The 288,358-nt window shown below is 45.8% G+C and overlaps 3 protein-coding genes across 4 annotated transcripts; 2 read left to right on the top strand and 1 right to left on the bottom strand.

Annotated features, from left to right (window-relative positions):
- Nucleotides 1-23,179: 23,179 nt before the first annotated feature.
- Nucleotides 23,180-120,562, bottom strand: ENTHD1 (ENTH domain containing 1). Its single transcript, XM_046010825.1, has 6 exons — nt 120,214-120,562; nt 101,917-102,159; nt 84,046-84,164; nt 70,171-70,294; nt 34,098-34,493; nt 23,180-23,781 (listed from the first exon to the last, which is right to left on the bottom strand). The coding sequence occupies exons 1-6, from the start codon at nt 120,560-120,562 to the stop codon at nt 23,180-23,182; spliced, it is 1,833 nt and encodes a 610-aa protein (XP_045866781.1).
- Nucleotides 120,563-131,341: 10,779 nt separating this feature from the next.
- On the top strand, nt 131,342-195,224 carry GRAP2 (GRB2 related adaptor protein 2). 2 transcript variants are annotated; one of them, XM_046014029.1, is made up of 8 exons: nt 131,342-131,559; nt 174,349-174,440; nt 181,218-181,309; nt 184,126-184,245; nt 187,772-187,940; nt 190,021-190,209; nt 191,447-191,569; nt 192,186-195,224. In XM_046014029.1, exons 2-8 carry the CDS (start codon nt 174,363-174,365, stop codon nt 192,363-192,365), a joined length of 951 nt encoding a protein of 316 aa, XP_045869985.1. In that variant the 5' UTR covers nt 131,342-131,559; nt 174,349-174,362; the 3' UTR covers nt 192,366-195,224. The 2 variants fall into 2 exon arrangements, with proteins under 2 accessions (XP_045869985.1, XP_045869986.1); XM_046014030.1 differs by lacking the exon at nt 131,342-131,559 and adding an exon at nt 155,080-155,294.
- Nucleotides 195,225-212,306: 17,082 nt separating this feature from the next.
- Nucleotides 212,307-247,848, top strand: FAM83F (family with sequence similarity 83 member F). Its single transcript, XM_046013565.1, is given in 6 exon segments — nt 212,307-212,613; nt 212,615-212,866; nt 235,072-235,239; nt 235,760-235,881; nt 237,761-238,455; nt 245,259-247,848. Coding segments are annotated over 6 exon segments (1,545 nt in total). The 5' UTR covers nt 212,307-212,367; the 3' UTR covers nt 245,321-247,848.
- The last annotated feature ends 40,510 nt before the right edge of the window (nt 247,849-288,358 follow it).

The raw sequence follows: 288,358 nt of genomic DNA, 5'->3' as shown, positions 1-288,358 counted from the left end.
TCCTGACCACGCATGTGGGCTGGGAGGTGGTGGCTTTGCAGAAAAGATTTGCTGTTTCCTCTAAATGTGTCTTTGCTGCGCAGAAGCAAGGGGCTTTATGAACTTGACTGCTAGGTGCCCTTGAGAAAGCAGGGGTCCAAAGGAAGCAAGGGAGGGGCCTGGGGGGAAAGGCCTGGGGGTTCTCTTTGGGAAACTCTTACCTCCACCCCACCTTGGGCCATGGGCTGGCCATTTGCCTACGTGTCCAGCAGACACAATTGCAGGGGTGGGCTTGGGAAGTGCACCCCTGAGCGGGACGTTTGCTGTGGAATGGGGTCAGAGCGTGAGCTGGCAGGACCAGGTTTATTTAGAAGAATCTGGTGAATTCATGATTTTTAATAAAGATAACTGCAAAGCAGGATAAACACGAGTACTTTCCGATCTTCAGGGTTTCAGCGAGTTACCGGTGCAAACACGCGGGACCATCCCTCCCTCACGCCCCGCCCCTCGCCACCCCTACAGCCTGGGGACGCTTGGGCACAGTTAAACAGGAAAGGTGTAGCGCTTATTTGTTTTTGCTGCGTGGACTTTGTTGGACTGACCACATTCAACTAATATTTCTTAAGTATCTACTGCGTTTTCATACATCTTAAAACTCTGCCTTTCATACACATGGCTTCTTGTAACCCGAAGAGGAAGCTTATGAGGTCATTATTCCCATGTTACAGGTTCCTCCCAGGGCTTGACCACTTTCTCTTGGTGAGTCCCAGGAGCTGAGCCAGACGTCACCGCCGCCTGGGGGGGGGGGTCCTGTGGTTGGGGTCCTGCCACACCAGCCTCTCTATGCTCCCTTGTTCTCCCCAAGCACCCAGAGCCCATCTAGACCTCCACTGCACACACCCGGCCACCCACCCCAGAGCATCCAGCTCTGGGATGGAAGAAAAACACTCAGATCCTGAGCCTGGGACTTCCTAAAGAGGTGAACCCCCCAGCCTCAGTTTCCTCATCTATCAAACATGGGTAAGAAGAGCCAATCGCTGGGTGACATCCCGGCCTTACAGCGCCTGGCAGCCTGGAAGCGATCAGTGAACATGGAGCCTTTGTCATTTTTATGACCGATGTGTGCAGAGCAGGGCAAGCCGCGGGCCAAGGCTCCCAGAGGCAGGCAGAACGATGTGACAGTGGCCCCCAGCCTGGTTTCTGGTAGAGACATGACCTTCTCCAGCTCCCTAGCCCCGGGCCACCACCCAGTCCTCCCCCCCTTGTCCTCCCTCATCCACTCAGTCTGTCTGCCTCCATCCCAGGACCCCAGGATCATGACCTGAGCTGAAGACAGACGCTTCACCAACTAAGCCACCCAGGCGCCCCACAGTCTACACTTGAGCCTTGACAGGGTAGAGGGTGAGAAGACCATTATCTCCTCTAAAGGAGCTGGAAGAACTGGAAATTCACTTCTCCTGCTTCGCTTGCAGCCGGGGTGCAGAGCATACTTGGACTTGGGGCCCCTGCTCCTCTCTCTCTGCTATGAGTCGTCTCTGCGGCAGAAAGTGGCTATGGTGGGACCGCAGGGACTCGGGATCCCTGAGTGCAAGCTCTGTGTTGGACCAGCCCAAGGGCACGGTGTGGGGCAGAGTGGGTATTGCTTCTGGAAGCGCCGGCCCTCCGAACCGGGCCCTTTCAACACGACTGTTCTGGCTTACTGACGCAGAGGCAGCCTCTGTGCTTATGGCTAAGAGCCCCTGTTGGCCCTGGCTCCGTCTATGCCCCGTCCCTACCTATCTTTGTCCCAACCCGGCAGGGATCCTGGCACCCCTCAGTCCTTGACAAATGCGTGGGCTCGCTTGCTTGGTTGGTTGGTTTTTAATAGACATTTATTGGGCACCTTCCAAGGACCACGGAGCCTGTCGGCACACAGGGTCCCGTTTGTCCCTCGCATTTTCATAGCGCAGCCGATTAGCCCTGCGAAGCCTTCCCCCTGCATCCTGTGCGCACATGTGGTTGTTGCCCCTGCGTTGATGGTGACATGCTGATGAGCTCTGTGCAGGGAAGTCATCCATCTTGCGTAAAGGGAAGGGAGAGCCCATGTTCCCAGGACGGAGATGGGGTCTCTAAGGGCAAATGATCTAGAGCAGTGGATAACCTCAGAAAACCGGAACTCCGTAGGCGGACTTTCTCGAGTCTGTGCTTTTAGGAAAGTGTGAGCTCCTGGGAGGTGGGCTAAAGGCACAGGGAGCTACGAAGGTGGAAAGAACTTCCTAGCACACACACACGCACACACACGTGCGCAATCTTTACCTTCTAATTGAAGCAAGTAATATACACAGTAAGGGGTGTGAAGTGCAAAGTGTACACGTCTGAGACACGCAGCTTGATGTGTGGGTACGTACGTGCACACCCATGTAACCACCACCTACGTTAACACATGGAACAGCTCCCCCAAGGGCTGCCCATGCTCTTCCCGGCCAATCCCAGCCACCACTGCCAAGGGCACTGCCTTCTGACCTCTAGTTTGCCCGTTCTTGAACTTCCTGTAAATGGAGTCATCCGGGGTAGTCTTTGTCTGACTTCTTTCACTCTCTCGAACGTCTGTGAGACTTAGCCATGATGCCGTGTGCCATCTGCTGCTTCTTCCAACTCCGAGGTGTATTTGGTGGTCCGGATAGAGCACGGTTTCCCCTTTCTCCTGTCAGTGGACGTTGGCCCCTTTCTACTCTTTGTCCATTACGGACATGGCTGCTATGGTAGGTATATGGACACTTTCCTTGTGGGTATATATCCGGGCGATGGGTCACGGGGTCTCAGGGGAGGCATGGGACAGTACCCTGTGACGTGCTGGTAAATGTTCAGCCACCAGCTCTTGGGGGAGGAGAAAAAAATCGCAATTTGTAGTGCTGGGCAGCTTCCATGGTGCAAATAACTTCATGGCTGATTTTTAGCTGCCACATGAAGTCGTTACACCCAGAACTGGAAAGAGGTGCAGGCCACCAGATTTGGGGATCCATACAAATTGGCTCACGAATGCCACTGAGCCTCTTTTCCTTAGGGACTCGGTCAGATAGAACAGGGTCTCTGACCCAGAGATGAGTCTGCACGGCATAACCTGGTCCACGCCAGGCATGTCACAGGTGATACTTTCATTACTTTCCAGTTTTCACACCTGCCCAGGCTTTGGGCAAAAGGGCAAGTGTCTGCCTCTCCCTGGAGCATTAAGGGGGCAGGCACAGAGGTCGGAGTGCTTCTGGCGGTAGGATCAGGCAACCAAGCATCCCCGAGGTGAAACGTGATAAAACGTTGCCCCTTTGCCCCGGAAGGGTCCCTTTGATGCCAACCTTGGAAGACCTAGGTCTTATCGTTATGAACAAAAATGGCAAATTCCTTATAAAAACTGAGGCTCCGAGGGCTTAAGGAGGACAAGACGGAGGCCAAGTTAAATGCCGCCTCTAACGCTTGGTGCTTGGGAAGACAATACCTAACGTCAGAGGAAGGAGTCTCGCATGATGACATTTCAGGCTCCCCAGAATGGCTCCACACCCCTCAAATGACACCCCGGAGCCCTCCTGCAAGGCTGGGCCCGGCCGGCCACGACTTTCTGTTTCATTCGAAAGCCTCCTGATTCCCCCGCTGTGCAGTCCCGGCTGGTGTTTTACGGACCATAAAAAGGCAGCCCTCAGTCAGCTGGTGTGCGCCGAGCCTTTGCAGCCCCGGCACGCCAGGGCTGTTCACAAACATGCTGCCCCAAGGGCCTGAAGCTGCCTCCGAGACACATCTTTGCCCCAGAAGCACTCGGTGACAATCTTCCATCTCCTCACCCGCCCTCTCCGCCTCGGTGGGGGTGGGGGCGGGGGTGGGACTTGATTGAGTGTACCCAAGCCTTTGTGCCTTTGCAGTCGCTGTCCCTAAAGTCACCTCCTTCTCCACTCCCCTGTGGCTGCCCAGCAGGTGCCCACACGCCCCTTGACTCCCGCTCGTTCCAGACCCGTCCTGGCTCCCCAGTGCCTGCAAGAGGGAGTCCAAACTTCTGTGTCTGTTGCCTTAAAGGGTCTTGCAGATGGTGCATGTGTCTGCTTTCCAGAACATCTCCTGTCACTCACCAGCTGGTCCCCTCCTGCAGACGCTCTCTGCATCGATGCGCCCCCAGTGCCCTCTGTCCTGGGCTGGCCCGTCTCACCTGGTGGAGCCCAGCCTGGAGGACCAGTCTCGGCTCAAACAACGGCTCTGCTGTGACGTCTTCTGGGACTTGCGCATCATCTCCCTGTCCCTGGCAGGTTAGCCCAACCCCCTCCCCCCCAGCATGGCTGCTGATAGGAAGGAACTGGCTTTAGGCTATGCTTCAAGGTCACCTTCTTGTGAACGTGAGGGTGTAGCCTTGAGCCTGGCACTTTTCAGAAGCACTCAGGAAACATCCCTGGTGTATTTCAACTCAGTGAAGACATAGCACTGTGCTGGGGATGACCACAAGTCCGTTCCTGCCTGAACGTAGCCAGGGGAGAGCTCGGGCTGGGACGCCATTCAGCTTCTTGTTCCCAAGGAGGGGTCACCAGATTCACCCGTGGAGGCAGCCGTAAGGAGATTGGTCACAGTTTCCAGCCGCACTTGACCCCCACGCCAAAGTGGGACTTCTAGAATGGTCTCATTTTCCTTCCCCTGTCCCACCTCATCCAGCTGGAAGGCAGGGAGGCCGAGTGTTGAGGCAGGAAAATGGGAATGTCACGGCCATACTCATCCGTGTGGTTTCCTGCTTGTGTGGCTGCCTTTAAGATGGGGCAGACTGTCTCCTCTGGTGGGGACACTGGATAGAAAGGCCCCAGCCGAGGTGCCGGGCCAACAGAGGCTGCTGTCACTTTGCTGGCTCTCTCTGCTCCGGGTCTGCTTCTGATGCGGCTTTGGCATCGTTAAGAAGTTTCCTTTCCTCCCGTTTCCCTCCCGGTTGTTCTGATCTCCTAGAAAAAGGCCAGAAGGAGTCAGATTTGGTGGTTCACAGTGGGGAGACTATGACTGGGGTGGAGTTTTTTTTCCCCCCCTTCTTCTGTCTCAAAGTGGGTTTTCCGGGAAAGAGACGGAGTCACACCCTGACCTGGTCTGCACCGCGTACAGGCCGCGTACAGGCAGGGAATGAAATAAAAGGGGACATGGACATCAGCCTGAACAGAAGAGTAACTAGTCCTGCCTTCAGCACTGGGGACCAGGGTGTCACTGGGTGGGGGTAGGAGGAGCCCTCAAGCCTTGCTCCTCCACCTGGGAGTGTGGCCCAGGGCAGGCCCACGGGCCACACGGGGTGTTTATGCTCATGTCCGAATGTTGGAAGGTCCGATGAAATAACGTGTAGAAAAAACACTTTCTAAACTGAAAAACAGTGCATAACTACTAGACATCGAGGGTCTTCTGCTGTATAAAAATGAGTAAAATGGCTATCTTTTTAGCATATTATTAGCACATGATTATCTTATCAGCATAACATTAGCACAGTATTCAGCCTTAAAAAGAAGGAAACTCTGACATGAGCTACAACATGGATGAAACTTGAGGACATGATGCTGAGTGAAATAAGCATCAGAAAAACACAAAGATGCATGGTCTCACTTACAGGATGGCCCTGGGCTGATCATCACAGAAAGAATGGTGGTTGCCAGCGGCTGGGGGAGGGGGCGGGGAGTTCTTGTTTACTGAACCCCGACTTTCAATTTGGGAAGATGGAAATGCTCTGTAGGCGGCCGGTGGCCACACCACAATACTGAGACGGGGAAACGGAGGGGACCCCAGGAAACACTGCGTTTTTTGCTGCCTCTTCTTGCTGGGACCCACACCCCCGTCGCACACACGCCTGACAGAACAGATCGTGTATGTCCTCCTGGCCAAGGTCAAAAATTTAATGATTTCCTTGAAGTCTTCCAGCACAGTATACAACATCCAAGCAATGACCAGGCGGGGTCGGCATGGGCGTTTCAGAAGATCACCTACTCACCAAGACCCCTGGCTCCAGGCGTAAGTGACTAATGGGGGACAGAACCTAACATGCGGCTTTGTTCCTGGAAGCCTGAGAAGACAGGCCACTGAACCACCATACCCAGTACAAACCCCAGGCCCTACGCAGAGACGAGACTCACTCTCCTTTCCTTTCTGAGGATCCCAGACCCTCTGTGTCTGCTCACTCTCTGTCTTCAGTAAGCTCTGCTCTCGTTTTCTCTCGGTGCCCACTGAATTTCCATCCTGTGTGAAGCAAAGACTCTCTTGGCTGGTCCTGGGGGAGCCCCTCTTGTTCCTCGGACCCTGCCAGTCTGCCTCAATGTGAATATACTCAATGCCACTGAATCATTCACTTTAAAATGGCTAAAATGGTCAATTTGATGTTATGTATATTTCATCACAATAAAAAAGAAAGTGTGACAGCTACTTTGGGAGTAAAAAAGGAAGGGACAGAAACATACACTTTATTTCCAGGAGGAAAAAAAAAAGGGTGCGTGTGTCTGTGGGTTTCTTTTAAACAGAGGACAAGTAAAATCAAGGGAAACGAGAAAACTTTAAAAGGAACGTTGCCAGCTTACGAGATTGTGGTTTTTATAGCCTCTGGGGCAGTGTCCTTCAGGTTGGAGAAAAGTTGATATTGCTTGTAACATTTTTAAAGGTCAAAACCAAGCGGAACGTCAGCCCACTGCCTAAATGCATGATAATAGGAAATTTAAAAATTAATTACAGGGTCTCTCCCGCTGACACCTGGCGCTGGCTCAGTCGGTGCGGAGCCGAGAGGGGCCACTCCGAGGTGCCTCGCGCCCGGGAAGCCTTTCACTGTCTGCCCAGCTCTGCTTCGTGACATTGTCCCCGGACAACAATACGTTTTGAAATGAAAAATGTTCTAATTGGACACAAAGGAGACACCTTCCAGATTCTGAGGCCAGACGGGGATAAAAACTTTACTTAGCTGAGGGCAGAAGGCAGAGCAATTCAGGGAGGGCGTCTGGGGAACTCTGAATCATCTTCCAACTTCCCCGAGCTCCCGGGGCATTTCTGAATCACAGTGTTGGGGAAGCAGGTAGCGCGCAGGGCTGGGGAAAGCGCACCGTGGGACACCGAGGATAGCCACGTGCCTTCCAAGGTCACCAACTTAAATTCTCCCTGTGGGCTGTGGGTTACCATGTTTGTTTTCCGGACAAGCAGCACCATGCTTAGAGGGGCTCACAGGACCTGCCCAAGGTCATCAGCAATAACCAACAAGGCCTGATGGCAAGGGGCAGGAAGATCTAGGTTTCACTTGGGAGGGCCTTGGGTAGGTGCGTGTCTTCGTTCGCTCTTTCTGAAAATGGGGGTAATTTCTTTTTTTTTTATAAAAGATTTTATTTATTTATTTGACAGAGCGAGATCACAAATAGACAGAGAGGCAGGCAGAGAGAGAGAGAAGGAAGCAGGCTCCCGCTGAGCAAAGAGCCCGACGTGGGACTCGATCTCAGGACCCTGAGATCATGACCTGAGCCGAAGGCAGTGGCTCAACCCACTGAGCCACCCAGGCGCCCAATGGGGGTAATTTCTATCTCAGTCGGTTCCACAGGGCTCTGTCGCAGGGACATCATCAGTGCATGCCAGCCAACACCCGCCCATGTTCCACGCATCTTGCTGGCCAGCCCGACACTCTGCTCGGCATCTCCTTCCTCTGCAACCCGGGGCCAGTCCGTGGCAGGGAACATGGGACTCGTAACAGACAGGCTTCAGCCATGTTTTAAGTGACTTGCCCACACCCCATCTCTGGGGATAGGGGATAGGAAAAGCAGTTTTGCCTCCTGCTGGGGAGGTGGGGGACTAGACACACTTGCTTACCATGCTTACCACAACCTTGCTTCATGAGGTTGTTGTTGGGATGGAGAGAGGGAATCGGATATGATGCACTTTGAAAAATGTCAAGTTCTCTACAGATGTAAATTGCACACATCAAACACAAACGTAAATGACAAATGTATGGTTATGGTTGTTGTTAGCGATCTTAAAATCCTTCCGGTCTCTCACACCATCCAAGAATCAGTCTTGACCGCCAGCCGCAAGTCGTGGGGGCTGTTCTCCCCCATCAGGATCGGAAGCGCTGAGCAGCCCCGGGGGGCTGGGACCAGGCTCACTGCATTTGGCTTCTGCTGTGCTGACTGTCATTAGGTTTTTTCCTTCCTCTGCTGAAGTTTCTATCATTATCCAATCCCACAGCCACAGAAGCATCAGAATTTTAATAGACTTGGGCCCCAGAGCCTGAGAGCTAAACGTTTCTGATGCACAGCTCAGACGAAAGTGCTGGGTCTGTGCACGGTGACACCGCTCCACGGGGCCTCGGGGACCCACCAGGTGATGGCGAAGTTTCTGGGAAAGCGCCCGGTGGTGGGACGCCCCTTTAATTGGCTCTGGTTTTCTGTCCCTGTCCCTGTCCCAAAGCTATGCCGTAGGCTGGATACCAGAGCTTCAGAAAAAAAACCATCAAGAAAGACTTTGACCACCTCTAACAGGTTCCAAATGTCCGCCTGAGAGGTTTGCATTTGCAATTATGGTGATTCTCTCCCTCCACACGATCCCCTTTCTGTGCAGATCTTTCTCTATCTTTCCAGCTGACGTCTTCTTATCGTTCTCATTGCTCCCCACAAGGTTCTTTGTCTCTGCACCCCCGCTCTGAAAGGCTGTGTAGTAAACAGCAGTTGGAAACCGGCTAACTTGGCTTCTGGCCCACCCACGTGTACTGCCTGCCTCGGACTCTTACTGCCCTGCTTTCTGCCTTTGGGCCGTACCTTACCTCTCTGAGTCTGATTTCCTCACCACCGCAGGGGGAAAACAACCCTCAGCTCACGGAGCTTCGTGTGACTGCGAGGAGCCTCAGTCTTTCGGTCCTCCCTCTCCCTCCCCCTCTGTCCTGGCAGCTCCCGCCAAAACCGGCTCTGCTCAGCCCAGTGCTGGGAGGGCGCCACTCCCCAGAGTCTCCCTCTTCAGTGTCCTCCAGCAGTGACTTTCTCCATCCAGCCCAAGAGTGGGGAAGAAGGAATGTGCTAGAACCTGGGGTTGGAGCATGGAGAGTCAGTGGGGGTGGGGCGTTGCTGGGACTTCAGCAGAGGACAGGCGCAGGAACAGTACCTGCAGGACGAGGGAGAGAGGAGGAAGGGAGATCCGGAGGGTCTAGCTCGGGATCCACGCCGCATCGGCTTTGAGGATACAAAGGGAAAGGAGAATTCTTTTTATCACTTTGGCTCTTTGGATTGGGCTTCTTGCCTGTGACTCTATTCAGAAGCCTGACGGTGGCCCACAAATGGTTCTCCAGTGGGTGTTTAGTCCACTGTGTGCAGCCCTGTCCCTGACACGGGGTCCTCCGTGGGCCCTGCCTGTGGGGACAGAGGGCGCTCTCCCCAGGTCCCTCTCTGCTGGATTCTCGGTCACTCTTACGGCTTGAACACAGCGCCATGTGGCCATTGCTCAGAAGCGTCGTGGGTTTACCTGCTCATCTTCACTCCAGACTTCTGCCTCCTGGGCCCGACCCCCTCCCAGCTTTCTCTGAATCATCGGAAAATCTGGACTTGGGGTGCAGACCTCCTCTCCCCCATCTCCCCCAGCCTGTTCCCAATACCCCCATGTCTGGAGACCTTGGGCAAGACAGGCCATGCTCCATCTCTACCCTGTTCCCCACCCGGGACCCCCAGTACGGCCTCCCTGAGACTCAGGTCTTGGCTTGTAGCAGGGGCCGCCCCAGGTGTCCTTGGTGGCACTGAGTGCTGTTGCTCTCCAGTGGCCAGGCAGTTTCGGCCCCCACCCCACCCTGATCTTAAACACTAGGATCTTACAGATTACCGGGAAGAAAGGTGCTCAAGCCGCGAGAGGCGCCAGGACCCTGAGGAAACCTCTGAGTCTTGTCTCCTACTGCAGCTCATCCTGAAGCCCAAGTTCACCGTGTTACTTACATGACTCTCTTCCTCTCTTCTGCAAGCAGGTGTGGGTGAAAGACGCTTGTGGCATTAGATGTGCGTGTACTATGTGACCCCACTGTCTGTGGGCAGGGAGATCCAGGTCCTCAAAGTGAAGGTCACCCTGGAACCCAGGCCAAGGTCAGTGGCTGCTGTGGTTTGGAGGCTGAGCTGACAGCAATCCGTGTACAGCGGGTGGGATTAGCTTTAACCTGTCCCAGGCTGTGATTTGAGGAGAGCTTATTTACAAGAATGAAGTACGTCTCTAGGTCGTCAGAAAACAGCCGCCATGACATGTAATAAATCAGCAGTGATTTTGGAAATGGTAACACGTCTCGGAGGGATACTGCACTGTGAGATGTTTCTAGGGGCCAATGAGGAATCAAGAAGGAGAATCAGAAAGAAGGAATGGGCAGAGCTTCAGCAGCCCCTTCAGGCGAAGGGGAGCTTTCTCTCCAGAGTGGCTGTTGTCCTAGCCTAATGACTACTCTTTCTTTCTTGAGGTTTCCTGACCCCTCCTATGCCCCAGGCACTGGGCTAGGTTCTGGAACCCCTGCCTCTTCTCCAGCCTCCTTCCGTGCAGGTGCACACTGTGTTCAGGAGACCCTAGCCCAACGGGCCTTCCTGTTCCTTAAGCAGTCCAACTCATCCGTGCCTCAGGACCCTTGTACATGCTGTCCTCTTTCTGTCCAGGATGCTGATTCCTCTCATCTTTTCACCACTGGCTCCTTATCATATAGATTCCGGCCAAGTTACTTTTCTCTTGGTGGATCTCACTCACTCTGTACCCTCTTCTTATTTATTCTGCTTTATTTTCTTTACAGCTCCTGACCACTCTCTGAAATTTTTATTTAGTTGTCTATTGTCTGTGCCTCATGAACTGGAACGCAAGATCTGTGAGAACAGGGGTTTTCCTTGTCTTGTTCTCCACTAGATCCTAAAAGCTATCCTAGAATAATGGCTCCTGGATCACAGTAGGGGATCAGTAAGTACTCATGGGTGAATCAAGGGCCACCAGTTATCTTTTGAGCACCTGGTCTACACCAGGCGCAGGGTGAGGCACTGCAGAACTGTGAGGAAATTGACAGTTTACTGTGTTGGATTTCATTCCATCTTTTCAAGTGCCCCATTAAGAGGGAACTGATAGGGACGCCTGGGTGGCTCAGTTGGTTAAGCGGCTGCCTTCGGCTCAGGTCATGATCCCAGCATCGTGGGATCGAGTCCCGCATCGGGCTCCTTGCTTGGCAGGGAGCCTGCTTCTCCCTCTGCCTCTGCCTGCCACTCTTGTCTGCCTGTGCTCACTCTCTCTCTCTCTCTCTCTCTCTCTCTCTCTCTGACAAATAAATAAATAAAATCTTAAAAAAAAAAAAAAAAGAGGGAACTGATAGCATTTCCATATTGTAAACCAGAGAATGAAGTCCGTACAGGTAGCCAGCCCCGCCGTAGTCGATGATATCATTGCTGCCAACTATTTGCTGCCTTAACGTGAAAGAGTTCCTACTTCCCTGCCCCAGTCCCAGCAGACTTGGCCAGGTGGCTTCCATGAGAAGGAACGCTCGCCAGAAGTTTCAAAAGTCATCATGTTTCTACCATTGTTCTTTCCGCCTGCCATGAGAGCCTGCCTTGCTCCTTCAGCCTGGATCTCAGAAAGGGGATGGCTTGAATCAGCCTCAGCCGACTGGCAGCTGCTGTCTAACCCGAGTGAGAAATAACCTGGGAACTGGGGTTGTGTTACCACCGCGGAACTTCGTGAGCGCTGGTCGATATGCTGGCTGTGAAGGTTGAGAAGGGAAAGTTTTCTGGGGCCGGGCACATCTCTGGTTAGCTAGAGAGGGTCTAAAGACGAGATGGGAGGAGTTTGTAAGACCAAGATGCTGGTGTCCTGCTTTCCTGTGCCCACCGCAAAAGCAGGCATGTGGGAAAGTCACTTCATCTCGCCAAGCCTCGATTTCCCTGCCTGTAAGACAGAGGATAAGGGGACCATGGGGATTATTTTAAGGCTCAAATGAGCTAACGTGGGAGACTGCCCAGCCCTCCCTAGAGGTCTGTTGGCTGAGTGAACAGACGTACAAATGAATAAATAAATACTTGCAGTCTGGTGGCCAGGAATGATCTGGCTTATAAAGCCGTCTCCTTTGATTTGGGTTATTACAAAGCCGTCTTCTCAGGGTTGAGCACCTCTGTGAATGCTGGTAAAGGGAGCAATTCTGAACCTGTGAGATCGAGGCGGCGGCGACCCCGGCAAGGAGCAGTCCTCCCAGGAGTGTCATTCTGCAGCAGGCTCCGGCCTCTCCCACCCAAGGCAGGGGTGCAGGAGCGGGCGGCAGCCAGAGCCCCCGAAAAGAGACAGGCAGGCTCCAGAGCCCCTACTCTCCTCTGAATGCTGCTCCTCAGGGTGCAGGCTCCCAGGAACAGGGCAATTGATTTCTGTATGGCAGACACAAAGGCCCACGCGACATGGGAGCTGGAGAGATGCTGCGACAGTCCATCAATGCCGGGCATGGTGTTCGACCTGCATCCTTTTCAAAGAAGACAGCCCACCAGTCAGCTTGGTGCCCCTTGGTGAATTCTGAAAATCCAGACACTGAGAAATACTTCTTGTCAATTAATTGAACCACAGATTCAGCTCAGGGAGCACATATTTGCTGCCACACTGCCTGTATAACAGGACTCTGTGAGATCCAGGGAAAGGTGGAGATGGGCTGATATTTACTAAGCATCTACTATGCGCAAGGATCTTGTAGATGTGTTTCCACTCACAGTAACTGAGCGAGGTGGGAGCTATCATGACACAGGGAAGCAACAGAGGCTTGGGAGTCTGAGTAGCAGGCCTAGGGCTGCAAAGCCCAGAAGGGGCAGAGCTGGGAGTCAGGTCAGCATGGTCTGACGCCGGGAGCTGCATTTCCTACACTCCTGCTCCCTACCACCCTGCACGGCCGCCCAGTGGTTAAACGGTCCTACAAGGGGGCTGGCTGCATGTTTTGCTGTGTCATTGTCCTGGGACGGGACAGGATTGAGCCAGGCGGGTGCCTGGGGAAAGGGCTGCTTTTATTGAGATGTTTGTTCACAGCTGGGGAGATGAGAAGTCGAATATAGAAGTAGAAGTTGAATAGGCTGAATTATATTCCCTAAAAATATATGTTGGGAATCTTCGCTCCAAGGAACACCCAGTGGGACTTTATTTGGAAATAGGGTCTCTGAAGGGATAAGCATATGAAAATGAGGTCATTATACTGGACCCTAACCCAATAGGACACGTGTCCTTGTACAAAGGGGACATTTGGACGAAGACATATAAGAGGGGAATCACGTGAAGAGACACGGGGGCGGTGGAGGGGGAGGACTGGAGGGAGGCTCCAGGCTAAGGAATGGCAAGGACTGCCGGGACCACTAGAAGCTGGGAGAGAGGCCTGGAAGGAACAGCCTCAGAAGGGACCAGCCCTGCTGACACCCTGAGCTCAGACTTCTGGCTTCTGGAACGGTGAGAGGATGCATTTCTGCTATTTTAAGCCACCAAGTTCATGGTACTTTGTTCTGGCGGCCCTAGGACACTAATACAGGGACCCAGGGGAGGGTTCAGCTTCCCCTATCTTGTTGGAGCAGTCCGCTAAGACAGGCCACTAACTCAGCAAAACCAAAGCGCTGCCGTTTGAACACCTTGACCTTCGTCATCGGGCTTTGGGGACAACCAGTGACACTGCAATTCCCCCCGGAATTCACCCCCACCCTGAGGGAGCTGTGCTGCCCGGGGGGTGGACAGGCTACCTGTAGGGACAGAAGAGAGAAACCACAGAAAGGCGCATGCTCACTCCTAACCCTAGTCCTGTTCCCCGGATTATTATTAAAATCTCAAAATTAGGAATTTAAATTAATGAATCAATTGCTTACTAACATTCAAGCATCCCCATTTACTAAAGTTTTCCACATGGTGAAGGCGATGGGCTGAGCGGCTGGTGGATCCCACTTATGTTCTAATGCCGGACGGTAGAGGAGGACCGGCGTGGATCTCATGTCAGTCAATGAACTTCACCCTTCTCACGACTGTCATTTAGGTGTCTAGACACAACCCCCCCCCCTTCAGCTCATCTCAGAAATGTGAGGTGTTCTGGTCTCTATGCACTATTGTTTCCAACAACTTTGGCTTTTGGGGGGAAGAAGTGGAGATTAATGAGTCACATGAAAACACCAGTTTCCATATATTAGAGACAGTGAAATACATTAATGGCTTAAATGAAGCTAATCTATAAGATTAAGAACATAGAAGACAATTTCAAGGGCAGAGGCTCCAGACTGAGTTTCTGGCTGCTGATTAGAATCCTGAACCTTCCCTGTGTTTTAGGAAAGAGGCCGAAGGGCGTTAGCTGGTGGGAGAGGATGCGTCTGGCGTCAGAAACCTGGGGGAGGTGTCCCAGCCCAGTGGCTCAGCGCTGTGTGACCTTGACCGCTGACTCAGCCTCTCTGAGGCCCCCATTTCTCCTCTGCCTCGCTCTCTGAAGCGCCGTGAACAGAGACGCGTTCAAGGGCTCGCCAACTGGGAAGGGCTCCACAAATGATAGGAAACACAAGGCCAAGGGGATCTGAACAGACTGAGCCGTGGAAACCCTCTGAGGTAACCGGGAAGCACAGCTTCCTACAAGCCTTTAAAGGAGACACCTTACAGGCCCTCAGGATGAGCTCGCCAGGCAACCCCTGCCCACTAAGCTGCCTGCCGTTACTGTCCCCGGTGGGGCCCGTGCTGGTTTGGGCCGTTCACGCGGCCGTCCCCTTCACCAGAGTGGGGACAACTGAGAGGCCACGTGGGCAGGGCCGCGCTCAGCACCGATTCTCGGCAGACGCATAAGCAGGTGTGGATTCGGACGGCTGTGCCCAGGACAGCAGCCACCTCCAGCCCCGTCCTGTCCCCCTGCCAGCTCCTGTTTCTGGGTGGGCGCGCACATGGGGCTTGATGGGGGCAGGCGAGGCTCGTGCATCTTCTGCGAGGGCCCCTTGCCACCTGAATGTAGGACGTTTGGGTTTCAGGCTTCCTGACTTCCTCCCCTCTTCCAGAGCCACGGCCTCTGTCACGGCCGCCAGGACAGGATGGGACAATGTGCCGGCTGGTTCCCACCTGCAGCCCCGCAGGCTCCCCCGAGAGGGGCAGCCCGGCCTCCCTGCCTTCCTTGCAGACCTCCCCCTCTTCCTCCTGCCTCAGCTTCTCTGTTCAGTCCCATACCCCCCCCCCCCCCCGCCCCCTGTCGCCAAGAGCTCTCAAACTGCCCCCCGGTCGCTGTTGATGGTGGGCCTGTCACAGACTCGCCCTTTTGCCCTCAGGACAGGGACAGACTGGGAAAAGAAGTCACTGGGCTCGCGGGGTCTCCGGGTCAGGTGCCCCTTTGCTAGTTCCCTTAATCTCTGGAGTTTGTGCTTTTCAAGCTGCGTGTTCGTCTCACATTTGGCTTAATCTAGCGTGTTACTGTTCCTAGTTCCATCCTTTCTGTGTTTGTTGTTGTTGGTGGTGGTTTTTGGAGAAATGGGGGTGGTGGGCATGGGTGGAACAGGATCCATTGAGGGTTAATTAAAACGAGCTCCACTTGGGGGGTGGTGGCTGCTGTCTGCGACCCTTACCTAGGATGTGGAAGCAAAGCAAATATCCCATCTTTAGCGCCAGGCATAATGAGACTAATTGCTAAGTTACATGACTAAGAGCCCCCGGCATTTTTTTTTCAAAGAAGTATGAACATATTACGGTTATATGTAACCAAACTCAAAACAGACTTTTTCCTTCAGTCTGTTGCTGTTTCTGGGTCGCTCTGCGTGGCTTTCAGGTGCACATTGCGCGGTCCGGAGGCAGGGATCCGCGGTAGTGAGCGGAAGTTCACAGCTGCTAGGGAAACAGCCTCTACTGAAACCGGCGTTGTGTGGCTCCATGACATTTCCCAGCTTTAATCAAGTCAGAAAAAGAGAAATCGGGACAGTCTTTTCACCTCCAAACCGGCTCTTGACATGTTCTAGCTCTGCCCCAGCCTCCAAGGGCCGGCTGGGGAGTGTGGGTCCCAGGGGGCCGGGGGCGGGGGGCGGGGGTTGACCAGCTGCAGAGCGGGATGTGAACAGGGAGGGCCAGTGTGGAAGGCAGGGCCTCCCGCTGCCCCCAAAGCTGGGGACACACAGGCTGGACCTGCCATCTTCCCACTTTCCCATCCTAGTCAGTGGTGACACTGCCCAGCTGGCCATCCTCACCTTGGGTTGGGGGGTTGTGCCGCCACATGGTGACACACACAGACGTGACAGTAAGACAGCCCAGGGCTCAAGGTGTGGCTGGGACCCTTGCTCTTTCCTGGGCAAGTTCCTTACTGTGACCCTGGGCAAGCTCCTTCGCTCTTCTTAGCCTTTGTTTTCTTACATGCATCGTGACAATACTCGACCCTTCCTGGTAGGGTTTTTGGGAGAATTAAAACTGCTGAGACCATTGTTAGCACTCAATAAATGCCAACGATTATTAGTGTTATTAAATTACTATTAATAATAAAAACAAACTGAGGTGCCTGGATGGCTCAATGCGTTAAGCCTCTGCCTTCGGCTCAGGTCATGATCTCAGGGTCCTGGGATCGAGCCCCGCATCAGGCTCTCTGCTTGGCGGGGAGCCTGCTTCCCCCACCCACCCCGCCTGCCAACTTGTGATCTCTGTCAAAAAAAAAAAGATCCTTTAAAAAAAAAAAATAAAAACATTCTAGAATTCCGGAGCTCATCCTTGATGCATTGCTCTCTCATGCCCTCTTTTTAATTACTCAGCAAGTCCTAGAAGGTCTACTTTCTGGATTTTGCTCCTGGTGTTCTGTAAGAATGTTGCAGGACACAGTATAAGGGACAAGTTTTCAACTGCGGCGCAAAGGAACACACAGACCACGGTATTTTATAACGGAGTTTCACTGTTTGAATGGCTGCGAACGCCTGAAGCCATAATTCTGCAATAATTACCATATCTTTGAGAACTTTCTGCACCATCAGTGAGAAAACAGAATTTGAAATTACCAAACAAAATCATCTTGAAAAACCGAGTTTCTTCTGAGCCAATTTACTCTTTTCTAAGCCTGCCTGCTGATAAGAGGAGGCACATATATTGGGGCATAACAATAATATGCTTGGCCTCCTCAAATTACTTGTTCTGCAAGAAAGAAAAATCTCTCAATTCCACATATCTAAATCCTTTTATCACATCTCAGAATCCATTCTATTAAAAATGCAGTGAGACCTAGAAAAATAGTCGCCCGTAGACAAGCACGTCACTGACTCACGAGGCTGCGCTCAGGACTCACCTTCTCTTCAGAAGGAAGGCACACAAAGACGACGTTCCTCACACAGCCAGAGCAAACACTGTCACAACCACCCCATTTGTAGGGAAGATGAGTCACCAAGGTCTCCAAAACAAAACAAAACCAAAAAACCAAAAAAACCCTAAAACCAAAAAAACCCCTATAAAGTCTGTTTTTTATCAGTCTGTGAATGGATTTTGGTAACCCCCAAATTTCTAGGATGCTTCACTTCCAATATGATCCATTTCCTTTTCATCTAGTCCCTTTCTGTTACTCAGTTAATATTACGTAATTCTTCGTAACCATCACGGTGTCTCTGTGTGAAGGGACACCAAGGTGCTCAAATCTCTGACCCACCAGCTCTGTCTGATCTTCAGGCTCACCTAGCTCCCTCCTGCTCCCAGCTTTTGGACGTGCTGTTCTCTCTGCCTAGAAAATTCTCTCTCTACCCTCTCTTTTCTTGACGAACTCCTGCTTATCCTTCAGGATTTGCTTTGGACTTCATTTTCTCCAGGAAGCATTCCCTGACCCTCCCCTAAATCAGAGCTGGCTGTCCCTCTTTACCCGGCCTTCCCACACTATTCCCTGCTTCCTAAGCTCATAGCATTTACGTATCACACTCTGCCCATGAAATGGCAGCTCTGAAGACGGGACTGCCCCCATCTTGTTCACCATTGTGTCCCCAATGTCTAGTAAATTGCCTACTCATAATGAGTGCTTCATAAATCTAAAGGACGAACACATCAGTAACTTGACAATAGGTAAACTGTAAGATATTTTCATAACTGCCTTATAATAAGACCCTCAAGTTTCAAATAATAAAATACTTAATAGCATTTAATGACGTATTTTTAATCTGAGATAATTACAAAGTCAATCAGAATATACCCGTTCTTAATTTAAGCTGAGTTTGTTCTATTCACTTAATGGAGTTGGCTAAATAGAAACTCAAATAAGTGCTTGTTAATTATACTAATTAAAAAATGGTTGAATTAAAATATAGGAGCTACGTAAAACCTCGTTAAAATCTGAAGTTACTGTGGGCATGTAAGGTGCTTCTCAAAGGGATAGCTTTTGTTGCCTTAAGTTATTTGTGCGGTTTCTCTGAGTGAATTTCAAGATATCTGATGCAACACCTTTTGGTAATGGGGGGAGGGGAGGGGGGTGCTGTATCTCTGGAGCTTTGTTTCTTCTCAACTCTTAGCAGCGTACAACTAAGAAATTTTACAGCCGGTGAAAGGAGCTACTGTATCCTGCTATCCCTTAAGAATCCATTTCTAGGTCTCCCAGATGTATGAAGAAAGCCAACAGAAGATGTCTTAAGATTCCATCGTTATTTTATGCTCTATGTTATTTCATAAAAAAGTTGACTTGCCCCACATGTTATTAGTGTCATCTACTTCAATAATCCTAGAATTAGTATTTCAGCTCAAGTGACTTCCTTAGAAAAGCTTTCCCTGAACCCCTCACCAGGTCAAATCCTAGGAAAGGAAAAAAAATTTCCTTTCCCAGAACCATCAGCTTTTACAGTTAAAAACAAATCAAAACAAAACAATTTGATTAACCTATCAAATTTCCCCAGAACTCTAGAACTCAGTTCTCTGTGAGGGCAGGAATATCTGGTTTTGCTTACCACTGAATCCCCAGGGCCCAGAACAGAGTCTTGTGTGAAATAGGTACTCAAAACAAAACAAAACAAACAAAAAGGACAAAAAACAAAAACAAACAAACCCAGAGACCTGATAAGTAAATGATCACAACTGCCACTTTACCCTAAGGGCATAAGTTGATTCCAACTTTCCTTTTGGTGGTGATAGGAACAGAAATCACCTCACACAGGTGGGAAGTTTAACAAGACATGCTCCTTACGACAAAGTGGAACCCAACGGCTATGCAATGAAAGTGAATTAGAAATGAACCGTCCTTTATAAGAGGAGTTTAAGTCTGGGATTTACCTGGGTATTCTAGAAAACTTCAAGCTATGACCTTCATTTACCTAACCAGTATGGTGGTGCAATAGCACCAGGCACTTGGCAGAAGCAAAGACAAATTCTTGTATTAATCACACAAATGAATTTTCAAATGTCATAACCAGCACATAGCCAAAGATAATCGAGCACACAAGGAAATAAACATCATGAGCACAAATCAGCAAGGTAATAATAGATATCAGAAACAGAAACATAAAAACTTTAGATGTTAGAATTATTACAGTACAAATGATGAGAAGTTAAGAAATATACTTCTATACTTCTTCATGATAGGAATTAGAATATTTTTTGAGCCAAAGGACCATGAAAATATTACATACCAATACCTGTGGTAAAATGGTGAAAGCTACTTCAGAAAATAGCTTGGCAGCTCCTCAAGAAGTTAAACGTAAGAGTTACCATATGACCCAGAAATTCTACTCCTAGATACATACCCAAGAGAGTGGAAAACATATGTTCACACAAATATTCATAGCAACATTATTCATAGTACCCAGAAGTGCAAATAATCCAAATGTCTCTCTACTGATGAATAGATAAATAAAATGTGGTATATCTATACAATGCAATATTATTCAGACCTAAAAGGGAAGGAAGAACTCGTACATGTTACAACATGATTGAACCCCCCAAAATTATGCTAAGTGAAAGAAACCAGGCACAAAAAGCCACATCTGGTTCCATTAATATGAAATACCCAGAATAGACAAATGCACAGAAAGAGAAAGTAGATTTTGAGGTTGCCAGGGGCTTGAAGGAGGGGGAAAAGGGGGAGTGGCTGCTAATGAGTACGGGATATTTTTTTGTGGTGATGAAACTATTCTAGAATTAGATAGTAGTGATGGTCATGCAACTCTGTGAATATACTAAAACCACTCAATTATATGCCTTAAAAGGGTAAATTTTATGGTGTGTGAATTATATCTCAATTTTTTATTTTTGTGGGTTACAGTAAAGGGAAATTTATAGCCTTAAATGCATATATTCTCAGTGGTTTGCTGGTAAGAATACTCTCTAGTTTGGGGCACCTGAGTGGCTCAGCGGGTTAAGCCTCTGCCTTCAGCTCAGGTCATGATCTCAGGGTCCTGGGATCGAGCCCCACATCGGGCTCTTTGCTCGGCGGGGAGCCTGCTTCCCCCCCACCCTGCCTGCCTCTCTGCCTGCTTGTGATCTATCAAATAAATAAATAAAATCTTAAAAAAAAAGAATACTCTCTAGTTTACTTATTATTTTTGCTAGTAAGAATTGTACACTAGTTTGCTTAATATTCTTACTAGTAAAGTTATGCTTAAAAATACCTGCAAGAAACATGGACCTATGAAGAGTTTTTTAAAAGAATCTTTTAAAAAATGTTGAAAGAACCAAGTAGAATTCTAGAAATGAAAAGAAGAATAACTGAATTAAAAACTTAATGGGAAGATTTAGCAAAGATTAGATACAGGTGAAGAGAGAACTGATTAACTGGAAGATAGGCTGGAGAATAATCACCCTGATTCATGTAGTAAGTTGTATAGTATTCTGTGGTGCAGTGTCAGGATATCTGTATCTTCCCTTCACATGGTTTAGCAACACATGTGTGTGTCTATTTACCTGTCTACATAATAAAGACAGAAACATGTTTAGTAAGAGAGGGAGATAAAGCAAACATGGTGACATGTTAACTATTAGTGAATCTTGATGGATATTTAGATTTCTCTCAACTGTTATGTCCCAAAATTTAAAGAACGGCAAAAAGGTAGCATTTATAATAGCACAAAAATATCAGGCATGAAAGGATTAAGTCTTTTAAAAAAAAATAGAAGCCCTCTGTGCGGGAGATTATGAGTTTACTGAAGAACACTAACAGAAGACATAAATGAACATAGAGATATACCATGCCCATGGATTGAAAGGCTAGACATAAAATTTGTAAGAGAAGACCCACAGAAACATACAGATATACCATGCTCCTAGATTAGAAGATTAAATTTGTAAAAAAAATTCCCTCAGTCAAAGAGCAAATTTAATGTAACTCTGATCATAATCAAATAGGGCTTTGAATCACTGTATTGTATACCTGAAACTGATATTACACTGAATGTTAAGTAAGTGGAATTTAAATAAAAACTTAAAAAAAATCTAATAGAATTTGGAAAGAACTTGGAAAGGGGCTTCTGAAATGCATATGGAAGAGGAAAGGGTCAAGAAGAGAAAACACCCTGGGCTTCTAAACATTACACACGGCTGCTTTGTTCAGAGATAGCTCTTTCTCAGCCTCATTCATAGATTGCTCAACTTCTTGATCTTCTTGTTACAATGCCCCAGGGCTCAGGCCTTCAAATTCTCTCCACTATCATACTCACTCCTTTGGCAATTTTATCCAGTCTCTTAGATTGAAATAACCACTCATTATTAACCCTTGTCTCCATTCCAGTCTAGGTCTCTCTCTCAGACTCAACTCTTACATCCAATTGTTTACTTGCTATCTCCACTTGGGTTATGCAATCTGAGATTTAACCTATCTAAAACCCGAATGCCTCAACATTTACCTTATCTGCAACCTTCCTCATTCCAGCTGATGGCAAATTCAATCCAATATTATAATATCCAATGGATGCTCAATCCAATACCGTGGGTTTGGCTGTCACTCTTCTCTCTCATATATTTTATCCAACCAATCAGCAAATCTCTAAATGAATCACTTCTCACGTACCTTCACTATGCCTACCCTGGTTTGATCCACCATCAGCTCTTATCTGGACAATTGCGATGGCCTTCTGATTGGCTTACCTGCCTCACCCTGTGGCCTCCATCTCTCCCCCAAAGCCAACACGATCATTTAGAGCCCTAAGATCGTTTTTCACCCAAAAATCTTGTCACAGTTTTATTTCATAAAGCTCAAAGTCTCTAACAATGGTCTTCTAGAACCTCTATCATCTGGCACTACTTCTTGCCCTTTCCTCCATGACCTCAAATCTCCTACTGTTCTTTTCTGTCCTCACTTTACACCAGCCACAGTGACTTTCTTGCCCCTCCGCAAATACGCCAAACCTCCTCCCACATCACAGTCTTCCCACTAACAGTTCCACTGGCAGTTCCCTCTACTTCTTAACCCAGTTTGCACGGGGAAAATCAGTTTTGGCTTGGGAATGCACCCAGCATTAGGATATTTTTGAATGTCCCATATTTCTTCAAAATAATCAGGAATTATTTTAGCTTTTAGTTGGTAATTGTCGAAACTGAGTGATGGGTACACGGAGCCCTTGCACTGTCCTTTCAAATTAATACAAAACAGGAATAAAAACATCTCTGGTGATTCTAGTTTGCAGCAGGGTTGAGAAGCGCTGGTCTGTGACCCCCACACTAGATCATTTCCCCATGAATATAAAAATTGAGACATTTCTATTTGAAAGGCAGTCAAATTAAAAAGATATGTTAGATGAAAAATATTAAATTTATTTTCCAAATACAAGAACAAAGTATGCATTTGAATTCACTTTGCAATATACATTAACATAAAAACTCCTGGTCAGTGTCTTATTTGTCTCAACTTACCCCCCAACCAACAGTGGCAGCCACAAGAAGGGAGAGAGATCACTGGCCCTTGGTTTGGGGAACCTGAAACTTGGCACGAGACCATAGGAAACATCTACCCAGGCTGTGAGGGCTTCTGACTGCCTGCTTATCCCAATGCTCTAGAATAGCCATCTGCAGTTTGTCTTCCCACAACCTCGACTAATGTTTAACATATTTTGAGGTAAAGTCCAAAGCATGAAAGGGTGAAATTCTCTTCAGCTTCAAAGGAACATTAGTTCGTATCTAAATCTGATATTACCAAAGGTGATACCTTTTCTCTTTAAAAAATAAACCGAATGAGTTTATTGGTTTGAAAGAGATTGGTTAATAAGCCTGACAAGGAAAAATCAAACTGCCACCTTATTTCTGCCATAGTAATGAGAATCTATAGGAGGCCAACCTAGTCTTTGGGAAGTGGAACCACGAGTTCTACCAAAAATGGCTACGAAGCTTATTAGAGGTGATCTGACGTCCCCTCAGAAGACTGGGCAAGCTGTGAGGATTTGCTTAGCTGTGGACTATTCCCACTCATGCTCACCAGATGGCTACTGATTACACGAAGCTCCCGTACCACCATGTGCAGGTCTTCGTGTAGTTTGACTACGGCATTTTTCACCTCCCCAAGGAGAGCTTTAATGGAATCGTTTCCCTCAGGCTCTTTCGGCAGGCCTTCAGTTGTCTGAAAACTCGGACAGGACATAGAAGTAAAGTGATCTACATTTGCAGGGGGAAACCCTGCCCAATTATTGCCGGAAGCAGGACTTGTCTGCTTCCTGGCAGACTCAGAGTTATCTGGAAGAGGTTCCAGTAGATTGAGGTTGTCATTTTCCTCTTCATCAGAAGATACTAGGCCCCTAGGAGCTAAGGGGTGATGAGCCCTGCCTCTCTTATCTTTATCCTTAAAGGAGGCAGAAGACTGCTGATGGGACAGAGTCCAGAAGGAAGGTCCAGCCAAAATCGGGTGTAAGAGATGAACAGACTTTTCTGGAGAGGCTGAATCAGGAGGTGACAGAGATAACGTGGAAAAGGAGGATGTTCCTTCAGAGGTGGTTGAAACTGAAAGGTATAAATGGGAGAGAAAGATTATGCAATGTACAAACGAGAGTAATAAAATAATTTTACAATGTAAAATCCTATGGGCAAGGTCTCAACAGACACTACTTAAAATGGTATATGTTAAATATTCATAATAAGCCGGAATAAACCCAAAGCAGGAAGTGGAGAAAATCCAAAGATGTATCCTATACCACTACCGCCATGGAAATGAAGCTAACAAAGTATCAATATTCGCCTTGACTCTGAACTGTGCTGGACATATTTTTACACTACACTTACCAGAAAGCAGAAAAGTAAAGTATTACACCCTATTCTACTGACTGGTGGCATTTTAAATTGGCATTTAAAGTAGACAGTGTGAGAAAGCTGTAACTTAGATTCCTTCTTCTTTTTTTTTTTTCTACAGAGAATATTATGGCAAAATGAACAACCAACTACAAGAACCCGAAAGCTATGAAACAAATTTCTTTCTCTAACTGCTCAAACACAGTTGAGATTAAACTCCAAACAACCTGAGAAGTGAAACATTTGAGTCCATGTATATAATTTTTTTCACCAAAAAACAGTAAGTAAAATAAAAGGCATTCTAAACCTGTTTTCCACAAAATTAAACATTTGATGCCATTTTAACTCCATTTCAGGCCAAATCATACTCTCTTTTGTACTCATTCTACGTTGTTATTTCCCAACCTGTGTTCTGAGGAACACTGTGTTCCTTAAGATGTAAAAAGATGTTTGGTGACCACAGGATTGTAAAGTCAGATTAGACTGGCAATTGTACACTGGGCCTCTCTGTAGGAGTCCAATAATGAACATTAGCACATTGGAAGTTCTGAGAAATCTACAATAATTTATTCAAGGGCTTTCCAGACTTTCTTTGACACAGAACTGTTTCCTGTCTTGGAATAGTTATTTACACTCATGTGTGTATTAGGTGGTACGAGTTCCAAAGCTCGTATGAATCCAGTTCGAAATCCAGTTCCAACGTCATTACAGCTAACTAGACTTGTCACTTTAATAATAATAATAATCAAAAGCTGAAGTCATAGAACAGGGAAATTAACACCGACCCCTTAACACACATGACTGACATGTTATTTTATTTGCTTTACATTTGCATGTCCCTTTAAACCAAATTGAATCTCCTGTTTAAAAAAAAAAAAAACCACCATGACTGGGGCAGGCGGCTTCTATTTTCTGCTTCAAAGCTCTCTGAGGCCCATCTCCAGCTTTTAGGAAAAATTCCAATCACAAGACATTTTGGGGGTGAAATAAGTATTCTCAGCCGATGCAGCAGCAGGGCACGAAAAGGAAAACAGGAACTTCATCGGCACATGGTCGGGCAAGAGGAGCGCACGGAAGAATCTAGGTCAGCCTCATCCTGACGTCTGTCATCGGGCTGAAGAGACGGCATGATGGTGATGGGCATGCTAACGATGGGCGCCTCGACGCATTTGAGTCACACCGCCACTCCGAGTGTGCTCTGTTTGGGTGACAGCTATCCCCTGACATGTCCCTGCCCCATCCTCCGGGGTTGGTTTCCATATCCCATGTCTCTTTCTTTCCTGGTGTACCCTCATTTGGGAGTAGCCCATTCTCCGGCAGTTCACTGAGAAAGGATAACACAGGTGTGGTAGTCATATGGGGTGACACGATGACAATAACCTGGTTCACTTCCACCGGCTTTCGCTGGACGCTGGCGGTTCTCTGAGCGCCCCCGAACACGCGGCAGCAGCACTCGGGAATTCATCAGAAATGAGGTTCTTGGGCCCAAGCCCCCTAAAGGAAATCAGAAACTAGGGTCGTGCCCAGGAACCCGAGCTCCAACCGGCCTCTGGCTGTTTCTGATGCCTGCAGAAGTCTGAGAATCCCGGCTTTCTCCTCTCTGTCCACCTCTCTTTCCCGTTGGAGCTGCAACTGCGCCTAACCGACTTATCATTGTTTACAGTTTCGTAGCTTCGATTCACAGGCTTTTGCCCATAAAAAGCCACTTTATCTCTAATTGCCGCACACCAATTTGCTTTTGTTTCCAAACACACCACAGCTGTAGCAGACACGTGAAGCTCTCTTCAGGGCGCCTCCTGCCCATCGCGTTATCCTGCTCGGGCTCCCGCTCACTGCAGAAGGCTATGTGACTCTCCTGTTGACATTCGTCCTGCCCATACAGTGCAGCCACCAGAGCTGCAATGCAACAGAGACGCGGCGAGAAAGGGCTGCCATTTAAAAATCTCCCTGTGTGATAGGTGCACGCCAATTAATGTCGCACTTGCTTAAAGACAGCACCGATAAATGATTCCAACTGCGGATGCGTTAGCTTTAACTTTTTATACTCACGGAAAACATCAGACCCGTTGATGATTACATTGTAACTTTAAATTTCAAGAGCATTTAGAAGAACTGCATTGCAAAAATATAATGACAAATGCGTTTCTAGAAACATTTCTAAACTCTCTCCAGCTGTAGTCGTAAATGTAAATTTTTCTGTTAGCGGCAGGCCCTCGGTCAACTAAGCACTTCCAACTACTCACTCTAGAACAGAGGAAATTTTTATTTTTGTCCAGTTCCTCCCTCTCAGGTTTCCTGACATATAATGACTGTCAAGTTAACTGTGCACATGAAATAAGACATACTGGTTTTGCTCGGTGATGTAAAAAGTCGCATTTTACATAAGTGTCCACAGCAAAATTATTCGTAATAGCCAAAAAGTGGAAACAACTCAAATATCCATTAACTGATGAATGGGTAAATAAAACGTGTTTATCTCTGCTGCAGGATATCACTCAGCCACAAGAAAGGGGGAAGTACTGATTTATGTGACAACATGAACTTGGAAAACACGGTGCGAAGGGAAAGAATCCAGACACAAAAGACACATATTGTACGATTCCATACCATGACAGGTCCCGAGTAGGCAAATAGAGAAAACAGATCACTGGTTCCGGGGGAGCGCTAGGGGGAGGGAGGAATGGGGAGTGACAGTTAATGGATGCAGGACTTCTTTGGGCTGATGAAAATGTTCCGGAATTAGTGGTGATGATTGCACATTTCTGGTGATATACTAAAACCTACTAAATTGTACCCTTTAATAGAGCACATTTTCTGGTCCATGAATTAGAGCTCAGTTTTTAAAAAACATAATATTCGAAAATTTACTTTAATGTCATTATTAAAAAGAAGCTATATGAAAGAAACAGATTTAGGAATAACATAAAATTCGAGAGAAATGCTAATGACTTCGTCCCTAATCACTAATACTAAATTGTTATTGGGACGATTGGCTTATTGGATTAATGATGACTTCTCTTACTTACCTGTGAACTGTAAACTTGGTTTGTTGAATTTAAAACACCAAATCCGCGTGTCTTTTTGTCTACAAGAAGGCAGGCGGGAGCTGTGTGGCTGGAGGAGCTGCTGGGGCCAAGTCTGGGGGCAGCGCCGCAGATGCCGCCCTGACTTCCCTGCCCGGTACGATCAGACTCGCTTCTACCCTTCACTCTGCACGCTGCTTCTGAACCAGCCTGACTGGGAGCTCAGGGTCAGCTGAGCAAGTCTGCAGAGCAGTTTTCTACCATTTTCCCCATTTCTTTTTGGAGAATGTTCATTATTTTAGCTCTAAAGTCTTCCATAGGCTAAAGGGCGAGTGCATGTGCGTGTGTGTGTGATGTGTGGTTTCTTTCTTTAGCAAAGATGGACTGACAAACAGCTCTACCAAACAACCACTACTGACATCCAGGGTACAAAAATGAAATCAATGAGATAGAAACAAAGGCTGGAGCCAGGGAGAATGCTCACCACTATGTCAGCACGAGAACGTATAGATTTTTTTTCCTCCCCCCAAATTAGAAAGTCAAGTCCAGCGCAGCCTAACACGCTTCCCGGAACCGTGGCTCGTGAATATAATGATCTGACTTCCACGCGCCTACTAGCTCCCCTTTTCCTTCCAGGGTGCGGGGACAAATGATCTAATGACCTAAAGGAGTAGTTGGACCTACAGATAAATAACTTAAAATTTAAACAGAGGAGGAGAAGGGATGGATTGTTCTAGGAACAGAGTTATTTAGCATCTAAAGGTCAAGGACGTTGCCGCAGCAAATCATTCGGTGAAAGTATCAGAATGAAAATATTAACGTGTATTGGGCGGCTGCCTTGGACAGTCCCCCAATGGCTGAAATCCGCTACACTGTGAGTGTGGAAATGTTTTAAAATGTACCCAGCTCATTATCTCCAAAGAGTTTATACCTGGATAAACTCCAGGCCTGGACCCTTCATATACACAAATACTTCTTAGAACAGTAAAAATAGAAAAAACAGAAAATAGACACTGTCTTTTCTAGCCTCGGTCACCCTGCATCCACAGACATAGCCATCAATCCTACCTCATCATTTCCTGAATTCCTCAACCACGAGTAGCTTCCAGCCATTTCTCTTGAGCGCTCTCTGGAACAGGTCATCACTCAGAACTGCCCTACTCTGAAATCTGGCTTTCCAAGAGGACATTTTCTTGATTACTTCCAGCCCTCTCCTTCCTTTTAATGTATCTACACTTTGGCCTCATTGAGCCAGAAGATCCAAGGATCCTTGTACTTTCTCTCACTCCATCAATGCCCGCCTGACCATCCTTCCTTGTCTAGTCCAGAGTCCCATTATCCATCATGGGAACCACTTTCTTATTCCACTTCCCCCATTACCCCCACTACGTTTTTCTGCTTTATCTGCTGCTAATTCCTAATCTAGGAGTCAGCAGACCTTTCCTGTAAAGGACCAGATGGTAAATATTTTGGGCTTTATGAGACCTACAGCCTCTACTCCAACGAGTCAGCTCTGTTGTTGTAGCACAAAAGCAAACAGAGATTACATGTAAACCAATTACTGTGGTTGTTCCAATAAAACCTCACTTACAAAAACAAGGAGGGGCCTCATTTGGCCCCAAAGCTATGGTTTGCAAGCTCCTGTCCTAATTCTATTTCAATTCAAATATCTACCTTTTTAAATTCCTACCCCCAGGCTGCTCAGCACTGTTGGAGAAAAGGATCCGGCAAATTAGGATGCCTACAAATAACCTGGATCAGGGTCTTACTGGCTCCTTCTTGCATTCTCTGGAGTGACTATTCTAAATCTTACCAGTCCTTTTACCGCAGTTCTATGACTCCAGATCCCTTGGTCTGGGCAGGTGACATCAGACAGTAAGATAGGAAGGCCATGACACGTATGTGTGGGGCAAAAAGCTCCACACATCTCAATTATTAAAAACCACAAAACCCTTCCCTCACATCTGATACATCCCTTCCCCTCCTTCTGTATAAGCCCTCAGGATGAGGTGAGCACGTTCTATTCTGGGTTCTAGCCCGCCTGCTTGCCCCCGGCCATATCCCATCTCAGGCTGGTGCCCCCCCCCCCTTCTCTCCTGTCTCCCACTCGGTGGTTTCCTTCCCAGCGACAGCCCCTGCAACAGCCCCTGCGGGGCTTCCCTGTCCCAGTTTCGCCCCCTCCATGACAACCCTCCACATTCCCCAACACTAGTTTTTCTCAAACTCATATGAAAAGCCACTCACCAGGCTTAACAACCTTTAAGTGACTTGCATTCTCTTCAAAATAAAGTCCAAGCTCCTTAACCTGGCCCACACAGCTCCTCTGTCCTGGCATGCTTCTCCGGTGTTTGATTCCGTTATTTCTTCATGCACGCTTTCCATTCCTGTCTTACTAGGCTGCTTTTAATGCACTGATTAAATGTAGGGCACCTATTACTTACCTATTACCTATTACTTACACGACACCGTGTTTGGTGCTGGGGATATAAGAGTAAACAGGCAGACAGGGTCCCTTCCCCCAGGAAGGGATACTCCACTTGGAGGGGGTGGGGGAGACAACAAACAACTCAATACATACATAATACTATACTATAATTATGTATGTATATAATTATGTATGTATGTATTGAATTAGAATATAATGAATTCGAATGAGCACACGTGCTAGGAGGATAATTGCAGGTAGTAAGACAACATATAGTGGGAGGGGATTTGAAGTAATCGAGGGGGTCAGGACATCATGTAGAAGTGCTCTTTGAGCGGACCCCTGAAGGGTGAGCAGGAGCGAACTGGGGAAGGGGTGAATCAGAAGTGTTCTGGTCTGAGGAACAACAGTACAAAGGTGGCCAAGCAATTTGGTTTACTTGGCAAGCAGAACACCAGGCTGCTGGGAGAGGCAGAAGCTAGACCGCACAGAGTGTGGAAGGCTATTCGATCTCTAAGAACACGGGGAGAAGTCTGGGGTTCCAGTGGGGAGTAGAAGTCCTCATGTTGTCTGGCTGCTCCACGGAGAATGACTCGGAGCTCCCTAAAATCTCTTTGGTCAATCACAATGTTACTCCTCGGCCTGGAATGCTCTTTCTGGAAGCATCAGAGTTTCCTCACTCCCAGGAATAAGCAAGTATCTCCTGGGGACTTTTGGGAGGGTTAGGAGGGGGCTGAGGGCCTCGAGCTTGAAAAGTGGAACTAAAAAGACAGACGCTGGAGTAACAGCAAACTCTTCTCTGGCATTCGCCTGGTACCAGATCCTACTCAGATCCATTTCGTTTTTGTGAACTCGTAGAAGCCCACAGCAGCTGTGTGTGGCCACGCCAGCCTGTCCCCTCTCTGTAGATGAAGACACCGACGCAGGCAGGTCACATGAGCAGCGGCTGGGCTGATACTGTGAGCCCCGGCAATGGGACTCCAGGGCCCGAGCTGCTAACAGCTCCCCGATCCAACCGCTCTCTGCACCGTGTCGGAACATATTCTCCGTTCACCATTTTAAAACCCAAAATACAGTATGAAATTTTTGCCTTAAACGGTCCTATGCATTTTAAAAATTAGAATAAAATTAAAGTTTATATTTACCCACATATTTATCATTTCCACCGCTCATTCTCCCCCCCAACCAAACACAATGGGGTCTTCTCCTTGTATAGTTAAACAGTCAGTCAAGGATCCAGGCAGAGTTTACAGACAGAATGTGGGGTGGGGTTCACCCCTTCCAAGTTTCCCTCCCTGTTGGGATTTCCTGCAGAACTGCCCAGCTCCCCTGCCAGCACTGAGGTTCTCTTTTAATACTTCGTAGGACTGAAGTGTGCCCTCAGGGTCTTAATGTCGGCTAGTGTATGTTTCAGCTCTGGAACTTGCATATCATTCTTTCCTTACAGATGTTAGTATTCTGATGAAATCCCCCATCTTTCCCTCTGTGCTCTTGGTCGTATTCACCCCAGTTATCCTAAAGTACCTGTCTTACAATGTCAGTACTAGCTTATCTGTGGGTCTGTTTCTGCTGTCTGTTTTTCTCCTGGATTCTGAGTGCCAAAAGTCTTGTGCGAAAAATGACAGGAGCTCTTAAGAAAGGATTTCGCTGTCATCTAGAAGACAGATGGGATACAAAGGAATGACTTTGCTCCAGCTGGAGCTGGGTTTCAGCATTTGTGAGGGCTGGTCTTGTTCTGGTTTGCGCTTCCCCCCTGGATGGTAGTTTTGGTGCTCATGGGGGAGCCTGTCGGAGGCCCAGGCTGAGAGCATGGAGTCCTCACCGGAGCTGCTATGACATGGCCGATCCTACGCTCCAGCCCCTGTCTCCTAGCCCCAGGAGATGGCCAGAATCTCTGCTTAGTGTGTTGGGCCCTAGAAGCTGCTTCCCGTTTAGTCTCCTGGCACCACATCCAGAACGTGTGCAGCTTTAGCAGGAGGCAGACGTTTCTCGGTAGGAAGTTACGCAAAGCCTTTTGGGCTTTCTCCTCTGTGACTTCCTCTCCTCTGGAATAGTGACCCCTGGAGTCCCTGCTACCGGGGAGGCCCTGAACTCCAAGCCTATCTCCCAAGATCAGTGAGACCGTGGAGAGTCCAGGCCTCTGACCTTTCCCTCAGTTTCTATTATCCTACTCTGCGAACAGGAAAATGATCCACAGTGGGAAAACTGAGGTGAATGTGGGACCAACAAAAAGTAAACTAGTTTCCTACTTCATTCACACCACTCCTGACGCCAAATGTGTGAGTTTTACACACAAGGATTTCTCTCATTCTCTGTATGCGACAGAGACATGTATAGGACACCTGGGTGTCCTACGATTTCACTGCACTCTGACACTACCCAGAGTTAGTGCAGACCCCAGAGATTAAGGGCTCAATCTCAAGACTCAAGTCTCAAGACTGCCCTGTACTTTAGATGCCAATCAAAAGTCCACGCCTCCCATCTTTCTGACCTGCCGTCTGTAAGTTGGGGGATGCCATGATCCCCTCCTTGGGTCTGATAATTCACTACAATGGCTCGTGGAACTTAGGAAAGTGCTTTACTTACTATTAGTGGTTTATTATAAAGAATACAACTCAGAACAGCCCATGGGAAGGATGAGCAGGGCAAGGTATGGGGAAGGGGCCCAGAGCTTCCACGCCTTCTCTGGGTACACCACCCTCCCAGAAACTTCCTGTGTTCGCCAACCAGGAAGCTGTCTAAACCCCACAGTCCGAGGCTTTTTATGGAGGTTCCATTACAGAGACATGATCGATCAAATCATTGGCCATGGGTGAATAACAAAACATCCCTAGAGGTCAAGGGGTGGGGAGGAAAGTTCCGAACCTCTCACCACCTAACTGGTTACCCTGGCAACCAGCACCCAACCTCCAAGTGTCACCTCAGCATGAACTCAGAAAGGGAAGAAAGAGGCTTACTACGAATAACAAAAATATAATTCTTCTCGCCCCTATCACTCAGGAAATTCCGAGGGTTTTTGGAGCTCTGTGCCAGGAGTCAGGGATGAAGACCAATACACATTACTCATTATATCACAACATCACAGTCCTTTTCCGGGGGGTCCTAACCCATTCTGTGTTTTCTACCTTGGTTGTTACAGGGTTTCAGACCAGCTTTTAGTTTTCCAGCTTTAACCAGCATTGTCTGTGGGAGCGTTAGAACAATACTGTGTACTTGATTAAGAAGTAAGTCTTCCTTGCTAACTGGCTTTAGAGGAACTCTCAGCTAATTTTCATAACTAAGTGTACTTGGTACACAGGCAGCAGCCAAAAACTATCTTCAATGATCTTGTGGGGGGTATTTGTGGAAGAGATGAAGTCAAAGTAACAACTTCCCAGTGGACAGCCACGCACCAAAACCATCACAGTCACTGTGACCAGTATGGCGTGGTTTCCACATTGGCAGCCTCTGTAAAATGGTTAATTTGGTGACAAAACTAGGAATCAGGTCATTTTTAGGCTACTTGGTCCCCCAATTCTGGGAAGGACGGCAAGGAGAATCTGCTGTCATTCACTGACTTACTAACACTGAGGTAAATTTCTTTAGCCTCAATGTATTGGCTCCCATTGTTTGTACATTTATGGCATTTTTGACCTCAGTTTGAGGCAGCTTAGAATATTTATATTAAAAACTTAATATTTATATGAGTTAGTCAGCATTATTCTACATAAGAACCAATAAAACGACTTAGTCTCTGCAAAATGCGCAAGCAAACAAATTATTCTTTTAGTAATTGACTTGAAGGAAACAAGCAGAATTGTACAAGGTAGGATTGGTAACTGACAGCCACCAACCTGGATTCCCAACCGGCTCTATCCTTTACCATCCAGGCTCAAGAATATTGCAACCCTTTGAATGTTTGATAGGACAGAAACGGGAAGAGATTCTCCACCACTGTTTTGCAATCAGTACAGCCCTTGAAAAAAAAGGCCACACACGCACACACACACACACGTGTGTATACACAGCAATAGACATAATAACTAATTCTTTTTTATACAGTCTCTCTCTTTTTTTTTTTTTTAAAGATTTTATCCATTTACTTGACAGACAGAGATCACAAGTAGGCAGAGAGGCAGGCAGAGAGAGAGAGGGAAGCAGGCTCCCTGCTGAGCAGAGAGCCTGATGCGGGGCTCGATCCCAGGACCCTGAGATCATGACCTGAGCCGAAGGCAGAGGCTTTAACCCACTGAGCCACCCAGGCGCCCCTTTATATAGTCTCTTAATAAGTAACCTAAATGCCTAACAGGAAGCTATTATTTAATGCTAGTTCTTTCTAATTTGTTCGGCGTTAGAATCGCTGAACTTGTACTTCAACCAAGCACTTGGAGTCCCGAGTGATGATTTGCCTCTCAGGTCTTTAATAAAAGGGGTGTTTTCCCAACGAAGAAGTCCCTCACTCTGGCGCGTTCATTTTAATACCACTGGATAGAGAGAACCAAAACCAGGGGCAGAAAGCACAGAGAAGTAACAGACGAATGTTTCAAAAGAAGGATGTGTGTGTGTGTGTGTGTGTGTGTGTGTGTGTGTGTGTGTAGACTCACCCCATGTGGTCACAGACTTGAGGTTTTCCTCGTGCAATTGAATAACGCTGGATTGGGTTGGCTTCTGAAAGTCCTTACCGCTTGGAATCTCCTTCACTGGGTTGAATGTTTTAAATGAGGGAGACACGTAAAGTGTCTCTACAGAGGCCTGGTTGTAGAAAGCCGACTCTGACTTTGACATCCTTAAATTAGGGCTGCTAAACTCCTCTTTATCCGGTGACTGAAATGATGGCAGAGTTGTCAACGTTTCAAAACTTTTTGCAACTGACTTCTTTTCTAGAGGCATTTGCGAAGGGTGTTCGGTTACAGTGTTTGTAATGGTACCGTCTGATTTCTTGTCCGAACTCACATTCGTCTGCCCAGATGGGCTCTTTGCTGAGGGAGCAGGCACAGCATCTGTAAAATAACAAGTAAAAACCAGGGTCAAAAAATACAGTGGAAAATATTCTATTCCAAGTCCATTGCAATTTTACTTTTTTATTTTTAAAATTTTGATTTTTTCGAAGTAAACTACACCACACGTGGGGCTCAAGCTCATGATCCTGGCTCAGGCTCCACTGACTGAGCCCGCCAGATGCTCCCAAATCCGTTGCAATTTTAATAAATCAGATTTTTTAATGCCATAACAGGATTCTCTATTTAGTTGTTTCTACTTCTTACTATGTTTCTCTTCTGCCTATGGAAAGTATACCCTGGCGATTACTGATGTCTTAGTCATTTGGTGGCCGTTTCTCTCTCTCTCCTCACTGAAGCACAAGACAAGGAAAGCTTCAAATAACTTGTCTTTAAATATTTCTCTCTTCACCCACTTATCTGTCTCTGAAACCACTATATTTTTAGTACCTTCAAACATTCGTCTTTTACAAGATAAACTAGAGAAAATATGCCACATCATACTGGTCTATCCCTATAGAACCTCCAGCTACCAAAAAAAAGAGTCTTTTCCCCTGTAACAACAAAAAAAAATGTCTTCTTGGGGCGCCTGGGTGGCTCAGTCTGTTAAGCGTTTGACTTCGGCTCAGGTCATGATCCCAGAGTCCTGGGATCCAGCTCTGGTCCCCAGTGGGGACTCTCCCTCTCCCTCTGCCTCCTGCTCCCCCTGCTTGTTCTCTTTCTCTCACTGTCAAATAAATAAATAAAATCTTAAAAAAAAAATTCTTCTTATCCCAGTGTCTATGCAGAGCCCATGAAAGAAAACTCAACTTCAGGTAGCAGCCTAATTTTAATAAACCCTTTGTCTACGCGGGAGAGCAATCTTTCAGAGCTGCTGTGATGATTACCAAAATGTAAGTTCCATTAGGTCAGAATCTTTGTCCATTTCATTCATTCCTATCACCACAGTGTACCTAGACTATAACAAAGGACCTGGAATGTAACGGAGAAGTAATATCTGTTATAAATAGAAGGAATTGAAAGGAGCAGATATTTAAGGTGGGTCTGATACAGAAAGATCTACTGAATCTATAAATTATGAGCCTGGTCCAAATTTCTAGATGCCAATTGCTGTCAACACTCAGGGCTTTGCTCTCCAGGGCTTTGCTCTCCAGATGTCTTACCTGAGGCTGGATATGGAAGGAAAGAGAATTATTTTAAGACATAGAGTTGATGAAATGAGAGGCATAACGAGATGAGAGTGGGCAAAAGGAAGATGAAATCATTTGAAGCTCCCAGAAGAGAAGAGGGTACAGGAACTGTGTAACCCACTGTCAATGGCGGACACCATAACGTCCCTCACAACACACGTTTATCTGCTGTCACCATCATGGTCAGGCTCTGAGTTTTTAAAGAAAAACAAATTTCCTTTCGCTCTAAAAACCTTCCTTCCCCTCTTCATCCACTGTCGGAGGTCAGCCTGGGCAAAAGGGCTGCTGGGATGCCCCAGAATGGACCTCACCGCCTCTGTCAGGAATTCTGTTTTTTCCAACCCTCTCAGCTGCAAGCTTTCTCATCTTTTTAGACTCAACTCAAGTTTCATGTTCTCCTGCCCTAATCCTTTCCTTTTCTTCCCTTGCCCTATCCTGTTCTTGTCTTTCTTAACCACGCCCTGTTTGGAGCCCTGTGTATCATCAATACGTTTCATCTCGTCTCTCCCCGGTCTGGCCCCCACCCGAGAACAGAGACCTGAAGAGACATTAGTAGGAGTCCTGTTTGTGCTCCTTAAAAGCACAGCCCCTGGGACGTGTTCAGTGAATGCCTGTTGAGGAAAAGAACAAATCAAAGCACAAGGATAAAGAAAAAAAATCATCTTCCTTTTGCCCACTCTCACCTCATAAGGGTGGGTCATGATCTCAGAGTCCTGGGATCCAGCCCCACGTCATCAGGCGCTCCCTCTGCCCCGTTCTCCTGCTTGTTCTCTCCCTCTCTCTCTTTCTCTCAAATAAATAAAATTTAAAAATCTTTAAAAAAATATTAATATAAGGGTGCCTGGGTGGCTCAGTGGGTTAAGCCTCTGCCTTCGGCTCGGGTCATGAACTCAGGGTCCTGGGATTGAGCCTCGCATCGGGCTCTCTGCTCAGCAGGGAGCCTACTTCCCCCTCTCTCTCCGCCTGCCTCTCTGACTACTTGTGATCTCTCTCTGTCAAATAAATAAATAAAATAAAATCTTTTAAAAAAATACTAATATATTCCTGGGAAAGCTAGATTTATGGTATTCCCAAGTACATGTGTACATCACCGTATTTCCATAAAAGCATCCCTTAAAAGTAAATTACAGTCAAAGATTTCTCCATTGATTTCCATTTTACATTTGAGAAAAACGGGGGAAAGCATTTTCTATTGTAACAGAATCATCTTAAAATTTAACAGTATGTAAAGTAATTCAGAATGACAATGACTTTCTGATGGAAATATTCATAATAACACTCAATCTAAATCTCAAAACTAGGATGTATAAACTCATCTATATAGCCACCATTTTACTTTATAATTATTTTTTTAAGTAGTCTCTATAACCAGGGTGGGGCTCCAACTCACGACCCTGAGTTCAAGAGTCGCATGCTCTATCCACTGAGCCAACTAGGTGCCCCTGGCCATCATGTTAATGTTTAGTACAGAAACTTAAAATTACAAAAGAAAGAGTTATCTTAAAATTCAGTGAGGCAAGGCACCTGGGTAGGTTAAGCGCCCAACTCTTGAGTTTGGCTCAGGTCATGATCTCAGGGTTGTGAGGTCTAGTCCTGCATCAGGTTAGGTGTAGAGTCTACTTGGGATTCTCTCCCTCCGTCTGACCCCCAGCGCCTGCCCCAGCTACTCATGCTTGGTTCTCTCTCTCTGTCTCTCTCAAAAAAAAAAAAAAGAAAAAAATTCAATGAGACAAACCAGACTGAAGTCTATCCACCCCTTTTCCCAATTGTCCAAGAGGAAAAGAACATAGTCTTCTGATTGCTTAGACTTTGTTTGCTTGTTTTAAAGATTTTATTTATTTATTTATTTGTCAGAGAGGGAGAGCACAAGCAGGGAGAGTAGCAGGCAGAGGGAGAAGCAGGCTCCCTGCTGAGCAAGAAGCCTAATGTGGGACTCGATCCTGAGACTCTGGGATCATGACCTGAACCGAAGGCAGATGCTTAACCATCTGGGCCACCCAGGTTTCCCTAGACTTTGCTTTTTAAACTGGCAATCTTCTTTTTTTTTTTTTTTTCAAGGTTTTATTTATTTGAGACAGAGAGAAAAAAACAAGCTGGGGGGAGGGGCAGAGGCAGAGGGAGAAGCAGACTCCTTGATGAGCACGGAACCTGATGTGGGGCTTGATCCCAAGACTCTGGGATCACGGCCTGAGCTGAAGGCAGATGCTGCACCGACTAAGCCACCCAGGTGCCCTTAAACTGTAATCTTTTTAATGAACAAAACACTACGATCTAAAAGAAGAAAGCATGACAACTATTCAAAAATAATGACTTTAAATGCAGAGTGGATGACAGAGGAAAATGTTTACTTAACCAGAAGGCAGAAGAGGTCTAACAGTCTAGAGAGAAAGCTGCACGGGGTCTCTGCCGCCTCCTTGCTCCACCCCTTTGGGGTGACAAGCGCAGCCAATCCTCCGCATCCCGCCACTGCTTTAGTTATAGTTAATATTCACAAATCCTTCAAAAACTCCCTCTTGTTTCAGTGACAAAGTCTAAACTCCTTGGGTTTTGGAGGCCTTCCATTGCTGCTTCTTTGTTTTGTTTTTCCTTTCCTTTTCTCTTCGGAAAGGAAAGGAAAGTCACTCCAGAAAACTGACTACCTGCTGAGGCGGACACGGAGTGAAGAGAGTCTGCCCCACCTGCACGGGCTCTACACGGTCTGGAGGATTAGGTGTGGGCGTCCGCCACACCACAGGGTTCGGCGAGCTGCTAAATGCCAAGTGGAAGGTGGCAGGCTTGTATCTTGCAAATGCTCTTCTGGCCAATCCTTCCAGTTTCTGGGGACCATGGCCCTGACTAACAGCTTCATTCTTCATCAACGGACCCACTGAAAACCCTCCAACTTGATTTCCGTTTATATACATATTACCTAGAAATCTCTGCTGCCTTCCAACGAATAATCTTTTATTGTTTCCTTTTTTAAATTGAGCTATGGTTGACATATAACTGCGTTAGTCTCAAGCGCACCACAGTGATGTGACGCGTGTGTGCACCACACTAAGTCTCCTTAACACCCACGACAGTTCTATAGCTTTTTCTGGTGATGAATACTTTTAAGACTCTCTTAGCAACTTTCACTATACAACACAGCACTGTTAACCTCAGTCACAATGCTGTATATTACATCCCCACGACTTATTTTATGAATGGAAGTTTGTACCTTTTGATCATCTTCAGCCATTTCTTCTTTTCCCATTATTGTTATTCTATTGCTTGTTTTCTATCACTGCTCAACAGGAAACTAGCCTCCGGTCAGGTGCTCTCTTCCTCACTCACGTATCCCACGTTCATTCAGGTCCCTTTGGCTTCATTCTCCATGGCTCTTCATCTTAACTACCATCGCTTTCTCACCCTGCAAGCCACCATGGAATGCTCTCCCCCTTCCTTTATCTATTTTTAACCCTACTAACTTCTCATCTCAACTACTTCCCATCTCAACTACTTCTGGAAACCATTTCCAGTCACGTCTACCAAATTCTTCCCTTCTGTGCATAGTAAATATTAGTTTCTGTAAATTCTTTTTTTTATAAATTCATTTTTTTCCACTAATTATATGCTCTATAGAGCCTATAGAGTTCTGTTCGCTTTGAACTATATTAGACTCTGGAGCCATACCTAAGTGCAAGTCATAGTTTCTATTGTCATTGAATGTAAGATCAAGTGTGGATTTTATATAGGTAGATAGGTAAAATATATATACATTCTTGCATATAAATACATATATACACACAAAAGTATATGTATGACAGGGGCGCCTGGGTGGTTCAGTGGGTTAAGCCTCTGCCTTCGGCTCAGGTCATGATCTTAGGGTCCTGGGATTGAGCCCCACATCGGGCTCCCTGCACAGTGGGGAGTCTGTTTCCCCTCTCTCTCTCTGCCTGCCTTTCTGCCTACTTGTGATCTCTCTCTCTGCCAAATAAGTAAATAAATCTTTAAAAAAAAGTATATGTATAACAAACAATAGAAATAACTAATAATACAAGTTACCAGTTCAATTTCATAATGTCTGAGAGACTGTAGTTTCTCAGTAAGTGAGTAAACATAAAAGAATATGTTTGTATAATACGTAAATTGAACATGTTTCAGATTGGGTTTCCCCAGAAGCAGTCTTTGAGAAACAGACTTGGACCCAGGTAGCTGATCTGGGTAGTGATCCCAAGAGCACGCATCAAGGAGTGGGAAAGGTCAAACAAAATAGGGATAAAGTCAACAGAGTGTATTAATGGCCAGGTGACCATTGTGGGCAAAAGAGGTTTGATCCTGCTGCAAAGCTGTCCTTTCAGGAATGGGAAGGAGTCTCTCGCCTTCACTGGTTGAGTGTTGCCCTCATGAATAATAAATCGGTGGCCCTTCCAGGCTGTCCTGTGCTTATGCTGAACAAGTCTCTGGGCTCTAGAGGAAACTCTGGTTGAGAACTTGGGAAACATAGGCACTCTTGGGGCATATGGGAACCGGTCACCGGGACTTCAGTAGTCCTCAGAGGCAGGCCCAAAGAATATGGGGTGGGGCATTCAGAGCACTACTACAAGATATATTCATTTATTAACTTTCCTTCCCCAAAACCCACCGAAATGACAGAAGTGGAACAAAGAGGTATAAACCGAAAAGGGCAAATAGAACAGGAGAGAAGAGAGGACGAGAGAAGATGGGAGATGTCAACAAATTGTTAGAAAAGGGACAGTTGCTGGAGTAAGGAACCAAACTCCCAGACACTGTAGAGGGGAAGGCAATGTGAAAAAAAAATCAATTCCTACCACCGAACTCCAGAAAGTTTCAGGAAGAGGAGGGTGAGCACTTGGTGCCTCATTATTTGGGGGAGAGGATCTCTTCATTTGGACAAACAGTGAGAGATGTTTTTGTTGTCTGGATGTTCCAATATACATAGAAGAATGTGGATGGATGCTGAGTAGCCAGTGGTTAGGCTGGGCCAGTTATAAAGCTACTGTCTCCTAGCTTTGTGACAGGGGACAGGACACCACAGACCACATCTCTGCTTTGCTGCCCCATTTTGTAGCACAATTCTTCCTAAACCTGTCTGTTCTTACCATGCTTAATTTCTTTCAGTTCTTCAAATTTATCATGTTTCCTCTTCCTACCAAGCTTTCACCCAAGCTTTTTTTGTGCCTGAAATGCTCTTCCCCTTCTTTAAATCTGATTTCCAATTCCAAGGTGATGTCCATTAGGTAGACATACATTTACATATCTCTCTGTTTTTGTTTATGCTGCTCCCTTAGCCTAGAATATCCTTTATCCTTACCCTTCTCCTCTAGCAAAAATTGTTTCATTTGTCTAAACTCAATGGAAATACTCCCTCTTTTGTGAAGCCTTTATCCTCCAAGCTAAAACAAATCCCTCTTTTCTTTGTTTTTGCATAATACAATGTAGATATTCATATTTTTCATTTATTTCATTATTTCAAATATTAGTCTCTCATCGGACAGCTATTTATTAAGTACAAGGATGTGACCGGCACTGTCCTAAGCTCTGTAGTAGCAGTAAACAAATTTGTTGCTTATGATTCATGATCATTTCTTGTTTACAGATAGTCACCTCCGGTATACTGCAAACTCCTTCAGGGCACACGTCTTCTCCAACTTGCTCAACCCGTAAGGTACTAGCAGAGTACGGCGACCGTCACTTGATAAATGCCAGTTCAACGATCCATTATATGGATGGTCTAGTCATTAAAATAAACTCAACTGTTGAGAAATAAGTCCTGGGGACATCCTAATTCAGCCCCTTTGTGATACACATGAGAACCCGAGACTTCCGGGATCAGGAAGGGTAGAGCCTCCGATTCCTGAATTCTATATCAATGCTCTTTTTACTAGGGGCAAAGAAGAAGAAATAAAACGTGTGGTAGAATCCGCTGTACCGAGTACTTCTTCACTGACAATTCTTCTAATGGTCCCTAGCAGGGAAGTGACTGTTTACCCCGGGGGGTCACTCCTTTTGTCCCTGGTGCCACTTTTAGAGATGCAGGGCCATGTGGAGGAGGACTGAGTTAAGTACACAATTGGCCCAGGTATCTTTGCCTATTTGCCTCCTCCCAGGAAGGGCTGTGGGGTAGATGTTTTCTTGGACCCATATAAAGAATGCGCAACATTTGTGGAAAATTTTCTAAAGCCCATAGGAACTCCTGGAGATTTTCTGGAGAACAGCAATAAATATTATTTCTATATGGTTGAACGCAAAACACATAAATGTATAGTCTGTAAACACTAAAGCAATTGTTTCATGAGGGCTTCCCAACTTTCTCTGGGAGAGAATTTCTCTGCATTCCACTAAAACCAGAGAGGACTACAGAGTGAATTAATTTGGTTGGCTTGCTTTATCTGGTTTCTCATTTTCTTTCAATTTAAACCTGAATGTCAAAGAGCTTTGTTCTCAAGTATCTATCCGGCAGACTCCTGGTTGAGAAGCTCAGTATTAAATTATGAGACTGTACCCAGTATTCTTTATTGTACAATGCTTTACACCTGCCAATATCCTTGATTAATGCAAAACAGGGCCCTGAAACATCAGTCATTGTAAAGCTGGTTTGATTACTCTTGATAGTTATCTTTAGGAAGAAGCTTATTCCCTGTATAAGACATCAGGCTGCAAATTTAAATACAGACTATCACTAAAATGCCTGAAGTAGGAGGTTAAAAAAAAAAAACCCACAACCTCCCCCCCCCAAAACCCAACAACACCTCTCCATGCTTTAAGCCGAAGGACAAAAGAGAAGAGCTATGCCGTTGAGGGTACTGAAAATGTTTTTGCTCGTTTGGAGATGATGATGAAATCATTTTTGAAAGGGAACATCCGATTTAATTCCGAGTTAAGAGACTTTGCCTACAGATAGGAACATTCTATACTGGTAACTCTCTTTCATTTTTCAGTAATTCCACTGCCTGATTTCAGGTACTATAATCATCGTATATTATTTTATATTCCATTATATTGTGAATCTAATAATGGGTGTTAATTCCAGCAGAGCTATTGCTGTGATCAATTCTCCTGTTGGTCTGATACATTGGATCCAATTACAGCTACAAAGCAGAGAGCTGGCAAGCCTGACAAAAGATGGATGCCAAAATATGTCTTTCTGTAGTTTAAAAATGTGTAACCAAAGGAGCTTCTACTTTTGCAGTTATGTTAATCAAAGGAAATAGGATCTGATGATAAGAAGTCCATTTTGCCAAGATGCCACAGTTATAAATTATTAATATAGAGGGCTGATTTGAATTACTCATTAATATATTGGTTTAACGTAGATAGACAAACCACTAATTTAAAATGGATGCTGGACGTGAAACTTGAGTAACGTGTTTGACATGACAATGACAATCTTAATATATCTTTCTTACAGGATATGCATGAAACCCCAAATCATCATATTAAGTTAGATCTCCCTCTGATCTGTGTTAAATGTGTGTATGTGTGCATAGTTGTAGGTTTTTGAAAATTTCATTTTATCATATATCATCACATTTAACAGCAGAATATACTGAAACCAAGTTTAAAAAAATATTTTGGAAAATGTGGCTATGAAATATAGCAAGTATACTTACTACTTCAATATAAATTTAAGATAATGGCTTAACTTCTCATAAGAAAATAGAGATATGGGCACATTTAAAGGTGCTTTAAAAACCTCTTCAAGTAGAACAGCTGAAGACTTTTGGGCCATGAAAATGGATCATAGAGAATGGACTGTAAAATGGGTACCAGGTGCTCATTTTTAAATTTTATATCATAGTTATGGTTTCACCACAATAAAAATCACAATTTCCCTTAATAGATCAACATTATAAAAACTGAAGCTGAACACGTCTTTGGGAAGCTAGTGATCGTTACCTAGCGCCATGTTTCCTGTTGCTTGGGATAGGGTTGAGATGGAAACTGATCTCTGGCATGGAAGGGTCTGCTGCTTTACAGAGCACATGGCAGGCTGGAGGAGATGAGTGGGTGCCTGAAAGCACAAGTGTCTGTGACCATCAGACCAAACCTTAACATGCCAATAAAACCCTACAGGGCACCCTTGGAGAATACAGAATTAAGATAAATTGATCAGAGGTTCAATTCTGACAAGAATTAAATATGGGAAATGCTTGAAGTGGTACCTGGCACACAGTAAATGTGACAGCATCCCAGGTACTGTTATATGGCGCGGTCCGAAGAAGGGGGTAGAACTCTTGAGGAGTTCCCGTCACGTGCGGACCTGACTGGAAGCAGATGGGCATCAGCGCGCACCCGGTACTCTCCCCTCCCCCGGGAAATTCCTGTGTATGTCGACCGCAAACATGATGGGTCTCCTTTGTGCCCGCTGTTCCTAGTAGGTGGTATTTGAGACCACGAGAACTGATGTTCTACGGAGAGATGATGAAGAGACGAAGACTTATCATTCTCGGTATTTTCCTCATTTGAAGTACAGACCGGTAACTGACCTTGACTTCAATAGGGTGGAAAGTCATGTCAAAGTCTGCAACACTGCAATGAACCTGAGAATATCGTTTAAACCGTGAATTCAGATGAATTGTTATTTCTCACGAAGTAGAAATTCTCTATTTACCGCGATAAGCCAAGAAAAGAACTTCCCCTACGACAACTTATGTCGTGTAATGTATGTCCCTTTGGAAAATACCTTCCTGATTCCCTAAGAGGACACATACCATTTCTCTTTCTCAGGCAGAGTCGGTGTACGGTCCTTGTTCTTAAAGCTCTTTGCTTATATTTTTATAATATGACTTACAGCACTATACTGTAATTTGCCTATTAATGTTTCATTTGCTCTTTTTATTCCAGCGCCTCCCACATATTTTCATTCGTTCATTTATGTAACAAATGTATTGAGGACGGACTCTGTACTATGCAATGTGCCTACAAGTACAAAAGCCACCAGAATTACACCGGCAAAGTCTCCCGACATGGTAATTCATTTCAATTACAAAACGCAGAGGCTAAAATAACCATTGATATACTTAATAAGCTTAAAAAGATGCAAGCTTGAAAATATGACTGAGGAATAAGAAAGAGATTATAAAAACAAAACCAAGTAGAAAATCCAAGTAGAACTTCTAAAAATGAAAAATAAATAACTGAAATTAAAAAAAAATAATTGCTGACTTCAACAGCAGATTAACTCCAGTTGAAAAGAAGACAGAACTGAAGATAGGTACAAAGAAATATTTAAAAATACAGCACAGAGATCAAAGCGAAAGAAAATCTGGGAGTGAGTTGAGGCAATAGAGCGGATGGAGTGTTTTCACACTAACGTCATGCCCATCTAAGTGCAACCTTCCAGTGACCCACCCCAACTCACATCAGGTGTTCGGAATCACTAGAAGGAGCCCCCGTACCCCTGGTGCTATCCCATCCCTAGGCTTTTGTGCTGGCTGCTCTCCCTCCCTGGCCTGCTTTTAGTTCTCTTTCCTTCCCTCATCTGGAGGTTGTCTTTGACCTACTTAGGAGACAAAGCTCCTTCCTCGGAGCTCAGCTCTATTCAGTGTCAGAGCAGAGGAAGGGAGTAAGAGACAAGTGTCTATCTCCTTTTCGTCTGGCCACTACTATAGTCACCTATCTCCTGGTTGCGGCTACTGCTTTGGCTAGTATGGCCATCCACAGCCTTTCTACAGCAGGCACCCAAATGCTGGCTCTCTGTGGAGTGAATGTGAAAGTTCTCCAGTGCACCCTAAGGAGCCCCCTAACCACACCGTTCCCTAATGTGGGGGATCCAGGTCTGGATCAACCACCTCCCCACTGCATGCTCCCACAGTGACTTTTAGTGTTAACATCTAGCACCTTGGGCCTGGCACGCTTCTGACTCCCCTCTTCTTCTCCCCTGCCAGTGTTAGGAGTTAGCTGGACAGTTAGGTAGTCAGAGCCAGCGTCCCCAACAAGAACAGATGGAGTTGGGACAGCCAAGATCAAACAGCACTGACATCCTCCTGTTCTGCAGCTGAGACAGGACCCGCACTAACATTCTACTTGCAGGCTTTGCAGAAGTGACTTCTGTAAATCATCCTAAAATGAAACAATTAACCACAAAGCACTTGTCAATATCATGGGCAAGGGGCAGTTAAGACATAAACCCCCAGATATCAGCCCCAAAAGACCATCCGTGTGTAGACATTATCCTAATAGGTAGACAGATACGTGACCAGAGCCCTGAATGGCACGACTCAGCACAGCCTGATTACTTAAAATAGCTCCACAAAAGAGCTCTTTTATTTAAAAAAACCCCTAAACTTAGAAACTCTGAGGGCAACCCTCTAGGGACCCCATCCCTCTCCAGGAGCTTGTTTTATTTTATTTTATTTATTTATAATTTTATTTATTTATTTGAGAGAGGAGAGAGAAAGAGAGCCCAAAGTGGGGGGAAGAGCAGAGGGAGAGGGAGAAGCAGACTCCCCGCTGAGCACAGAGCCTGATGTGGGGCTCGATCCCAGGACCCTGAGATCATGACCTGAACTGAAGGCAGAGGCTTAACTGCCTGAGCCACCCAGGCGCCCCGCACCCAAGCGCTTTATACATTTGCTCTGTAAACTTTGTTTGCATTGCCGCCCACCACTCTTCATCTGGGCTACCTCTCCATTCTTCAAAGCAGCATGACCAAGAACCTCGGGCACTAAGGGAACAAAACATCTTATAACACCAGGTGACTGACTGCTCCTGGGGGAAAACTCTCAACTCCAAGTTCATGGTCTCCAACCCCATGGGTCCTCGGGACTGTCCATGAACTCTTTTGCTTGTCCTCTGCTCTCCCGTTTCTCTCAAAGACAATTCCAAACCTTCACTGCTCTCCTCGAGCACCCTTGCCAACCAGACATTTTCTCTCTCGTTTTGGGAGATGATCTTCCCTATTCCTCAAGAAAAGAGAGGCTTTTTTTTTTTTTTTTAAAGATTTTATTTATTTATTTGACAGAGAGAGATCACAAGGAGGCAGAGAGGCAGGCAGAGAGAGAATGAGAGGGAAGCAGGCTCCTCGTGGAGCAGAGAGCCCGATGCGGGACTCGATCCCAGGACCCTGAGATCATGACCTGAGCCGAAGGCAGCGGCTTAAACCACTGAGCCACCCAGGCGCCTGCTTTTTAAAGGATTTGTTTCAGCTTCTCATCCTCCTGCCAGCCAACTGAACTACTGTCTACGACCACTCCTCCCTCCCTTCCCCTTCAGTCTTGAGGGTCAGAAACACTTCCTATGACTGTTCAGGCATGCCCTGTCATCTGTATCACTGAAACGCCACCCAAGTTGCCTCCTCTCCTAATCTTCAACTCCTTTTTTGTTGTTGTTGTTGTTGGCTTTCTCCTCTCAGCTCGCAGACGTGCCTGGTCTCTTTTATTTTAAATACTTCTCTGGGCCTCTCTGTCTCCTGCTCCACTCATCCAAACATACTGAAAACCAGTATTTCCCACCAATGAACTTATTTCCCTCTTTTCTGTTTGCCTCCTCAGAACACCACAATCCGGCTTCCATTCCTACTCGTCGACTGAAGCTGTCCTCTCTGAGGACCACTGACCTTTTCACTGCTAATTCCAATGAACATTTTTCAGTCTTCGGTCACAGGATGACTCTGGGTCATTTCAGCTGGATTAGTCCCTCCCCTCTCTGTGCCCTTCATTTCCTACACTCTCTCATTCAGAAGATTTTTATCAGTCAGTGTGGCACACACCATCCTTGGAACTAAAAATACAACCTTGAACAAAATCACAGTTTCTGTCCTGGAGGGCAGTGACGACATGCATTACAGGGGCAGAAAGTTGTTAACAACCAAAGACCCATGTGCCGTACGCCGGACGGTGATGAGTTCTGGGGAGGACGATGAAGTGGTGGAGGGCGTGGGGAGGGTCAGGGGACGAGCAGGCCAGCGGGGGGGGGGTGGGGGTGGGGTGGGGTGGAAAGTCTCCCTGGGAAGGTGGTGCTTAGCAGAAAGCTGAAGCTGCTGGGCAAGAAAGGCATGTGGAATAGAGGAGGGCGGCGTCCCAGTCGGAGGCAAGGGTCACCACACGTCCCAGAGGCTGGAGGGCACCTGGCCGTCGCTGGGACAGCCCAGGGTCCAAGAGATCGCGGCAGAACGAGCAGGGAGGAGAAGGGACAGGAGGGGAAGTCAGAAAGGAAGCTGGGAGCTAGATCAGAGCTGCTCTTGTGTGAGATGACAAGTCCCTGGAGGGTTTTTAAGCAAAGGAATGATATGACTTCTTTTTAATAAAATCACTTTGGCTTTTAAGTGAAGAAAGGCCAATGGGGAATCTGGGGAGAGGAGAGGTCCTGAGCAAGGAGACCATTGCAGGCCCCGTGTGAGCGATAACTGTAAACAGGACCAGGACCAACGGGGAAGGTGACCAGTTTCTCGATATTCCAGAAGCGGAGCTGCTGTAAGAGCAGGCCGAGGGCGACTCCAAGGTTTGCAGGGATGAGCTTCTCTATCCCACTGCCTGCTCGTGACACTGTCCTCAGAGACCTCCGGCCTCTTGCAGCTGGGCTCTTGCTGCTCTCCTGGCAGTCCTCCTGGACAAGACCCGAGATGACCACCGTGGCTTTCTTCCCGTCTGGCCCACATCAGTGCGGCACTCACTCTGATCAACCGTGGGGCCCAGGCCAGGCCCTAGTGGCCTCACCTCCAAAGCTACAGGTCAGCTTGTTTCTCACCCAGACCAGAGTCAGATCCTGACTACGATCTCAGGCATGAGTCAGGCGCTGGTTCTCCAATTCCAGAAAGCCTCTCTCACTGGGGCCGGGTGTGAGCGGCAGTGTCCCCGCTCCCCCAAAGGGGTCCGGTTACCTGCTCAAAGCCTGGCAACAGTCCTCCTCCCCAGAACTCTCCTTCCCAGATTCTCTCTGTCCCACCACACTGTCCCCTTAAAATCTTCCAAACTCTCTCTTGCTATGTGTGTGTGCGCGTGTGTACATGTGTGTACATGTGCGTGTGTGGTGACGGTGGGGCGCAAGAGTTACAGAGCAGGTTTTCATCCATTTTAAAAAAAATCTCCACACAGGGACTGGATATCATCTGGTATCTATTTTATTATTAACACCTAAAGCAAAAGAGAGTCAGAAAGGGTCCCATTGAACATTCTAATTCACATACGTAGCCTGGCAGAGTCTAAAGTTAATATAGTAACCTCACTCCTGAGTTTTTATTTGGAGACTTTGGAACCTGTAGCTCTAATTTACCCTCCCTCAGTTGTACACTATTGTTACCTAGCATTTTTGTTCTTTTTCTAACATCACAAATTAGATATTACAATTAATTTTAAAAGGCTAATTTGTTTAGATTTGACATACATATTTACCAAGTTCTCTTGCGGGGGAGGGGTCGAGGAAGAGGTAAAGGGAGAATCCCAAGCAGATTCCATGCCCAGTGCTGAGCCTGATGCAGGGCTTGGTCTCATAACCTGGAGATCATGACGTGAGCCAAAATCAAGAGTTGGATGCTCAACTGGTCAAGCCACCCAGGTACTCCTACCAATTTCTTTGTTCACTATTCCTTCTCAGTCTTCAGACCTTCCTCCTGGAATTTTTCCTTCTTCCTGAAATAAATGTTTACAAGTTCCTTTACTGGGACTCCGTGGTGATAAAACTCACTTCTTATTTGAAACATCTTTTCTTGGAAAATCTCTTCATTTCACTCTTGTTCTTTAATGACTAATCCAGAATCTAGGTGGGTTGACAGATATTTTTCCCTGAGAAGGCAGACAATATTCCGTGTCTTCTTGGTTTCTTGTTGAGAAGTCTGTTCTTTCATTCTTTCATGGATAATCTGTCTTTCTCTCTACCTCTGCTGTTGTAGACGTTCATTTTGACATGTGAGTCTGCAAATTTTTGTAGTTGTTTATCCTATATACATATATGGTGCTCCCTGCTCTCTTTTGCTTAGAATGCAAGCCTTTCATCGGTTCTGGAAAAATGATCTTCTATTAGCTCATCAAATATTGCCTCAATTGGCCATACTAAACTTCATTTATCATTTGTGTCTCAGTTTTTAAAAAATATTTTCTACCTTCTCGGCCTCTTTGTTGCATTCTGGAGAATTTCTCTGGATACACATTCCAATTCACCAATTCTCACTTCGGTCTTATCACATCCAGTGTTGAATCCATCCATATCCACTTCCAAACAGTTTCATTTTCCTTTCTGAAGGATTTATTTGGTTATTTTCCAAATTTGTCTAGTCATCTGTCCCTCACTGATTCCAGCCTTTTCTTTTTCTTTAAATATCTCCAGCCAGCTGATATTGTGTGGCTAATAGTTCACACCTGAAATCCTCGGAGGCTAAATTCTGCTGTGTGCGTTCTTGTAGACTCAGGCATGGAGGCTTATCCCTTGTGTTTCTGGCAAACACAGACTGTGAGATCATGTTTGTTTTGAGGTTAATCTGTAAGAATCCTGGGTCTCAGTGGGGCCCCCAGAAAGGCTCTGTATTTTTGTCAGGAGCTGGGACTGCACACTGGAAGCCAGGGCAACCCCCTTTGAGTGCCCCACTGAGGGCCAAGTCCGAGGCTCCACTTCCTCCCTCCTGCCAGTTCAGGGGTGCTGATGTCAGCATTCGCCTTCAGGGAAACCTGTCATTACAGTCCTTCACGCTCACAGCTCCCTGCTCCAAAGAGGTTCCAGGTCTCAGGTTTACATAGCATGGATTTTGTTCTGTTTTGCCCTTAGAGATTTCCTTTGGTTCCCCAAATCCCAACAATGTATCAAAAGGTATCTTTTATCCAGAATCTAGGTTGTTGGGGTTTTTTTTTACCCGTAGCGGGAAGCTCTTCAGAGCCTCTAGTCCACCACACTACTGAAAATGTAAGAAGTCCGGAGTACAGTTTTCATCTGTAGATAATGAAAAACCATTAGAGGCTGTTTTGAAGATTTGTGTGTTAGATCTCTGTGGAGATTATGCGACTGATAGGAGTGAGGTTCCGGCGCAAAGATCACTGACAAAGGTATCCTAATAGAGCAGGCGACAGATGACAAGCGCCCCCAAAGTAGGGCCAGAGATGACAGTTAAGATATGATTGCCATAGAACTGTCACAATTTAGGGACTGAATATTTCTGAATAATTAAGCTTTTCCGAAGTTGTAGGTAGTAAAGGACTGGTAACTATCATTAGCGAAGCATGAAGTACTCCTTTCTGAGTTTCTCTTTTCTAAATTAAATGAGTCAAATACCTTCCAGGAAGCAAGACGTCCTTTTAATCTATATTATTGCAAAGTCTTTGACCTTGGCATGAGCCACACAAAGCTATCAAGATTTGTAACAGCGACAGCCCTTTGCTTATCTTGCGGCAAGGCCATACTGCGTGCTGATCCCGAGTATAAAAGAAACACCTGCTACCAAACTCTGAGGCACTTCCGAATACCTCTGTAGGGCATTAGTGCTGCCATTTCTCTCCGTCTCTCTCTCACACACGCACACACGTGTGCGCACACACATGCTACAACATCTTTCAAAAGGGAAAAAGGACACTTGTAGGAGTCTAATCAACCCAGGAGAAAGTAGGTCATTCATCGTCTACCTCACCCAGTCCTCCGAAGCATACGAAGCCCTAGGAAGAGGAAAAATCAAGTACCATTATTTGCATTTTGTGCAAATGGCTAACTTCGGGGAAGGGGAAGCTGTGGTTTGAACATGCTGGGCGTGCTGGACTGAAATCAATAACAAGGGCACAGAGATGAACCGCTAGACCATACAATTCTGCCCTCAGAATTGTATTAAGGGACTGGGCATGTCTGGTGATGACCTATATTTGAGGTTTGTGGTGCCTTTTTTTTTTTTTTATAGTAACGGAACGCTCAGATCTCTGAAATGCAGAGCACACATATAATCAGCATCCCGAAAGCAGAGTTAAGATTTTTTTTAAAATGAGGTGTCTCAAGAAAAGAGGGACTGATTCGAGAAGTAGGAAAAACAGTCATCTAAGTCCCAATTTGGTTACGTTAGTGGACTGATATTCAGCATTTCCAGAACACAGCAATTGATCTGGATGTCTCACAGGAACCTCAAATGTAACATCCAAAATACGGCCTTTAACATATCCCCCAAACAGTCGTCTCCCCACCATCTTCCCCTTCTTGGTAACACCATCACACGCTGCTTCCCAAAGGCAGAATGCTAGGGCTCATCCTCGTTCCCACCCGGTCCTCATTCCAACCACCAGTCACCGGGAGTCCTGAAGGCTGAACTCCAAAACGAATCTCTGATCTGTACATCTTTTGCCATCGTCCTGCCTCCGCCCTCAGTCACGGTCACTCGGACAGTTTACCTACATTTTTCATTCATCTTTCTGCTTCTGACTCCCCCCCATAATGCGTTCTCTCCCAGTTTGTATTTAAGTGAATACAGGTCAGATGGCAGCATTCGTGTGCTTCAGACGCTCCTCCCTCCCCGTGCTCAGATTTCAGTCGGAAACCCCTCCCTCTGACTGCCCGTCCTGCGTGACATTGCTCCGTCTACTGTTCGCTGATCTCCGCTCATACCACTGTCCCTTGATTCACTAGCAATTCTAGGAGCAAGCTAACCTCTTCTTCCGGCCCCTGGGCCTTTGAACTTGCTGTTCCCTCTGCTTAGAGTGCTCCTTCCAGGCCTCTTCATCCTTATCTCACAGCACACCATGTCTGTGTGGGGGCCTTCTATTACTGCCCTAGCTAAAGCTGACATGCGTCCATCCCAGTGCATTTCCTTAATAGCACGGGTTACAGCCTGTACTATTTTTTTGTTTATTACTGGTTACCTTCACCAGAACAGAAGTTCCTTGAGGTAGATAGGGCCTGCCCTGCTCACGGCTCTACCTCCATGCCTACCACCAGTGCCTGACACAGGATAGAAACTTGAGAAGTACCTGTTGAATTAAAACCAAATTTCTCAATCTTCCCTTCTAGAATTTTATTCCTGTTTATCAACCAATACCGAATTGTTGATAGCTATTTCAGTTTATTCTATAAAAAGCCGGGCAATCTCCGGTTTTGGCTCAAATTTGAAGAGCTGGTTTCCTAACTCGGGGTCTAGGGAAAACCTAGCATTACAATCAGTAAGAATTACAGCAACCCTCCTTATTAGAATTAAGATGAACAAATCTTGTGGCTTTGTTGAATAGAATTCAGTTTCAACAAAGACTCGACAATACTGAGCATTCCTTCTAGATCTCATTCCGTCTTTACCCAGACAACCTCCCCACAAGCTTCCACTCTTCTCCCTTCAATATCTGACCAATTTCTGACTCATCCAGTATTCAATTCAGTAAAGACGAACGGAGAACCCAGTCTGTGCCAGGCACCATGCTAGGACCTGCAGCCTAGAAGTTGAAGGTAGAAGGATGATGGTGAAGTACCAACAGGCAGAGTCTCTCCACAGCCCTCCCCCCAAGCTGAATCCCCAAGGCCCTTCCCCAAGCACAGTCACCTAAATAAAAGCTCCTGCTGCCCGAGAAGAACCGCCTTGATGGGTCAGAGTTGAAGACTTCGATTCAAAACAAAAGCCAGATTGACTTGTCACAGAGGGAGTTTGGGGAGAATATTGGTTCAGCCTGACTCTCCCTGCCCTACCCCTCTAAGTATCCGCCTCAGACTTGAGATCCCCTGAGGGAGGAGACAAACAGAAGAAGCAAGAGTTAGATACTGGCAAGGAGGTCTTGTGCCCTGAGTCTGCCCAGAGCCCAGTCGTGGGAGCTGGGGAGACCAGGGAGAGGCCAGCCATCCCTCTACCCACCAAGTATTTCTTGAGCACTTATTGCTGGCTAGCCACACTTCTAGGCCCTGTGCGCTCAGCAGGGAAGAGAACAGGAAAAATGTCTTCCCTCATGCTGCTGTCATTCCGAGGGTGAAGAGGATTTCTGCTTGTTCCCCAGGGGGAGCTTGGAAAAGCGAGTGACGTTTAGAATTCCCCCACCTGTCTTTACCTCATGCCAGAGGCCCAGGATGGCGGCAGCTGGACAGTAATGCGGGTAGGCGGGTCTGGGAACAGGGCATCTGGGGCGGTCATTCAGGGGCCCCTACCACGTGCGAGAGGTGTGGGAGAGCACCCAGGGGTGCCTGAAGGCTGCAGCATCAGCTGAGAGAGAGAGTGGCAGAAGGGAGAGGCCTTCGCCAGTGGGACAGAGAGGATGCCGCAGACACAGCCTCATACCTTCTGCCCGCACAGTGCTATTAAGATACCAGTGGACTCCGGCGGAAAGAGATGTAGACGATTAGAAAACCGTGGGCTGTTTCCTCTCAGCAGAAGAGAGTTTTAAGAGATGCCCATCCCCAAAGTCCTGATGCTAAAGCTGGTCTCTGAAACTTGAATGCCACCCTCGAGAGGAGGGAGAAAAGGAAATCCTGAATTGACTGAGTTTAAACCAGAAATGACTGAGGAAACAAAACAAGCTTTTATTTTCGGTCATCAGGAAATTGAAGATTATCTAGAATTGTAAAAAAAAATATAGCTACCTCTTTTGGCACGCTGGGGGGGGGGGGTCATAGCTTGAAAATATCATGCCGATGACTCAGGGATGAACAAGACCCACCTCCGCCTTTGAGGGGGGCTCCTCCATCTCTCCGAAATCCCTTGGTCTTGCCTCCCCACAAAGAGCTGCTCAGCTCTCTCTCTGCCCTCCAGACTTTCCTCTCTCTGCAACCCACTACCTTGAGTAGCAGCATCCAGAAACCGAGGAGAAAGCCCCCGTGCTGTCTCTGGGCTCTTGCCACATCAGAGACAGATCCTGCTTTCAGACCAGACTTGAGGTGACCTGAAAGGAAAAGCTAAATAAATAAAAGCCGGGCCGACACCAGTGCTCCTGTATGTCCCCTCTTTATATCCTGGAACACGATGTCACATTTTATGCGTTTTGAGCACTTCCTCCTTTTAAACAGACTCTCCCTTGGCTAAGGTAACAATCAAGGGTCAGCCAGGGATGAGGAAAATCCTACATCATCTCAAAAGCTGGCTCTGCCGGTAGTGAACCTCATCGCTGAGCTTGGGAGTGTACCCGCGCGCTGCTCATGCGGCTCTACAGAACGATGCTAACTCTTCTCTGGAGACACAATTTAAAGCATTTGCCAAAAATACAGAAAGAACACTGCGAGGATGACTGTCTTCCATTTAGGGGTACTTCGAAGGACACTTACTTAGTGGCTATTTAGTGGATACTTACTATGTGCTAAACACTGGCTTAGAGGAAGAGAATAAAATGAACAAGACACAGGCCTCTCAAAAAGAAATCATAGTCAAGGCAATGGAACAGAACAGAGCGCCCAGAAATAAACCCGCTCCTATAATGGTCAACGAATTTACTACAAAGCAACCAAGTAAGAGACAGTCTCTTCAGTAAATGGTGGTGGGAAGACAGGACAGCCACACTCAAAAGAATGGAGCTGGACCACCACCTTCCACCGTACACACAAATCAACTCAAAATGCCTCAAAGATTTCGGGGAAGACCTCAAGCCATGACACCCCTAAAGGAAACACAGGCGGCAAGCTCTGTGACATCAGTCTTGGTGAGAACTTTTTTTTTTTAAATTTTATTTATTTATTTGACAGACAGAGATCACAAGGAGGCAGAGAGGCAGGCAGAGAGAGAGAGAGGAGGAAGCAGGCTGTCCGCAGAGCAGAGAGCCCAATGCGGGACTCAATCCCAGGACCCTGGGATCATGACCTGAGCTGAAAGCAGAGGCTTTAACCCACTGAGCCACCCAGGCGCCCCTTGGTGAGAACTTTTTTAACTGGACACTAAAAGCAAAGACAACAAAAGCAAAAGACAGGAAATAACAAGCGCTGGTGGAGATGTGGAGAAAAAGGGATCTCGTGCACTGTGGGTGGGAACGCAAGTTGGTGATCGCACTGTGGAAAACAGTGCAGAGGTTTCTCAAAAAATGAAAAACACAAATACTGTATGATCCAGCAATTCCACGTCTAGGTATTTAACTGAAGAAAATGAAAAACACTAACTTCGAAAAGATATCTGCTCCTCTGTGTTCACTGCGGCATTATTTACAATAGCTTAGATATGGAGACAATGTCATCTAAATGTCCGTTGATGGATGAATGGATATAGAAAACAGGACACACACACACACACACACACACACAGGATTATTTAGCCATAAGAAGGAAGGAAATCTACCCATTGCAACATGGATGGAACTTGAGTACATTACACTAAGTGAAATAAGTCAGACAATGAAAGACAAATTCCGTGTGATCTCGCTGATGTGTAGAATCTTTTGTTTGTAGGATCTTGTTTGTAGAAAAACAAAACAAAGCCAACCAACCAACCAAACACAACAAGCTCATGGGTATAGAGAACACGCTGACAGCTGCCAGAGGGGGCAGGGGATGGGCAAGATGGATGAAGGGGGTTAAAAAGTACAAACCCTCAGCTATAAAATAGGTCAGTCAAGGAGACCTAATGTATGGCATGGGGGCTCTTAGTTAATACCACTGTATTGTATATTTGAAAGTTGCTAAACAGTAAATCTTGAGGATCATCGCGGTATTCTCTGCCTAAGAAAAAAACTGTGATGTTGTACTGGTGATGGATGTTAACTAGACTTACGGCGGTGATCGTTTCGCAATATACACAAATACTGAATCATTAGGCTATACACCTGAAACTAACATAATGTTCTACGTCAGTTATATCTAAATTAAAAAATCATGGTCTAGTTGGTTTGACAGCAGGGAGGAATAACAAGCAATTACGAGAGAGAATCGATGCTGGATCTGGAGCACGCAGAGGGCCGTGAGAGCCCAGAAGATGAGCAGTAACCCTGCCTTCGGTGTGTCAGGAAAGGCTTCCAGGGAGAAACAGCATCTTAGCTGAATCTTAAGGATTCATAAAATGAATTCACATGCAAGGGGCGGGGCTTCCCAGCCGAGGAAGGGGCGCGTGCAAAGCACTGGAGACAACATGGCATTTAAGGCAAGTACTTCAGCAACCATAGCTGGACCATCACATGCGACAGGGGACGAGGGTGGTGACAGGTACAGCTGGAGAGAAAACCAGGAGCTTATCTGCTGTGTTAAGGTGCTAAGACTTCATCCTAGGGGAGCTTCTCACAGTTGTGACCTGATTAGAGTTGCATTTTAGAAATGTCTGAAGTCTCTAATTCTGTTTTGACCCAAATTGCTCTTTCTAACTTGCCTCCTCCGGTCCTTTCTTTCCACCACCTGCACAGCCACCTTCTTGAAGCAAGGTTATATCACGTCCTTGCTTAGAACACTTCGGAGGCTCCCCACTGTTTTTCAGACACAACTGACCCCCCTCAACATCGTTCATCAGGAGACGGGTTACACACGCCGGTCTTAGTCTGTCAGGGCTGTGATAACAAAATATCACAGACTGGGCAGCTTATAAATAACAGAAATTTATTTCTCACAGTTCTGGAGGTTGAAGTCCAAGATCATGGTGCCAGCACAGTCAGGGTCTGGCGAAGGCTGCCAACCTCTCACTGTGTGCTGACAGTGTGGAAGGGGCTAGGCAGCTTGATGGGGTCTCATAAATCACTAATTCCATTCATGAGGGCTCCTCCTCCCAAAGGCCCCACGTTCAAACACCATCACCCCGGGCATGAAGTTTTCAGGATATGAATTTGGGGAGGGGGGCACAAACACCCAGACCACAGCAATGTCCCTTTGCCTAGGGACTCGACGTTACATCTGTGATTCTGGCATGATTATTCATTGTGCTGCCCTTCACATCAAAAGTGTCCTGGTCTCAGGGCTCCTGAGTGGCTCAGTCGGTTAAGTGTCTGCCTTCTGCTCGGGTCACTTTCTCCAGAAAGCCTCTCCTAACACCTGAATCAGGGACAGGTGCCCTCCCGGGTGCTTCCCTGTCCTCTCCCTACTCTTACACTTACCTCACTTGTCCGATTAGACTTGTTCCCCGGGCTGGGGGCTACCGAAAGGCAGGGATCTTGTATATCACTGAGTATCAAGGAGTTAGCACCACGGCTGGCACGTAGTAGGTATTTGGGATATTTTTATAGCACAAATAATTTACTCATTTTTGGAAAAACATACACAGTCATTTGTTTCATTCATATAAATCCGCTTGGGACTTAAGATGTCTGAGAGGTCAGTCATTTTGATGAAGAACCTATCACCTTACTTTAGATTGTCTGGTTCTCCTAATTTGGACTGTTGGTGGGGTTATGTGACATTTTTATAATACACAGACTCATTAGTAAGGGAGAAAAGGATTTAGGCCAGGTGGTTTCTTGACCTAAAGTTCACAAAGAATTCAAAAGTCAGTATCTCTTACTATTTCTTTTAGTCATCATAATGATGAACAAATTTGGCCAGTGTGTGACAGACAAAAGGTGGCATCTTTAAATGTAGTTATATCCTGCCAGCCTTTTAATTAATTAATTGACCTCTACTGCAAAGGATTGTGATTTTCCTCTATTCACTCCTTTCAGTGGAAGCCTTTAATCGTTTCATTTATGTCTATTTTTCATGTGTGAATTAGGTTTTCCTATGTTTTTGAGGTTAAAAAGGAGGGAACAATTAAGTTAAAAAAGATTTTAATTGGTTTTCTTAATACCAACCATATAATACACAGTTCCTATGTTGATAACCTCTCAAATTTCTGTAGTCAGTTCTGTAATTCAAAGCGTGCTTTGTAATGCTCTGATGATTGATATAAAGACTCTTGCGGAGAAATGTGAAAGCATACAGCAACTGCCCTCAGAATGGAAGACACCGGTACAATGCCCCCGGTTCATGAGCAACATACAAATACAGTACGCAACTGCTTGAAAAGCAGAGTATATACCTAGAAGCAGCAAAGAGCAGAGCCCAGCGTCAATGCTCTGCTAATGGCGGAATCTCCACGACACCCATGGGTGGGCTGGGGAATTCCAGCATCAGACTAGTCTCTTACTAAATCAAATAGGTGCGTGCTTCAGATGCTGATTAGTGCTACTGAGAAGACAGTGGGGACAAGGCATGGGGAGTGCCAGTGGTGGTGGTGGTGTGTCAATTTCTAGTAAAATGTTCAGGAAAGTCTCCCAAGACCCTAACATTTCAGCAGGACTGGAAAAAAAAGAGAGGGAAGAGAGAGAGAGGGTGCCAGAGAGCGAGAGAGCATCCTGTATGGGACTCAGGAATGGCCTTCAGAACAACAGGTACGTCTCTGGCACCCTGGAAAGGAAACCTCAAGCTTCCACACGATGGGACTACTGGGCGGGATCTAGTACGTACAACGTGCTCAGCCACCTTCTAACTGTCCTGGAGGACACCTGCTTCCCCAGGGCATGCGGAATGCACTCTGCGAGGGCACCAGCGTTCCCCACGAGCTTCTGTAGGCTGGAGATGACCCCAGGGATGATGCAGAGGTAACAAGACCCGGGGACAAGGAAGTATGTGGATGGACCTGTTGGGATGTATATGTGAGGATATTCAGGGCCCGCAGAAATGCCTGCCATGGGACATTCCCTGTGGAAGAGGCCCTCAAAAAGTAGGTGGGCAAGACACTCTGTTTACTGGCCGCCAATTGTCCTCTTTTCCTGGTCACTCCTGTGGCTGTCCAATAGGCTTTGACCATGTGGCGGGGATGGAGGCTAGGCAGGGCTCCCTGACATGAACTCCTCCCGGCCAGGATGACCTGGCCACCCAACTGCAGAATGCCTAAGCTGTCGAGAGTAGAGGTTACAGCTACATCCCTACCCTGGCACCACTTTCCAGGGAAAACAGCCAGTGACCCGGTGTCAGCTTGGTTATACTGGACCTCTCCACTATAAAGAGAGCAGTGCTTTGCCCTCATGGGGTGCACATATTCTGGGTGCAGACTTGCCTACCCTGCCTGCAGCCCTTCAGGGGGCAGTGTGAGTGAACTTACAGAAGCCCTTAGCTACTTCGGCATCATCACAAACAATCCTACACAAACTGAAGTATTCAAACAAGAGCAAATGGTTCTAACTCTTTTTATGAGTCTAGCGAAATCTCAATATCGAAATGCGATAGAGTATTAGAAAAGATAATCCCAGTTAATTTCACTCCTAGATGTAGAAGCAGAACCCCTGAACAAAACGCCAGCAAATCAAAGTCAGCAACAAGTCCATAAGAAAATAGAGCATGGCCACACTGAGTGTATCCAAGGAAGTCAAGGTGGTTTTAATATTTGGAAGTCAACTACTTCTCAAATTAATAGCTCAAGGGAGAAAAACCTACAAGCATTAATACAGATGCTAAGAATGGAGAAAATTCAACATATACTCATGAGAAAAGCATTAATGAATTAGGAACGGAGATCTGCAAAATACATACAGCAAACCCGTCTTTTTTTTTTTTTCTAAAAGATTTTTATTTATTTGACAGAGAGAGATCGTAAGTAGGCAGAGAGGCAGACACAGAGAGAGGGGTAAACAGGCTCCCTGCTAAGTAGAGAGCCCGATGTGGGGCTCGATCCCAGGCCCCTGAGATCACGACCTGAGCAGAAGGCAGAGGCTTAACCCACTGAGCCACCCAGGCACCCCCAGCAAACCCATCCTAATGGCATAATGTTGAAAGAATTCTCTTAAGATACAGACCAAGTAGAAGAAGCCCACGATCACACTTTCATTCAACATCGAGTGGTTCTACTTAGCATGGGGAGGTAAGAAAACAATACGAAGGATACAGTTTATAAACAAAGAAACAATTTTGCCATCAATCACAGATGATATAACTTTCAACATTAAACACCCAGAAGAATCTACAGATAAATTAGGAAAATTGGTGAGAGTTAATTAAGCAAGGTCACTGCCTACAAAATCAATATACAAAAATTAATTACACTTCTTTTCACCATCAACAATTGGAAAATGCAATTTATAAAATACCATTTAGGGTAGCAACAAAAATATATAAACATCTAGGACTTAATCTAGGACATGGGAGACCTGTGTGCAAGAAAACTGTAAAACGTATTAAAGAAGACTTAAATGAATAGAATGATGTGGTGTTGTAAATCAATAAAAACTGATTTAAAGATCTGAGACGGTAGGGGACAAGTCCCTCTGCACCTGGGACACTCCAGCCGGCTGTTACCACTTTTCTTGCCTAGCAAAGCACCAGCCAAGGAGCAAGCCTAGACCGGTTGAAACTAGTCCAAGACAAGATGGTCACCAAATTGGACTTTTCATGGACTTTCTCCCTCATTATAATGCTAAAAATCACGCCCAGAGACGGAGACTTAACATGAAAATGAAACATGCAATGTATGGAGAAGCTTGTTCTGCCAGCCCTGCCTACGTGCCCAGTTTCGCGTACTGTCCCATCCCTACAGAACTAGATGTCACTCCTCGTGTGGCTTAGGTCCTTTAAAACTGTCGCTGGCTAGGGGCGCCTGGGTGGCTCAGTGGGTTAGGCCTGTGCCTTCTGGCTCAGGTCATTGTCTCAGGGTCCTGGGATCGAGCCCTGCATCAGGCTCCCTGCTGAGCAGAGAGCCTGCTTCCCCCTGTCTCTCTGCCTACTTGTGATCTCCCTCTCTCTGTCAAATGAGTAAAATCTTTAAAAAAATTTTTTTGTTAAAAACTGTCGCTGGCTAGTGTTCAGGTCTGGCTCTTTTGTCACGGCTGTGTTTCCCTTCAGCTGCAGCTGTTGCCCCCATTAAGCCTTGCCAGTGCCTTTAAATCTGTGGTTCAGCCTCGTTTCTACTGTTGCTGGGTCCCAGGACACAGTCTGGTAAAGACTGGCAGTGTCAATCAAAACTAATAGGTCTTTTTCCCCCCCCAAAGAACTTGACAAGCTTTTATGTGGGAAAGCAAAAGACCAAAAAGATACAAAAACACTCCCGATGAGGGAAAAGTCATCAAGAATTATTGCAAAGGTAGGGTAATTAAAACTATCTGTTGGTGCAGGGATAGTCACATAAATTCCGGAGCAGAACAGAGTCCAGAAACAAATCCATACATATGGGTAAACTTGCTTTAGGATATAAATAGCATCGCAGCTTTTCAAACTTTCATTGGAGAAAAAGCAGACTTTTCAATTAATGATGCCAGGACAGCTGGTTATCCATTTAGAAGTAAAACCAGACTCCTGCTTCAGCCACTCATAAAAACCAGTTCTAAAGGCATTAAAATTGTAATTGTGGAGAGCAAAACCAGGAAAATTTTAGCCTCGATAGAAATGGCCTATGTGGTCTTGAGACAAGAAAGAATTTAAGTAACAAGATACAAAAAGTACAATTCATAAAGAATAAAATTCTACCTCATTAAAATTGAGAATTTCTGTTACACAAAAGACTCCCTGCAAAGTGAAAAGACAAGTCACAGACTGGAAAAACTTTACAAAATGAAATGTTCAGCTTCCAGAATAGATAACAGAATTCCTAACAAATCAACTAAGAGAAGGACAAACAACCAAACAGCAAAATGGCCAAAAGACATGAACAGACATTTCACAGATGAGGAAACATGAATGAACTACCCACATATGAAAATACACTGCATTTCATTATTTGAAAGAACTTTTAGAACAAATACTATACGAATTCTCACTCAATAGATTGGCAATTTTCCTTTTTCCAAAGATGACAATACGAAGGCTGGGTGAGGATGTGGGACAACTAGAACTCTGGAGAAAACTGGGCATTATCTAGTTAATTTGAAGATATGTACACTGAACCATCAGCAATTTCACTTCCAAATCTATGCCCCAGAGCAACTCGTGTTCGTGAGAGGCAGGAGGTGTATGTAAGTGTGTTCACAATGCAAAAAACTTTGCCATGGTGCTGATGATAGTGGAAAGAACACGCGCACTCAGACACACGTATACAGTAACCACCGCACAGCATTTGTGGAAACAATCGACAACCACGTACACGCACAGATGAATCTCAAGAACGTGTTACTGAGTGATAAAAGAAGTCACCAGAAATAAATTCAAAATGACCCCATGTAGGGGCACCTGGGTGGCTCAGTGGGTTAAGCCGCTGCCTTCGGCTCAGGTCATGATCTCAGGGTCCTGGGATCAAGTCCCACATCAGGCTCTCTGCTCAGCGGGGAGCCTGCTTCCCTCTCTCTCTCTCTCTCTCTGCCTGCCTCTCTGCTACTTGTGATCTCTCTCTGTCAAATAAACAAATAAAATCTTAAAAAAAAAATGACCCCATGTAGGTAAAGTTGAAAACCCTGTAAAACCAAGTAACATATTGTTTAGAGAATAAAAGTAAGTAGTAAAACTATGAAGAAAGCAAAGAACGATGAGCACAAAATTCGAGAGTGGCCACTCAGCCAGTTAAAAAAAGGGATGGGGTCAGTGGAGCCATGACGGGGGGTCAGTGAGGGCGCAAAGACTCCCCCACGCTGCAGGTACATGGGAACAGCAGACTGCTGAGTGCCCGAGGATGGAGAAGGCGCGAGAGGAGAGGATGTTGTACAGAATGACTTTATGCCTTTATTTTTGCCATGGGCTGAAGTTGCCAAAATCTAACACGTAAAGCAGAACCATTTGATGACAAGACAAGTTGTAAACTGGACAGAATTTATCAACAGAAATTCAGAATAATGTATTGTAGAATCTGCATCAGGGGCGCCTGGGTGGCTCAGTTCTTAAGCGTCTGCCTTCTGCTGGGGTCATGATCCCAGATTCCTGGGATCAAGCCCCACATCGGGCTCCCTGCTTGGCAGGAAGCCTGCTTCTCACTCTCCCACCCCCCTGCTTGTGTTCCCTCTCTCACTGTGTCTTTCACTGCCAAATAAATAAATAACATCTTAAAAAAAAAGAATCTGCATCAAATTGTAAAAATTAAATAATAATATAAATAATAACGACGAAATAAATAAAAAGCCTACTTTATTTAAGAGGGGACAAAGATGTCATTTCATCATTATAATAGTAAAAATATGGAAATAACTAAGTTACCATTAATACAATACTGGTTAAGTAAAATAGAATACATCCATACTATGGCATATTATTACAGTAGTTACAAAAATTTAAACAGACCAGGAATGGAAAAATGGATCAAGAGAACAGAAAAGAGTTGTTAAACAGATACTATTTAGTACAGGTTAAAGAGTCATTTTAAAACAGTAGAGAAAAATGAACTAGTCAATAAATGTTCTTGAGACAACTGGTGGCCCATCATATCTAGAACCAATAACAAATACTTTAAATCCAGATGGATTAAAACACTAAAACAAAATTTAGAAATTGGTGAATATGTACTATGAATTTGATATAAGGGAAACCTTCATTAAAACACCCGAAGGGGGCACCTGGGTGGCTCAGTGGGTTAAAGCCTCTGCTTTCTGCTCAGGTCATGATCCCAGCGTCCTGGGATCAAGCCCTGCATCAGGCTCTCTGCTCAGTGGGGAGCCTGCTTTCCCCCCTCTCTCTCTGTCTCCCTGCCTACTTGTGATCTCTGTCTGTCAAATAAATAAATAAAATATTAAAAAAAATAAAACACACAAAGGGGGACGCCTGGGTGGCTCAGTTGGTTAAGCCACTGCCTTTGGCTCAGGTCATGATCCCAGGGTCCTGGGATCAAGTCCTGTATCTGGCTCCTTGCTTGGCAAGAGGCCTGCTTCTCTCTCCGCTTCTGCCTGCCACTCTGCCAGTTTGTGCATGCTCTCACGCTCTCTCTCTGACAAACAAATAAATAAAATCTTTAAAAAAATAAAAAACAATAAAACACACAAAGGGCATCAAGGTAGCCCAGTTGGTTGGGCATCCAACTTTTGATTTTGGCTTGGATCATGATCTCAGGGTCCTGGGATTGAGCCCGGAGTTGGGCTCCCCACTCAGCCGAGTGTCTGTTTGAGCAGTCTCTCCCTCTGCCCCCCTGCCCTGCCACTCGCACGCACGTGCACGTGCTCTCTCTATAAAACAAAACAAAACAAAACACACACACACACACACACACAAATATAGTATTCGTCTTTCTCTACTTATTTCACTTAGCATTACACCCTCTAGGGTATAATTTGTTGTTGTTACAAATGGCAAGATCTCTTTTTCATGACTTTATATGTGTATATCTATGTGTGTATATATACACACACACACATAAACACGCATGCACACACACACGATGGAATATGTATGTCCATATATGCAATGGAATATTATTCACATGTATATAAATATATATACACACACACATCACATCTTCTTTATCCATCCATTTAGTGACAGACCCTTGGGTTGTTCAGTATCTTGAACACTGTAAATAATACTGCAGTAAACATAGGGGTGCTAGTGTCTTTTTGAATTACTGTTTTTATTCTCTTTGGGTAAATACCAGTAGTGGGATTACTGGATCATATGGTATTTCTATTTGTAATTTTTTGAGGAACCTCCATGCTGTTTTCCAGTGGCTGCACCAATTTACATTCTCACGAACAGTGCACACAGATTCCTTTTTCTCCACATCCTTGCCAACACTTGTTATTTCTTGTCCTTTTTATTCTAGCCAATCTGACAGGTGTGAAGTGGTATCTCGTTGTGATTTCCATTTGCATTTCTCTGATGGTTACTGATATTGAGCATCTTTTCATGTGTCTGTTGGCCATCTGTTTGTCTTCTTTGGAAAGTTAGACCAAAAAAAAAAAGACAAATACCATATGATTTAACTCATATGTGGAATCTAAGAAATGAAACAAAGGAACAAACAAAGAAACAGAGACAAACAAACAATAAAACAGACTCTTAAATACAGAGAACAAACTGGTGGCTTCCAAAGGGGAGGAGGGGAGGGGAATGGAATAGATAAAGGGAATTAAGAGGTACAAACCTCTAGTTATAAAGTAAGTAAGTCACAGAGATGAAAAGTACAGCACAGGAAATATAGTCAATACGACTGTAATAATGTTGTCCGGTGACAGATGGTGACTACACGTATCGTGGTGAGCACTACTGGGGAGTGTACTGAATTGCTGGATCATTATGTTGCACACCTGAAACTTATGTAACAGTGTATGTTAATTATACTTCAATATAAAATAAATTTACCAAAATATAAAAAACAAAAGCTCTGGAAGGAAATAATAATACACATGACTACATAAAACAAAACTTCTACAGAAACAAGACAACGAAAATCTTCTTTAAAGAAATCTGAAAAACAGTCCCTAGCCTAGAAGATGGTATTTGCAACATAAGTCACGGAAAGGGTTAGTAAGTGGAAATTAGTACTGGAGAACCCTCACTAAAACGGAGTCTGGAGGTCTCCTAGGGGAGATCTCACACCCCCACCATCTGGTCAGTTGCAGGGGCAGCAGGAAGAGTCGGAGTTGACCTTGCACGTGCACATCACTCTACCATTTAGGTGGAGGAAGAGTCGATTTCCTCACCCCCTCCCCTCCAGCAACAGCTCAGTCACTGAGAAGCCCCTACACTGGGAACTCTCAGTTTACCCCAGTGGATGTTAGCTTTTAACAGCCTTCCCAGCTACCCATTTTCTCCTTAAGAAAGCGTACCTCGCCCTTGCTCCTTGGATTTGCCTATGTTTGGCTACCACTTGTTTATCCTGGATTGCAATTCTTTTATTCCCAAATAACCCCATCTTTTGCCCGTAAAATAACTGGCAGTTTTTATTCTTAAGGTTAACAACATACATAAAAACGTTACAAAGTCATTTAATTTAAATAAACACAAGACACAAGCCAAAAGAAAAACAGATTAAGGATAAAAGCAGGCAATGCACAGGCGAGGAAATACATGGAGATATGCAAATTATACCTACACGCAATGCAACCTTTTCCAAGCGATAAAAATGTAAGACTTGAAAAATATCAAATGCCAGTGAGGGTGTGAGTGAATAAGTACTCTTATAAACTGCAAGCCAGGGTAAATTGGTACTGATATGGTGAGGGGCTATTTGGCGGTATTCACTAAAGTGAAAATTGTAGTTATGACCCAAGGATTCCATTTCTAGGAATCCTCCCTAAAAAACCCCCACGTGTGTGCACAGAGCTATTCACTGAAGCATCACTTGTAATAGTGAAAAATATAAAACGCCAACTGTCTATTAGCAGGGAAAGAAACTATAATATCCAGGCAATGTAGGAGTTAAAAAATATATATAGGTAAATCTCTAGATACCGACATACACTGAAGGATTGCCAAGTGATATTGCTTTAAAAAGTTCCAGAAAAATACAGAAAATTATTTTTATATATAAAGTCAGTTCTCCATACTTTCAAAGGTACAGGTATGTATATAAATGCACAGAAAAAGACCTGAAGAGTAACCAACAAATTGATAATAACAGTTAACTCTGGGGAGGGAACTGTGTTGGGGTAAGGGACAGTCAAGGAGGATTTTTGACTCTATATTGTTTGAATTTCAAAAAATAAGAGTATATTCCCTTATTACTTATCTAATTAAAAACAGATAAAACTTATAAAATGATGCACAACTATAAATTCATATCTAATGTTATAGGCAAAGTCTCACTGGAACACAGTGAAAGGAAAAACTGGTTATGTAGAAAAGATTTTACAGCAATAGTGATGTTTGAGCTGGGCTTTGCTGTTTAAAGAGAATTTTGTCAAGCATCCATAACTTTGTGGAGGACTGTGGCAGACTGTATTTTCCAAAGATGACTGCACTAACACACACATCAATCTGTATGCTTCTCTTTCAATATGACATTGACACTTGTCCATAGAGGGGTGGGGGGTCTACATTCCCTCCCCTTGAACTTGGGCAAGACTTTACGATTGCTTTATGAACTGAATGGGAAGGAAGTATCACAGCATGATTTTTGAGATTATTCAGCTTCTGCCCGGTCCTTTCTTTTACCGGATGCTCACCCTTGGAACCCAGCCACCATGCTGTGACAAAGCCCAAACTAGCCTCTGTGCAGAGACCACATGAAGTGGCTCATGTGGAGAGAAACTGAGGCCCCCAGCCGATAGTGGGCACCAACTACGAGACACATGAGTGAATGCGCCTTCAGAGGATTCCCGTCCCCAGGCTTTGTGTTCTCGGGCTGAGGCCCAAACATACGTCATGGGGCAGAGAAAAGTCATCCCCACTGTGCCCTGTCCTAATTCCTGACCCAGAGAATCCATGAGCAGAATAAACGGTTATTTTATGCCACAAAGTTTGAGAGCAATGTGTTACACAGCTGAAGGAACTGGAACAAAGACTTTCTAAGGAGAAGAAACTACACAAGTAACAGAATGTCGCAGAGCAACGTGAATGTTGGCAGTACTGGGTGATGAGGTCACAAATGTTGGCGGGGATCAGGCCATGAAAAGTCTCCTATGACAGTGTGAAAAAACTAGACATCCTATTGGCGTGGAAAACTCTGGAAAGTTTTTAAGCTGGGAAGTGAAATGCTTAGACCTGCACTTTAGCAAGATTCCTCTGAGACTGGTGTGAAGGAACAGCGGGAGAAAAGGAAGGCTCAAAAGTAGGAAAACTCCTCCAATCCAGATGAGTTCCAACCAAGGAACATGGTGGAATCATCCTTCGCTCAATATGTTTTGTGACGTTTTTCCTCTTAAGGGCTGCCTCTTAGGCTCATTTACATTCCATTTCACTTGTATTATTACAATGTTGGCAGGGGAAACTTATTTCCACACGAAAATGTGCCCATGGATATTCACAGCAGCTTCGTTTAAACGTGCCCAAACTTAGACAGAGCCCAGATGTTCTTCTGCAGGTGAATGGGTAAATACCCTGGTATATCCCATTCGGCACTAAAAAGGAAGGGGCTATCAAGCCATGAAAGACATGGTGGAGCCTTCAATGTGCGCTGCTGGATAAAAGAAGTCAGTCTGAAAAGGCCACATCCTGTGTGAGCTCAGCTATGGGACTTCCTGGAAAAGGCAAAACTATGGAGACAGATAAAATATCAGCGACGGCCAGGGGTTAGGAGGAAGGGAGGAATGGCAGGCAGAGGACAGGAGTCTGGCAGGGCCGTGAACTAGTCTGTATGATACTATAGTGGTGGATACATGTCTTCAGACACTCATCCAAACCCACAGAACACACAACACGAAGAATGATCCCTAATGGAAACCATGGTCTTTGGGCGATGAAAGCGTTAACGTAGGTTCACTGACTGCAACAGATGTAAGGTTGTTCTTGTCTGGAGGCAGGAGTATGCGGGGAAATTCCTGTACCTTCCACTCAATTTTACTGTGAACCTAAAACTGCTTTAAAAACATGAAGCCTAGGGGCACCTGGGTGGCTCAGTGGGTTAGAGCCACTGCCTTCGGCTCCGGTCATGATCCCAGGGTCCTGGGATCGAGCCCCGTGTCGGGCTCTCTGCTCGGCGGGGAGCCTGCTTCCTCCTCTCTCTCTGCCTGCCTCTCTGCCTACTTGTGATCTCTTTCTCTGTCAAATAAATAAAATCTTTAAAAAAATAAAAAATAAATAAAAAAATGAAGCCTATTTTTAAAATGTTGGGGGTGGGGGACTACGAGGGGACATTAGATCACTAAAAAACATTTTCCTTACCATTCTTCTTTCAAGCTTCTGGATCTGGATCAGTTGACATAAAGCGTATTCTAAGAATACGGAGCAAGCTGTCTTGAAAATGGTAAGCACTTATAACGAATTATCCATGTGAGTAATAATACCATCCTTGTCCTACAAATATCACCATAACCCACAACTCCGTGTTCCGTGTTTATTGAAATATCCTCATCATTCTCATGACGAGTTTTATAAGAAAATTATATAAACGTGAGCCTGTAAAAGAAATCTATTCTAATCGACTACGGTTTTTATTTTTTTGGATATTGGGGATCTATAGGAGGAGGAAATCACAGCACGTAGCCTAAAGATGAGGGAGCAGATGAAACTCGGAACATAAGGAGCCACCTCTGCAGTGAGGGAAAGGATGCCTGGCTGAATAGAAAAGCATAGATAAATGAAGGGCTGAAAGATACTAATGAGAACGTTTCATTCTCATCTTGGCAGAGGGTCCTGAGTCCTATTTTTTGAGAAAAGCAAGAGGAAGGATGTATTAAAAATTGAGTTTCTGAAGAACAGGGACAGTATGGAGTGGCTCCAGTGTGAATCAGAGCCCGAGTAGCAGCCAAGCCCAGGTGGAAATGGAAATGTCATTTACTGGAGGGCAGTTTGTATCATTTTATACAATACTTTCTCTAATTCAAGAGGTGATTAGCCAATTTGTGGGATGCCGTACATCTTGCTTTTCACATTTTGGTCCAATGCTTGCTTATGAAAAATGTCACAATTTAAACTCTTTATCAAAGAGAAGTTAACACAAATGAAAAAAGGAACTCTAATTTTTCTGCATTTAAAACCATTCATAAGAGATTTGAGGTTTGCAGTTAATAATTTTTGACACAATGAAAAAGGAAAAAAGCAAAATAGAGGGACTAAAACCCCACTGAAACAAGTGTTAATTAAGATTACAGGATCATGTGTGGGTTGAATTCATCCATGCTAGTCTCATCCCTCATTATCGAAGTTAAATTAAAGCCATTGCTGTTGTATTTCACAAAATAAAATCTGATGAAAAGCAATTCCTGTCCAATGCTTCTTATTCATGTTTCTGAGTCACCGTTCTAATCTTTTAACCAATTTACCTGCATCCCAGAGGTTACAAACGTCTGCTGGCCCTTCCGATAGCCATTTAGTTGACGAGATAATGGAAGGAGGAATTGTCGGCAAAAGTGGCTTTGGATCATCCTCATAAAATAACATCAGGTCCTTAAGAGAAAACAGGAGAGCACATGAAGGTTGAAAAAAGTAATTGATCCCAGTGCTTCAATTTGTTAAAGTAGATGGAAAATTTATGGAGCTACAGTGTGTCTATATGTGCTAACATAAACATATTTTAATTGAAAGAACTCAAATATAAGTTAGCTATACACTCGGTGTCCGCTGGGTACAGGGTGGTTTTCTACCCTTGGAGATCCTCACTCCTTGATGAAGACAGCTGGTGCAGGCAAGCCATGATTCTCTTTGAGGCATTAACTGTCCCTATCAGCCCTTGAGCTATCTTGGAAGATGATTTTTCTGTTCTACTGGCAATAATAAAGCTACCCGTGTGTATCTTTATTCATATTTTAAAAGTTTACCTTTTTATCATGGAGTAAAAAAATAGATAATCCAGCCATGCAGGTTAAACAAATCAATGCACGGCCAGTCTTGTTTTATCTATATCCTCCCACTCCTCATCTGTTTTATTGTGAAGCAAATCCTAGATATATCACTTATTTCAGTATATCTCTCGAAATGACAAAAACTCTTTAACAGTGATTATTATTTTATACCTAGAAACTTCACAACTCCGTAATGTCATCAATTAGAAACTCATCTTTTCAATTTCTCCTAAGTGCCGTTAGGCAGGTTTTTCTATAGCTTGTCTAAGAGAGGATTCAAATGAAGTACAGTGTGGGATCAGTTGACATGTATTCTGCCCTCCATGAACAGAGATTTGTTCCACAGTACTTTATTTAAGGTATAATTAACATAGAATGCATAAACCTTAAGTGTGGAGCTCAGTGAGTTTTAGCATTTTGTGTATACCTGTGGAGCCACACATTTCTGTCATTCCAGAAAGTTCCTCCAGCTCGTTTCCAGCTGACACCATTTCCCTGCTAACAGTACACAGTATTCTACTTTCTACCATAATCAAGGAATTTGCCTGTTCTTGAGCTTCCTGTGAATGTAATCATATAGTATATACTCTTTTGTATCTGATTCCCATGGCTTAACATGTTTGTGAGATTTATCCGTATTTTGTGTGTATCGGTTCCTTTTTTTTTTTTTTTTTATAAGAAGTACTCCATTGTATGAATATACCACAATTTGTTTATCCATTCTCCTCCATATGGGCATTTGGACTGTTTCCAAATTTCAGCTGTTATGAATAAAGCTACTATGAACATTCTTATTCAAATCTTTTTATGGACAAATGTACTCATTATTCCTGGATATTTACACAGAACTAGAATGGCTAGGTCATAAGATAGCTTAGCTTTTAACTTCATTGAAACTGCCAAACCATTTTCCAAATGATTTGCCACTTCTTATATTTTCAATTTTCATCTTAAAATCATTGTTGATACATATTCAGTTGTAAGAAATAGTACAGAGTCATCCTGTGTATCCTTTACCCAGTTTTCCCTAAAGGTAACATCTTAAAAACTGTAGTACAATATTATCCAGGATATTGACATTGATACAGTCAAAATAGAGGACATTCTCTTCACCATAAAGATTCTTCCTGATACTTTTTTATTACCATAGCCTGCCCCCCCACAACTACTAATCTATTCTCCATTTCTGTAATTCTGGCATTTGAAGAATGTTATATAAAAGGAATCCTACAGGATATAACCTTTTGGAATTGGCTTTTTTCACCTGGCATAATTCCCAGAAATTCATCCAAGTTGTTTCATTTATTAATAACTTGTTCCTTTTTATTGCTCTGTAGTATCCATGGTATAGATGTATCACAGTTTGTTTAACCTGTCAAAGGAAATCTGGATTGTTTCCAGATTTTGGTTACTATAAATAAAGTTGCTGTTAACACTATGTACAGGTTTTTGTATGAAAATAAATTTTCGTATCTCTGGGAGGTATGCCTAAGAATGCAATTGCTAGGTTGTATGGTAGTTGCATGTTTAGTTTTTAAGACACTGCCAAACCGTTTTCCAAAATAGTTACACAATTTTACATTTCCACTGGTAATATTTGAGTGATCTAATTTCTCCACATGTCTGCCAAAACTTGGTGTTGTCATTATTTTTTATTTTAGCCACTTTGATATTTCATCATTTATTTTTTTTTAAGATTTTATTTATTTATTTATTGGACAGAGAGAGATCACAAGTAGGCAGAGAGGCAGGCAGAGAGAGAGGGAGAAGCAGGCTTCCCGCTGAGCAGAGAGCCTGATGTGGGGCTTGATCGCAGGACCCTGAGATCATGACCTGAGCCAAAGGCAGAGGCTTAACCCACTGAGCCACCCAGGCGCCCCTGTATTTCATTATGTGTTTAAAATTACATATTCCTGGGACGCCTGGGTGGCTCAGTTGGTTAAGCGGCTGCCTTTGGCTCAGGTCATGATCCCAGCGTCCTGGGATCGAGTCCCGCATCGGGCTCTGTGCTCGGTGGGGAGCCTGCTTCTCTCTGTCTCTGCCTGCCACTCTGTCTGCCTGTGCTCGCTCTCAGTCTCTCTCTCTGACAAATAAATAAATAAAAATCTTTAAAAAAAAAAAGAATGTTTAAAATTACACATTCCTAACAGGTGATATTGAACATCTTTTCATGTGCTTATCTGCCATCTTTATTTGCTGAAGTGACAGTTTTTGTCATTTGCCCATTTTCTAGTTGGATTGTTTGGTTTTTAACTGTTGGGATTTTGAGGTTTTTTTAATTTTTAAAAAAAGTAGGCTCCCTGCCCAACATGGGGCCTAAACTCATGACCCTGGGATTAAGAGTCACATGTTCTACCAACTGAGCCAGGCAGGACCCCGAGAAGTTTTTTTTTGTTTTGTTTTGTTTTTATGCTCCAGATATTAGTCCTTTGCTGGATATGTGGGTTGCAAATATTTTCTCTCAGGCTGTAACATGTGTTTATACCCCTGTGTGATAAAGTCTAACTTTTTTTCTTTTAGGGATCATGTTTTTGGCCAGCCTTAGATCCCAAAGATTTTTCTCCAGTATTTTTAAAAAGTTTGATAGTTTTACATTTTACATTTAAGTCCATGATCCACTTGGACTGAATTTCTATGAGGTTTACATTGAGGTTCATGGTTTTGCCTATGAATGTCCAATTGTTCCAACATCATTTGTTGAAAAGGTTATCTTTCCTCCATTGAATTCCTTTGGTTCCTCTATTAAAAATCCATTGGCTATATTGGTGTGGGTCTTTCTTGGTTTCCTATCCTATCTTGGTTTCTTGGTTTCTTGGTATCGATCTCTCCACCCATACCACACTCTCTTGATTATGGTAGCTATAAAATAGGTTTTAATATCAGGCAGCGTGATTAGTTCCACTTTATTCTTCTTTTTCAGATGGTTTTAGCTATTCTAGGGCCTATGCCTTCCCATATGAATTTTATAATAACTTTGTTATCTCTGTATAAAAAAAAAACTGCTGGAATTTTGACAGGAATTCCATTAAACTTATAGAGTAATTAGGGACATCTTTATTATGACAAGTCTTTCAATCCATGAACATGGTATGTTTGACTAGTCTTTAAGTTCCTTCATCAGTAATTTATAATTATGTACTTTATAATTCTCAGCATACTGATTCTACACACGTTTTGTTACAATTATACCTAAGGATTTCATTTTGGAGCATTAACTGCAAATTGGATGTGTCTTAATTTCAGTTTCAACATGTTCACTCTTAGTACATAAAAATGTTAACTTATTTATGTATGTTGATCTTATACCCTATGACCCTACTGAATTCACTTGCTGGTTCTATGAGGGTTTTTTGTTGTCATTGTTGTTGTTGTTTAAGATTTATTTATTTATTTTAGAGAGAGCACATGCATGTGGGAAGTGGGGCAGAGGGAGAAGGAGAGAGAATCTGAGGCAGACTCTGCGCTGAGTGTAGAGCCCTACACAAGGCTTGATCCCATGACCACAAGATCATGACCTGAGCCAAAACCAAGAATCAGATGCTCAACCAACTCAGCCACCCAGGCACTTGAAGTTTGTTTCTGTCATCTCTGAGATTTTCTATGCAGACTATCTGAAAATAAGGACAATTTCATTTTTTCCTCTCTACTTTCCATACCTTTTTTTATTGCAGTGCCTGGAACTTCCAGTGTTATGTTGAATAAGTCCTGGCCTTGCTCCTGATCTTGAAAGTAAAGCATTCACTGTTAAGAATGATGCTACTGTAGGTTTTGTGTAGATTACCTTGATCAAACTAAGGAAATTCCTTATTTATAGTTGCTGAGTTTTTATCATAAATGGGCGTTGAATTTTGTTAACAAATGCTCTTCTGCATCAATTGACAAAATCCTATGATTTTTCTTCTTTAATTTGTTGATATGATGAATTGCATTGACTGGCTTTCAAATTTGAACCACACCTGGATTAAATACCACTTAGACCTGTGTGTAATTTTTTTTTTAAAGATTTTATTTATTTATTTGACAGAGAGAGATCACAAGTAGATAGAGAGGCAGGCAGAGAGAGAGAGAGGGAAGCAGGCTCCCTGCTGAGCAGAGAGTCTGATGCGGGACTCGATCCCAGGACCCTGAGATCATGACCTGAGCCGAAGGCAGCGGCTTAACCCACTGAGCCACCCAGGCGCCCCAGTGTGTAATTTTTTTTAAATACATGGCTGGATTCGATGGGTAAAATTTTTTGAGGATTTTTGCATCTAATTTCATGAGAGATAATAGTCTATATTATTTTATATATATATATATATATATTTTTTTTTTTTTGTAGTGTCTTTTTCTGGGTTTAGTAGCAGAATAATACTTGCCTCATAAAATGAACTGGGAAGCATTCCCTCCTGTTTTCTGAAAGACATCTATGTGAAAATAGTGTCAATTCTTATTTAAATGTTTGATAGAATTCTCCAGTAAAACCATCTGGGCCGGGAGATTTCTTTTTCAGGAGACTGATACTACAAATTCACTTTAAAAAATGGTTATAGAACTATTCAGGTTCTTTTTCATCTTCTTTGAATTTTGGTAGTTTGTGCTTTCTGAGAAATTGTTCTAGTTCTTCTAAATTGTCAAATTTATGAGCATAGAGTTGCTGGCAGTAATTCTTTATTATCTTTTTATAGCTACAGGAACTGCAGGAATATCCCATTTCATCCTGATACTGGTAACCTGGGTCTTCTCTCCTCATCAGTCTTGCTAGAGGTTTATCAGTTTTATAATTTTCAAACAACTAGATTTTATTATGTCATTCACTTTCTGTTAACAGTTCTCCTGCTTTCAATTTCACTAATTTCTGTTTTATTTTCTTTCTTCTGCTTCATGTAGTTTTATTTTGCTTTTCTTAGTTTTTTCAAAGAAACTTAAATTATTGATCTTATACCTTTTCTCTTTTCTAATACAAGCATTTAGTGCCATAAATTTCCTCCTCACCACTATCTTACCTGTGTCTCATATATTTTGATACGTTGTGCTGTCTTCTCATTCAGTTCTATGCATTTTAACACTTTCTGGGAGACTTCCCCTTGACGATGAAAAATTTAGAAGTTTATTTATTTCAGGTAAGATCCTCGTGAGTTTATATTGATATACCTTCAATCCAATTCAGGTCTGTGAGGTCATGACAGTCTCTTCTATCTTAAATTCATATCTCCTTTCCCTCATGCCAAGAATCCCAGTTCTCAAGAGCACCAAAGATGATACATTATACTCACAATAATCTTGGGTCAAAAATACCACCGTCTTAGAATAAAAACACCAACTGAATGCAATGAACATTTGTTTAATTTTATTTTACATTTTAAAGGATTACTTTCTTTAGTGTAATCTTGTTTTATAATTATGCAAATATATTTCCAGGATTTCAATGACAAATCTAAAACCATTGTATAATCAAAGGAACCTAGCTTCTATTTATCCTCTCCACCTTATTCCCCTTTCCCTTTATGAGTAACCTCCTCTTCTTTATTTTTAATGTTATAGCTTATCTTTAAAATGGTACATATTTAATATAAAGAAATGGAAAAATCCAAGAATGGACCTAAACACAAATGGGAATTTATTATGTAATAGAAACCACAATTCAAGTCAATGGGGAAAACATGGATTGTTCAATAAATGACATTGAGACAACTGATTATCATTTGTAAAGATACAGTTTAAAAGGTGAATCTTTACCTCTCCCCATTCATCAAATAAAATTTTGATGGATAACATTTAAATAGATTTTTAAAATTAAAGCATAAAAGAAGTAGGACAGTTTTTTACAAAACTAAACATACGCTTATCACACAACCTAGCAATTGCACCCCTTGGTATTTACACAGAGGAGTTAAAAACTTACGCAAAGCCTACACACAATTGTTCACAGTAGCTTTATTCATAATTGCCAAAAGTTGTAAGCAATCAAGATGTCTTTCAAGAGGTGAATGGGTTAATAATCTTTATATCCAGACCATGGCATATTATTCAGTTTTAAAAAGAAATGAGCAGTCAAGCCATGAAGAGACATAGAGGAATCTTAAGTGTACATTACTAAATGAAAGTAGTAGTTTGAAAAGGCTACATACTGTATGATTCCAACCATATGACTTTGGAAAAGGCGAAACTAAGGAGATAGTAAAAGGAGCAATGGTTGCCAGGGGTTAGCAGGCAGAGAAATGAACAGATGGAGTGCAGAGGATTTTTAGTACAATGAAACTATTCTCTGTGATACTATAATGGTAGATATAGGACACTACACATTTGTCAAAAGCCAGAGAATATACAACACCAGGAGTGAACCCTAGTGTGAACTATGGTCTTTGGATGGTAAAGAGCATTGATTTACGTTCACTGATGATAACAAATGACTACTCTGGTGTGGTTGTTAATAGTGGGGGAGGTCATATGGGGCAGAGGCAGGTGGGGGTACACATGGGGTATATGGGACAGCTTCTTGCTTTCCATTTACTTCTGCTGTGAGTCTAAAATTGACCTAAAAAATAGCTTTTTAGGTAAAAAACCAGGATGGGGTGGGTGCCTGGGTGGCACAGTTGGTTAAGCGTCTGACTCTTGGTGTTAAGTACCCGACTCTTGGTTTGGGCTCAGGTTCTGACCTTGGGGTCATGAGATTGAGCCGAGCATGAGCCTGCTTGAATCTCTCTCACTCTCTCTCTGTGCCTCTTTCCCGACTCTCTCTAAAATAAATAAATAAATCTTTTTAAAAAAATAAGTAAAAGCCAGGGTGATATTTAATAAAATCTTAGACTACAGAAGGTCTTTCTAAGAATGACTTAAAATCTAGAAGCCATAATGGAAAGGAAAATTTGATTACCTTTTAACAAAAATTGAAGACTTATTTAAGGCTGTGATAGTGTGATTTATAATAAATATATATTTAGGTTTTGTTTACAGTTCCTGGCACAGAGGCTCCTAAAATCTTGTAATTTCCTAAGTAATAAGAGCACTAGGAGTATCTTTTGTTTTAATATTTGGTCTTTGATCCCTTTTCTTGACACAGAGCTCCTAAATCCACTGGAATTTTCAGGGCAATCAGAGCGTCTTTTGTTCTACGAAGTGACTCTTTTTTTTTTTTTTAAGATTTTATTTATTTATTTGACAGACAGAGATCACAAGTAGGCAAGGAGGCAGGCAGAGAGAGAGGAGGAAGCAGGCTCTCCGCGGAGCAGACAGCCTGATGCGGGGCTCGATCCCAGGACCCTGGGATCATGACCCGAGCCGAAGGCAGAGGCTTTAACCCACTGAGCCACCCAGGCCCCCCTATGAAGTGACTCTTGATGGGCTCCTAGACAGCTTCAGGATGGGGACCGGTCATCGGAAAGACCAAGCCAAGATTAGAAGCCAGGAACTTTCAGTCCCACACCCCATCCTCCTGGAAGGGGAGAGATACTGGAGATGGAGTAAAGGATCTATCATGCCCATGTAATGAAGCCACCGTGAAAATTCCAAGTATTTGGGGTTCAATGTGCTTTTGGCTTGGTGAATATATGTACATGCCAGGAGGGTGACATAGACCAATTCCATGGGGACAGCAACTCTTGCACTTGGGAAACTTCTGGGCCTTACCCTATGCATTTCTTCATCTGACAATTCGTCTGCATCCTTTCTCATATCCTTTATTATATAATAAACCAGCAACGGTAAGTAAAAATTTTTATGAGTTCTGTGAGCTGTTTTAGCAAGTGATCAAACCCAAGGAAGGGGTGATGGGAATCCCAGTTTCTACTGGTGGGTCTGAAGTATGGGAGGCAACTCTGGGGTTGCATAGGCATCTGAAATGGGAGGTGGGGGAGAGGGAGCTTGGGGGACTGTGCAAGCAGCCTGTGAAATCTGATGCTATCTTCAGGTAGACAGTGTCAGAAATGAGTTAAATGGCAGGACACCCAGCTGGTGTAGCAGAGAATAGCTTGGTGTGTGGAAAGCCCACATCTCTGCTGTCAGAAGTGAAGTGTGACCACAGTGTGAGAGGAAAAAAGAAACAAAGGAGGAGCAGTGTGCTTTCATTTCACAAAGGCCAAAAAAAAAAAAAAACAACAAAAAAAAACATGAAGCAAAAAATCAAATGAAAAACTGAAAATGAATAGACAAAGAAGCAGACAATGGGCTAATCACTTAACAGCCAAATAGCTCTTAGAAACTGGTAAGAAAGGGGCGCCTGGGTGACTCAGTCAGTAAGCCTCTGCCTTCAGCTCAGGTCCTGGGGTTCTGGGTCCTTAGACTGAGCCCCATATCAGGCTCCCTGCTTAGTGGGAAGCCCGCTTCTCCCTCTCCCACTCTCCCTGCTTGTGTTCCCTCTCTTGCTGTGTCTCTCTGTCAAATAAATAAATAAAATCTTTAAAAAAGAGAAAAAGAAACTGGTAAGAAAAAGAGAAACCAGAAAAAATGAGCAAAGGATATGAACAGAGTTAATAATAAAAAAAGAAACACAAATTCCCAATAAACACATGAAAAGTTGTTCTAATCTTACCCGCAATTATCACAGAACAAAGTAAAACAAACTTTTCCCACCTCTCAGACTGACAAAATGTACAAGATGATAATACTCAGTATTTGCGAAGATGAGGGGATATGTTTTTGGTGGATGTAAATTGGTGCAACTCTGGGGAGGGCAGTTTAGGAGGACTTTTCAAAATGAAAAATAAATATAACCTTTCGATAACTCCACTTTTAGGACAACATCATAAACAATGTATATAACAGCCATGATTACAACATTGCTTTTAATAGACAAAAACATAAAAATATCCAGGGGGTGGTGAAATAAATGAAGATTCATTTATGCATCAAGAACACAGCAGTTATACAGACTGATAGAGAAAGGAATTCATAATCTACAGTTCGGCGAAAAGAGATTTGGGATGATATATGTTAAATGATTACACTGATGACTTAAAAAGATGCCCAAGATGTATCGCTGAGTTCACAGCACACTGCGGTGCAGTGCATACTGAATAGATCCCTTTAGGTTAAAGAAATGCATGGACACAGAAAATTTCCCTCCCAGTTCTCAAAGAACCTAGTTAGTAATGGATGCCTCTGAGGAAGGGAATAGAAGGTGTACGCGGAATTAAGAAGAAACTTTTACTCGTTACCATTTCATATCATTTGAACTTTCCCCCGTAATTATCTTCCAACTTAAAAAGAATAAAAATACAAACATGAAAATAAAAAAGGACTTTTAAGCATGAAGTAATGCCGCAGGAAAGAAGTAAGGGGATGATGGATTAGCATGATTAGAATGGGTATCATTTCCACTTCCCTAACAGCTATGATGAGTTCAAATTTTTGCAAACATAATAAATGGTATGCTAATAAACCCGAGAATAAAAACTGTTTACTCTTCATTTAGCAAAATAATAAACAGAGACAGTAGGAAATAAACATTTATCTTCCATCACTAGCAATTTAGCAACTCACAACTAGACTGAAGGCTTTGGTCAGCTTTAATTTTGTGTGAACCAATTCGTAACATCCCTATCTGTTGCTATAGAAACAACTGTGACCAAAAAAAAAAAAAAAAACAAAAACAAAAAAAACCACCAAACATAACCCTTATTATTGAATCTCCTCAAACAGGAAAAGAGGAAGGTCTTTTAAGTGGTGAAAAGCTACATATAACCTTATTAATTAGCAAATTTAATAATAAAAATTCTGGACAGTATGCAGAGAGAAAACATATCCTTGTCTAAGTGTCATACATTTGCAGGCTTTTCTTAGTTTTGAAAGTATCACAGGCGAGCACTGTTCTGCTTTTGAAAGCCCTATTCTGTTAAGAATTTTATTTACTGCTTTTAGATCATTCTTTCATTTGTAGAAAGAGAATAAAGAGGCTTCTATTTAAAGTTTTTAAAAGATATTTTTAAGCACCCTTCATCTGCCTAAGCCATCAACAGTATCATTTCTATTTCGTTCTTATTAAGAACATGAGAATTTTAATGCAGATGTAGTACATTTGGCAACAACAATTTGATTTTACTGTCCAGCCTGGTAGGGGTTGTCTTCTGCCACAAAAGGAGATTTCTGAAGAGGACATATTGGGTTGCATCAAATGTTCCTGACGGTAAGAAGAGGAGATGCTTGTCAACAGAATGATGGAATCATGTCACGATAGCGTACTAATGAATTGAAAAAGGAAAATCCAGCTTTAAACTTCTTTTGAGAGAAGGGCACCATTTTATGCTAACTGATGTAAGATGCTGAATGATGTAAATCAGTTATAGTGGTTCCTCTCAAATAAGAGAAAACAGTAATAATGAGAATTGGAAGACTGATACAAAAAAGCTAGGTGCTATTTTATGCTTTTGTTAGGGTCCAAAGCATATAAGATTATTCAAGTCTATTTTTTCTCCCTTAAAAGCCAGCAGCAGCAAATAAATCTGGTCTCAAATTTAAGAATCATTTTTACTTAATGTCAAATTTTTAAAAATAATCTGATATAGGAAAGACACTAGGGTTTGAAGCCAACAGCTAAGAAAGAAATCTTGAGACGTCTTTGGTGTAAAAAGGTGGTTTTATTAAAGCACAGGGACAGGACCCGTGGGCAGAAAGAGCTGCACTGGGGTCTTGAGGAGTGGCCGATTATATACTTTCAAGTTGGGAGGGGGTTAGGGATGGTGTAAGCCTCCCAGGTATTTAGGAAGCAAGGTTTCCAGGATCCTGAGGGGGTTAACTATTGTTGGGAAAAGTCATTTATTATTGTTTAGTAAACCCTCAGTCATGAAACCCTTCAGATGTATATCAGTGGGTCATATGCTCGGAAGATGATTGCCAACATGTATGGGGGGGGGGGGGCGGAGTGAAGGGTAGAGGTAAAGGAAGTTTCCAAAGGAATCTTTTTATGTTAAAGTAGACTTACAGGGTCCTGGAGGTTGGGCTAAGATTACCTTTTGCCCTTGGCAAAGTATTAACATTTAGGCAGCTGAGTCCCTAGAGGAATGTCACTCTGCCTGTTTCAAGGACTTGTCAATGGACTATAAGTAAGAAGGAAATTTAATGACTTTTCTTCTGCCTTTGTTTCCCACATCATAATCTATGGATTTTCAGTCTGTGGGCTACAATGCAATTAAGGAACAGTGGAATTTTAATTTTATGTACTTTTCTGAGCTGCCAGAAAGTCAGGTAAATCCAATACCTAACTGGGTTCGGGAAAGGGTTGGGAACAGATGGTCAATAAATAATTCCAGCCACTCTCATTGGAACAGTGGCGGGCCAAGCGGAAGACCAAATAATAAGCCTCTTTTACAAGAAAGGGAGAGAGGGAAGTTAATAGGGAGCATCTACTATTCAGTCATTTCTTCGTTAACAAATATTTGGCAAATGAAGATTCAGTAAGACTAAAATGGTTCCTACTCTCAAGGAGCTTGCCTTAGAAGGAGAAACACACATAAAACAGAAAAACAAATGAGCGAATGAGATAATTGCAAATAATCTTGAGTTGAACAGATTGCCAGTCAAGATGGTTCTGTAAGTTCACACTTTGGGGATACCAACCTTCCCCAAACACACAGCCACGGCAGAGAAAATATGAATGCTAAAATTAGAGACACAGGTCATGCTCAGAAACAAGATGGACGTCTTCATGGATAAGAGCACGAACAGAAACATGATGGTATTCAGAACATGCAAGGAACTCTCAAAACTCAATGGTGATAAACACACAGTTCAATTAGAAAATGGGCAAAAGATCTGAACATACATTTCACTAAGAGAACTTAAGATGGTACAAAGGAGCAATGAAAAAAATGCTCGACATCATTAGCTATTTGGGAAACACAAATTAAAACCGCAATGAGATATCATCACAGACCTATTCAAATATCTAAAATTAAAACGGTAATGGCAAAAGTTGGTGAGGACGCAGGGAAACCGGAGCTCTCATACACTGCTGGTGGGAATGTAAAATGTTAGAGCCGCTCTAGAAAACAGTTGGACAATTTTTTTTTTAACCAAATTTAGTATGCACTTACCGCACCCCTCAGCAATCACATCCTTAGACATTTATCCTAGAAATAGGAAAACGTCACAGCCTGAATGGATCTCAAGAGTATTACATTGAGTGGGGAAAAAAAACTATCTCAAAAGGTTGTGTATTGTCTGGGTCCATTTACATAACATTCTAGAAATAATAAAACTATAGAGATGGAGAAGAGATTAGGGCTATCAGGGGATGAGGTAGTTAAGGGGGGGGGACCAGACAGGGTGGGTAGCAGGACAGACTGCTTTTGTGTGGACATAACACTTCTGGGTCTTGATTTTGGTGCTGGTTACGTGAATCTCTACTTGCAATAAAAGTGCTTAGGAAACTGCCCCCTCTCCCCACCCAACACACATACATAAATACAGGTTAAAAAACTGAATACTGAATTGAAAATTTGGAAACTGAGTAAGGCCTGCAGTCAGTCAGCAGTAACACAGCGACGGCCATCTGTTTTGATACTGTGACTTGCACTACAGTCACAGACGATGCCAGGGGTGGGGGGCGATGCTGGGTGCTGGGTACTTGGGACTCTGTACCTATAGCTGCAGCTGCTTCCAAGTCTATAATTTTATTTCACAATAAAAAGTTTCTTTTAGATGAGGAGAGAAAGATGGACTGTTCAACAACCAAAATATTATTTATCTACGGGGGTGCAAAGACAATAAAACCCGTCTTGCGCTAAATAATAAAATTCTAGAGGGCACAAGGAGTCCATTTGGAAGAAAAAGTCAGAGATCTTTATTATATTGGCATAAAAAGAATTTCTTTTTTTTTTTTAAGATTTTATTTATTTATTTGACAGACAGAGATCACAAGTAGGCAGAGAGGCAGGCAGAGAGAGAGGAGGAAGCAGACTCCCCGCTGACCAGAGAGCCTGATGCGGGGCTCGATCCCAGGACCCTGGGATCATGACCTGAGCCGAAGGCAGAGGCTTTAACCCACTGAGCCACCCAGGCGCCCCTAAATAGAATTTCTTAAATAAGATGTTTTTAAAAGATCAGCTCTAAAGGGAAACTTCGATAATCTAAACTTACTCTTATTTAAAACCGTATATAGTCAAAAAAAAAAAAAAAGCCAACAAAAAAGAAGTTCAAAGACAAGCACCATTTCTCTGAGAACACATGAAGCTGCAGCTGGAAAGGACAGGGAGACAAATTCTCCCCTTGGGGCCTCCAGAGAGGAATGCAGCCTGCGGACGCCTTGATGTGGGCCCAGTGAGACCCATGTCAGACTTCTAACCTACAGAACTGTAAAATAACACATTTGTGCTGATTTAAGGCACTGGGTTGGCGGTAATTTGTTAGAGCAGCCACAGGAGACGGCTGCAAGTGACTTACCTCTGTGGATTTCCAAGCACTAGTCTTGACCGGTAGTGTTCCCTGGGACAATGCGGTTCCACTAGGCAACTGAGGGTCTTGGCACTGCTCTTGCTTCACTCCTGCCTTGGAAGTGTTTTCTGTCAACAACATAAAGCTAAGATTTCACTTTGGCAACAAACAGCACGGTTTTTACGTTAGCTCCCAATTTGTAAGCTAATTACTTCTGAAGATCCATTTTGTCTGCAGCAGATGCCTCATGGGCCGACGGTCATTTCAGTTTATCCCTTCATAATAATTGACAAATTCAGGCCGATTTAAAAATATAACTTTGATTCTAGCCTTTTTACCCATCAAACAGTTTTATTGTACGCTTTATTATTTGAAACATTTTTTTAAAATAAGGCACAGTACAGTGTAGAAAATTACAGTCTGAAAATTATCCTTAGCAAAAGCAGGAATGACAACTAGAATTATCCTAATTAATATTTAAAAGAACGTTATTATTGCAGTGTGAATTTCAAGTGTTCACATATATGAGGTGTAGGTTGCATGATGCAAAAGCACTTTTAAACAGAATTTAAAAAATTTTTAAACATGCTATGCCAGTGAAATAGGAGATTTCTGCTTGTATGTTTTTACTGAATTTAATGGTTTTGTAGTTGCCATTTTCCTTTCTACCTTTTCTTTTCCTGGGCGGGGAGGGGCAAAGGTGTAGGGAGAGAGAGAATCCCAAGCGGGCTCTGCACCCAACATGGAGCCTGTCATGGATTCTCAGGACCCTGAGATCATGACCTGAGCCAAGACCAAGTCAGATGCTTACCCGACTGAGCCACCCAGGCACCCCTCCTACCTTTCCTCCTTCCTTCCCTCCTTCCTTCCTTCCTTTCTTTCTCTTTCTTTTTATTTATTTGACAGAGACCACAAGTAGGCAGAGAGGCAGGCAGAGAGAGAGGAGGAAGCAGGTTCCCCGCAGAGCAGAGAGCCCAATGTGGGGCTCAATCCCAGTACCCTGGGATCATGACCCAAGCCGAAAGCAGAGGCTTAACGCACTGAGCCACCCAGGTGACCCTCCCTCCTTTCTTTCTATCTGAATTACTGCGTAATTAGCGCCAACTCTCTCTCAGCATGTTATTGGGTACAATAAGAAGTGTAAGGAAGGGATCTTCAAACCGGTATTTGCACACCACTGGGGTACTTAAAGACTTTCCAAAGGCCAGGTGGGCATAGATAGTTTTAAAGGACTCAATGTCCAGATCTACCACTTTTATATATAGTCTTTCCAAAAACTGATCTAAGAATGGGACTGCGTGGAAGCCTCAGGCCAGTTCTTCCCTCTCCCCCTTTCATAGTCAGTTTCCTTTCACTTTACAGACAGACCCAGCCTCTTCCCAGCTTATCACAATGCATCTTCCCGTATGCTGCCACCCTTAGAACCTCGAGATGCCAAACAACAGTAGAAAAGGCTGGTGTAGGGAAGCCTCCTTCAATCAAGGCAGGGAAAACCCGAAGTAAAGCTCCAACATTTGTCCTGTTTTACACATATTTCTCTTAATGGCAAAGCAGGACATAAATAGCACAGTATTTTGGTCCATACTGGGGTGTTTGGTATTCAGATCTACTACAGTATGGAAGAGCGGGACAGTTGACAAATTTCATTTTCTGTCCTGTGCTTTTCATCCCTCAGCTACTGTCCAAAAAATGCATCATTTCTGAGGAGGACAGAAGGAAAGCCCAAGCAAGGGAGACAGGGCACCTTCTTTCATCAACGCGACAGACTTACACCAAGGCTCCACGCCTTAGCCATCTCCCCTAGGAGAAGAATTTAAGAATGTGAGTGCAATCACAGTGATGTTTATTTGAATGAAGTAAGACGTTTTCTGAAAGAAAGTTGAAATCTGATCTGGCAGACCATTTTGACAGTAAGGGCTGGCTTTGCCAACTAGGTAAATATGGTCAGTATTTTCCAAAAGTGGAATGAACGAGATCTGTAGTTCTGAAGAACTGCTGAGACATATTTAAAGCATATGAAACAATAATTATCTCAAAAATTGTTATACTGACACGTGTTCCACAATGAATGTTTTTCTTTTTCACACTTTGTGAGTATATTGTGTTAAAGTGTAACGGGCAATAATCAATAATCTGGTAAATTTTAGTAAAGGTTTTTTTGATATTATTCCCAGAAACTGAGAAAGTCCATTTCTCCTAATGACTGTTCTAACAAATCTTTTTCTATGAGGGTTGTTTCCGTTTCTTTGCTTTCAACAACACTGAAGACAGACCTAATCAAGTCAACAGCTGACAAGAGAGGAAAACCATTTTTATAATAAATTACTATATAATTCTGGAATATTGCTTAAAAGGAATTCATCGAACTGACTGACGTTGCTATAATAAAACACCTTCTATGCCCACCTACAATTTTATGTGAAAAAATCTTCTTAGCATTTCCATCCATAAAAATGTAAAAGAGAAACAGAATTTATGCTGAATCCTGCTTAGTTCCAGCAATAAGAAATATTCATAGGTGGGTAAATAAGCAGTTCTATGTATCTCATAGAAACATGCATTTCCAATAAAATGGTATTCTTTTTGAGTATTTATAAAAATTATAATATACTTATGTGGTTTTGGTTTTGATCAATTGTGTGCTAGAAGTAATTGTAATGATAAATCAATCTAGAAAGAATATTTTACCACTTAAAAGCCTCTGGACCTAGAAAATGTAATTTCAATTTATATACATGTTTGATGTAAAGAAGACTTCCAGGCATCAAAATACTTTCTATTAGGATGAAATCCTGCGAGGGATGTGGAAGAGAAATATGAATTCAAGGAGAAAGGGAAATTATACGATATGAAGCTTCCAACATTAAAGACTGTGTTTTTTCAAATGAACGGCGGCAGGTAGCAGTTACACAGTGTTTAGGTTCCTTTAGAATACTATGCTTAAAAGTCCCGTAGAACCGTTTCATTTTGTTTTCTTTTGTCCTTAATGTCAATATTTTGAATTGTGTCCTTTGCGGTGACTTATGATACAATTTCACATGGCAACCTAAAAAAAAAAATGCAGCAGGAGGGATTTAATTTTTCAAAATCACTTTATGGGCTATGCAAGAAAAACAGCTTGAAAACCAACAGTCTAAGACATGGTGGTCCTCGCCTTCAGAAAGTTTATAGCCGGACTCGGGAGATAAGACTGACACACAAACTTAATGGGAAACAATTAGAGGAAAATAAGACCGGTGTGCCGAACTTTCTTAAATTAACTAACTTTGGGAATAAGCATTCTAAGGAGGAAAAGAAAAACCCGGTGTGCACTAATCAGAAAGTGCCTCATATAGGAAGCAGAATTTGAACAAGGCTTTGAAGGATGACTAGGATCCTGATCAGTGTAGAATGAGAAATTATCCCAAGTAGAAGGAGCTACGTGGGCAAAAGGAGTGTGATATATGCCAAAGACACTGAAGAAAGAATAAGAAATTTGCAATTATGGCTCTAACTTTTCATCTTCTCCTAATGTCACAGGAAAATGAATAATTAAAATGAGCTTATTTGGGGGCACTACTGGCAAACAGTAGTGGTTTGAGGCTTAGATCATCTCTGTACTTTCATGTGATTCATCAGGAACTACCTTTATGATCACTCTTTGAATATTCAGCAACAAAATCATCCTTCAAGTGATACGGACTTAGGTTTAGACATCACACAGGTAGATTAATAACAATTGCAGGAAGTTAACTTGAATTAAAGTGTGAAGAAAACTGAACTGTGACGGAAGGACAGCAAGAACTGTGAAAGAAAAAAATATCTTGAATATTTAGAGATACATTTTAGGCTAAACAGCTAAAATATTCTAAACTTATATAATCTTCTAGGGGCAAGAAAGAAGGCAGTTAGAACATAGTGAGTCTATGGAAATTCATTGAGACTTTTTTTTTAGTACCAGCACAGCACTGGGAGTGAGGTGTGCTTGGTTAAATTAGGTGATTACACAAGATTAATTTCTGGATTTTCCCAAGCAAGTGGAAGGCGAGAGCACAAGTTTAGTTTCTTAGTGGAAATGAAGGCCCTTTGGTATCATGAGCTATTTACCAGTTGAGACGGTGAAGTCACAAGCCAGGGGGACTCATGTGCAAATATGAAACCCCACGGGGAAAAGTGAAGGTGCTGAGGCAGTGATGCCATTGGGTCATTCGAAGATGAGAGGTTAGATACCAACGCTGGAGGTACCGGGAGGAAACCATTGAGAGAGCGCCTGTAGATTTCAGTGAGCCTGTGCAACTCAGATAATACCGCAGAACAGAACTAGCAGGCCCTGTGATATTTCTTAGATGAGATATCAAACTGACGTTCAAACCATCAGGCATTAACAAGGCAAGAGCACACTTTGGAACTGAAATGTGGCACAAAGTAAGTAAATTCCCAAATTCCTCCACTTATGATTTAATCTAATAAATAGCGTTGCTATGTATTGACAGCATCCTTTCAGGTGTAAGGTAAGTCATTTACTTAACAAAATCATCTTTAAAAAGAAAACGCATCTACCGAAGAAAATACTCTGTGGGCTGATGAACTGATAAGATGGGGAAGTCTCATAGTGATTATCTTTATATCTAACTTTTGCAGAATCATGAGTTTGGAACCTTAACAACTTCGCTGTCTTGGAGCACATAATTGCACTTAAGCATCTTCAAGTAATTGATATTTGTCCTAATTTTTTAAACTTCCACTTTTAATAATTTCAAACTTATGGAAATATTGCTGCGAGAAGACTACACAGAACTCCCAAATACTCATCTAGGTTTGCCAATTGTTAACATTTTGCTCCATTTGCTTTATAATTCTCTTTCCTCGTGGACACACACATATTAGGATACTCCCATGTTTTAAACCTCCAGGAAAAGCCCTTGTCATAGGTTGGGCTCCCCAGGAAGCAGATCCCAAGGCTCAAGTTTGTGTGAGGGAGATTCCCTAGGGAGTGAGCGCCTTCTGTATCAGGACCGGTGAGGAGCGTGGAAGGCAGGACTGGGCCAAGGGAGAAACTCATCTGTCACGTGGCTGCAGCCGAGGCGGTGACCTATCCGCCAGGAGCTGTGGAGCTGGGAAGGCTCTTCTTTGTGGTCCTGCCTTGAAGCAAGGGAGTAGCCCAGCCACAACCGTGCGCCGCTGGATGTCATTTCCCTCAGGAAGGGTCTGTGACCTTGAGCCAAGAGGTTCCCTTCAACTGTTAGGAATTCCTAGAGAAGGACTGAGCTGAGACCCCCCCTGAGCTGGCCACCCTCCCAGCAGTGGAGGGAATGAGTGCCTTGATCTGGGAGACAGGGTCTGGAGGGCACCACAAAGTCCACGGCAGACCCCACCTGCAGACCCTGAGAAATGCTGCAGAGGGATTGGAGGTAGAGTGTGAGTACTGTCAATCTTTTTTGAAAGGCGAATTTTGAGATTAGTGGAGAAAAGGCTTTTTTATCCCCCCCCCCAACGAAAACAGAAAGAATAAGAAAGCAGAGATGTTTAAGCAATTTTAAAAATCAAATTTTAAATTGGTAGATGAGAAAAGGTGAGAAAAGACAAACTTTTGTTGCAGGAGATCCTAAAAAGGGAGTTGAGGCAATTTTATTTCTGTGTTTGCTAACAATAGCATACGAAAGTTGAGAAACTGCCAGGAGTTCTTACTTAAGAATAACCGGGAACGGGAAAACGCCCAGACCGCGTTGAGAGCTCAGCCACAGAGACGAGGAGCACACAGTCACTACACAAGCAGGATTAAGTATTCGGGGCTGGCGCCTAGGTTAAGACAGCACACTGAAACTGCAACCCATCTTTACTGCTTTCGAAACACACATTTCCATCACCTAAAACTTAAGTTTTAGAAAAGTCCAAACTAATTTAAAAGAAATGTACAACAGCAATCTAACATGAAAACAGATACAACCAAAAAATTTTAAAAGGAAAATGACTGGTGGCCAAAGAAAGCATCCCCTGTCCCCCAAAAGTGAGAGCGATGAGTTGATCAGATTCTGAGATTTCTCAGGGATGCCCGGGGCAGGGGGCTCAGTCTGTTAAGCATCTGCCTTTGGCTTGGGTCATGATCTCAGGGTCCTTGGATAGAGTCCTGTTTTGGGGCCCTTGCTCAGCAGGGAGCCTGCATTTCCCTCTACCTGCCACTCGCTCTCCTTTCTCTCTCTCTGACAAATGAATAAATAAAATCCTTAAAAAAAAGATCGAGATTTCTTATCACTATCCACATGTCTAGAACAAGGGGAACTGAGTGGACAAAGCTTTTCTCACTCCTTGTGACTGAGAAGAGGTGGAAATTGGTAAAGGGGAAAAAAAGTGAGTAAATACAGATGTTGACACTTTCATGGAAGTGAAAGCTACAGTTTCACACTGAATTGCATGGATGATCTGAAGTTCAAGAGCATCTCCCCACCCCAGGGCAGCAGGACACATTTCCCAGCTAGACAGGATGAGCGGGATCCTGCACAAAATGTTCAGAGGACAGAGCAGAGCCCCGGTGTTCTAAACAAGATCATGTAAGGCCTCATGAAGGCTTCCCTTCCTCACTGCTGCAGAAAATGGATAAAATAAGAAACAGCACAAAAAAATGGATAAAATAAGAAACAGCACAAAACCCACAGCTCGGTGGAGAAAACAAACTGGTCTCAAACATGGTGGGAAGAGCGAAGAAATCGCTCAGTGGGTCTGAGCTTGTAACTGCTGAATGAGATGGTGCTGTCCCTGTGTCTCCTCTTTCACTTCAGACAATTCTGTGACGGAAACCATGTTATCCCCATTTTACATTGTGCTACAAAAGCTTGCATGTCCAAGGGCACATGGTCCACACAGACTGCATCAGGATTCAAGTCCGGTCAGTAAAGGGCCAGGACCCAAGTGCTTAACTCTTAACTCCTCACTGCCTTCAAAACACACTGCCTAGCGAGAGCTGCTGGAGCATCAGCAAGATGGAAAGAGACCCGGCAACTCCATAAACACATTCCAGGGGGAAAAGAGGAAAAGAGGAGGAGGAAGGGAGGGAGAAGCAAGAGAGGGAGAGAGAGGGGGAGGAAGATGGCATGCAAAAAATAGACTCCAAATGTACAAGAGAATGTACTTCAAGGAACAGAAGGACATTCCTCACAATATGGCATTAGATGGTTTGGGGAAGTTATTGTAAATTGTGTATTTTCATAGATTTCCTTTTAGAATTGTTGCTACTGTATGACAATACAAGGTTGAGCTTTTTTTTTCCCCCCAATGTTTCTTGGCCTTACATGTTTCCTCCTCTTTTTTTAGGAAATGCTTTCCATAGCTCCTTCCTATTTTTTCCGTTGGGCTGTCCTTTTCTCACCGATGTGCAGAAATTCTTTATATATTCTGGATAATCCTTTGTCACTTACATATGTTAGAAATTTTTCTCCTAGTTTGGGACTGAGGGTGTTTTTTGATGAAGAGAATTTAATATAGTTTTAGAAGTTTTCTATTGCTGCCAAAAATTACAACAAACTTAGTGGCTTAAAACAACGCCCATTTATTATGCCGCTGTTCTGTAGCTCAGCTGTCCGGCAGGCTTTACAAGGTGCTCTGCTGTGGGTTTCACAAGGCCAAAATCAAGGTGTCAGCTAAGCTGGACTCTTCTCTGAAGACTCTGAGGAATAGTCCACTCCCAAGATCATTCAGGGTGTTGGCAGAATTTGGTTTCCTTGTGGTTGTAGGACTGAGGTCCCCATTTCCTTGTGGGCTGGCAACCAGGGATCACTCTCAGCTTCTAGAAGCCACTTGTGTTCCTTATCACTCCAGTGATACCAGTCCACGTCCTTTTCAACCCAGTAAAGGTGCATCCAATCCTTGGCACACTTGGAATCTGTGACTTCCTCTTCTGCCACCTGGGAAAACTCTGCTTTTTTTAAATGCTGTATGATTGGATTAAGCCCATCTGGACATTCCCTCCCCTTTTTTTTGAATGTTAAGTGGCCTTATTAGAAAATTTGTTTAATGACTACAAAATTTGTTAAATGACTACAAAATGGTAAGCATTTTACACCAGTAAACAAAGGATAACCATTATTTAAGTCTATTATTTACTTAAAATAAATTAACATATAGTGTATTATTAGCTTCAGGGGTAGAATTTAGTAATTCATCAATTGCATAAAACAGCCAGTGGTCATTCCATCACGTGCCCTCCTTAATGCCCATCCATTACTCCATTCCCCCTTACCTCCCCCTCAGCAACCCTCAGTTTCTCATAGGTAAGAGTCTCCTACAGTTTGTCTTCCTCTCTGGTTTTATCTTATTTTTCCTTTCCTTCCCCATGTTCATCTGTTTTGTTTCTTAAATCCCATATATGAGTGAAATCATGATATTTGTCTTTCTCTGACTGACATTTTGTTTAGCAAAATACTCTCTAATTCCATCCACGTCATTGCAAATGGCAAGATTTCATTCTTTTTGATGGCTGTTTTGACATATAATGTAACATAATCATGGGAGCTAATCATCCACAGGTAATGCCCACCTCTCAAAGGGGTGGGGATTACATAAAGTCGAGGGTCATTGGGGCTTATTCTCTGAATTTTCCCTACCACAAGAGTAAAACTTACAAATGCTTTTTTAATAGTTGGCACTTTTCCAGTTATGTTTAAGAAATCCTTCCCTGTCCCAATGTAGAAAAGATATTCCCCTTTATTTTCTTCTAAACACTTCGACATCTTTTTTTTTCTCCTTTAAGTCTTTAATTCCTCTAGAATTTGTTTTTGTGCACTTCATTTTGTGAATATGAATTTTACTTTTTTCAATATGAATAACTGCCCCAGCATTGTTTATGAAGCAGTCCATCCTCTCCCCACCAGTGTGGAACACTGCTTCTGTCATATACTGAGACAACCGAGTTGCACAGTCTGCTTGCTGGGCTTTACAGGTTTGTTCCACTGACCCACGTGCCTATCCCTCCATCCATACCACACTGTCACGATGACGCTTGCTCTAGTCATGTCACCCAGAAAGGCAAGCCCTCCAACTTATCTTCCTTCAGGAATGTTTTGGATATTCTTGACATTTTGATACTTCCAGATAAATTTGGGAATCAGTCCAAATTAAGATCCTTTTTGGATTTTGATTATAATTGCACTGAATCAGTGGCTTTCAAACTGGGGGCAGTTGTGGCCCTCAGGAAACATCTGACAATGTCTGCAGACAGTTTGGTTCTTACAACAGGAAGGGAGCTGTACTAATAGCATCTGTGGGTAGAGGTCAGGGATAATGTTAAGTATCCTCCACTGTACAAGACAGCGGCCACAACAAAGAATTGTCTGACTTAAAATACCAATAGTACCAAGCTTGAGGAAAACCTCCACTAAATTTGTGTAATTTGGAAAGAACTGGCATTTACATCTTTGTGTATTTCGATAAACAAGCACGAATATTATTCTATTTATGTAGGTCATCTTTAATAATATTTCAGTTAAGTATTATAGTTTTCAGTGTATAGGTCCTGTACAGTTTTTTAAAGATTTATCCCGAAGCAGATAATGATTTTATTATTATAAATGGTATTTTAAAAAATGTTTACCATTTTGTGCTGATACATAAAAATATAACTTTATTTACACATTTTGATCTTATAGCCAGCTATATATTGCTAAAACTCTATTTCTAATATGTCTGTAGATCCTTTCAAGTTTTCTATATGAAGATCCTGTTATCTGCAAATACATTTTGCCTCCATTTCTATACTTTTACTTTTAATTTCTCTTACTTATTTTTATTGTGATGGCTAGGGATAGTACAAAGCTGAAGCAAGGAGAATGGGAGCATTTTTTCCCACCTGATTCTGAAAGAAATACTTCCACATTTAAGTGTCTGAAAAATTTTAATTTACATTTTTAAAATTCAAACTTAATTGCATTTTTTCTAGAAAAAGTGATCTGTGTAACATAGATTCTTTGAAATGTTAAGACTTTCTTTATAATACAATCAATTATAAAATCCATATTTTAAAAAGATGTTTTATTCACTTGATTTATCAGAGAGAGACTTTAAAGTCATTACTATAATGGGATATGTTTCAATCTCTTCCTGTAGTTCTACCATTTTTTTGCTCTATATACTTTGAAGTTACTTTATTCAGTATACTCACATTTAGAAGTGTTATATCTTCCTGGGGATTTAAGCCTGTTATCGTTGTCCTTAATAATGCTTTTGGCTTTAAATTCTACCTTATCAGATATAATATAGTTATACCAGTTTTCTTTAGTATATGTCTGGTTTATCTTTTTCTACCCATTTGCTTTTAACCTTTATGTGGACTTATGTGCACAGCATATATCTGGATTTCTTTTTCCCCAATTTGATAATCTCTGCCTTAAGATGAGTTTAATCCACTGACATTTATCATGATTATTAATATACTTGGACTTATTTCTACCATTTTACCTTTTTTATTTCATCTATCCCACTTTATCTATGCTTCTTGCTCTTTTTTTTTTAAGCTTTTATTTATTTATTTGACTGAGAGAGCGTGCACACATACAAGCAGGGAGAGTGGCAGAGGGAAAGGGAGAAGCAACCTCCCTGCAGAGCAGGGAGCCCGATGCAGGGCTCGATCCCAGGACCCTGAGATCATGACCTGAGTGGAAGGCAGATGCTTAACTGACTGAGTCACCCAGTTGCCCCTATGCTTCTTCCTCTTTATAAACTTTTATTTTCTCATTCTATTTTTTCACTACTTTGGAATTTATGCACTGTATTTCTCTTCTTTGGGTGTTGACCCTTTCAAGTTTATCATGCACATTAACTTTTAAAAGTTGAGGGTTGGGATGCCTGGATGGCTCAGTTGGTTAAGCATCTGGCCTTCGGCTCAGGTCACGATCCCAGGGTCCTAGGATCAACTCCTGCATGTGGCTCCTTGCTCAGGGGTAAGCCTGCTTCTCCCTCTGCCTGCCATTGCTCCTGCTTATGCTCTCTGTCTCTGACAAAGAAATACAATCTTAAAAAAAAAAAGCTGAAGGTCAAACAATATCCTTACCCCTCTCTCAAAAAATATAAGGATCTTAGAACACTGAATTCTGTAGACTCATTTCCAACCTACAGACCATGGCTACCCACTATTTTTGTCTGTTTTTCAAACCCAAAAGTTAGACATTACTACTTTACACAGAAAGTGTTCATTTTACATACGAGTTCATTACTTGTTAGTCACTCCCTCTTGCATTTCCAACCATTCTTCTGGAATAATTTTCCTTCTTTTTCAAGTATATCCTTTAGTGAAGGTCTCCTAGTGGTAAGCTCTTGGGTTTTTTTAATTTGTCTGTAAGTGACTATTTCACCCTTATCGCTGAATGACAGTTTTGCTGGGTACATAATCATAGGCTGTTATTTTCTCCGAGCACTTTGACAACGCCGTAACATTGTCATCTGGCCTCCACGGTAGCTGAAGAGGAGAGGTCACTGGCGGGGTAACAGCTATTCCCCTGCACATGTGTCCTCTATGTCTTCACACTGCTTTTCTGTTTTCCTCTTCCTTTGGACAGATCTTCTGGTTCACTAAATTAAGTTTTTTTTATTTCAATGGTGTTTCTCATTTCTGTGTCTATTTTTCAAATTAACATATGCATGCCTAGTAATCTTTTTCCCGAAGATTTTATTTATTTATTTGCAAGAGAGGGAGAAGCTGAGCAGGGAGTCCAATGTAGGGCTTGATCCCGGGACCCTGGGATCATGACCTGAGTAAAAGGCAGCCGCTTAACCAACAGCCACCCAGGCTCCCCGTGATTTTTTTTGTTTCTTTTTAGGTAAAATAGTTTTAATTTTTAGAGTTTGGTTTGGCCCAAGGAGCCAGGCAATGACAGAGATAACTGACATTTGAATAACTGGATTAATTTAGAGAAGGATCAATCCAGTTTGACACTTTTGCTTGTATGTATGTCTTTTTTTTAATTAATTAATTAATTTATTTATTTGACAGAGTGAGAGATCACAAGTAGACAGAGAGGCAGGCAGAGAGAGAGAGAGGGAAGCAGGCTCCCTGCTGAGCAGAGAGCCCGATGCGGGACTCGATCCCAAGACCCTGAGATCATGACCTGAGCCGAAGGCAGCGGCTTAACCCACTGAGCCACCCAGGCGCCCTGTATGTATGTCTTTTTAAGATTTTATTTTTCAGAGCAATTTTAGGTTTACAACAAAATTGAGAAGGAAGTAGAGATTTTCCATATACCTCTCTCTGACACATGCATCACCTATCAACACTGTGATTAATCCTTCGTTTATTTAGATATTTAAATGCGTAGCTATTCTATATCATGTATCTGACCTTTCTACTATCTTTGGGGGGCTACTCATTTTTTCCTGGGTGGGTGATATAGATTATGAGCCTGATTTTAATTGGAGGGAATCCTATGGACCTAACTTTGAACTGGTCTTTATTCTTGCAGAGAAAACTGCCTTGAATCACTCAGTCCCACCTGGAGTGTCTGGTTCAGCACAGCAAACCCAGGCTTTCCTTCTCAATGCTCAAGTCAGGCCCCAAACCATTTTCTTAACTACTGACAAGTACCCTTAAACAACTCAAGCCCGAAAGATACCTGCAGGGCCCTCAGGTACCAGCTCCAAGTCACTCTGACTCTAGCTCACCTGTCCTGTTCTTACTTTGTTAATTAATTAATTAATTGAAATTTTTGGAAGGCAAGATCTTTGGAGATTTCCCATACCCCTAGCGAGGCCAGAAATGTCGCAATGGTTCATCATTTACAGTCTTTGGTTACTATGCAATAAATGAGTTTCTTGGAACCCCTCGTAAGTCTCATCACTAGAAGTAGACCTAAAATACCTTTTAGTTTAAAAAAAAAATGCATCTAGTACAATGCCATTTTTATAAAAGTAAGTTCTCTCCAGTTATCCATTTTCTGTATGTATATATGCACAGAAAGAAGCCTAGAATTTATGCTCATCTGATATGAGTTATGGCTATTTCTGAGTGAAGAGAATGAAAAATACTGATTCATTAGTGTTTTTGAGCCTGTATTGTTTTTACAAGAATAGAGTGATTTTTTTCTGAAACAAAAATAAAAGAAAGAAAATAAGGGCACTTGGCTGGCTCAGTTGATAAAGCATGTGACTCTTGATCTCTGGATCTTGGGGTTGTGCGTCTGGGCCCCCCATTTGGTGTAGAGAGAACTTAAAAATAAAATTAAATAAAAAGAAGGAGGAGGAAAAGAACCAGACTGGAAGTGAGTATTCTAAGATGTTAATGGCAGTTGGGTTAGCGTGACAGCGATGGAAGCTACTGTTGTTCTGTTGTTTTCTTTATTGTACACTTGTTTAAGTTGAAAAAGTCACTGCTTGACATTCATCGGTGCAGCTGTTTTAGTAGGAACTGCCATTTCTACCATAAGCCCTGCCATCTAGACTGTGTGTGATATGGCCACCAAGTATGACTCCACATCAACTCTGTTCGTACAAGGTTCACCGCAGGAAGTGACATTAACACTGGAGTTTGTGCTTATAAAATCGTAACAACTACTTTGAAGTTTGACTTTTGGTCCAACAGGAAATATACATGATTTTTAGGGAAACATTCCCATGATACAGAGTGCTACTACATTTAACATAGACCAAAGTAATCCTTCTCTAATACAAGTAAAGTTCCATTGCGAAGAGTAACACCGCTGTGGCAATGGAAGCTTTTTACGGAAGATCAGATGACCAACAGAGGTAATTAACGCTTTGCTGGTCTGGTTGTAAGCAGTGTGTCTGGTGATAGCTTTTTATAGTTATCACCTCTAAGGTAAGGGCGTGATGCTAATGCTTACAGCTCAGAGAAGCAAGAGTTGTAACGTTGCACATAGGGTTTTTGTGTATTTCTATTCTCTTGGAGGTTATGTCCAGGGATAGCTTTCAGTCTATTTTTTACAAAAGATGTTCAAAGGGAGTTTTGGTGAATGATGGCATCATGGAGATGAACTCGTAGTAAGAGTACATGCACATCAAACAATAATTATCATTCAGTCCATCTCTTCCTTCAAGCAATAAAATTACCTAAACAAAAACTTTCCAAGCCACCTACCACAATTAAAACTTGGAGAAAACATGTGGGAATAGGGAAAAGGGGGATAGAGGTAGTAATGTGTGCATAACACCTTCTCCAAAGTACCTATTTCCCCTTGCTCATTCACCACAAAGAAGCTAGGCACAGCTGTTTCAGCTCTAGATCCTAAAGCCTGGGAATCAGATTTCTAGCAAGGATTCAACCTTACATTTCAATATAACTAAATAATTTAGAGATGTCTTTAAATACCTCCTGATGGAAATGCACCTGCGCAATACCATCACTTGCCTCTCTAACTGAAATGTTAGTCGCTTTCAATTTCTCTTTCTTCTCCAATACATCATCTGCTTACCCCATTTCCTCTCTATATTCTATCTTTACACATTACCTTTCCCTCATTTCAATAACCCTAGAGCAGGATGCTGGATTGAAAACAACTGTCTCTTACAGAGCCTCTCTCCAATTCGTATGGCCTTCGTTTCTACACAAAGCAGTAAGAATTATCTTCCACCAACAGCTGTTTTCAGTAATAAGAAAGCAAAGTTCTGTGACTAAGCTAAACACCCCTTCTGTTCTCCAGGGCCTACGGTGGTTCCTAGGTGCCAGTGGTATCAAAGTGAAATCTCCAAATACTTCTTCGTTATGTCCTTTATGAACTCTCAATGACCTGTCCACATTTTCAACATCTTCAAATTTATGTTTTCTATTCCATTTAGTCTGACAACCATGCATTAACATGATTAATTAGTTTCTTCTTTTCTTTACCACTACAGTAGGGACTATTGAATTTCCCATATATTTATTCTCTCCTTCCTTCATGATAGATCCTCTAACTTTAATTGGGGCACATGGCTGTCCAGGATAAAAACTGCATTTTTCAGCCTCTCTGGAGTGACAAGACAGAAAGACCCCTGGGTCCCTGACATCACGAAGAGCCATATCGGTCCTAGAATATCTAGTTCTGAATTATTTTTAGGAGAGAGAAAAAAAATCCCATTTTGTGTAAGTCCTTAACATTTTTGGTGGCCTCTTCTACTATCACTTCTGAGGACACTGAATTCTAACTGATTCACCTATCTCTGAGTTTTCATCTGCTACTTCTGGTCCCACTATGAATGCTCCCCAATTCATTTTCTTATCTCCCTCAACACCCCCAAAACACATATACACCAAACTGTCAGTTTCCTTTCTTCTTTTAAAATACAGCTTCTGGGGCGCCTGGGTGGCTGAGTCAGCTAAACACTTAACTCTTGGTTGCAGCTCAGGTCATGATCTCGTGCGTTATGAGATCAGCGGGGAGTCTGCTTGAAGACTCCTTCTGGCCCTCCCCCTGTGTTCATACTCACACTCTCTCTAAAATAAATAAATAAATAAATCTTTTAAAAAAATACAGCTTCATATTCAAATTCCCACGTGGAAACAGTTAGTTTACTAAGCTTAATACAATTACTCTTTTTTGAACACAAACACACACATCTATGTATCTAGTATGTTTATGTGTATCTATATGTAGTGGTGGATAAATGAAGTTTTTAAATAATTTAACGGATTTTTAAGACACTAAGTTTTTACATCTAAACATTTACTATTCACTTTTAAATAGTACTCTTAAACTACAAACTCATTTTGGTGACGCCATCATTCACCAAAACTCCTTTTGAACATCTTTTTTTTTTTTTTTAAACAGGCTGAAAGCCATCACTAGATATAACTTCTTTGCTTTTTTTAAATTTTTTTTTTTTTTTGACAGAGATCACAAGTAGGCAGAGAGGCAGGCAGAGAGAGAGAGGAGGAAGCAGCCTCCCTGCCGAGCAGAAAGCCCGATGCGGGGCTCGATCCCAAGACCCTAAGATCATGACCCGAGCCAAAGGCAGAGACTTAACCCACTGAGCCACCCAGGCGTCCCAATAACTTCTAAGAGAGCAGAACTACATCCAATTTGGTTACCAGTCCTGGAACAGTGTCTGGCATATAATAAGTATTCAATACATGTTCATAATATGAAAAAAAAATTAACTGTAGCAAAACTTCATTTGAAGGTAGACTGACTTTTTAAAGTAGTCAAAAGTCATTCCAAGCTCAGTTTAGTGAATGTGTCATAAAGCTAGAGAATATCATTTGGGGTTAAAAAAAAAAAAAAGCAGTGACTATAAAGCAATAAACTCAATTTCCTCATATGAATCATAAAAATGGCTCAGAGCTAAGCTACTTCTTTGGCAATTTAAAGATTTATTTCCTAAGTTTACAGTAAGTTCACCAAGCTCGCCCCAGATGACACCTGGAGTTTCCTTTGCCTGGAACACGCCAGATACACACGGATTTTCCCCTCATTTCATTTGGGTCTCCTCCTCCAAAAGGCCTTTCCCTCACTCCTGACCTAAACGAAAGCCATCCCTGTCACTTTCTGTCCCCTAACACTGCTTTCCTTTTCTTTATAAGACTTGTCCCTAGCATAATATTTTATACTGATTTTGTTTTTGTATGGTTAGTATATGTCTCTGTCCCTAGAATATTTGCTCCATGATGAAAGGGACTATGGTCTACTCACTGCTATAGCTCCAAATTTCTGTTCAATATTCAAACTTCAAATAAATTCCATAAATACAAGTTTATAATGAAAGAGAAAGGAAGAGAGAAAAGCAATGGAGGGAGAATAAGAAAGGCAATAGAGCAGTTGCAAAAGGAGTGAAGAAACTCTGGGCCAGTCAAGAGTTGGTGATTTCACCCTGTAACCCTTTTCTGTAGTTGTTTGAACTGAAGGCTTCCATGAGAAAATTTCAGAGTGGGTCTCTTATCATTCCTGGAGATTTATTTCAAAATAAAATGGCCGCCCTCAAGAAAGTGGTTCCACTACATTTAGAAGCATGTAGATGCCATTTACTGTCTTTCTGTCTCCGCAGTCCACACAAGCACAAAGTGAGAGAACATTTGAGAAGCCCTGACTGAGTCAGAAAAGTACTTTAGTGATTTTCAGCAGGATTGTTCCACGTTGGTATTACTATGAACATTCTTAATTTCCAGATTTAACTGACATTTGGAACATCTGTTTGAACTGAACACCTGTAGCTCTTTCAGGATCTTCCTTAATAGCATTGCAGGATAAAGCTAGCAGGCCAGCCTCTGAAAATGCTTTTAACTCTATGTTACTCCTGCTGCATCCCTCACTTACAGCATGAGGTTTAGTTTCTTTCAAGGCACAAGGATCCAAGTCACATTTCTTTAATGATTTTTGCTTCCACAAACTGTCCACTCCTTATACAAAACTTCACAACAGGATTTGTACCGGAGAAGACAGAGCCCGTTGACATTCCTTTACTTTTTAGCAAATTTAATAGAAAAGATAATTGTGTCTCCCTACTGGTTTCTGTAATGCTACAAAGAAATCCCTTTTTTAAAAAGTTCAGTTCATATTTAAAATGTATGTACTATGAGGCACTGTCATCCTGTAGGAGTTTTAGAGACTTTCAGAATTCTGAGGCACCTTTAAGCAAATGTAGGATCAAACAGCACAAAATGCACAGATACCCAGACCCCGAGTCTCATACTCTAGTTATGATGAAAATCTTAAAATGAATCATGATACCAAGTAAGCGTCAGTACTTTAATACCATTTAAGCTCAAAAATCCCACTTTTTTGGAAACCCAGATAACCTGCATTCCAAACATAATCACAAAATTTTCTACTATTACTCTTTATCTCTGTTTTGTACAGTACAATGCCTAACATAGTAATAAGAGTACTAATATAGCATTAATATTTCAGCACGAAAACCTAATGTTTTATATGTTTTAATTGTTCTTAAATGATACCTACTACATTGTAGGTCTGTGTTCAGTATACGTACTTTTATTACGTAGCCTTGCAACCTTAAGAAGCTTACGTTTCTTCTCTGAGGCAGGAGTTTCTGGTGTGTGGGCGGAAGCACATGCTGTTGGTGAGTTAGCTGTACCAGGTAATCTTTTAGGAAATGTCATAGAGTAGGAGGTACGCCGTCTTGTCCGACATGCTACTTCCCTCTCTCTGTGCAGCAACTGTTCATCCATCAGCAATGTTATGACTTGCTTAGACTTCTCCCGGATATAATAACCTGAAAAATACATTGAATTGGTGTGGGTAAGAAAATATTCACTGAAGTTACAAGTAATTTCTATTCTAAAGAAAATTAGGGAAAAATGGAAACAGTGTAGCAAAGCGGAAAAATTCTGTAACAAGTCAAAGGGAAACCCAAGTTTCATTGGAATTGTCAATAAGTACTCCTTTTCTTATACTTTAAGAAGTAACTAAATGTGTGATGAAATCGTATCACATATTGACATGACATTTTTCACTTTAAATATGATATTTCCTTTTAAAAACAATACGTTCGGGGCGCCTGGGTGGCTCAGTGGGTTGAGACCTCTGCCTTCGGCTCAGGTCATGATCCTAGGGTCCTGGGATCGAGCCCCGCATCAGGCTCTCTGCTCTGCGGGGAGCCTGCTTCCTCCTCTCTCTCTCTCTGCCTACTTGTGACATCTGTCTGTCAAATAAATAAATAAAATATTTAAAAACAATACATTCTCTGCAATAAATCAAACAATATTGGCATAAAAGAAGAGGAATGAATTAGATCTAGATATAGGACAATGACACTGGCTAAAGATATAAAGTAATACGCGTGGTTATGAGTCAAATCAGTAAAGCACACAGGAAAATCAATCATTATATATGTGAACAGGAGAGAGAAGTAGATAGAGAAATACATGGGTGGATGGGTGGATGGATGATGGACAGGCAGGCAGATGACCAGTGGTGTCCCTACGCATTGTTAATATCGGTTACCTTAGAGGAGGACATTAGGGTGGGACAAGAGTAGGGAGGACAATTAGATTTTCTTTGACATAACATCCTATTAAACCAACTTGATGCCATTAATAGAGTGCCCGAGCACAGTCTAAGACCAGAATCCTAATGACAAAGCTGTCCTTAACCATCTGTGTGACTCTGATATGTTAGGTGGTCTGTCTGGGCTTGAGTTTTCCATGTGAAAACCAGTAAAAGCACATCTGTTCAGTGTAATTCACAGATACAAAAGAATACTCATTCAAATATATAGTATTATTATTTCAATTATATTCAAAAGAATACTCATTCAAATATATAGTATTATATAATCTCAATCCCCTCCCATGAAAAATGATAAGGAAAACCACTTCCCTCTCGACATCTCGGGACCAACTCATATAACATCTCATGTTTTCCCAAGCCTTCCTCCAGGAGTAAAATGACAAGTCCTTAAAGACCCACTACTATGTTCATTTTGGGCTCTAAGCATGGTGAATTGAAAAGTTAATATATCCAACTATAACTTACTAGGAGGGGAAGTAATGAGAAATGGTCAAATGGAGGGTGCTTTTGACAAAAGAGGCCAACATGTTCTCTGCCGGTCATTTCATTAAGGACTGCTATGACAGTGTTAGAAACCTTTGCTCAAGTTGCCATCTTTCCCAAGATTATTTTATCTACTCTCAGTCTCATTTCTCAGTCACTTCTTCCTTCCAAACTTCCTTTATAACTGCTGTGAACAGTATCCTTCTTGACACCCTTAACTTCCTATGAGTAATCTGCAGTCCACAAACAAAAAGTCCTGCAGGGTTTTGGGTTACCACTCCTTGTTGCCTGATAGAAGCCTGCTGTGATTGTCAGCCTTTGGGGACAACGTGACAGACACCACTACTCCCTTGAAAACTGCCATAGCTTGGTTTGGGGGAAGGGGTGGAAAACTTGTTTTTCCATTTCTAACTTCATAAAAACTCATCTCCTTTTTGCTTCTTCTCTCTCCCTCCACCTTAACCGCCCAGACTGCCTTATTCTGCCGTCACACCAGGCTCTCTGTCTCCTTTAAGCTGTGTGTTAGCTGTTGCTTCGGCCAGGGACTCTGCATGGCTAGGTCCCTAATTCATTCCAGTCTCTACTCGAATGTCACCTCCCCAGAGAAGCCTTACTTCTGCTCACCCAATCCAAAATTGCTCCATTCCCATCACTCTCTATTCCCTTGCCAATTTTATCACTACCTGCTATTGTTTTGTGTGTGTGTGTGTATAAATATATATGTTTGTATATATACATAATAATTATATATATATATACACACACACATAATAATATATACACATTTATTTACTTGCTTACTGTTAGTTTCCTCGCCTACAATACAAGCTCCATGAGGGCAGAGAGCCTCATTCACCCAGTATCTCCAGTGTCTGGGAGAATGATGGGCACATAGGAGCTACTCAATAAATCTTTACTGAGTAAATGAATTGATAAAGGAACAAATTACCAAAAAGTCTCCATTTTCTCCTTGACATAGTGCAAATGGAACCAGATGGATGAAAGGTACGGAGTACCAATTTACAGTGTAGCTGCCTGAGAAAGTTGCCTGGCCTGAAAGAGTTTCTTGCAACACCCTTAATTACAAGAGGTCAGAACTAGAAATTATGGGACAGATGTGGATTATTCAGTCAGAGTCTGCATGAACTGGTAGGACTTGAAAGCAGCTACAAAAGTTCAAAGGTCCAAGCAGGTACATCAAGCAGAAAGCCAGCCACAATGACGAAGCACTTCTCCCTGAAACATGAGGGCTTCTCCCTGAGGGAGCCTGTGACAGCCTGGGGAAGGTCAAGCCACAGTGGTTTGCTTCCGGCTCTAGGCTGTGCACGGCCATGGCTGCTCCCCCACCACTGCTGAGATGCCGGACAGTAAAAACCCAGCTGTTCTAAAGCACGGAAGTTGAAAGTGAAAAAAATCCAAAACCCCAATAAATGTGCTTCAAAAGGATGAGTTAAAAAAAAATAACAATTAGTACCAAAAAGCTGGCATCTCCTCGCTGCTAAGCAGTATGTTTTTGAAAGGAAAGGAGGGACCTGGCACTAGAACGGAATTGTGGAATAGAACACATGTCGGAAGTCACGGCTTTGTGTCTGAAAGAGAGAAAGAGACAGAGGGGAAGAAGGTGGGAGGGAGAAGGAGAGACACGGAAAAAGAGAGGGAGACATGGAGTCTCTGAAATGAGAAATCGAACTATGAAACAGATCAATACCCAAAGATACACCAAGACGTAAAGCTTGTTATTGACGTGAAGGGTAAAGTAAAAATAAAGCTATATTCTATTTTAGTTAGGAAATCAGGGATCTTTGGGTTATGAGTGACAGACGCTCAAACTGAACAGGCCGTGGGAAAACCAGGGGCTGTGACTGGACTTCAAGTAAAGAGGCAGAGACTGGAATCCGCCCAGGACTGCTTTTCCCTCTCCATCTCTTCCTCCCTCTGCATAATGCTTTCCTCTTCTCCTCTTGCACACTGGCTTCCTCCATCTGAATGTGGACATGGTCACGGAGAGTTCCAGGTTCATGCCTCGCACTCCGTCACCTGAGAAGCCTCCTTCTTCCTTCACTCAAATTGGAAAAATCCTGGAGAATGACTCAGCTTGGCTCAGCTTGAAAGTCACATGCCTGTCCCCTCGGCCAGAGGGTGGGACGCTCCCACTGGCAACCTCCATCAGAAGGGCCCAGTGGACTGAGAGGAGAGTCAAGAGGACAGAAAAATGAACGAACAGAAAGCCAACCTGAGGAGGCTTCCCAAACTCACACAAGGACCGGGACATGCCAATCACTAGAGCAACTCTGTGCCAAACCAACAGCCAAGGAAATGCACTTATTCACCTAGGCAGTCATTTGATCATTTCTTCAACACTCAAGTTTCAAGAATTGTTCTAGAAACACCAGTGAGAGAAAAAAAGACACGATCCCCAAACAAGAAAATTTCAGACACAAATAAATGCTCTGAAGGAAATAAAGCACAGTAAGGAGCTAAACACCGAGCTGTGGTGCAGGGAAGGATATAGTCGGATCACAGGCGTCTTGAACAGCAAGAAAAGGCCAGGCCTGTAGCCCTTCAGGCAGAGGGAACAGCTCAGACTTCACCTCCTGCTGAGAGATGGAAAACCCCTCCCCACTCGCCCTGCACACTCTCCGGCCCCTGCCCTGCTCTTGCACAGCACTTCCACACGCTACAATTCTTGTTGATTTGATGAGTGTCTTTTTCCTCCATTACAGCGTAACTTCCAGGAAGGCCAGAATTATACCCGCTTGCTTAAGAGTTACTTCAGAATTGTCTATTAAATAAATGAAGGAACATGCTGAGAAAAAATGTCCCAAATGCAGGGGAGGAGCGTCTGTAAATGCACAAATGAGCAGCATGTAAAGGGATCTGGAAATACGGTAAATTCGGAGCTGTTGGGCAATGAGATGTGCCGGCAGCAAAGGCATGCAGCAGACTTCTAGAAAAACATGCACTAGGCCAAAAACTGTGGTCATAAAATATCTTAACACCCCTCCCTCCATACCTGACCCACTAACCAACCAAAATTTACTCTTCTTTTTTTATTATTATTTATTTTTTTATTTTTTAAATATTTTATTTATTTGGCACAGAGAGAGAGATCACAGGTAGGCAGGGAGGCAGGCAGAGAGAGGAGGAAGCAGGCTCTCCACAGAGCAGAGAGCCAGATGGGGGGCTCGATCCCAGGACCCTGGAATCATGACCTGAGCCGAAGGCAGAGCTTTAACCCACTGAGCCACCCAGGCGCCCCTCTTTTTTTTTTTTTTTAAGATTTTATTTATTTATTTGACAGGCAGAGGTCACAAGTAGGCAGAGAGGAAGGCAGATAGAGAGGGGGAAGCAGGCTTTCTGCTGAGCAGAGAGCGCGACGCGGGGCTCGATCCTAGGACCCTGAGATCATACCCTGAGCTGAAGGCAGAGGCTTTAACACACTGAGCCACCAGGCGCCCCTACTCTTCTTCTTAGGTTCCTTTCTCAATGAATTTTATATCCATTCTGAACCCAAAATATGAACGCTCACCTCCCACACCCGGGAACCCATGTCTACTGATGGGACCAACTAGCATCTTCTACATCCGTCCCCTCCGCTCCATCTCCCCTAGTTTAGTTCAGGCGCTGCTCCTGCTCATTTCTTGCCTGCGGTGTTCTGAATTATTGACTTATCTCTAGTCTCCTTTATTCTGCATCCTCCACAATGTCTCTGCAGGTGAGGGGGAAGGTGGGGTGGGGGAGGGGAGCAGTCTCCCCAACAGTGTCATTTTCAAGTTAAAAAAACCTTCAGTCAAGTTGGCACAGTCAGTTCATGCTTCAAAGTCCCCCTGTGCTCTGCTCCAAACACACAGCAGTAAGAGACATCGCCGGCCTCAAAAACAAGGTAAAAACCTCCACATGCCAGAAATGTACGAGAAATGAAAAGGCGATGAGCAGGGCTGAAGCCACAGGGCTGCCGGGTTCTTGACCCGGTTCTGCTCCTCAGGCGTCAGGGAACCAGAGCTGGTCTCACTGGGGAGCATCCATGTTTGTGAGAGAAGGCTGAGAAGAAAAGCAAAAAAAGGGGGAAAAACCCAGCTGCTAATTGCTTCCTGGGCTGTCAGGTATCTGCGGCTGTGATCTAGAAGCTAGAAGACATGTGAGCAGCCTAAGGCTGGGAACTACACCGAGCCACCCGCCGCCTCAGCGACCGCATCCAAGACACTCCGGTTCTGCACAGGGCACGAGCCCTGAGCTGCCTCTGTAAGGGCCGTCCTGGAGGCTCTAGGGACCTGGGGGGCAAGAACTGAAAACCAACACAAAGGGGCGAACAGAGATGGCCGAGGAAGAATGTCCCAGTCAAAAGAAGACAGAAAACTCAAATTCCAAAATAGTTTTTAAAAAACATCTAATGCTTAAGAATGATGGCTAATAAAAGCAGCTATCAAAACACAATTTTGCTCCAAATGAAATCAGCGCTTCATAGGATTCTATAAGCAATATTCTAGATTCGTTAGAAGACTTTAAAATCGTAAATGGAAATTTTTATTTTTATGTATTATTAATTTATTTAGGTATCTGAGAGAGAGAAAGAGAAAGAGCACGTATGTGTGAAGCGGGGCCGGGGTGAGGGGCAGAGGGAGGAGGGGGACAAACTCCCAAGCAGGTGCCACACCCAGCGCGAGCCCTATGTGGGGCTTGATCTCAGGACCCTGATATCCATGACCTGAGCTGAAATCAAGAGTCAGACACTTAACCACCTGAGCCACCCAGGTGCCCCCAAACAAAGATTTTTAAGTAAATGCGATTAAGAGAGATTAATACAGGAATCATATCCACAACCAGAAATATGAGATTATGAACCAAAACAAAAACAGGCAGAAGTGAAGTAAAAACAGATGGCTATGAAAAGAGCCAGTTAAAAATCCTAGAAATGAAAACTGTTGTCAGTGGGATTAAAAAGAAAAAAACCCTCAACATCTGAGATAAACTCCAGAATTTAACAGTTGAAGAGAAATTGAAGACGAGTTGGTAATTGAAGAACAGTATAAAGAAATTCTTCCAAAATACAATCCAGAGAGGCAATAAGATTAAAAAGATTAATTAAAAATCATAAAGGACAGATTGCAAGGCCCAGTATTCACTTAGAAGAAGTTTCAAAAGAAGAAAATTATGGTAATCATAAAAAGTCAATATTCAGAGCAAAGGGGGCTAGGAATTTTACAGAAAAGACATCAGTCCTCACATCAAAAATGATCTCGGGGGGGGGGGGGGGCGCCTGGATGGCTCAGTGGGTTAAAGCCTCTGCCTTTGGCTCAGGTCATGATCCCAAGGTCCTAGGATTGAGCCCCACATGGGGGTCTCTGCTCAGCAAGGAGCCTGCTTCCCTTCCTCTCTCTCTGCCTGCCTCTCGGCCTACTTGTGATCTCTGTCTGTCAAATAAATAAATAAAATCTTTTAAAAAAAAATGATCTCCAGGGGCACCTGGGTGGCTCAGTGGGTTAAGCCTCTGCCTTCCGCTCGGGTCATGGTCTCAGGGTCGTGGAATCGAGCCCCGCATCGGGCTCTCTGCTCAGCGGGGAGCCTGCTTCCTCCTCCCTCTCTGCCTGCCTCTCTGCCTACTTGTGATCTCACTCTCTGTCAAATAAACAAATAAAATTTTTAAAAAAATGATCTCCAAAGACCAAGCAGGGTAAATAAAAATAAACCTATATGTAGAAACACTGCTGAAAAACAGAACAACATTTAGGATAATGAGAAGCTCTTAAAAACTATCAATTCAAAAAGAAAAAAGAAGAAAAGCTACCAGTCCCTTCTTTGGACCACTAGACAGCTGTTCAGCCAGCAAACATTTATTTGGCATTTCCACCAAACTGGGTGAAGAAACAGGGATATCAATAAAGTTACCTCAACCCTCCAAACCCGGCAGCGCAGTGAAGGAGCCTGACAAGTAAGTACTTGGGTCAGACAGCCACGTGCTCCGACAGGTGTGTGGGCAAGGTACACTGGATGGGCAGGAACTGTGGAAACAGGGCAGTTGGCAAAGCCCTTCCTAGTGAATGGTTGCACCGAGCGTTATTTGGGCATGAACATACACTGCAGGAAATAAAAGTAATAAAAATAAAAATACACCAAGGACTAATAGTATTAGCCAATATTGACTGATGACTCACTAGGTTCCTGACTTTCAGACATCATCTCCAGTGCTCAAGAAGTCCATTTTACAGAGGAGAAAAGTAAGTTTAGGGGGACAAAATCTTTCCCAAAGTCATAAAGTCAATAATAAGCTAGAAGGTAGAGACCGGCTCTATAGAAAGACCACAATATAGACTTCATTTCTTTGACTGAATTTAGCATACAAATGTAAGCTTTTTTATTTGATGAGAACCTTGAGGAGAAAATGTGTTGGCACATCCCTGAAGTGCTGAACTGGTTATTCTCCTTGTTTGTTTACTGTCCTGTTGTCCACGTGTGCGTAACAACATTAAGTGGAACGTGGGAGGACTGGCTGGACTAGTGTATTTAAGTTTAAATAAATTTCCTGGTTTGTTCCTTGCTGTCGTGATGACCAATGACTATATTTGTTTAAAGGAGCAAAAGGTGATCCAAAATATTCAACCGTTTCAGGTATAAAGGTTTTGTTTGAACTCACAGTAATATGACTCTAAGTAACTTGTAATAATAACAGAACAGGCTTATGACGACCCAAAGCCTATATGTTTGCTTAAAGGAAATTCATCTGTTTATCAAAACTCTAAGAATGTTTGTTACAAGAGATCACGTTTGTTCAGCAGCCTTGTGATAATTAACCCACCTCTCCGAAAACGAGCACATCTACCTTGCAGTCATGAATCCTGCCTCACCCTCTACCCCCTGTTCTGTCCCTTCTGTAAAACAAGGAATATCCTCAGATTTCAGTTAGTCGGGTTTTAGTCTTTTTTTAAAAAATATTTTATTTATTTATATGACAGAGATCACAAGCAGGAAGAGAGGCAGGCAGAGAGAGAGGAGGAAGCAGGCTCCCTGCGGAGCAGAGAAGCCCATGTGGGGGGCCTTCACCCACTGAGCCACCCAGGCGCCCAGTTGGGTTTTAGTCTTAAAGCAGCCAACCAACATCTAAAGCAACTCTTTTACATTAAAAAAATTTTTTTTCTTGAACTCACTTTCCAGATATCTTGGCTCTTTTTAATTTAGTATAGTCACCTTGAAAGGGAAATTCCAATCATTCCTTTTTTCTCCTACTTGCCTGCATTCCCTCTTTCTCTAAACCCTTTCTCTAAACCTGGTGTCTTCTCCCCTTTTGTGAGAACCTGAACTCAAAAAACAACCTCCTCCTCCTCAAAATATATGTAAATACATAAATGTATATTATATTGTAAATGTAAAATATATAAATTTATAAATGAATCAGATCATCTAGAGTCTTTGCTGTTTACATTTTAGTTTGTATTTACTCTGGCTCACCAGGCTTACTTCCTACTCTAAGACATAATACCATGAGCAAATGGGTAGGTGATTGGTAAGGGCCAATCCTGGAGGCAGAGAGGCAGCCTGTACAAAACAAAATCAGCCACGGATATAAGTGTGAAGCATCTAATTCCTCAAATTAGATGACTGATAATGACAGGGGAAAAATAAAATGCCACTAATGTTACCAGTGTGCACACTGTTACTTCTAGTAAAACTGCTTAACATTACTTTTTTAAAATAGATTTTATGTATTTTATTTGAGAGAGAGCATGAGCAAGAGAGAGAGAAAGAGCAGTCAGGGGAGAGGGAGAAGCTGACTCCCCACTGAACAGTGAGACTGATGTGGGGCTCGATCCCAGGACCCTGAGATCATGACCTGAGCCGAAGGCAGAGGCTTTTAACCCACTGAGCCACCCAGGCACCCCTAAAATGTACCTTTTAAAAGAAATCTACTTTTAATTTAAATATGAGTGTGCATACATATAAAATGGCCCATTTAAACAAAATTAACTGCAATCTCATGACTTACCTAATTGAGAATAAATAAGTACATAAATCTATAATGCACACATTTCTGAGAACCTGAATTGGTTTTATAAAAAGAATGCCATAATTTGTATAAATAAATAATTTGATGGTATGAAACATTCAATTGGGTATTTTTCAGACAATTTTAATTAAGTTCACTCTAGTAGTTTAGTGAAACTGTTTGGATATTTTTAAAAACTCAATTAGAAGAAGCTGTGTAGCGTAATAATAGAATAGGACTGAACAATATTAGGATATATGCGCTTTAATCATGTTCAGTTATCAATTAGCTATGCAATCTTTCCTAAATAATTTAATCTGTCTGAGTGTGAGCTCCTCATCTCTGTAAGAGCGATAACACATAACTCTCATTCCTCTAAGATGCTGAAAGGCTCGAATGATACACCATACATGAAAATGCTCTGTTATTAAAGTCTAATAACTCAAACAACTAGATACCTCATGGAAAAGAGTGAACTTTACTTCTCTCACACAATACACACAAAAGTTAATTCTAGATCAATCATAGACCAAGCTAAAACTGTAAGATGTCTGGAAGAAAACAAGAGAATTCCTTCATGGCCTCGGGGTAGGCAAGTTTCTCGGACAAAACACAAAAGGCATCAGCCATAAAAGGAAAAAAACACACTGCACTTCACCAAAAGACATTTAGAAAGTGAAAGTGAAAAGACAAGCCACAAACTTGGAGAAAATACTTGAAATCCATATATCGGACAAAGGACTCATATCCAAAATGTATGAAGAAACCCTACAAATTGAATAAAAAATAAGCAAAAAATAAAAATTGAAAATAGGCAAAACACTTGAATAGGCAAAAGACATTCATATGTCCATGAATTATACAAAAAGGTGCTCAACAACTCTTCAGGGAAATGGAAATTGAAACAACCTTATATACCCATCAGATTGTTAAATTAAAAAAAAAAAAGAGTAACAGTATTTAACTACTGACAAGGATGTGGAGCAACAAACTCTCAAACACTGCTGGTGGGGGTGTGAAATGGTAAAAACCACTTTAGAAGACTTTAGTTGAATATACACCTGCACTTTGACCCAGAAATACTACTTCTAAGCATATGCCCAACAGAACTGAATACATATGGCAACAAAAAGACTTATATAAGAATGCTCATAATAGCTTTATTTATAATAGCCAAGAACTATACACACACCAAATGCCCATCAACAGAAGATGGGCAAACAGACGTCATATAATGGAACAGGACTCACCAAGAAACAGGAACAATACTGCTGATAGATGCAACAACATGCCTGAGTCTCAAAATCATTAGTGGAGGTAAAGGAGCCAGAGGCAAAGAACACATATGTTTCCATCTGTATGAATTTCAAGAACAAACACAACTAATTTATGCAGTAGAAGAAATTAGAATGGCAGTTGCCTCTGGGAAGGAGGGAGAATTGACTAGAAAGGGGGATAAAGGAACTTTCTGGAATGATAGAAATGTTCTTTATCTTGAACAATCTCGAAGTTGGTTATACTTACCAACATTCATCAAATTGTACACTTAAGATCCATGCACTGTTTCAGGTAAAGTACCTCTAAATTTAAAGCAATGTGTTCAACTGTCAGCCTAAAAAACCCTAAAACTATAATATCATACAGAGTGTCCCCAAGACCTGGAAACAGTGAAAATCATGTATTTATCAGAAATTTTTTTTGTTTGATATTTAGGCCGGTTGCTTTAAACTTACTTCATCTGAAAAACTATCTGGAGGTTGAAGAAAACCATACTGAAAACATTATTCAAAATGTTAACTAACAAACTATTTGAAAACAAGATTCCCCTCTTTCCCAAGTTTTCCAAACTGTTTTCTCAACTTTTCCCCCCGTAGGATGGTTGCCTCCCCTTAGCTATGGGAAATACTTTCCAAGACCTCTACTGGATGTCTGAAACTGTGGAGAGTATCAAACCCTATATGTGTTTTTTTTGTACACAAGCATACCTACGATGAAGTTTAATTTGTGAATTAAGCACAGTAACGGATTAACAACAATAATAAAATAGAACAATTATAACAATATACTATAATAAAAGTAAGTATATGAATGGGGTCTCTCTCTCAAAACATCTTGTTGTCGTCCACTCACCTTTCTGCATGTGGTCACGCAATGTCTACGTGATGAGATGAAATGAAAGGCGTAGGCAGTGTGATATAACACTAGGCTACTACCAACCTTCTGAACAATAGGTCAAAAGGTGTATCATCTGCTTCCGGACCATGGCTGACCACAGGTAACTAAACTGTGGAAACTGAAACCACCGATAAGGGGAGACTACTGTAATACTTCTATTAATTACTGGGCAGGTATGGTGTGATAGGCCCTGTTGTAATGTTGGGAGACAGAACACGGACAAAGCAGATGTAAAATAACCCTGCCCTCGTGAAACTTACACTCTGGTATGAAGAGACAGAAAACAAATAAATACTAAAATAAAATATGTCCAATGTCAGATAAGAAAAGCTACTAAGAAAAATAAAACAGGTGGCTAGGGTATATCAGTGTGAAGAGTGGGGTAGGGCTGATTTTTTCATAAAAAGGGTAGATATAAGGGGCCTCACTAATAAGATGACTTTCTCAGCAGAGATCTGAAGTGTGTGGGAAAACAGCGCAGGTATCTAGGGATGAGTACTCCAGGCAAAGGGTAAAAACCACCAAGGAAATAAACAAAAGGTCTTTTTTCTACAATTTGTTCTGCTTTTATCTTTTTTCTTTGCCTCTTCTTGATAACCTGTATCTCAGGTAGGATCCAGCTATAGACTACTTGGATCACTGCAATTTCTTTTTCATTAATTTCTCAGTATAAACTTCACTCTCTTTTTTTATTTTCTGATCCAACAAAATCATTCTTACTGAACAGTTTTTTAATGATCACATTTCTTACCTCAAATCTCCTGCTCTTTTTTGTGACTTCTGCTCAATAAAAATTTACTGATGTCTAGTATGTACCAAGGCCTTATTGTAAAAAGATGACTGTCATATGACATATACCCTCAGAATCTAATCAAGGATATATTTGTACATATAGATGTATATGTATACACACACAGGCATACACACACACATACACATATATATCAAATGGATATACTGTAAAAACACACACACTGATATTATTAACGAAGAACTGCAGCAATTAATTCTGCCCAGTGAGGAAAAGAAGAGATCATTGGAGATATAGAGGAAATGACCTCTGAGCTAGGATCTGATGACTAAGTAGGAACTCAACAAACATATAGCAAGAAACAACTCTTAAAAGGAAGAAGAAACATCTCAGCATCAGCGCAGAGACGTGGAAGCAAATAATCTACCAGTAATGCTAGATGCAACGTGTTAGGTTGAAGACTAAGGAAATAAGAGTAGAAAGGTCAGTTGGGAATGCTAAGGGGCCTGATTTTATCCTGAGAGCCTGTGGTTCCCAAATTATTTTGACTGCATACCCAACCAGTAATAAATTTTTGTGCATGCATCTACCCCCAAAATATATATACATTTTTAATGTATAAATTATACCAAGAGCTACTATTCTAATATGTTACACTCATTGGAAAACAGACACAAAAAGATAAAAGCGTTAAAGATAAAAATAAGTAATGTTATTCTTGTCCTCTTGGTGCTACCAAATCAACGGGAGTATTTACAAAGTCTAAGATAGTATACCTGTGCTTACTTCTTTGATGCTAAGCTCAACTGTTAGGAAAGATTTTGATGATAGTGAATTTAAACATATCTAAATATACCATACTTTGTACATAGAAAAGGTATAAATGCATAAATGTTTGTTTATAATTTCATGCTTATCTATTTTATCTCTCAAAATAACTCAAATTCTTTAGAGCAGGGGCTGATCCACTCTTTCCACTTAAAAAAATCATTAAAGTGCTTAGTATAGTGATAAAATACAGTGATAAAATACTCTGTAAAGTAAAAAAACACAAAACCAAAAAGATTATATCCCATTCACTATCACCCAAAAATTATGCCTTTTTTAAACCTAATTCTTGGGGATGCAAAATCTTAATTAGTATTTTATTTTAATTTTTAATAAGAAGTTTAATCCCCATGGAAGTTGATGCCTTTACAATTTCTAGATTAAGAAATACAGCATGATCAAAACCCAAGAAGATTTTCTCTAATTTCATCATTAAACCTCAAATCTGGGTGGCTCAGTTGGTTAAGCACCTGACTCTTGATTTCAGCTCAGGTCATGGTCTCAGGGTCATGAGATCGAGCCCTGCGTTGGCCTCCACACTCAATGTGGAGTCCACTTGAGATTCTCTGCCTCTCTGCCCCTCCCCCTGGTTGTGCTCTCTCTCCCGCATTCTCTCTCTCTCTAAAAAAATTAATAAAAATCTTTAAACCTCAAACCTGACCTTAAGTAAACAGTTCAAAAATAAAGAGGATGCACATCATAACCAAGTGGGATTTATGCTAGGGATGCAAGGCTGGTGCCTACATGGAAATCAATCAATGTAATACACCAGATTAATAGAGTAAAGGGAGAAAACACATAATCACCTCAACAGATGCCCAAAAAAGCACTGGATGAAAGTTAACAGCCTTTCCCCATAAAAACACTCAACAAACTAGGCATAGAACTCCTACAACCTTATGATAAAAAGCATCTGTGAAAACCTACACCCAACATCATACTTAATGGTAAAAGACTGAAAGCTTTCTTTAAGATCGGGAATAAGACAAGGATGTCTGCTCTCACCACTTCTATTCAATATTGTACAGGAGGTTTTAGCCAGGGAAATTAAGCAAAAAGAAAAGAAATAAAAGGCATCCAGATTGGAAAGGAAATGTAAAACTATCTCTATTTGCAGATGACATGATCTTGCATGTAGGAAATCCTAAGGAATCTTAAAAAAATAACTATTATAGCTAATAAACGAGTTCAGAAAGTAGCAGGACACAAGACCAATACACAAAAATAACTTGGTCAGTTGTATTTCTATACATTAGCAATGAATAATCTAAAAATGGAATTAAGAAAACACTTCCGGGGTGCCTGGGTGGCTCAGTGGGTTAAAGCCTCTGCCTTCAGCTCAGATCATGATCCCAGGGTCCTGGGATCGAGCCCCACATCGGGCTCTCTGCTCAATAGAGAGCCTGCTTCCTCCTCTCTCTCTCTGCCTGCCTCTCTGCCTACCTGTGATCTCTGTCAAATAAATAAATAAATAACAGAAAACAATTCGAGCGGTGCCTGGGTGGCTCAGTGGGTTAAAGCCTCTGCCTTTGGCTCAGGTCATGATCCCAGGGTCCAGGGATCGAGCCCCGCATTGGGCTCTCTGCTCAGCAGGGAGCCTGCTTCCCTTCCTCTCTCTCTGCCAGCTTCTCTGACTACCTGTGATCTCTGTCTGTCAAATAAATAAATAAAATCTTTTTTTTAAAAAAAAAGAGGAATAAGAAAACAATTCCATTTATAATACCATCAAAGAGAATTAAATACGGGGCACCTAGGTGGCTCAGTGGGTTAAAGCCTCTGCCTTCAGCTCAGGTCATGACCTCAGGGTCCTGGGATTGAGCTCCGCATCGGGCTGTCTGCTCAGCATCGAGCCTGCTTCCCCCCTCTCTCTCTCTGCCTACTTGTGAACTCTGTCAAGTAAATAAATAAAATCTTTTTTAAAAAAAATGAGAATGAAATGCTTGCAAATAAATTTACCAAAAGAAACATTAAGACTTATGTACTGAAAATTACAAAGCATGTATGAAAAAAAATGAAAGGAGGCCCTAAACAAAAAAAAAAAAAACATCTTGTGTTCTTGGATGGGAGGAACTGACGTTGTTAAGATGGCAATATTCTCAAAATTAATCTATAGATTCAATGCAATCTCAATCAAATTTCGAGTTGCCTTTTTTACAGAAATTGACAAGCTAATGCTAAACTTGAATTGGAAATGCATGGGACCCAGAAAGTCCACAACAATATTGAAAAAGAATAAAGCTGGAGGACTCAAGTTTATTTCAAAATTTACTACAAAGCTACAGTAATCAAAATTGTGTGGCATGGGGGCAACTGGGTGGCTCAGTGGGTTAAGCCTCTGCCTTCGGCTCAGGTCATGATCTCAGGGTCCTGGGATTAAGCCCTGCATTGGGCTGTCTGCTCAGCAGGGAGCCTGCTACCCACTCCCCTCTGCCTACTAGTGATCTCTCTCTGTCAAATAAATAAATAATCTTAAAAAAAAAAATGTGTAGCATGGCCTAAGGAAAGACACAGAGATCATAGCACAGAAATGAACCCTTACATCTATGGTCAGATGATTTTCATACGGCTGCCAATATAATTCAATGAGAAAAAAAATAGTCTTTTCAGAAAGTGGTAGTGGGACAACTGGATACCCACATAAGAATGAGGCTGGACCTTTACCTCACACTATACACGAAATTTAGCTCAAAATGGATCCAAGATGTAAATGGAAAAGCCAAAACTATAAAACTCTTAGAAAAAAAACCATAGGTATGAATTTTCATGACCATAGATTAGGCAATGATTTCTTACATATGACACTGAAAGCATAAGCACCAAGGGAAAAATTGATAAATTGAACTTCATCAAAATTTAATAAGAAAATAAAAAGACAACCTAAAGAATGGGAGAAGATATTTACAAATCACCATCTGGTAGGGGTCTTGTATCCAGAATATATAAAGAACTCTTTAAACTCAACAATTAAAAAAAAAAAAAGTTAAAAATGGACAAAGGATTCCTACAGACAGTTCTCCAATGAAGATCTATAAATGGCCAACAAGGGCATTTAAAGATGCTCAACATCATTAGTCTTTAGGGAAATGTGTATTGAAACCACAATGAGATACTACTTTTCACATTCAATAGAATGGCTATAATCAAAAAGATGGACAATAATAAGTGTTGACAAGGATGTGGAAAAACAGGAACCTTTTTATACCATTCGTAAGAATGAAAAATGGTCCAGCCTCTAAGGAAAACAGGTTACTGGTTCCTCAAAAAACTAAACATAGAACTGTCATTTGATCCAGCAATTCCACTCTTAAGTATACACCCAAGGGAGTTGAAAGCAGAGACTCAAACTGACACTTGGATGATTTCACTAACTGCAGCAATATTCATAATAGCGAAAAGGTGAAAACAACCCAAGAACCCACCAACTGATGAACAGATAAACAAAATGAGCTATGTTTATACAATGGAATGTTATGCAGCTATAAAAGGAATGACGTTTTGATACATCCCACAATACAGATGAACTGGAGGACATTATGGTGTGTGAAATAAGCCAGACAGAATAGGGCAAATACTGTATGATTCCACTTAGGTGAGTGTACCCAGAACAAGCAAATGTACAGAGAAAGAAAGATTAGAGGTTAGCAGGAGAGTCATTGCTTAATGGTTATGGAGTTTGCCTAGGGTGATGAGAAGTTTTAGAAGTAAATGGTGGTGATGGTTATGCAACATTGTGAATGGAATCAATGTCACTGAACTGCACACTTAAAATGAAAAATTTTGTTATTTACATCTTATTGCAATTTCTAAAAATTAATAATACACCTAAAGCCACGGGATCCTATACTTTAAATATGCAAACTGTATGGCATGTTGAATTGTATCACTATAAAGCTGATTTTTAAAACAGGAAGAAAAAAAAAGCAAATCTGGGGCTATAAAAAGGATATAGGAGAAACTTAAATGCATACTGTCAAAGAAAGAAACGAGTCAGAAAAAGCTACATATTGTATGATTCCAACTATACGATATTCTGGAAAAAGCAAAACGATAAGGACAATAAAAAGATGCATGGTTGCCAAGGGTTCCAGGCAGAGGAGAAAGAACCAAGAGGTGGAGCACAAGACATTCTCAGAGCAGCAACACCATTCTGTATGATACTGGAATGGTACATACATGACAAGCATTTTTCAAAACCCACAGAACTGGAAAACACAAAGGGTGAACCTTAAGGTAAACAGAGGACTTTAGTTAATGTATTAACCCTGATTTGTCAACTGTAACAAATGCACCGCACTATTGCAAGATGTTAATAGGAGAAACAATAGGGAAGGGATAAGAAAGGGTATGTGGGAACTCTGTTCTTTCCGTGTGATTTTTCTATAAACCCAAAACTGCTCTTCAAAAAGGCTATTCTAAAAATGTATACTTAACACAAAGACTACACTGAATTTTATCCTCTTCTCATGATTCCTAAGACGATTCACTTTAAGCACAAATTATAATTTTACATCAGACAAGGAGGAAGTGCTGATTCTTTCAGCATTGTAATCCCAGACGCTATCAAACCATCTCAGTTCAGTATTCCACAAGCCCTTCCCCTCGTTCACCCCCTCCCCCACCCCCGACAAAATTATGATCTAAATTTTTGAATTCATAGGAGTACTTTCATCTAGATCATCTTTGAAGATTCTGTAGTCTGGAAATGCTTCCTTACATTTATGACTGAATTCCAGTCTAATTATAATTATGAATTACAGTGACATTATTATACCAAGCTGCCATGCCTCCTGTTTTATTCACTTTGTTCATTTTCCATTAGGTATCATTTTATCAGGAATCTAGGTGTGTTAGTTTTACACATCTTTTGGGGGGAAAAATTGTTCTCCAAGACCCACCAGGGTCTACACAAAGCGAAGCTATAACTGTCCCAGAAGAAAGGTGGCTAAAAATCTTCAGAACAACTTTTCCCCAGTTTCCTGATTTAAAACGATCCCCTGCCAAACCTCTAATCTTTATTGGCACGCTGTATGCATTTCGTTTACCTTGGTCTTTTCCAGCTTCATCTATATGTTGAAAATCTTTTAGTGTCTGAAGGTTACAGAACCCCTCTCTGCAATGCTGAATAACTTTCTTTGATCCGTTCTTGATGAGATAATCCATCAGCGTAAGGGATTTATATACATGGCGCCAGTTCTTCCCGTGATCGTTGAGTCTCTGCCATAGCATATTCATAATCTCTGACAGAGAAATTGTGTTGAAAGTCAGGTCACTGATATCTAACATTAGAGAACTAGAAGGACCCCAAGGGTCATTAGAAGTTGCTTCTCTGACTTTTATTTCAGCATCTGAGTAATTTTTCACGAAGTTTTTCACTTGCCTCCTGAATGCCATAGGTAAGACAAGTTTGAAGGTGAGATGGGGATGAGAGCAATGGAATGGGAGTTATTATAATTGGTTTATAAAACTCTTGAGAGGTAATTGGTCCCCAGTTCTGCTGCTCCCAAATACAAATGATTAATCTCCATTTTGATGAGGCATCAGTTTCCTGCAAAGCAAAGCATAAAAAAAATAGGTAAGTTAAATGCTTTTTGAAAAGTCTATAAAAGACCAAGTCGGTCTGAAAAATCTAGGTTTACTTAGAAATCATCCCCTCTCTTACATTAGCCAGAATTGAGGCACCATCTAAATTCTCCTAGCATCAATATGGGAAAATCTCTCATAAGGGATTGGTTTATATTACTTAAAGAAATATACATGGTCCTTCTAGTCTTAAAAATTTCTGCAGAAGATAGCATTCGGTCTCTTTGGCCAGGAATAAGACAATTTTAAAACATTATAGGACAGTGGGCAAGCTAGGAAAAGAAAATGGGACTTGTACTCTGACATTTCCTGCTTAAGATTTGTTGTCATGTATAAAAATGGTATGTCTTGGGGTGCCTGGGTCACTCAGTGGGTTAAAGCCTCTGCCTTCGGCTCAGGTCATGGTCTCAGGGTCCTGGGATCGAGCCCCGCATCGGGCTCTCTGCTCGGCAGGGAGCCTGCTTCCTCCCTCTCTCTCTGCCTGCCTCTCTGCCTACTTGTGATCTCTGTTTGTCAAATAAATAAATAAAATCTTCCAAAAAAAATGGTATGTCCTGAAGGTAATTAGGATGCTAATAACTGAGTTGAGATCATCATGTGACTCTATGGTTGTTTTCTTCTTAGAACTACACATCGCTAGAATTGGATCTAAATATGTTCCGCTTTCTTGTTAACCTGAAAGCAGAGAGGGTTGTCAACTATTAACAAAAGTACTTGCACCACAGGGAACCCCACATCTAACTCATGGCACCCTCGACGAGTATTTTAGTACTGGTGAGGTTAGTAAGGTTCAAGGAAAAGGTTAAATTACTTTCTTTACTGGGCCTTAGTAAAGGAACTATGCGTTTAGGAGTAAAGGATGTCAGTAGTATGATTCAAATCGGGTGACAATTTCCCTAAAAACTGGAGTGATCAGCATGTATCTGTCCACATTCCAAAACAAGTACATGCAAAGAGAGGCCCATTTAGGTTGATACAAAATACATTAAAACCGAAAGGAGGTCTGCAGCCCCCAAACCTTAAATGAAGCTTATGAATGATCAATTCACAGTTCACATGAAACCATTCCCTACCTTCTTTTTCACTGTTTCGCATTAAGGTGGGTTAGTTAGTTTGCAATTTCCCTGGTGATTCACCCCGATGGTCACCAAGACAGTATACTAAATTGATTTCAAGCCCTGACAAGCATCCAGACCCAATGAAACCTTGATGATCTAAAATCAGATTTTACTAAAGAAACCGCATGCACAAAAAAGAAAGACATTAAAATCATAACAAATTTGTCTTGTTTTCAGTTTTGTTTCTCTGCCTTGACCTTCACAGCTCCTAGCTCAGGTCTGATTAATTTCTGTGTATGTATTTAAGAAGACATAAATTTTCAGAAGCAAACTAAATGAGCTATCCTTTCTTTTTCAAAAAATAAGAGAAAGGGTAATTAACCTTTTTTTTTTTTTTTGGTAAAAGTATAACACATCCTCAAATAAGTAAGATAGAAAATGTATCAGTTTAATTAACATTTCGCAGAAAGAGACTATCGTTAACCCTAGGAAGAAAAAGAGAAGTTGTGTGTTTTCACAATTTTGATTTTCTCTTTTGTTTGCACTTCAAACACAGGCATTTTTATCTGACTCATTCCTGCAGTGAAAACCAGACTTGTAATGTGTTTCAATAAGCCATTAAAATTTTCAGTCGTGAGTGTTTTCTTTTTCTACTGTACTTTTTTCCCTTCCAGCAAAGCTCACGCAATGCAGAGATGCACTGTGACATTGGCTAAGAGAAAAAATATTGATCTCTTTCCTCACAAGTCTATTAAAAAAAAACAACCTGTTAGAATCATTACCTCCTAGAATTGAACAACAGTCATTAAAACACTATTTTTTTTTCTTTTTTGGCGATACTATATTTTGGAGAGACAAAAATCCTAATTTTTAGGTTTTCCTATATTATCTATCGTACATTTTAAAAATGTTTTCTTAAATGAAACTTCTGCCGCAGGAAATTATCCAATAATAGGCTTCAATCCAATAGAGTAGTTTAAAATGGATGTGTGTAACATCATACTGAAATTAAATACCCAACCATTAAAAAAAAATGAAATTCCCAACCATTTAAAATTCCCATTTTAATTGAAATTCCCAACCATAAAAAAAAACAAAACCACAAAGCAAAAAGTCTGGCTGAGTGAATTAATACCATTTACTAATGCATAGTACATTGTGACATGACCATAGAATATGTAAGACACCATTCTACTATTGTTATCTTTTCAGATTAACAAGGAGTTCAGTTGGTGTTAGTGGTGAATTATACATTGATTGGTCTTCTGTGTTTTAGACACCTGACTACATGCAAATGTTCAGTTTACTCATACCACTAGAAACTTGAGATTGTCATTACAGTGGTGGGACATCGAAGACAAAAGCGGTGCCCAAGCGGGTAATTTTCACACCTGAATCTTGGTTGTCTGGCTACCCAAATCCCTAGAATACTTAGAAACGGAGGCAAGTTAAGGTATTCCATGTTGCCAATCTGGGTCACCGCCTCTGAGAGGCCTTCAGTTAGCCCACTAGCTACTCAGATGTTCCCAACGTTTTCTTTCTGCACCTGATTTATTTCCTTCATGGCACTTACCATGATCTGTACCTGTGTATTTGTTATTTGCTTTCTTCACCGCCAGACCAGAAACTCCATGACAGCAGGGACCATGACCATCTTATTTACAAAGCAGTATAATCCTATTGCTTAATAGGTACCTAGAACATGGTAGATACTGAAGAAACAGGTGCTGAGTGAATGCCCAAATGACTGACAGATTCTGTTTGGGATAAACTTGCATTGATTCAACAGCTTTGGATCAAAACCATGACATTTTAAAATTATATTCCAGCCTTATAGTTGTCAAGTAAAATTCTAAATATTTTCAGATCAATCAACAAATATTTCTTGAGTATCTACCATTTGTATGGCTTTATGTATGATATAAGCAATTTAAAACATGATTGCGACACTCAAAAACCAGTGTTTGATTAAGGAGCTTAAATAGTTCTCCATTAAATAATATAATTCTCCCTTAAATAATTCCAGAATAAACACAGGATGAGGTAGAAAAAGTCTCTTGGTTTCCTTTTCAGACTTATTTCCATGTTTTGGCAAAGACTGTTTCTTCCCCCCAGCTTTACCTTAATCGTGACAGGAAATCATTTAAGGAAATCACAAATGGCATTGTGGAATTCAAACTCAAGGTTGTTTTTTTTTTTTTTCAGACTTTTGAAGGGTCACACCGTGTCTGTACCATGTTACGTGATACCCACAGTAAGGTGTGGGGCCGCTCTGAACAAGCAAACACATTAACGTGACCACAACAAAAACTTGTAGATATCTGGAATAAATAAAGACAAACGCCTCATTTCAATTCAGGTCTTGCTGCCAAAGGAGTTGGGGGGAAACTGGTCTTCAAAATTCTTTGGATATCAGAATTGAAATGAGGAACTGAGGAGCTGAACTGACTTTACCTGAAGACCTAGGACAATAATAGCAGCATCTAAGAGGCTGAGTGTGAGAGGCATCTGGAAAGATGCATTTGGGGTAGAGAGCAGCTTTCCTCTTTGTACAGGTTCTGTCTGTAGACTTAGGTTTACTCAGGAGAAAATAAGCTCTGGCCAAGATTGTTGTGGGAGAATGATTGTAGAGAATACCATGGCATTAGGAGGTGTTACTGTTTGGATGGGAAGATTACTGCAAGAGGCAGAGAAATCAACTTTTTGGAGCCCTCCTGGGTGTTCATTAATTCATTCCACTATCAGTTCTCTAGAGTTCACCATGTGGCAGACTCCATTCTACAAAATGGAAAAACGGGTGCACAAGACACAGTCCCCATCCTCTGGAATAAAGGGTTACTCTCTTTCGAATGCTCATAATGTGCTCACTCCTAGGCATTCACCTACCTCATCTCATTACTTTAATTAGGATTCCAACGGCATGGACTTGAGGTCCTGCTCTGCCATTTCCTAATTAAGGCCCCACAACTTCGCTGAGCCTCCGCTCCCTCATCTGCAGCATAAAGAAAAATCACCCCATAGAAAGAACAGCTGAGAGGTAGAAATGAGATGCTTGAGAAAGAATTTTGAACATGAAGGGTTAAGGCTCAGAGAATCAACTTCCTGTAGACAGGGTCTTTCCTTGGCCTCCATTTCTTCAGAACGACCAACGTGTACAAGGCAGGCCCCATGCCAGGCCCAGAGCCACACAGAAGAGCCCGACTACGGACTCCCCTTGGAAAGCACAGAGTTTACTTGGAGGGGAAGCCTGGGCCACACAGAAGCTTCTAGAAGGAGGGAGTGTGACACGATGGCGTCACACAATGGGGACCTTCCCTCATGCAGGCTATGGTGACCTCGTTCCCCTCTCGCCGGCACGAAGTCAGCGACGGCACCGCCTGAGACAAGAGGCGGAGACCAGACCCTTCCACGCCCGTCTGAAGCCCCCAGACAGGAATCTACTACCTGAGGGCAAAGTCCTACCACAGCGTCGCGAACTTTTCCCGCTCAAATTCAAGCTCCTCGTTCCTAGGTTGATCGCCTCCTGCAGCCAGGCCCAAGCGCCCACGCCCTCCCCACTTCCGCTTCCTCACTTCCGGGCCCTCACTTCCGGCCTCTTTGGGGTCAGGGGTCCGCTGCTCGCAGGGCACCTAGCAAGGGGGACACGAGGAGTTAAAATGACCGAGGTTCTTTCGTGGGGAGGGGCGGATAGCAAGTGCAATGAAGGCACATGTCTTCGTTTAAAAATCACTAGGGCTGGGGTGCTGCCCTCAGGCTCCTTTCGAAGAAAGATTTTACAATTTGTGTTACTAATGTATTTTGACGAGACGGTGCCCGCCGCTGATCTCCACCTCAAACAACAGAGAAGGTAATGGTCGTTTGCTGGGGCCGAAAAGAGTAGTGTGTGTGTGATGGGCAGTGACGGAGTGTCTCCAGGGAGGGCCTCGGGTACCACTGATGGGTCGTCGTGGAAATATTTAACTGATCTTCAGTGAGCGCCCCCTCTGTGCCAGGCACCCCACCGAGCTCTAAGGACCCAGAGATAAAGCACGAGTTTACAGGCTAGTGGAGGTGACAGGCGCCGTCACGGAAGACTGTGACAAGATATGTATCTTGTAATAAGAGAGGAGAGAGCATCTAATTCTGCCAAGGAGTATTTAAGGGCAGGTTTCAGAGAAGACTTTACATCTCTATCTTAAAGGATGACAGGGAGTTCACTGGATAGACAAAGTGGAGGAGGCCATTAGAGGCAAAGGACACATCATGTGTAAAGGCTTGAAAGCTGAGAGAGCCTATTATCTTGGTAAAACTACAAGTACTGTAGTTACTATGGCTGTCTCAAAGGCTATTAGTGGAACAGCAGAGGGAGAGGAAGTGGCAGAGGAAATTCAGATCATGAAAGACCTTGTCCATGCTGCTAGGTGATTTTATCTGGTAGGCACTGAAAATATAATTAAATCCATGTTTTCAAAGCACATGGCTGGCTGTGTGGACTATGTCACTATTCCACCAGGGTGGAGGGAAAAGACTTAGACAATAGAAAAACTCTTCATAGATGAAAGTAACATTTGTTTTTAGCTCCTACGACTTCAATCATAATAATTATTATAACAGACATCATGATCGATACTGATGTGTAATTAGGTAATTATGATATAAAACAGTGGAAGATATGAAAGAAGTTGGTGTGTTTGAAATACTACTTAACTGGCTATCATATAGAGTAGTGGGCATAGTAGCCAGAGGGAAACTAAAAAGGGTGGCCTGGAAACAGACCGTTCAGGACCTTGAATGCCATGCTAAGGTGTTATTCTATAAAATAGCGGGGGACAAACAACAAGTAGTTTATTTATATAGTGCGTTATAGTTTATAAAGATTTTTTTGAGTCATAGCTTATGTAAATTTCAAAGGAACTCTGAAAAGTAGGTATAAATATTCCATTTTACAAATGAGGAAGCTGATTTGGGGGAACATGCATTCATTCTACATTATTGAGCACCTGCTAAGTGCCAGATACTATGCTGAGCTATGGGAATACAAAGAAGTAATAGTCTAATTAAAAAGACAAAAATAAATTAGCAATTATAATAATGCTTTGGGAGTAAAAAGAGGATTTGTCTAAATCTACATAATTAGCGAAGTCTTCCTGGAAGAGGTGAACTTGGGCTGAGTTTGAGGGAACAAATAGGTTAAATGAATTGCTCAGAAATACTCAACTAGCAAGCAATTTAGCTAGAACTTGACCCAAATTTACAGTGTCCAGTTCTGTGCCCTTTCCTCTACCCTAAGGACTAATTTTTGGTTCTTAAAGTTGAGCTCCACCGATGTTTTGTTTTGTTTTTTCTTTTTAGTATTTTATTTTTAAGTACTCTCTACGCCCAATGTGGGGCTCAAACTCACAACTCCAAGATCAAGAGCTGCACGTTCCACCAACTGAGTCATCCAGGCATCCTTCCCCTCCATTGACATTCTCAGTCACAAATCATAACCTGTTAAATTTTGAAAACATTGGAGGTCCATTTTTATCCTTTTTAAACCCATTCATTTCCTCCTTTTAGAATGAATCTTTGGGTGTATCTGAAAGGATGTTGATTAGGCTCAGCAAAACTGTAAAGTGTTACCTACCTAGTGGAATTAACTTCGTTAAAGTAACATGTGAAAGGTCCTTCTTCTCTGCTTTCTTCCATTTGGGGGCACCATAATTTAGTTGCACTCTCTAAATACAGGCATGGTTTTACAATAAAAACGTGGTATTGTTTTTTTTTTTTTCCCCCATGAACTCAGAGTTTGATAAAAGTGAACAGAGTTTTCTTCACTTGGTTTCTAGGAAACCATTGCTCCCTCTCATCTCCTTGGCTGGTTTCTTCCATTTCTCTGACCTCTCGACTTTGAAGGGGTCTGTTCCCTCTCAGTATTCATTCCCTGGGTGGTTTCATCCAGTTTCATTACTTTAAATAACCTTTTCTCTCTCAACAGCTCTCAAGTTTTTATCTCTAGCCCTAAACTCTCCTGACCTCCAGACTCATATCTATCTGGACATCCCCAGTGGTATGGCTCATAGAAATCTCAAACTTAATATGCCACAAACCAAACTTCTGATCTTTCAAGCTTGTTCCCCTGTATCAGTAAGGACACATCCTTGCTTCTGGTTTCTCAGGCCATGAGCTTTTTAGTCATTGTTGGTGCCACTCTTTGACTCTCAGACTTCACATCATATAATCAACTCACTTTTTTTTTTTAATTTTTTTTATTTATTTATTTGACAGAGAGAGAGATCACAAGTAGACAGAGAGGCAGGCAGAGAGAGAGAGAGGGAAGCAGGCTCCCCGCTGAGCAGAGAGCCCGATGCGGGACTCAATCCCAGGACCCTGAGATCATAACCTGAGCCGAAGGCAGCGGCTCAACCCACTGAGCCACCCAGGTGCCCCTAATCAACTCACTTTTAATGCAGGGCGGCCACCAATGCAGTTGGTAGGTGATCAACGGTTTATTGATCCCACATTCTAATTCATGAAAACATAATAATAGTTATGCTTCCAGACTCTCTGGTCACCCCATATATTCAGAATGTAGTCATTTCCCACCACCTCCACGTTCCACCACCTGTCCTAAGGTGTGCCTTTTCTTGCCAGGACTACTGCAGTAGCCTTCTAACTGCTCTCCCTGCTTCTACTCTTGCTCCCTTACAATTTATTTATTTAATTTTTTTTTAATATTTATTTATTTGACAGACAGAGATCACAAGTAGGCAGAGAGGCAGGCAGAGAGAGAGAGAGGAGGAAGCAGGCTCCCCGCTGAGCAGAGAGCCCACTGCGGGGCTTGATCCCAGGACCCTGAGATCATGACCCGAGCCGAAGGCAGAGGCTTAACCCACTGAGCCACCCAGGCACCCCGCTCCCTTACAATTTAATCTCAACACAGTAATGAGAGCTATTCTTCTAAAACCTAAACCCAAATTAGACCATGTTCAAAATCTTCCATCGGCTCCTGTCTTACTCAGAATGAAATCGAAGACCTTGCCACGGCCAACAAGGCCCTATGTGTTCCAGGCTCTGCTCCCTCTCTGACCTCCGACATGACTCCCCCCGCTCCTTACTCATTGCATCAAGCTTGCTCCCACCATAAGGCTTTGTACTTGCTAGTCCCTGTACCTGCCTACTATTTCCCCAGAGAGCCATCAAGCCGGCTGCCTCACTTTGTTCTAGACTTAGCTCAAATGTTCTTTGATCTCCCAATAAAATTGCCACCCTCCACCTGGGCTACACTTTCTCTAACCCTTTCCTCATTTTATGATTCTCTGTAGCAGCACAACTATCTGACATACGTAATTATTTCCCTCTCTGCCAGAAGATAAGATCCAGGAGGCCAAGGACTATATTTTGTTCACGGCTCTATTCCCAGCCCCTTAGGACAGGCCTAACAGACTAGGTATTCAAACATTATTTACTGAGTGAATGAAACAAGAATGTCTGAATCTGTACTATTGAATGAAAAGTACACATTTTACCATAAAGGTAAATTAAGCATAATTATGTACAAGGGGTTCTGATATTAGCAATGACCCCTCAAAAGGAATTGCTGAAAAATTGTAAATGAGTATGGCTTTAAAAGAAAATTCTAAAAATAAATAAAAAGAAAATCCTCTATTAAGTCCACATTTCACAGATTCTTGAATCCTCGCAACTTTGCTGATATTTTCTGAGTGTCCCATGACTGGGAGGACTGAACTAATGGCATTCTCACTTTGGAGTCTTTATTCTTGGGTTCTGCCTCTGCACTTGTTCAATGACAAAGCATCCGTGAAATAAGCCAGTAGAGTGGCCTCGCTGCCCTCTCCGTATGCTCTGTGAAGCGTCTGTAGATCGTTACTTTCTGCCGAAATAAATTCTCTTTGAGATTTTCTTGTACTGCATTCTGCCCCATACTTGAAAGGGGAGGGGTTCTATTCTGCTCCCCGAGGGGATAGTACCCGGTGGAAAAGTAGCTTCCTCATTAGACTGCAAGCTGAGAACTCCATGATTCTTCCTCTAGAACACTGTTTATCTTTCCTCCTTTCTTCACACTCTCCAGCTGTGGGCATTTAGGACCTCGCTGTTCAACCACATCAATACCTCTGACTTGGGATTTGCTCCGTGGCCAGAGGATTTCAGTGTCTGACAACTAGCTATGAAGCTGCTGGGTGTAATATTGGATCCAGGAATGCCCTTAGACCGTGAAGACTGGAGAACACTGAGGCCCACATGTTTATTGTTTTAAAGTCAGGGACATGCTGTTGCCTTTAAAATTCTATCTTTACAGCATGTGGAAATAGTGAGGACCCTGTTCAGACACAACTCAGGTTTAAGAAAATTGAACAAACTTGCATTAATAGAAAATCCTGTATTAAGGAGTTAAGAATAGCAAATCCCTTCCTTTAACTCATTCAATAAATATTGAGCACCTACCGTGACCAAGTACTCTGATGATTTCAAACCAGATTATTCTTTTCTATTTCAAAGAAAGTGTTGAGCAGTTATTACCAAGGAGAAATCCATCCCCCCCAAAAGGAAATTTTGAACAAGATTTAGGTATAAAAGGGGTGAAAAGATTTAAAAAAAAAAAGATATCATCTCACCATATAGAATAAGTTTAAATTTTAGAACTCCAAACTGAGTCTTCTATGATACCTTCCTTCTTAGCCTTCAAGGAATAAATGCTGGGAACATCTCGTGAGCCAGTATTTCCCTTTCTTTTGCGCTCAAATTCTGACTGGAGCCACTTAGCAGGTGGCAGTGTCTCTTATGTCGTGCAAAAGATGCATTGTTGGCAATCCATTTCTAGTAAGAGCAAAGAGAGGAAAAGGCCTTCGTAAGTTGCACTTGGCATGGGACCCTAAAGGGGAAGGAGGGCCCTCACAAATTTGAAGGTAAGAACTAAGGAGGTTGGCAAAGACAAAAATCTTAGGTCAGTGAAAAATCTTTAAATCCCAGAAATCCTTTAGCCCAACCAACTCGGAAGAAAGGAAAGTCCCCAAGATCTAAGGAACAAGTCCCTGCTCTTGCCTGACTGGCAAACCTGGGGTTAGAAGTCATCCTGGTTCAGAGATTTTCTTCTTTTGTTTTTTGTTAAGGGTCATGTTATGGACTAAGAGTAATATTATGGGCTGAGTGCACTAAGAAAGCATTTTCTCTGGGATTTTACCTCTGTGCGTGATCCCAGGGTGGTATTAAGGAAGTTCCCTGAAAAAGCCCTAAATTTTTCTCTGGAATCTTGGATGTATTGGGAGAAAATGAGAGTTTTCCTTCAGAGCAGCAGCAGCCTAATGATGAATCATCTCCAGGATTTGAAATTTTCTTATGTGAACAGAATTATTCGGAGGGAAATTGTTAAAATTGAAACCAAGCATATAGAAGCAAAAGTGTTTCAGAGAACCTCCTGCATTTTAGTTCTACTCTGGCAGCAAGAAAACAAAACCACATAATGTAAGGCTCACGCCCAACCCTCTGAAGCCCTGTTTCTGCTAGTTCCTGTGTGGTTTGCCTACAGACTGAGGGCTGGCTGGGGGCAGTTTGGAGGAGGGAGTAAGAAGTAAGGCAAGAGGAGGTACTGTTAATGGATCTGTGAACTTGTTCCCTGTTTTAGTGTGGTCCTTGGGAGGCAGCACAACGTGGGTCTGTACTCTGCAATGCAGTAATTTTGATGTTTGACTTTGTCTTCCTTCTTGGAAGAGAAGATACTCTCAACTCAGTGTCAAAGCCAAGATACAGACTCGACCTCTTCTCTTCAAAAAGGTATGCCATTAGACAACATCGGGCCACATCCTCTACAGAGATCTTGAGCTGTTTTATAATTTGCAGAATGTTCTCTATGAGTCAAATCTAATTAAAATGAATCCCGTGGGTTCTTGAAATATTGCTACTCATGTTGGTCCATCCGCAAGGGTCTGTAAATCTTTTGCTGTAACAATGTTTGTGGGGATGGGATTCGACTTCCGGCAAAAGAACTTGTTCCTTACCCAGCCCAGCACAAAAAATTCTCCACTAATTGGCTTCTGAGCCATCCCAGAGAGAGACTTTAGACCCGTTACAAAGGTAAAATCCCACCTCTCTCCAGTCAGCCTTGAAACCCAGTTGAGGATGGGGATGAAGGTCTGGGCAACAATGAATGAATATTGGCACTGGGGGGCCAGGATTGTTCTCTTACATCTCTACTTCTCTTAGGATTCATGGTACCTTTACAAAGAACACCACTTTGAATTTCTTTACAAAAAGGTTTTGAGAGAGTATTGTTTGTCTCTTTATTAATAATTAGCGCCATATCCCTAAGATGGTGTCCAGTTCAGGTGTTGGGTCTGAAGACAGCTCCTCCTTTGTGCTCTTTGCCCCAAACACTCTTGAATATGAGGGTTGAGGATACCCACCAAGGACTCCACTAACTTAAATATACTGTGTTTATACAACTGGAATGAGGCCTTGTTAATAAGGTATACGTAACTTAACCTGTGCATTACTGAAAATACTCATCCCCAGATAAATTAAGCGGGAAATGTTTAGGATCTAAAAATCTGATGAAAAAGATTACATGTGCTCATGTTATATCATCTGAGTGTAGGAAATCTCAGGCTGAAGTATCTTTTGTTCTATACAGCCGCGTTTATCATAGATTGGTAAGTTCCTTAGTGGGGTCCCCCTTTTTTCTTTCTTATTTTTGGTTTCAGAAAGAACATTTAGTATAAGTAGACACTGCTTGAACAACCCAGTATTATTTATAAAACTTCATGTTTGTAATATAATTTTAAGGCAGACCTCTTTACAAAAGGATCCACTATTAAATAAAGAGCACTATGTAAATACAGAACCATCAAAGGGCATTTAAATTTCAAGTTTTAAAAATCGTGATTTGTACTTCTTTTGATTTGTTTTTCTGTAAAGAGAGAAGGCCTGTATCATTGAATAAAACTATCTTTTTAGACTGGACTTGGAGTGTCTTCCATAGAGGAAACTGTAAGCTTGTTTCCCTTAAATTGTAATAGGTTTTATTTTTTTTTAAATGACTTTACTGAAGCAGAGGGGAGGGATGCTATTGATTTGCTCAGTATCGATCTGAGTAATATCCCTATTGCTAACATGATATTCTTTTGAGTATCTTCCGCATCTTATGCCCTAATGAAAATCTCTTTTATTCTTTTATTTCAGTTGTTCTTTTTCAATTTCACAGGGATACTATGAGAATAAATGAGCTCACATAGATATGAAGTGCTTTAGGAAAAAGGCACTATGAAAATGTAAAATTGTATAATTATTAAATATTTCTTTGAATCTTGGTCATTTTCTTTCACTTTTATTCAAAATATATCTCACTTACTACCTGAAACCATCTCTTTTTTTTAGAACCATTGAATTCTGGAAGAGTGAAAATTATCCCCTATTCCCATAAGTTTATTGGTTCTCAGAGAATAATGCCCGCTGGTGTTGGTGCCTTGTGGCACTCACACCTTAACTTAAGCGGAACTTGCCTCTTTTCCTGAACCAAAAAAGTCCACAATTGTTCAAAAATGTGTCATTGTGATTCCATCAGGAAATCTTAAGTAAGTAACAGTCACTGCTGGATTAGTCCTAGGGCCAGATTCTTTATTTTCATGCTCTCCTAAAACAAATTCAAAATGTGGCAAGAATCTTTGTGATCTGTTATTTGAATCAAAAGATAAAGTTGATTGGTCCTCATTTTGTCCATCTCAAGATTTGCTAAAGCATATATTGATCTGGAAAGAACACAGCCTCATGTGTTCATTCGTTCTTTCTTCCTTTCTGTCTTTCTTTCCCGAGACATTAAAATTCTTAGGAACAAAATAAATTTAACAAATAAACATTTATTGAGATTTTATTATGTACCAGGCCCTGTATTAGGCACTAAGTGCTCTTCAGCATTGCTATTAGGTTTCAGTAAGGTTGGGCCAGTAAAAATTCAGTAAGTGATTTTTAGAAATTTCTTTTTAAATATGTATTCACAGACAATCATTATAGAGAACTAAAAGAAACTATTACTAAAGACATGAAGATAAAAATCTTATATGCTCTCCAAAGAAAATGTAAGACACTCCTGAAGAAAGTGAAGAAAATGTCCAAACAAAAAAAAATATTAGTACAATGAATACCTCTATACTCACCTGCTAGGCTCACGAATCGTTATCCTTCTGTCATATTTGTTCCATCTTTGTGTATTTCTTTCTGAACTACTTGTAAGTTACAGGCAAAGTGACACTTTGTTCCTAAATAATTGGGTACACATCTAAGAATGGGGGCATTTTCCTACAGAACCGTAACACCGTCATTATACCTAAGAGGACAGACAGTAATTCTTCAGTATGATCTAATATTTAGACCATATCTAAATTTCACCACCTGACCTCCAAAGTTGTCTATACCTTTAAAGAAAAAAAGTAGGGTCTAATTTTTATAAAGAAAAGCACATTTTTACATTTGGGCTTTATGTCTTTTTATTGTTATTGGATTTTTTTTTAAGATTTTGTTTATTTATTTGACAGAGAGAGATCACAAGTAGGCAGAGAGGCAGGCAGAGAGAGAGAGGGAAGCAGGCTCCCCGCGGAGCAGAGAGCCCGATGTGGGGCTCGATCCCAGGACCCTGAGATCATGACCTGAGCTGAAGGCAGAGGTTTAACCCACTGAGCCACCCAGGCACCCGTCATTGGATTTTTTAAAGGGTTAGGCCAGTTATCTTGAAGGATGTCCCACGTTCTGGATTTGTTGTTGTCTCATGGTGTCATTTAATTTGCTCCTCTACCCCCTGTATTTCCTGTAAATGCCCATGTCTGGCCTACGCATTGATTAGATTTCGATTGAATGTCTTTTATAAGGTGCTCCATATCGCATCTCATCAGGAAGCACAAAATGCCAAGTTGTCCCTCTATTTGTGACTCTCAGTTTGATCATGGCTCAAGGTAGTGCTCTCACTCCAGGGAGCTCTCATTGTAAAGGTACTTTTCCCGCTTTTGCAGTTAACAAGTTCTCCAAGGAGGTGACGCTTCGACACTGTGGTAGTATCTTATTTCCCAACAAATGTCACCTAATGGCTTTAGGTGACAATCCTTGCCAAAATCGACTGCTCCACTGGGGATCATATACATTTTTAATGCACTTTGAAGAAGGATTAGACATACAAATTCATCATTTTTAGCAGCAATAGCAGATATTATTGAGTGTATAAATTCAGGCAATAATTCTAACAACAATAATAAGTAACATTTATTGAGTGCTTGCTATGGGTTTGAGGCCAATCTTCCAACTACTAACTGGGCCAGATGGGACAAGTTAGTCTTTCCGTGCCTTAGTTTCTTAAGCTACAAAAACGAGGGTAATAATGGTACCTATCTTACCGTATTGTTTTAGAGACTCAATAGAGTTGACCCTTGAACCACATGGGTTTGTTTGTGCAAATCCTTGTACACTCGGATCGTTTCCCTATAATCACAGTGCAGTACTGTAAGTATATCTTCCTTATGATTTTCTCTTTTTTTAAATATTTATTTATTTGAGAGAAAGAATGCCAGCGAGCATGAAAGGGGGAAGGTCAGAGGGAGAAGTAGGCTCTCTCCTGAGCAGGGAGCCCACTGTGAGTCTTGATCCCAGGACCCTGGGATCATGACCTGAGCTGAAGGCAGACATTTAACCAACTAAGCCACCCAGACGTCCCTTTCCTTATGATTTTCTTAATAATATTTTCTTCATGGGGCACCTGGGTGGCTCAGTGGGTTGAAGCCTCTGCCTTCGGCTCAGATCATGATCTCAGGATCCTGGAATCAAGCCCCGCATCGGGGTCTCTGTTCAGCAGGGATCCTGCTTCCCTCTCTCTCTCTGCCTGCCTCTCTGCCTACTTGTGATCTCTGTCTGTCAAATAAGTAAATAAAATCAAAATAATAATAGTATTTTCTTCACTCTAGCTTATTTCATTATAAGAAGACAGTGTATAATACATAGAACATGCAAAATTGGTGTTAATCGAGTGTTCATGTTATTGGTAAGGCTTCTGGTCGACAGTTGTCTACTGGTAGTTAAGTTTCGGGACAGTCAAAAGTCACACACAGATTTTCGACTGAACAGGAGGTGGGGGTGGAGGGCAGTGCCCCAACCCGCACCTTATTCAAGGTGCAGCTGTAATTTATACGTGTAAAGTCCCTAAAATGGTGTCTGTTAGTGTTGTTTGCCCAGCACGTGTCTATTCCTTTATAGGTATGAACTCACTTGATTTCATAAAGACCCAAAGAAGTAAGTAAGGGCTATGTTATCCTTCTTTGGCAAGTGAGGAACCACAGGTGCAGAGAGGTTAAGAAACTGACACAAGGTCACTTAATTAGTATGTGGTAGAGTCCGGATTCGAACCCGGGCAGTCTGACGGCAGAGTGTTCTCTCCGAAGACCGGAACCTGTAATGAGAGACGACACAAATGGAACTGAATGGGAAGCCATAACAGGGCCTCACGCCACCACCACCCAGGTTTTAAGTTACTCTAAGTTATTGAAAGTCTGGGACGGTTGCAACCAAAGCAGATTTTAGATTTTATTCATCGGAATGATAGCACTACATTAAGCACAGATGAGTGCACTTACCGCATTTATATAGCTTCAGGCTCTGTATGAGGAACTTTAAACAAAAGATATCACTGGGAACTGAAAAATACAGAACTATGAAGGAATAGGAAGGAAGCAAACACAAAGGAATAATACAAGAGGGGAATTACGAGTCCTCAGGGCCGTGGGGCCCGAGATGATATTTTGATACAGTCACGAGAGAAAAAAAATCCCTCTCATTTTTCACATTCCTGTACTGTATTAAGATTTTACCACTTAAACATAGGAGTATAGTCATTGTCAGGCTTATAAAAGACCCCACTGGATTTCTCAGTGTGGTAAGTCTCGTAAGTAGGTGGCTTCCCTGAATGGTTATCTCATACCTTCAAATAGTCCAGAAGGCAGTGTCTGCTTCAGAAACATGTAACTGTATACAGGAAAGGCTTTGCAAACCAGTATCCATCCCTACCCCTTTATTAGCATTACAAAAGCTTTCCAGGGCTGTCTTAAACGCTGTTACAGAAAGCTCTCAAGTGTAATTTTCTAAACAGAACCAAAAAATAAATGAGAAAAAAAAAATCCAACATTAATAAAGTTTTTATGCACTTCGAACACAGTCATTGCTAAATCGGTTCTGCCTTTTTATGTTTTTTAATGAAAAGCAGCCTAATTGATCAATTGGTCATGAATAAGACTTTTTCATTTGTTTTCCTCCACACAGCTCAGCCTTCTAGAACCATGGGCATAATGGGGCAGCCTACAAATGGCTTATGATTTGTCTTTTGTCTAGTTCTTTATGGGAAAATATTGGAAACAAAGTGCTGAGAACTCAGTAGGAACTCAGTAAATAATAAGTAGATAGTTTTCTTGTTAAATATGACTTTAAAGAAAGCTCTTTTAGATAACCAAAAGATATTACTAGGGAAGTACACAAGTAGGAAAATAAAAACCCTGTTTGATTTGTAATTTGAAATTTCTATTCGTCATTTTATAGGCCATAGATTTTTAGTCTTTTATGGAGCAAAATGGGAAGTCAGATTAGCTCCCCTCCCCCAAATTGATTGATGTTCTAAAAACACAGATTATTGAATCAGTAAAGCTAGCAGGAAAATCTCAGACCTACATTCAATACAAAAAAATAGTTATATTTTAATATATCAACCTTTTAAGTTGATCATAAAATATGTTGATATCCATAGCACACGGATTCTTACTGGCAGTGGTGAGGTAGGGGTTGGAGGAGAATGTCAGCCACCCATTTAGGAAGCTGATGAAAGCTCTAGAAACTCCCCAGAGGAAGAAAAGTGTGCCTAGCTAATGCACTCATCCACACACACCTTTATGCAAAATTTCCAGTGGTCTATGAATCCCGTGGAATCTACCCATGTATCCTCGACAGGAAGAATTTCCTTTATCTGAAGCTATTTCCCCTGAGCTTTATAAAGGCTTTCAAAAGAGTTTTCACACATGATCTCATTTGATCTTTGAGGTAGACACACCGCATATTTTACCTCTCGTGTTGCAGTGTGGGAAAACCAAAGCTTGAGAAGTTAGGTAAATTTCTCAAGGTCATTTTGCTAACGTCCGCCAAGACTTAAGACCAAGGTTGTGAAGTTGATACTCAGGGCTCCTTCTGCTACACTAGTCTGGGCACTACATTTTGAAGACGCAGGAACCCTTGATGAGCTTCTGGAAATCTGAATTCTGGCTTTCCTGGAAACTCCCTGCGGGACTCTGAACAAGACATTGTAACCTCTTTGGACCTCGGTTTCCTTCTTAGTCAAGTGAGAGGTTAGACCATAGGTGCTCTGAAGCCATTTTAGTTCTGTTGCCAATTACTTAATCCCACTGGGTCTGAGAACAGAGGGAAATGACCTTTTCTTGATAGAGGACAAGACCTTTTACCCTTCCCTGTAGGTCATAAAAGCTGGTGTCCTGTTCGTGATCGGTTCCTTTGCGAAGCCCAAATCCCCTTAGAAGCTATAAACGTAATAGTGCTTTTGTGGGCTGCTTGTGTGTCGTTCTGCTGTTTGCTTCATTTTCCTGCAGGGCTGACTGCCTCACCGTGATTTTGCTCTCTGTGCTCTGCATCAGACAGACATACCACGATTATTTATTATCCCTCTTGGGTAGTTCAGAGTATAATATGGAAATAAATAAAGATGATGGACTTATTTGGGGCTGATAAACCTTATCCTTCTAGAAAGGTTATTCCTCTTGAAGGACCTAAACCTTCCATCCCGATTTTTCTTTATTGAATTATTTCCTTTAATGTCCCTGAAATGTGCTTGGAAACTGGGAGACTCATAAGAGGGCCTGCAAGCGCCGAGCACAGAAACCCCTAAACAAGAAAGGACGTGACCGAGCCCTTCACTTTGGGAGCTACCTGGGGAATCTTTGGGTCAGTATAATTAGGAGAATTTGTGTTAGCATTTGTTTCAGATTTATTAAAATTGTCTATAGCATATGCTGCCAAGTACACAAAATCCATGATGTAGCCCCAGCTTAGCTCTGAATCTCTCCGGGAAGCTAAAACAGGTGGAAATATTCTCATGCCCTGTATGTCAGTTGCCAGATAGAACCCCAGATCCAAGGTCTGCCCCGCATGGCAGGAGCCACCCTGTTCTTGGCTTTTGAACCAGTGTGAGCCAAAGACTATTGGTAGGGACAGGCTGGCTACCTCCATAATCGGGAAGGTTGCCACAGATCTTTATTTGTGATTAATAGTGAGAGATATGAAATTGGGGGCCCTGGTTTTCAACCCTTTTGGTCTATGAATTTTCCAAATGAACTTCAGGCCGTCAAATGGAGCCAAAACAATTTCTTGCAGAGAAGCGTATAATTTGCTCAGTCCCATGTCAGGTCATTGGCTGTGGGAAGAAATACTGTCCAGTGATGAGAACGACAGAACATGAACTTAGCTCCTAGGTTCCGTGCTCTTTCCTTAGCCTTGTGGATGACTTAGTGGGCTCCCTTCCCGCCTCTGTCCTTGAGTGGGACAATACCATTCTTTAACCTGCTACGCAGGACCCCTGAGAAGAAACATCCATTGTTACAAGAATTTTAGATCTTTGATAAATAGAACGATGTAATATCTCATTTATAAAATGCATAATATGGTGCTTTCTTGTTTAGCCAAATCTATTTTGTGACATTTCTGTCTCTTAGACCAATATTGTTAAGTAGACTACTAATTCACTTTATCAACTAGATCCTGTACCGTGTTGTGACTGGACACTGGTTCCCCGTAAATAATCCGAATAAACAAAGAGGGAGAAAGTGTGAAGTCCCAAAAATCCCCTAGCCGGAGAGTGATTCCCAAGACCTGGAAACAAGGCAGAGGGAGCTCTTCCACAGTAAACTGCGTTGTTCTGTTTTGTTTTATTTTAAAATGCAAGATGTAGGGAAAAGCAAGATTGACTGCACAGCCAACATTGTCAGCTCAAATTATCTCATAAAATGAAGGGTCACTTAGGTGCTATTAGCATCAAGAGAGCTCACTATAATGCTGTGTCATATAGATGCTATAAAAAATTACCCGTTTGGTTACTTTGATTTATTTTTGGGCTACCGTCAGCAAACATCCCCTCAATCCCTAATTCACAGTATGCAGATGTATTGAGAACACTTAGGGTAATAAAAACAAAACCAAATGGATCCTTTCCCCTAAGGAATATACAAGCTATTAGGGGAGCTGGACAGATGAAAACTGCAGTGCACAGCTTGTGCCAAGGGGATTAACAGAGCAAGTGGAGCAAGGAGGGCTTCCTGGAGGAGGTGCCCCTGCAGGGGAGGGAGGTGGCTTGACAAAGAGACACAACTACATCCACAAATGCGCATCCTCCACAGTAATCATAGGAGGAATAGGGTCTTCTTCGCTGATGATCCGTTTATTTTGCAGACGATAAGAGTTGAGAAGTCTCCATGAATTATTTTTCCTTGAGGAGCCAGAAATTAAAGTTCTGCTACTGGAAACTGTCCCTTAAGCTCTTTTCCCAGATTGCCTGCTCTTCTCTCAGTTCCAATTAAATCCCTCTCTGTCTTCTTCTTCAAGCTTAAATAGCCTTGGTTCTTTTAACTACTCTCCTAAGATGGGGTTTTGGCTGCTGTCATCATTTTAAGTGCTTACTTCTGATGGACTCCAGTTCAAGGTCCCGCCTGGATGGTGATGCCCAGAATGGGACAGAGTTCTCCAGGAGCCCTCTGACAAATGCAGAGTGCCATGGAGTCGTTGTCTCCCTTCCTCTATGCCTTATATTTCTATTAATATGGCCCAAGACTGCATTGGCCTTTTTGGCATTCATGTCACAAGGCTGACTCATACCGAAATTGTGGTCAGCTAAAACCCATGAGTTCCCATGCCTGACTACTGAACCAGATCTTCCTTATTCTGTACTTACACTCTTGATTTAAAAACAAACAAAAAACTCTAGGCACAGGTTTAAATGTAGAGAAATTTATCCCAATCATACTAAGCCGTATTGATAACCACCTATCCAAATACTTCCAAGCAGGGTGCCTGAATAGCTAGGCCGGTAAGTGTCTGCCTTCAGCTCAGGTCAGGATCCCAGGGTTCTGGGATTGAGCCCCACATCGAGGCCCCTGGTCAGGGGGAGCTTGCTTCTCCCTCTCCCTCTGCCTGCCACTCTGCCTGCTTGTTTTCTCTCTCTCTCTCTGTTAAATAAATAAATTAATCAATTAAAAATTAAAAAAATAAATAAATAGCTTTAAAAAAAATATTTCAAAGGTAGTGAATTAGTTCTCCCTCCTAGCAGGTGAGTATTTATTTGTGCTGAGGGCACGGCTAGTCTCATGCTGGATCCCTCTGGAAGATCAGGGTCAGGCCTTAATTATCTCCCTCCTATCAGTACATTTTCTGCAAGCCTGAGCAAATGTCCATCTTTAGACAAACCAGAGATCCTCAATCTTTCCGGCTATAAAATAGGAACAAATGTGAGTGGCCCTTTCCTTCCCAAGGATACACAACAATGAGTCAGATGTCTGCAGACTCCAAGTAAAAGTTACTCAGAGGCCCTATTATGTGAAAAGAGGAAATTTTGTTTCAGGCTCTCAGCAGCTTTTGGAAGATTTGATTATGCTTACCACTGTCCGTTATAATAAATAGCATCCTTTTTTGTGACTGTTTTAACCTGTAGCTGAGTGATCTGATTTGGGCTTAGAGTACCATCACGTGATGTCAGTACGATTTCAGTGCCTGATTTGTAGTTTGAGTAAACATGAACACATATATCTGTTCCACTGCAAAGCCTCAGTTAAAGTGATTCTTCTGTCTCCTTCCCCTCCCCCATCAGCATCCTCAGCCCTAGCCTCTTCCGTTAGTAGAATAAGGACTACAAAGAACTTGAAGTTTAGGTTTCTGTCAGATCTTTGGAAACCCCTAAAAGTCTTGCCAAAGTAGCTTAGCGGTTCATAGGTTTTCTTTCCCGGCCAGAGCAGAGAACTCAGGGCTAATTTGTGTAACTTTTATAACTTAAAGCTAATAGAAACGTCGCATTTCAAAACCCATTCTTGTGAACTGTTTTGTTCTTATAGAAAGGTTCAGGGAACATCCACGTTTTCCTGATCTGTCATTTGGATGCAGTTTTCAATGTTGCTGTCATGACCTTGTAATCCTTAAGATTCACAGATGTCCAACCCCCCCCCCCCCATCTCAGTGATTTTGATCAAGGGCCTCACTACCCAACTTCAACCACCAGTCCAGCTGATGCCGCTCGGGGAACCTATTACAAATGAGGATCTCAGACCTTGCCTCAAACCTACTGAATTAGAATCTAAACTTTTAAAAGACCACCCTGGTAATTTTTATGCACCCTAAAATATGAGAAGAACCGACCTAGGGTGCAAGGTTTCACACCACGTTACCCAGCATCCATCTTGTGTCGTTGATACAATTCTAAAATTCCACTTGGTGTCGATTAAGAGTTTAGAGTTGTTAGTTAAACTTTTACCAGATTTAAATACTTTATATACATCTAGCTATTTCTCAAAATATATATAACTGGCTTTAAAATACTCTTGACTTTCTGAGTTCTTGTAGAACAGGGAGAGATCTGACATCCGCCCCCTGCCAGGGACATTTGGCGATGCCTGGAGACATTTTTAGTTGTCACAATTGGGGGCGAGGGGGTGGCTACTAGCATCGGGTGGGTGGAGGCCAGCAATGCTGCTAAGGACCCTGCAGTGCACAGGACGGCCCCCACCCAGCTCCAAATGTCAATAGTAATGATGTGGAGAAACGCTGTTACAGAGGTATAGAGTTCGTAGGGAAAGATTCAGATGTACAACTGTACATTATAGAACGCCATAGGCAAGTGGAGCCTCGTGGCATGTCATGAGATGACCAAAGAACAGAGAGGCTGGCGGTGGCCCAATGATGGCGGTAGGGACGTGGAAGGAAGAGAGTGGGGGATCCAGCCACAAGCTAGAGGAGACATCTAGGACAGACAATCACCAGTGCTCTGTGCACAACGATAGTCAACTTTACAGAACAGGGACGGGATTCAGAGAATAGAACCCTAGGTATGAACTGGGGGGTGGGTGGAGTGGGGGGGGGAAATGGGCCGGAGACACACAAATCTTCAGTCCTAGAGCAGATGCTAGATATGATCCCCAAATCATGTTAGGCCTGGAAAACAAGAAAGGCTTGCAGGTGTTAGCCTGAGAGTACGCAGTGGATTTCAGGTAAATCCAGTAAAACAAGGACTTAGGAGTAAGACAAAATCCCGTTTGCGGGAACTGGGATATCTCTGAGCCAGGGCAGCAGCAGGGGTGACCTGATATGAGCTAGCCAAGTATTCAGCCACGGCGAACATCTTAAATCTCTCCCAACTGAGAGAAGGGTTAGTGCAGAGTCTACAGTATGGTTGACTTGCAGAGAGGGGTCAAGTGCTTCCAGCTATGGAGATAGGTAGGCAAGAATCGAACCAGGTCCTGACCCTGGCTGGTGAAAAATCCAGGGGTCAGAACTGGGATAGAGCTTATGATGTTCTTGGGTCATTTCCTTGCTCTACCGAACTTCAGTCATTTCAGAAAGGTTGTCTACTTTTCAACTGTAAAATTTCCAGGGAAAGATTTCTTTAAAGATTGCGTTGATGCCTTATAATCCATCTAAGTAGAGCCTTCTTCCCCGTTCCTAACCCCAAATCCTCTTCCTGGGAAGTCAGGCTGGCTTCCTTTCATCCCACCAGGGAGGCTACGTGCTTTCTGACATACGGTGATACCGAACAACCTCAGTTGCATCCGGAATGACCACGCCCAGCCTTCCCGTTTTGGGGGCGGAAGATCTCGATTGCATTTGCACAGCCCCAACCTCTTCATCCCTTTGATACTCTCTGGACCCTCTCCAGGTCCTGCCTGCTTGCGTGAGTCACCACCACCAAAATGTATTTATTAAACATACACTGTGTGCTGACTGCCCTGTTGACAATGGAGGGCAGAGAAGAGATAATCTGTAAGAATATGCATGGTTTTGTTGGTCTCTGTTAGTCTCTCTTCTCTCTCTCTCTCTCCAAGGAGTTGTTGATCTTTGCTGCGTTCATAGTCCAGTTGGAGAGACAGTCCTTAGGCTAAGTGCCATTATCACATTTTGGTTATCCCGCAAATGCTTTCACTGTGACCCTCACCTAAGGACAATAGAGTACACTATCCTAGGAAACAGCTCTGATGTGAACTTAGCTGTAAAGAAAAGTGGGATAAATGCATTTGCTCGGTTCCAGAGAAGGCATCATACTGCCATGCGCATTTTGTTTCAAATGAGCTGCAGAACAAAATTCTTCTCTACGAAAAGGGATTTAGTCAACTGAATTCACTCACTTCGCTGCAACTGGATTAATTTCATTTCACATCATGTCTCTAAGTAGAAAAGTAAACTGGTTTGCATCAGGCTAAATGGATATGTTGATGTATCTGAAGTCAGTAAGGCTTATTCCAACTAGATTACAACAATCACGGTGTCCTGGCTGTTTTAGCTTCTGTGAAGTCGTTGCAAAAGTGCACCGATTCGGTATGTGAAAAGCAGCTTATAAAGTTACCATAGATGGACATGTTGCAGAAGAAGAGAGCGCGTAGATGTGTCCAATGTGATGCGCGTTCCTCCCTTCCCCCAGACTGAACCACTCTCTCGCTCCTCGGTGTTATAAAAAAAATATTCATTTCATTCTGTAGCCATGTTCTAAAAGTCACCATTTTATATTTTTGAATTGTGCTGCTGGAACTGCTCAAGATCCAGACCCAACCCCGCTTATGGCTGAACAGGTATCGACTATGCTAAGTACTCAGTACTGTGCTAAGTACCACCATCTTCCCCCACCCTGCCCCCACCCTGGGCCACCACCCTGCCCTTAATCTCTTCTTCTGTCTTCTGCATCACTCTCATTTCCAGAACCACAATCCTGTCGTCCCTCTGTGACCATCACTGTCTGTCTCGGGACCCTATCTTTCATTACTCCCAAATTGCTGCCTTTATCCTGGTGTGCACTTGTAACACAATAAGGCTGCTAGTGGAAATTTTCCTGAATCCTACAGCTAGGAGTTTCTACAAGTAGTAGAGTCACTTTCAAAGTAACTTGAAAGAAATAACTTGCAGAGATGAGCCTGTGGCGTCACGGGGTGGTTATATGGACCAAACGTCATAATGTGTATAAAGAAAAGCCATTTATAAATTGTTAACATGCTCTCCAAAGGTAAATTATGACGCATTACATGATTTTGAGGTTTAAAAAGCAGCTGGGTTATATATAAAAATTCAGTAAGACTTAGTGGCAATTCGGTAGTTGAGAAAGGAAATGAGAGAATTTAGGGCATTGACTCCCCCCCCCCCCCCATCAATACGCTAGAGGCACTCAACATTTTCTTTTTTACAGCCAAAACATACCCATTTCATTGAGAACATATACTCGGTTCCAAGGACCGGAGTCTGCTCAACATTCTGGAACAAGGCCTTCCCTCTTGCTCGAGCTGCCCCATCCCCCACATAGCCACCTTCCTAAATCGAAGCCAACCTTAAGGGGTTAGCCCCAAACAGAATTAATCTTTTTCTCCCCGGCACTCCTGTCAGCCTTATGTTAGAATTATTTATGTGGGCATCGATCCCCGAATGGACTGTGAGGTGCCGAAAGGCAGGAGCCCTGGAGCATCTGCCAGACCCTCCCCTCCCCCACCAGTAAGAGCTCCTGGTGGAGTGGCGGGAGGATAGAAGAGAATTCCACCCGGTAATGACTTCCAAAAAGGTTTTATCCCCAGAGGCTGGCCTCAGACACAGAAAGGTTTTTACATGAGCAACTTTTGGACCCCTCTGACATGGAACAGGGTTTGTTACAAAGACTCATAAAAATTCTATGAGTGGTGGGTACGTACAGGCATTTTCTTCTTCTTCTCTGTACTTTTCCATACGTTTGAAAATCCTCTTTAAAGGTTACCGAGTTCAGTCCCTTTTATTGTCACTTGATTTTCAGCTCAGAAGTTTCCCTGTAATTTAAATTATAAAAATCATTCTTCAGTTCCCCTGCTTAGTTGTGTTTTCTCTCCGGAACGTGGTCCCCCTAAAATGGTTACTTCTTAGACTGGCGCTTCACACAACGCCAGATTGCATCGCACCCTTATTGAAAGGACCTCCTTGTGCAGAGTGGGGGGCTCTTGGAGGATGAGAAACACCACTTTTTAGCACATGGGGGAAAAAAAATCCTTGAGCTGTTTTGTTATTTTAATACTTTATCTTTGGCAGAGCAGAAAGTCTTTTTTAGGACTCCTCTCTAAAACGATTAGCCATATGACTATTGCCAAGCAAATAATAGGTGCTCAATAAATATCTTAAAAATAGATTAAATTACTAGGCCCTTCTAAGTGAAAGATAACGTGAGTCATTTAAAACAGAAAGCGATGGGTATAGTTTCCAACAGCTCCTCTTTTGAGCTCATTAGAAATCATAGAAAAATGGGAAGATGGGGGAAAGTTCTGACACTGTTATGGAAACTGCATTCATGAGAGCAGATTGTAATTTTGTGTACAGTGGTTTGATGCACAATTATTCGCGAGATTTACTGTAACCACGGTTTGAAGCCATGTTGTTACCGTAATAGAAGACTAGCCCGGGGGCCTCATCTGATACCTATAACTCTCTAGCATCTCTGCTTTTTCATCAGCAAGTTCACGTCCGTCCCCCACCCCCAAACTCTGCGCTGCAGTCTTGGCACAGATCCCTAACCTAAACTCCAGCCAATTCCTTAACAACACACTTTCTCCCCTTCACCTGCCAGTTGCTTCTTGTTCTCAGACACTGCTCCCTGAAATCAGGGGCTTTCGATGAGTTAAAAAGGGAAATATAGAATTACCTAGCTCTACCAGTATTTTAAGTGTTCTTGTAGACTTAATGAGAGCTCTTGTACAAAACCACTCGAACTCCTTCTTAAGACATGCTCATTTTTTTTTCTCTGTTTGATTGAACTGTTGGCCTTCTGGATAAAGGACTAGTTATTACCTCAAGTATGTTTGGAACTATTCTTACCCTAACCATTCTAAAATGTATTTAGCATTAAGTCATTATTGTAGGAGCCCATCCCCTTGGGCTGGGATCTCATTAGACAGCACAAACCGAACAGAATATTGTACATGGTCCACACTCAGAGCAAAAAATCTCTAAGAAAAATCTCTGGCACTGGGGGTAAAGTTAAAACTGGCAATTTCGTGAGCCCTCTTTTGCTCATTTATTTGATTTGTCTAAGGATCCAAACAGAGCAAGGATTGTGGTTCTTCTGTTTAAAAAATGAAAGCAACTCTTTTCTCAGAACTCTGCTTATGCAATGTGGCTGTTCTCACAGCTCCAGGTCAACAAAAACCTAAATAATCCATTTTAGAGCTCTAGCTCTTCCCCCTAAGAAACGCATCTCATTTTAAGGCATGACGCCACTTATGTTGGGAACAACAGAGATGATAGATAATGAATATTCTCCAGGAGGTAGTGAACCAAGATGGGGAAAACTGAGGCCCAAGCATGTGTAATATAACTCATGGGTTATTCATGCTCCTCCTTGAACGTGCCCCATCCCTTCCACTGTAGAAAAAGCTTTTCATTTTTTGAGTTGAAAACCATTTAAGGCTTCCTGCTCATTTATTTCAATATGTTCCTAACTCTTGGACCAGTCCCAACCATTATGAAACCTTCTATGAATAATAATAGAAGCTCTTCATTCCTGGGGGTCCCAAAGGTTATCATTTCTAGTTCATTGCAGGGCCCTTTGGATGCCCCAGTCGAGCCCTAAATGCTTGGAACCTTCGGGAGAAAGCTTGCCTGATTCTGTCATTCACCTCTTTCATAAGTTTATAATGTGTTTTAATGTGCAGAGATATGTCATGTAAACAGTAATTTCTCGTTATTATCACAACATTTTTCCTTAATTGCAAAACTATATCTGACCCAAATTTATTCTTGTCATGGCTTGTGTGCACAAGCAGAGTCTCGTTTGCCTCTACGATATATTAATAATGTATTAATTAGCTTCCCAGTGCTGCCCAAACAAGGAACAGAAAGGATTTATCTAAATTATAAAACATGAAATGAAGCTAACACTTTGTTAATTATATTTTAAGGGCAGCCTCGGCATTGGGTAGCAGAATGAAATTTAGGCCAAATTTTTGAGAGAAAATAACAGAAAACAGCGCTCAATTAAGAAAACATTTGTTTAGCACCTACTGTGTTCAAATTCTGAGAGGCAAAATAGGCCAAGACAAATATAATTGGCCCATTTAGTTCGAGAGTCATAGTTGAAAGGCAATAAAGGGAAAGGTAATGTAACACTAAATTTTGATTTAGTGTTAATTAGCTTAAATATATTAGATTGAACCATATGAAACTGACAATGTCTGACCATTTTTCACCAAAGGAAGTGGCAATTTCAAATGATTCAACCTAATATCAATGTACTCTTAACCTGTACCAGCTCCTAAAACACTATCTTGTTCATTTTCTTTCCATTTTCTTAAGTTATTCCTTTCAGATTTAAGCTGTCGTTATTCGAAAATCAATACAAGGTAAATACAGGTCAGAGATTTTACTCCCATTTTTTATATTTATTTTTGTAAACTCAAAATTAACATATACTTAGCAGGTCTAAAATGTCTGATTATATTAGATACTTTTCTTTATTTGGTTGAGAGTCATGGACCTTGCTACCTGTACCTCAATTCCTCAAAAATCCATTTTTCATGCCATTTCCATTGTGATATTCATGCAAAACCATCATTTCTGTTCCCTTCTTTAATGCAGAGATAACTGTTTGGTTGCCCAACACTCTGCTTGTTTGAAATATTTCTCTATAGGAGATTAAATCTAACACCTAATCTGCCCCCAAATTACAGGTTTCTGAGAAGTCAGAACAGGTTACCATGCATGTATTCCACTAAATCCATTCCTTTAACTCCTTCAACATTTAACAAATAGTTAAGCACCTATTTTGCATAAGCATTGGAGTTGGTCCTCTGCTAAGTAAGCAGTTGTATGAACAAAGATGGATGCACGAATATAAATGCAAATCTCATGCGACCTAAATACCAGGCACTGCTCCAAGCACTTGACCCGTATCAATCTATTTAACTGTGCCCAGTGGGGTGGTGCCATTGTCCTCTCCATTTTAAAGATGAGGAAACTGAGACCGGAAAGGTTAAGTGAGTTTCTAGAACTCAAAAGTCTAACCAAAGGCACCAATAATCTATCTAGTCATTGTGGGGGACCTGGAGTAAAAAGAAAGTGCTTCTCCCAGACTATACCAACTCAGGCTGACTTGTGTATGTCAGAAAACATTGGGGGCGCCTGGGTGGCTCGGTGGATTAAGCCGCTGCCTTCGGCTCAGGTCATGATCTCAGGGTCCTGGGATCGAGCCCCGCATCGGGCTCTCTGCTCTGCAGGGAGCCTGCTTCCTCCTCTCTCTCTGCCTACTTGTGACCTCTCTCTCTGTCAAATAAATAAATAAAAATCTTAAAAAAAAAAAAAAGAAAGAAAGAAAACATTGTCCCCCTGGGTCTCCTTCCAGCTCAGGACACTAAAACATGCCTCCTTGAGGCCCTCAGCACGCACCGGGACACTCACGCTGACCTACACGTTCTTGCAGAGTCACATCTTAACCCAAATCTTATCACAATGCTGCCGAAGGCCAGGCACTATCAAGAAAATGTTCACTCATCTTCTTCCCGTTAGGCCCCATGCGTGAACGCTGATAGCAGATCTCAATTCGAAGAAAATCAGCAGAAGTCATCTCAGTCAACCTGAAAAGTGTAGTGACTCATTCACACCCTTTCACAGGGCTCCTACTAGGCTGCCCTGGTTCCCCGGAACCAGCCTCCAGGCCTCCTGCAGCACGCGGGGCCTGATCACTCTCTCCTCCAAGGACCACATGAGCCTTGACTTCCTGGTGCTAGGCCTCTGAGCTGCTCAGCCAGCTGCCCCTGTTCTGTGCTGCTGCTGACCCCACTGCTTCTGTCTCCGGGGCAGGCTAAACAAGGTTGCCTTGGAAAAAAAATAACAGGGAAGAAGATGCTGACTTTTCAGCCCCGAGAGTATATTCCTTCACTCTGGAGCTAAAATCATAATATCTAAATTTGACTCGACTTGCGTCTGCTCCTATAAACCGTGTGTGCAGACTGCCGAAAACAATACAGAACCACTCAACATCTCATTAGAAAGACAAGAGCTGGTGGGCCAACTCACTAGAACAAAGAAAAGAAAAGCAGGTTTTCGAATTTCACCACGCACGTATGCACGCACGCACGTGTGCGCACACATGAACACGCGTTGACGTAGTGAAGCCCATGAGATGGTCAAGTGGCCCTGACCACGAAGGGCAGTTATGTATTCAAGGATTTTCTTTTCTTTTTTTCCTTTTTTTAAAGATTTTATTTATTTATTTGACAGAGAGAGATCACAAGTAGGCAGAGAGGCAGGCAGAGAGAGAGAGAGAGAGAAAGAGAGGGAAGCAGGCTCCCTGCTGAGCAGAGAGCTGATGCGGGACTCGATTCCAGGACCCTGAGATCATGACCTGAGCCAAAGGCAGCGGCTTAACCCACTGAGCCACCCAGGCACCCCTCAAGGATTTTCTTGTTCAAATTTAAGTGAGCCACAGGAACTTAACTGAGCTAAGCTTCAGGTCTCCACCCTGAGAGGATGGTCTGGTTTCCGTGTCTGCCTCTAGTAAAGCCATGAGCAGAGTACCGGAGAGCAAGGACTCAGGGGCCAGACAGCCCTGGCTGGGATCTCAGCTCCACCATCTTCCACTGTGCGACCCCGGGGGGTTCCTTAACGATCAGTGATGATGCCTCCACTTCCTCGCCTGTAAAACGGGAGTTAATACAACTGAAATTGACCTGCATGGGTTTGTCGTCGTGAGGATGGGGGGAAGTAACACATGGGGAGAGGTTTAGAACAGTACCTGGCTCTGAGTAAGCCCTCCTCACATGCCAGTTATTTGTAAGAGTAACTTGAAATGAGTTCCTGTAACCCACTTGAAATTGCTCCTTTTTTTTTAACTTAAATTTCACAGTGCTGTGATCTCTCCTTTATTTTTTTTTCTTTTGTGTGCATGCAGATGGAGGGTGTTTAGCCGTCCTTGGAATACAATCTTTCCTTTCACTAAGACCCATTATTAAGTCTCTTCAAGTTTCTCTCCTGCAGTAAATGATCCAGATTACTTAATTGTTCTGCTTTACATGCTCTAATCATTTATTTGAACTTCTCAACCGTCCAGAGTTAGTACGCACAGAAATATCATCTAGGAAACCTTGATTTTGAAATTCCTTATCATCGGCAGTCCATGAGCTCAAATGTTGAAAATCCATTGTTTGGAGTTCTTTACTGTATTGGCCAGCTGGCTTTCCTCCGCTACTCTTTTACAGTGCCCTTGTTTCTGACTGCATAGCTTAGCATAAGCCAAAACAGAGGAGACCATAGGTCATTCATTCATTCATTCATCCAGTATTTATCCCGGGCCTACTACGGGCCAGGCACTGTGCTGTGTGATAAAATTACAAACAAGACACTCCCTACTTAGAGGAGTATCGCTTGGGAAGGAAGACAAAGAAGTAAACAAACTACTGCAAAAATCTTCCATGAGATGCTTTCCTTGACTTTAGAAGGTACCAGGATATCCTTGGGGCAGAAGGGAGGGAGAACTTAGCTCTACTTGGTGGGTCTGGGTAGGTTACACAGAGAGGGTGACTTTGGAGCCATATTAACGTGTGGCAAGGATCGGAGAGGAGGAGGAGGAGTCTTCAAGGAAGAAGGAACACCTAGTAACAATATGCACATCACATCGCCAGAGAACCTTCCATGGCGCTGTGATGACAGGGCCCTTGGGTCTAGGAAAGATTCAGAGATATAAGGCTGCAGAAAGTCAGCAGGGAATGTTCCTGCTGTAAAGAGCAATATATGTATTCCTTTCTAGTTATTTTTTTAATACCCCTTCATGTGTATGATATTCATGGAAGAGTCTTCATATTTTTAAGATTTTATTTATTTGACACAGAGATAGAGCTCACAAGCAGGGGAGCAGCAGGCAGAAGGAGAAGCAGACTCCCCACTGAACAGGGAGCCTGCCTCAGGGCTCAATCCCAGGACCCCGGGATCATGACCTGAACCAAAGGCAGACACTTAACCAACTGAGACACCCACGTGTCCCTTCATTTTTAATTTTCTAGAAAATGATTTTTCAAGTACGATAGGATGTTGGCATTATTTCCATATTTATGGCTGTCACAATATTTATCTACCTATTTGTTTACTTATTTATTAGCTCTCTCCCTTTTATTAGATGTCTTCCTCCACTGGCAGGTAATCTCCATGAGGTCAGGGACTTTGTCTCTTTTGTTCAAGTCTGCATCCCTAGCACCTAAAACGGTGTTTGACTCATGATAGGTTCTCAATAAATATTTGTGGAGTAAATGAATAGATTTCCTTGTGGGTGAAAAGAAACAATCATACCCTTTACTAATGGGAAAAAAAAAAAAAGGAAAGAAAGAAACCTGGACTTAAAACAGTTTTTCATGAACAGATCCAATTTGCAAAAATGGAACTGAAGTTTAAAAGCTATTTTTCTTCTTGAAGTTCTGCTTCTGGGAGAATCACAGCTGCCAGCTTCGGTGGTGGTTTTCACTGCCCAGTTCCAAATTCTGCACAGTTGTACATATTGGCAGGACTCAGCTTCCTTAAATGCGCTCTTGGATCAGTAAGGAAATGGTGATTTTCCTTATTGATTTAATACCAGTTCCTCTTCTGTGAAAAAGCCCGTGCGCTGCTCAGTGGAACATACAATAAAAACCGAACACTGGGGGCCACACATTAAGTAAATCACTCATGTTCCTCTTCAGTCGCGTGATGTTAAACCATTTCTACTTCTGAGCTGGAGCATTCAATCATTCTTCCCTTTAAAGTTACCAGAGTGATTATTCCTCCTGGTGGATCGTACCTGTCCTCCTTTCGATCTGCACAATAGCTCATTCCCAGATGAACTTTAAGCTCTGAAGGAACGCTTCTAAAATACTGTTTATGAATCGTCGGAGAAATGTTTCACATCCTTTTTACTCTAAAATGGTTCTAGCAAACCACTCTCTCCAACGTTTCCATTTTCCAAAAAGACAGAGAAAGGACCCTGGGCCGCAGGGCTGTGATGACACGGTACTAATTCTACCTCCCGTGGAGTTTACTCAGTGGCCTCCTGGAGGCTGCAATGGAGGAAAGCCATGGACAGCAATTATTTACCATGAGCAGGGTACTGAGCTCGGTCCGTAGACTGCAAGGAGGAGGGAGGCTTGGTACCTTATCCTCTGGAGCTTACAAATTACCCGGGGAAGTAAGACACAAACCACAAAGTGAAATTAATGGTCACTAATGAACAACACAGCACGGGCCACACAGGATGCCGAAGAAGACAGGGTAGCCAGACAGCGTTCCTAGAAGAGATGGTCTTGAATTTGAGTTGGACCTTTAGCGGGGGGGGGGGGGGGGGGGGGGGGGGCTGGAGGGAGAAAAAGCAGAGCAGGAGGAATCTCCACGGACGCCGTTGCCCGGGGTCCCACCTGGCTGAGGCAGAAGTTGGCGGCCGGTAGGGTAGGGGGTAGTTTGAGGATGGCCTCGAATGTCGTTCTAGGAACTTAGTGCCTGATTCTATACGTGAAGAGGAATCAGTAAGGGGTTTTGAGCAGAAAGGATATAAGCTCAGCAGTGCTTTAGAGAGATGTAATCAAGCAGCGATCCGTGCTATGAATTTAATTGGGGGCTCTTCAGAACTCAGATGAGGAGACCCTGGCCCAGGCTGGGGACAGTAGGACACCTCCATCACGCAGCGCATTCTCGTGAAGACTGCTTACGGGCGTCTGCTGAGCCGCACTCGGCATGCCCGTCCGTCTCTGTGCCGTAAGACAGTGGTGCTGGGGTACTGTGTGCTGCTGGGAAGTGGGCTTGTGACTTCAGAGCCCCACAGTCCGCACAGGGAACAGGCCCAGCTGTGGTCTGCACACAAACCTCAGAGACTCAGGCGACTTACCCTCTAGAGGCTGAGAAGAGCCCTAGAGCCCACAGAGTCCGTGTTCCGGTGTACTCCTGCAGAAGGCAGCCCCTGCTCGGGTTCACACAGCTCATCAGTGACGGGTGCGGTGACTTACGGCCCGTGGGCAGTGCTTCCAAACCAGGTTCAAATTCTGCCTCGTGGTTTGTGTGGACGAATTCTGGCACAATCCAGAAGAATTTTAATCCTAACTGAGGTCGTTGAAGCTCCTTTCTTTACTCACCCCCAGGCCCTCCCGGCCAGAGCCAGTCCCCTGCCTGAGCCCCCACTTCTTTTTTGTTAACCCCTGGCCTCAGTGCTTTCCCCCAACACCCTCGGGCTGCTAGACCTCCTCTGCTCACACCCTGCTGTTCCTTGCCTCCTGCCATCCGTTATGCTATCGCCTTTGGAACACTTTACAGCGACAGCTCAGGTGTCACCACCTTCAGGAGACCCTCTACACACACCAGGGCCTCAGTCCCTTCCTAGGTAGACTAAGGTCTCCCTCCTCAGCCCCCCACGCTACCTTGCACAGGGCTCTCTCCCCGTCTCCATGATGTCTTATCATTGCCTGTTTATGTGCCTGCCTCCCACCCTTCAACTGTGAGCTCCCTGAGAACAGGGACTGTGGGTGTGCGTCCCTGGACACGCAGCATCTAGCACATTCTAAGCCACATACTGGCACATACCAGGCATTCACATGTCTGATGAAGGAATGAATGAACAAATGAGTGACATTTGCCTTCTTGGTGCATTCACTTATTTAACAAACATTTATTAAGCAACTCCGTGTGATCAGCACTGTGGTAGTCGCATTTGCATGTCAAAATATACCAAGGCCCTCAAGTTACAAATTATGTGTGCATCAGTCATGCACGTGGAATGTTAACATGCGCACGCAGCGGAGACCGCAGCCGCCTCTACAAATACCGAAGCTCGCAAATACAGGAAACTGCGTGCCAGATGTCCCTGAAATTTACAGAGAACCAAGCACCAAAAATGACAGCTAGCTCCATAAGGCCTGTAAGAGAAAAAGAGAAAAACGTAAAAGAACAAAAGAACCTCCAGCAGAAGGAAGTGGCTATGGTTTCTTTCTTTTTTTTTTTTTCTCTCTATGCCCTAGAGCTGGGGGTGGGGAAGATTTAGAAAAGCATTCTATGCTGGGCAGGTTCCTGTAAGTCTGAGTTCCTCAAGGGCTGGCTCTTAGGAGCTGTTAGGAAAATCCTTTGCCATGCAGGAGTCGGGGACTGTTTTTTCATTCCACCGGAAATTGTTAATGGGGACTGCCTTCGTGGCCCCTTATTGCTTTGCCTGATAGAGAGACAGCAGGTTCACCCAAGCAATTCTGGAGCTCTGATCACTGCCAATTAGGGGAGCATTGTCTGGCTGCCATAATCAAGTGAGTATAAATATATTTATTGTGATTGGAAGGGGGAAGGGAGACAGCAGAAGCTGCCACCCCTTGCCTCGCTCCTGGCCTGGATCAGACTGAGCCTTTCTGTCCCCTGGTGCCCAGGAAGTGGTCACTGGCTCTCTGAGGTGGAATGCACAGCTGAGCATTCAAGCTGAGAACTCTTTTTCCCAGAAGGGGCCCTGTCTCTCCTAATTTTTTTTTCCTAGTTTCTTCTCCCCCTTTTCTCATTTGCTTCCGTGGAAGCTGAAGAGAGAGGAGAAACCAGACACCGCGGCATTCACATTTTAATTCTGCCCTGTCGGCCCTGCTTCCCCACTTAGTTTACCTGCAGCTCCGGGATCACAGGGGGGACTCAGTCCCCTTGCTGCCTGGCCGGGTGTTCGAGTCCGTCTGGCACGGGATTTATTTCCTTGTCGGCTGGGGAACTTTTGTGGGAATATCTGTGATGCATCTCAGCTCTGGGGTTGAGATACCCTGATAAAAATTGTTTTCTGCAGCGGACTGATATGGGAGGGATTGCTCACATTGAAACGGCTAAAAAGGGAGGCACATTTAGTCACATCTGGCGGTGTTCTTGTCTGACTGGAGAGCGGGGTCTGTGCAAGCGTCTGCACAGATCTGAAAATGCAGGCTGCCTCTGGTCAGCCCCAAACAAACAGCTGGGTCGGATACAGACGGGCCAGAACACACTGTCACGGTACAGGTCGACGGCAGAACGGATCTCAGGGCTGAATTTCAAACTCTGGTCCATGCAGGGCCAGTCCACCAAACACAGGACGGGTTTTCTGACCCTTGACCCTTGGCTAACCGCCCTGATAGAGCCGAGCTGATTTCATCTCATCCTGTAAGGGCTGCTCGGTCTCAGCACCTGGGGGGCAGGAGACCCTTCCCCATGGCTAACGACAGAGTCAGGATACTTCCCCCTTCCTTGTGTCCTGTTCCCTTCAGCCTCTAGTTCGTCTTCCCGACTACGAATTGCCCTCAGCCTGTCTTCTCCAACTGGGCAGGAACTATTTTATTACCAGTAGCACAGATATGGTACGTGACACTATAAGGGAAAGGTGCAGATACGCAAAATACTTTTCTAGAGATCACTCAGCCTGAAGGCATCTGACCACCCTTATCCAGCCAGTTGCTGCTAAATTGTTCCTTCCTCAGCTACTCAGAAGTTGTCAAGACCAGTTGCCAAATTCCTCTCACCCAGCTACCAGAAAGGAGTATTTTGCTGAATTTTCAGGTCTTAATGGAATAAACATTTCATTTTTCTGTTTTCCACCTCTTGCCAGATATATCGTGTTTTGAGAACTAGAGCTCATTTATCTCCAAGGGAGAAAAAAAAAGTCATTCCATATTTACTGGTTAACAAATTACCACTTAGAGGAAAAAAAAAGAGAGAGAGAGAGAAACTCTCACTGTTAATAGATGGGTTCTTTGCCTTGGCCGCACCCTGGCTGATGGACAGCCACTGTTCCCTTTGAGTTGGCTGCATTTTCTCTCAATGGTTTTTGTTTCCTTGAAGCAAAGAGATGTCTTGATTCTTTCTTTGTTTGCTCCTGCTTTTGAGGAATGTGCCGGTATCCTTTGGGTCTGTTTCTTTTGTGTGCTGATTCAATTAAACCCCGCACATTTGTTGAGGAGCCTATCGTATTGGGTGCTGTAGATTCCTCTGAAATCATCCCAGCCTGAAAGGTACATGGGGTCACTTATCTGAATGATAACTCCCTCCTAATCCATTGGTTTTCTGCTGTGTAGATGAGGGCGGGAAATAGCATCTAGCAAGACACACAGCCTTGTCAGAAACCGAGCCTGGGTTCAGTAGTCAGTGAGACCTGGTTGGTTGTAGGGCACCTCCCTTTCCCTTCTGAGTCATACAGTCATCGTTAGAGACCCTGACGGGGACGGCAGGGCCATCTGTTCTTCTGTCCTTTGCTGTTCTCCATAACAAGAAGCCAAACAGACAGCGAAGAGACTGGTCTGACCATATAATGTTGGTACAAGTTACAGATCACTGTAAGAAGATATTTTTGGCCTGAGGATTGAGGTGGCCTTTAGGTGTTGTATTTGAGGCACATCATTTAGTTACAGGGATAAAACCTCTCGAACATCCATAAAGGTCTGGATCTGGTTGGACATTACATCTTACCTCATTTTGATTTTTTTTACTCAGGGTGCTTCCTGCTAAGAAATGATCAAAGATAAAGGTCTCGTTAGTAGTATTGTACCAGTGGCAGTTTCCTGGTGTTGACGCTGTACTGTGGTGGTTTATGGGGTCACCATGGTGGGAAGAGGATGAAGAGGACAGGGGAACTCTCTGGACTATTTCTGCAATTTCCTGTGGGTCTATGATTATTTTGAAATAGGAAGTTTAATGAGAGGGAGAATATGGAATGGCAATTGGGAGAGATGGGTGCTCATCTTGGTTTTACTTCCCGGGGCTGAACAAATATTTACATTTTATTTGCCTCTTCCTCCCCTTTTTGCATATAGATTTTGTGAGGAATCAGCAATAAAAGGGCTCATTTTTCTGTAGAAGAGAAAAAAAGAAGTAGAAGAGCCAAGAGAACCCCTGCCAACATCGGGCTAGAAGGGCTATTTCTTATCTCCCTTCATCCTCTTCACCTACACAAACTTACCTTCTGCACTCCCACTCACTTTGTCCTTCCTTTTCATTCAAGGGGATATACTTACAAATGAATTTCTCTACCTACACAAGGCATCCAACCCTTCCTTGTGTTTCCAGAACTCAGTCCTTGTACATAATTGCCCCATGTGAGTTCCTTCTAAACCTGGGTTTTAATAACTGTCTCTATGAGACTAGGTTCCAACTGTCTATGTCTACTCAGACTTCTTTTTTTTTTTTTAAGATTTTATGTATTTGTTTGACAGAGATCATAAGTAGGCAGAGAGAGAGGAAAAGAGAAAGGTGTCTACTCAGACTTCTATGCTGAGATTCTCGCCTATATATCCAACCCCTGCCTAGGAATCTCTACCTAGATGTTTCTCAAGCATTTCAAACTCCTTCCAGATTATCCTTTCTTCCCTTACGGCCTTATCTCTGAAAATGTTATCTCCACCTACCATGGTGTCCCCAGCAGAAAGATGAGAGCCATTCCAGATCCATGCTAGTCGAGACGGTAGCTGGTAACCACATGTACTATTAAGTACTTCAAATATGGTTGGTTCAAACCAAGATGTACTGTAACTGTAAAATACATACCACGCTTAGTTCAGAAAAAAGAATGCAAAATATTTCAGTAATATTTTATATTGATTTCATGTTGAAATGATAGTATTGGGGATATATCATGTCAAATAAAATAAATTATTAAAAATAAATTTTTAAATATGCTAGTGAGATATTTAAAGTGACATGTGGCTCACATTTGTGGCTTGTGTGTTTCTATTGGAGCGCGCTGCTCTAGATTCTTCTCTGTCTTCTAGCCATTGATAGTCGGCCATAGTAATAGACAGGTCACCTATTAGTTAAGTGCACAGGCTGAATTTGAATCCTGGCTCCAACATGTTTTGACACATGTGACCTTAGACAGTCTTTCCACCTCTTTGCACCTTAGTTTTCTCGTATATGAGATGGATAGAACAACGGGTCTTACTTCTCAGGACCTTGCAAGTGTTAAATGAGATAGCATGTAAAGCACTTACTATTGAGACAAAAGCCCAAGGTACAGGGGAGAAACGAGGTCTCTTGCTGTCATATGAGGCCCCCATCGTTTCTGTTCAAGACCACTGCGTTGGTTTCTTTGTCCTCAGTTTCACCCCGCCCCCCAGTCCTTCATACTGCTGCCAGATTAAACATTCCCCTAATGCAGATGTTATCAACAATTTCCGTGATTCCCCTTCACCCACGGCAGAGGTCTAATGTACTTGGCATGCTGTGCAAGGTCCTCTGTGACTGGCCCCCACCCGAATCACCAACCCTAACCCCCGCCAGTCCACGAAGGTTATAATGAACCAAATGGGGCTCCACAACTCCTATTTACATGGATCATTCCCTCCATCGGTGACGTACGTGCCCTCTACTTGTCCGCAAGACTCAGTTTCTTTGTCATCTCACTTGGAAAGCTCCCCTCAGCCCTTCTTGCACCTGTACCCATCCCAGGCTGGACTAGGAACCACTCCTCTGGGCTTCTCAACCACGTGAGGTTTAGCTCTGTTAGCACCCAGCTCTCATTTTTTGGTCAACTTGTCTGTCTTTCCTTCGAGAGTGGGAGCCAGCTGAGGTCTGGGACTGCTTCTCTAATCCACTCTGGATCTCCATGTGGTGCTCAACGCCTGGCACAAAGCAGGGCCTGGATGATGTCTGCTGAGTGAATGCATAAAGCAGAGGAGGTACTCCCGAGAGAGAGCAGAGTGAAAGCCCTGTGAGGTCAAGCAGCAGAAATTGTGAGAACCAGACCAAGGAGAAGTCACCACCGCTTGGCCACACAGACAGAGTTGGGAGAGAAAAGAATCTGGATGAGGAGTCAGTAATGGAGGATTTGAAATGAACGAGAATAAAAAAGAGGGATGCCTGGGTGGCTCGGTGAGTTAAGCTTCTGCCTTTGGCTCAGGTCATGATGCCAGGGTCCTGGGATCGGGTCTCGCATTGGGCTCCCTGCTCAGCGGGGAGCCTGCTTCTCTCTTACTTCCTGTGATATCTCTCTCTCTCTCTCTCAAATAAATAAATGAAATCTTAAAAAAAAAAAGAGAGAGAATTAAAAAAAGGAAATAGTGAAGGGAACAGAAGCACATTAGGTACTATTGGGGATTCAGTAGCTTCTCTACAGTAGTTCCAGGAAGAGGCAAGGCTCTAGAAAAGCACAAATCACATTTTAAACATTAAAAAAAAAAAAAAAAAGGATGAGGTATCAGCAACTGATTCAAGGATTATTTGTCATTGGGACTAGAGACACGGTAACACAAGTAAATGTCAACCTGGTGACTATGTGATGGGACTACTAATAATTCACTGGGGCCGGTGCCCAGGAGGTTTTGCGATTTTTTGTTTGTTTGTTTGTTTTTTACTGTGGTGCAAATGCCAAGCATGGAAAAATTTAACAAGTTATGGATATGAGAGCACAGATAGTGAATTTGAGAATAACAATGCAAAACGCCAGAATAATCACAAGAGAAACGTCTGAATGCGTAGGAAGGCTTAGAGGAGTCCCGCTTTACCACAAATATGGATTACAAGAAAATTCACTTGCAGAAACACAAATTCCAATCTATCACACCCACTTATCAAAACCCATAGTATGCCAGAATGCTTAACAGGAAAAGAGTGCCTTTTGGCCACACCACGTGGAAAGTAGCAAATAACACACGAAAGGCAGAGCAGGTGGGAAGTATGACAGTTTTGTGGCTCCCCGCATATATGAATGAGAGAATATTCACTTCCCCATGCAAACCATAACCTTCACAGGGACACCTAAAGGCTTCATTCCAAGACCTCGAGGCTCATGCCACAAGTTGGCCCACTCCCCAGTTTTTATGTCAGAGACCCTGTAGGGCAAGCATTGTGTGAGATAAAAGGCAATGGGCAGAACAGAGAGGACAGGGTGGAAAGGTCAAATGACTCCTTGCCATCATTTTTAACCATGCACCATCTACCCCTGTGAGATTTTTGTGGACAAGGTAAACATTTGGGATACAGTTATGCTAGAAAACTTACACTAGAGAGATGCCTGGGTGGCTCAGTCACTTAAGTGTCTGCTTTCAGCTCAGATCATGATCCTAGAGTCCTGGGATTGAGTCCTGCATCAGGCTCCTCAATCGACAGAAAGCCTGCTTCTCTCTCTGCCTGCTGCTCCCCCTGCTAGTGCTCTCTCTGGCAAATAAATAAATAAAATCTTTAAAAAAAAAAAAAAGAAAGAAAAAAGAAAACTTATACTAGAAAAGTTGTCTGAAATTCAAGTTGAACTGGGTATTCTGTACTTTATCTAGCAAGCCTACCTAGTGACGGATACATTTTTTCACTCATTCTTCCTGAGAGCCAGTCTCTCGGTCACTGCTAGCTGTTGAGGAATATGCATAAAGCACGGTAGCTAGCCGGCACGAAGGGCCCGACGTATGGCCCATACTAAGTATTTTAGATGGATATCTCAAATATCCAGATATCTTCACAAGAACATGAAGGCAGGCACTATTATTATTATTATTATTATTATTATTTTAAAGATGAGAAATATGAGACTCAAAGACATGAAGTAACTTGCTCAGGATCACCCAGATAGCCAGTGGTACAGCCAGCATTTTGGAGCCATTTTGGACTCCAAAAGGTCAGGTGCTTGCCCACCTCACTGAACGAGGCGGCAAGGGGTAAATACAGTGAGTCCCCCAGGAGAATAAGTGAGCACGAGAGCATAGGGCGTGACAAGGGCAGACATTGAGTAAGGCTTAGAAGGGGCGGTTGCAGTTAGACTTGATGTCTTTGTTTCTGTTAGAAAAGTGTGCCCCTAACTTTAGGCAGATGCAGCCCCACCTCAGGATTCCCAAAGCTTGATAGAAGAGCACTGGTTGGATTTTAACCCCCACTGCAGCCTCAGCCACGGACCTTTGTGCAGTAAACAACCTGCACAACTGTACATAGTAGCCTGAGTTAGGTGGCAGAGGGAGGACAGGTGTAGAGGTGACGATGCAAAGGGAGTGCTTAGAGAATAATGAAAAGCTATCCTAAGGCATGTGTGCTCGGGTGTACGGTATTCTGAAGTCTGTTCAGAGAGATGTGTTGGGGAAGAGATTGTTAAGGCCTGAAATGGCAAAAGGAGAGTCTTGAGTGCATCTGGGAGTAGCATGACAACATGGCATTCACAAATTCTAAATGGAAAAATGAGTCTCAGAAAGTGTGTGCCAGAAAGCTTCAACGTACAGGAGTCCCTTCTCCAACAAGCAAGTGTGATGGGAGGGGGTGGAGAATGGGGGCACGGGAGAGAAGGCGACAGCAGCCTATTTAAAAGACATAAAAGGAAACTCAACGGGCTAGGGAAATGGACAAGGAGTGGGGAACAGACGACAAAAAAAGAGGGCAAGTGAGTGAAAAGACGAATTTCTTCCACGTTGGATTTCCCCAAGCATGATCCTGAAAGCGTTGCTGACCCTGTTCTGGTTTATGTTATTTTCCTATAAGGTTATTAAACTGCCATTTAAGCACAGACACAGCCCAGGTTGATCTCAGCAAGGCATTTGGTTGCATTTTTCATGAGACCCTAGAGAAGAAAATGCCGAAGAACGCGGCAGAGTGATAACTACTTCATCTGGTGGGTTTGGAGCCGATGCTGAGAGAGCGCTGATGAATACGTTCGTGGCGACCTAGAGGGAGTCATTAGGTAAGAGACTGAGTTCAGAGATATAACCAGTTTGCTTATGATCACACAGCTGGTGAGTGAGGGAGTCAGGACTCAAGCCCAGCTCTGCCTGACTCCAAAGCCCACGTCCCAGTTATGAAATAAAGACCAAAATGGCATTAAGCTTGCTTGTGAGAAAAGAGTCGGGAGACACACCAGAGGGGAGGAATACAAATCCGTGCCCAGACGAATCATAATGGATGGAGGAACTGGCCAGCGAGGACCAAAACAAGATCAAAATAATAAAGATTAAGTTTGAACCTCACATCTTGGCTCCCAGAAGCCTCTTGCAGATGCGAAGTAGAGGGGCCTGGCGTGACCCCTCCTCGCGCTGGGGAACATTTGTTCTTTCGTCCCAGTGCCTGCTGTCGAACCCAGAACGGCCAACAGGGTAACAGTGTGAAAACTCCGCTGTGCAGAGGAAGTGATTGAACAGTGCTCTTGCACTGAGCCCCGCTGAGACCGTTTCTCGAATATGGAGCTGACTTCTAGGTAACACGTTTTAAGAAGAACATGGACAAACTGTGACATCACCTGAAGGAAATGACCCGGAGAGCAAGGGGTCTGAGTCTCGTCCCATGGAGGATGGTGGAGGAGCCAGGGATATAGTCAAGGCTTAGAAACAAGAATTTGCAACTTGCAAGCGTCATCTTCATGCATTCAATTTCTTTTCCTCCTCAGGGCAGAATTCAGACTGAAATTTACAGTGAGACATTTGGTTCGATAGAACCAACTCACCAAGCTGCTTAGCTGCTTCCGGTTCCATCTTCCCTATGATCGTTCTCCATCACCTCAATAAATTAAGAAAAGACAACTTTCTGGGTCACCCCCAACTTGGAGAGCCTAAGGTTTAGGGGATCAAGACTGGCAGTTGAAAAGGAGACTACCTTAAGCAAAGCAAAGACAGGTGTTCCTCAGTTCAAGCGAACTCAAATCATGACCTAAATTTCCAAAATAGATAAGAATATTATAACTGTTCATCTGATGGAAATAATGTGGGACAGCAGCTTTCTAGTACCTTTATGGGGTGACTTGATACATAAAAATGTAATTACCTCCAGTGAACGAGGGATAGATATATTGAATGAAGCCAGGTAAACTGTTGTATGGGTTAACGTCCACTTTGGCAAGCTCTGAGACCTGTGAACTAAAAAATGACCCGCATTCCAGTAATAATTGGAGGCCCGGGAATATAAGTAAAAGTGACAAGAAGATTGAAACAGCTGTGGTCACGGAGTCATCTACTCTCTGGTTTTGTGCTCTACCCGAGTAAGAATTAAGGTGGCACAGGGTACAGATGTCGAGAGAAGGAAGAGAGGCTGCTGAGCAGCCTTGTCGCTTTGGGGGAGATGTTACGGCCCTGGTGACAACAGGGCAAGAAGACAGAGGCTTTCGTATATATGTATATGTATATATATATATATGATAAATGAGCCAAGCGTTCAGAGCCCGAATCAATAAACACAAACATGAAATGAACAGACGGGAAGAGAAGGAAAAGAGAACATGAAGGCACCATAAATTCCTGGTGATATATTTGAAGAAAAATCATGATGTGAATAGAAATTAGAAAGTGTAGTGGGGAGAAAAAAAAGAAGCCTGGGGATTTGCAAAATGTCTGTCTGTCTGTCTCCTTCCTGCTTCCACTCACATCCACCGCTACCTCCTCCCGCCCTTCTCGTCGGGCTCACTGAATAATTTCTGACCGGGCGTGCGTCTGTCTTTAATGCTTCATTCTCATTTGGATTTCGCCAGCAGGATTCATGGTGTTTCTGTCGACAATTTTCATTGCTTTAGGGAACAATCAGGAGAGCACAAGAAAATGGCAAGAGGTATCTCAGTCTGGCAGTGGAGTGGGGCTGGGTGGGCTCTTCCTGTTTCAGTTCTGTCACTGTTTTTTGGGGTTGATGTTTTTATGGTGTCATTTCAGTAAGAAAAGTGTAGAAGGTGTAAAAACAAAAAGACTTGAGGTACACTTGTTCTAACCAGATTCGCGGTAAGTCACTGGCATTTAGAGGAGAAAGAAAAAGAGCTCTGAACAAAAGCAGACTAGATTGTGAGGAATGTGGATGCTGCGAGAGGTTAGAAACCCACGACCTCGGAAGACAGAAAGAGAGAGCAAGACAGGAGCCAAGGGAAAGGCAAGGAGAAGAAAAGCCGCGTGTAGGTTTATTAACTGAAATTGCTTCCATTTTGGCAAATGGGCTTAAAGCTTGTGATTGCTTCGTCTGAGGTCAGCTGGGTTTATTGCAGACGTTGCCTTCTTAGACCAAGGAATAATGGGCTTGGATTTTGTGGCTATGAGAGAATTGTGCCCATCAATTTCTTGGTTGAAGGACGGCTGCCCAGGGAGGTGCAGGGGACCCCGAGCTCATTAGTCATTATCCTGAATGAGTGCAGGAGTTTCATTTTTGCTCGTACTGGACAGGCAGTGTGGTGAAGGGAAGAGAGCACAGCCTCAGGGGCGAGCAGACACAGACAGTAATCGCGCCCCTCCGTTTCCCGGCTATAAAATGGGCGTGGCGGTCATGGTCGTACTGGTAATAATGATCATAATCATAATCGTGTCGCAAAGTGCATGCGAAGCTTTTGGCCCATGATAGATCACATCAGTACATGGAACTTGGGCTCAGCTGGCTCTTATCTCTAGACTTGGGTGAGGCAGACAGACGGTAAAACTTGGAAGCCAGATCAGTTTTGTTTCTCAGCCTTCCGTCTCCCCACTGCCCTTTGGTTCATGCTGTCTTTTGTCTCTACTGACAGGATTGTCTTGATGACAACACGATGCTTCCTACCTTCTGAAATTGCTGCAGCCAGGACTCCATAGGGAGTAGAGAGAAGCTAGCGTTCCCCGGGAAGGGGGTATATGCTTGGTGGATTTCTGAAAAATGGGATTTTGAAACTGTTTTCTCTACAAGAAAGGAGAGTAGATAGAGGAGAAATGACCGGGGAGACACTGAACTGTCGAACACCAAGGATGAGTGGGGCATTCCACACCCTGTCCCCGGCCACACTGGGAATGAGCGTTATTATCTGAATTCCTTTTTTTTTTTTTTTTTAAGATTTTATTTATTTATTTGACAGAGAGAAATCACAACAAGGCAGAGAGGCAGGCAGAGAGAGAGAGAGAGAGGGAAGCAGGCTCCCCGCTGAGCAGAGAGCCCGATGCGGGACTCGATCCCAGGACCCTGAGATCATGACCTGAGCCGAAGGCAGCGGCTTAACCCACTGAGCCACCCAGGCGCCCCTATTATCTGAATTCTTGATGCAAAACCTGAGGCACAGGGGAGGTAAGGTTCCCCAGCTAGCAAGGAAGCAGCAGAACTGAGATCTGAAACCAGGTCTGTCTGACAGCCAGGTCTGTGCCCCACCACTGTGCCTGGGAACCTCGCGTTACAGAGAATGGCAAGTTAGAGAAAAAAAGAATAGAAGTTGCTTGAGTTGGAGAGAACATAGGCATTACACTGAAAGAAAAGGATATTCTTCTTTTTGAGGACAAGTGAAATTTTATATGATGTGCTTTGAACTTGGGTGGGGGGGCGGGGAAGAGAGGCACCCAGCTGGCTCAGTCAGTAGAGCATGCAACTCGATCTGGGGATTGTGAGTTTGAGCCTCATGCTGTGTGTAGAGACGGCATAAAAAAAAAAATCTTAAAAAAAAAAAGTTTCATTTGATATGCCAGACTGGCGTTGATTACAGAAGAGTGAGATGATAAGAAACCAGAAGAAGGAAGAGCAAATGACTCTCTGTCTTGGGCATCATTCAATTTAGAAGGCAGGGAAGGAGAGGGGACCTATGCAGGGACAGTCCCCTGATTTGTCTCCAGCTTCTTCTACTCCCTTCTCCTTGCCCTCCCTCCCACCCCAAAACAAAAAACCTTAAGCAGGAAAAGAGGAGCTAATTTAAAAAGAAGAAAACATCCTTGAGACCTGATCCACAGTGATAAGCAATTTGATTAAATAAGGATATAAGAGATTTATAGTTGTGTTAAGTTTGTCTGTATGTCTTTGGAATATATTTATTTGGCTTCCAAACCTAAAACAAGTGCCTTCTAGCTGAGGAGATGATTCCCACTTAGAAAATAGGGAGATGGGGCGCCTGGGTGGCTCAGTGGGTTAAAGCCTCTGCCTTTCGCTCAGGTCATGATCCCAGGGTCCTGGGATCAAGCCCCGCATCAGGCTCTCTGCTTGGCAGGGAGCCTATTTACTCCTCTCTCTCTCTGCCTGCCTCTCTCCCTACTTGTGATCTCTATCTGTCAAATAAATAAATAAAATCTTTAAAAAGAAAATAGGGAGACATCTCCAAGGCAAGACCGAAGGGTAGATCAAGACCCTAAGCGGTTGGTAGAGGGTCAGCAGGAGGTGCACCAGTAGAGACAGCAACCCAAGGTCATGGTGCATATAAGCAGCCGCAGCAAGGCGCTTACTGAACCTGAGACCCTCCTGCCCATGTCTCAACTCTTGCTCCAGGACCCACTGCCCATTCGCTACCTGTCATCAGAGACAGCTCTGTGCTGCTTTCTGCAGAAATGAAGCAGCCAGAGGATGACTGCGATGTGGGAAAGACTCCTGCAGGGGAGATGGGACACACTCTGAAGGCTTCTTCCTAAGCCACTTCCTCCTGTCCCCAAGACTGGCGTCAGCAGATCAACTGCTGAGGAATTGCTGTTCTCAGACTTGGACAGGCTGCGGAGGGCCCCTCTAGTTCCCCGTGTTCGCCCCTGCCGGTTGTGCCGGGGGAATTTATGCCTTCCCGGGGCTTTGCAGGGGGAAACAATGAGTCACCTCGGGATGAGAGGAAAATAAGAATGTCTCGTGTGTGCAAAATCATTTCAAATGGACGCTTTTAGAGGGTACTAAAATCTCAGCCAGCTAGCCAGAAATGGTTTGGTGAAATATGGTCCACTTGTCTTTGCTTGCTTTGGTTGCAATAAAGTCAGAAATGTTTATATCCCATGGAGAGGACACCTGTGGAAACAGGCCAGGTCCTCCTTAGAGGGCTATTAATTCCCCTGAGATCCTGAACCCAGAAAGAACTGATGCCCAATGTCTGACTGGGGAGGTCTAGATAAGCGAAGGAGCTGCTGGTCGTAAATCTTTGAGAGCAGAGGCCCCTGATGGCCATTCCCAAGTCCATGGCTATCTGCAAGCTGGTGCCGCCATGACTCAACCCCCACTTCACCCTCTACGTGTGGCCACAGATCCGAGTCTCCAGAGAAACCAGAAGGAGGATCTTACTAGAATAGGATTTGAGGGTTTCTATTTTAAAGGGATAAAGTTATTTTAAAAAGTTACATTTTAAAGGGATGAGTTAGAAGTAATTCAGGAGCAGGCACAGTAAAGGAACGTGTATACCGTGTTAGACATTCAGCGAGAAGGTTAACATTTCCGACATGGCCAGCTGATTAAGAGATATTCTGTAAGCAGGGATTCTGATGGTGTAGACTAGAGCCAAAGTGCTGCCCTTTGAAAGCCCAAAATGAAGAAAGGCCAGCCCTTGGTTTCTTGGCCATGCTCAGGCTTTTTCTTCCCTTCTTCTTTTACTTTCTTTTCCAGGATAGATTGATTTGGGTCCCCGGAAGAATATTTAAGCAACAGCCAACAGGTGAATTATAGGTAGTTGCCCATCCTAAGCTTACAAATTTTCAAGGAGGGCCATCTATGTCCTTTCTTGGTGTCCTGTTCCCATGTCCAATGTCCAGGAAAAGGTGATAAACTAAAGCAAAGAGTCTCCAGCCACAGCTGTAGGGTTCAGATAAGAAGAAAAGCACACAGGAGGGATTTCGACATAAATCATTAACCTAGAATCAAAAGCAAGAGTGAGGGACTCATCACTCTGAGATGCCTGGGACCAGGTATGTTTCCAGGATACTCGGGGAATTAGAGCAGCAGAATACGAGCAGGAGCCAATGACTTCCAGTTCTTTCCCAGTGAAGTCATTCTGTATTGTATGGGCTTTAGACTCCTTGAAATGTTAAAATATACATGCCCTAAAAACACATAAGAGACCAGGAGAACAATGGCCAAACAATGTCTAGATAAAGGTTGTGGGGACGCAAGATGCAAAAAAAAAAAAAAAAAAAAAATTTACAGGATGGACCCGACGTTTTAGGGTGCACCATTGCCCTCTGTTGGATTAAATAAATCAGACTTTTCGTGTGGGTTTGTGTTTTATTATCTCTGGCTGAGTTTGCGGAGACGTCAGGGCACCTTTGAGTGGGAAATTAATTCATCCTTGTAAATGGATCCTCTGCCTTCCCTGCGGAAATCAATCACAGTTGTAATTCTGATGGCAGGTCGCTTACCAGGTTTTCATTCACTCAGCATTTACTAAGTGCCTACTAAGCACTGGTTCGATATTGTAGGGAATCTAATCAGTAACACCAACCCCTGCTACTGTTTAGGGAACACCTACTGTGCGCCTGCGTCTCTACACTCCGGAACGCACAGCACCCCCGTGAAATAGATGTGGTCACTGCTGTCTAATGGACAGAGCAACAGGACACTTGGAAAGCGAATGGCCCATCTTGGATTTAAATCCAGGCCTATATACTCTTAAGCCCACACTCAGTCCATGAAGCTACAGCTCTTGCCCTCAGAAAGTTTCCAGGCTGCTAGGGAAGAAAGATACAGGTATAAGGGTCTCTACCAGGGGTCCACAAACTACGGCCAGAAGGCCCAATTCCACCCATCACACGATTTTGCTTCGTGGCATGTAAAAATTATGTGAAATTCAGATTTTAGTGTCCATAAATAAAGTTTTCTTGGAAGCCTGCTACACCCATTCAGTACTCTTTTCAGGCTGCCTTCCTGGCTACAGCGGCCCAGTTGAGTGGCTGTGGCAGAGACACAGCCCACAAAACCCAAAACATTTACTCTCTGCTCCTTACAGAAAGGGTCTGATGGCTCCTGTTCTGTACTCCAAGGCAGACCGCTATCTTTCAATAGGAGAGGTGTTTAAAAAGCGTTCTGGGACTTAAGAAGAGAGGAAACTAACATGTATTTAACTCACAGTGAGAGGCGCTAGAAGGATATACAGGTGTGCTCTGTTTTAAGACGCATAGATGCATGAAAACCCAGATTTTAAAACAGATAAATTAAAAGGTAGTTATTTGCATAACAAATTTTCCTTTTCATTTTGTAAAAGGGATGCACCATGGGGTTCCTTTATAGAATGAGCCTCTATAATGTGTGCTAATAAGATGCCACTTACAAGTACTCTATCCTTAATAACTTTTCAAGAACATATCCATTGTGTACAGTGAGGCTTCCCTACAATCTTTTTTTGTTGTTGTTCCTGGCGGGGAAGGTTTCCTACTTCAGAAAAGTAATGGAACTGACCTTGTCAATTCAGGGTGGGGAGTAAGCGCTCTGCCTTCTCATTAACTCCAGGAGGGGCTTTGCCTTCGACTAGAAAGGCTGTGGGTTCCGAATGTCCACATTATATGAAGTTAAAGTGCCGGGAGAATTTTACATTTTTAGCCAAGCTCCTCTCCATAGCTGCACTCAGAGTCCTTTTGTGTAAATTCCTCACTGTTCTATCACGGCATTTCAGACACAAGATAAATTAATAAAAATTACATTTGTTGTTACCATCTTGATAAAATGCTAAAGCATTATTTATAAAGAGCAGTGTTTTTCTCTAAAAATAAAACAGCTGAACCGAATTACAGTGTAAATGGGTGCAAGTCACATAATATCTAAATTCGAGTTCTCCCAGGCCAAATAGGAGGCGGTGGTGCCGCCAATTGGACGTAGGACCCAGCTCCTTCCCTCTTTGGGTCCTGAGCCTGAATCTTCCAACAGCTTCGTGGTGTTACGCAATTGCTCTTTTTCAGAGATGCGTAAAACGGAAGCCTCGACTATTCATAGCCAACTTAGGAGGAGCCGAAATCTTTCAAGAAGTTTCCTGCCTGGTACGATTTTGAGGGTAACTACGTGTTTCTGAACGCATCCAATGAATCTGGATTTCACATGGCGGCTCTTTTAAAAGAGCTGTCTCGCAGCTTTTGTTTTTGTCCTCGGTGGTGACTGTATTTTAGAAGTAGACAAACATTCCTGGTATATAAGCCTGAATATTTTTCAGGTTTTTTGTTGTTGTTGTTGTTGTTTTGTTTTGTTTTTTGGTGGTAAAAGGAGCTTAAATGGAAATGCAGGGGCAGAGAAAACCATGCCTGGGAAAGTCCTGTGCGGTGTTGCCAAATGGCGCAGCAGAACTGTGTCACGGGGCTGCTAATGGATGTGGCACGCAGTTCGTGAAGGGGCAAAGTGAGAGAGACGCAGGGGGAGGGTGAGAAGCAGAACCAATGTTAAGGGCAGGAGCCCTGCATGATTCTGAGGTAGGATTCCTGGACAAACGGCATTGGCAACAGGGTCAGGGTGGACGGGGGAGGCGGCTTACCTGCCCCTGGACACAGTCACTTGCCATTCACGTTCTGTAGCCGGCAGCATTTCAGCCATTTCTGAAGCGGATCCCTGGATGGAAACGCACATTTAATCCGTCGGTGAGGTTCTTTAAAGAGATGTCTCTGGTCATCTCCCCCTGAGGTCAGGAACACTGTAACTGCACACAGCAGCTAGAAAGCTCCATTGCATTCTTGAACTCAAGCTGGCTCACTTTCTCCCCGGCCCCTGCCCTTTTCTCTTCTGTCTTGGAATTATTGGTACTATGTTTTTTAATATAATATATTAATATATACATAATAGAAGGTACAGACTATAAAACAAATGGATAATACGGAACAAAATATGTTAGTTCAGTTTTCTTTTTCCCTGGTGGTAGTTTAAAAGTTTTCAAAATTAAGACTAATGGATATAGAAAAATGGGATGTAAATTTCCATGAATTTTTATGATCAAACAGAAGACAGACCCCTGGGGCTTGGCACTGCTATTAGGGAAGCAGGGAATGGTAAATTCAAGGGGTGAAATTTGCAAAGCCCTGGGTTTCGAATGAAAATAGAACATACTCCACTCCCCCTGAACATCTCCCTCCTACCAAACAGCATCTGAGCAGATTTCATTTCACAAGTGGAAATGGGAAATGGGACGCACACACATTTTTTTCAAAGTGATTTCATGAAGAGTGGGCCTGTTTAATTGGGTTTTCAGAGCCAGGATTAATATTATAAACTAGGGAGTTCTGTGATGTGCCCATGAAGTTGGCTTTGCCATACCACCTGCCTGCTGGGAGAAGGCAGAGGAAAGAGCCGCTTCTCAGAAGCCATGCTGCTTCTGCCTCGGCCTCCTCACCGAGGTAACACCCGACCAGCCCGTACCAAGCACCCAGGCTGCATCCAAGCTACACGTAACATACAAAAGATCTTCCCAAGCTCAAGGTCACATCTAGAGCTTGCCTGGATATTTTTTCAACCCTAATTTACGTGATTTTCTAATATGTTTAGCATTTGCCCTCCCTTGTCTCCATCCTGCTTATTAAGGTAAATTTGCATAGAAATGGGATCTTGGATTTCAGGACCATTCACCTGACACTTGCTCTCCTGAGGTGACCAGTATCTGCTGTGGATACCGTGACGGTGACCCGCAGACACCACATCTTCCCACAAACCCAAGGCAAGGGCCTTAATTAGGGGAGGCTTTTCATGTTAAAGCCACGAGGTGAAGCAAATCATCAAAAGCATTTAGCACTCACCAAGGAGGGCAGAATACTCTTCCTGTCGAGTGGGCCATCCAAGGTCACAGTTTTAATTTGCCTTAGATGGACAGATCCTGAAGAAAGGGTACAAAAATTATATATGTATTTTTGTTTGGAAATAAATTTTGGATGTTGATAAAGCTCAGACAATTAACTCTTACATTTTACTTTGGCTCTTGAAATATTTTTTGCTTAATATCTACCTTCAGGATGGATAACCGTCATCTTTATAAATTGACTTTAGATGACTAAGCAAAGGTGGAAAATCAGAGAACCGAGGCCGTTGCTGTGACCACAGGAGCAGTTGGCTTTAATCCCCCGATCTCTGTGTCCTGCACCCTCCCACTGGCAGCCACCCTCTTCATTTACCCAAATCTTGTCCCTTGGGTGGAAATTCCCACTGAAAGTATGTTTGTGGTCCTGGTTTACTCGTTACCGAAAGTCATTGGGTGTGAGGTGACTAACCAAAAGGGTTTCAGACTTAGCCAAATTCTGATAAACATAAATGCCAAACAACAGCTTCCAAGACTGTCCTAACAGCAAATTGTCTTAGCAGAGAACCGGAGGATTTGCGGGTCAGGGAGAATGAGCACCAAATCTCAGAAAGGGAAGTTCATTAAAGTTGGGAGAAATCAGGAGAAAACTTGGGCTGCTTTTGGCCAGGCTACCTTTGCTGAGGATAAATCCATTCCATACAATTATTTTTTTAAGGATTATTTTTTTATCTGTTTAGAGAAAGAGAGAGAGAGCATGTGCGCAAATGTGCGCACAGCGGTGGGGCAGAGGGAGAGGGAGACTCCATGCCCGGTCCTGAGCCTGACGTGGGCCTTGATCTCACGACCCTGAGATCATGATCGGAGGAAAATCAGGAGTTGGAGGCTCAACTGACTGAGCCTCCCAGGTACCCCTATTATTAGTTGAATATTATGATCCCCACTTTACAGATGAGAAAACTGAGACCCCAAGAGATTTAGTTATTGCACAAAATCATACAGCTTGTCACCAACAAAAGCAGGACTCTTTCTTACAGACATGCTTCAGTGTCTCCTGAAAAAACCCAAAAAACAAAAACAAAAACAACCCCAACTCTATTTCATTTGTAGGCTAACTTTTTTACTTTACATAGGCCTCGTGTATTGCTCGGGGTGGGGGGAGGAATAATATTTTAACTTGATGCAGAAGTATTAGAATGAGGGGCGCCTGGGTGGCTCAGTCGTTAAGCATCTGCCTTCAGCTCAGGTCATGATCCTAGAGTCCTGGCATCGAGCCCCGCATCGGGCTGCCTACTCAGCAAGGCACCTGCTTCTCCCTCTTCCACTCCCCCTGCTTGTATTCCCTCTCTCTCTGTCAAATAAATAAATAAATAATCTTTTAAAAAAAAAAAAAAGAAGTATTAAAATGAAATTTTTCAAATTGTACTTGGCATAGACTCTAATAATGAAACAAGGAGGCTGACTAAACGAGTCCCCTGCCTCCAGAACCAGAACTCCGTTCCATTCTCAAGCCATGTGGAAGGACGCTGCGTTCCCCACTGGCCGATGCTGCCTAATTCTCTTAAATGATTCAGATGTAAAAGAGAAAATGGCATCTGTCTAATTAACACTGCCTGGTTAAATATAGCCGCCAAGGGACAGCCTCAGGGCGATGTTTACAGAACAGCCTTTCCAGCCCCTCGAGCCTCAAGTTAGAGATGATAGCGAGTCTTCCCAGTCTTCCGTCCTTATCAACCGGAAACAGCGATGCCCGCAGACGGGGTGACAGGCCAGGCAGGCAAAGGGAGATGAAAGGAAGGGGAAAGGCATTGCCGGCCTCTGTTCCCTGTTCCTGGCGCATGGGGATTCAGGGAAGAAGGGGAAGCACATCCTACAGGCTTCCCTCCCGCAGCAATTTCCCGGATCTGAAAGTCCTCCCGGTGGGCCTGGGCCTCCCTCTCAGGCCTGGAGGCCTTGGGCCAGGCGCCTACCACCTGCTCAGCCTGCCGCGCGGCCCGCTGCTCTGCTCTCTCCTCTGGCCAGAGAGCATAATGAGAATGTTGCTTGTCTCCCAGCTTCACGTCGGGACATGGAAGCCATCGCCAAGTTTGACTTCACCGCCTCAGGAGAGGACGAACTGAGCTTTCACGCTGGAGATGTTCTGAAGGTGGGTGCTGTGGGGCCCCCTGGGGCGCCCTGGGGCATTTAGGTTACTATGATCTGGTCCCCAAGTTCACTAACGACCCATGCCTTTGTTTCTTAAGAGCTACACACAGTTCCTTTCAAAAAGAGAAGTTCACGTCCATCAGAAGGGCTCGTTCTGAGCTCCCCGCCCCCACCCCGGGCTCCCGTTAGCAGGCTGGGCGGTGGACTGAAGTCGCCAGCCTTGTCTTGAGATGCTTGTGGTCTGGAGAGGGGAAGAAAGCCATGGAAGAGCTCTGACAGATATTCTCGTCTAAGTGCTCGGGGAGCGCAGGTGAGGGAACAAGTGGCCCCGCCTTGCAGAGACAGGGCGGCAGGAACTTGGTGTTAACCAGGGAGGCTGAGTTGGACTTGGACCTTGAGCTCAGTGGTGGGGGTGAGGGTGGACACTCAGTGAGCTTTGTGAGGAACTTAACAGGCAAGTGCCGGGAGACAGCCCGGGAAAGACAGCTGGAGAGGACATGGGCCAGCGGAGCCCGTGCACAGAAGCCCCATCAAGGACGCCCTAGAACTTGCCTAACACCCACACTTGAGCTGTAGTGGCTGCTTGCAGGGCTGAAGAGGCCTTGGACTTCCACATTCCCCGCACCGTACTTAACAGGCTCAAGTCCTACATCTTAGGCCCTGTTTGGAGCAAAACACAAGCCCTTACACAGGCCCTCTGAGGAGTCTGTGATGTTCATGCCCCCCCCCCCACCTTGCCGCAGAGCCCCCCCCCCCCCCAGAAATCCCGACCCTTGGTCCTCAGCAGCCCACGTGAACCTTCTCAGACTGCACAGCAGCACAGAGGCCAGGCTCTCCGTGAAAAAGTGCGCTTGCTATAGAGAGAACCTTGGCAGAACGGGACAGGGTGACTCAGAAAGTGTCCCTGGAGCACAGACCAGGTAGGAGGACCTAGTTTGGAACTTGAACACCCCCGGGACTCATCCTTCTAACTGTGGTCACCTTGCAAAGATCTAGTAATGAGTAATCAGTGCTGGAGCTTCTCAAGGTCGAAGTGTTACCTGGGCCACTGACCCAAGAAAAGGTGACCTTCACTTCTGTGGGATCTTACCAAGGTCGCAGAGGGATCTGCCTTGTCGTGAGCAGCCCCTCCCTTCTGTATGGGATATTGTGACCATGGGATTATCAACCACTATAGACTGTCCTCACTCTAGGGGCCAGGGGCCAACCCCACCCCTCATCTCCCATTGCAAACGGAACCTAATATCTGGCTCAAGGGTTTCCTATTCCTCTGAAAAGGAAAAGGAAAAAAAAAACCTTTCCTCCACTCTGCTTCTCAATCTACCTCCTGATTTCCTTCCTCTCCTTCGCTACTAACACTGGGAGACGTTCTCTGTGCTGGTGTCTCCACTTCCTCACTTCCCATTTACTCCACTGGAACTTTCTGGAATCTTCCTGTTACCCCCAACACTCCCTGTAAGCCCACCAGTGATCTCTCTTTTTTTTAATATATATTTTTTAAGATTTTATTTATTTATTTGACAGAGCCACAGCGAGAGAGGGAACACAAGCAGGGGGAGTGGGAGAGGGAGAATAGGCTTCCCGGGGAGCAGAGAGCCCTATGTGGGGCTCGAACCCAGCACCCTGGGATCATGACCTGAGCTGAAGGCAGACACTTAACGACTGAGCCACCCACGCACCCCACCAGTGGTCTCTTTAATGTGGACTGTAATGACCTTACTGAAGCATCTGTGGAATTTGACACTGTTAACTGTCCGTCTTCTGGATCTGAATGGGGTTCAGCCTCATTCCTAAACATGCACTCTGCCCTGTTTTTCTTTCTTGAGATCTCTTAAGCAATCCCCTTCTTCATGAGAGAGGGGTCTGATGTAGTAAAAAGCAGGAGTTTAGAGCTGGTAAATCTGAGTTTGAATCCCAGTTGACTAGCTGTGTGTCCTTGGGTGAGTCTCTCACCCCCTCTGAGCTTCACTGTCTTTATCCGTGGAGACCATATCTATTTTGCAGGGTTCTGGAAAGGATTAGAGGTAATGGCCCCAGCTCAAAGTGGATGTTCCATAAACGGTTGCCGTTATTTCAACATTACCATTCCTGCTGCCAATCAGACCATTGCCACAGCCCCTGGACTAACTTCATCCCCTCCTGTCTCTTACTCCTTAAACATACTACTCTCGGGAGGATCTTTCTGGAAGACAAATCAGGTCAGATCACTTCCTTACTCAAAAGCCTTCAGTGGTTCCCCATTACCAACTGACTGAAATTTAAGCCACCTTGTCCCACCCTCTTCTCTAACCTCACCAAGCTCTTGCCCATGAACGTGCACACACATGCACACCCACGCACGCACACACACACGTAAGTGCACACCTTTGTGTGGGCAGTGCCCCAGGTCACACTGCCATGTACACACCGCTGTGTCAGGTTCTCCGCGTGCTCCGAATGCTTCCTTCCTGCACACACGTATTTGACCACGCCTGCCTGGGAGGCCTCACTCCCTCTGCTCTCCCGGTGGCTCCAGCAAAATTAATCACTCCCGCTTCAGCTCTTCCACAGCTTTGCACACGCACAGGACACTGACGATCTCCCCTCCCATGGGCGTCATCCACGAGCAGCGGTGCCTCTGTGCCCTTGCGCACCCTCTACACCCGTCTCTCATCACAGCTCTTACCCTGCGGGATCCTGACCGCCAGCTCCCCCCTGTCCAAACCAGCAGAGAGTTGATCCTCCCTAACATTTGATGAATGAACAAGTGGTTGATTCCTCCACTGGTCTGTTTGCTCCCTGAGAGCAGAGCCATGCCCGGTTCATCTCTGTGTCTTCACAGCAGCGCCCCACACAAGTCCCCCAAGCACCCCAAACAGGTGCTCGGTGCCGATGGCTTGAATTGTTAAACTGCGTTTCTGCAGGCTCGTGTAGAAGTCCATCAGAAGGGCAGACCTCTCCTTCTTTTCAAATTCTGTCCCTTGCTGCTTAGCAGTGGAAAGGAAAGTGGAGAGGGGCCTGTTGGCTGCGCCCCACCGCGTGTCTGCATCGTGGTGGCTAGTGCTGTGCCTGTGGTTCTCTCCGAACCACCGCATCCCTACTCCGCCACTCCAGAGATGGGTCACGAGCCCCAAGATCTTGCAAGTGCTTCCAAAGGCGGCTGTTGACTGCCCCAGTAATCTACTCCTGGGATCTCTTTCCTCCTAGGCTTTTCCTGCTAAAAGACTAAACAGACTTTCTCACTAGAAGGCACAAACAATGTCTGACTAGCTCACCACCAACCCACCCACTCCAGACTGTGATTTCCCCAGGACAGAGGCCTCAGCTTCTTCATATCTGTATTCCCAGCACCTAAGTGCAAACAGCCGGTGCTCACTAGATGACAGGATGGCGAACAAGATGGTGGACGGGGAACTCCAGCCAGATAACTCGATCCCGCTTCTCCTGTGAGAGAAACATTTGACATCAGGAGCTGGAGGTTTCATGTTCGTGCCTCAACTCCCCCCCCCCCCCCCGCCATTCCCAGACCTGCAACTTCATACAGCACCGGACTTGCATTTCCCTCTGAAATTGGCCGGTCATTTTTTTAAAAAAGTCTCTTGACCCAGTCCATTTCTACGCGCTTCTGTAACGTGTCCAACTCAACTCCATTTCTTCCTACTGAAACAGTGACCTGAAAGCACTTAGAGTTAATCCTACGTCAATTAACTTCTCCAATACTTCAGATTTCTGCTCTGCCTCTAAGAGCTATAATTCCATCCAATTTTAAAATTCTCCCAACTGTACATTTTGTCCTCTTCCCACGTCTAACTTATTCTCAGGCCATGTAACCCAGAAAATTATTCTCGTAAGCAGCATTATAAGAATTAAGACACAGTAAGGTGAAGTCTAAAACCTCATGTGCTCAGACTGAACCCCTTGCTTAGGTTTTCATGATGGGGACAAGAGATAGGGGGAACCAAATAGGCAGAGAGATGAGAAGAACAGGAAATACGGGGCCCTGGGCCTACAGCGGCAGGAAGAAACCACCTCCCCCCAAACACTCTTCTTTGCAGAAAATGAGATTCTTTTAAAACCTTGCCTTCTATACACCATAAAAAGCCTGTAAATTCACCTCTCTGGGAACACGATCTCAGGCAGACGGAGCACCAGGTGGTGGGAGAAATGGCCGGCATTGTGGGATAATCTTTCAGTTGCTCCAGGAGGTAGATGGGTATGAGCCACAATTACTAAAATTACAGCTGGTTTCAGGTTGGAGAACTAAGTGACAAAGTTGGTTCTTACCGTGACGAGCCAATTTCCAATTGGCCTCTTTTCTCCCTGCTCACCTTGTACTTGACATTGGCTACCCAGCCAACATCACACTCCTGTGTGATGGGAGAAAGGAATTCCAAAGCCATATATTGGTGGGGGGTGGGGGCGGCGAAGGCATGGAGTGAAATGTCCTTATGTTCTTTGTGTGCCAAGTTTCCTAGTTCTTTTTCTGACCTAGATTTTCTGCTCCCCACCCGACTCTACCCCCCTCGGCGTACACATACCCACGCGTCCTTAGTGATACCAGCAGTCACATTTGATGTTAAAAACTATAAAGTTTTCTGTCCTCAGCAATTCTAGAACCCAAATATGGGACACACTTTTATTGCTTCAGAACAAGTGATTAAATTCAAAACATACACATATAATCCTTTAAAGAACTTATAAACCCTACCGTGTCCTTCAGAGCTGGAGCCCTCCCTCCTCAGAACACCACATTTTGCAGAATTGTGTTTTTAAAAACAGTGTACCCTTTCTGAAGGACTTCGAGGTACCAGGCCTCACCGGATCCTCACATCAGCTCTGTGAGGGGTTAGCTGGTTGTTACTGTCCCCATTTTTCAGGTGGCTCGTTGACTTGTCAAACGTCATACAGCTGGTGACAGGGCCGAGCTAGAAACCAGGTTTTCTCATTCCAAGCTCAGGGTGCTGGCCCCTTTCTTCCACCTCGGCGGTGACACTAGAAATATCGGTTAGTGAGCTCTCTTCATCTCTTCCCGTCTCTGGAAGAGAGAAACTTACGGGACCTGGACTTCAACTCCACCTGCTTTAGGATGACTCTCCAATCCCAAACGCCAGCCCCAACTTCTCTGCTGAGTCCAGACACACACCTTCAGCTGCTCGCCGAGCTTTTCTTCTCAGACGGTCCCAGGGGCAACTTGGATTCACCCACGTGCAGTCTGAGGCCTCCATGAGCCCTTCTTCAGACCCACTCCTCCTCCTGCACTTTCTATTTTAGCCAAGGTATCACCACCCACTCAGTCTCCCAAGGCCGAAATCCAGAGCCCTCCCAGAATCCCCTTCTCCCTCGGTTCGGAGAACAGTCATGCAATCCTGCACACTTTGCTTCCAGGTTCCTCTGAAAGAGCCCCTCGCCTCTGGCCAGCATGGCTACCCTGCCTTCCTAGACTTTCCCCCTGCAGTCTGTCTTCTCGCTCGGGCGTAGAACTCTTTCTGGGTTCTATTCTTACTGTGTTCTTTCCCTGCTCAGAACCCTTTAGCGGCCCCCCCATACATTTCAAGATAAAAGTCCAGACTTTTCTATGTGGGCCCCATGGCCTTGTGCCTCTGCTTTCCCCTGGCTCTGCCCCCAGGGGCCACAGTCTCAACAGCCGCCAGGCCTAGGCCTTTCGTTCCCAGAATGCACCCCACTTCCTCCCATCCCAGAAGTTCCTGCCCCAGCAGACTTAGCCTGGGTTAACTCCTTTCGTTGCCGGGGCAACCCCAGGCCTCTCCTCCAGGCAGTCTTCCCTACCCGTCTTCTGCTCTCCCCTTCAACATAGCACTTCCATCCAACTAAGGCATTGTCAGCTGCAGGAAGCAGAAACTTGAATACGGCTGAACCGGCCTGTAGGCTGATCACTCCTCACACAAAGTCCAGAAGTAGGAGGGCTCCCGCGTGGCTCACTGGGGCTCAATGACATCGTCAAGCGTCTTTTCATCGCTTGGCTCCGCCATCTCCATTCTTGTTCAAGTCCATGCCCCAGACTTTAGAAACATTCTCAGGGGGGGGATGAGGGCAAACATTTGTCTTTTAATAGTGAAACATTTTCTGAAATAACCAGAAGCCACATAGAACCAAATCTGGTGACTCATATGAGTAATCAAGGGAAGCGATAACATTTGGGGTCACAGTCAACGAAGGACCATATCACCATGAGACAGAACTTCTGGCTTTGCTCCAGATCTGGCGCTAAAAGCACGTTTAGAAAAGGCATCCCAAGTATCTTGAGTTATGTCCAAATTGTTTGTGAAACACATGGAGTGTGAACACAAAAAGTTACTGTTTTCAAAGCTGGCCCCACTGGATGTTTTAAGTTTTAATTGGCTTGTTTAAAGAAATAGGAACAAATTACATTTTTTAAAAGGTCCTTGGTTACCTGGCAGAGAAGAAGAAATCATGGGGTGGCCACTCCTGCCTTCCCAGCATTGGCTCAAATGTGGAGCATCGGGGGCCGAGATCTGGCCCCATGAATTTCCAGAATATGCAGAGAATCCCCCGAGTGCTGAGTCGGGGAGGCCACACCATGGTGGGGTTCCATGTGTGGGCGGAACCCATGGTCAGAAGTGCTCGGGGTCAAAGGAGCCAGATTTCAGAGAGAGACCTGTTGCCCCTGCGCTGGAGCGTCTGTGCGGTTCTCTTGGCCTTTTTCCCTCTAAATCCGAAAGAATGTTCTTTACCCTGGAGCCCTTTTTTTTTTTTTTTTTTTTTTTTTTGCTCTTTGTGTCCTCCCTACAGTCTCTGTCCTTCCTTCTCTTCCATGTAGATCTTAAGTAACCAAGAGGAGTGGTTCAAGGCGGAGCTTGGGAGCCAAGAAGGATATGTGCCCAAGAATTTTATAGACATCCAGTTTCCTGAGTAAGTATTTCCAGCCCGCTGACAGGGGCCTACCCACACACACTCCCCTTACTTTTTCAGCAGTCACTAAAATTATCTATGCATACCCAAGATACTGTCAAAACTGGTTGCCTCTGGAGAGGGAACCACGCCTCTGAAGGCCACGGTGGGAGGGAGATTTGCATTTTACTGCATTCCCTTTTGAATCTTACACCATGCCCATGGATCACCTATTTTAGGTTTTATAAGCCAAACTCATCTATAATTGCAATCACAGGGTTTCCGTGAGTTCCATCAGGGGCGCCGTTGGCCACCCCACGTCCAGAGCTGCTCCCTATGGGCAGATCCCCATTACCTCCTAAGGTCTTCATCCTCACCAGGGATCCCAAATAGCTTGCTGTCTTCCCTAAACCATGCTCAGATCCCTGAGAACCATTGGTGGGGAGAGGAAATTCCTTTCATCAAGAGGAAAAAGGAAAATAGAGGTTGGGTCTGGTTTGTCTTGAGAATTGACCGCAGCGGTTAGATAGAAATCCAGTCTCCGAGAGTCACTGTCTGGCTCAAAAGAGCGCAGGTCTGTCAGAAACCCAAAGTGGTCTTGGTGACTGGTCAGGTGCAGGAGCGTCACTCACCGTGAACCAGGGCAGGCCACTGAACCAGCAAAACAACCACCGACCTCAACCCTTGAGGCTGCCCTGTGATCTTCTACTGTTGTTAAAGATTTTATTTATTTGAGAGAGAGAGAGAAGCATGAGCAGGGGGAGGGAGAAGAGGAACACCCCGCCCGGCAAGGGAGCCCAGTGCGGAACTCAATCCCAGCCCAGGACCCTGAGATCATGACCTGAGGGGAAGGCAGACACTTAACCAACTAAGCCACCCAGAGACCCTTCTAGAAAACCACCTGCCACCCTCTTGCTCCTCAGACCTCCAGCCCCTCCCCCACAGCCCTTGTGGCTTGGGGCTCTTGCTTCCAGGGTCACTGGGACTGGAGGAAGCCACCAGAAAAGCCCCTCTACCCCAACCCCCCGCTGACTCACTGCATTCACCCTCCTCCTGCAACTGCGCTCAGACAAGGATGCCTTTCCTGCAGCTGTTTGGAAAGAATCGTCTGTTTCTAGCAGAAACTCCTCCGCCCTCTCTCACGCATCGGTTCTCTCTCTCTCTCTCTCTCTGCTGCGGTTTCTCCCACCTTCCCCCCCAAAACCCCCGAAAAACCAAAAAACAAAAATTCTTGATCCCAAGGCCCCTTGCAGCTACTGCTGTCCTTCCGGAGACTCGTCTGTCCTCTCATCTCTAACTCCTCCCCACCCCCTGGAGTCTTTTTATCGCGGTCTCAGTGGACTGTGGGGCCCGCTGGCGGGTTCTGGTGTCTCTGCAGGATGGGACGGAAGCTCCCCAAGGGCAGGCCTTCCTGTCTGCTCTGCTCACCGCTGCGTCCCCCGCTCCCAGCAGAAGGCCAGCACATAGTAGGTGTTTGGTAAAAACGATTGAATGAATGAGTGAGTAGCGTTGGAATGCTGGGTGAAAATATACCCCTGCCTGCGCATTTAAAAAGTAGTGTGTGGACATTTTTGCCAGTTTTAAAGTCACGTATCAAACTCCAATTCGAGGACAAATGTGTATTTTCCAGAAAATCCCCTAACCCCTCCCTGCCTCGTCCAAAATCTTTCCTTCGAGGCACGGTTGCTGTGGAGCAGGCCCCGTTCCTTTCCCCAGCCCCATCACACTCCCTACCCAAGGCAAGCTATGGTGGTCGCTTGTTCAGCCCTGTGGCCAAGTATGGCAGGCGCTCTGGAAGGGTCTCCAGGCAGCTGGCGGCCAGAAACCCTCTACTTCAAGCCCCTCACGGCCCAACCACACTTCCCCTGCAGAGTCCAGTCTGGAATAAGGACATCCCTCCTGCCACTCCTATCTGGAGGTCAGGTTCCCAAATTCTAGAGAGCACGGGGACTGCTTACAAAGGCCTCTGAAGCATGTCAGAACTTCACCCTAACAGGACGGACAGACTAGCCTTCCAGGGGCAGCCTTCGAGCAGCCACCTTGGAGGAACGAGACCCTGTCCCAGGCAGGGCCGCTGAGTGACCGCACACAGTGAGGCTGAGAGGTTTCTGGTTCCCTGCCCTAAGGCCGTAGCCTCTGTTTGCACGCAGCCTCTGCCACCTGCCACAGCACTGCCAGGGGCTGCCGCCCCAGCTGTCCCTGGAAAAAGGAGTTTCTCCTCCATTCCTTCTTTTCCACAGTAAAGGTGATCTTCCTGGGTTTGGGGGAGGGCCCAGGAGCTGGCTGCGTAGACGCTGCTCTCTGGCGGCTGCTAGCCTGGCTCCACACCACCCAGATCCCCAGGGTCCCTGGGCTCCGAGGGGGCCCACTGAGCTCTCAGCCTGGGCGTGAGCCCAAGGCTTCCCGGCTCCGGCCACCCAGCGCCCGAAGGGGTTCCTGTCCTCCTGGCGCGTCATCTGTCCCTGCAGATCTTTCCTAGTGACATCCCTCGCAGGGCTGCCAGCAGGAGGCTGCTTCCCGCAGTGAGTCACTCCCACGCTGTCCCATTTTGGTGCAGTGGCACATTTCCATGATTCAGGTTTTCCGAGCTCGAGAGAGGCTTCTCCTAGAGGGAAGGAACAAAGGGGAGAGCGTCAGGGGAACACTCACTCTCTTTGCACGGAAGCTGCCTAGCGCACATGTTTGGTTTCGGAGGCCCCGGCCCCGCCCCTGTTTCTGTCCACACTCAGCTGACCAGAGTCCCCAGCCTCCGTCCATTTGGGTCATCGCTTCTCCCCTTCCCCTTCCAACCACCCCAGCATCTCACCAAGATTCTCTGATTTTGTCTCATCCCATAGATGGTTTCATGAAGGTCTCTCACGACACCAGGCAGAGAACCTACTTATGGGCAAGGAGATTGGTTTCTTCATCATCCGGGCCAGCCAGAGCTCCCCAGGGGACTTCTCCATCTCCGTCAGGTACTGGTCATTCCCAGCCCAGACAGCTAAGGCCATGAGGTGACCTCTTGAACGTGACCTGTTGCTCAGGGGCATGGTGGCCAAGGGGTCCAGGCGTCGTATCAACCGGGATGCCATTCATCTCCTTCCCATGACACATGTACGTAACTCCTCAGTAAGCTGGTTTGTGGCCAGATTACATATATGTTCCTCCGCCTCCTCCTCTAGCCAAAATGCTTCTGGAAGGACAGGATCCTAATCTATTTCACCTTTGTGCCTTACCAGTGCCTTGTGCCCAGCAGGCGTTCAGGGAGTGTCTGTGCAGGGATGTGGGGTAGGAGAAGGGAGAATTCCCAGCTGTCCACATCTCTCTTGGGGTTTAAATCTAAACCTTTTCTTCCACTACTGATATGTGTCTGAAGAAGGCGCGGAGGAAAATTAAAATCCCAAGTCATTGTTGTAGGCGGTTGCATAAAAGAAGGGCCAGCTCAGCACACCGTAATGCAGCACACTGACGGCGACACATCGGAGCCGAGGAGGGCTGGGCGGAGGGACCGGAGCAGCAAAATCTCGCTAACCTGCAGCACCCGGCAGGAAATGAGTCAGTCCAGGCATAAACATGACACAGCCTCACGCTCAGAAACCCCAAGTCTGAGTGCACTGCGTGTGGTCAGCATGTCTGGGATCACAAGTCACCCATCAGGCAGGGTGACCACATGTGAAAGTGCACAAGTTAATGCTGATATCTGTACAGGAGGAGACGTGACCACCTGTACAGTGGGACCTCCTGTCAAGTTCATTGACAGGAAGTGTTGGTCTGGATCATTCAGCGCACATTGAAAGGCATATAGCTTCAGTGGTTTAGGTGCGTAAATTCAATCTCGGGTAATGAACGGAGGCCACTTCACTATTTTAAACAGCTATTTTAAGGAATAGGTAGGGAGGACTTACGAGTAAGGGGTCAACCATTTGTATGCACGTGCGCCTCCAGAGTGCTCAAAAATAGCTTGTTCTCATTAGCATTGCCCTTGCAATATTGCTTAAAATCTTAATTTTCCTTAACTAAAACTTTTTTCTTTTTTCACAGCTTAGGCAACAGGAAATTTTAGCTCAGGCCAATATTGATGTGCCACAAATTCTAAATTTGTTAGGTCTTAATGCAATTTTGCTCTATTAATAAATCTTACAGTCAAACCTCTCTTAAGGGCTCTGATTACAAATTGGATCAGGTAATGGTTATGTTGAAGGGCATCTCTTGGTGCCTCTGGTTTGCGTGAAGGGCACTGTGGCTTTTCACCTAGGAATCCTGGGCTATATTTCCTCCAGTAAGGTGCATTCTCCAAAACGATCTCTCACAGAAGCTTGCAGCTCCTTGTGATTATTACCATAATTGTTACTACATCTTATGCAGAAATGTAGCTTAATATATTCCAAAGCAAATCATTTTTATTTATTTATACATCTGCCTTCTGTCATGCAGAGATAATTAAGAGCTAATTGTAGTTCTACCACTTAGCATTTGTTAAGGGTCTGAAACACTAGATTTTAGAGGCTAGAGCCCTGAGTTACATCCTTTTCTCTGTCCCTCTTAGAACTTGAGACAATGGTGTAGCCACTCTCTCTCTCTCCATGGGTCCGGAGGGTTGGCTGCAAGCCTGACATCCATCCTCCCAGCTCATGAGAGAGGGGGGGTTAATGTTTTTCACTCTGAGTTCTTTGACTAAGAGGTGGTGGATGAATAATTATATCACAAGAATATTTCCTCCTCCACACACAGATGTGAGGAGTAATGACTATGAATTAAGCCAAGTGTTGTTAGAGCAAAGGAAGCATCTGTTAGTGGCCAGCACCAAGGAGAAGACCACACAGTGATTGCCGAGTGTCAGTTCCTGGCCCAGAGCAGTCAAGCAGAGGTCCCTGTATGGGTTCACCTGGCCATGAGCAGAGCCTAGCCCGTAAGATGAGACTGAAGATCAATCAAAATTCCTGTCCCCTCTGAACACGAACCACTGAGTCCATCCTTAAGAAACCTGCACTGAGGGGCGCCTGGGTGGCTCAGTGGATTAAGCCGCTGCCTTCGGCTCAGGTCATGATCTCAGGGTCCTGGGATCGAGCCCCGCATCGGGTTCTCTGCTCCGCAGCGAGCCTGCTTCCTCCTCTCTCTCTGCCTGCCTCTCTACCTACTTGTGATCTCTCTCTCTCTGTCAAATAAATAAATAAAATATTAAAAAAAAAAAAAGAAAGAAACCTGCACTGATCTTCAGAGGTATCTTCACGCCCCAAGTCTCCTTAAATTCTTGACCTTTCCGTTGGATCCTTGGTTTCTTTTTAGATAGAAATGTATGTCTGTTTGACGAATAAACTTGACATTGAAAAGAGAATGCCTTGGTGATAGGGAAAGACTGGAGCTATTAGTAAAGGCCAAGCTCTCCCTTTCCAGATGAGTAACATCCAATTTCTCCATCCATGATAGAAATATTTCCCATCACTATGATTCCAGCTGTTGTCAAAAGGTGCCGATCTAAAAGAACTTGGCACGTGGTATGACAAGCTCTATTCACTGGACTGGAATCAGAGAGCCAGGGTTCTCGCCTCAGCTCTGCCAATCACTCATAGTGACCTTGGCCAAGCCCCTCCACCAATCGGAGCCTCAGCATCCTCATGGGTAACACGGAGACAGGACTAAACAACCTCAGAGGTCCTTTTCTTTTTCTTTCTTTCTTTCTTTTTTTTTTAAATTTATTTGACAGACAGAGATCACAAGTAGGCAGAGAGGCAGGCAGAGAGAGAGGAGGAAGCAGACTCCCTGCTGAGCAGAGAGCCCCATGCGGGGCTCGATCCCAGGACCCTGGGATCATGACCTGAGCCGAAGGCAGAGGCTTAACCCACTGAGCCACCCAGGCGCCCCATCAGAGGTCCTTTTCAATCAAAACACTGCATGGCTGTATAACACTTTTCTCCCCACAGGTTCAAAATACTTTGTAACTTTATTTATGCAAAACATAAACCAAGACCAGGAGATCTCCATTAAGTAGAGAACCAAGTGCGACAAATTTCTCAAGATAGTCTCTTACTGTCCAGAGCTAGTTTATGGGCTTAAAAGAACTGTTCAAAGTATTTCTGATACTGGAAAGATAACAGGGGTGAAAAACCTCTTCCCTCCGAGCCTTGGTGGAGTCCTTGGCATCATACAGGATGCAGGCATTGAAACGTTTCAAACAAACATTGTAGAAAGTCCTTGACCTGGTCGTTGTTGAAGTGCTCGGACGTTTTTTTTCTTATTAAAGGTTGGCTTCAGTGTCAGAAGACAGATTATCTTCTGCTGATGTAGAAATTCCTTCTAATGCTGCCTGCGTCCTGAGCAGTCCCTTGCACAAATCTCCCCCCGAGAGTTTGACTGAGCCAGCACCCCCGCCCTGTGATGGGCAGGCACTCCACATCCCCTTTCCTGTCCCAGCAGAACTCCAGCAACCCTGGATGCAGTCAACCCTGGGCGTGGGGACATTGTCACCATGTAATAACAATCTGGATTCACCCTGATCTCTAGGCATGAAGATGACGTTCAGCACTTCAAGGTCATGAGAGACAACAAGGGTAATTACTTCCTATGGACAGAGAAGTTTCCATCTCTAAATAAGCTGGTGGACTACTACAGGACGACTTCCATCTCCAAACAGAAGCAGATCTTTCTGAGGGATAGAACCCGAGAGGATCAGGTACGCCTCAGGTCCCGATCATCCCCAGTCTACAGATTTTAGGCAGCAGGAGTCCTATGTCACCCATCAAGGCAACGCATTTGATGAGCATGTCCTCTGAGGATTCTGGAAGAAAGAATAAGTCTGAAGTCAGACCTCAGTTTAAGTCATCACCTAACGCTTCCCAGTCATGTGATTTGGGAAAGCTGTCTGATCCTCAGTTTCCTGATCCATAAAACTGCAATGATGGTGACACCTAGCTGAAGGTTAGAGGAGATCATGTAGCCCCTTTCCTGACATCGCTCCTAACAGTGCTACAAGCACGTCACAGGCATTAGCTCTTAATGGTGGGTGCTTTACTTTATTAGTGTAGATAGTGCTACATCACAGTCTCAGCTAGCTTAGGAGCTGCTCAAAGATGGAGGCCAGGGGGCTACACACGGGGAGGTTGGAGGGCCGCCTAGAGTCTGGGACTAAGGGGGCAGGTAGAGCTTTGTCACAGAAAGGGAGGCTGGAGGTGTTGGAGGGAAAACTGGGCCTGGAATTTTTCCTTTTGGAATGGTGTGGAATATAGAGTATTATTTTACTAGAAAATGCATCAGACAAACCTAACTCTTTTATGTTAAGATTTATTTATTTATTTGAGAGAGAGAGAGAGAGAGAGAAAGAGCACTCAAGAGCAGGCAGAGGGGCAGAGGGGGAGAGAGAGAACCTCAAGCAGACAGTCTTGAGTTGAGCATGGAGCCCGACAAAGGGCTGGAACCCATGACCCTGAGATCATGACCTGAGCTGAAGAGTCAGACACTTAACTAACTGAGCCACCCAGGCGCCCTCAGACAAACCTAACTTTAAATCCTAATTTCATCACTAAGTGTCCTTATTACCTAGCCAAGTTAAGAAACCTTTCTGAGTATCAGATTTCTCATCTGGAGAATGGAGAGAATAGAATACCTCCCTCGCTGGGCTGTTGTAAGGATTAAATGAGATAATACAGGGATAGCACTTGCCATAGAGTCTGGACAAGAGTGGGCACCAAGGAAATGCTGACTTGCTTCCCATTAGAAAATGCACATACACACAACATATAAAACACCTTCCAAAGGAAACAACATCATGGTAAGAAAGAAATGGGTATTCTAGGAAGAAGCATTTCTGGAATAGTTAAAACAGTTGAAATCCCTGGAACGAGTTATTTGAAAGGCTTTGAGGCTTTCAAAGCAACAGGTGCTGTGGGGGAAGTAGAGAAAACCATCTCAGGCAACTGGTTGATTGTAAGCCTGAGAAGGGACAGTCCTTGGAGAAAAGGGTGTCCCAGCAAGGGCACGAAAGAAAGAAAGAAAAACAAAGGTTAACTGAGACTTTGGGAATTGTTTTAACCAAGAAACAGAGGTATTAATTTACCAGGATGTGCGTGTAGAGAAAAGAGATGTAGCATAAGATGCATTAAACTGAATGAAATGAGTTCATATTTGTAAAGCACTTCGAGCAGCGCCTGGTATGTACGAAGCCCAGGCCCTGTGTAATTGTTTGTGAAATAAAAATAACAAGTACCTCCGAGTCAGAAGGTTGTGGTGCCATTAAGCAGAGCGGCCGTGCTCCTTCCCAGCACGTGCCCAGCGCCGGGCCTGGTTTCCATGGTGCCGCAAGAGAGCTGCTGTTTGGGGCCCTATCACCAGCCTATAAATGACAGTTCAAAATCAGGCAGAGTCGATGGCAGAGCGAATCGAGAGGGTAGGGTGTCCGGCGGTGTGGCAACACGCGATAAGGAGGGGTGGCATTGTGTCAGTAAGAGAGAATATTTCAGCTTGATGAGAGAGAGGGAAACGAGCCCGCTGGGTAGGGACTCAATGGGTAGCACGTGGAAAAGTGAACCGAATCCCCAACCTAGGAGAATCTGGGAAACTGGAGACCATTTTTGAAACCACGAGGGTCCAGACCATCGACTCTCCTGAGGCAGCTGTTTCTGGGAGAGGTCATGGGCAAAGTCTGGAAACAGCAGCCAGCAAGCAGTGGGCAGGGCTGGGGGACCGGGAGATGTGGGGGGGGGGGGGGGGCGGGGGGGCGGGAATAGATCTGCGTCTTCTTCATCATCTTCTCCCAGGGTCACCGGGGCAACAGCCTGGACCGGAGGCCCCAGGGAGGCCCGCACCTCAGTGGGGCTGTGGGAGAAGAAATGCGGCCTTCCATGATCCGGAAGCTGTCGGACCACCCGGCACCGCCTCCCTCGCCGTACCCGCCGGCACCCCCGGCCCGGCAGCACCGCTATCCACAGCACCCCCACTTCCACCAGGTACCGCAGAGGAATGACGTGGGCGCCGTGAGGTAGGGAAGACGCCCTGTTCCCCCACCCTGGGGCTCGGGCCACCCTGTCCCCACGGGCACGGAGCGTGTGAAAATCCCCCACAACGCCAGATGCAAATAGAGCGAACAAAAGGCTTGGGGGCTGTCGTGGTCCTGGGACCATGGGGAGGAGCGTCTTGGGCCCGGCCCGGCCTCGTGAGGACTCACAGAGTTCATAATGGGAACCTGGGACCTTGCAACTGGCAGAAATATGATAATATGATATGGGAACTGCTCTTGGCAAAGAAGGCCCTATGAATTCATTGGCTCCCTGCCTGAACACACACACACACACACACACGCTCCTACCCTGAGGATTCAGTGAACCATTGCTTCATTTCCCTGCCAGCGCAGTTCCAGATCTCTCTGTGCCCCCTAACCCATCTGGCTGTGGAGAGCCACGAGAAAAATGGATCAACACCCACAATAGAGCCCCGCTTGCTTATTTCTTTATTCCCTGCTTTGTTCCAGATGGGGTTTGGGGCCGCTTACTGAGATGGACAACACAGCCAGATAACATCGATCCTAAATTCCGTAGTAGGGCACACAAAGCCCTTTGCAGGCTGCCCGTATCTGCTTCCCCAGCCTCACCTGCTGCTGCCTCCCCCCCCAACCCCCCCCCCCACCCGAAGCAAACACACATTCCAGCAACTCTGCACTATCTTTAGTTACCAGAATGGTCTGTTGTGTTTTCTCCCATGACTGGGGGCATTTTATATGCTCTTTCCTCTGCCTAAAATGCCCTTTGCTGGCTGAGCCTTCTCCTCTAAAGCTAGAGTTCAAGCGTCACCTCCTCTAGGAAGCCTTCTCTGATTACCCTGGCAGACTTAGACATTCTCTCAGCTCGCTTATCACTTAAATGTGTGTGGTTCCCCCTCTAAACCGACAGTCCCCAAAGACAAAGACCTTTTCTTTCCAGCTACATATCCCCAGTGATTAAGACGGTACCAGACACATGGCCGGCGCCTGATAAATACTCTTTGAATGAATGAAATCTGGCTTCGTCTTCACAATCGAAGGTCCCTGTGCCATCCTCCTCCGCCCCTGCCCCCAACACCTGGGGTTTATTGTCACCGGCAGCAAGTTTCCTTGGAGCACGGGCTGTGTCTGTGGCATCTGAGCAAGGCACCGGGGGGCCTGACAGGGACGTGGTGTGGTGACAGGTCCTCCGTTACGTGTGTTTCCAGGACCGCCGAGGAGGCAGCCTTGACATAAACGACGGGCACTGTGGCATGGGCGTGGGCAGCGAAATGAACGCTGCCCTCATGCACCGGAGACACACGGACCCCGTGCAGCTCCAAGTGGCCGGGGTATGTGGGCTTTCCCTCCCTGGGCTCCATGAGGGCAGCCATAGGGGCACTTAGGGCAGCGGCTGGTCCTCCCGGAGAGAAGCAAGATGCTCAGAGCTCCGAGTGGAGGCGGTGGGCGCTCGTGGGAGGAGGAGGAGTTCCAGGGCCCAGCTGAGCTGGAGAGTTGTCCTGTCTGGCCACCGGGCCATGCCATCTCCTCCCGTGTCGGCTCTGGCTCGGGCTGTAGCAGACGCGAGCTGTTGCCGTTTCCCTTGTGCTGTGCCTCCCTGGGCGGCGCTAGCACGGGCACTGTTCGCTTGGGCTCGCTGCCATCCTTTCTGTCACCTGGAGAGAGTCAAAAGACCCGCATAGACGCGGGGACAGTAGCAGTCAAGGATGCTCCTGGGGCCTGGGAGACAAACTGTTCTGGCGGTGGAAGTCCTGAGTGCGAAGCGCGGCTCAGGTGGGCTCCGCCAACGCCAGCCCCGGGGCTGGGCTGCGGGGTCTGCTTTCTGGCCTCGCCGAGGTCTTCGTCTCCGTGCAGGAGCCGGCAGGACCCTCCTGCGGGACAGCGGCTCCGAGGGCCAGCACCCCCCACCGCGGCTCAGCGGGACCCACTCTGTGCTTCCCCCGACAGCGAGTGCGGTGGGCCCGGGCACTCTACGACTTTGAGGCCCTCGAGGACGACGAGCTGGGCTTCCGCTGCGGAGAGGTCGTCGAGGTCCTGGACAGCTCCAACCCGTCCTGGTGGACCGGCCGCCTGCACAACAAACTGGGCCTCTTCCCCGCCAACTACGTGGCACCCATGATCCGATGAGGCCCTTCCCGGGGCATCAGAGGCTGTCATCGGAAGCTGCCTGCGGGAGAGGGGCAAGAAGGAGAAGCCGGGACAATCTGCACATACGTACACGGGTGCGCGCACACGCACACACCTGTGCCTATGTGTGCGCGCATTTTATAATAGTAATTTATTGGCGATTTCGTTAGTTACTTAGTTGATATGAAAGGAAGTCAGGCGAAGAATTAGATTCATACTTGTTTTTCTGCTCCCCTCAGTGATGCGTGGAAGGTGGTGGGAAAGCTGGCGAGTGGGGGGCAGGGACAGGAAACTCCCAGTTCTTCCCGTCCTTCAGACGGCCCTGCTTCCTCCTGGCCCTGGGAATGTTTGCTGAGAGCAGCGGAGCGGAGATCCACACCCGGGGTTGTCCCGAAACAGCAGGGTAGGGCGGGTCGTTGGGCCTGTTTCCGCTAACCTCCCAGCCCGGCTCACCTCTGGGGTTTGCAAAGCCTCTTCCCTCCGCTTCCCTCCCGTTCTACAAGGGTGGGCTCAGCTGGGTTGAGAACAAAGGCGCAGCCCCACGGGGCTGAGCTGGGAGCAGGAGGGACTGCGAAGGCCAGACTGACTGCAGCAGCTGGGGGGGTCCTGAAGCCGGGGCAAGTCTGGCCTCCCGCCCCACACTCAGCGGAGACCTTCACCTCCTCCAGCCGCTGTTCCTTGTTCCTTGGCTAATCCTCCTCCCTGTGGCTGACCTGGAGAATCAGAGACCCCGAGGACCCAAGCGCTGGGAGATGGAGGGATTTTCACAAATCCCCAGTGGCTTACCTGGGAGTCACCTCTGTTTCCGGGGATACCAAGAAAGCAGCTTTGAGACTGTAAAATGTTTGGAGAAGCCCGGGGTGAGAAAGCAGGATTTGAGAGCCACTGTTTTATGGCAACAAGGGTGTGTCTTTGGGTCTCTGTTTGTTTTGCCATGTTTTGAGGATGCTTTGTGCAGTGGCACAGAGACAAGCCCACTCCATGGGGGGCGTTGACCTGCCGTTGCTGACGGGCTGCCCGCTGCAGCATGACCCCGGGTGGGAGCCGGCTTTGCCACGAGCGTCCAGGATCCAGCTGCTGAGCCACCGCGGGCAGCCCTCCCCCCCAACAGCTGCACGTGGGGCAAGGGACACCCATGCCACCATCTCTCTTGCCACCTCAACACAGAATTGTGATTCCCTCGGGGGTGTGGGTGTGAAGCACAAACTAGCCAGGCTGGGGAGGAGACACCGGAGAAGGAAACTCAGTGGGGCCCGGGGGGCCGACAAGACTGACTGCCTGAGGGCCCTGACAAGGGGTGGAGGGGTGTCTCAGGAGACCTAAGTGAAACGGTGGGGTGCCCGTGCTGGTGAGGGAACATGGGGGGTGAGGTGGGCCTGTTCCTTTGTCTTCTCCCCCAGCCCTTCCTGCTCTAAGGAGTGACCAGGTGGCCATTACCGAGGGTGATGAGAAGAAAGAGTTTCTGACTCAGAAGTACCTGTCAGGATAACACGGGCTGTGTCCCTTTGACTCCGAATTCTCTGGTTCTGTGATCCCTGCGTTGACCTTAGAGGGGAAGGGAAAAAGCAGGCGGTCCGCGGTGAGTCTTGGGAGGGAAGAGAAAGCGGCCCTGAGAGGCAGGGGGGAGTGGAGCGGTCTGGCGTGCGGCCCGTAGACATGGGAGCAGGGGACGCCAAGGGTAGCAGGGACATTTCAAAGGATCAAGGAGCAGCTCGAGAGGCACACAGGGAGGGAAAGGAGGCAAGATGTTACGTGGGGCAGGCGAGGAAGACATCGGAGTAGGAGCCAGCGGGCAGACAAGCAGGAGAGGGAGGGACGGAGCGGGCGGGGAAGGAGGAATTAGAGCAGAGACAGGAGTGCTGGGCAAGGCAGGGGCGAAGGATGGAGAGCCGGGAGAGAGAAAACAAGGCAAAGAAGACCTAAAAGCTATTTTGGTGCTAGGTAATGTGAACATGTTACAGTAAATAAAAGCCAAAAGTGATGTTTGATTTTACAGTATTTACAAACCATATGCTTTAAACAGCCCACAAACCCCATCCATTTGTCTGATGATGTGGGAGGACCGGCCCCGGTGGAGAGAGAGGGAAATGATCTGATTCTGGCCTGGATTTCGTGCCTTGAAACACTTCTCAAGAAAACGATGATACAACAAGTGCCAGTGTTTTTGCCGGGCCGTGTGTCGTGTCTTGGGGCGGGGGGGCGGGCGCTGGCCTGGGGAGGCCCACCCGACAGTGTGGGCAGAGCTTTCAAAACCCCTAGAACTGGCTGTTGAAGTCCAGCCCAGGCCGTCGGGTAGTCTGGTGCTAAAATGGCCTTGCCCCCTGCGCATCACGTGGCAAGGAGGAAGCAAGAGTCACCCCAAACACCCATGGAGAACTAGGGCCCTTGGGACTAGACTAAGAGGATAAGGACCTAAATGTCCCTACTTGGGGGCTGTTGGGAAGCGGCTTTGCTGGGCCTCTGGTGCTGCCTCGGGGAGCCGGTGGGAAGTTGCTCTCCACCTGAGCATTTCAGTGCCAGGGGCGTGTCCTCCCGGCCTCACAAGCCGCGCAATCCCCGTCTGGGAAACAGCACAGATGCCTGACTTCAGCTGAAACGGCTCTGCATGACCCAGGGGCAGGGAACTTCCAGAGAAAATCCGGTTCCTGATGAACCGGTTCGGTTTTCTACCCACTTGCCGAGGCTCCCTGCAATTTCCAATCTCTGGAACCTGCCAAGGCCCACCCACTTCTAGATGGCCTCAGGGTGATCCAAGGCGGTGCTTCTCAAAATTTAGTGCCTGTGGATTACCTGGGCAAGGTGTTAAAACGGAGATTCAGATCCGGTCTTCCGTATCCACAAGCTCTGAGGTGACGTGCCTTCGTCCACAGACCAGTCTTCGAGTAGCAAGGGCACAGAACTTGACAGGGAGCTAGAGAGCCCCAAAAATCAGACGAGATCTTTTTTCTAGGGATCTTCAGGCACTTTCCTCTGTTGCTCACAAATGAGACATGATTCAGAACTGCCGTTATGACATCATTTGCATTTGGTGATCGACTTCAGGGTCTCCATCTCCATCAAGAATCAAGAAACTTTAGGACGACAAGCATCAGAAAAAGTCCACACACGGGTTTCCCAATGGTGATTCGTTTAAAGATAAGCGGAGGTCACAGAAGTTGTGAAAGCTTTCTCGGGAAATCTTCAAACGTAAAATGCGCTTGCATCAGGTGTGGTCCTGCTTGGAGGTGAGGGAACGGCCCATGTCACTGGGGCACCGTTAGATCAACTAACCCAGAGCAAAACAGGCCCCAGGCAGGACAGGTGGGCCTGGGCGAGTACTTGCTATTTGCCTTGTCGAAAGTTAACACTTCAGCCTGTATGTACCAAACCAAGGACATGGGAAATCATGTTGTCTCGGTTCTTTTAAATACTTCTCAGGTCTCCCCACGTCTCCCCATCACCACAGCCTCACCACCATATCTCTTCCTTGGTGACCAGTTGAGCCTGGACACGCTTCTCCCAGTATATCCTCTTGTCCCCAGTCTGCTCTCCACCCAGATGCCACAGTGATCCTTGCACAACAGCAGCCTGATCACGTCACTCCCCCGTCACTCCCCTGCCAGCCACCACACTTGGATTTTAATCCAAGTCCCCATGTGGCTGCGGGTGGTCTGTGCCTCTCCCCTCCTTGCTGCCACGCTCCCACCCACTGGCCTTCTCTCAGCCTCCAGATTGGTTCCCCAAGCCTCCATACCTGTTGGTCCCTCTACCTGGCTAACTCCTATGAAACTTCAGCCTTCAGTTTATTTATTCATTTTTTTTTAAAGATTTTTATTTATTTATTTGACAGAAATCACAAGTAGGCAGAGAGGCAGGCAGAGAGAGAGGAGGAAGCAGGCTCCCTGTGGGGCACGATCCCAGGACCCTGAGATCATGACCTGAGCCGAATGCAGAGGCTTTGACCCACTGAGCCACCCAGGCACCTTCAGCCCTCAGTTTAAATGTCACTTTTCCAAATTATCCTTTCCTGACCCTAATCTAAAAGAGTCCTTCCCGTTGGACTCTCTGGTGGTTCCTGGTGCTTTTCCTGAACAGCGCGTAAGCTGATCTATTGGCCTATTAGACTTTAAGCTCCCTGGGGGCAGGGATCTTCTGCTTTGTGAACCATTGTATGCCACAGCATGTCGCACTGTGTTCGGCTCACAGAGGCTCCACAAATATTTGTTTAATGAATGAGCAAGTAAAACCTGCCTCGTGTCACCTATCATTCATTCTGTAATCCAAAGGTCCCAGGCCTCATGGACCCGTAGGTGCAAACAAGGTGATATTAACATCGATGCCCAAGTTACAGTAGCTTTCAGCCGCGTGCCCTCAAGATCTCCAGTTACTTCGAGAGCCCACAGGAGGAAGGCTGGCGTCTTGTGTGTTTAAGCGCAGGTCCACTAACGCTTCCTACTCTGGCTTCGATTTTCCCTGAACATCTTCCGCGGACAGCGTCTTCCCGGATGCTGTCGATCCACTATCCATTGCATCAGTATGTTGATGAAACACCCCAATCTTTCAGGAAGCTAACTCTGCCCTACTGTCCATGTGGCCAGGTGGGTTGGGGAAGAGGAGGGGTAGAGAACAGCCTGTACGCAGTTCTGAGTCACCCCTGTTCCTAGGACCCAGAGACGCTCTACCTAGATCAGAGTTCCCCCACAGCTCATTCCCTCCTCACTGGAGCCCTGGCTCCATCACACAGGACAGAGGAAGTCCCCTTCCCCTCCATCTCACTTGTTTGTCTCTCGCCCTGTTCCCCCTTCCTCCTTCCGATGAAGAGAAATGCTCTCGTGCCTCTTTGTGTACTAGATGCCACCCACGGTGCCGGAGGGATATGCACCCTGTTGTATATTCTGGGCTGTGCTGTAATTCATTCATTAAATCAACAACTATTTACGAAACACCCCGTAGAGGCCAGATGCAATGAGTCCGGGGGTCATCCACATCTCTCTACTCCCCCCGCAGCTGTGCCCCAGTCGTTGCCTCATTCAAGCCCAACCCCCAACCCCACCTCTGGGCTGGCCCTTCTGATCCAGCCCACTGGCTGCCAGAGAGACCTTATTAACATGCAAAGCTGATGACATCAGGCTTCTGTTCAAAAGCCTCCGGGGTCTCCCACTAGCTTTCAGGCTGCAGTTTAAACTCCCAGGCTTGGCAGTAATGCCATTGTGTGATCTGAATGCTGCCTGTTTGTTCAGCCACAATGCTCATCTCTCCCCAGAATGAGTCATGTTGTCTCAGAGCTCTGAGTCTCTCCATTGGGTTCCTTCTGCCTGAAATGCCTTTCCCGCATTTTTTTTTGGTCTAGATCAGTGAGGTCCAGTAGCAGTGATGGTGATGGGCAAGTTCTGTATCTGCTCTGTCCAATGTGGCAGCCTCCAGCCACTTGCAGTCACTGACTGCTTAATGTGACTAGTGTGAGTGCGCTCAACAGCGAGATGGGGCAAGTGGCTGGCTACCTCATTGGGCAGTAGGGATCCAGACAGCTACTCACTTTGAAATACTTAGCTCAGGGTTCAAGTTCTCCAATGGGATGCCATCCCAACTTCATGGCTGCTGTGGATGTCCCTCCTCCATGTTCCTGTTGCATCCGTGTTCTGCTTCCATCCCAATATTCAGAACTCTATAGCATTGTTGGGGATTCATTGAGCCTGCCTCCCCCATGGGACCAAAACTTTTTTCATGCATGAGCAATTCACCCTATAAATGGTTGATGCACACGTGCATTGGTGTGCTAGCAAATGTTAAGCAACTGCCCTCTGAAGGAAAGTCCCGATCGGCACATTTGCCAATTCTGTAGTGTAGATATTCCTACCGTGCAGCAGAAGAATAAGACAGAATGAGTTACCACAGAAGGGGAAAAGATATTTTCAGAAAGCCTACTTGATAAAGAACTGTTACCCAAAATAAACAATTCTTAAAATCCAACAATAAGAAAACAAACAACCCAATTGAAAATGGGCAAAAGGCCTGAACAGACACCTCAGTGAAAAAAATAGAAGATCACAAGTAAGCACGTGAAAAAATGGTTGACATTACCTGTCATTAGGGAAATGCAAATAAAAACAACGAGATACCATTACACAGCTCTTAGAAAATCCAAACACCAAAACACTGACAACACCAAGTGTTGACAAGGGTGTGGAGCTACAGGAATTCTCATTGACTGCTGGTGGGGATGCAAAATGGTATAGCCTCTGGAGGACAGTTTGGCAGTTTCTTACAAAAACGAAATACAGTCTTAACATATGATCTGGCAATCATGCTCCTTAGTATTTGTTATCAAAGGAACTGAAAACTTATGTCCACACAAAAACCTGTACATGAATGTTTATGGGTGTTCCATTCATAATTGCTAACACTTGGAAACAACCAAGGTGTCCTCCAGGAGGGGATTGGATAAATAAGCTTCAGTCCATCCAAACAATGTAATATTCTTCAGTGCTAAAAAGAAATGCACTATCAGGGCACCTGGGTGGCTCAGTCAGTTAAGCGTCTGCCTTCCGCTCGGGTCATGATCCCAGAGTCCTGGACTCAAGCGCCGCATTGGGCTCCCTGCCCAGTGGAAAGTCTGCTTCTCCCTCTCCCTCTGCCCCTGCTTGTGTGTGCACTCGCTTCTCTCTCTCTCTCTCTCACTTGCTCACTGTGTCTCTCATATAAATAAAATCTTTTTTTTAAAAAAAGAAATGAGCTATCAAGCCATGAAAAGACATGTAGAAACCTTAAATGCCTCTCACTAAGTGAAAGAAGCCAACCTGTAAAGTCTACATACTGTATGATTCTAACTCTAAGACATTCTGGAAACAGCAAAACTATTGAGATGGCAAAAAGAGCAGCAGTTGCCAAGGGTAAGGTGGGAGGCAGAAAAGAAGAGGTGGAACACAGATTTTTAGAACAGAGACTATTCTCCATGATACTGTACTGGTGGCCACATGTCATTACACATTTGTCAAAACCCGGAGAGTGTGCAAACCAAGAGTGAACCCTGAGGTAAACTATGGGCTTTGGGTGATAATGATGATGTGTTGCTTTGGCTTCTCCGAGTATAACAAAGGCACCGCTCGGGTGGGGGAGGCTGATAATGGGGGAGGCTGCGCATGTGTGGGAACTGGGGGTATAAGGAAACTCTATCTTCTGCTCAATTTCGCTGTGAACCTAAAAGTGCTCCCCCCCCCCAAAAAAATTAGTCCATTAAAACAACAACAACAACAACAAAAACCTCCCACCATGGCTGGTTTCAAGCCACCAGCATGACACCAGTGAACTGGGAGTGGGGAAGAGATGTGTGCACGACTGGCTCTCGCAAGTCGGAAGGAACGAGTCTCAGCTTGGATGCGTGAATGAGGGAAGGGAGGGAGGGAGGGAGGGCAGGAGGGAAGTCTATTCAACCTGGAAGAAGTTGGTCCTGCAGCGACAAGTCCAATTCCATTTCTAACCTAGGAGACAAAGGACCAAGGAGGCATATTTTTGACTTGTTCAGGAAGAGGGACACTCGTCTCATTTAGGTCTTTAACTTTTTTTTTAATTTTAATTTTTTTTAATTTAAAAAATTTTTTTTAATTTTTTAATTTTTTTTTAAATCTTTTTTTTTTAGGTCTTTTACTTTTAATACCAAGCCTTGTCCAGGCATCTCCTGAGTGCCCCACTCAGACTAGTGGAAAGTGAGTGAGCCTGAGACCCCCCACTTGTGCGATCTTTCTCTCTCTCCCTCTTAAATAAATAAAATCTTAAATAAATAAATAGGGGCTTCTGGGTGGCTCTGTCGGTTAAGCGTCTGCCTTCAGCTCAGGTCATGATCCCGGAGAGCCAGGATTAAGCCCAACATTGGGTTCCCTGCTCAGTGGGGAGCCTGCTTCTTCCTCTGCCCCTCAGTCCACTCATGCTCTCACTCTCTCTCAAATTAATTAACTCATTAATTAAATTTGCGACAAAAACCTTTCCCAGAAGTCATACAGCAGCCATGCCCTCAGACCTCATTGGCATGACTAGATCAGCTGCCATTCCTAACCCAGCCATGTCTAAGAGAGTGAGACCACCCCGACTGGCTTAGACCAGTTGATGGGACCCTACAGGAGGCAGAAACTGGGGACCCAGGCAGAGCCCAGTCCTAAAGGAGGAAACGGATGGGGTAGAGTGACAGCAGCAATGGCTATGAAGACCCGGTCTACAGGAAATGGTAGAAGAAGATGCACAAATTTTATGAACCAGGCCATTCCGGAAACAATTCTTGAGATAGTTAAGGAACAAGAAGGCGGTGTGAGGCAGCATAGCTCCCTGGCTTTCCCCTCAGAGTTGAAATGCCTACATGGACACACAGACACACACGCACACACATTCTTCCCTCAGCCCTCCTCAGTGGATTCCCACATGCATGTTAAAACAGCATGTCGGTGGGGGGGGAGCTTCCACGCTCTGCCCAGAAACCAGAACTGTACGGACTGAGGCTCTGGACCTGCTGTGGGGACAGGGACCCCCGCCAGTCAGGTCTGTGCCATAGTGCCAGCCCTGAGCCTGCTGTGAGACTCCCCCCGCACGGGTGCTTCCAGGTACGGCTCTACCCAGGGTCATTTGTGGCCACGTGCTGACGTGAGCAATCCCGTTTCAACAGGACTGAGTTCCCCCGTGGGCAGCACACGGCACCTCCCTCTCCCTGCTCTGACCTGGTTATGGGGAGTTGCTAGGTAACTGCTACGCAGCCCCTGCTTCCCACGCTGGAGGAGGCTTGGTTACCATGGCAAGTCCAGATGGGGGGTGGAGGGGACACAGGGGAAAGGGAGCATTGGCTGGGCGCGGGGGGATGTCCGTAGCCTGGACTCTGCCCTCACTCTCTCTGGGCCACCAGACCTTCGGGAAATTTCTTCACTCCTCTGTGCCTCGTTGTCATCAGTACAATAAAGTGCTCAAAACACTGCTGCGTGCGGACGGCGTGTACTAAACACTGACCCTCCGTCTCCTCCTAGGTAAGAATGACTCAAGATGGGTGCAGAAGAGGAATGGACTGAGTTGTGTTTAAAATAAAAAAGAGAAACTAGCCAGCCAGTGTCTCTAGTAGGACACATAAAAGTCATGGAGATTCTGGAATTTAGCTTCTGGAATTGTACTCATGAGTCCCGAGGGCTCCCTGGGTCCTTTTCTGAACATAGCCTTCCTAAGGAAGTCACCTTAAGGGTGTGTTACCTAAGGGTACGTAGGCTTGCTAAAGGGTCTACCCCTTCCTGGGCCCTGCTGGCCCTTCTGTCCCCAATGGAGTCATGGCACAAGCCTAGCCCCCTGGGACCAACTGCTCTGTGGGGCTCTGCACCAGCCTCTAGAATTGTCTATTTGATCTTACATGCGATCTGAGCCTTGGCCCAATTCTCTTCCTTCGTTCCTTCAGTGAGACCCCCTAGCCGGGCCTCGGTGCTGGGATTCCTGCAGTAGCCAGCTCCAGCCCCTGCTCCCTTCTCATCCGTGCCAGTCCCCTTCTAGAATCCAGACACCCACTGCTGGGTTCTCCTAGCCCTGGCTGCCCCCCTGCCTGTCTAGCTGCCCAAACCTTCCAGTCCTGTGGGCTGCTGCTCACTTCCCCACCCATGCTTTCCCCGCACAGATACTCCCTTGGCCTCATGCTGGAGCCCCCCCCCCGCCAATGCTGCTGGTTCCACAGCAACAGAACCGTCTGATGCCCATTGTCACTGGTGGTCCCTGTAGCCCCAAAGGAGAAAGTGGACCCTACCTGACCAACCTCCAAGAGTGATCTGCCTTCCCCCTTCCTCCTCGGACCTTGCCTCCCTAATTCTAAGTCTTGGCTGCTCCTTATCTTTCCCCTGCCATATACATGGCCAAAAAGGTTAGTCCGACTGTGGCCCAGGATGCTGGAATCCTATCAGGGAACATTCTCCACCCCTACTCCACAGCTGAGTTTCCCCCTTCCTGGTGGGGGGTAATTCACGCCTTGTACACAGGGTGTGAAAACCAGTAGGGGGTGTTAGGACCAGCGGCTTTTCAGCTGCCTGCTGTGATATGGGGCCATCTAGAAACTCCCAGTCATACAGAGAAAGCCCATCCTTGAGTCGTGCACTCCAGTGCTCCCTCCTTCCTAGCTATCCCCTACTTTCCCCTGCAGGCAATGTGGGAACAGTGGAGAAAACACTCCGTCGTCGTCGCTGACTCTGTAGCCGGGACAAGGTACTTGACCTCTCTGAGCTAATCGAGAGAACCAGAGACGATAGCACTAAGATGTCATGAGAAGTAAACAGAATTTTAGGAACTGCTTGGGGAGGGCCCAGCAAACAGAGCGCCGGACCCCACCTTCCACTGGGGCAGGAACGGCCTTCTGCACCCCTGGAAACTCACCTGTCCTGTCCTCAGCCCTCCTCAGGGTAAGTCTCTCTGCACCTATCACACTGATAAGCTGCTGAGGTAGTAAATCAGCTTGGGGACAGCTCCCCTCCCTGGAGATCGCCACCCCTCTTCCCGGGGACAGCTGCCTATAACGGTAGCCGGCAAGGGACAAAGTGCTCAGGGTGTGGGTCAAATAAAGGAGTGATTCTTTTTTTTTTTTAAATATTTTATTTATTTATTTGACAGAGATCACAAGTAGGGAGAGAGGCAGGCAGAGAGAGAGGAGAAAGCAGGCTCCCCGCTGAGCAGACAGCCCAATGCAGGGCTCCATCCCAGGACCCTGGGATCATGACCTGAGCCGAAGGCAGAGGCTTTAACCCACTGAGCCACGCAGGTGCCCCAAATAAAGGGTGATTTTTTTTTAAAATTTTTATTTGACAGAGATCACAAGTAGGCAGAAAGGCAGGCAGAGAAAGAGAGGGGGAAGCAGGCTCCCCGCTGAGCAGCAAGCTGGACGCGGGGCTCGATCCCAGGACCCTGAGATCATGACCCGAGCTGAAGGCAGAGGCTTAACCCACTGAGCCACCCAGGTGCCCCAAGGGTGATCCTTGATGGAGAGTGGCCGGCTGGTCCCGGAGCTGCCATTACTTCTCTGGCTGGTCTGCCTGCCTCCAGGCTCTCTGCCTCTTCTCACATCACCCCACCCAGACACGGCACTTTCTCTCCTAAAAAACGGTCCCCCTGCTCTCCCCGGCTTGCGGTTCAAGCTGCCTCCCAGTGCTGGGGGGTGAGGGGGAGGCAGGAACCTCTGGGCCACTCTCTTCCAGGAAACTTGTCCTGTGTATTCCTCCTTCAGTGACTGGGCAGTGCCTCTCTGTTGCCCTCTGTCCATGTCCCAGCCAGTCTGCAAGGCTGTGGGAAATGCCACCTCCTTCACGAAGTCCTCCTTGATTCCAGCCTCAGAGAGCAAGTCTCCCTCTGTGGAACCATCTCCTGACACTGCTCTTCTGGCTTCGCCCTAGAGGGGTGGTGGGCAAGGGGCCCGTGCCCGGTGGCCTGGGCCCCAAAGACAGGGATGAACAAAGACTAAACACATAATTCCAGCCCAGGTTCCTCAGCTGGGGTTACAGCTGTTTTCAATTTTGTCTAGAAATGTTTCAGACACACCCCAGTTCCCAGCACTGCTAGTTCTTTGGAAGGGGAGGAGGTTCGTTAGCCACGCTTCGCCCTCCGGGCTGGAGATTGCTCAAGCCGCCCCACGCTGCCTCCCCTACCGACCAGGGCACCCCACTCCGGGAGCTCTGCTGCTGCCAGGAAGAAGGGAGAGAAACTCCATCCCTTCCTGTGACTTCCTTCTGAACACAGCCCGAGCCCCAGAACTGGAGCAGCCGTCTTCCTCAAACACTCAGCGCCGTCAGAGCACGCCGAGGGCTCGTTCTGCCTCTGGCCCATCCCGTGCCCTCTGCCAGGGACATCCTGCCGTTTCCCAGCTCACACACCCTCCGTGGCTCCCAACTGCCGACAGAGCTAAGTTCAAACTCACCCTGGAATTCAGAGATTCAAGAACTTTCATGGGGCAACCTCTGCTTCTGGCCCATTCCCTCTCCCTGTCCTGCCCTCACCCCTGAAACATGTACATGTGCGTATTTACGTATGTGTAGTCCCACGCATGTACACACATACACACATGTACACATGGATACACAAATGCACGTGTACACACAAACACAAGACAAACACACACACAGACACACACACACACACACACACACCATGATCCAAACTGATGTGTCCATTTAGCCTCTATTTGCCTTGATCATTACATTCATTCATTCATTCATTCACCTGCTGAACATCCCCTCAGCGCCAGGTCCCTTCTAGAGCTAGCACATGGAAGGGCGCGATTTCCCCATTTCTCCGGGGAGTTGCTGCTGCCTCCAATGCTCCCCGACCGCCTCTTTGCATTTTAGGTCCTCGGCCCAACGCAAGGTCCACCTCCCTGGAAAAGCCTTCCTAATTTCTCAGCTCTCGAGTAACGGTCCCTGCATTTGGGTTCCTGTAACAATGCCATGTGATCACGAACTTTCTGTGCTGATGGAAATGTTCTAGATCTACGTTCTCCAGGGTGATAGCCCTTGGGCCCGTTGGTTATTCAGCACTTCTGGTGTGGCCAATGGGACTGAGGAACTGAATTTCTTACTTTTAATTTATTGCTTTAAGATTTTTTTGAAGTAGGCTCCACGCCCAACGTTGGGCTTGAACCCACGACCGCTGAGATCAAGAGTTGTAATCTCTGCCAACTAAGCCAACCAGGTACCCCTGAATTTCTTACTTTGATTTAATTTTGATTAATTTACATTTGAACAGCAGCAACCATATTGGATAAGGCAGTTCTATTATATAACCCATCTGACCCTTGATTCCCACAGATCTGGGGGCAAGTGGACCTACGTTTGAATCCTTAGCTGTGTGACCCTGATCATGTTGCTAAACCTCTCTGAGCCTCAGCTTTATCAGTTGTATCATGAGCAAATGTAATACTTAATGTGGGGATAAAATGAGCCAATGGGTGCCTGGTGCCTAGGGAAGGATTAGGAAATTCACTGAATCTGAATTATCTCTAGATATCTCTAGAATTATCTCTAGAAATTAAATAATTATTTGTGGATTACGATCCCAAACATACTGTTAGTCTCGAGTCAATATGGTTGAAGGTTTTAGGATATGTTCAGTTGATCTGAAATAATGTCGAATTCCTGCCTCCCTAGCAGCTTCAAGGGAGAGTAGAGAGCAGTAGAGTAGACCAACCCCTTGGGAGCTGGGAGTGGGTCCATGTCTTTTTCTTAAATCCCCAACAACATAGGGTTCCATGTATGTTTGCTGACAGAATGACTGTTTTCCCTCAGGATATTACTCAGAACTCAGTCTATAAACATTTGTAGAGTGGATGTTGGTTAGCTATGATGGGAAACACGAAAGCAAGTGCACTTGTTCCTAACCTCGGAAACATCTCTAGTGGTGGAGGCAATCCGCCCGCTAGCCGAGGGCTGCCTCTGACCCTGGCCACGCGGAGCTTGGGATGGGGCCCCTCTGGGCTGGCAGCGTGCACGTCAGAGTGCAGTCAGCGAGCAGAGGCACTAAAGCCAGGTTAGGGACCTGAGGTTGTCTTGGTCCATCTCCTTCACGGTCAGGAATCTTCTGGTACTAAACGGGCAGAAAGAGAGCCAGAGGCGGGCACTGCCGGGCAGAGGGTGGAACCCAAACTCGTCTCCCATAGTCCCCTCGCCTGTGACCAGTTCTTGCTCTGGGGCCCTGCACACCCAGAACACACCATGGGCCGTTTCCGACACAAGGCCCAAGTGCCTGCTGCAGCTGGGGACCTCCTGCAGGGCTGGGGAAGGAGCCTCCAGGTGAGGGGAAGGACCAGACCCCTGGGCCCATTTGCTTGTCGGCCGGTGTTTGGTTGGACTCTGACCCCTGTTCCCTTTCTGGTCCTGGTTCCCCTTCCCCATCTGCCCTTTGGTCTGGGCCTCCTGGGAGGGCGTGGGTGCCAAAATCCCTCTTTGTCTTTAAAGATGATCAAAGATGTCCGCCATGGGGTGCCCAGCTGGCTCAGTCTACAGAGCGTATGACTCTTGATCTCAGGGTCATGGGTTCGAGCCCCATGTTGGGCGTAGAGCTTGCTTAAAAAAATGTCCACCATGTCATGTACCAGCACACATATCAGATTCTCTCTCTCTCTCTCTCTCTCACACACACACACACACAGAGTCACACCGTGAAACTGCACGGCTAAAGAAAGACTCCCATTCAGCTCAATCACCTTTTGCCTTCTAGGCTCTTGTTACATTCGTACTTTATGCCAGGGCAAATGAGAAAATCCTATCCAGTCTTAAGAAGTCTGAACTAAAATGGTGGTGGAGAAGGGGGGGCGGGGAAGCAGGGCAACAATCCAGCATTTAAGGTTTAATACCTGGGAACCCTCAAGGAACATACCACCTGTCGGGGGGCAGGGGGGACCAACCATTACCACCCGGAACTTGAGTTGAACTGAGGCTCAGCATGAAGGGGGGCACCTGGCCAGACCTGGAGGGCCAGGAGACACCATCCAGGAAGTGACCAGAGGACCAAAGGATCCAGAAGAGTGGCTAGCAGACTGGATAGAAAAGCATTTTTAGCCCTGGGAGCTCCCTGAGCAAAGGTACCGCATGTCGAGGAAAGCGCAGGAGATGAAGAAAACGAACAGGACCCTAAGTGGCTGCAGGGTGCTTGGGCTTTGGTGTAGGGTGAGTGGGGAACCCTCGAAGAGGTTTATGCAGGGGAATTACATGTTTATCGTTGCATTATAAAAGGAATTGAAGGGCACCTGGGTGGCTCAGTGGATTAAGCCTCTGCCTCCAGCTCAGGCCATGATATCAGCGTCCTGGGATCGAGCCCCGCATCAGGCTCTCTGCTCAGCAGGGAGCCTGCTTCCTCTCTCTCTCTCTCTGCCTGCCTCTCTACCTACTTGTGATCTCTATCAAATAAATAAATAAAATCTTTTAAAAAAAATTTTAAAAATTTAAAAAAAAAAGGGATTGAGGGGAGAAGATCCGGTTAGGAGACTCTTGCAACAATGCGCTGGGGGAGGGCTTGGGAGGGAGTGACAGCGGGGACTGGATGAAGAGGACTCATGAGAAACGTCCCAGAAGAGGCCTTGTCTGGCCTGATGGCCACGAGGGAGGGACAGGAGTCAAGACGCACGCACATTTCCCACTTGGGTAACCGGGCAGATGGTGGTGTCATTCTGGAGCAAAGCCGACCCAGAAAGAACAGTGGCGAGCTGGGGTAGGAGAGAAGTGGGTGTGGGTTCCTTTTGAGACCTCCCTTGCAGTGGAGGTGCCTGGGGGACAACTGAGCAGAGAGGACTGGTGGGAAGCCTGATGAACTGGAATGAGTGGAGGAGAATGTTCTGGAGCTGAGAGGGAAGCCGTGGCAGAGTGGTTGGGGGTGGCGGGGGGAAACCTATATGCTTCCAAGGTTGCAGCTACAACAAAGTCTCCGAGTCTGGAAGCTCTTGGAGGACGTGAGCTTGCCTAGTACGATATGCGTGTCCCAAACCCATTCATGAATAGAAGGATGAAGCTTTGGTAAGTCCCGGCTGGCAGGGTGGGGGGAGACCTGGGTGTGGTCCTCCCTCGGGGCCAGCAGAGCCGGTCAGAGGAGAAAGCCTTTGCTCATCGAGCTCAGTCCTCCTCCCCACGGTGCCAGCTTCAGCCACCTCCTCTCATTCTCTCCTCCTCTCTGGGGACCGGCAGCAGGCACGAGAGTCCGCCACGTTTTACAACAGGTGCTCATGACACAGATTGCCACAGAGGAGAAAAAGTCAGCCCCGGGACACGTAGCTGATCTGGGGGGAGGTGGGCTATTGGGGGACTCAAGTTACACAGGAGGGCCTGGGACGAACACAGTTACAATTAGCCACACCTTTACTGCACACGCAGCAGGTAGCGTGCCCTGGGGAGAGGAAGGTGAACGGGAGCCAAGGACCCGTGTTGGGGGTGGGGGCTCTGCCAGAGGCAGAAGCGCGATTTCTCAGGAAGACGCAGTGACCTTGGGCCAAGAGGCCTCCGAAGTGGGAAAGGCCAGCGCGACGGGCTCCACCTCGCTTAGGGAAACTCCAGCCCCAGGACTGGAGGGACTGGTGTGGGACCAGAGGCTTTCTCCCAGGGTGTCACCGCCTCGTGGAATGTCCCCAGATGCAAAATAGATAGAGCCTGTGCCTGAAAGGAATCAATTTTCTGGCAGGTAAGGCTTTTTAAAAACCCTAGTGATAATGCACAGCGCTCAGCTGTTGGGGGGGCGTGTGGAAGGCAGTGGGGTCAAGTTGAGTGGACGGGGTTCCACTTGCCAGCAGATAACTTGGAACGGGTCCTCTCCCGGAGTCTCAGTTTATTAATCTTTAACCCCTCCCCATAATCCCTTTCCGAGTCTACTTCACCAGATTAGGGGCAGATCAAATAGGATAATTGTAGGTTAAAACGGCTCCATAGCCTGCAGCCTCCCTGAGAACGCCTGTGCCAAAGCGGTCACTTATCCCCTGCTTTGCAGAGACAGTTGGGGGCATCCGACTCCCAGCTACACTCAGGCAGCCGCCACGGCAGCTGGCTATGGTGTCTGATTCCTCTTTTCTTACTCCCAGTCGCAAGCATGTTATCTAGTACACAGCAACTGCTCAAAACCGGGAGCTGGGTCAGTCAGTCCTTGGTACCTAAGGGAGAATATTCCAAAAAGACCACAGGGTGTTTCCTATCAGTTACATCTAGGAGAGATCTTTTCCAATGTCAACTGTTACTAAAATATTCCACTCTGATTCTGACGTTCTGTCCAATTCCCACTGATGTCACATAACATTTGGGCTTCTTGAGAGCGAAAACCGTGTCTTAATCGCTGCAGTTCAGTGGGAACTCCACGTGAGCAAGGACTTGGTTTGGTTCAGAGTTGTATCACCGCACCTGCGCTCAGGGCTGTATCACCGCACCTATGTTAAGGCTCAATAAGAATCTCTAAATGAATGAACGGTTTCTAACCCAGAACACCACGCTAGGCATTCGGCAAATGTTTGTTGAATGATGAAATTAGTAAGCAAGGGGAGCATGGTCTCTCACTAATGCCCTTTCCTAACATTCTCACCCGATGCAGTAGAGCAAGGCAGATGGGTAGGCAAGCTCTGGGCTCAGACGACCCGGGTTTAAATCCTGGCTCTCGTATTCACTAGCTGGGTGACCTAGAGTATGCTACTGAACCTCCCTGTGCTTCAGTTTCCTTACCTACAAAATGGGGATAATAGTGTTTAAAATAGGATTATATTAATTCATTGGTAGGATCCCTAAAACACCCAGCACAGTGTCTGGCACACAGTGATCACTGCTATTTGTTTATGATCAGACCAGTCTCTTAATAACCTTCAGTGCCTCCCCTCTGGCTACAGGATAAGATCTAAAATCAAGGTCCCCTTAATTTGGCCCCAACGTCCCTCTCTCTCCAGTCCCATCTTCCCAAACTTACCGGCTTATCTGCGAGGCCAGACATTTCATGAAGCCCTGTAAGGTAGGACTTTTTATAGCCTATATTTCACTGAAGATGTGACTCAGGCTCAGAAAAGGGAAGTAACTTTCTCAGGGACACACAGCTTATCCCAAGAAAGTGAGATTCATTCCAGGACTCCCTGACACAGAAGTTCACGCTCTTCTTCAACTGGCCTCTGAAAAATTTGCCACTTGCTGGCAAAGTGTGGTCCAGGGGCCAGTGCTACCAACATAACCTACGAACTTGCTAGAAAGGCAATATCTGGGACCGCACCTCAGACCGCCTGAATCAGAACCCACATTTTCGCAAGATCCTCCAGGTGATTTCCATGCACAGGAAAGTGTTGGAAGCAATGTTGTAAACCACTTTCTACCAGCCAGACACAAAAGCTAATTAAATCAAACACCAGATCTCATTGAATCCTTACAACAATCTGGGAGGTATTAGGATATTGGCATTGTTATCCCATTTTGCAGATGAGGACACTGAGGCTCTGAGGGTTAAGGCTTTTGACCTGAAGCCTCATGTGCCTGATGCCGACATGAGGCTCTGGCCATCTCCCTCTGCCCGGAGTGTCTTCACTCCCTCTCTCCCCTTGAAATCTTCTCATCCTTTAGGCTCCACTCAAAATCCTCTCCTGCTGGGTGAAGCCTTTCTTATCCACGTTCCATTGGGCAAGATTAATTATTTCTTCCCTTAAAGTCCCCACGGCTCCCTGTACATACCTTTCTCTTGGCCCTAATAGATCCCGTTTTAAAGAACCGTGTACTGGGCGCACTCTGCGAGCCCAGCACATGGTGGGCGTTGAGTATATGTTTGCTCCCGAAGCACCGCCGCCGCTTGAGTTAATCAGAGCACTTTTGTCACACCTGTGGTATCCCCACCTCCCTGCGCTCCTCTGTGCCCCCAGGGCACAGTCTGGTATCTCTTAGGGCCTGGAAAGCTTTAGGAAGCAAACTGAATGGTTTCCATTCTAGAGACAAAATTTGTCTAAAGATGACATGAAGCGTAAAATGTTGCCAGAAGCGAGGCCTTGCGGCTCCTAAGGGTGGCACGGTCAGGGGCATCTCGCTGCCCACCACCGCTGATCTTTGGGCTGACACTGGGTGCCTCAATGGACTACTGTGTCACAGGAGTCACAGCTTTTTGACAATCTAACCCCCCCCCCATGCTGTCACAGGAAGGCCCAGAAATAGTAGGCAACCTCTTCGAATTCCCTGGGGTTTAAAATCAGGTCCCCAGTAACCTTCTGTCATTGCACAAGGAGAAAGGGCACCGGTGGCTGAGATGTAGGGCAGAGATGGCTGAGACACAGAGAACCTAACAGGCCCCACGCACCACCTCTCCTTTTGTGCAAGGCCTAGCCAGACCACGTGTTTCAAGGCCTCAATTTCCTCAGCTCTGAAACGAGGGGGTTGGACCAGTTTCTAGTGCTCCTTCCAGCTCGGAGAGGCTGTGCTACAAAATGGGAGAAATGTGAACCTTTGGTTGCTATGATCTGAAAATATTTTGAATTTTGGAGAATCAAGTTGTACAGCAGTGCATGAACAAAATAATATGTTAATGACTGAGAAGATTGTATTTAATCCGATGGGAAACAGCAGAGCAGCCGCCGCTGGTGATGTGTGTGTGTGTGTGTGTGTGTGTGTGCGGCTTCTTTCCTTGAGCTCAGACATGTACTTTGAATCACTAATATAGTAATCAGGCCTCTGGCAGCCTATCTTGCCCAAACACACACACACACACACACACACACACACACACACACGTCAGTTGAAATTAAAATGGCGGTGGAATTCTACCACTGTAGCTTAAGTCCTTGCTGTATTTGTTTCGTTGTTGTTGTTCTTTGTTTGTGTTTAAGAAATTGTTATCGTGGTGAAGGAGCTGTATTGACAGCTTCTGGGTCCCCGTGATCTCGGAACTGGGATATGTGGGCCCCGGGAGCTGAGGGTTTTATTAGCATTTCGCTTGCGCACACACACCCCGCCCAAGCCGTCACAATCCCATCTGGCAGCAGGCCCCACCCCCACCCCCGTACCCTCAACGCCGGGAGTGGTCAGATCCACCACCCCGGAGGCACCCCGACCAAGCAGGTGCTCGCGGCCATAACTGCGGGGAGGATGAACGCGCGCCTGCTCGGTGTCGGGCCCTGCCAGGCCGCAGGAAGGGTTAGATCTTCGCCACCGAAGAGTCAGGGCCGGGAGGCAGAAGCCGGCCAGAGGCCTCACGTGCGTCTAACTAGGACAAACACCCCCCCCCCCCACCTCCACCTCTGCAATTTCCTGCCCACCCTGGAGTTCCCGGGCCGGGCCGGGCCCCACAGGCCTGGTCCCCGCCGCGTCTCCCCCGCGGGAACCGTCCCCCCAGGCCGCCGGCCCGGTTCGCGCCCCGCCCCCGACCCCCCGGAGGCAGAGGGCGCGGCCGCCCCTCCCCGCCCGACGGCCGCGCCCGCGCCCCGGCCCGCGCGGATTGGCCGACCTCGCGGCCAGGTGAGGCGCCCCGCCCCTCGGCTCCAGGTGCGGCGGGACGACCGGGGCCGCGGCCGGGGCCGGGGCCGGGGCTGGGACGGACGGGCGGCCGAGGCGCCATGGCCGAGTCCCAGCTGAGCTGCCTGGACGAGGCGCACGTGAACGAGAGGGTGACCGAGGCGCAGGCCGCCTTCTACTACTGCGAGCGGAGGCGGGCCGCGCTGGAGGCGCTGCTGGCCGGCGGCGAGCGGGCCTACCGCGAGCTGGTCAAGAAGGAGCAGCTGCGGGACTTCCTCTCCAGCCGGGAGCAACAGGCCCTCCGCGCCGCCTGGAGCCCCTACGAGGATGCCGCCGCCGCCGCCGCCCCCCGCCCGGGGCAAGAGCAAGGCCAAGGCCAAAGCCCCGGCGCAGGCGCAGGCCGGGGCCGACCCCTGCGAGTCCCTGGCCTACTGGCCCGACCGCTCCGACACGGAGGTGCCCCCGCTAGACCTGGGCTGGACCGACCAGGGCGTCTACCGCGGCGTAAGCCGCATCACCCTCTACACCCACCCCCCCAAGGAGGAGAAGGCGCCCCACCTCAAGCAGGTGGTCAGGCAGATGATCCAACAGGCCCAGAAGGTAGGCCCCGACCCCACACCGGTGGGACCCCCCCGCCCCCACGGGCAGCCCCCTGGACCAGGCCCCACCTCGGAGGCAGGGCCTGGGTCAGGACTTCCTGACCACTCTGGAAAATGGGCCCCGAACCCTCCCTTAAGCCGAGGGGCCGGCGAGGCCTCTAAAGAGGATGACTGGGAACGTGCTCGGCAAATCACAGCGCGCTGGACGGTGGTTTGTCATTCTTGAAGTGTCCAGAGGGGCTGGCTTTCCCCCGCTCTGTGCTGCTTTCCCCTGTCAAGTCCCTCTCTGTAGGGAAGAGTGGGGGCTTTGTGGTAAAATGGGCCACTCCGAGGTCGAGATAATAACCCATGTGCTGCCCAGGGATTTACAAAACCTGCACCAGGCCACTTTCTCTGTTGGTCTTCAAGCAACAGGACATTCAGGACCTGGGTGGTGGGACTTCTCCACCCTTACCCCAGCCATGCTGTTCTTAGGAGACACCCACCACCCCAGTCAAGACGGGACTGGTATTCACCCCCTCGCCTTGGGGGCCAGTACTAGACAAGCAGCCTGGAATGAATGAAGAAATGTATTCTGAGCACAAACCACATCCCTGGACTCAGGAGCTGGGGCCGTGGCAGGAAAGCTCTCACTTACTGTGTCTCTGCTTGGAGGTTGAAACGAGGGGATGTTTCCGGAGTAGCTAGTTAAAATACTGATGGACCGGTATTGTGGTTGTGGGACAAGGAGGGTGAGAATTTAATCTTTACTCCGTGCCCTGGGCTAGGGGCACCTTGATTAGGGTTTTTCAGCTAAAACATAGGACATCCTGTTCAATTTGAATTTCAGATAAACGATGAATAATTTTTAGTATTAGTATGCCTCAAACATTGCATGGGGGCATACTGATACTAAGATGTTCTTTGTTGTTTTTCTGAAGTTCAAATTTAATGGAGCATTATTTGCTAAATCTGGTTCCCCCACAAAGAGATTTGTTAAAAAAAACACCAGCATGGGGAGCCTGCTTCCTCCTCTCTCTGTCTGCCTCTCTGCCTACTTGTGATCGCTCTCTGTCAAATAAATAAATAAAATCTTTAAAAAAAAAAAAAAAACAACAACAACAAAAAAAAAAAACACCAGCAGCCTTTAGTGCCCGGTGCAGAATATACAACAGGGGTGACTTGGGTTCACCTTTCTAATTCAGCCCAGTGGATGTGGTTGAGCCCTGTTACCCCTGGCGGCTGAAGTGATCTGGAAGGAAAGAACAATCGAGAAAGACCAGCGGCGATGCTCCTCTTCCTGGAAGGGGTGATGCAGGTTGTTGTCTAGATCGGCTCCCAGAAGGAAGCCTTAACTTTCTTTGCCCATATTTCCACCCTTCCTCTCTAAGAAATTCCTTCTTATTTGCCTGAGCTTTCTTTGTATATTGCACTCAGCAAAAGAGAAAGGCGAGTTTGAGAAGAGGTGGAGGAAAGACAAGGATGACGACACTGTGCAGCTGGGGAAGGGGGTCCGCTCTCACCTTGCAATATTAAAAACCTTGACTTATTAGCACTTCCTATGTGCCAGGCTCTGTGCGAATAATTTACTTTCATCTTCTCTTTTGTGTTTCACAACAACTAGGTGAGATGGGCATTTGCCTGCCTTTTTGGTTCACAACAATTATTGCCAAAGGTCACACAGCAAGTAAGTGGTTGCACCAAGATTCGAAAGCCAAAGTACTTGCTCTTAATCACTGTGCCATCCTGCCCAGCTGTCTGATGATATTCGGGACTAAACCAAGGGCCTTGAATGGACCTGGCCTGGTCACAACCCGGGGTACATTGTGTGCCCCTGTGACAAAAAGGGAGAGACAGGACCCCTGCCTCCTGGGGCTGCTGGTCCCCGTGGAATGTCAGGAGTCTCCTGTGTAATGCAATGTTCTTAGCTCTTTAAATATTGAACAACAGAAACTTTAACAATTGTGATCGAGTCCATTATGTACATATTTAACTAGTCGTTACTTCCTGCGTGCCCGCTGTGTGCCAGGTGCAGGCCATAGAAGGATGGAAGTTGTGGGTTTTGCCCTCCAAGCGTTAACTCAAACACTGGGGGATGTGCTAGAAGGAAGAGTGTGGGTTTTTTTGTTGTTGTTGTTTTTTTAATATTTTATTTATTTGACAGAGAGAAATCACAAGCAGGCAGAGAGGCAGGCAGAGAGGCAGGCAGAGAGAGAGGAGGAAGCAGGCTCCCCGCGGAGCAGAGAGCCCGACGCGGGGCTTGATCCCAGGACCCTGAGATCATGACCTGAGCCGAAGGCAGAGGCTTTAACCCACTGAGCCACCCAGGCGCCCCAGAAGAGTGTGTTTTGAGCCTAATCTGGGAGGGCTTCCTGAGGGATGTCAGTTACACGGTTGAAAGGGGAAAGAGAAACTTGAATGGTCAGTTTCTCCATTAAGAGACTTGGGAGCAGGAGCAAAAGATTTTTCTTCAAAACAGCAAGCAGCTTTGGGGCGCCTGGGGGGCTCAGTCAGTTAAGCATCTGACTTAGGCTCAGGTCATGATCTCAGGATCCTGGGATCGAGCCCCAGAGTCATGTGGCTCCACAGTCAGCAGGGAGTGGGCTTCTCCCTCTGACCCTCCCTGTCCCTTCCACTTGCACGCATGCGCGCTCTCTCTTGCTCTCGCTCTCAAAAGAAATAAAATCTTTTCCAAAACAAAAAAACTGAAAGCGGCTTTGACTGGAGGAAAGAGCTCCCCTAAGGGGAGTTCTGTGTGGGACCTGGCGTGAGCATCCCAAAACTAAGTCCGAAGCAGGTAAAACCACCCCTGGTAGAGGCAGCCTCTGACCCTGTCTATGCTCCACACAGCTCCCAGGCCTTCCGGGCCCCACCCTCACTCCCTGTCACTCCCTTCTCTATAGCACCACCTTCTCAGAAAGCCCACGAAGGAGGTAGGTCAGAGAGGTTGACTTTCACAGGTGAGGAAACTGAGGGACAGAGGAGGAAAGGGACTTGCCCAAAGGTCATGGGGTTAGTTATGGAAAGACCCAGATCCCTGTGTTCTGCTCTAAAGGCTACACCCTCTGAGCACTGCCTGCCCCCGACTGACCCCAGCTTATCCAATTGGCATGCGACCGTCCACGGCTGTTCCTCTAGATTCTTCCCCCCTTCCTTTGCACCCTGCGGGAGGGAGTTTCCTTTGTCTGCAGGGGGCAGCAGGCTGCTGTGAGGGCAGGTGAGGCAGCCTGAGTTGGTTTCTGTGCCTGGATGAGGGGGACCATGGCAGGGAGGCAAAAGAACAGAGACACACAGCCGTGTCCCAGAGAGTTTCGGATTTTATCTCATTTCGTCTCCCGTAGAACCTCACGAGCTGCTGTCCCCTTTATTCCTGAGGGACAAACAGGACACTAAGGCCCACGGGAGTGGCCGGGACCCACCCACGGCCGCCGACCGGCGAGGGCTTCGAACCTCAGGAATCCAGGGAGAGGAGCCTAACTAGGGGGACACTTTGAAAATCTGACTGGGGGTGGGGGACAGCAGAGGGCGGGGAGGAAACAGTGCGGTGGGCGTGGAGTGGGAGCTGGTGGCCTGGGAGGAAGGCCTTGGAAGCGGGCGATCAGGTCATCTGCTCCCTCGGCCTCCCCAGATGGCGGAAGGCCCTTTCGGTGTGCTGGCCAGCTGGCCTTCAGGCGCTCGGCCGTGTTTACTTGTGGGGTGTGGTTTTGTCCCTGCTGTCTTTTCCCCTTTATTTCATTGTCACTGAAAGATGGACTTTGCTTAATCTGTAGGCAGAAAAGGTGTCTTCAGGGACCAAGCGGTGAGTCCCTGGCCTGTCTCACACTGACAGAGATGACCGGAGAAGGTGGCTGCTGCCAGGGCTGCGAAGGTCATTGTGCCCGCAGAGGGCCGGGGAGACCTCCAGTGAGACCCCGCGTAGACTGGGAAACCTCGGGTTCTTCCGTCCAAGAGCAGAGGGACCCAACCACAGCACTTGGGATGGGCTAGTGGTTTGGAAGGAGAACGCTCATCGGGTCACGGCACAGGAGGTTACCGTGTGCTCAGCCGGTGGGTAGAAAACAGACATATAAAACACACCCCTGCTCTTAAGTAGCCTAATAGTCTTTTAAACCACTATTAGAACACAGAATGCAAAGGGCCCGACAGAGGGCGCGGCCTCAGGGGCCTTGAGGCAGACCCTGGTTGGGAAGGCCCTTTGACGCTGAGGATCCGGCCACAAACGTGTCCCAACCAGCAGGGAGGCCGAACCTCCCCCTCTCGGCGCCCCGGCTCCCTTGTGCCCGCTGGCGTCTGCTTTTGAGGCCCCTGCGTGCGTTCAGAGAGGTTGCCTGTAGAATAGAAAACTTACTGCCCCCCTGCCTCAGAGACTGACCCTCGACGCTGCTCTCCAGGGCCCCACACCCGGAGGCTCCTCACTGCCTCCCGCCCACCTCCTCATGTCCTTTGAGCCCCTTCACCGCGCCGGGCAAAGTATTATCTTCATTTCTGCAAAGAACCCTCTGAGGTTTGAAAGTGTGTAATGGTTGGTCTTTAGACCACGGACAGCGAGATTGTGTGGCTTTCCCAGGTGTGTGGTCAGAGCCACCAGTGACCCCACCGACACAACCCCGAGAGAGATGGAGGCCGGTGGACCAGGCTGGGGCACTGGGCAGCTTGGATGAAGCAGGAGCTCTTCATTCCTGTTCCAGCAGAGACCTGCCTGGTGATGGGGGACAGGGGGGACTGGCCCTCCTCCTCCCCTGCCTGCTGATAGGGCTTTGTCTCCTTTCTGCCAGGGCCTAGCCCAGGTGCTGCTTCTTCCTAGGCACTTTATCAAATTTTCAATTCAAAAATGACCATTTTGGGGGCGACCTGGGTGGCTCAGTCAGTTAAGCGTCTGACTCTTGATTTCAGCTCTGGTTGTGATCTCAGCCTTGTGGAATCAAGCCCCACGGTGGAGCCCTGATCGCGGAGCCTGCTTAAGACTCTCTCCCTCCTTCTGCCCCTCCCCCTAACTTCCCCCTCTCCCCCACCCCTGCACATGCTCTCTAAAACAAACGAAAGTGACCTTTTTTACTGTCCGACGCAGCTCCCTGTTTGTCCCACGTGTGCGCGTCACACAGGTCACCTTGGGAAAGCCCAGTGTCTCTCAGGGGCTGGCCGCTTTGGAAGAGTGAGACCCCACCTTACTCCTCTGAGTCTCCTTTGCAGGGCCCCAGCGGTCAGTGATTTGTATAAACGGTTGGAAACTGTCTCCCACCAGCCATCCATCTCTCTCCGGGCCTCTAGAGAAGAAAGTGTCTGGAGATGTCCCCCACTGAAAGGCGCATTCCCCGGGGGACTCCTTTAATCCCATTGTAACCAACTGTCTGGCAGCAGAGAAAAGAATGCTGTAAACTGGGGGGGTGGGGGATGGGGTAGAAGGATTTAGGGAAAAGCACCATAGCAGGAGGCGTGGTTTGCCGGGTGAGCAGCTTGGTTAGGGTGCTATAGGCAGTTGATGGGGATGAGCAGCTGGGAACATGGGCCTGGGGGGTAAGGCAAAGTCTTGGAGCACGGCAAAGTCTTGGAGTCTCTGGCTCACTGTGCCAGAAGGCTCACCTGGCAGGCGGCAGTGTTTGCCACTGAGCAGAGCCTACTGTCTTCCCCTATTAGCCTCAATCAACTCCCCTCATTCAAGGACATCCTGCAGATAGTACTGAGCACAGTCCCTGTGCCAAGCCCCATGCTGAGCATTGAAATATTGATATGAGGCAGATAAAAAAAAAAAAAAGTCCGATCCACCGAACCCTTCTTCCCTGCTCCAGTAACCATCCCGCACAGACTCTGAATCAGACGCACAGGGCAGTTCCAGTCCCCTGGAGGCTGGTGGGTAATCGTGCAGCTGCGGCTCAGGGGACTGAGGACTTGTAACCCTTCCAGGATCTTGCCCCAGCCTGTCCCGGCAGCACCCCTGCCAAGCCCTGAGCTCTTTGGCTGTTGGATTCTGAGTGTCTCTCCTTTATGCTCAGTCACTGATCAGAGCCGTGGAGACCCAGCTGCATGTCAAGGTCAAGGCCAGGCCTCGAAAAACCTTTAAATTGCAAGGGCATGGTTTCTCTCCAGATCTGGCCACTCACTAGCTGTGTTCCTTTGGGGAAAGCCCTTCCTTCTCTGAGGCTTCTGACCTGCCAAATGGGATGACAATACCTAGATTTCTGGATGGTTTTGAAAAACAAGGAGGAAACTACATGTGAAACCTAAGGCCTCTGAGAAAGTATCCGCCAAATGTCAATTGTTCTGGAAAGTAACTCATGCCTTCTCTGTCTTCTCTCTGATCAGGGGAGGGAAGTGTGACTGAATTTCCTCCCAGGAGATGAATTAGGGGAGTTAGGAGTCACTTCTCACTGCTGGGGACCCTGTGCAGGTGTATTTCCTTTTCCTCCTTGGAGTAAGAGAAGACCAGCTGCCTGTTCCCCCCAACCCCACCGCATTTACCTGTCGGCCTTTGTTTGGTGAGGACTCTGTTCGAGTGGCTGTCCGCCCGCTTTGCTGTCTGCAAGGCTGTGATATCTGAGTCCTCAGACAAAGATCTCCCCTAAGATCCGCCATGGGCAGAGAAAAGACAGGAAGGCACAGAGGTGCCCCAGTTCCTAAACTGGGGATCCCCGACGGTGTTCCCCTCACACTAGCTTCCAGAAGGGCCTGACTGGCTTCGTGGCCCAGCCCAAAGAGCCTGAGAGCAGTCTGGAAGTATTCCTCAGAAACTAAAGCTTCCCTAGGTGGGCAGTGCGACACAGCGGGGCCAACCGTGTTCCTCTCTCTGGAGGAGAAGGAGGCCTACACTTGGTTCTTCTGAAATCTGGCACTTTGGGCCCCTGAAACTCTGATGATGGGTGTTTCTCAGGGAGTTCAGACATCGAAGATGGGGCTTCAATAAAGGGAGACTTCTTCATGACCTTCTCTTGGTTGGGGGGTGGGGGGGGGCAGAGCAGGCTTATTGGGCTGCGGTCTCAGGACACCAGGCCACTGCCAAGGGAAGTACACAGTTGGGAGCCCGGAGCCTGGATGTCCTCATTCTTGCTCAGGTTGTCTCTCTCCTCGCCCACTTGGTGACCTTGGGCCAATCATTTGACCTTGCCAGGCCACCATCTCTGTATCTGTAAGTGAGGATAATTCTTGCCTTCTTGCTTACTTTCACAAGTCTGCCTGAGGCTCTAAAGCAAGACTAGCATATAGCCCTTTGAAACAGATGAGTAACATGCAAATAAAAGGGGTTTCTATGAAGAGAGCTAACATTGTTGAAAGACGGGTGCTATGCTATTTCCTTTAATTAATCCAGTCCTCAGCCCGGCACAAGGGAGGTGCTATTTTCCCAGAGGCTCGGGGAAAGTGCAGGGTCACAGAATTTGGAAGAGGCTCACTGGGATTCCACTCAGGTTTGAGTTCAAGGCTTGTGTGCGTCTGCTACAAATGCCATTACCCTTGGGGACTGCCCTCTGGGGCCACCTCTTCCTCTGCAACTTACAGAAACAAAGTGTGTTTGTTGCCAGCCGGGCTGGGAAGCTCACAGACTAGTTTGGAGACAGACACGTACGCTGCAGCCGGCTGCCCTGATCTGTGCCGAGTGGGTGAGAAGACAATTCTCTCTGCTTGGAGATGTTGGGGCAGGTGTTGCCTGGAAACTGAGTGTAGGTAACATTCAGGGGCTTACACTGTCCTCTGAATGGCCATTTTCTGCCCTCCCCCGCACTTGTGACCTCATTGACACGCTGAGACCTTGATGAGATTCCCAGCCACCAGCCCTAGTCCTTCCATATTCTCAGCCCCTAGGATGCTGCCTCACCTTGGCTGGTGGCCAGATCCGCCTCCCTTTTCTCAGTGTACAAGGCAGAGCCTGTTCTTGGGCAGGATTCCAACCTTGGGGTGGGGGGAGGTAGGGAGCAGGGCAGAGAACAGTCGAGCCAGGGTGGGTCCTGCCTGCCTGCCTGGGCTCCTGGCCCTGTCCTGAGCGCCCCACCACCCCCTCCCTGAGTCACTCCAGCGATTCCTCCCCCACCGCAGTGCCCCACCCCCGGAACTGGGACTGGCCCGCTCTAGCTGCTGCGGCCACCTTCCCCAGTTTTGTTCCTCCTCCTCTGAAATTCCTGGAGCCTGCAGCCTTGCTAATGAGCCCATAATCATACTCTCAGCCCCGGAATAGAGCCTTTGGCTTTTCTAATTCTTAGTCTCTCCGGACCAAGTTCCCCAGAACCTGTAAGCTCATCCCCGCACAGCTTGTGTGGTGGTCCTCGTTCTGTGGGACGCCTCGAAGTGCAGCCTGGGCGTGTGGCCGGCTCTGGATAAATACTCTTTGTTCTCTTTTCTAGCAGCAAGTCTGCAAATGCTTGAGGCGGTGACAGGGATCAGGGTTCTTTACTTTTTGGTGGGTCTCTGAGGACAGACCATGAGTGTTCTTAACTCCCCCCCCCCCCCCCACAACCTTCCCTGAGGGTTTCCAAACTGCCTGGAGAGTCTACACGTGTGTTCATTCCTTCAACGTGTTATTGGGGACCCGTTATGTCCAGTTTGAGAAATAAACAGTGGAATACAATGTGGACCCTGACCCTGACCTTAAGTCTAACGGGGGTAAAAAGAAAAGGAACCGCCAGGCATCTGGGGGAGGGGGTCGATGGCTGTTCGTGAACACTTCCATGCCAGACATGCAGGTGCCGACCCTTTTTAGAAAATACTCTTTCATTAAACTTTCACAACAAGCCAGCAACTTTCCATCTCACAGATGGGGAAACAGGCTCAGAGCCGACAAGGTCACACCGCTGGTAACTAGTGGAGTGGCAGGGAACGGAGTCCGCTTCCCCCAGAGCTCTAGGGCTAGGAGAGGCCTCCCAGGGATTGACAGCTGAAGCAGCCAGTGTGGGAGAGAGGGCAGGGCCGAGGGCGGGGCTTCACAAGGCTGGGAGGCCCAGGAGTGCACAGATTCACTTTATTCCTTGCACCCCCGCGCCCTCTGGACCACCTTCCCCAGTCACACCCCTCCCTGCCCTATCCTCTCTGGGGAAGCCCTCCCGGGTAGCATCACCAGGAAGTGACCACAAAGTTGTCATTTCTGCTTCTTAGAACCTCCCAAGTAACCTGCCGACCCCAGCTGTCTTGCGCTGGTGGATCAATGCAGAAATACCCCGGAAGGTGCTTTCCAAGTCCCACCTTGCTCTGCCCCTGCAGCGTCTAGCGCTCAGAACACCAGGCTAGTAACCCAGACGAGCCGCTGGTCCTAAAAATCAACTGTGTATCTTCGTCGGATTTTTTTTTTTTTTAGCAGCTGATTTATCTTCCTAATTATGTTTAGCTTTAAGCTAATGTTAAAATGAGCTTGCATGAGATAATTTTCGCTAATTAACACCAACTTCGTGCAGAGAAGTTGTCCCAGAAGCCCGCCATAGGGCACAGAAAAGCTGGCCTATAGGATCTTAAAAAGAATTGCTATGCTTACTCCCTAGCGGGTCACATATGGCTCTTCATGGCTGAATTAGTTGACCTCGCTCACGTGGGTGCAGTCTGTTCTCTTTCTCTGGAGAGCCAGCCTGGATCTCCTTTACGTTGTCCCCTTCAACCTAGTTTAGGGTATGGGTGTCAAGAAGGAGACAGCTTCCCAGGGCGAGGTCACCAGGGAGAGAGTCCCAGCGCCACTCAGCAGGAAGACAGGACCTGCGGGGCGGGGAGCAGAGCTTTGCCCAGAAGCCAAGCGGCCGGGAGAGGAAGCAGCCGGCCTGGGCGGAATTGGGCTCCTGTGGCTGCTGGTGCATCAGGGGAGCCCAGTGTTTAATGATGCCTAATTAGTGAGCTTGAAACAATGTAACGCGGCTACAGACAGCTGGGAGGCTCTGCTGACAAAGCACAGATGTCCCGCTGGTGGAACCGGGGCAACTTGGCCTCCAGGCAGAGAACAGGACTCCGCAGGTCTTGGCTCTGCCCTCTTGGTGGGCCGGGGCTCTGGTCCAGACAGCTTCCTCAGCATCCCGAGGGAAGCCCCCACTGCGGAGGTCTTCTTAGAACATTTCCTGTGTGTCAGGCTCTGGAAAGGAGGGAATGACAGGTCTCTGTCCCCACCTGCCAGGTGCCCAGGACAGACCCAGGCCTGAGCAGACAAGCATCCTGGGAAAGCATTCCCGCCCTCAGGGCTGGGAACAGAGAATGATCCTGGAACAGCCTCTGTGAAGAGTGGAAGAAGGCCAGAGGAAGGGCATTCCCATCACCATGGGGACAGGGTGGAGGCCGCACACGTTAGGACACAAGGGGTGTGTGTGTCGTGGGGGGCGGGGAGGGGCTGCTGGTGTGTTTGGAGAACACAGTGATTCCGAATGATTTCGTGTGCTGTGAATTTACTGTCAGGAGAGAGAGTGGGTTGGAAGTATATGGAGGGTCTTCAGCTGGGCGAAAGGCTTGATTCTGTAGGCAGCGGGGGCGCCAGAGTAATTGAGCAGGGCGACGATGTGTTTAGGGTTTGGTGCTGGGTCCGCTTGCCAAGAGGGAGAGTGATCGTGTTGCAGGATTTCTCTGCCTTTAGGGCCCGTGGCTCTTGGTCACGCTGCTTCAAAGAATGAAGAAGTAGATTCCAGATGAAGAGTGGTGGGCAGCAAGGCAAAGTTTACTGATTGGATAAAGCTCCCGGAGAGGGAGGGGCCTGAGAGGGCTGCCCCCAGAGTTTCCAAGTTTAGGGGGTTTTATGAGCTCTCTTGCGGAACTGTCTTAAGCAACCAGGCTGTGCTGAGTGGTGCCAATCAGGGCTTTGGTATCTGTCTACCTATGCGATTAATGTCTACACACTGATGGTCCTTTTTTGTTAACATCTGGGGGCCTATGTCTAAACTGCCCCTTGCCCATGATGGTGACAAATGCTTTGCAGTTAATTGTTTTATTCTAGGATTTTTGCAGAAGTCACTTCTGCAAAGGCTGCAAAGCAGAATCTCAGTGCATGTCCCCTCTAAGCTGCAGAACAGGATGTCAGTGCTGTTTGATCTTGGCTGTCCTGACTTCATCTTTTCTTGCTGGGGACCCCGGCTCTGCCTACCTAACTGTCCAGCTGCCTCCTAACAATCGGGACTGCACCGCTCCAGTCCTGTGCTCCTCACAGAACCAGGAGGCTTCACTTTACAGGCAGAATTCAGAGGTCTTCCCGCCAGCATGGGATCCCTGACTCCAAAGTCTGCTTTCTGCACTGTGGTATGCTCTTGGCCTGGGGCTTTAGCAGAATGAATCTGGAGCCCAGGGTGGGACATTAGGAAGGGGGTGGGGGCAGGGCCAGGCGGTGTTCCATGCAGGTCCTCCCCATGGGGGCTGTGCAGACCTCCCCTGTTGGCTCTCCTTTCCCTCCACCGCAAGGAGCAGACATGGAAAGCTTTCTTATTCAGTTGTTCACACCTTACCGGGCTTGGTGATTATCCAGAGGGAGCCTTGATGACAGAAGGAAGCCGGGAGTACCGGGAGCACCAAGAGCCCCCGCCCCCGAGATGAGTTGTCTCCATCCTCCAGCAGCACCGCGATGGGCTCCACTAGCAGCTGTGCCCGTGGCGTTCCAGGGGCCACACCGAGGTCCCCTCTCCTCTGGCAGCTGCGGGCTTGCTGCCTTCTGGCTGCTTGGTGTGCCGGCAGAGACATCCAGCATCGCTCGAGGAACAGTGCCTATGCAGGCTCTTCACTTAATTGAGCTGCCCTTCCCCTCAATTAGCTCAAGTTCTGACCTTTCTGTAAATGTAGTGTTGTCTAGGCTTTAATCACCACCCCAGGCGGGGCCTGCTGGGCTGGTACTGAACACAGGAGCACCATCTCCACCTTGATGTCTGAGCTTGCGGGCGGCTCCCAACGCCGGCTCCCTGGGAGCTTGGTGCCCCCTCCCCGGCTCTCTTTCTCTGTCACCCCCTCCTCCAAAGTGATAGCCCCTTGGTTCTGCCTTCGGTCTCCGAGAAGCCGGCACCAGCCTGTACCCGCCGCTCACCCCAGCTCCTGTGCTGCCTGCATTATCTCACTTAAAACCCAGAGCAGCTCCGGGAAGGCATCACCTCCCCATGTGAGGAAGCTGGGCCAGAGAGGAGATGACTCACTCAGGGCCCATTCAACCAGTAAAAGTGTCTGCGTCCAGAGGGTGTGTTCTCTTGCCAACACCAGTCAGGACTCGAAGTGTGACCCATCACCGCCTGCATACAGATCACCTGCGGGGAAGGGTGTTGCTAAAATGCATTATTTAAGGGCCTGCTGGATCAGAATCCCTGCAGAGGGGACCCTTGAATCTGCACATTCAGCAGGCACACCGCCGTCCCCAGCCCACCCCAGATGATCCTTTGTACGGTGAGGTTTGACACCACTGGCCTGTAGACCTTGATCCCTCCCTGGGGTGATAAGGGGAGACCCCTGGCTGGCTGACCCCGCACTACCCTCTGCTGGAAAGGGAAGGACTCCTGTCTGGTCCCAGACAGATGGCCACCTGCAGCCCACCCTACCCCGAGGAACCTCAGGGCTTCCGGTGTGGGGACTTAGTCCCATTTACCCATTAAGGTGTCACCTTAATGACTCCCTATAACTGTACAGCTTTTTTGTGGGATTTCATGAGCATGACCTCATCTCAGCCTCCCAGCAGTCCTGGGAGGTGAAAGTCGGGTCCCGGGCTCATATACATAATCAGCGGGAAGCAGGAACTGGTGGGCTTTCCTTGGGCCATAGCTTGGTGGGCTTTCTTCCCTTCCTCTCTAGAAAGAGGGGACTGTCAGCCAGCATCCATGCAATGGACAGGCTTGGCATGTGGCCTCTTGCTTTTCCCCACCACAGAGCCGAGCGAGAAAGGCATAGATCTCTGCCACACCCGCCCCAGTGCATCAGGGGGGAACTGGGGAAAGCAGTGAAGGAGAACGTGGTATTGTCCTGCTCTGCTGAAGCAGCCAGGTTTTGTGTGACCAGAAGTGGACCGGAGGCCTCGCCAGAGTAGACCTGTGCCCAGAGCTGCCCTGTCCCCGTCACCTGGGAGGAGGGGGTGACAGGTTGGTGTCCTAGGGAAGCTCAGGACTGTGGTGAGAAACCTAGGCTTTAGGCCCACCTCTGCCAAACAGAGTCAATTAACCTTGGAGATGGGCTCCAGTTTGAAGTTTCCTCCTGCTTCTGAGATTCTGCGCATCTGGCACCTCCTCCAGAGCAGGGCCTAAGTACCGGGGGCAGTCTGTGCCCTGCAGGCGGGCACAGCCCAGAGCACATGCTCCACTCACTGCCTTGCATCCCATGGCAGGGAAGACAGGCTCCCTTCTGTCATTTTCACGAAGGTGCTTGCTGTTACCTGCTGCCGGCAGCCCCGCCTCCTGGCCTGATGGACTTTGGCTAAGTACTGTCTTCACATAGGGGCTGGCTGCTGCTTTAAGATCTTGGGTGCTTAGGGGCACCCGGGTGGCTCAGTGGGTTAAAGCTTCTGTCTTCGGCTCAGGTCACGATCTCAGGGTCCTGGGCTCTCTGCTCAGCAGGGAGCCTGCTTCCCTTCCTCTCTCTCTGCCTGCCTCTCTGTCTACTTGTAATCTCTGTCAAATAAATAAATAAAATCTTAAAAAAAAAAAAAAAAGATCCTGGGTGCATAGAACAGAGGCAGAGAGACCAGACCTTTGAGCTGGCACTCAGGTGGCAGTCCCAAAGGGCACCAACTTCTTTTCTCTTCTGTGCACCCTTGAGGAAGAGCTTTAACTCTTGCCTTCCAGCAAGATGATCTAACCAGGAAGCTTGCCTAGTATTGTTTTTCTTCCCCACCCCAGTGCCTTGTCATTAATGAAATGAAAGAACTACAAAGCTCCAACACCCCACAAATACAGTATGCAGGCATTCATGCCGCAGACACAGAGAGCTGATTTTGTGTAGAGAAGGTCCCCCGAGGGTGGAGACTCTGAGGCAAATCACATGGTCCCTGCCATCCAGAAGCCCACAGCCCAGGGAGGGACAGAGCGGCTGAGCCGACGTTACTTACCATAGAGTGTCAAGGGTAGAGTGTCAAGGACCTCGCACTTGGCCTGGATTACAGCCAGGGCAGGAAGCAGGGAGTGGTGAGCACTGCTGGGTAGGGGTGGAGGGAAGTTCAGGAAGTTCTTGGCAGATCTTGGAAGCTGCAGAGGAGTTTTCACCGGGTTATGGCAGGAGGAGGACCAAAAGGTCTGAAAACTGCCAGATGTGTGTAGCGGTTCTCAAAAGGGAGCGGGAGATGGTGCAGTTTTGCCCCCAGGAGATATTTATCCGTCACGTCTATAGATTTTGATAGAGGTTTGGTTGTCACCACGCGGAATGAGGCTACTGCCATGCAGCTATACAGCGTGCCCAGGACAGCCCCCCGCAGCAAAGAAGCGCTGGCCCCGAGATGTCAGTAGAGCCACAGTCGAGAAACTCCATGTTCGGGCCACGGCAGGTCATTCTGCACTACAAAGGGACAGAGGTGATGTGGCCCAAGATGAAGCTGGAGGGGCAGAAAGGGGCCAATCATAAGGCCCTCCAAATGCCAAGCTCAGGAGTTTGGACATCTCTCGAGGCCCCTGAGACCCCCGCCCCCATTTCATGAGGCTGTGGTCTGGGGGGTTATTGCTGGGGAGAATGAGTAGTAGGAGAGACTAGTCAGGAAGCTATTCCAGGAGTTCAGTAAGAAATGGGGGGAGGGGGCCTGAGTGAGAGCAGCAGTACGGTGGGGATAGGAAGGAACTGACCCAGAGAAGGTGCTCGGAGCAGGTCGGACCCGCTGGGCTCAGCGACCAATCAGATGTATTCAGTGGGGCAGGAGGAGGAGGCCAGTAGACTCGGGCTTCTGGCCAGGGTGACCAAGAGGATGTTGGTTTTGGAAGTGCCTGTGGGGCAGGCTGGTGAGATCTGCACCACCCATCTAGTCCGGGTCATCCAAGCACACCAGGGGTGCTGGTCCTCTGCCGTCTTGAGCAGAGCTGCCTTGGAGCGTGTGGGGAAGGTGGGAGTTCTTCGGTTGTTTTGCTTTCTAATGGCAATTAAGGAATCCAGACAGAGAATCTGAAAAGCTGGCAGTGTAATTAAAGGTAAATGACAGAGGGGAGTTCTGAGGCTCCCTAACCCTCCCCTGCCCCGCTGCCCTCCGTGCCTCCCCCAGTCCCTACGCCGCTGAGGCAGGATATCAGAGGAGGAAATGTTAAGCTAACCAAACACCTGATGAGAAGTGTTGCAGCATGACGCCTGCCGCAGCTTCTAAAAACTCCTGCCGCCTCAGATTAACCTCTCCCCCTGGGCACCGCACATCAGTGGGTCACCAGCTAAAGGACACTGGAAGCCTGCTGCTGGCGGGGAGGGGGTGACTTTTCTCTGCTGACAAAATCTGTCTCCCTGGGTTCTGAGCCCGTGACGTCCTTCCTTTCATACCCCATTTTCCACTGGCTCCGGGAGTCTGGAAGTTGGGTTTGGGGTAGAGGATCACGTGGCATTGAACACCAGGGCGAGGAGTGGGGTGGTGGGGAGGCTGGTTTTCCTGGAGCTGCGGTGCTGAATGTCAAGCAGTGCCCTCCAGAGACCAAAGCGGAGGGTAATTATCACTTCTCCTCCACAACGAGATTGCAGGAGTCAGAGAGCAATTGATTTCTCTTCCGACTACAGATATTTCACTGTTTAATTGGTAGTGACACAGATGGCTGGCTCTCGCCAGGGTGCTGCAGACCAAGCCTCCTGAAAGGGGGGGGGGGGGGGGGCGCGGCTCAGGATTCATCTTTCCCTCCGGCTGGCGATCCGTTCCCACAAGGTGGGGTCGGGTAGGGGTGAGGGCGGCCAGCTCCCTGCTTGCTTTTGCAATTGTGAAAGGAAAGCAGGAGAATGGATCCAGAAGTGACTTGAGAGCCAGGCAGGCACTCCCCAGCAATACATGGAGAGTTGACTCTGACCTGGACACTGCAGGGAGTTTGGAAATGAGCAAACAATGGCCTCTGGCCTCAGATAGCACTTAGGAGGGAAGGTATCAGAAGCCCTGCGACGCGGCGGGGAGCCTGGGGGGATGTTCGATGCAGTGAAGCCCAAACGTTCAGTTAAAGCCGTCCATGACCCAGCCCAACCCCACCGTACTTACTCACTACCCTGAACTGCTCTGGGTCGCCTGCTTTGGGTTTGTCTGTCTGTCTTGGACCTCAAGTGCAGAACTGATTGTGACCCTCGGGTCATGGGCCACTGCCATCATGCTACCACAGAAGGCCCCTCTTGTTTTATTTTCTCCTTCCATTCCTTTCTCCCTCCACAGGCAGACACCCTAACGTGTTCAGTGTATGTCCATGCACATGTCTGTGCCCTTGGAAAACATATGCAGTGTTATGTCGTGCGTTTTTATTTACATGAATGGTATTAGGCTAGAGATGTCATTCCCTGGGGCACCTGAGTGGCTCAGTGGGTTAAGCCTCTGCCTTCGGCTCAGGTCATGATCCCAGGATCCTGGGATCGAGCCCCGCATTGGGCTTTCTGCTCAGCAGGGAGCCTGCTTCCCACCGCTCTGTCTCTCTGCCTGCCTCTCTGCCTACTTGTGATCTCTGTCAAATAAATAAATAAAACCTTTAAAAAAAAAAGAGAGATGTCATTCCCTGACATTTTATATCAAACTCTCCATCTTCAGAGAAACTATCCAGGTTCTGCCCTGGAACTAGTACATTGCTTCTGCCGGCTACCAAGCCCTCTGCAATGCACATTCCTCACATTCTCCTTAGGCATTCTTTTTTTTTTCTAATATTTTATTTATTCATTTGACAGACAGAGACTGCAAGTAGGCAGAGAGGCAGGCAGAGGGGGTGGTGGGAAGCAGGCTCCTTGCTCAGCAGGGAGCCAGATGCGGCACTGGATCCCAGGACCCTGTGATCATGACCTGAGGCGAAGGCAGAAGCTTAACCCACTGAGCCACCCAGGCACCCCTACGCATTCTTCTAGAGATGGACATTTAATTATTGCTAACTCCTTGCTATGCCAAAGAAAGCTGCAGCAAATGTCTTCATTTCTGCCCCCTTACAGACTGTTGCAAAGATCCGGGAGGTTCCCTGGGTGCACGGCCAAGAGTGGCATTGCTGACTGGAGTTATGCACATTCTTAAATCCACCACACTCTGCCCACTGCTGAAGGGAATAGCGGCACCTGTGTTCTCTCCACCAGCCGCCCACACGGGTTCCCCTGCCCTCACATTCCAGTTCTTGGGATTAGCTTTCTCATTTTTAGTGAATATTACAGTTGTAAGGTGGTCTCTCTCTCTTATCACTTTGCTTTAATTTGAATTTTTCTGATTACTAATGAGGTCTGCTTCGCTTTTTATACTTATTAGCCATTCAGTATCTCCTCTCGGAGTCGCCTATTCATATCCTTTGCCCATTTTTCTAATTAGTTCCCTGTCTTCTTGCTGGTTTGCAGGGATCCCTTGTATATTATTAATTCCTTTTGGTTGTAGACATTACAGATATTTTAGATATCTGTAGTAGATATTACAGATATTGTAGACATTACAGATATCTTTTCCCTGTCATCAATCAGTTGACTTTATCTACAGCATCTACAGATTTTAAACAGAAAATCCCTAATTTGTCAAATGCATTTTTTTTAAAAGATTTTATGAGAGAGAGAGAGAGGAGAGTGAGCATGAGTGGGCGAGGGGCAGAGGGAGAAGCAGACTCCCTGCTGAGCAGGGAGCCTGACATGGGACTCCATCCCGGGACTCCAGGATCACAATCTGAGCCGAAAGCAGATGCTTAACCAACTGAGACACCCAGGTGCCCCAAATGCATTATTTTTTTTATTTCATTTGCCTTACGATTTGTGCTTTTAGACTTCTAAGAAATCCTATCTTATCAATTCCTTTATTAGTTTTATCGTTCACATTTAGGTATTTAACCTACCGAAATTCACCTTTATATATGGTGTAAGGCAGGGATACCCTTTCTCTCTCTTGAGTAACCCAGTTTCCCAGTAACATCTGCTAAGCAATATCCTTTGTTCACTGAGTTGTAATTCTGCCTCTGTCAGACTTTAAGTTCGATATGTTTATGGTACATAGTTGTTTCTAGTCTTTGTTCTGTTCACTGGTTTATTTTTCATTTCCTTCCTGCCTCAGTACCACAATCTTACTACTATGGCTCAGCAGCTTGTCTTACTATTGGTAGAAAAAGTGTCACCTTTCAGCTTTTCTTTTTAAGATTATTTATTCATTGGGGGGGGGCACAAGCAGTAGGATGAGGCAGAGGGAGAAGAAGAATTTATGCTGAGCAGGGAGCCCAATGCAGGGTTTGATCCTAGAACTTGGAAGTAGTGACCTGAGCCAAAGGCAGACACTTAACTATCTGAGTCAACCAGGTGCCTCTCAGTTTTTCTTTTTCAAAATTGACTTAGCTATTATAGATCTGTATCCTTCCTTACATCCTAGAATTATTTGGGTTCCTCAGAAATATTGACTGGACTTTCATTGGAATTGCATTGAATTTTATTAATATGGTGAGAATTTGATTTTTCAAATATTGAATCGTGTTATCCATGAACACAATTTATCTCTTCATTTATTCACATATTTTAAAATATCCTTGAATAAAGATTTCTAAATTTCTCAATAAAGGTATTAATTCTTAAATCCTATGTGTTTAAAATTGCAATGTTGACCTTATTTTTTTCTCCCCAATCCCCTTTTTTAGTTGATCACTACTGTAGTCTAAATGTGCTATTGGCCTTTGTTAGTTTTTCTTTATCTGGCAATCTTGTTAAATTCCCCTGTTAATTCTAATAATGTTCATCTACATTTTACTGGGTTTTCTCTAAAAATAACATCTCTAAGCGTGGCTCAGTTGTTAAGCATCAGACTCTTGATCTCAGCTCTGGTCTTGATCTCAGGGTAATGAGTTCAAGCCCCACGTTGGGCTCCTCACTGGGCATGGAGCCTACTTAAAAAAATTAAAAATCGTCTCCAAATACTGGTAGTTTTGTTTCTTCTTATTCATCTCTCTCTGTCTGTCATATTGCATTGGTCAGCACCTCCAATACTTTTTCCACCATCACAATGGTGAAAGTATTATTGACATTCTTGGGACTTGAAGGGAATGCATCTAATGTTTTTCTGTTCAGTATGTTTCATGTGGGTTTTTTTTTTTTAAGATCTTATTTATTTGACAGAGATCTCAAGTAGGCAGAGAGGCAGGCAGAGAGAGAGAGAGAAGGAAGCAGGCTCTCTGCTGAGCAGAGAGCCCGATGCGGGGCTCGATCCCAGGACCCTGAGATCATGACCTGAGCTGTAGGCAGAGGCTTTAACCCACTGAGCCAACCAGGCGCCCCTCATGTGAGTTTTTTGTAGATAGCTGTTATCAAGTTAAGGAATAGAAGGTCCCTTCTATTGCTAGTTTTTTGAGAATTTTAATCACAAATAGGGATCTCGGGGCGCCTGGGTGGCTCAGTGGTTTAAGCTGCTGCCTTCAGCTCAGGTCATGATCTCGGGATCCTGGGATCGAGTCCCGCATCGGGCTCTCTGCTTGGCAGGGAGCCTGCTTCCTCCTCTCTCTCTGCCTGCCTCTCTGCCTACTTGTGATTTCTCTCTGTCAAATAAATAAATAAAATCTTTAAAAAAAAAAAAAAAAAAAAAAACAAATAGGGATCTCATGTTAGCAAATACTTTTTTTAAAATGATATTATTTATTTATTTATTTATTTGAGAGAGAGAGCATGAGCAGGGTGAGGGGCAGAGGGAAAAGCAGACTCCCTGCTGAGCAGGGAGCCCAACACAGGGTTCCATCTTGGGACTCTAGGATCATGACCTTAGCCGAAGGCAGACCCTTAACCCACTGGGCCACCCAGGCGCCCCATGTTATCAAATACTTCTAAAAAACCTATTAAAATAATATATGATTTCCCCACCTTGACCCCATAAACATTATAAATTAAAAGAACAGATTAATCATCCTTGTATTTCCAGGATAAATCTTACTGGATTATGCTGTCTTATGTTTAATTTGCTTTTAATGACTTAACTATGTCCTTCTCACGTTCAAATTCATCAGTATGTAAATAGTCCTAATAGTCTTTTTGTCATTTTTACTATTTCTTAAATAATATGATCTTTTAAAAAGTAAATATGTGTGTGGCTATTTCTGCTTTTACTCAGCACTTTATCTGCATTCCCTGTTTTTGTCAGCCTTGTCAGAAGTTTGTCTATCTTTTTTGGTCTTTTTAAAGAACCAGCTTTTGATATGTTTCTAAAATACCTTACAGAGCCGGAGAGACTTGAGTTCAAATCCCTGCTCTGCTACATGTTAACTGTAAGACCTTGGGCACATCATTAAGCCCCTTTGCATTTACTTTCTCATCTGTAAAATGAGAACAGTCCTCCTTATTTTGAGGATCAAATTAGAAAATTCAGTGTGGGGCACGTGGAAAGCGTGCGGTGCCTGTTAGTCCCTGTCTTCAATGCCTTTGTTTACGATGTGTTCTTTGCCAGAAACACCCACCTCATAAGCTTCTGCTAGCCCCTGTGGATGCGGTGTTCAGATTAGAAAAAGCTATCCCTTCCTCAGGCAGGCATATCTACTACTTTCCCCCTCAGCCCAGAGCCCATGTGCAGTGCACAACCCGTATACCCATGCGTGGCAGCCCCGCCCACTTGCCAGCTCAGTTTTCCTCCCTGTTCATTTCTCCTGGTCCCAGAGGCTGCGCATTCTTCAGGTGTTAGCTTCCCTGATGAAGCCTTTCTTAAACATTTCTTCTCTGGCCAGAAACAATCATTGTCTCCCTCCTTCCCGCTGACCCTCCTCCCACGCCCCCTTCCAACTTTGAACTCACCTCACAGATCACTTGTACTTCTCTTAAAGCATTTATCTCATTTTGCCTCACGTCTTACTTAGTGCAAATGGCTTATCATTCCAATGGGATTAACCCCTTGAAGTTAGGGATTAAAGTTTGTCTACAGATCCCCCCTCTGCTCCTGGGACCCAGTAAATTTTAACTTGTATGGATGATTGAGTATGAAATGTGGGAGCCAAGAACAGTCGTAAATAATATTGCGTGAATGGAGGGGGGGTTCTTTAGAGGCAGGGGGAGGGTAGAGCACACGTATGAGGGTAGTGGAGATGGAGGATACCGCTGTTGAGCCTACCACTGTGCTCAGTGCTCTCATGGTGTGTCTTCCTAAGCCCTCACAACAGCCCTTTGAGGTCCTGTTACTAGCTGGGGTACTGGTGAGTCCGTGGTGGAGCTGGTCTACCAGGCCTGGTCGGTCTGACTTCAGAGTTCAGGCTTCCATTGGCAACAGCTAACAGAAGCCCTCAACCGTACAGTGATTACCATTCATTGATGACTTCCTGCATGCCAGGCGTTGGGTTTCATGCTTTACAGGTGTTATCTAATCTCAATGGCAAAATAAAAGGACAGGGTAAAGGGTATCCCCGCGTCGCAGATGAGGAAGCAGAGGCTCACCAAGGTTAAGTAACTTGCCTGAGGTCACACACTTAGGAAGTAGATATAACCAGATCCGTTGACCCCAAAGCATGCCCTTCGCGCTGCATCACACGCACAATGCTTGGGGCCCCCAAGAAAACCCTGCCACCGGAGCAGACGAAGGTTTGCACAGGAAAATGAAGAAGCTAAGGTCAGAAAGGTAGATCTGCCTCAAGCTGAAAACCTCACCTTCTAGGACAGATCTTCAGGACAGGCTTTTAGAAATCAAGGGTCCTAGGCCTTGACTTGAGGGTGGTGTGAGAGGACCCAGCCACCTGGAGGCCAGGAGAGTTTGAGCTCACTGGAGCTCTACCTGAATCCACACCAATGGGAGGACGGGACCATGCACAGCTCTAGGGAGATCAAAGCACCCAGGCCCGCAGAGAAAGGGTTTGAGCAGATTTGCAGGTGGTGAAAATGAGTCCATCCCATGCTTCTCAGTGACTTCCTCTTCTTGAGCCTACTTGTTTCCCTGGACCACTAGGACCAACTTTCCTCAACCTCCTAGATCTCCCTGACACGGCTTCTGAAGAGCTGTTGGAGAATGCCCAGGGTGGGGTAGTGGGGATTTGTCAAGGATGAAGCACAAAGAGCACAGCCTGCCTGGACCCCCAGGCATTTCTCAGGGCAGAGAGCCCATTTCCGGGCTCAGATGTGCTCAGACCTGGGTGGGACATGGAGAGCCCAGGAGTGGTGCAGATGGGGTGTTTGGCTCTTGGCCTCTGGTTACATAGGCCCAGCCAGTCCTCTCTGGGCCACAGTGTATCGCTATAGATATGGAGTCACCCCATGCCTCACTAGTCGCCCTTCCCCATCCAGGTCATTGCGGTGGTCATGGACTTCTTCACTGATGGCGATATCTTCCAAGACATTGTGGATGCTGCCTTTAAGCGCCGGGTCCCAGTGTATATCATCCTAGATGAGGCAGGCGTGAAGTTTTTCTTGGAAATGTGTCAGGGCCTAGAGCTCGCCGACTTCCGTATTCGGGTAAGTTGTACCACTGGGGTAGGGATGGAGGGTGGAGGGAAGAGGGGCAAGAGATGAGATGGAGGCTGCCTCTGCCCCCATCCTCTGCCCAGTTCGGGCAAGAGTTCAACACCTTTCTTTCTGTCTAAAACCTTGCCTTGTGAATTGATAACCCTAACTTACATGCCCAGCTTAAATTTTATCTCAAGACTATTGAGGTTGAGAAGGCAGCTCTGGCCCAGTCCTGGGGTGCTCACCCTGCAGAGTCACCGTCAGGATCAAAGCTAGGGCTATGGTTCTCTTCTGGGGAGCTTTGGGAGCAGGCAGGAACCACCTTGGGCTCATCTATGCTCAAAGCAAGATCTGCTAACTTCCTCTTGCTCTCCAAATGGGTTCTACCTCTACACCTGTGGGAAGTAGAGTCTAGCGTAGATGGGAACCAACAGGCAGGGCTCCACGGACAAGAGGGTTCCTTCTCTGCCCACACAAAACTTGGCTCCAAGTCTCATGAGTGACAGTACCTTTCCACTCTTCTCAACAGAACATCCGTGTCCGCTCTGTAACAGGTGTTGGCTTCTACATGCCCATGGGGAAGATCAGGGGGACCCTGTCATCAACGTTCCTAATGGTAGATGGTGACAAAGTGGCCACAGGATCTTACAGGTGAGTTGGGCCAGGTCAGAGAAGAACCCGGAGGCTTTTACTTGGGTTAACAAATTACATGGTCGGGGCGCCTGGGTGGCTCAGTGGTTTAAGCCTCTGCTTCGGCTCAGGTCATGATCTCAGGGTCCTGGGATCGAGCCCCGCATCGGGCTCTCTGCTCGGTGAGGAGCCTGTTTCTCCCTCTCTCTCTGCCTGCCTCTCTGCCTACTTGCGACCTCTCTCTGTCAAATAAATAAATAAAATATAAAAAAAAAAAGAACAAATTTCATGGTCAGGAAGACTCTGGACTGGAGCCCCCCGTGGTTGTGGGTCTAAGACGGGTTCTTGGATCTAATGGCAGGGAAGAGCCTCCTGGTCAGTCCCTGCCCTCCAAATTTCTGGCTATTGGATTACTCCAGAAGGGGGGTCAACTCTTCCTGGGCATTAAGCACAGCTTGACCTTCGTGGTCCACAGAAGCTGCTTGCATTGTGAGGCTAGTCGTTGGGGGGACAGTCAGGAAGCAGAATGGACCAGATCTGGGAAAGAAATGGGAGAGTGTGGTCACTTTCACTCAGGCCTGTGGTGCCAGCGGGACGGGCAATGGTCCTAGTTTTCGTACTGCCAGGAAGCTCCATGACCCGATAAATGGTACAAGAAGGTCCCTTTGGGCACAGCCCTGGGGTCCAACGTGTCTGGAGGCGCTTCCCATGCAAAGGGAATTGTGCTGGGAAAAGCAGGGTTTGAAGCCCAGCAGCCACATTCTGCTGTCAGGAAACACGTCAGGATCCAGCTGATCAAGAACGGCAAAAATGTCGCAGCCTTTGTACCCAAGGATGGTTGTTTGAATTTTACCGAGGAGAATGATGAGGTTCTGGTTGCTGGATTTGGCCACAAAGGTCACGCTGTCAGTGCCGTTCCCGGCGTTTCGTTTAAGATCGTCAAAGTAGCCGATGTCTCTCTTTTTGCCTAATACAAAAGTGAGAAGGAAAGACAAGATCCTAAGTTTTGATGGTGAAAACATGACAGAAATAAATTTTCATATGCCAAAAAAAAAAAAGGAAGAAAAGAAAAAGAAATGTAAGGATGTGGTGTGAAATGTGTCCCAATTCCAGTTCGGAAGTCAGTTACCAGGAACATGAGAAACCCCATCTCTGCAGTCTCTGCCCTCCAAGAAAACTGAAATCCCGGTGAGGCAAGAGACCGGCCGGGAAACAATCAGTAAGTGGCCACGGTCCTCGGACGTTGCTGAAGTGCAGGGATTTGCAGACACTGAGTGCTCCGAAGACTCCGAGAAGAGCCGTATTAGCAGTAGCAGCGGGGGCGCCTGGTGGCTCAGTGGGTTAAGCATTTGCCTTTGGCTCCGGTCATGGTCCCAGGGTCCTGGGATCTAGCCCCGAATCCGGCTCCCTACTCAGCAGGGAGCCTGCTTCTGCCCTTCTGCCCCTCCCCCAAGCTTGTGTGCACTTTCTCTCTCAACTAAATAAGTAAAATCTTAAAAAAAAACCAAAAAACCAGTAATAGCAGCCCCGTCCCCACTTACTCAGTGTGTGTGCCGCGTACTGAGCTAAACGTTTTATACGTGGTGTCGCACGTGAGCCTCACCACACTTTTGTGGCTGTGTGCTCCTTGAGCGCCACTTTTCAGGGCCTCCAAGGGTAGAAACCAGGTGGGAATCCTGGCCTGCCTTCTCATGCCCTCACCTGCTGTCTGCGTTTGAGGCCAAGACCTGAGAAACAGGGAGGACGTGGGACCAGGAGGCCCCTTCCACCAGGCAGCAGGGCCTCCGGCCTCCGTGGGAGATGAGTTTGGGGTGGGGGCAGCGGGCTGTGGGGCCGGGACGGCTGGGGGCTGCCGCAGGCTGGGCCTACGTGTCGTGCTTCTCTGTCCCCACATTCCCAGGTTCACCTGGAGCTCCTCCTACGTGGACAGGAACCTTCTCCTCCTCCTCACAGGGCAGAACGTGGAGCCCTTCGACCTGTTGTTCCGGGAGCTGTATGCCATCTCTGAGGAGGTGAACTTGTATCAGCAGCTGAACTTGGCAGGGGGCGCCGGAAGGCTGAGCCCCAACCACTCCTCCACCGTGGCCCGCAGGCTCATCAACCCCAAGTACGCCCTGGTGTCAGGCAGCCGCCAGCCCCCGGGGGAGATGATGCGCTGGGCGGTCCGGCAGCAGCGGGAGGCCGGCGGCGACCCCGAGGAGCAGCAGGAGGGGGGCAGCGGCGGGGAGGCGGCCCGGCGCCTGGAGAGCTTCCTGAACGACCTGGTCACGCTGAAGCAGGTGCTGCCCCCCGTGGAGCCCGTGCCCTCTGGAGAGCTGGATCGGAAGGGCGGCCGGGTGGTCTCTCACCTGCACGTGGACCTGAAGCCCAGACCCCCGGAGGCGCTGGTCCGGAACGGCAAGGGAGAGGCTGCCAACGGGGAGGCCACCGCGGCCAAGGACAGCAGGCGCTTCAGCAGGAGGCTCTTCGGCCGGCGGTCCAAGAGTCCCGCGGCGCCCAATGGCGTGAGCAGCTCCCTCTCCACCGAGACCTTCGCAGAGGTGCAGTTCGTGACGGGGAAGAGGCCCAAAGAGGGCTCCAGTGCTGACATCTCAGGTGAGCCCGCCCCCCACCCACAGTCCCCTGCCCCAGGCCGGCTGTCCTCATCCCGGAGCGCTGCCTCCTGTCTGCAGAAAGGCTGCCTGCTGGCGTGCAGAGAGCCAGAGCCCTGAGATCCGCAGGCCCCCGGCTCCCATCCTGCTCCGGCAGGTCCAAGTTCACTTCCTCTTCTCTAAGAGGAGAGAAGGACGGGGCGCCTGGGTGGCTCCGTAGGTTGAAGTGTCTGACTCTTTGATTTGAGCTCAGATGAGATCATGATCTCAGTCTTGAGAGCGGGCTCCTGCGTGGGGCTCTGCTGGGCGTGGAACCTGATTAAGATTCTCTCTCTCTCCCTCTCCCCCTCTCCTGCTCTCTCTCTCTCGTTCTCTCTCTCTAATAAATAAATCTTAAAAATAAAGAGGAGAAGGGTACCTCCCTTGCTCAGTTGTCCTGAGGCTGTAAGGCGCTCAGAACAGTGCTGGACCTGGAGTCATCTGAGAGCTCTGGTTCCTGCCAGCAGAGGCCTGGAAACTTTCTCCTTTGTCAGTGAAGAAACAGACACAGAGCAGCTGAGTGGCCTGACCCAGGCCTGACCCAGGCCTGACCACTGCCTCTGAGTCGAGGGCTCGTTCTAGAAAACCTGTTCCTTGCCATATCACCTGTCCTCACAATCCACCTGGCTCAAACACACCCCACCCTCGCCTGAACCCCACCCACGCCCTGACCCACTTCCCTCATTTCTGTTGTAAACAGCGCGACTTGCCCCTTCCCTGTGCTCATTTGCTAAGTGGTGTTTGCTGTGCTGCTTACTTTCCGGAGAGCCTGTTCCTGGTGGTGGCGTCTTTCTGGCTTCTCTCTGGGACTCCCTAGAGGTCCGGGCCTCTGTCTCTTTCTCCGGAGCAGGCCTTGCCAAGAAGGCGGGTGGTGACAGCCAGGGCCGCTGTCGGGGCCTTTCTTCACGGCAGCACCTCCGAGGTTCTCGGTGCGGGGATTTCTCGGCCCCGGTGCGACCAGCCTCCCACCCGGCCAGGCAGGTGCTGCTGGGGCATCTGAGCGCTTCCAGATCTCCAGTGGCCCCGACAGCCCCAGCTTTGGCCTGACAATGGCTTGACAGCAAGGGTCACAACCACCTTCCCCTCCGCTGACTGCCCAGCCGGCCCCGGAACCTGGCGCGCTCCGCCTGTGCTTGTCCAGGCTAGGACAGGCCTGGGAGTCTCTGAATCTGGGACACAGGGGTGCCAGGGCCGTACCTCCATTTGGCCGAAGCGTCTCTTGGGCACCTCCACGTGCCAGGCCCTTCACCAGATGCTTTCTCTCTCACCTTTTCCTCACGACCACCACGGAGGTGGCTGATAGGAGCTCAGAGAGGTGCACTCGGTGGTCTCAGGACACGGGAAGTGGTAGTAGGGTCGGGACTCAAACCCGGGCCGGGGCCCGTGACCTCTCAGGGAGGGGAGGTGGCCCCCATCGCGTTCCCACGGGGCTCCCTGGCTCCCCCAGCACCTGGTGCTCTGCGCCTCACCCCTCTAGCTGGGAGGAAGGGTTGCCATGGTGAACACCTGGCAGGGCAGGGCGAGGGAGGGGCGGGCCCGACCGCAAAAAGGGCCATTTCCCCAGTCCTGACTGTGGAGGAAGTGGGAGCTCTCGCTCCCTTCAGCCCCTCACCCTGAAGTGTTTCCATAGAAACAAAAGGCCCATTGTCTTGTCCCTTCCTGCCACCTTCCCGAAGTCTCTCAGCAGCCAGTTCCCTGCTTGGAGGACTCGGCTGGTCACCGCCCCTGCCTCTGCCCTCTGCATGTTTTTGGAGCCAGCCAAGCAGTGGGGCTGTGCCCCGGGGACGCTCCTCTCCTGAGTGCCCGATGCCCCAGCACATAAAGTCAGGAAGGCCCCGGGAGACCCAGCGGGATCACCCTGTTCCTTCCCCATCCTTTAGAAGAAACACAGAGTGGCTTTATCCAGCACAGACTCTGCTCACCGGGCTGGGCCTCCCGTTCCCCAGGCCCTCATAGTCAGGCTGCTAATGAGCACTTTCCTCTCCCTGCCACTTGCTTCCCTCCAAGGGAAGGGGCAAGAAGCAGGACCCCTCTCCCCACAAGCCCTTCTCTCCAGCTTCCCAAACGTATGACAGCAGCTGGGCTGTCTTGGTGTCTTGTCTCAGGCAGAAACTAAGTCGCCATGACTCGGTGTGACAGACAGAGGGTCACATTCCTGACTGCATGGGACCCCCAAGGTTGGAACTAGCAGTTCTAGTACTCTTGGAACTGTCATCTGGGAGGAAATCACTTTAACTACTAGCTTAGGGCCCTCGTCTGGGGAAAGGATCCTTTTCCTACAGTGAACATTCAGAACATCATCAGAACAGACATCATGTGGGATCTCACCCCCCAGCACTTTGCTCCCCATACCCTGGGCCCATCCTTTCTGCTCCCCAAGGCTGCTTCCTGTTCGAGAAGAGGAGGAGCTGAGCTAGGGAGGGTTTCTGAGGTCCCTTTGAGCTCCTGATTCTGACTCGGTCCTCTCTCTCCCTGCCGCCCTCTTGTCAAGGGAGAGCCTGGGCTGATGGATAGGGTGGGTGGAAGAGAAAAATAGAAGAGCTAAGTGCTGGCAGCCTGTGAAATTGCTCGATAAGACGTATATAGTCGTCAAGCAGCATGCAAATGTTTGCAGGTCCGAGTGTGGCCCTTGGGAGGACCTTCGGAAATCCCTTCTTTTAGGTCTGGGGATGGGGGGGGGTGCCTTGTCTGGGTTGGTGGGGAGGTGGGGGTGGTCCCCTGGTGGTTTGAAGGCTCACTGCACCCTCTACTGGCGGAAGCTGAGCTCCTTTCCCTTCTGGTTTTTCTCTCAACTGGGACCGTGTATCTGCGGTGGGTGCACTTACAGACTTCCCAAGCCTGACCCCTGTGTCCATCCAGGAGCCGAGACGGTCCTCTGGGACAGAGATCCCAATCTCAGGGAGCGGCATTCACTGGAGAGCCTTGTTAAAACTCAGTGAGGAGTCTGTACCGTTGGGCTGGGCTCAGGAATCTGCCTTTTATTTTTATTTTTATTTTTTTTAAAGGTTTTATTTATTTATTTGAAAGACAGAGATGACAAGCAGGCAGAGAGGCAGGCAGAGAGAGAGGGGGGAAGCAAGCTCCCCACTGAGCAGAGAGCCCGACGCGGGACTCGATCCCAGGACCCTGGGATCATGACCTGAGCTGAAGGCAGAGGCCTTACCCCACTGAGCCACCCAGGCGCCCCAGGAATCTGCCTTTTAAACAAGTGTGCCGAGTGTTTCCCGTGTACGGGGCTCCAGAGCCGTGGATTAGGATGACTCTCGGATAAGGGCCTGCCCTCCTGGAGCCGCCAGACTGAGGGAAGGAAGTTCCAGGTGATGTCCCGGAGCCCCTCCCCGTCCCCCCAGGAAGATCACTGGGAAATGGCCAACACTCTTGACCATGGTCAAGGGAAGGAAGAAAGGCACAGACATTCCCTAACCAGGTGCTGGTGGACCCACGCTAGATGCTGTCACACAGCTCACAACCACCCTGCTGGATGACATCGTTCACAGATAGGTGCAGAGAGGCAAGATTCTGTGTCCAGGGAAATAGGGCAGCGGGGTCTCTTGACTCCTAGGGCCCCGCACAAAGCACTGTGGTTATCTCCAGAACTTAGGGTTAGCGCCACTTTCCTACATCTTTGAAGACTGTTTGGAAGGCCTAGAGGCTTCTTACCAATGAACTCTCCCCCTGGTATCCCATTAGTGGAGAGGAAGAAGAGAGTGGCCATTAACACCTCAGAGTACCTCTGGGTCATGACCTTCCAAGGTCCCCTGAGCCCATACTTTTCTTTCCAGAGTTCTCAGAAGTGATTACAGTGACATTGCATTTCCAGAACTTTCCTGGGTTCCCTGATTCATGCATGGGGGGCCATCTTAACTGGCAATGTGGTCTGGCTCCTACTGCTGTGGCTCACCTGTGTCGTTCCTGGGGGCTGGATTTCTCAAATCTCTCTTGGAAATCTGGGCCCCTGCCTGGGATGGAAGGTTGGGGAAGTGCTCCTGGGGTTCGAGCTCCCTAGGGGACCTATGGGCCTCCAGTTCCAGGATAAGTCTACTCAAGAGCTGTCTTGTCAAGACAGAGTTTCAGAATTCAGTGTTTCTCCTGAGTGTCATGGGTCAGGTCCCAGCTGGTGTTTGGAGTCTGACTTGGTGACGCCAAGTACTATTACCAGTCAGGGTCCCAACCACACAGCAAGGTGAGGGGAGTCGAGTGAGCATCCTTCGAGGGAACTAATCCCACCCAGTTCTAGAAAAGAGGACAGCGTCCTTATTCTCACTGGCATACGTCATGATTCCTCTGCCCTTCCGGTTTCCCTTGGGCCTCGCCAGGGCTTTCCTCACCGCCTAGTTGAGTGAGGGCGTATACGTCGCCCAGTTGAGACCTATGGCTACTGCTGCTGTTGTGAGGATTGGTACAAACCTGTAAGTGGCTTACCGCTGCCTGGGCACCCATTTCACTCAAGAAATATCTGTGCACTGTTTGCCCTGTGCCAGGCACTGTTCTAAGTTTCTGGTACAACAGCAAACAAAACAAGCAAAGCCCCTGCTCTTACAGAGTGAAGACCAGGCTGGAAACAGGAGGGCAGGGCGGGCGATGACCCTTTGATAAAGGGTGATCAGGAAGGCCTGTCGGATGAAGGGACAAAGGGCCATTTGAACGGCAACTGGAGTGAAGGGAGCGAGAAACTGTGTGGACATCCAGAGGAAGAGTCTTCCAGAAAAGGGTAATACAAAGTCCTGAAACCCTGGGGCTGTAGAGCCCATGGTCCGAGTCTGGCGTCCCCATCGTCGTCCTTGCCCTGACGCCCCAGGTGCCTCCACCAGCGACCTCCCCAACAACGTGGGGTCTCACCTCAGCCTTAGCTCCCTTTGATGTCTCCTCAGATCTTCCCTGGGCAGCCCATACTCTGTAAAAAAAAAAAAAAGAAAGAAGAAAGAAAGAAAGAAAGAAAAGAAAAGAAAAGCCATTTTTATGTATTCTTCCCTGTTAACCTGAGCAGGTCTGATTCTCCTCAGTCCTGCCAAACACCTACACACGCTAGACTCGCAGTCAGCGCGCTCGGAGGGAGTGACGGCACACGAAGAATTTGTCCTCAAACCATCTCTCCGTCGGAGGCACGGAGATGAATCCTGAGTCTAGTCTCCGCAGGCTTTCCTGGCCGGATGGAACGAGTGGGAGGGGCAACCTGGCAAAACTGTGGGCTCTCAGCCCTGCCTCCCCCAACTTCCCCGGGCAGGAGGGCAGGAGCCGGGGCGCAGCGCAGGCCCAGGACGCAGGCCCACTCTTCCTACCCTGGAGCTACACTCCCTCCCCTGCCTCGGGATGCACAAATTGACCTGCTTCCCTGCCTCCAGAATGCTGCCGCCCCCGGGGAAGAACGCCACATCTGCTCAGGAGGCCAAGCAAATAAAAGAAGCCACTAAGGAGAGACATTGGGGACAGCTGTGTCCGTGGTAGCTGTGAGGGGACTCTGGGACAGCACAGTCCCCAGCAGAGCTGCATCACAGGCAGCCGCCCCCACCCCAACCCCCAAGGCGACCCAGGCTCCTTGACCCTTGGAGCTCTCCGGGGAGGGGGTGGCACAGTCATCCACCTCCCTCCCACCTTCTCTAAGCCTCACGAGCATCAAACTTGGCCTCCAGAGAGGCCTGGCTGGGCTCGTAGTCCGAGCGAGTTCAGTCTGCCCAGACAGGGTGGTGGCGAGCAGAGCTTGAGGGGGGGTGGGGCGGCCTCCCCTGGAGCTTGTTCCGTGTCTCCCTTACTGGTGGTCCAGGAGAGGAGGCAGCGGCCACATTAATTAAACTCGCAGCTGGAGTGATGTGGGAAAGGGTGCGGGCGCCAGAGAGGTGACCCCTGGGTGCAGAGAGGGGCCGGCAGGAAGGAGCTCAGTGGCTGGCACCTGGGAGAAGGGCAGCCCGTGCCCAGGAGGACGGAGGCCCAGCAGCCTGACACCAGAAATGTCAGTGTCCGCCTCTCAGCTCCCCCCACCCCCTTCCCTCTGCAGCTCCCGGAGCAGAAATCCAGCCAAAGAAGCCACTGGCCTCCACTTGGGGCCCAAAGGATGGAAATGGAAGGAAGGGGCCTGGGGAGAGGAGAAGCGTGCTCCTCTAGCCTGGAGAACAGCTTTCTCTCCCCCATCTTTCCTCTCCATGAAGCGTGCTCCCTCCCTCCTCTGTCTTAAAACCACCCCCGTAAGCATGTGGTCTGAGCCGCACTGCCTGGCTCGCCATCAGCCTCCTGACCCAGGTGACCCCTTCCCGGGGTCCCTGTGTGGGGGGAGGAGCCGAGGCTGGTGCTGGTGTTGACAGGCTCGGGGAGCCGGTGGGCCCACTGCCCTCAGCTCTGCAGCAGGGCTGGTGACACGGTCTCCCGGTGTGTCCGCTGCCCTGGGGATTAGCTGAGAGAAGGTCTGTCGCGCTTGGTAAGCGGTGAGAGCAGCTGCACACAGGCTGGGCTGCCGGGAAGCCTCCTCTTGGAAAGACTTTTTAAGTCATTGATCGTAGTTGTAGATTGGGGTTCTGGATCCTTCCCTGCCGATGCCGCTGAGGTCAGAAGGGGACAGATCCCTTGGTACCCCAAACAGTGACTGTCTTGCAGAGAGGACGAGACAGGGAGAACCTTTCCTCTTGCTTTCCTGGGGGCCCTACTGACCCCAGATCAGCAGCTCGCGGGGGAGAACGTGAGCCCAGCCCCTAAATCCGAGGTGTGGGCAGAACACGGGAGAGGAGGGGGAGGCGAGTGCGCTGAGCACTTCACTTACGTCTTCCTTGCCTGTGTCAGTTGTCTCTGCAGGTAAAACAAGTGCCAGTCCCGCCAAGGCCAGAAATTGCGTGATTTCCTGAGCTGTGGGCCCTCGGTGGGGAGGCCCTGTGGGTGCCCCCGGCCCTGCCCTGTGGAGAATTCAGGTCAAGCCCTGCACCAGTTTGCACTCCGGACCCTCACTTGCTTCCTGCCCAACAGCCTCCATCCTGGCCTCAGGGACCCTCGATCCCAGACGTGAGAGTCTGCGGCCATCTCAAGATGACCGCACGCCCCTGCAAGACTGTCGCTGGCCGGGCAGGGGACACTCCTTCTTGTTTACATGAAGTGGAAGCTTGACTCCTGTCTGCTCTCCTTTATGCCAGACCCCCTCCCTCCACTGGGCCAGCCCTGCAGGTGCCCAGATGGGGTGAGCCCGTGTCTTCGTGCCTAACGTGATGGGGTCTCCAGAGCAGCCCCCGCTCCCTGACTTCTCCTTCCCTGGGCTTCCTGGTGCTCCTGATCCCCCAAGAGGTTTGGTGGGATATAAAGGAAGAGAACGGATGGGACTCTGGGCCAGGGAGCCAGTCTTGACCTAGGCTTGGCAGTCAAGGTAGAAGGTGCAGCGAGGACAGCTTAGGGCACCGGCTGCTATGGCCTTCCTGGCCCGGTTTCTGCAGGCTCCTGTACCAGACCTGGAGTGAAATGAGGGCTGAGCCTCCCCTCAGCCAGGGGCAGAATCTGACCCTGCCATTCTGAGAGCCCTCACACTGAGGTCTCCTTCCCCTCCCTCCCACCATCTCAGCAGACTCCCCTCCAGCAGTCCGGACCTCCTCGGCTGTCCCCCACTGCAAACACATACGGGGCTGCTCCCTCCCTTTAATAAAGTGCCTTGGTTGGCAGCCCAGGACAGGGAGAGCGAGCTTGGCCGAGGGTGGGAGGTTCAGTGGTGTGGGAGGTTAAGCCCTGCAGACAAGGGCCTTTGTCCCTTCCCACCTCCCTCCCCGCTTCCTCCCAAGATGGCCCTCAGGCCCCTTCACCTGCCAGGACTTTTGTGCCTTCTCTAGTTACATTTCAGCCGAAAACCAGCCTTTGCCTCCTGACAAAAGTCAGGCTGGATCTGGGAGCCTTCACCTCCCCAAAGAGGCCTGGCCTAATTGCCACAACGCCAGCCCAGGGAGAGAAGCCTAAAGTCACCCCCACCCCTCCCTACTTATGTGACCAGAGGGGTCAGAGGAGAGATTTCTTTCTTTCTTTTCTTTTTTAATTTTATTTTTTATAACATATAATGTATTATTTGTTTCAGGGGCACAGGTCTGTGAATCATCAGTCCTACACAATTCACAGCACTCGCCACAGCACATACCCTCCCCCATGTCCATCACCCAGCCACCCCATCCTTCCCTACCCCCAGCAGCCCTCAGTTTGTTTCCTGAGATTAAGAGTTAAGGAGAAATTTCCTGAGTGGACAACAGAAATTGCCAGACTGCAGGCTCTGCGAGCCTACGGCTGGGGGATCACAGCCACCAGGGAGCCGAGGGACCACATGGCCCAGTGGAAGCAACACCAGGCGGCCTCGTCCAGCCTCTTCGGAACCAAACTTGTCTTTGTGTCTTTCCTTCTGCAAAACCCTGGGGCGCCCGCAGCACCTGGAGGAGGGGCCTCTGTGTGGGGTTGGGGGAGGTCACGGGGGCACAGAGGTGAACCAGGAGGTGGGATGGTGTGGTGGGGTTGTGGGGGACGAGCCTGGCCTCTGGCAGTGGGGGAGGAAAGGAAGGGTGAGCCCGCTTCCCAGGGGCTCCTCTCTTCATCCTGAGGCTAGCTAGCTTCAAGGGTGAGCGGGTGGGGAGGGCAGGGGGCCCTGACCCACCTCCTTGAGCTTTTCTGAGGATTAAACATTTCCTGGGAAGTGCTGGCATTGTGGCACGTGCTTGTCCTGGAGGGGAAGGAAAGGGAAGGTGAAAACCACGCGGTGGAGGGTGTCCCCTCTGTTCAGGGCTGTCACCCTGACAGTATGAGACACGAGTGGGCAAATGGCAGGGAAAAAGATCACCCTTGGTGGGGAGAGTGGACCCCTCTGGGGACAAGGGAGGAGGCCTTAGGGAAGGGACCAGCTCCTACGGGTTCTCCCCAAAGGCTTCTTCTGCCCTGCCTCCCAGAGAAGCTGGCCTGCTGTATCCCCTTCCCCTCTTCTGACCCAGAGCAAGGCCGGTTCCTCCCCAGCCCTAACATTGTGGGAGGATCCAGATTAGAAGCACCAAGTCACTGAAGCCTGGCGCCAGGCCTACCTTTCTGCCTGTTTCCCCAGGTGCCAAGACAGGGTTTTCCCACTTTGTTCATGGAAACAAGGGGCGGGAGACCACGAGGAAGCAATGCTGTGTAGTGAGAGGAGCTCTGGCTGCTGAGGGAGGGCACCTCCCCTCTGGCCTGTATCCCCAACCCCTTTAGAGGTTTGGACGAGATGGCGCCTGACCCCTCCAGCCCTGAGAGGCTTGGGACAGGACAGTAGTGCAAAGATTGCTAAGGATCTTGAAGCACTAAGCTTCAAGTCTCTGCCTGAGCTCCAGCCCACTCTGCTCTGCCTCTGGGCTTCACAGTCTTCACTACATCTGCCCTCCGTTCCAGCATTTGCACACACACTGCAAAGCATTCTCTCCCTCATCAGATCTCAAGGGTACATCTGGCATCCTCAGATGGATGGCAAGTTCAAGGGTGCATCGTACCCTTGGTCCCCACGCGGCAGCTGCCGCGGAGCTGGTAACGTCAGAGGGGCTCCCAGAGGATCACGAAGGAAACGGCCCTCTCGACACCACCAGCAGCACCACCAAGTTGCCCAATCTGGGTCCAGCTTCTGTAGGCTGAGTGCCAACAACTTGCCCAGCTCCTTGGGTGGGCTGACCTCCGGTGAGCAGAGGAAGCTGAGGGCTGAGACCCTGGGGCGGCTGCCACCTGGATCTTGCCCCACGCGGGCGGAAACTACAGGACTCCTGCATGGGACTGGACCTTCCCTTGATTTGGCAAAACTTCCCAGTTTCCTGTGTCTTCCATCCTCAGGGTATATGGTGAGTCCTATCCCTGATCATTCAAGGGTGCTTTCCACGCAGCCTCTGCTAACACCACTACCCTCTACCTGTACAGAACTTAATAGAATGGATAGGCAAAAAGGAAAAGCAGAAGAAAAAGAAAAGATGGCCCTTGAGATATGGAGGACACAGGACAGAGAGGCAAAATGGGCCTTTTTTGTTTTTACTGTGATGATTTTCTCTAGTTTATTGAGCACCTACTATATGCCAGTGACCATGCCAGCTGCTTTAGTCGCCTGCAGTTTTCAAACTAAGAAAAGCTCAGGAAAGAGCCCTTTGCAGTGTTAAAAAAAAAAAGCTTTCCTGGACCATTGGGGACTGAGTCTCACAAAGTTGTGTGACGAGCAGCTCGGGTCTTACTGTCCCCATTTCTCAGATGAGGAGGTACGTGGCTCTCCCAAGGTCCCACACTGCGTAAAATGCAGGTCTGAGCCCTGCTCCCCTGGCACAGGGCTTCTCGCCTTCCACGCTGGTGGTGAGACGTGGGAGCCACAGATTGTTGGAGGAGATGCCGTCCCACACATTGCAGGGTGTTTAGCAGTGCTCCGGCTTCTACCCACTCGATGCCAGCAACACCTCTCCCAATGAGACAACCAAAAATACCTCCAGATGTTGTCAAGTGTCCCCAGGGGATGAAGTCCCCGCAGCCCAGCCTCTCGCTGCTGCCTCAAAGCCCCAGGCTGCTTCTCTAAAGCGTGCTCATGCGCATGCCCCTGGGAAACCGTTTCTCTCAGAAAGCTTTGGCCCAGAAAGGCGGCTGATTTGCCAACGATTTTGCTATCTGTGACTGACATAATAGCATCTTCCGTCTTGTTCTAGTTACCTGCTCAGCTCTTCACCGCCGCGTACTCCCCGGAACAGGTGTGTTTATGTGCCTACATCTGCCTTACTCCACAGAGCACCCTGTTACGTTTCCTCCCAATCTGTTCACCTTCCTTTAGTTCGAGTCGAGCCCTACATGGAAAGCGCCCTTGGACAGACCTGTGTGCGCCCAACACCGTCCTCACCCCCAAAAGGCAGCTGGGGCTGAGAGCAGAGAACGCTCCTCACGTCAGGCCGGGTGGGAACTGCTGGCCGGGACGTCATGAGTCAACATCGGCAAAGCCCCCCAGCAGCAGGTGCGCCCCGCCCGGCACCCTGGCTATATAGTTCATCATCCGGCTGCAGGCCACATTCGCTCCCCGCCCCCATATGGAGGGCCCAGCGGCTGTCACTCTAATAGTAGGCCCTGCCGCTCCCGTGGCTGAAGGTCTGGTGCAGAACAGGCACCCCAGGCTTAACAGGCTGAGGCAGACCAAGATTGAGAGGCTGGGTGCCTTCGAGAAGGCTGGGAGGCGGCAGGTGCACATGGGAGTGAAGGCCGAGAGGTACCCATTCTGTCCCTGGGGTTCCCGTCCGGAGGGTGATAGGTACCCATTCCGCCCATCATCTCTCTGGGTCACTGGGGTATCCACAGTATCTACTTAGTGCCTGTTTGTTGAGTGATTGAAAACTTGAGAGCCTCCTGATACAGACGGCAAGCCAGGCTGGTCAACCTGGGTGGTGTCAGAGGCTCGGGAATTGATCGTGACCCTTTCAATCTTGTTCCCGACTTCTGAGACCGTACATGGAGGCCAAACAGGACTCTGCTCTCTGCTACTTAATTTCCTAAGAACTGAGTTATCCCAAGTCCTTCCTGACCAAATCCTTTCTTCAGGGAGTTCTTCTCCTTTCTGCGTGCGTCCCTAGGGGCCAGTCTCCCTCTCCAAGTGGCTCCAGACCGGGTGGGCCCAGGCCTCCAGGCCTCTCTGGCTGCTCAGGGATGACTTTGCCTGCTTCCTTTCAAATTGCTTACACAAGAACGGGGCGAGGAGGTGAGGGCCTTGATGTGAGAAAATAGCCGATGTCCCGTCCCCCAACAAGTCATGGGAAGGGCTAGAATGTAGTTATCTGGGCCCATCTGGAGTGGTGCCCATGGCTTCTCGGAGTGACAGCCAGCTGGAGACCCGTTTTCATCCAGTGAAGTGGCTAGAAGTTAGGCATTGTCTACAGCCACGACAAAGCAGCCCCAGGAACAGGAGTCCACGTCATAGGAGACCGGCTAGGACCTGCCGCAGCAAGAACGTAAGCAGTCTGGAGGAGAGCAGGAGGGAAAAAACATGAGCAGGCCGTCTGCGCGCCATGGCCATGGCCCTCTGGGCATAAGCAAGGGAGAAGCACAAGCCATCCTCTGCTAAGATCCCAGAACCAGGGGCGCCCGGGTGACTCAGTGGGTTAAGCCGCTGCCTTCGGCTCAGGTCATGATCTCGGGATCCTGGGATCGAGTCCCGCATCAGGCTCTCTGCTGAGCAGAGCCTGCTTCCCTCTCTCTCTCTCTCTCTCTGCCTGCCTCTCTATCTACTTGTGATCTCTCTCTGTCAAATAAATAAATAAAATCTTAAAAAAAAAAAGATCCCAGAACTACGTCTGGTGACTCTTCTTTCCTAAGTGCAGCTTGGACTCTACGGCTCATCTCTTTCCAGAAGGTCTTGGAAGTTGGCTGATTGGACCAGGAAAGGCACTTCACTGCAGGATTTAGAAGGCTTTATTCATTTGTTCCTTCCACGCATATTTGCTGTGAGCTTGGCCCGAGGCTGAATGGTGAGCAAGGAAGGCCCGGGGTGGAGCTCATGTCTTTAGGATGGTCTGGGGCAGGCCGTTTGCTTTGACCTTAGCTGAGGTACACAGTGGCCAGCGATAGTCGTCAGGATGGGCAGTGTGGGGCTGGAGTCCCCACTTGGCCACATATCAGCTCAATGACCCAGCAAATTGCCTCCCACCTGGAACTTCGGTTTCCTCATGTGTAAAATGGAGATAATCTTGGTGCCACTTTCCAGAGGCTGTGGGGAGTCAAGCGCTCAGCAGAGTGGCTAACGTCTGGGGTAGCTTAGTCACCAGCCCATGCTTCCGTTGGTGTGTTAGAGCGAGGGCTTTATCATTTCTCTCCTGGGGCGTTCTCTGCTGGACTCTGCCTGCTCCCTCCCTATATACATGCTTGCCGCTTTCAGTGAGGAGTGCACACGTGGGGGTAAATGCCCATCCACCTGGAAAAAGTTCCAAGGGCCAGCTTTTGAAAGAAGGATGCAGAAAACCTGCCAGGGAGGCCACTTGAGGGCTGTTTTGCTTGGCAGGGCCCCATGTGCTCTGGTCACACACCCCCCCCTCCCCCACCTCAGCTCTGTGGGCTGGTTGGTTCCAGGCATGGAAGAGGGCCACAGTCTCATCTGGTTGTGAAAATGTCCCACAACTTTTCTTCAAGGATAGTTTTGGGTAAAATAAGACAATTTTAGTTTGTTTGGAAAACACTTCATATATAAAATACAACACTTCACATATAAAATACAATAATAAAATACAAATTAAACCCAAACAAACAAACAAAACAAAACAAAAACCCCAGCACATCCAGAAAAGCCTGCTTATGTGGAGCAAACCATTGGACTTTCCATTCAAGTAGACTCCAGACCCTCCCTTTCTTCTAGACTTTTTTTTAAAAGATTTTATTTATTTATTTGAGGGAGAAAAAGAGAGTGAGAGAGGGGCATACGGGGGGGGGAGGGCAAGGGGGAGGTCAAAGGGAAAGGGACAAGCAGACTCCCTGCTGAGGAGAGAGCCCCAAGTGAGTCTTGATCCCAGGACCCCAGGATCATGACCTGAGCGGAAGGCAGATGCTTAACCCGCGGAGCCACCCAGGCGCCCCTCTTCTAGCTTTCAAGCTCCGTTGCTCTCCACAGCTAGCCCTAGGCTGGCTCCTTAGTGGAACTGGGAGTTGCTCAAGCCTAGGCAAGGCCCAGGCGCCCAGTGCAGCCCCATACTCCTGGCTGCGGGTCCTTCGGGGAGTACCTAAAAGCACCGTGGTGAGATGCTGACACCTTGTGGCCAGTCGGCAGCGCGTTGCTTTTCCTCCTCCAGCTAAGAGTAAGACAGCAGAGGCCAAGGGTGGGTGAACCTTTTCTGTAAAATGGCCAGAGGGCAAATGTTCTAGACCTTGTGGACCCATGGTATCCGCTGCTGCGGTAACACAGAAAGTACCCACAAACACTATATAAATGAGTGGGCGTGGCTATGTGCCAATGAGACTTTCAGGATTTCATATAACTTCCATGTGTCATGAAATATTATTCTTTTAATTTTCCCAACCATTTAAAAAACACAAACATCATTCTTAGCCTGTGGGCTATGCAACAACAGGCTGGGGCCAGATAGGACTGGCAAGCCCTTGTTTGCCACGGTCTGGCCCCACACACTTGCCTCCAGTGCTCCCAATGCCAACTCCCCACCGTCACACCTGGGATCTTTACTTTGTCATTATTCCGTCAAGAGGAACCAACTGGATCGCTGCTCTAACCAGACTGCTACGACTAAGGCTTCTTTTGTACAGAAATCCTGGAGTTGTTGGTTTTCACCGTAGGTATCCGTCGGGGGCCCAGCCCTGTGTGAGAGCCATGAAAGAGCCTGGAGTTTTAACCAATGTGTATTTAAGATTTACTTTTATTAATTCATTTGTTCAGACAAACTTACTGAACACTTTGTGTGACCTAGGCAATGTAATAAAACAGAGCTGGTCTCTGTCCTCGAGGTGTTCATAACCTTGTTGAGAAGATGAACACAGGGAGGCAAGCATTATGATGGGGTGGTACAGGGGTTGCGGAACCCCAGAGGAGGCACTTAACCCACAGGTGGAGGTCAAGGAGGGCTTCCTGGAGGAGGAGGTGATCTCTAAGCCAATATCTAAGGAGTGAATGGGAGAGGGAAGAATGAGGCAAGGCATTCCAGGGAAAGGTCCAGAACCTAAAAAGGATTCTTTCAAGAGAATTATAAGCATCAGAGATGTAGTGAAGATTCAGATATAGTATTTGCCCTCAAGGCCTCCCAGTCTGGTGGGTGAGGCAGGCTACTATAAGCTGGTATAAGGTTGCGGAGACAGATTTAAAGAGGTTTTCTCTCTAGACTTGTAGAATTGGTTATCGGTGAGCCTCAAGACAGTAAGCAGTGGGCAAGTGGGTACACAGGGTACTGAGAGGCTCTGGGGGAGTAGAGATGTGGGCCTGACTTCTCTGGTCCAGAAGCCCCTGAGAGGAGAGGGGGCTCGACCTGAGCTGTGAAGGAAGCGTAGACCTCGGTGCAGGAGGAGGGAGGGATGTGTGGAGGGATGTGTGAATCTCTTAACAGCAACAGGTAATTTTCTCGTTTTCACCAATTAAAAACGTGACCTTGGACGGTTATTTAACCTCTGTTTGCCTCAGTTTCCTCATCTGATTCTACCTCTTCAGGTTGTTATGAGGACTGAATAAGCTAATACGTATAAAATCCTGAGAACAGTGCCGGCCTTAGCGCCTTCATGGGCAGCCAGCCTCCGCCGTCCCACAGGGCCCCACACTCAGAAGGTGAAGGGTCCCACTTCAGGTTTAATTCTCTGCTGTTGCCTTCTTGAAATTCTTAATGATTTTGGAATAAGGAGCCCCATGCTTTCATTTTGCATGGCCACAAATTATATCGCTGTCCTGCCTGGGCATGGTATGTGCTGAAAAACTTCAAGTTTCATTTTAGAGTCTAGAAGAGCAAATCTGATTCAATATATTCATTTTAGAAGGGAGGAGACAGCCACTCAGTGCACGTGACTGCCTAATGAAGCCTGGAGACGGGGAGATGACAATCAGAGATGACAATCGCAGTCTTCGGGGTGAAGGCAGGACAATGACCCAACTCCCCGCCCCACCCCATGCCCCCAGAAGGCAACATAAGGAGAGAAGAGCAGACAGACTCCTTTGAAAGAGCTTAGAGAAAGAGGTGGTATGAAAAAGAGCATGAACAGTTGTAGAGGTAGGAGGGAAGCTGGCTATTTTAGGAAGCCAAGAGAAGATTCTCGGAGTAAAACGTAGTGATGAAGCCATGGAAACAAGAACTGAGACAGGCTCTTGGATCTTGGCCACAAGAGGTCATAGATGAGCTTGGAGAAATGAGTGTCAGAAGAGTGTTCTGACCAGGTTTAAAGGAGGGGCACCGGTGGAGATGGCCTCAGGTCAGTATTTAAGAGGCTGAGAAAAAGAAGCAGAGGGAGAAAGGGCAGGAAGAAAGGAGGCTGCTTTGAAGGGGGTGGAATGAGAGCCAGTTCCCAACTGGGATGCAGAGGAAGGACCACTGGAGGCAGTAAGTTAGCCAGGAAGAGGCACACCTCTTTCTCTGAGTTTGTAGGAGAAAGGAGCTTGGAGTTGAGCTAATGACGGCTATGAGGGCAACTGCCCCTCTGGAAGCCTGATGTCTCCCCAGCTGCACGGTGGCATTCTCGAAGTAGATGTCTGGGGCAAAGCAGCAGCGAAGAAGAGAGCTTACTTATTGGAGTCGGAATGTCTGGGTTCAGCGGCGAGGTCATTATCTGCGAGGACCTGGAGCAAATTCGTCAGCCTTCAGTGCCTTGATTTCCCTATCTGGAAAACGGGGATAACCAAGGTTGTGCAGATTAGCTGCTGCGATCTGGGTAAAGCCCTCAGTGTAGTGTCTGATACATAGCAAGCGAGTGTTCATGAAAGGGTAGCTATTAGTAACAGCCACCTCTGGTTCCCTTGTGAGCCTCCTGTAGGTCTAGCATTGGCCAGCAAACAGGAGGAGCCCAGGGTTGGCTGCTTCACAGGAAGTTTCTCTGGAAGTGTGGTCATAAAAACAGAGATGATCTAGAAGAAGCATAGCGTCTTTCACAAGGGCTTTGTTCTACAGTAAATGCTACCAGACATGTAATAAATGCTTCTAAGCATGTCCTCTATAATCAGCACCCTCTAGAAAGTTCCCCTCCCCCACTGCTCTTGGCCTTGGCTCTGGCCATATCCACTGCCCCAGTAAGCAGTATCAGCTGTCAGCAGGCTTCTTGTCTTTTGGATTAGGTTCCTTCACAGGGATCTTCCCATGGTAATACAAATGGGGAACTGAAGAACGCTTTACAAACACTTCCAATGTCTCATAGCAATGAGAGGCCAGTGTGAAGGGTGGACGGAATTCTTCTGTGCCACAGAAATCAGAGTTGGAGCAGATCCAGCAGGCTATGTCACCCTGAGCTTGTGGGTCATTGCAGAATCGTTCACAGAAATTCCCGCTGCATTGGATTTTGTCCAGGCCAATGCAATGTGTTCAGGGATCACAGAGCAATCTCTCAAGGGAAGAAAGGAAGGCCTGTTGCTTGGAATGGCTTAGAGCATTTTTGGTAGCCATCCAAAGCAGCTATCACTCATCAAATCTGCCTTCCCTTCCAGCAAAAAGCCAACTGTATAGAACCCTACATATAGAGCTCTAAGAATAGCAAGGCACTCCAAGAACATACTGCACTTGGCCTAAATACAACTGTGCAGGGCTTGATGAGTTTTTTTTTTTACTCTCAAAGCTGGGTGAGTTGGAACAAACAAACAAAAAATATTTTCCCCAAGTAGTGTGCAGAGAAGAAATGAGAAAGACAGCATAGGAGAGCACCCTGGCGTGTTATTCTCTGACCTGGGCTGCCTTTTTAGGGCATGGGTTGACTCCACAACCACCAAAGCAAACCCATAAGCCCAACCCAAAGGTACTGGGCATAGCATAGGCTCCCACCCCCCCTCAATTCATTGACTTTACACTAGCCTGAGCAAGCCCCAAACTCCTGTACCAGGTGGTAATTTGTCATTTCCAGCAACAGGAATTTGAAACCATCAACCTCCACAATAAACATTTGATTTATTGGCCTCCTTGCCCTAAGTATAGAAAGTGAGAACAGGTTTCACCCAAAGCTGCAGTTCTGAGCAAGGAGAGCTCCCAGAGTGCATATGTCAAGCCACACCCCACTATTTGTGGGAAGAAAAAAATCTACATGTGGGTCTATCCATGAGAAGTCTGGGTTAGATACTCTCCTTAATAGGAGCTGGTGCTAGTAAGGATGTGAGAGAGCTTTTATTCTCCACTTTAAAGCTTTCTGTACTGTCTGAAATCTTTACTCAGTGTTACCTTTATTGTTGGAAAAACAGCAATCTTATTTGGAAATTATTTTTCTGTTCTCAGGTGGGCAAACACGACAGGGGTTGCAGCTTCCTGCTTTCTCCTGGGGAGGGAAAGTACAATGAGGCAGAGCAGATGGATAGCTGAAGGCCCCCATGAAGGCTGTGCCTTCAGCTCAGGTCATGATCTGAGGGTCCAGGGATCGAGCCCCGCATTGGGCTCTCTGCTCAGCAGGTGGCAGGGAGCCTGCTTCCCCGCCCCTCTCTGCCTGCTCTCTGCCTACTGGCGATCTCTGTCTGCCAGATAAATAATTAAAATCTTTTAAAAATATTTTTAAAAAAAAGATTACAGGAAGAACTGGCTTTGGCCATTCCTGGATAGTCCCCTCTTGCTCCCTGCGCACAGAGAGAAAACATTGCAGGTCACCACACATCTTCAGTCCCTTGGTCAGCTAACCACATTTCATCCTTTAGTTCTCTTTGTAGATGTCACTTCTCCTGGGAAGCCATCCCTGTCCTGCCAAGCTTGAGTCCTATGTTCCTCCCGTGTCCTTCCAAGCCACCTGCACTGCGATGATTTTCATCTTTTGGCCACCCCCACTAGACTTGAAGGTTCCCTGAAGGCAGAGGTATTTTATTCAACTGTATAGCCCTTGTACCTTAGGAAAGTGCTGACAGACTCAATAAACATTTATTGAATAATTATTTGTTTGGGCACCTTTTATAATCAGAGCAATTTAAGGGATACAAAGGTGAAAAAGAAACCATTTGTTTTCAAGGAACTTACAAACTAAGTGGGGGCAAACAGATAATGTTTGACAATTAACTGTAAAACCAAGCACTGGTTTATGGGTGAAAAGAGTTACAAAGAACCAAAATGAAGATAAGAAAGGTTTTGAACTCTGAACATTTCTCCTTCATTGTGTCTTCTGATTCAGAATCCCCATATTGGAATGCTAGGATGGGGTAGTGCATGTTCTTTCTTAGGACCTTTATTAGAATTTGACTTATGATCCTTCTTCTGTCCTGCTGTGGCAGTTGCCAGGAATTACCTGCCACTTAATCTTAATTGATGTTTGTGAAATGCCTTGTCTTCCTTTGCTGAAAATCTGTTAAGTGTTGAGCATTACAGTGTTACAGTGGTTGTTTTATTACTAAAGCAGTGCCAACGAGGTTACACAACAGCTTGGATCAGGAAGTGAAACAAGGGCGGTGATCCCACTGAAGCTACAGGGGATGGGGATTTGGGATGGTAAAATGTTAATTACCCGAGACGGAATGCAGGCTGCAGTCCAGAGCTGTGCTCCTGGAGATCATTTCAGTCCCAGATGCTGGGGCTGGCTCTTTGGCAGTGGGTCCTAAGCATCCTGCCCTCCCCTGGCTGGAATGTTGGATTCACTTCCCTGAAAGCTGCCACAGAGAAAGAATCTAGTGGCGAGGAGCCAGGAGCACACGTCTCTCACAGCATCAGGGGCCACTCTGGAAGCTTCCCAGGAGCTGAAGGGCTGTGCCATTTGCATGTAATAAATTATTTATTTTTTAAAGCAATTTACTCTTTCTTTCTTTCTTTCTTTAGACTCTCTTTCTGAGGTCTCTCTCCAAAGAGTGAGCTGGAGATAGATGAGTGAGGGTTGAGGAGGTAGGCTTGGCACACAAGGATGGTAGAAATGTTCATTTATAAAGCTGAGAAAATAAACACAGAAGTAGATGGGCTTCTGGTCAGGAAACACCAAGATGGTTCACTTTAGGGTGGAGAGGAACGGGTGCCGTAGAGGAGAATGCCGAGACGGCAATGACAACCTCTCCATAGCATTAGTCTCCCACAATGTCACCTACAGAAACTGATGGGGGGGCGGGGGACTTGCATTCGGAATAAACACATTTTGAAGATGCTGCGTTGGCTGTCGGGTAAGATTCCGAAGGAAAAGGCACCAATTAAAAGAGCGAAGGCTCTGGAGTCAGACAGTCCTAGGACCAACGCCGGGTTCACCAATTACGTTCTATCTGGGTGACCTTGGGAAGGTGTCCTACATCTCTTTAGAGCCTTCGTTTCTATCTGTAAAATTCAGAGAATGTAAAACTCACAGATTTGGCCAGAAAATCCCTGTAAAAACCCCAGAACAGTAGTTGGCACAAAGCAGGCACAAAAATAAACGACAGTCATGATTATCGTCAACTACGGGCCAAACGACCAGAGTCATCCAAACTCTCAGCAAACAATTAACCGTAGCACAGCGAATCCAGATCTGACGGACGCGCCTATTTACCCAATAAGGTACCAGGAAAGAACTCTGTGGAGTCAAACCAATGGCACTAGTCCTTGTTGTTGGACGGGTTTTCTGGCTGCCCCACCAATAGCTTGAAGATTTGACTAGAGAGTGACATTCTGACAGTCCAATGATGCACAGCCAGCCCACACTCAGCACTTCGAAGGGGATAAATCAAGGAGCCGGCGCGTATAGATTCCGTTATTAGGCAATACTGGATGGAGAGAGGAGCTCAGGGGAAACAGCGCGAGGGCGAGGCACCAATGAGCTAAAAAAAGAAAAAAGATGATGGTTGCGCCAAGTGAGCTCGGCCGCCATCATGCTCTAGTTTCCCCTTCGCCTCTCCGCGTCCGCGACCGAGGAAGCCGCCTCTGGGATGCTGAGGGGGTGTGTCCCCGAATGATTGGCGCAGGCAACTCAGCCAATCCTAGCTCGTCAAACGGGAAGCACTTGACCAATGAGGGGCGACGGCAGCGGCGAGGAATTGGAGGGGCGGAACCGCAGCTTGATGGGCACAAAAGTCAGCCAGTGAGAGCCGGAAGCATCCTCCTTGCGGCCAATGGAGCGGGGCTCTGGGCGGGCTCCCGAGTGTTTGTGTTGTGGTTTTGGGGGAGGGAGGCGGAGGGGAAAGTTTGTTTATTTTGTTTTTAGTTTCTGGGGTCCCCGTGTTTCTGAGTGGTGAAGCGGGAGGGAGTGACCCCCCGCGCCCCTTCAGTCCCCCTACTACGTCGCCTCCATTGCTTGCGGAGAAGCGGGGACCGCGCGCATCGCAGCGCATCGCCTCACAGCGGAACGCCGCGCACTAGGAGCCGGCGCGGCTCGGCGGTGAGTGAGGACCGACGGCCACTGCCGCCCTTCCCCTCCCCCGCGCACCGCCCAGTCAGAGCTGGGCGGCCGGGTGGGCGAGGACAGCCGCGGGAGCGCGCGGCGAGGGCCGGCCTGTCAAGCTGAGGCGCAGCGTGTGCGTGTCCTCGCGAGTGAGCGCGCGCGGCGGGGACAGGGCCTGAGGGGGGGGCGGGAGCGCGCGCGGGCCCCGGTGAGGGCGGCGGCGTTGAGCTCGCGCTCCGTGGGGGCGGGCGTGTGGTGGGTTTGACCCCGGGGCGGGGAGAGACGCGGGCCACGTCCCGCGCGCAGAGAAGGGGCGCCCGGAATGGCAGGGCCGGGGCAGGCGGGCGGGCGCGCGCGGCTCCGGGCGTCACGCGCCAGCAGGTGTGAGCTGGGGGAGGGCTTCCGGGTGGGCTGGTCGAGTCGGGTTCGCTTCCCGTCGCTGGGGGGCCTCCGGGGCGGCGAGGCGCTCCCTGTCACGGCGGAGAGCTGGGGCCCCCGCGGAGGCGCTTCGGGCCCCCTGCCTGGCGGGGCGGGTGGTGCAGAGGGAGGCGTCAGGCCTCCGAGCCTCCCGGTCCCTGCCGGCGCGGGAGCTGCGTGACAGCGCTAACGCGTTCCCCTGCTTAATCCCGGCCGGGAGTGTGGGAGGGGGGCTGTCGCACCCCTCACCTGAGAGCCCTGCGGCGTGGCCACCTTCGAGAGGCGATTCAGGCTGGCCACGAGGAAATGGGACCAGACGGCACGAGGGGTGTTTCCTGTGTCCTCCTGAGCTGGCTCCCCTTAGCTTCAAACTAGCGGGTTTGTTAGCCAGCGGGGGGCCAGGTACCCTAAGGTGGCTGAGGACACCCAGTAACCGTAGCTTCTTGTTAAGTGTCTTAAGTAAGGACCAGCCCATCCTCAGTTCTTTAGGGACAGTGTGCCGGTCTCTGTCTTTTAAGGTTCCTTGCTTTCTCATGTATCTCTGGGCTGTTTTATTACTCTTCAGCATCTATGCTGGCAATTGTGCGAGGAATAAGACGAATTTCAAGGTGATCGCTTGCATTACAATATAAGCAAAATTATGCAAGATAAAATTGGCCAGAGCTATTTCTCCATAGTGAATAAAACGTTCTGGGTTGCCTTCCTACCCCGCGTCCCGCCACTCCCAGGAGTTAAGCGTACAGAAATAAGGTGTATAAACATCTTGCATCTTAGCGTCTTGTGAAAGTTTAAGAATAGAGGCTATTTCCTTCATAGTTGTGGGGAATGTCGTGGAGGATAGCTTCCTGTTGATTTGGAGAGGCATAAGTGATTTCTGCTTTGAAACGGTATTTATGGTTTTGGTTGTTGTGTAAAAACCTCTTTAAAAGCAGAACTTTTAGCACTCCTGCAGCGTGCTGTATGGCTGTAGGTAGGTAGTGGGAGGGATGTGAATGGAGTAGGTACCTACACTAAGGGATCCAGAACACAAAGCGACTGGCTTGTCCCACTTGGACACAGGGAGGATGATAACAGCTGCCTTTATATTTTCTTGGTTCCTGGCTGTTTTTAGGTGCTTGTCCCAAACATCATTATTTGAGCACAATAGTTTCTGATAGGACTTAAGAAGAAATTACCAAGCTGCTTTTCTAAAGCACCATATACATGCCGTGCCTTTGAAAAAAAAATTTTTTTTCTTCTTCATTCAAAGAGAAGCACTTAAAAATGTTCTCAGTCAGAACAATACTATTTGTTCAAATAATGGTAAAAATATTAACCAACATTTACTGCTTTCTAATATGCCAGCCTCTGTATTTTTTTTTTTTTTTCCTAATCCTTACCTCAAGTCTGTCATGTAGTGTCATCACTGTTTTGTGGCTAGGAAAATGACCATCCAAGAGCTGCACAGCTAGGAACTTGAAGGGATAGGCTTAGTTAGTTTCACATCTGTCTGGTTTCAAAGCCTGCACTTATTCCGTTTTGCCTCCCAATTTATCCAGAGGAAGGAAGGCAGAAAGGACACTGAAAAGTAGATGGGAAAAGAGATGAGAAGTGTCACTGGTGGTGAGGCTGCCCGTGCCTAACTTAAGACGTCAGTATTAAATTAAATTCATTCTTAGTTTTTAGAAATTAAGAACATTTTTACAAAATTACATCCCAGCTTTGTTTTCGTTTCTTCCCTCTTTCATTCTTATAAATACAAATGCATTTAATTCAGAAGGGCAAGGCTTTCGGAGCGCTTTGTGCAAATCTCTACCCCCAGGACCTTGTTATTGTGATAAATGCTGTGTGCTCATCTAGGGACAAGGCATTGCTCACTTTTGTATCTAGGACAGTGCTTGGCACATAGTAGGAACACAGTAAATGTTAGCGGACTAAGGAGCACAGTTGAAATTGTAATGACTTCGGGTTTAACAGTTTTAGTTTAATGGGGCAATAAGAAAGTGAATAGTTCATGTGCAAAATGAGTATTCTAGAAACACTCTGGAATGGAGCCACTCGTGGCGTGGAAGGTTGACTCTGCCAGTTTGCTAAATCTCCCAGTTCTCCTTATCTGTTTGAGCTATGTGCCATTCTGGTTTTCTTTTCACCTCCGGAGTTCAAAAAGAGGAGGCTGTGCTGAGTGCTTTCCTTCACTGCTCGAGTTATGCTTTGAACCTTTACAGCCTGGCTCCCAGCCTTAGTGAGGCTTTTTTCCAAGGTTGCCAGTTACCTAATGGTTAAAAGTCCCGAGCATCTTTCTCGGATTTATCCTGTTATGTCTCCCTGCAGCAGTCAGTCCTTTTGACTACCCCTCCCCCTTTACAAAATAACAGTCACATTAGCTTTTAATATGTGTAGAGTTCTATGAATGTGAACATGTGTATAGGTTCATGTAACTACCACCATGATCAGGATACAGAGTGGTTCCATCATCCCCCCAACAACGTCCTCATACTATATTCCTTTTGATTCCCCTTCCTCCTGACTTCTATCCCAGAGATAAACAAACAGACGTAGGCTCCTTTTGTTGTTTGTTATTCTTTTGTTTTTCTCTGTCTACTCCTGAAAAATGTTATTTACTTTGGGGACTTAAAACTGTCTATCACGTTTGTATCTGCTAACCTCCATATCCATGCCTGATCTCTCTTCTGTACTCCAAAACAACATCAGTATTTACCTGCTGGAATGCACTGTGCCTTCCTACTCAGTATGTTTAAAGTTTTAACTTTGCCTCCTAAACCAGCTCTTCCATCAGATTTTTCTGTACTTTTTGGTGATGCCATCCGCCTCCCTGCTTGGAACCTTGGAACACCTGGAGGGTCGTATAATAAACTCTCTTCTCCCAGACCCGGAATCCTGCTACTTAGCTACGAATATTGGCTCCTACCCCCTTTGCTGCCAAGCTGACTTCCATTCAGTAGTCTGAGCAGAACGTAGGTAATTGGAGTCCTTCCTTAGAACACCATCAGGTTTGGACCACTTCTCTGGTCAGAAGCCCTTGTGGCTTCCAGTTGCACTGAGGCCTGTTTGGGATTTTATTTTTCATCCTTTGACGCTCGGTAAGATCTGGCCTCTGCCTCCCTCTCCAACCTTCTCTCATCTCGTTTATGCCCCCCCCCCTTTTGGATATCCCAATTACTTGGCCTTTCTTCAAATTCCTTGAATTACCCAAGCCTTTTGCAGGTTTAAGGTTTTTGCACATAATACTTGTGCTTGGACTGTTCCTCCCCTGCCTCCTCCTTAATCTTCACCCACCTGACTTCAGGGTTCAGATTAAATTGTCACTTCTTCAGAGACACTTTCCTTTATGACCTTCCACCACTCCATCCAGCCTCGGTCAGGTCTTTGAGAAGCTCCTGTTCCTTTTTCATAGCTCTCACCACGATTGTGATTCAGGACCATGTCTGTTTTGTTTCCCATGTCTCCAGAGCCAAGCCAAGTATCAAGCGTACAATAAACTGCCAGTAAATATTTGTTGGCTGTGTTATGAGTCTGGATTTTGTTTTTATAATGTATTGCTTTCTTGTAGTTCCTGGTAGCCTTGCCTTCTACCTCCTACCTTCTCTGGGACTTGATCTCACTGTCGGGAGCCTTGCCACACAGAAAGCTGAAATTGCTGAAGATGGCGCCGAGCCTTTTTTCCTTCTGAAGTGTACCCCTGCCTGGGAGCCCTCTGAGGCGTCCTAGATCTAACCCAGACTGGCTGAGTTTGCTGAGTCCGCTGAGCGGTGCACCTTGGTTGTCCAAGCACAGGCTGGGACCAGTGCCTATAGCTGTAACTCTTCGCTCACCAACCCCTGCTCTTGATTTCTTCCTCTCTCCACCCGGCCAGTGGCTTCTAAAGACCTTGTCTGCTTTCCAGCTGAGCCTGCTTTCCCTTTGACATTTGCCAGCCTTTTGACATTGACAACTGCCTCCAGTGTCTTGACCCTCCAGATCACCCCGCACTGATCTTCCTGAAAGCGCTTGTTTACGTATCCTGCCCCCTCCCCAAATCGACCACAGGCACTTAAAGTTGAAAACCTTCAGCGGTGTTTCATTGCCTAGAGGGCTTCAACTCCTTAGTTGTTACTCCAGGCGCTCTGGACTAGCGCTGTCCAGTGACGTGGAATGCGAGCCACAAACGTGAGCCACAAACGTGAGCCACATACGTAGTCATAAATATTCTAGTAGCCACAGTTGAAAATTAGGGTGAAATATATTTTCATAAAATCTTATTTACTTCAGTATATCCAAATTATTTTATGTAAACGTGTAATCAGTAGAAAAAATTACGGAGATGTTTTACAATTTTTTTTATGTTGGGTCTTTGAAATCTGGAGTGTATTTTTCACTTCATCTCAATTCAGACTAACCGCTTTTCAAGTGCTCAGTAGCCACCGGCGGCTAATGGCTACCATGTTGGACAACACAGCTCTAAACCACATCCTTAGCATGGTTGGAGAGCTATACCTAGCTCTTCCTAGGTAATTCCAGCCACTAGCCTTTTGATAACTATTCCCCTTACCTACAACCAGCTCCCCATCCAAATACGGTGACCTTCCTTGCTCAGGAATCCCGAGGTATCCCTAAACTTCACTTCTCACCATTTCCTCTGACCCTTTATCCTTACTTTTGTGTGTGTTGCTGTTTTTCTATAAAGTAAGTACTTAAAATATTTACGCCTTTGCATTGTTATCTGAGGTAAAGTTCAAGTATTTTAAAAACTTATCTTGAACAAGGCATGGCTACTGACCAATGGAAATAAGCGCCTGATGAATTAGAACTGATGCAGCCGTGCACAGCCTCTGTGTTCTCATCTGGTGTGCTTGCTGAATTACAGCTCTTACTGTCCTGAGTTGCGTGTTGTTGGCTTCCCCCATCAGACTATGAGTTCTCGAAGGCAGGTTTTTGTCCTGCTCATCTTTGCATCCCTTACAGCTCCTGTGCTGGCCTGTCGTAGGCAGTTCATAAATATTGTAAATAAATGAACAAATGTTACCTTATATCTTGTTTTATTTTATGTCCTATATTATATCTTTCCAAATAGAAACTAAAATGTAAGTCCTTTCAGTTCAAAGATCATAGATTATGGAGGAGTATATGGAATTTTCTCTTGATTGTCTTCATAGGAGCATTTCTTCCGAATGATTTGTTTTAAAAAAATAACTGTTGGGGGGCATCTGGGTGGCTCAGTGGGTTAAGCCTCTGCCTTTGGCTCAGGTCATGATCTCAGGGTCCTGGGATCAAGCCCTGCATTGGGCCCTCTGCTCAGCAGGGAGCCTGCTACGCCCCTCCCCCTCTGCCTGCCTCTCTCCCGACTTGTGATCTCTCTCCAATAAAATTAAAAAAAAAAAAAAAAAACTTTTGGGGCGTGCTTGGGTGGCTCCATCGGTTAAACATTCAAGTTTTGATCTCAGGTCATGAGTTCTAGCCCTGATTTAAAAAAAAAAAAAAGGGTGCACCTGGGTGGCTCAGTGGGTTAAAGCCTCTGCCTTCAGCTCAGGTCATGATCCCAGGGTCCTGGGATTAAGCCCCGCATCAGGCTCTCTGCTCAGCAGGGAGCCTGCTTTCCCCCTCTCTCTCTCTGCCTCCCTCTCTCCCTACTTGTGATCTGTCTGTCAAATAAATAAATAAAATCTTAAAAAAAAAAAGAGGGAGATCAACAAAAAAATAACTGTTTGGGCACCTGGCAGGCTCAGTCAGAGGAACATGCAACTCTTGATCTCAGAGTTGTAAGTTTAAGCCCCACTTTGAGTATAGAGATTACTTAAAATATAAAATCTTAAAAAAAAAATAACAAATAACTGTTTTAGGGCACCTGGCTGGCTCAGTCTGTAGAGCATGTGACTCTTGATCTTGGGGTTCCTGCCCCATATTGGGGGCATAGAGATTACTTAAAACGTTTGTTAGTGCCCATTGGTGATGGTTAAAAAGTTGAATAAAGATTAAAAAATGATAACTGTTTAGATATTATTATGGGTTTCAGGTTGGGTCAGAAATGAAGTTTGGCTTTAATTTAATGAGATTTATTTTCTCTTGTGGTTTGTAAACTGTCTCAGAAAGCAGCTTCAGAAGAGCTCCTTGAAATTAATGCATACTCTCCCAGAGTTGGGAGCACAGTTGGTCTTGGAAAGGCACCGCACTAAGAGTTAAAATCGTGATTGGTGTGTATGGCAGACATTTGCTTGAATCTGTACTGTGTTCCAAGTACAGGAATGAATGAAAATTCAAAAACTGTAATAGTATGGAAAAAATGCCCCTTTAACACAGAGATAAAATGATTAATGCTTCCTAAGAAGATTTAATTTTTTTCTGCTCCGTTACATCTTACTCATTCCTAGCATAGTCATGCACTATATCACGTTTCTAGGTCTGTCACTAGATTGTATGTTTCTAGCACAAAACTCTTGTATTCATCTCTGCATCCCTAAGCACACACCGTACTCTGCCTGCCATATTGTACGTGCTCTGACCTCAATAAACATTTGAGGACCTCAAATAAATTACTTAGCTTTTCAGAACTTCCGTGTTCTCTTTTGCAAGTAGAGAATTGTCGAAGCTGCAGCAAGAATCATCTTTTAAAACTGCGTATCTGTTTTGTATACCGCAAATGTAAAACATTTACTCAAAAAACGAGTTGTAAATCTGATCATACTTGTCCCTTATTTAAAACTGTTAATGAGTCCCAAAAGCCTTGCCATCCCCCTTTTGGAGTATAAACTTCAGGAAAAGAAATAACTGGTCTCTCATGTTCTCTGAATACCCAATGAAGACCCCGCCCCATTTCTGGTCACTCTCCCCTTTGCTGCCTGAACTCTCACCACATCGACCCTCTTCTGGTTCCTGAAATGCATTTTCCTCTTCACTCAAGGTCTCCTCCTTACACTTGCTGTTCCCATAGCCTGGAAGCCCCCATACCTGACCTTAGCTGATACCTCCCCAATCCTCGGAGCTCAGTTTGTGTGTCACTTCAGTGACTTCTTCATTATCCCTACCTCAGATTAGACGTGCTCCTTTTCTTTTTCTTCAAGATTTATTTTTAAGTAACTTCTGTACCCAATGTGGGGCCCAAACTCACACTCTGAAATCAAGGGTCATGTGTTTAACCCCCTGAGACAGCTAGGCGCCCTTAGATGTGCTCCTTTTAAATGCTCAGAACACTTCACGGAATTGTAATGGAATAATGATGTAATTTGTGTGGTTTCTTTGTTAGAACATACCTGTGTGAGTAAAAATACCTTGTCTGATGTGTTCACATTTGTATAACCACCATCTAGCACTGTAAGTTGCGTATAGTAGGTACTCATAAGTATTTTTCAAATGAAGTTAGGAAAGAGAACTAAAAATGGAATTTTTAAAAAGTGGTGATTCCCAAAAAAGTAGTCATTCTAACAGTTAAAATAAATATATGGGGGCAGGGTGGGGCTTCCTTTTTTAAATTGTCTCCAAGTTCTTTTTTTTTTTTTTTTTAAATTTCTAGTTGGAATCGGTAAACATTTGAAGATTACAGAAAGAATATTGTTCTTAAATTTTTTAAGTTGTCTGAAAATCTTATTTTAGAGTTTAATGAGTATCCTTTTAGTCCTTATTAGTAGAAATGATCAGAATGCTTATTCCTTTTAAAATCTTAGGGGGCACCTGGGTGGCTCAGTTGATTGGGTGTCCAACTCTTGCTTTCTGCTCAGGTCATGATCTCAGGGTTATAGGATAGAGCCCTCTAGGCCGGAGGTAGGGGGTGGGGAGGGGGGATTCTGAGAGAGAGATTCCCCTCTCAGCAGGGAGTCTGCTTCTCTCCCTCTCCCTCTGCCTGGCCCCCTGCTTGTGCATGCCCTCTCCCCCCTCCCTTTCTCTCTCTCTTACTCAAAATAAATAATCTTAAAAAAAAAAAAAAAGGGAAGGAAAGAAGAAAGAAAAGAAAAGCTAGGACTACAAGAATGGGATGAGAAGAGATCTTTGCTCCCAAGCAGTGCACAGCCATGTGGGTGAGGCTGACTGGGGCACAGAGGAGTGCCATCTGATGTAATAAAAGCTGTGATAGACATTGCAAGGGATGGGGCAGGAGGGAAGGAAAGTCATCAATACAACTGGAGGTCAAGAAAGCCTTTCCAGGGAAGGAAGCACTCCCAGTATGTCATGGAAGAAAAGGGCACTTCAGGCAGCGGGAACAGCCTGTGCAGAGGCACAAAGGAGCACATTTAGCACATGGAGAAGATGGCTAGCACAGTGGTACGCTTTATAAGGCTGGTCCGGGGGTACAGGGCCAACGGCTGACTTAATGGGCTGTGACATGTCAGCCTCAGACTCTTAGGTTATATTGCGTTTCAGTACTAGAAATGATCTTAGAAATAATGATGTGATTCCGTATATTTGAATTCAAAAAGGCATTATAATATGCCATTCAGTGTCAAATATACTCAACAAAACAAAAGGAAATAGTAGCATTCAAAGAAGATGAGTCATAAACCAGAATGGTGCTTGTCACTGTACCTGTAACTATGCTAATGATATCAGGTAGAACTAGAAGGTGGTGACTCATTAAGTTTATCTGTAGGAGCCCAGAGTAAAGGAAGAGTGACCTCTTGCTTGACTGCCTGAGGTGAGTGCTGATCTGTCTCTCAAAGCCCAGATGCTGAACCAGTAAAAGGGATAAGATCAGAAAGAAGTACCCAGAAGAGCCTCCGGATATGTGTACATTTCTACATCTTGAAGGTTGTTACATATCTATTACTCTCTCATTGGTTCACTGAACTAGCATTGGTTTAATTTGATTCTAAACCAAAATTGAAAAAGGAATGTTTGCCGCCTGGAAGTCTAGCATATATTCTTCATTTTACTCCTCTTTGGTTCATCAGCTCTTGGCTCTCTTGTCACTTCATACCTCCTTTATCAGCCCTGTTACTCTTAAGTAGTGCCTCCTTTTGCTCAACCCACCCCGTCTCTTGCCATCTTTCTTTCCATAATCACTAAATTGTTTTTAGTTGCAGTTGTGGGAAGCCTATACGTTGTTGGCTAACCATTGTTTCCCAGCTTTGCATGTTCAGATATTTTCCAGAAAGAAAAAAACTACAACGCTCTGGTAGTGCTGGTGACACTCAGAAGATGCTAATTGACCCATCGCACTATCGGTTGCTACAAATCCTGTGCATTCGTTTATGGACCTGGATTACAAGGGGTGAAGGAGACAGTGGATGGTAGGGAGAATAATAGCAGTAGTTTAGTTTATTGCACTATGTTTGAAAAGCGGCACCTGGGTGGTTCAGTTGGGTGAGTGTTGGCCTCTTGATTTTGGCTCAGGTCATGATGTGGGGGTTGGAGGATCCAGCCCTGTGTTGGGCTCTGTGCTCAGTGGGATGTCTGCTCGAGATTGTCTTTTCCTCTCCCTCTCCCCTTCACCCTGCTCTCCCTCTCTTGCTCTAAAATAATGAGTGGATAAATCTTTTTTAAAAAGATGTTTGGAAAAGAAAGGAAGGAGACAGTGAAAGCAGGACAAGATTGAGAAGACAAGTTAAGATGAGAGAGAAGATCTATTTAAAGATGTGTAGCAAGGATCCAGGAAAGAAAGAAATATTGAAACTGCTTGAGTGGAGAAGGTAGCAGGTAGTCCATAGGGCAAGGCCAACAGATTCCTTTGAAGGACATGGGTGGGGTAATAATCCTTAAAAGTTCCTTGTAGTTCCTCAACTAGAGAAAAGGGAGAAGTTGGGGTTCTTTCTTGGTACCTTGAACTCAAAACAAGTTGATAGTGCTCTGGCACCCAGCGGAATGGTTTACACATAATAGGTATAGACATTTTTTCTTAAGATTTTATTTATTTGACAGAGAGAGACACAGCGAGAAAGAAGCAGGGGGAGTGGGAGAGGTAGAAGCAGGCTCCTCGATGAGCAGGGAGCTGGATGCCGGGATCGATCCCAGAACCCTGGGGTTATGACCTGAGCCGAAGGCAGATGCTTAACCACTGAGCCACCCAGGTGCCCCTAGGTGTAGACATTCTAAGAGATAAATTCACAGGATGGAAAGAAAATACTGATTGTAACTTTGAACTTGTTCTAGTTACTGGATCACACTGTATAGTTTATGATAAATGAATGTGTTTAATAGTCCTTTAGTGAATAGGACAGGTTACATTGTATTCTTTTCCTAAAACTGTTAATTTATGAAATGTATATATTTAAAATATACCACAATTTTTATAATGCTGTTTTGACATGTCTTTATTTTAAAAACAATATTGAGAGCCTCAAAAAGTGGAAGTAGATTAGGCTTCCTAATTTAGGCCCCGACAGTGTATCTAGAGAAATGTTTCCAGCATCTGCTGGGTTCTGATGTGGAAGGAAAGAGATACAAAGTAAAAAGATGAAAACTGAGGCCCTCCAAGGAGCCCAGGTACTTCCCCTTCCTGTGAAAATCTGGCAGCTGGTGTATCAGGCTCCACAGTATCCTCTTCATGAGGAAATCCTTTACCTCTGTCGATGTCTGTCTCTGGAACAACTTCTTCTTCTTCTTCTTTTTTTTTTTTTAAGATTTTATTTATTTATTTGACAGAGAGAGATCACAAGTAGGCAGAGAGGCAAGGCAGAGAGAGAGGGGGGAAGCCGGCTCCTTGCTGAGCAGTGGGAGCTTGATCCCAGGACCCTGAGATCATGACCCGAGCCGAAGGCAGAGGCTTAACCCACTGAGCCACCCAGGCACCCCTGTCTCTGGAACTTCTGAATATAGAATCTCTGCACTCAGATGGACCAACAGATTTTAAAATAAATCTCTTCCTGAGTACTCTTTTGTCAGCCTTTTCACTATTAAAGTTTTATATTTTTATACCAACGTATTTAAAATTTATGATGTTTTTATTTTGCAGTTTGGCTCTGTCCCCTTAAAAGGACACACTACTGATTCCCACTTAAACCACACAGGTGGGTCTGTGGATTGGTGTAAAGAGAGGAGGTCTCTTTATGCCCTTGCATGCCCATTCCTGAAACATAGACCCAGATGGGAAAACATTACTTTTAAAACACCAAGAGAATTAGTGAGAAGGCTCTTTGTAGAAAAAAACAAAAACAAAACAATAGAATGAAAATGCAAAACGCATCACATTTCAAGCCAGTAAGGGCTGGTTTGAAAACTTTAAAAAGGGGACCCTGTGCCCCACACACAGCTTGTGAGTCGGCCTCAGCACATTGTGACACCGCCCTATGCTTCCTGAACCTGCCAGAGCCCCAGCTCAACACTGATGTTTTGTGTTTGCTTTGGAAGCGGATGCTCTCTAGACTTTTATTTACTGTACTTAAAAATGCGTATTTAATGTCATTTTCTCTTGTTTTCCTTTAACCTCCTGAAGACTTGGGAATTGTTATTAAGGGTGCCTTTTTTTTTTTTTTTTTTAAGATTTTATTAATCCATTTGACAGATCACAAGTAGGCAGCGGGGTGGGGCGGGGAGGGTGGGAGCAGGACCTAAGCTGAAGGCAGAGGCATAACCCACTGAGCTACCCAGGTGCCTCATTAAAGGTGCTTTTAAGGCAGGTCACTCTGGAGAGGGGCCTCTGCTTCCCGTCCCTTAAAAGTTGTTGACCTTATTGGGTCCATCACTGGTAACCCACCCTCCCAATTCCTGAATCTCAGAATCCTGAAACATTGAATCTTGGAATATTACCATATTCTTTAGCTCCTTTCTCTGTGGCTTTGGACGTTGAGTCTCTCCTTTTTTGTTTCCATGCCACCATCCTGACTCTAAGTCATCCTCAGGCTATGGCCAGATTATTAAAATAGCTTCCTGTCAGTTGTTCTGTTCCGCGTTTCTCCTCAGAACACATTCCCTACATGTTATTTTCTTTTCTCAACCTGTGCACACTTACTCTGTGAAATCCAAACACCCACGTCTGAGCTACCTGCTTTACTGCTTCCAGCCCTCAACTGTCACTCCCTACTTTTGAATCTTTGCCTTCTACCATACAGTCTTTTATCTATCTTCTGTATGATTTTCTCCCTTTTTGTCCTCATACTTTATGAAAGTCTATTCCTTTTGTAAAATATTCTCCCAGTTTCTGGCTTCCAAACCATATTGCTTCTTACTCTCAGCCTTCTCTAAACTTTTCTTTCTGGAAGCCTTTCTTTATGAAAGCCTTCTTTCACTTGGACACAGTTTGTTTTCATCAATATGACTGAACAAATAAACTTTGCTAATTTCATTCATCACTTTTAGTGGCATTTTTGTTGGTTCTTTTGTTGTTGTTGTTGGTTTTTACGTATGCAACTATATCAGTTACAAAGAAAGTCAATTTTACTTTCTAACCTTAGAGTTCTAATTCTTGCCTTATTATGCTGGCTAGGACCTCAAGTACCATGCTGAACAGAAGTAGTATGAATGGGCTTCTTTGCTTTTTCCCCAGATTTAGTGGGAAAGCATTGTACCATTAAGCTTGATGTTAGCTGTGTTTTCTGTAGTTACTTAGTTACTACTCAGCTGAATACTGGAGGGGGTCCCCCCTCCGGGAGTTCTTTCTCTGTAGCTCTTTCCTCTCCGGTACTGCACACTGCAGACTCTCACTGCCTTGGCTTTCCCAGAATCTCAGCTGCATTTCCTGAATTAAGGGAGGTCTCTGAGTTCCACTTGGGTTTCCCCCTTCTTGCTTGGTGGTGGCCTGGCATCATTCCCTAGGCAGCAAGCTACGGCAATTGCAATTGCAAGGCTCACCTTGTTTGTTTACCATCTCTTAGGGATCACTGCCCTTCCTTGCCTGATGTCCATTGTTTTGAAAACTGTTGTTCATATATTTCATCCAGTTTTAGTTGCAAGGGTGCATCTGACCACTGTTAGTCCTTCTTTTCTGAAAGTAGAAGTGTCCTGCCTTTTTATAAAACATCTGAGGAATTATTTAGGAATTGCTTCCAGAGTATGAGATCCTCTTTGGAATTTCCGCAGGGGGAGATCGTCATTCTTTTAGGGTGGATTTGATTTTGGGGAGCAACCAAGAGCCATTTTTCAGGTCTGGTTAAATGATTTGTCTGGGCGGTACTATTTTGGGTCCAAAATGAGTTCAAAGTAATGAGGCAGATTTCCTTGTGTGATTTGTAAACCAGTATGGACGCAAAATAGGAATTGCACAATATTATCAGTGATGTCAACCTGATTGAGATAAAGACCTATAAAACTTCTTAGAAGTATGTTTCTTGAAAAATAACTTCCTTTCAAATGTTTCTGTATATTGATTGGTCTATATTTAATATCAGTTTATGTTTACAACTTGGACTTAATTTCTTCTTAGTAAGCTTTCTTAAATTGTTTTTGTGTGATACTCTATCTCCCACTTGATTATAAACTCTCTGACCTCTGGATACTTACGAACATTGTCTCACTAGGCTGTACTCAACTGTGGAAGCTCTTTAAATCAGAATAGATATGAGTTAACTATAGTTAACTAAGAGTTAACTAATTTGTAAGGAAACTAAGATCACCTTGTCAATACTATGCATTGCATAGTATAAAGGATGTAAAATGGGGTTTTGATACCTGCATAGCATTATTAATATTTTCATAACTTAAATCTGAATTATTCCTATAAGATATTGAGTTCCGGTAGCATGAGCACATAGCTCTTTCTTAAGTGGTAGGAATTATGTGAATGACCTAGTTCAAAGAGATGCCTTGAATCTGGATCTGTTACATAATTAACCAAGGACTACCCTTAAAACCTACTAGACTGGCATATATGCTGCATTATGGGCAGCCTTCATCACTAAGTAGAATTCTTTTCCCACGGTCTTTGTTTTCTAGCACCTGAAGGTCCTGTTAGTCCTACCACCAACTCCCACTAGAAAATAAGGGGTTTTAAAAAATATTCTTAATGGATTAAGTTCTTAGATTTTTGACTTTCAACATTAACTTTCTTTAATTTCCTATTTTTAGTTAACGGACTTTATAGCTTTACAGTTCTTTTTTTAGGAAATCTTGTAGTAGAGAGTTTGGTTATTCTTACTTGTTATCCTCTTGGCTTGCTCTTTATCCTTGATATTCTCAAATTTAAATTCTTGTATATGACATGGACTTTATAATATCCTAATCTACCCTGAGAATTTTTTTTAAGATTTTTTTTTTAAATGTATTTAATGGAGAGACAGACCCAGAGAGAGCACAAGCAGGGGGAGCAGCAGAGGGAGAGGGAGAAGCAGGCTCTACACTGAGCAGGGAGGCTAATGTGGGGCTTGATCCCAGGACCCTGAGATCATGACCTCAGCTGAAGGCAGACAGTTAACCACTTGAACCACCCCGGCGCCCCTACCCTGAGGTTTTTAATTTTTAGTTTTAATTAATGTAGAATTCTGCATATTAGCGATGTTCTCATATGTACTATTTTTGAGGGCTGTATGTATTTCATGAATAGTAAAAACTCAATTTAGTAAATAATAGTGGTAAAGATAGCCTCATTCTTCCTCTCTTAAGATATAGCAACACCCAGTTTTGCTACTAATGTTGCTTTAGGGAGTGTTTTGAGTGATTTTTTGGTCTTTAGGTTTTTTTGTTTTTAGGCTTTTTTGGTTGTTTTGTTTTTGAGTATAACTTTGTGAGAGCTTCTTTAAACAGAAATAATTGGGGTTCTTCTGTATCCCACACATTGATTAAAAGAGGTTTTCACTGCTTTCATGTCTACCAGTTGTGAAATGAGGTTCCTGTTTGGTTGCATTGTTTCTAGCATTTGTTAGTTGTGTGAGAGTCGGGGAGGAAGGGAGGATTCGTGTATAGTTAAAATTTTTACCAATTTTGTTTTATGTAGATACAATGGTTTAAAATATAGTACTGTTTATTAAAATGTCGATTCTCTACCTATTTTTCTTGTAAAATCTTCTAAATTACTCTGCACTGTAATTATTATAGGTTTTTATTAGTCTTATGTCTTAGTTCTTGCTTTAATCTGGCTTTACAGTTTTCTTTCCATAATAGAGACCTTTGAGTTTTGTAAGCTTTTTAATCATTTGTCACGTAGTCATATATTATAATAGAATTGATACATAACTGGGCAAAAATATATCATTTTCCTTACTTGTAAATGTTCTATTTCTTGACTCTTATTTTGTGTTCTACTGCTTGATAACTACTTGGATTATGTGACTTCGTTTTGCTTTTGATTCTTTTAATGATTTAAATTGGTACTTTTCACTTTTAAAATCTGTGCTCCTCTTCGACACCTAAAAAAAACTCATGCCATTTGCTTTGTTTTTTAAACATAGAAAGAAAAAGCATATTGACAGAGGTCTGCTTTTCTCACTTTACTGTCTTTACCCCATTCTGATACCATCCTTCTGCCAGAGGCGATACCACCCTTCTGGTTTTAATGCTACCTTCAGAGAGAGGTTGATTTAAAGTAATGTTGAAGGGTATAAAATGTTCTAACTGGGGCGCCTGGGTGGCACTGTCGGTTGAGTGTCCAGTCCTTGGTTTCAGCTCAGGTCGTGAGATGGAGCCTGTCTTGGGCTTTGCGCTCAGTGGGAACCTGCCTGACATTTTCTCTCCCTCTCTCTCTGCACCTCCCGCCTCTTTGCTTCTGTGCTCTTTCTCTTTCTCAAGTAAACAAATTTTTTTAAATGTTCTAATAATGCAGTTATGGGTTTACAGATACACAAAGTAAAATATTTTTAATAGTGGTAAGTTTTTAGAAAAGAGAAATTAATTAGTTCAATTACAAGAATATTTTCAGGAAAAGCTGTATGTTTCAGTGGAGGCTGACAGGACCATTTTAATGAAAAGCCATTTTTAAGTTCATAGTCCTTTATTGGAAACCGTAGGGGCCATCAGTATTTTAGAATTCAGATTTTTTTTTTTATTTTTAGAAAGCTAATAAGATGCTTTTACCTTATATTATGTAATGGCCCTGCAGAGTCAGGGGCAGCACTTCGTAGTCAAATACGTTAATATTTCGGCAGCCAAAGCTATGACTGTTCTTACTTTAGTGGGTAGACTATAAATAGTTTCATGTCAGTTCAGGTCAGATATTGCTGCCAATTAAGTTCAGATCAAGTTTTCCTTCTAGATGAATTATAGAATACTGGTGGTTTTCAGAAGTTTTTGGATTTGGGAATTGTGGCTAAAGGATTACGGACCAGTATTTACTTTCTTAGCTCTAATGTTTGGTTACTTTTCTTACCTTTAGAAAATGAAACCTGCTTTCCTTTTTTTTCGCCTACAGGATATGAGATTAAATCTGTTTTCTACAGGCCAGTTAATAGAAATTAGGACACCTCTTGACAAAGCCTGATCCCTTAGGCGGCTGTCACGGTCACGTGGCACTTCTCCACTTCCCTGTCTTTATGTTAAGAATCTCCTGGTTCCTTTCCCCGTTCTCCTTTCAGAAGTGCTTTGTGGTAATAAATAGTAAGGAAAAAGGATTTAAAATGTGCTGTACTTCACGTAAAAGATATCCTATCTCATGTAATAAGGTTTCAGAAGGAGCAGCAAGCTTTCTCTGAACTGACCTTTCCTACTATCCGCTAATGCGGTAGCTTTAAAAGTAAATCTAGAAGAAATCCATGCTTATTCTAAAACAAAAATCCGGTGTTACAAAAGTATAAGTAAAAAGTACAAGCTTTCTCCCATCCTCTGGCTTTCCTCACCCAGCCAGTTTTTGACCACTGTTTTATAGCTTTTCTAGGGGTTTGGATCCTTTTTGGTTTGTTTGTTTTATTTTGTTTTTGTTCAGACATTCCAGAGGACAGTTTGGGAAATTCCGATTAGGCATTATAACCCCGCGTGGACTGAGTTTGTGTTCATTATGTGTTAAACTATGGAGATGGCTTTTCTGTTCGAGCTGGCATGTATAAATTTTATTTCTAGAGTTGTTTGTTCAGGGTGCCTGTGTGGTCAGTTGGTTAAGCATTTGCCTTCGACTCCGGTCATGATCTCAGGGTCCTGGGATCAAGCCCCACATCGGGTCCCTGCTCAGCGGGTAGTCTGCTTGTCCTTCTTCCTCTTCCCCTCCATCTGCTTGTGCTCTTTTTCTCAAATAAATAAATTAATTAAATGTATTTTTTTAAAAATAGAGCTGTTTATTCAAACTGCATCATTATGAAATGTTATTTAAACACGTTTTATTATTAATTGTTCTGAATTGAGAGTATCTGAGTATGACTTATATGTAGAAGTAGAAATAAGGACTTAACTGATTTACTTAGCAAAAAATGATTTTTTTAAAGTCAAAAATCATACGTAATGTTTGACAGTGCACAGTTAATTTTAAGGAGCACTTCTAAGTGGGGTGTGAGCTCTTTTGCCAAGTCAGTGGTTCTCAAGGTAAGCATATGGGCCGTGGGATGCAGATGTGGTCCCACTGATTATTCCCAAGAATACTACTCAAATTGTTTATTAATGTATTAAGCACATTGGGGGTTGTTGTTGTTGTTGTTTTGTTTTGTTAGAGAGAGAGAGAGTGTGTATGTGTGTGTACTGCAGAGGGAGAGAAAGAATTTTTTTTTTAAAGATTTTATTTATTTAACAGAGATCACAAGTAGGCAGAGAGGCAGGCAGAGAGAGAGGAGGAAGCAGGCTCCCTGCTGAACAGAGAGCCCGATGCGGGGCTCAATCCCAGGACCCTGGGATCATGACCTGAGCAGAACCAGAGGCTTTAACCCAGTGAGCCACCCAGGCGCCCCAGGGAGAAAGAATCTTAAGCAGACTCCATGCTCAGCCTCAGTCTCACAACCCAGAGATCATGACCTGAGCCACAGTCAAGAGTCAGATGTTTCACTGACTGAGCCACGCAGGTGCCCCAAATTGCTTATGTTTTTAAAGCCAGGATAAATATAAAATCATAATGCCTCTTAACATGAATGTCCTCCTGGGGAAAGTGTAAATTTGTGTTTTTTATGGAATCCAGATTTTTTTTTAGAGATCTTATTAAGTAATCTCTATACCCACCATGTGGCCCGAACTCACAACCCCAAGATCAAGAGTCACACGGTCCACCAACCAAGAAGCCAGGCGCCCTGGTATCCAGATTTTTTAATTCTTTAGTTCAACTAATGTTGATTTACTACTAATACTGTGTGAAGAACTGCCTTAGTAGAGAGAGAATGTTGGGGATATTTCCAGGGGACTGTCCAGAGATGACTAGAAAAAAAAGCTGAGAACCACTCTTCTAAGTCATAATGAGGCTGTCCAGTGTACCTTTTTAAATGAGGGTGTATCTGGTAAGTATTGGCCAAAATGTATTCAGCCGAAGGACATGCAGTCTCAAATTGCTCGGTCCTGATTCCTAACTAGAGCTTCCCCCACCGTACCCCATCTCACCCCTGCCTCCCACACACACATAGGGGCTGGGTTTTTTTTCCAGTCCTTGTACCTGGCACCATCTATGTGGAACAGAGGAAATAAGTAGTCGTGAGTGTTCCAGGTGGCCTGTTTGCCTGCTTAGAGCTTTCAGATTTCTTGTTTTTGCAGAGTGTGTATAGCCTGTTCCTCTTGTTTTTAAAAGATTTTACTTATTCATTTGAGAGAGAGAGAGAGAGAGCACAAGCAAGGGGAGAGGGAGAAGCAGACTCCCTGCTGAGCTGGGAGCCCAGTGACAACATGGCGCTCTAACCCAGGACCTAAATATCATGACCTGAGCTGAGGGTGATGCTTAACCATCTGAGCCACCCGGGTGCCCCTGTTTGCTGTTGTTTTTAAGTGAAGGTCAGGGACACTGTCTTTGTCATCTCCTCCTGCAACCTTATTAGGATTCAGTGCTACATTGAACAGGAGCTTCTCTGACATTGCTGGGTATTGAGGGAGCTAGAGATTTCCAAGGACTTTCTGGCAAAGCTTTGGCTGGTGGAATGTAAGAATCTAGGGCCTCTTTCCTCTTAGTGGTATTTTGGAGGTACTGGAAACACACACAAGGCTTTGACATTACAAAGTTAATGAAGTTAAAAATGCTGGTTGTGGGGTGCCTGGGTGGCTCAGTGGGTTAAAGCCTCTGCCTTCGGCTCAGGTCATGATCCCAGGGTTCTGGGATCGAGCCCCACATCTGGCTCTCTGCTCAGCAGAGCCTGCTTCCTCCTCTCTCTCTCTGCCTGCTTCTCTGCCTACTTGTGATCTCTGTCTGTCAAATAAATAAATGAAATCTTAAAAAAAAAAAATGCTGGTTGATGAAAGGAAACTTAACTATAAAATGTTGTAGAAATAAAATTACTATTGAGACCAACATATAATAATAAGCAAAGGTTTGCTCTAAAGTCAGCCAAAAGTAATCCCAAGTAGTAAAAAGCCAATTAGCAAGCTGAAGAATAAAAAATATCAAATTTTAAAATAGACATGATTATTTTAGGCAGTTAGGTATAACTTAGAAGAGTAACATAAATTCTCCTATGGTAGGAAATGGTAAATAATTCAAGCTAATAATTTAAGAGTAAATAAAGTATTTATATATGGAGAAACTTTATCTTTAGAGTATATGAAACCAGTATATTTGAAAATGATGAAATATTTGTTATTGTGAATTTCAAAAAAGATGTTAATATATTAAAATATGCAGGTTCTAAATTTTATGTGTATCATTAAGCTATTCAGATTTTCTATTTTGTCTTATATAATTTTGATAATTTATATTTTTCAAGGAATTTTCCCATTTCATTATAGTTGTATATTGCCATAAAGCTGTCTATAACATTTTTTAATTGTATTAATGCCCATAGGATTTGGAGTGTAATGTCCTTTCCTTCGTTTCTGATATTGGTAATTTATTATTATTTTTTTTTATTTAAAGATTTTTATTTATTTGACAGAGAGAGATCACAAGTAGGCAGAGAGGTAGGCAGAGAGAGAGGGAAGCAGGCTCCCTGCTGAGCAGAGAGCCTGATGCGGGACTCGATCCCAGGACCCCGAGATCATGACCTGAGCAGAAAGCAGCGGCTTAACCCACTGAGCCACCCAGGCACCCCTGATATTGGTAATTTATATTTTCTTTCTCTTATTCTTTAGCTATAAGTTTATCAATTTTATTGATCTTCTCAAAGAGCCAGCTTTGAGTTTCATAGATTTTCCCTATTGTCTTGCTATTTGTTTTCTGTTGTTGATTTCCAGTCTAATCTTCATTGTTTCGTATTATTTGCTTTGGATTTCATTGGTTCTTCTTTTTCTGGCTTCTCAGAGATGGAAACTTAGGTCATTGATTGCCAGCCTTTCTTGTTTCCTTTTTTTAAAGATTTTATTAATTGAGAGAGTGAAGGAGAGAGCTAGAGAGAGAGCACGGGCTGGGAAAGGGGCAGAGCGAAAGGGAGACGCAGACTGCCCACTGAGCAGGGAGCCAGACTGGGTCTGGATTCCAGGACCCTGGGACTGAGGGCAACTGCTTGACTGACTGAGCCACCCAGGTGCCCCCCACTTTTAAAAAAAAGTATGTATGTATGTATGTATGTATGTATGTGTTTTAGAGAGCACACACACACACACACACACACAAACAGGAGGGGCAGAGGAAGAGGGAGAGAGAATGGAAGCAGACTCTGTGCTGAGTGCAGAGCCCAACGTCGAGCTGGATCCCAGGACCCCAAGATCACAATCTGAGCCAAAACCAAGAGCTGGCTGCTTAACTGACTGCCACCTGGGCACCCCAGATCTTTTTTGTTTTCATAATAGAAACATTTAATGCTATATATTTCCCTCTCTGTCTCACTCATTTTAATATATCATTTTCAAAATATTTTCTAATTTGGTTTGTGATATCTTCTTTGAACCATGTGTTACATATAGATTTATTTCTTAATTAATGTCTAAATATTTCTGGATTTTCCAGATTTTTTTGTTACTAATTTCTGCTTTAAAATTCTCTTGTGTTCACAGGATACATATTATGTGGTTTCAGTATTTTGAGATCTATTGAGACTTGTTATGATTGTTCTGTGTATATCTGAAAGGAATGTGTGTTCTATTGTCCTTGGGTATAGTGTGCTGTTAATGTCAATTAAGTAAAGTTGGTTGATAGTGTCATTTAAGTCTTATATAGCTTTACTGATTTTGTTTCTATTTATTAGAGTGTTGACATTTCCAACTCTAATTGTGGATTTGTCTATTTCCCCTTCAGTCTAATTCATTTTTATTCCATGTATTTTGAATGTCTGTAATTAGATATGTACACATTTAAGACTGTTATGTCTTCTTGGTGAATTGAGTCCTTTACAATTATAAAATGCCTCCTTTTCTCTCTCCTTGTCTTGAAGTTTACATTAAGTGAGTCTGTTTCCATTTAACATTGTCATTCCAGCTTTCTTATGGTTAGTGTTTGCATGGTATATCCTTTTCCATCCTTTAATTTTTTTTTTAAGATTTTATTTATTATTTATATGAGAGAGCACACAAGCAGCAGGTAGAGGGTGTGGGAGGGGCAGAGGAAGAGAGGCAAGCAGACTCCCCTCTGAGCAGGGGAGCCGTATGTGGGGCTCAGTCCCAGGACCCTGGGATCATGACCTGGGCCTAAGGCAGATACTTAACCAACTGAGCCACCCAGGCATCCTTTAATTTTTAACCTATGTATGTCTTTTTTTTTTTTTTTTTTTAAAGTACCCACCATGGAGTCCAATTGAGTGCTTGAGCTCATGACTCATGACTCTGAGATCAAGAGTCAGACACTTCACTGACTGAGCCACCCAGGTGTCCCTATGTCTTTTTTTCTTAAGTGAGTTTCTTTTAGATAGCAGATAGGTCATATGTTGTTGTTTTAATCCTGTCTTACCATTTTTGCTTCTTATTTGAAGTATTTAGACCATTTACATTTATTTGTAATATGGTTGGGTTTAAGTCTGCCATTTTGCTATTTGTTTTCTATTTAGCCCATCTCTTTTTGTTTATTTTTTCTTTTTTTCCTAGCTTATTTTTTATTACTTTTTTATTATTCTGTTTCTTCTCCTGGTCTATTAGCTATTTAAAATCTTTGCTTCATTTTTATAGTAGTTGCTCCAGAGTTTGAAATATGCATCTTTGGGGTGCCTGGATGGCTCAGTCGGTTAAGCATCTGCCTTTAGTTCAGGTCATGATCCCAGGATCCTGGGATCGAGTCCTGCATCAGGCTCCTTGGTCCAGCCGGGAGCCTGTTTTTCTCTCTGCCTGCTGCTCCCCCTGCTTGTACTCTCTCTCTCAACAAATAAAATCTTAAAAAAAAAAAGTTTAAAAAATAAATTAAGTATGCATCTTTAATACTATTACCTTAAAATAATATGCTGCTTTATTTACAGTGTAAAAACTTTATGGAGTATACTTTAATTTTCCTCAATCTTTGGGCTATTGTCATACCTTTTACTTTTGCATATATAATAAACCCCACAGTTCATGTTACTGTTTTTGCTTTTATTTTTATTTTTTTTAAAGATTTTATTTATTTATTTGACAGACAGAGATCACAAGCAGGCAGAGAGGCAGGCAGAGAGAGAGGAGGAAGCAGGCTCCCCGCCGAGCAGGGATCCCGATGTGGGACTCGATCCCAGGACTCTGGGATCATGACACAAGCCGAAGGCAGAGGCTTTAACCCACTGAGCCACCCAGGTGCCCCCTGTTTTTGCTTTTAATGAAAAAAAGTTTTTTCTGTTTGCCTACGTATTTGCTACCTCTGCTGCCATTATTAATTCCTTTGTTTAGATCTAAGTTCCTATACGTATCATTTTTTAAAGATTTTATTTATTTATTTGGGAGAGAGAGAGAGTGCGCTCACATGCATGAGCTTAAGTGAGTGGAGTGGGGAGGCAGAGGGAGAGGGAGAAGCAGAGTCCCCGCTGAGAAGGAAGTCTGATGCGGGGCTCAATCCCAGGACCCTGGGATCATGACCTAAGCCAAAGGCAGACAATTAACCAACTGAGCCACCGAAGCACCCCTGTATCATTTTTTTCTTTAGCATGAAAACCTCAATATTTCTTATAGAAAAGATCTGCTGGCAATGAATTTTCTCATATTTTGTTTGTTGAAAAAAATCTCAGCTTCTTCATTTTTGAAGGGTATTTTTGCTGGCTGTCAAATTTTAGATGGACAGTTTCTATTTTTCTGCATTTTAAGGTGCTTTTCTGTTATCTATCTTGTATTATTTCTAATGGGAAGTCAGACCCTCGTCTTAACACTGTTCCCCTTTGTCTAGTTAGCCTTTTTTCTCTGGGTGGTTTATATGATATTCTCTCACTGGTTTTCAGCTATTTGATGATGACAGTGTGCCTTGGGTGGTTTTCTTGGAGTTCTTGGATCTGTAGGCTTAGGCATTTCAACAGATTCGGGAAAGTTTTAGCCATTATTTCTTACGTATCCTTCCCCCGCACCACCACACACAGACACTATACATTTTTGGGGTCTGAAATTACACATAACTTATCTTATTATCTTATAGGTCATTGAGACTTTGCCTTTTTTTTTCTTTTCTTTTCTTTCTTTCTTTTTTTTTTTTAAGTTAATAAGTTAATCAGTTTTCTTTCTTGTAGTGTCTTTTGAGCTGTTAGGTTTAGCCAGTCAAGTTTGTGTTTTTCTTCTCTAGAATCTTTTCTTTGATTATTTTTTATATCTTTCATTTTTTTTCTCATTTTGTTGCTTTGCTTTAAGTTTTAAACATATTATAGGGGCGCCTGGGTAGCTCAGTGGGTTAAGCCTCTGCCTTCAGCTCAGGTCATGATCTCAGGGTCCTGGGCTGGAGCCCTCATTGGGCTCTCTGCTCAGCAGGGAGCCTGCTTCCCCCTCTCTCTGCCTGCTGCTCTGCCTACTTGTGATCTCTCTTTGTCAAATAAATAAATAAAATCTTGAAAAAAATATCTATAGTGTTTTAAAATCATTACCTGCTGATTCTATAATTTTCACCATTTTTAAAAGATTTTATTTCATTTTTTTTTTAAAGATTTTATTTATTTACTTGAGAGAGAGAGGAGCAAACTCCCGACCAAGCAGAGAGCCCAACATGGAGCTTGATCCCAGGACCCAAGATCACAACCCAAGCTGAAGGCAAACACCTAACTGACTGAGTCACTCAGGCACCCCAATTTTCACCATTTTTTAGTCTGTTTCTGTTGACTTATATTTTTTAATTGTGGGTTACATTTTCCTGCCTCTTTGCATGTATAGTAATTTTTTTGTTGAATGCTATATATTGTTTTACTGTCTTTCTTTAAAGAGGGTTGAGTTTTGTTTTCGCAAGCAAATGAGTCTCTTGTGGGTTAGATTGATTTTTTTTCTAGGCTAGTTTTTAAGCTCTTAGGGTGGATCTAGAATTGCCCTTATTTTAAGTGTCTCCATTTAGCCCTCTAGTAAGACCTGACATTTAGGGTCTCTGCTGAATGTCTAGAGTATTCCTTGGAGTCTCCACTCTGGCTGGTAGAAGCTCAGATGTCTCCCATCTGGTTATCAGCTCTGGGATTGTTCAGTTTCAAACCCCCTAGTTGTTTTTCCCCCTCAAACAGCTTGGCTATACCAATCTAGAATTTGCAGAATTCTACACAACAGGTTGGTATAGTGAAACACTCGAGGAGACCCCTACACAGAATTTTGGAGCGTTTCTGTATGTACTCTGCCCTGGCAGATTCCAGCCTTCCTAGGCTCCGTAAACCCTGAATTCTGTCACCTCAACCTGTTTAGCTCACTGGGCTCTGTTTATGGTCTTTTCCCTGGTGCCACAGTGTAGACAGTACCTCCAAGCAGAGATCTAGAGCCTTCATAGGGCTCATCTTGGGTTCCCTTTTCTCAGGCACCAGAGTGCTAACTGTTGTTCAATGCCTAAAACAGTTGTTTCATATATTTTGCACAATCTTCTTGTCTTTTTTTTTTTTAAAGATTTTATTTATTATGTGTGTGTGTGTGTGAGAGAGAGAGAGAGAGCCCAATGTGAGACTTGATTCCAGGACCCTGGGATTATGACCTGAGCCAAAGGCAGATGTTTAATCAGCTGAGCCACCCAGGTATCCCTATTTTGCACAATTTTCTAGTTATTTATAATGGAAGGGCAAGTCTGGCGCTAATTGCTTAATCATGGCCTGAGCAGAAGTTGAGTGTTTTTTATCTTCAATTTATAGGTAAGAAACCCAAGGCTACACATGTTTGAGGACATCTCCTCCACATCGCCTCCTGTACGCCTTTCACCAGAGGACAGTCTTTATGTTTGTCTCTTTAAAGCAATGTAACTCATGACCTGCCACATTGAGCCCTGTCTGCTCTAGATCTGGTTTTAGCTAACTTTTTTGCAAAGGTCCAGATAGTTAGTATTTTAGGCTTTTGGGTCACATAAGGTCTATGTCACAAATTATTCTTTGTTTTCTTTTACAACCTTTTAAATACGTGAAAGCCGTCCTTGGCTAGTGGCCACACAAAACCAGGCTATGGCCAGATTTGGCCTTCGGGTCATAGTTTACTACTCCTGTTCTAGACAGTGCCTTAGTATCTTTCCTAGGCTCCCACTTGTTCAAAACTCATATATTCCCTGCCTTACTCTATAGGGTCTTGCTAACAACAAGATTTATTCAATTTTGGTTTGAGATAAGCATATCTATCATTGTGTCAGTTTTCCATGAAGAAACTTTGGCATGGAGAGGTTAAGTCTTGGACACACAGTTAGTAAGTGGCAGAATGGAGTCTTATTTAGACTTAGACCTGTCTGATTTTAAAGACATTGCACCTCACCATCCCAAAACATTTGAAGCTATAGGCTGTACTAACTCAGGGACTGACAGAATAGCTAATTTGGTTTTAAAAAATTCATACTAAGATTTTAGTGGCTAATAATGGCATAATTTTTCTCGCTTATGAGAATTACAGAATCATAGGCCTTCAAGGTTGGAAGAAACACTAAATATATCAAGTCCACAGTCTTGCTGAGGTTGGAATCCCTCCAAGAGCGTTTTTGTCAGCCATCTTGCTTCAGTTAAATATCTCGAATGCCTCTGTGGGCAGCCATTAGTTTCGGTCAAGCCTGTTCTCCACATTAAAGTTCTTCAGATGCTCTCCCTTTCAGTGTTAACCAGATTTTTTCAGTGATTTCTTATAGAACCTGGCTTCTGTTCACCTCATGGCCTAGTCTCTCTTCTCTTGATCTTAGTTTATCCATAGCTTCTTAATACAACACTCAGACAATAATAGAAAGGAATGGACTACTTATACACATACCAACATGGCTGACTCTCAGAACCAGGCTGGGTTGAAAGAAGCCAAAGCCAAGAAAGTACAGCCTGTATGATTCCATTTATATGAAACCCTAAAAAATTCAAGTCTGTAGTGACAGAAGGCAAATCAGTAGTTGCTTTGGGCCTAGATGTGGGGTGAAGAGGATTAACTGGAATGAAGCTCAAAGAAATTTGAGGGATGATTGGAAGTGTTCTGTATCTTGATGGTGGTAGTCGTTATATGGGTTATAGATTCATCAAGTTTTATCAGACTGTATACTTCAGTGCGTGCATTTCATTGTGGACATATCTCAATAAAATTGATTTAAAGAGATAGAGTCCTGGAAATGAACGTGGTGTTCTAGCCCTCGTTTTACCAGTATAGAATATATTAGAATCATTACTTCTCTCCATCTGAATACTTTGCATTCCCTGTTTATAATTGACCTGACTTGGGGGTGCCTGGGTGGCTCAGTCGATTAAGCATCTGCCTTCAGCTCGGGTCATGGTCCTGGGATCCTGGGATGCAGCCTGGCATTGGGCTCCCTGCTCAGCAGGGAGCCTGCTTCTCCCTCTGCCTGCTGCTCCCCTGGCTTGTGCATGCTCTCTCTTTCTCTCTCTGACAAGTAAATACATAAAATCCTTAAAAAATAATAATAACTTACCTGTCTTAAGGAACTCCTCCATGTTGTCGATACACATTTATATCATACTTCACTAAAACCTCTCTCTATGTGTTGTTAATCAACCTTGATATAACTCCTTCTGCTTTTACAGTTGATTCTTTAAATGTATTCTCTGTGCTCCCAGAGCACTTTGTTCATACACAGCACTGTGATAATAGCATTTATCTTATTGTGGTTTTTCTATTCAAGTGTCTGCCTCTCTGATTAGACAGTGAACTTCCCCTGCAGAGCCTTAGTCCTTTTTGTATCCCTGGATCCCAGCATAATAATTGGGTATAACTGGCACTCAGTAAATGTTTGGTTAAATACTAATGAATGAGGGAATGCGTTTAGTCTTCAGAAGCCATCTCAGACATGTGTCCTCCAACAAGTGTTTCTGATTTTCTGCTCCGCAAAGCTAGGTTAGGTATTTCTGCTGGCTGCATCACTAATACTCTGTGCTTATCCATCACATTATATGTTATGGTGTTTTCATATTCAAGATATTCACTGCACTGTTATTTATAGTAGTATAAGATGGGAAGCAACTTACCTATCCAATAACAGGGAAATGGTTAAATTATGATTCATTGTAACAGTGGAATCTAAGCTATCATTAGAATCATATTTTAAAATAATTTTTATTTTTTATTTTTATTTTATTATTTTTTTTAATATTTTATTTATTTATTTGACAGAGAGAGAGGTCACAAGTAGGCAGAGAGGGAGGCAGAGAGAGGGAGAAACAGGCTCCCCACTGAACAGAGAGCCCGATGCGGGGCTCGATCCCAGGACCCTGAGATCATGACCTGAGCCGAAGGCAGAGGCTTAAACCACTGAGCCACCCAGGCGCCCCTTAAAATAATTTTTAAAGACATGGAAAATGTTTTAAAAACAATAATAAAAGGGAGCACCTGGGTGGCTCAGTGAGTTAAAGCCTCTGCCTTTGGCTCAGGTCATGATCCTGGGGTCCTGAGATCGAGCCCCGCATCGGGCTCTCTGCTCAGGGGGAGCCTGCTTCCCCCTCTCCCTCCCTGCCTACCTCTCTGCCTACTTGTGATCTCTCTCTGTCTGTCAAAGAAATCAATAAAATCTTTAAAAAAAAAAACAATAATAAGAGGAAAAAGTACACAAAAGACTGTATTTAGATTCCTGGTTTTAAGAAAAGTAAAATTTGTATATACGTATATACATGGAAAAAAGACCAGTCAATCATAGATGTTAGGAATGCTTATTTTTTTCATAGAGTTTGTCAGAGATTTTTCTTCCTTCTATTTTTTTTTCACTTGCAGGAAACATGTTACTGTAAGCAGGAAAAAATAGTTATTAAGAATAGAATTAGTGGGGCGCCTGGGTGACTCAGTGGGTTAAAGCCTCTGCCTTCAGCTCAGGTCATGATCCCAGGGTTCTGGGATCAAGTCCCACATCTGGCTCTCTGCTCAGCAGGGAGCCCGCTTCCCTTCCTCTCTCTCTGCCTGCCTCTCTGCCTACTTGTGATCTCTGTCTGTCAAATAAATAAATAAAATCTTTTAAAAAAACAAAACAAACAAAAAAAACTTAAAATAAAAATGGAATTAGGGGCGCCTGGGTGGCTCAGCGGTTTAAGCCTCTGCCTTCGGCTCGGGTCATGATCTCAGGGTCCTGGGATCGAGCCCCGCATCGGGCTCTCTGCTCAGTGGGGAGCCTGTTTCTCCCTCTCTGCCTGTGTCTCTGCCTGCTTGTGATCTCTCTCTCTCTGTCAAATAAATAAATAAAATATTAAAAAAAAAATGGAATTAGAGGACAGATGTGACAAATAAGTGTAATGAGTGGTTGTGGAACAGAAAATGGACAA

Source organism: Meles meles, chromosome 7 (assembly GCF_922984935.1).
Source record: "Meles meles chromosome 7, mMelMel3.1 paternal haplotype, whole genome shotgun sequence".
Lineage (NCBI taxonomy): Eukaryota > Metazoa > Chordata > Mammalia > Carnivora > Mustelidae > Meles > Meles meles.
The sequence above is the reverse complement of the archived record's forward strand: the minus strand, read 5'-3'. Positions and strand labels throughout refer to the sequence as shown.

Excerpts from the sequence above, each read along its gene's own strand:
- ENTHD1 (XM_046010825.1), bottom strand. The coding sequence starts at position 120,562 with ATGGCATTCAGGAGGCAAGTGAAAAACTTCGTGAAAAATTACTCAGAT. Across the intron at positions 102,160-120,213 it reads TGAAGCTGGAAAAGACCAAG|GTTATTATATCCGGGAGAAG; the intron begins GTAAACGAAATG and ends TGTATTTTTCAG. Across the intron at positions 34,494-70,170 it reads TTGTAACCTCTGGGATGCAG|ATGCTGTGCCTGCTCCCTCA; the intron begins GTAAATTGGTTA and ends GTTATTTTACAG.
- GRAP2 (XM_046014029.1), top strand. The coding sequence starts at position 174,363 with ATGGAAGCCATCGCCAAGTTTGACTTCACCGCCTCAGGAGAGGACGAA. Across the intron at positions 174,441-181,217 it reads ACGCTGGAGATGTTCTGAAG|ATCTTAAGTAACCAAGAGGA; the intron begins GTGGGTGCTGTG and ends TCTTCCATGTAG. Across the intron at positions 191,570-192,185 it reads TGCAGCTCCAAGTGGCCGGG|CGAGTGCGGTGGGCCCGGGC; the intron begins GTATGTGGGCTT and ends TTCCCCCGACAG.